This window comes from Hippoglossus stenolepis, chromosome 18, assembly GCF_022539355.2.
Source record: "Hippoglossus stenolepis isolate QCI-W04-F060 chromosome 18, HSTE1.2, whole genome shotgun sequence".
In the NCBI taxonomy this organism is placed as follows: Eukaryota; Metazoa; Chordata; class Actinopteri; order Pleuronectiformes; family Pleuronectidae; genus Hippoglossus; species Hippoglossus stenolepis.
The window spans coordinates 6,706,211-6,932,345 of NC_061500.1; the positions used below are offsets into that span (position 1 = coordinate 6,706,211).

General features: G+C 42.2%; 6 protein-coding genes across 13 annotated transcripts; 3 read left to right on the forward strand and 3 right to left on the reverse strand.

Annotated features, from left to right (window-relative positions):
- Positions 1 to 13,067: 13,067 nt before the first annotated feature.
- Positions 13,068 to 35,847, reverse strand: hook3 (hook microtubule-tethering protein 3). 6 transcript variants are annotated; one of them, XM_035184285.2, is made up of 26 exons: positions 35,678 to 35,847; positions 30,090 to 30,175; positions 29,681 to 29,753; positions 29,473 to 29,523; positions 29,135 to 29,267; positions 28,985 to 29,052; positions 28,691 to 28,753; positions 28,298 to 28,381; positions 27,343 to 27,405; positions 25,752 to 25,915; positions 25,520 to 25,660; positions 25,217 to 25,304; positions 25,012 to 25,125; positions 24,785 to 24,895; positions 24,303 to 24,387; positions 24,140 to 24,209; positions 22,497 to 22,637; positions 22,120 to 22,207; positions 20,977 to 20,982; positions 19,903 to 19,937; positions 19,716 to 19,798; positions 19,390 to 19,490; positions 19,171 to 19,275; positions 18,927 to 18,998; positions 18,140 to 18,276; positions 13,068 to 16,414 (listed from the first exon to the last, which is right to left on the reverse strand). In XM_035184285.2, the coding sequence occupies exons 1-26, from the start codon at positions 35,732 to 35,734 to the stop codon at positions 16,399 to 16,401; spliced, it is 2,235 nt and encodes a 744-aa protein (XP_035040176.1). In that variant the 5' UTR covers positions 35,735 to 35,847; the 3' UTR covers positions 13,068 to 16,398. The 6 variants fall into 6 exon arrangements, 5 of the variants coding, with proteins under 5 accessions (XP_035040176.1, XP_035040177.1, XP_035040179.1 ...); XM_035184286.2 differs by having other exon boundaries at positions 13,068 to 17,984; XM_035184288.2 differs by lacking the exon at positions 27,343 to 27,405.
- Positions 35,848 to 37,451: 1,604 nt separating this feature from the next.
- Positions 37,452 to 41,883, reverse strand: rnf170 (ring finger protein 170). The gene is made up of 7 exons (XM_035141519.2): positions 41,712 to 41,883; positions 40,618 to 40,781; positions 40,131 to 40,206; positions 39,582 to 39,696; positions 39,298 to 39,371; positions 38,743 to 38,874; positions 37,452 to 38,386 (listed from the first exon to the last, which is right to left on the reverse strand). The coding sequence occupies exons 2-7, from the start codon at positions 40,755 to 40,757 to the stop codon at positions 38,117 to 38,119; spliced, it is 807 nt and encodes a 268-aa protein (XP_034997410.1). The 5' UTR covers positions 40,758 to 40,781; positions 41,712 to 41,883; the 3' UTR covers positions 37,452 to 38,116.
- Positions 41,884 to 43,227: 1,344 nt separating this feature from the next.
- gpn3 (GPN-loop GTPase 3) lies at positions 43,228 to 46,490 on the forward strand. 2 transcript variants are annotated; one of them, XM_035141730.2, is made up of 8 exons: positions 43,228 to 43,396; positions 44,027 to 44,135; positions 44,754 to 44,921; positions 45,082 to 45,206; positions 45,306 to 45,421; positions 45,526 to 45,622; positions 45,711 to 45,839; positions 45,936 to 46,490. In XM_035141730.2, exons 1-8 carry the CDS (start codon positions 43,349 to 43,351, stop codon positions 45,999 to 46,001), a joined length of 858 nt encoding a protein of 285 aa, XP_034997621.1. In that variant the 5' UTR covers positions 43,228 to 43,348; the 3' UTR covers positions 46,002 to 46,490. The 2 variants fall into 2 exon arrangements, with proteins under 2 accessions (XP_034997621.1, XP_034997622.1); XM_035141731.2 differs by having other exon boundaries at positions 43,238 to 43,391.
- A 307-nt stretch (positions 46,491 to 46,797) lies between these two features.
- arpc3 (actin related protein 2/3 complex, subunit 3) lies at positions 46,798 to 50,312 on the forward strand. Its single transcript, XM_035184821.2, has 7 exons — positions 46,798 to 46,949; positions 47,363 to 47,462; positions 48,189 to 48,265; positions 48,587 to 48,655; positions 48,907 to 49,033; positions 49,433 to 49,527; positions 50,080 to 50,312. Exons 1-7 carry the CDS (start codon positions 46,944 to 46,946, stop codon positions 50,140 to 50,142), a joined length of 537 nt encoding a protein of 178 aa, XP_035040712.1. The 5' UTR covers positions 46,798 to 46,943; the 3' UTR covers positions 50,143 to 50,312.
- Positions 50,313 to 50,555: 243 nt separating this feature from the next.
- ube2g1b (ubiquitin-conjugating enzyme E2G 1b (UBC7 homolog, yeast)) lies at positions 50,556 to 54,678 on the reverse strand. 2 transcript variants are annotated; one of them, XM_035184818.2, is made up of 6 exons: positions 54,473 to 54,678; positions 53,438 to 53,540; positions 53,255 to 53,352; positions 52,750 to 52,928; positions 52,160 to 52,270; positions 50,556 to 51,626 (listed from the first exon to the last, which is right to left on the reverse strand). In XM_035184818.2, the coding sequence occupies exons 1-5, from the start codon at positions 54,600 to 54,602 to the stop codon at positions 52,184 to 52,186; spliced, it is 597 nt and encodes a 198-aa protein (XP_035040709.1). In that variant the 5' UTR covers positions 54,603 to 54,678; the 3' UTR covers positions 50,556 to 51,626; positions 52,160 to 52,183. The 2 variants fall into 2 exon arrangements, with proteins under 2 accessions (XP_035040709.1, XP_035040710.1); XM_035184819.2 differs by lacking the exon at positions 54,473 to 54,678 and adding an exon at positions 54,113 to 54,238.
- Positions 54,679 to 91,683: 37,005 nt separating this feature from the next.
- Positions 91,684 to 219,693, forward strand: si:dkey-112m2.1 (transmembrane protein 132C). Its single transcript, XM_035183857.2, has 9 exons — positions 91,684 to 91,759; positions 132,833 to 133,757; positions 162,152 to 162,295; positions 186,398 to 186,587; positions 200,685 to 200,828; positions 206,497 to 206,705; positions 209,824 to 210,133; positions 216,701 to 216,892; positions 217,411 to 219,693. The coding sequence occupies exons 1-9, from the start codon at positions 91,693 to 91,695 to the stop codon at positions 218,479 to 218,481; spliced, it is 3,252 nt and encodes a 1,083-aa protein (XP_035039748.2). The 5' UTR covers positions 91,684 to 91,692; the 3' UTR covers positions 218,482 to 219,693.
- Positions 219,694 to 226,135: the final 6,442 nt, after the last annotated feature.

The window sequence follows — 226,135 nt, forward strand, 5'->3', positions numbered from 1 at the left end:
GGGATTCTTTTTTAAATCCTTTTTTTTTTATATATATCCCCTTAATTTATTACCTTTTATTTTAGTACCATGGAATATGTGAAGCACTTTGTAAGCTTGTTTATATAAGTGCTATACAAATAAAGTTTTTATTATTATTAATCACATGTGGCACACAATTAACAAGCACTGCAGTGTCTGCTTTTGTTTGTTGTCTATATATAAATGCTGATGTCTCAAAATACCTATTATTATTTTCATCCTAACTATTTATTTTATTCCAAATTAAAAACAATATTCAGAAACATTTAGGTTTTCCAAAGGTTGTGTTTTGCATGGATGGATAATGTAGATGATCCAGGATCTTTGTGGGCCTATATTTGTTATATCATTTGATTATGGACGCGTTAAAGGTGCATCACTATTTATTAGGACATATATGAAATAAATATGTGCTATCACAAAAGAGTTAAACTCCTTATTTGAAAGATCACACACATTGAGTGTCTCTGCTCCAGGAGGCCGGTCTATGCGCTCTGGTTCTACGCTGCGCACCGTCCCACGTCCCGGCGCGAAGGAGGGGGGGTGAGAGACGCAGCGAGCACATGTCCGTGTCCTCAAACGTCTGAGTAAATACAAACCTGTTTGTTTACGCACAGAAAGAAGGACTCGGGGGCTTAATCTCCGCTGTTCGCTGTTTGCAGACACATAACAACACGAGCTGGTGACGGGAGGACGAGGCTGCGGCTGCAGGACGAGGAGCAGAGATTCATTCATCTGCTCGATGGGAAGAAAAAGTTTAGAATTGACACTAAATTATAAACGTATACACTGACAAGCTTATTCATAGAAATGGTTTGTGCTAAAATACACGTGCACACTCCAAAGAGCAGTTTTAAAATGTTATCGAGCATATAAGTGTGAAATGTGGACACTTCATTATCAGGAAATCCAACTTTACCAAGATCTCACACAGCTCCCCCTGGTGGAAAAATATATATTCTCCAGCTCTGCTCACCCTTCTTCAATTTGGTCCCATTGATAAGCTGAAGCTGCTCTGAGTTTATAACAGGCTCAGCCATTCATTGTGATTTCTGTAAGACTAAGAATGAGAAAGAGGAGGCAGACGGTGAGGATGAAGGTGAAAAGGCAAAGACGCTGATGAGAAGCAGCCGAGCGTCTGTCCGACATCCAAAGACTTCAGATGTGGCTCTTCTGATTTTACTGTCTGAACCTGCACAGGCCACAGTGGTGTCAAAATATTTGTTCCTAAAAAATGTGTCAGGTTTGATTCCGACCTATCAACCCTCTTCACTCCTCACACTAGGTTTGATTCCTGGAAAAAGAAAAACTAATAATATATTCATTAAGTGGAGAAAATGTCAGTCATCCGTACACAGCACTTTAAATGTCTTCTGCTTCAAGTCCATGTATCTGTGCTGCTGACGCGTGCAATAAAAATGGCAAAAACATTGTGATGGTTGTGAACTGGTTGTGTGAGAGCGAGCGTGTGTGTGTGTCCGTGAGTGTGTGAGTCCAATTTCCGTTTCTCAACCTCTTCAAAGATTAAAGAGGAAGCAGCTGCAGGTGTTCGTTTTACCTTCATACAAAGGCACAAACACAGATGAGCATTACCACACACACACACACACACACACACACACACACGCACACGCACACACACACGCACAGGGAAAGAGCCAGACACCTGTTTTTTATTTCCATTATCCCACCATTCAGCCCACAGAGGCTGTTTCATATAAATACTTATCCAACATACATCATCCTCTCCGGCTCTGTGTGTATATGTCACATATGTCTGAGGTAAAAAAAAAACTGTTACCTGCTGCTTTAAAAAGTCATCATTTGCTCTCTACAGCAAATTGAAACCACATATTTCACTCATGTTACAGACGCCGGGGTCAGGATGAAGTCTTGGGGTCAAGTTTCGGGGGTCAGGAATTCACTAACCGGCAACGTCACCCTGTCACAAATCAGATCAAATATGTCTCAACAGTTTAAACCCATATGACGCACACACATATGGTGCTGATGAGCAAAAGAAATGTCTTATACCCCTTTTTTAAATAAAGGTTAACTTAAGGTTTGAATTTCCTGAAAGCATAAAGATGGACGACTAGTATCAGTGTGTCAATCATGAGTTTCAGCCCAATTTTTGTATCAATAAATAATAAAATAAAAACTAAACTAATAAGATAAAATAACACTTGAATATACATCAGTGTGATAATCTAAAATGACATAAACCATCTTTGAAAAAAAGCATCTATTTCCTTTTTAGATTGGCTGATGCCCCATCCACTAACATGGAGGAGGCCTGTACTGCAGGCAGCCACCAGGGGGGCGGGATGATGTGGCTTCACTTTTTGGGGAGCTGTCATGTCGTCCATCTTTATACAAACCATCACCTGTTCTGTAACAAATCATCTAAGTACAGTATAGAAACAGTTCACGTCTTGATTTCCATGTTTTATTATGTCTTTCCTTTTCAATCTGTAAGTCTGTCTTATATAAACTGACAGTAACAGTGTTTCAATGCCTGTTCTCCTTCAGCCTTTTGTGTTTGAAGCCTGTTCAAGTGACCCCGCGGTGTGACGAGCGTACATCTGTACATTTCCACTTTAAAGTGTCTGTTTGTGAGGATCAAACAGAACCAGGCTCCTCTCAGGTGTCTCATTCTGTCTCTTTAGAAAAACCTTCAAAAGGATTTCACTCTGTGAAATGACCACATACGTTTCATTATATAAAGACCGGGAGGTGGATGTATTTGATCCTGACCCATACAACCCTCTCTGATGCTCTCAGTAATGATATACACTACCCATCGTCATCGTCATCATCATCATCATCATCATCATCATCATCATCATCATCATCATCATCATCATCATCATCAGGAGTCAGGGCTTCAATTCTTGTTCTTGTTCTCTGCGATTCTACAATTCTCCGCAATATAAATATCATAAATCTTATTGATTTATCACAATTTGACAAATGCCATCGTCCCAGTTTGCATGAAACACGGAACTCACATGTTATTCACTCTGCACAGAACACCAGCTCCCACATGTGCTGCACGAATACAGATGTGCCACAGCCTCATCACAGGCTCAATGGACTTCAGATCCCTCCGCTCTCCTCAGACAGCGACACCCTCCATCCACGTGGAGCAGTGAGAGAGGGAGAACTCCAGCAGCTGCTCTGACTCCAGCTGACCCTGAGAGGACAGAGCTGGGAAAACTAAAGGCCCGACCACAGTAATCATGTCTGACACGTGGAGGTGGATGGCTGGACTGTGACCGGAGTCATCTCCCCTGTGTGATGCTCGCTGACAAACCGCCCGCAGAGTGAGCGACTGCAGAGCAGACCAACACATCTCTTCTGTCGATTCATCAAAGAGTCTGCACGGAGAGAGAGGAAAAGAGGGGATGACACAGAGGAGGAGAGAAAACACAGTTCTCATGAACAAACCGGGACATCCAGCTGTGCCTGGAGAACCTGCAGGTGCTTTGATGATATCAGCTCCAACATTTACATGGTTCAACAGTCAGTTTTGGACTTGCAGGTGTGAAGTGAAGCCTTGTTAATGTGACGGAGCATGTTTACGTCCTGCGTCTGGCAGGTTAACGTCTCCTCGGAGTGAGCCTGCCCCTCTGGCAGGGCCCTGCCTGCGTCCTGCACCGGTGCCCATGTAGACGTTCGGCACCATATCACACACATGGTTGGCTGAGAGGTGAATATTGGACATTTGTATGTAGTTTGTTCATCATGGTTGTTTCCAACACATCTGTGCTTTTAAGTGCATTTTGACTTCTCAGAGCTGAACTGAGCATCTTACATCGTGGAGAATCTATTTGGTGGTGTTATAGTTCTGTATCTGTAAATCTACTGTGTGGAGCAAAGTGAGTGTCTCCATGCTGACGTCACGTATCTGTGTAGGTGGGTGGAGGGAGTGAAACATTTCCTCGACACGAAGCTACGCCAAGAAAAGTGCAACTGCAGAATGAAGAGATTGTGAAATGGTTTCACAAAAGGATTTAGCAGACATATAATCATCCTCATGATTTTTATCGTTAATGGTATTGTGCTCCCTATTTAGTCTTTGTAAAAACTAACTATGAAGCTGGTTTTGAGTCTCTCCCTCACTGCTTCATGCAGAATACACATCCACGTGGAATACACTTATCTTAGTGGATCAATCAGACATCACTGCTGTAAAACATAACAGCTTTCACTCCAATCCACCAGATGAGACGACAAGAATGTGTCATGTCTCCAACACTGTTCATGTTCAAAGATCCATTTAGAGATCTCATGGTTAACAGAGACAACAGGAACTCTCAAAAAGAAAAGAAAAGAAAAGTATCGTCTGGTCACTTGGAGAATTATCCAGAGACTCAGTCCAGTTTGGCATCACCGGTCCAGCGATGGTCTTTGTCAAAACCTGTCAGCGTGCAAAGTGTAACTTGGCAGCGTTCGTTGATTTTCAGAGGCAGACGTCGAAATGGTTCTATTAATACATGAAAGCGGAGATTGATTGTTGTCAGGTGTCTGTCCAGACTTTGGCCAACAAGCCATTGATTGATTGATATGAACTCCTGAAGAAAGTCCACACACTGGGGTCTGGACTTTCTCAGGACTTTGTCTTTTACACCTGAAGAACGCAGAAGGAGATTCTCCAGTTATTTTCAGTTTTGCGTTCATCACGTGTTTGAAACGTCACCAACGCACTTGCTCACTAAATCCTGCGTTTTATCTCCTGCTGTATTCTCACATGGGCTCTTTAGGACATTATTCAGAGTTTTTACAAGAGGGCTGTCAGGAGACACTCCAGAGAACGTCCACAGCAAGTGGACATTTGTTTTCTACTTTTGCAGCTTCAGAGAGATCAGGCTGCACAGGAGACACAGAAGAGGGGTGACTTTCTGTAAACTACCAGGTGAATGATAAAAGGAGGAGTGATCGCCGCCATCCAACAAAGGATCTAAACCCCAGTGCGTGATACCTCATCGTGAAATTCTTAATTCGGGATCGGCTTCCTGCTCGAGGAAGTTTTGGTTAATCTCCCACAACCAAAACACTCAGATGTTTTATTGCTTGTGTAAACCGCACCGGGTTACCCTGTGTGGAATGTGTTATACAAGACAAATGTTGATCTTTGTAATCTGAGTAAACAGAGACTTCCTTAAATTTCCTGTCTCTGAGTGGATTCAAAAAAACAAAACAGTGGCTATAAAAATCCTGATCTGGATTTTCAAAGTTATTCTAACAGTGTTTATTAGAAACATTTACTTGAGAGAAATTGTTTCTGGAGTGTTTTCTTTTAAATCAGACACAGTAAAACAATCACAGGAGACTTGACGTCTGTAATGACATCATCTTTTTACAGAGATGTAACCACAAATCTTCTTTGTGCGAAATGATGAATTGGTGTTTTTGTGTCTCTTACAGTAATCCCATCTATTCTAATCTGCGACTTCCCGACAAAGCAAAACAAACCTCGCAGATAACTTGGCTCCAGTGTGTTTCCTGCAGGGATGCAAACCACATGATTGGTGTTTTTGATATTCACAACACGTTCAGTTTTCTGCTTCTCGTAAACATCTGCGGCGTCTCGTTTCAAACACAAACTGGACGTTAATGGCAAACGACACGTCGTCCGGAGAAGGCGCGACTGCACGGTCAGCTGTGATGGAAGTGGTCGTGTGACTGGGCCGTTAGTCACAGCATCAAAGCAGAAATGGAGCTCATGGTATGAAGCACTTACTGGAATCCGGGGTGTCCTGACGGCTGTGGGCAGACACACACGTACCAGATACACACCATCCAAATGTCTGAGGTTCTCAATTACCCTTTCTATAACCAGCAATACATTTTTTATCCATCGACACTGACCATCTGTTCCACTCTGGGTTCGATTTCTCGGTTTACTGTAACAAACATGACACGTTTCCACTCATTTCTATTTCCACTCAGCGAATGCTCAAAACAAAATCACCATAAAACGTGAAATCCGGGCCCGTCGCTCGTCTCCAGCTGAGGTCAAAAGTTGATTACGAGTTGTTTATTGCTCCAAGTCAGAAGAAGGTAAAGAAAATAACAATTATCCTTCCTACTATTATCATTCCAGCTCCGCCCTGGACTTCCAGCCCGTCTCCCTCTCTCTGCCTCTGACGTGCATGTGCATTCAGACCATTAGTTTTCATGATGACACGCTTCAGCTCATGTCTCAGTTGGCTGTCACTGCCAGAGGCTTCAAAGTCAGAGCTGAGCGTTCCTGATGTTGATCTTGACGCTGACCTGCACTGCAGCAGCTTCCAGGCTTATCTTGTTTATTTTTTTATGTATAAAATCTCAAAGCAAAAATATTTCCAATCCACAAATGTCGCTGTATTCTATTTTATTTCGACCTGATCAAAGTTGGTAGTTGAAGGACATCTGTTGTGTGTTATTGCTGCAGCGACACAACAGTAGATTCTTCACAAATGATCAGATCCAGAGCAAATATTCCAACAACTTATCCGAGGATTATGGATTCATATATAGAACATATTCCCAGAGGATCCACTCAGAATACTAAGATGTTAATTACAAATATATTTGTGGACATTTTCTTGTCTCGTTTTTCCCCCTTTGTTGCAATTCCAGGCGTCATTAAAAGCCACGGAAACATCTTCATTCATTTAAAAGCTTCTTTGGAAAGGAAACAGTTCTCATCGGTTTCTCTATGTCAGTCTGCGGAAGGTCACAGTTACAGGAGTAATTGGTGTCACAATAAAATATGAGTGAAAAGATGACTTTTTAATGGAGACACTCTCATGCTTCATTTCTTTCCGGGATCTAACCGTAGGAGTGTGCCAAGAGAAACAGAAACAGTTTTTTGGGGATTTAATGCGCAGTCTGAAGTTCTGGCTGTATTGTCATAATTAACTCAGAGCAGGGTGGGGGGGGGAACCGCCGATCTCCAGGGCACATGCAGCCCGCAAGACAATTTGATCCGGCCTGTGAGACAATTCAGAAATTCAGACAAAACCTCCACAGTGAGACACTCAAATCTCAAGACAGCAATTCATGTTTGTCTGTGATAATAAGAAAATAACACAGCACAGTAGACTATGATTTCCTTCAGGGTGGTTCCCCTCTGGCTGTCTGGCTGCCAGGTCCCAGTCAGGGTGAGTGAAACACACATGTAGCTGTCATGGGTCGTCTCTGACAAGCATCATGCCGACTGTCAAGGAAAGACAAATAGGTGTAAAACAAACCAGTGTGCATCACTGTGGGAGACGCAGGAAACATGGTTAAACTCCGGATAATGTCCGTATGAGCCCATATGTGAATGCAGCCGGGTCCAGAGGATTCACCGCAAACGAGTGGCCGCTTTGATGACGGTTCTAACACGTGATGGACACAAAAATTAAAAAGCTAAAAGAATACAGCTATTTCAAGATGAGAAAGATGTTTCATACGGGTAGAAGACGCAACAAGATCTCAACTTAAAAGGACAACGAGATTTGAGAGCTGAACACGTCTGACCTTGGATTTTTAGCTTCATCACAAATGTCATAGTTATCTTGGATCAGGTTTTCTTAACTATGGGATAAAACCTCAGTGGTCCAGTTTCAATTCTAGATTAACTAGATGAACTTTTCTCCCCTGTCTTCACTGTGAGGCCTCTACCTGGAGAGAGCTATGTGCTGCAAGCATAGAGATGAACTTCATATTCTCTCATCTAACTCCAAGTAAGATATATCCCAAAATATCGAACTCTTCTTTAAAGTTGCCCAACCTTACATCACCATGCATACGATTAAGCATAAAACAACCTCCTCATTCCCAGTATTCAAATTCAAATCCAGAGAACCAAGGAACCTTCTGAAAAGCTTCGTCCATACAATTGCGATTATCGTGCCTGTCACTGAAATGTAATTACCAGTCAATAAATAACTCCGGGGCCGTACGTGTGAAAAGAGATGAAAGCTACACACTGACTCACTCGGGCCGTCACAGCCATGAAGCCCCGCTGAGTTTCTCAGTCTCACCTTTGCGCTCGACTTCTAACAGACACCTGTCCGCGGTCAAAAGGACGACTTAACTCACTTACACACTATTTTTCCATTAAGCTCGATCGCCATCACGCCAGGACGGGAGCTGCGAGGCCGGGGCTAAGGACGGGGAAGGGTGGGGGGGCCTCGGCAAAACCCGAGCCGGTGTTAGTGCACAGCACGAGGGAGAGAGGATGAAGGAGTGTGAAGGAATGCAGCTGTTCAAACAGCTCTTTGATTTAGTGGTCACCCAGTGTGACTCACTCCGGCTCAAATACCGTGGAGATCACTCAGTCGTTCATCCCTCTGGTCGGCTGCTTTTCTGCTTTGGGCCTTTGTGTGTTGGTATGTGTGTGTTTTTTTTCTGAAAAAGACCAGAGACGGGGGAACTCTGTACAGTATCGGCTGCACCTGAATCTGATGACTTGTACATGTAGTGTGGTTAAAAGATAAATGCCCACATGGAGTATTCGGTTTCTCCACGTGTACATTTCATATCGGGCTAATGCTGATAGACCTGAATGCCCACGGAGATGGAGGGATGAAAAATGGCGACAGAAGGATATGGCAGTTTTCTTATTTCTCTGTTTTCACTGTGTCCCTCAGTTGTTGACGTCCTTCACATGCAGGATTAGTCCACAACATTGGGACCAAGACAAACCAAATGGAATGTGTTGTCCAATGTAGAAGATGTGATCGGCTTCAGTGGTGAAAACCAAGTCATATTAGCAAGATTGTTTTTCCGGGCAATGATAAAACATTTGCAATCTAAACCTCAAACCTTGAGAACGATTCACCACCACAAATATAATCAAAGTTTCTGTTAACATTCGTCTATACTCAGTTTCATTCAGTGGTTTTGGAATTTGTACCCGACAAAGCATTTTGTAAGTCAAATCATATTTGATTAATTCCTTTCTTCCGTAAACACAATCAAGAAGCGTCCCTAACTGATTTTTTTAATCTTGGACTTTCAGGGGGAAGCCTTGGTGTGTCTCCTCTATGCCTTAAAAACCAGTTGCATATTGTGGCTTGTTACTTACACCACAAGATATATGTGAACCCACAGGCACAAACAACATAAAAGCACTGCTCTATAGCGCCACTAGTGGTCAAAACCTCCACTGGTCCCTTTAAACAAGTTTTTGTTATGAGATAAAGTTGATTTCCAATGTGTTTCCAAAGTCTGGGCTACTACACGAGTTATTGTTTGGGATTCAAGTGGATGGTATCAAGTACCTGCTGAGGAATTTACCACGGCCACTACAGCAATACTTATACATCATATATATATATATAAATAATTTTGCTATGTACTGTATCATCATTGAGTTTTACCAATGACTGTTGTGTTGCTGTTTTCCATCGTAGCCACAGAGCTGCACATAGTTCAACTTGGGGAAGTTTTTACAAAGGATAGTTTCTTGAAGGCTCCATTGTTGTTTGACAAATATCAGAAGTGCATATTTTCATCACTTTGTCTAAAACAGAACATGTTTCTATTGTTTCAAAGATCAGAATGTTTCAACACAACTTTAATCAGCACAATGTGAATATTTGGGATAATCTTGCACCACTGTTTCAAGTCAAGCCACGTCGTCTTTTACCCAGCGACTGTCAGTCACACTGTTCGATTCCTAGATCTCAGCTCTTCTGTTCACATGTCGACACAATCTAAAGACGTCAACAGGCCGAGCAGAAGGTTTCACTTTCCCTCCGGTGCAACCGCTCACCTGTGTCCCACTGAAGTCCTGCCAAAAATGATAATGCCAAAGTGGAGAGGTTGCCTCAAAGTGTCCCGTGTGTGTGTGTGTGTCTGTGTGTGTGTGTGTGTGTGTGTGTGTGTGTGTGTGTGTGTGATGGAGGTTGTGTGTCCACGGGTGCGTGTTAAACTCGCAGGTCAGGTATCCGCCAGGCCTCAGTCCAAAGGCGCTGAAACACCACCTGATCTGTGTTGTCTGATTGTGTGTGTGTGCGCCGGAGTGTGTGCATCAATGAGAGCCTTGTGTTATCAGGCCTCCGCCGCCCCCCCCCCCACCACCACCACCCCACCAGTGTGATTGAAATGTAAATTGAAAGTGTCATAAAGCCCATTTTGTCAGCCAAACGCTAAGTTATGAAGAAATAATAACAGGCTCTTTCATTAGGGAAATGACAGCGTGCGTTTGCTCTGATTTTCCTCCCGGTGGAATGTCTCTGTAATTACTTCAATACTGAGAAACAGACAAACGTCGAACATCTGGGATCAATGACAACATTTTCTTTGGATATTGAAAACAATGTTCTTACGCTGACATTTACTGGTAAGAGAAATAATGTTCTGTAAAACTGCTGTTCTGTATGATTTTTCCCATTTTTTACCGAGTAGCTGACGTTGAACTGCACGTGTCAAACTTCTCTTATTTTCTTAAAGGTGGATTGTGAACAGAAGGACCATTCACTCTCCATCCAAACCACACAACACCAAATACTCTGAAGTCTCACAATGCATCTAGTATGGATTTTATAACTTCATCCAGCGGCGGTTGGTTGTTTAATCCACATTATTAATCCGTCTCCGTGTTATTCGACCAAATGTCTGAGTAATAGTGAATCAGACACCATGTGGTGGTGTTTGAAATAACAGCACAAGAAGCAGGAGCTTGTGCCTGGACCACAGGAGTGGAATCGTGTCCGTGCTGCCGCTGGTCCACCGTGTTCGTAAAGTTCATGACTCACCGTCTGCCTTGTGGTGTTATTTCATTATCTCACTGACTTTTCCTCAAACATGATTTGTTTTCCCCCCCTCTCTTCTGAGTCTTTCATTCTTGGACGCTGGATGACAAAGTGGAACAAAGTGGAGCTGGAACAGGAGCAAAGGAGATTTGTAATTCTCGGGTCAAACAGAGACACGGTTTTCTGTTGATGTTGGTTTTAAAAGAAAGAAGTTTGTGAACTGACTCAACACATATAAGTGATGTTTGCCTTGTTCTGGGTTTTTTACTTCTATTGTGGTGATGTTTAAAAGTTTGTCTAACATAAAAAATATAACGATCAGAAACCACATCAGAGTGCCTGTCGGTTTATTGGTTGGTTTGTTTGTTTGATTACGCAAAAAGTACTCGATGGTTTAACAGGAAACTTGGTGGAAGGATGTTATACGAGTCAGAGAAAAACCCATGAAACTGTGAGTGCAAATCTGGATCGTTTTTATTGATTTCTCAAAGAATAATTCAGGGAACTTTAAGGAACTGATATTTTTGGGTGTGTGCAATTTGGTGCAGATCCAAATAAAATGCGGATCTAGTGAATTCGAACGTGGTTTCCTTGGCGGACGTATAAACTATACAGAGTGTGTGTTTTAATGTTGGTGGCTACTTGTTGTATTTATACAATACTTTCCATCTTCTATACATCTGTCCCTAAGACCTATCATAGTAGATTCCGGTAAATCTTGCATCCTGTATATTAATTTATCTCCAAAGTTTTAAACAACATTACAGATAATCAAAGCAGATAAAAATAATGGGGACTTACTTTCATTGTTTAAACTTTCAGCAGCTAACATGGGGTAAAATAAACCTTGGAAGATGACACCAACACGATGGACTGTAACCCTCCTCTTCCTCATCTCCTTTCACTCCGACCCCATCACGCTGGAAGTGAGGGAGTAACCAGAGACGTGTATTTTTATTGACTGTGGCTCTCTGCCGTGACACGTCAGGAGGAAGCACCCAGAGGCTGAGGTTCGGGAGAGAGAGGAGACGCTCTCAGGAATGGAGGACGGGACACTGATACAGGGAAGTTCCTGCGTCCGCAGCCTCGAGGGCCGAGCGGGCTTCATTTCCCAGGCCGGGCTCGTCTGTGTTTGTGTGTGCACGGACTCAGCAGAGAAACAGATACCGCAAATCAGAACTCACCGTGACGCACTGGTGATGCACAATGGTGACAGAATGTATCATCATCATTGAAATGTTTTTGCGAGAGTGGTTGCAACACATTAAGGATGATTAGCTCAGAGGAATAACTTTGTTCACTCTCTATCGCTATCTCCGGCCAAACCCAGTTCAAAACCCTGGCAGAACAATGAGGTATTTCTCCACAGTGTCTATGAAAAAAAGAAATCGTCAAATATTTAAACCAGCGAAGGATTTCCGTGAACTGCATGACCAGCTTGTCCCGCCTCTAATGCTGCTGCCGATTAACCGAGCTGCAGTTGGACACGACGAGAAAGTTTCAATGCCCCTTGGTTGTTTTAAAGATGTGTCAGCTGTTTTGGTTGAGTTGAAACCTAATCACCTGCCATCGCCATTATCTAGTTGAACCAAAGCACAATGAATTCTGGGATAGGTTCGCCTCTAGCTCTACACCGCGTTGGTCGAACCGAAATGACACGGTCTGGTCTTCCTATTGTGTCACCAGCTTGTCACGCCGTCACAGATTTAAACGTTTTTTTTTTTTTTTTACATGTTAGCTGTTCGGTTGAGTACTTAGATCTAAAAATAAATTCTCCTGACGTGTTCGCTTCGCTTTTTGACGCCATTACCTCTTTGAAAACAGTATATGTCGTCCACTATTCCCACTGAACACCTAAATCTGATTGACATGTTTTATTGCGTCCAAATAGTGAGAAGATCGGTGGATTCAGAATTTTGTCCCGACACTACCAGCTAATTATCTTTTAGAGAAATTGAGGCAACGTGGATTAATGCAAACATTTGAAAACACTGGCACTATTGTAGAAATGCGAAAAAAATGGGCCGAATCTTTTTGCTAAAGCAGATTGAGTGTTCCGCTCAGTTATTTGCTATTATTGTCATCACAATCTCAGTTGGAGCTGCTGTAACTCAATTTGTTTTGGTGAACCAGTAATGGATTTACCCCCCCGAGGCAGTGGGCTGAGGTCATGGGTTGATTCAATCCCAGTTTGTGTGTGTATCCTTGAAACCAGACACAAGAACCAACTCCGGGTGGAAACTGATATCATGAGAAAACTCTTTTATATATATATTGGTCATCGTGTTGAATGAAAAGCAGACGCGCGGCCTGTTTTATACAAGCTTTATTTACAATGTCATTTCCAAGTTTGGCAGCGTAGGGAAGCACATCGATTGGTCCTCGTGGGACAGATGCTGAATGAAATCCATCAACCAAGACACGAGTTATTTTCAGCCTGACACTTCCTCTACCACTGTCACATAAAGTATGTACACGTGTGTTTGTATAAGAGCGATATAAAACTTGGCAAATGGAAGGTTATTTGCTACGTCGGTAAAGAAAACATGAGAAAAAAAAAAAAAAAAGCAAACACTGCAACCGTCTGGATGAGACTCTGACCTGTTAACAGCCTCGTGTTGTTTCTGTTACAGACTTTTTGACTGGCCCACAGTTCAGTTAGCAGTCAAATAACACTGGAAAATACTGGTTACTCCTTTTTATGACTTTAAACATTATAGGTTTTGGAAACTGCAATCCTCGTCCTGCTCTGACATGTGACTAATGAAGATGGATTTTTAAGTTACAGCTTAAATTCACATTCTGTGCGAAGAAATGTGGCATTAATAAGGTCTCAAAAATGGGTTTTTAACATTTCTCTGGTTATAGGACAGTAACTTTCTTGTCTACCCTCTATCTCATTATTTGCATCAGGGTAATATTATTAATAATATACACAAGAGACAAAAGCAACACAGACAGTGGCTGATTTAAAGGGAAATAACAGGGGGGGGGGGGTGTAACACAATCTGTGTGAGATATTAAATAACAAAACAAAATGTTTCCCCACCATCCCTGATACGACCAAACAGTACATGTGTTCCATTATATACAGATTTCATAACAAACCAATGGGGATGGACGGTCAGGATGTAATATAACATCATATTACAGCTCAAACTGCAGCGTGGTTTACAAAACACAGACACAATCAGAGACGAGGAGACATTGCAAGAAAAACACTTCCATTTTTGCATATCAATTTATACTGAAAACACTTCTGGGATAGTAATTTATTTGATATGAAATCTGATGTTTTAATCAAGACTCTTTGATTTAACGCAGTAACACATGCATCCGTAACACTTAAGAAACACTTCTCCCCACAAACAAGACCCCGGGTCTTTGTGAAAACACTGGTAATTGTTATAGGGTCACAGTAAGTTCACTAACACTTCAGTGGATGAAAAATGTTGAATGTGCTTGTTTTGTTGATGAGGAAACATTCATTTTCAAACAAGTTTCTTCGAGAGCACCGTATTTTCTAGGAAACCTCTCTCCCAGAAACGGCCGGAGGTGAAAATAACCAGTTTTTTCCTCCGGTCGATCAGAGATGACGCCTTTGTGTAATTTTTTTTATTAGATGGAGACAAAATGCTGAGCTAGTACAAGTCTTCTCCTCCCTCCGTTGCATAAGACAAGTATTTAATAGTGTTTTGATGTCGCATGGAAATCCACTGTAACAGTATAAGCGGTGAGATATTAATACTACGAACAGAAAACAAATTGAACAACCTTTGCTGTACACGCAGCAAAAAGAATAAATAAGCAATTGAGATAAAAATGCACAGAATGAATTAATCAGGTTACAGAATAAGACAATTAGGAGTAAAAGAGGTTAAAAACAGAGAAAGCCCTCATTAAACCTACTTAATCTAAACAATACAAGACGTTTATCATGCGGGTGAGATTTAAGCCGATCTCAAGACATTTCTTTTTTTAACTCTTTTCAAAACAACACAATAACACTGGTCTTTAAAAGGCAACACGCCCGTTGTCCTAAGAAGACCACAAAGTCTTTTTTCATTTCTTATTTTACAAAAAAGGCACTAAATCGGAGCGTTCGATATATATATATATATATGCACTTATACCTGTAATATGCACATATCCTCAGGTCCAGGGGTTTGAGTCTTTCCAACACTTTTATCAACACACGCTCTGAATATAAAATTTAAATAAGACCGGTAATTTTTTTTTATTTAAAAGCTACACAAAATGTACAGTATGATTTACAGCTGCACCAAATTAAGTGTCAGTGTTAGTGATATTAATATTTGTGTCTAGTGATAAATCGAGTATTTTTGCTTTGTGGTCACCGCCGCATGTTTAAGCAGTGATTATCCTCCATTGAGAATTAATGCCAAAACTTTGATTTTGAAACTGACGCAATTGTTTTCCCTCTGCGACGCCTTCTAACCGCTAAGCCCTTTCAATCCAACTCAATGAACGTCCTCCACATTAGCCTACGTGAGCTAACGTACAGTTGCATGTCCTTTATTTTTTCTATCATATTAGAATTTAGTTTTCAATGTAAAGTGCATTCAAAGTGAGACAAAATGCACTTACATCCTACAAGACGAGTAACGAACAACCCAGTAGTCAGCAGTGATGCATCTATGTGTATTAAAACCTGTATTTTATGGAGTAACAGATGTTACACTGGCATTAAATAACAGCTAAAAAAAAAAGATTCCAAGTGGGCTTAATGGGGGCTTTTCTATATACACAAGCAGATCTGTAACAATGTTAATCATTTAAAAACTCATTTTTCCATCCTATGCTCCGACTGCAAACTGTCCAAAAGGCCTCGAGGGCAAACCACTAATGCCCCGTGAGCTCTCCTTTAGTCCACAACTTGTTGTACTCCCATAATACTTGTGGTAAAAGCACTTCTACGATCTGGCAGCGTGATGAGGAGAACCAGGCAGAACCACTGCAGAAGATCCACACTTGAAAAGGGGGAAAGCTGGTTTCTTTTTTGTTTTGCAGACTCATCTGTAGGCTACACCTCTCGACTGTTTCTCACTGGAGCCAACAGTCCTCCGACCATGTAAATCAAAAACAGATATGTGGAGAAATGTCACTGAGGTATCCTGAAGCAGCTCAAGTCTCACAAGCACCACAGAGAAGGCCTATCAAAGCAAATGGGTCATTCACAGACTGTCCTCCGCACCCTGTACTCGGCGGCTGTAACATACTGTTGGTTGGATAGTAACAGACTTGATGTGGTGTGGAAGCGCAAGCAGACACGTTTCATGAAGAGCAAGTAGAGAGGGGGGGAGATGGAGAGGATAACAAAGAGCAGGGGAACAAGAGGAGCGAAGGAGCCGGAAGGGTGGAAAACGTTGAACTGGGGAAGGAGGGTGAGGGTTTTCTGTTTTCCAACCACATCCCTCCTCTGGCTCGTGTTGAAGGTTACAACGCATGACACTGCAGAGGGGGGGTTTGTTAGTGCTCATGCTGCTGTGCTGGTTATTTGCAGGCTGGAGTCAATGCAAAGTCATGCAAATGGCAGGCGGGCGGGTAGTTCATGCATCGAGAGCCTCTGCCTACAGCTCGGCCACACGGCGCTCGCTTGGCCAGGTCATTGGTGCAGCGGTCATGCAGTGACATTGCTGTTAAAGGAGGAGAGAGAGAGACATGACAGTCAGAAGACAGCAGCTTGAGTCAATGCCTCAGCAGGTCCGTCACGTTAATAACAACAGACAAGTTAAAGGGTGGGAGCGGGTACAACACACGTTTTCAGACATGAACTGGACATTTTCCTGGAATTTTCCAGAGGGGCTGTAGGTGAGAACGTCTGAGTCAGTTGCTCCGGACTTTCAGCTGAACTTACCAGCCCCCTGATAAAATGTCAGGAGAGTGTCTGAGTCTCATGTGACAACGCAGCAGGAAAATGTCCTGAAAATTCACAGCTAGCGAATTAGTGTGTTGACGTCTTTTTGAACAAGCTATGGAATCAAAACTGAAGAAAACGAAACGCATACAAATAATTTGGGAAGACAAATCAGCTCAATACACGTAGAAAACACAGATGAAGAGCTTTAGACGATAAGGTCAAAAACCTATGATTTCTGCAGCGCCCCACACCATGAAAAACCTTTTCTACTATAACCATGATTCTAAGATGATATGGAAAGTAGCTCTGCTGTGCAATATGGTTCAAGCACCTTCTCTTTGGTGACTTATTGGCATCAAGGGAGATTTATAATCTAAATCCTGTTTCAACCGGACAGTACGAGGATCTGAAATTCACAATCTGTTTAACCTCAAGACGAGATTTTCCTTTGAACACATGTCTTCCTATGTACGAGGGGAAGCCGACTGTTTGTTGAGGATAATAAACTATGGCACACAAGGTGTTGTCTGAGACAACCTGGTAAATGCTGGTAATGATAAAAACATGTGAACGGAAGCATTTCTCACTTTGCTCGACATCGGCTCCTCACACAATGAAAAGCAGTAAACACAGTTAACACACTGATCTCTACTGAGCTCTGGATTGAACTTTCTGAAACAACTTTCCTTCTTTTCCCCTTGGGAGAAAAATAATCCTTTCACAATTACGTCTGTGACAAGACAACCTGCGTTTTGTTTTTCAAACCACGTAGTCTCATTAGAAATCAAATCAGAAAATGTTAAAATCAAATTAAACATTTGCATGTGATAACCACACATCTTCCTATGCCTCCGTGCATTTGTTGCTCTGTAACACGATGATAAAACAAAAGAGCAACCTTCTGAAACAAAGCAAATGAAACATGGACACGTGTAACTGATATTTGCTGTTAGCTTTCTTAAAGCTACATCACAAGAGTTAAAACACAGATAACACGGAACAGAAAATCTGCCAACTCAAAAACAAGATGAGCCTCAAACGTTATCACAGGTAGAGATGTGCATAAATACTGCATGAACAGGTAGAGCGGTTCCTCCAAACAGAAATGACAGAGGAGATGCAACTCCTCCCACCCCTGGCAAAGGCTTGCCACAGAGTACAGGTTGAAGAAGGTCAGTGGTTGAAAGGGAGAAAGAGGGGGGGTTTGAGGCGATTAGTCAGACCCTATTGAATATGCCAGGGGTTGAAAAAGGTAGAAGCCTGGCATCAGTGGAGTAAAATATGCTTAGTCAGGGAAAAAAGAGGTGCAAGTTTTGGGTAGTTCCCGGGATCTCTACCTCATGGATCTGATCAAGAAGGGAAAGAAGACAATCAATAGACAGAAAGGAGGAAAACAAGAACTTCCGTTAGAACTGAACGGAGATAGTGTGCCTCAGCGAAGTTCAGCGGATCTGAAAGGTAGTTTGTCTCGGTATTGTTTCTGCCCCCGTTGCCTTTCTACCTTGTGGTAGCTGGCTGGACGTGGCCGGGATAAGAGCGGCGAGAGCTGGTGGCTTGTCTCTGCCGGGCCAGGAAGGACTGACCGGAGCCGGTGTTGGCAAGTCGGTCCTCAGCCGCCTTCTTCTGAATAGTCATGCCCTGAGGAAAGATGCAGGGGAAGGTCAGAGGAAGTTTCACTAATGGGTCACTATCAGTGTGAAGTATATATATAGACTCAATAGCACAGTACGAGTTGTTCCAACACAGTAACCAGAGAATTAGCTGTAATCAGTCCACTGACTGTGATGCATGAGAAAGAGAACTGGCTTAAACACTATATTAGAGCCAATTTAAAAACTCATGAACATTAACACCAGCTATTGATCAAACATGGGACAGAGCAAACAGTGGCTACTGAACTTATACAACAGTCTATGCCGCCCTCTAGTGGTGAACATGCCAAATTAGTTCATATTTTGAATATATGCCAGAAAAGACGTTTTCCTGTGAATCAGAGACATTTAGAGTGTAAGGATATAAAGAACATGCAATTCATCATGTAACATAAAAGTAGTGTAAAATGTTCTTTCTTTCAATGTTAGAGCTGACATTGCAATCATTTTCAGGACAGTTACTTTAAAAATATCTATGATAACGTCTTCACTGCTTTAAATTGACATTTTAATGATTTTTGTGACTGTATTAATAGTCTCCTTGTCCTCAAATCCCAGCTCTACATGAGCGTGTGTCACAAATAAAAGGACACGTAACTGGTGTCACAGCTTCTGGCTGCGTAAAGTCCTTCTTACCATATTGTACCAGGCTGAAACAATCAGTTTCTCCTCGTAATCTCTCTGGCTCTTTGTCTTGTCCATCTCCTTCTGTTTGGAGGAAAAATAAAGACACAAAAATACATAAGAAAAGATATTCTGTGTTTTCTTTACATGTTTACTTTTCTCCTGTGAGTGATCATCTATGAGTTGACCTGTTAACATTGATCTACAAGCTGCTGAGTCCTGTACACGATCATCTCAGCCTAAGCTAACGAATTACCTCCAGTGAGTGTAACATCCTCTCCTTCTCCTGCAGCTGGTTCTTCAGGGCCTGGACCTCTGGACCCGAACCCTGGTTTTGTTTGGGGTCCAGGGTCCGGATCACCTGGAGGGGAAACATTCAATCACAATCACAATCACCCACAGCAAATATCACTGGTTACAGTGCAGAATACAAAAGATATTACTGTTGATCCTATGGCAATAAAAATATACTCACACTCTTGGCTTTTTCCAGGTATTTCTTATATCTCTCCTCCATCTGCTTCATGTCTTCATCTTTCTTTTTCAAGGCCTCTTCCAGATCATCCACTCGCTGACCTGAGAGGGACCAACACACGTGTTTGACTCAACCCATCCTGTGCTCTTTTCTATGCATTTCCGTTTGAATTGAAAAATACATTTAATGGCTTCAGACTGAGTCATATATGTGTTGCAACATCAGGTATTATGTAATTTCTGATTCAAAAACAGGAATAGACAGCAAGAGAGGAAGAAAGCAAACTGACTTCACACGGTCCAAATATAACAGGGGCACAAACTCACTGCTGGCGTTGTATTTAGGCTCCATTTCATCGATGAAGGTGTTTTTCTTCAATAACTCATTGTTCAGCTCTCGTACTTTCTCCCTGATGGAAAGAATAACGCACATATGTTTATAAATTCTTTTTCATCCAATATCTCATTTATATTTCAAGTACAAAGACAGCTCCTCGTGTGTGAATTCACTTACATGTGCTCCTCATATTTCTTTTTCAGAATGGAAGACTGAAAAAGACAAAATGAAAATAACATTAATCATATATTAGTCCTTCAACAAACCAGAATCCTTTCAAGAGCCGCTCTGTTGGATCAATGCAGGACCTGCAGCAAACTCTGTCTGTTGCTTTAATTTGTATACCTGCAGCCACATTGGTGTGTGATACTAGTCCCTGAGATTGTTCAGTTCCACTTCATGATGGAACACAAGTCCCACACATGTATATAAAATAAACACCAACAACATAGTTCTGATAAGTTAAGCACGTCTGTCTGATCTAGAATGAAGAGGAGTTGATCTTGAGCATTTCCCAAGGCGTCCAACAGAGGGAAATGTAGAGTCAATTATATTTGGAAATGATCATCATAATGGATTCTGGATATCTTATACATACAAAGATCTGCAATTTCAAAAGGGGAATCAATAGAGCAGCAAAGCAGAAAGACAGTCAGTAATGTGTGGGTGATAACTTGATTTTCTACGATAATCACAAAGAATATTCAGGATTAGATGAGTTTTAGAATTCTTTTTTTGCTTTTTGATCCTGTGTCAACTGTTCATGTGGTGAAATGTACAACAATCAAGTGAAAGTTGAAATCTAAAGAGTACTGGAGAGAAGTTTCCACTCAGACTCTAAACTAGAAGACAACAGCATCAAGGAACAAAGAGGAGGAGGAAAAATCTACAAGTGTCAAGTTACTAAGGACTAATCAAAGACGTCTCTATTTCTATCAGGAAAAGATACTGTACCTGCAGACTACTGATAGTTAGCTATGAGAAAATGACCTTTCCCTGTGTGCAGCAACTCAGGGCAACAAACGCACAGAAAGTCAGTGAAAGGCTGAATATAAGGTTAAAAATCTAATGATTATTGCTGGACTTTCAGCCATCAAATTTGAAATATTATTTGCAGAGAATATCCTCTGAAAAATAGTGCAGATTTATTACATTCTGAGTTGTGACACATTTGGTTCAATACAAACTAAGATCATGAAAGAGCAAAGTTTAACAGAAGGAACTTGTCTGATATCAAACACATATACTTACTATTGTCTGACAGAGGGAGCATTATTTGGAAAAAAAAACATAAGTATTTAACTGAATGGCAAGAGTCCCAGCCCTGTCGAATGTGGACGGTTTTATTCCAGTGTACTTGCTTTAGGTTCTTTTGCCTAGTTTTGTTTCTCCTGTTTTCCAGCTCAATGCACTTTAGACCATTCTTCAGAAACGCTTGATTGTATTGATCTAAAGCAAGTGCATTTACGCAGTGACCAAAAATGATTTTTGATAGTTTAAAAAAGGCCACAGCACCAGGTCTTCCTTTTGGATTGCAATAACACATCAACACTGTGCTTACTGTGCTCTTACTTCTTTAAACTTGACTCCATCTGTTAAATACTGAAAGTATTACTGTTCTGTTCATCTTCAGCGAAGAGGAAGGAAGTTAAGAAAAACTGATCGGAGGCCTAATCTACACAAACTGACAGAAAAGGAACCGGAAACCCCAACAAAGACCACACAATGTTTTTGATTAATGTTGATTAGGTAGTAAAGGCGCATAGTGATCGTAATTGACACACATGCAAGCTCTCTCTCACACAAAAGCCTTGTTGGGTCCAAACCTCCTCGTCCTAAATACCAGTTGTTTCCTACTAGAAACTGGTTCAGGGGAGACAAGGAACAGAGAAGAACGCCGTTTTCCCTTTTGTGTTTAGGAGCACAGATTAGACATAAGGTTAATATGAACAAAAATTAATTAATGTAATTGATATGTGAGGATTTTAGTTTGTAAACTTCAAGCCAGTCAGATGACACAAGGCTTCTGTATATCTCAAGAGAAATAATGATTATCTAATGATACAACATAGAATTTAGATAAAAGCAAACACACACAAAAAAAAACATGGATACAATAGGTGTTAGAAATGGTTAATGTTAATAAGTTAGTAATAACAAAGGGAAATCAAAAGGTGTTTTTTTCTATGCACTGGCCAGATAAATAATTGTGAGTGTGTAAGGAACCTAAGATAAAGTACCTAAAGAACCTTGACCCTTCAGGAGGAGCAGTGTACTGCAGTCTTGCTGACTATCTATACTTAACAGCTGTGGTATGAAAGGAATTTCATTTTCTTTATATTATCAGTAATGTGCACAAACACACAATAAATAACACATTTTTGTATAACTTACATCATCTGCTTGGGAGCCCTGTTCCTGAAGAGACTTTTGCAGCTCCTCCACCTGACCCTGTTCCTCCATCAAGCGCTGATTGATTAACCTTGATGAAGCACAAAAGACCAGTCAGACTACATAGCTTGAAGAAAGGAAGCAGCGAAGCTATGCAGTGGTAGATACAAATCATAGAGGCAGGCTTCTGACTCAAAGGTCAAATTGATGTTCCAGTATAAAGAAAGGAGATCTTCATGGAGATCGATCTAGGTTCTAAAACAAGGAAATAATCTCACCACAGTCAAAACCACATGAAAAAGCAACAGATATTTCTCTTTTATATATATATCTTTTCTTTGGCTGTTAATCTGCACGTTCCTCTGCTCGTCTTTGCCGACCTGTTCTCCGTCTCCAGTTCATTTTTTCTTCTGTTTGCATCCTCCAGTAGACTCTGCAGCAGAGTGATCTTCTCGTTGTCTGATCCCTCCTGGGCCAACTTCAGCATCTTGTTCTCATGCTGAAGACGAATCAAATGTTCCCTGTAATAAGAAAAACACAGAATTCATTCCTGACAAATAACATGGATTCCCGATCACCTTTGATTGAAATAATAATGGTTATCAAACACCTTTAATCAGCAATATCTCTTAAATAAATAATTCTGGTATCATATCAAAATGAATCAAGACAAATGGTTTTAAACTGTAAAAGCAAAATCTTGTGAAACCTACACATATTATGATACAAACATATTTGAGTGAGCATCAGTTAATATTTGGTAAGAAGGCAAATCATGTCTGTACTTGGCAAAATTAATTGATTGATTGGGCAACCACTTTACTTGCCCATTGACACATCTAGTCTGCACCTTAAAATAAGAATAAGAATTTTGATAGCACTGAGTCAGAACAGTCTGTTACTCAAGTCTTTCTTTAGGGTGTGGCTGCTGACTCCTTTCCAAACTGAAGAACCGGCTAAATGTGTATGCACTCGCAGGCGGTGGCTAGTCAGTGTTAGACTGAGGGAGAAGGGAGGCAGAGCTGAGTAAAGGTTCCAGCGAAGCTTATTCGATAAAATATATTACATAAACTTGACTGGATTTCTCCGGTGGACGTCTGATTCCTGCACTGCAGCAGACAGAGAATAACTGTGTGTTTCCAGCTGTTCATCTGGCTGTGTTCATTTCAGAGAAAACCAGAAATAATCAATCCCAGATGTTGCTTTTAAAAGGCTGCTCCAGCTTTTCACATACACTCACTTGAACTGATGACCAACAAATGAGCAGGTTATGTAGTTTGTATCTCGATATCTCACATGAAACTTTGCTGAAGCTAAAAACATCTTTCTTTGTTATTTGAATCCTTCCTGGATATGACATCTCAAGAAACTACAGCTTTCCACTACTCTGCCACTAAAGGCTAACAAATAGTTTGGATTGATTTAACTCAAGTACAACATTTGTTCCATAAGCAGCTTTTGTAAGATTAGGATTTCAAAGGAAATCCACATTGTTCTAGGTTTGCAAACGCTGAACTAAAATCCAGGCACTTTCTGCGACCTGAAGAAAACCCAGCCCTCTTGGAGAGCGGCAGCGAGGCTGATGTAACTCACACACAACTATTACATAAGTCACTAGAGAGACGGCTCATTTTAGGGCCCAACTCTCATCTACCTTCATTTGGCAGAAAAAGCAGCAGGGGGAAGAGACTTCTGTCTGTAGCACAGCAGACAGACAGTAAACACAAACACAAAGCAAGACCCAGAGGGGGATCCAACTGCCAACCTGTCGTTATAAAGCACTTTTCAAATTGCTTCCTTAATCCTAACTGATCTGATTTTAACAGGCAACTTGCAATATGGACTTTAAAATCTTAAAAACAACTGTTCTGAAGTAAATGTCTTTTGTGTGACCATATACGGAATTTCTAAGATGCATGTTCTCAAAATTATTTACTGCTGATATTTATTCCTATGTAAAATATAATATTTACTTTTCCCTAACTAACCTAATAAGTATAATTAAAATAAATTATAGTCATACCGAATCTCTGGGGTGGTGATCTCAGCAGCCAGCGAATCTGAGCCGTCATTGCTGACCAATGGGAAGAGACCTGGGTAAACAGATAGTGTTGTTGTTATTACATGTCAGGGCAAACCTTACTCAACACAAGCTCAACTACTCAGGTTCAGCTGCATTTCCTCACTAGATGTAAGCTGTCCCTCCTGAGCCTGGACACAGTGCAGCTCCTCAATCGTCTCCTTCAGCGAGTCTCTCTCCGTCCGCATACGCTTCAGAGGGAGACAGAGAAATATGTATGATGGTATGATACAGAGAGCGAAAGAGAAATGTGCCATATGTCCAACTGTATGAAACTGCTGGATTTGAAGGTAATTTACAGCCTTTGGTCTTATTTTAAAGACAAAAAGTCACAAAGTTAGAAACATTGATCTGGTGGTAATATATCTGAACATATTTTGTCTTAAAAATTTCTCCAAGAACATTAAAACATGCAAACTCCACACAGAAAAGCAACAACTGAACCAGACTACGAATCCAGAACCTTCTTAGGTGACAGTGGTAACCACTGGAACACTGTGTGGAATATTATGGGCTTTTCACATGAAGACTGTTTTTGATCATTCCAGTTTCACTCAGTTGTTTATTAAGGAAGTGAATCGAACATACATCTTTTTCTTTTTGTAGGGAGTCCACTTTCTCTTTGACACGTTTGTACTCGAACTCCATCTTGTCGGCCTTTTTAGACTCTTCCGACAGTCTGTTCTGAAGTTCAACCACCTGCGCAGAGTGAGAACAGTTGGAAATGAGATGTTATCCATGGGTTACATGCTCCTGTCAGGGGTAATGTAAATTAAGATTTTTGCGAGTACACAACATGGCTGTTGATTGGGTACCTGTCTCTTGTACGTCTCCAGCTGGCCCTTGGTGGCATTTGCCTTTCGCAGCTCTTCTTCCAAACCGACGTTGGTCTGCATTAACACTGTATTCTTCTCCTCCATCAGCTTATTCTGAAAAACAGCCACGGAAATATAAGCATCAACTGTGCTGGTTTATATGGATATTTATGCGCTGTACGTCGGTCTGTGTGTGATCGTGTACCTGTCTCCTCAGAAGTCCCATGTCCTCCAGTTTCTTCTTGTAGTGTTCCACTGTCCCCTCCAGTTTGGACACTTTGTCTGATGAATGCCTAGAGGGGGGGAAACAATGAGCGGTTTCATTTTGTGAGGTTACATAAAGCGGAAAGCTTTACTAAAGCTCTGTTTGTGTAGCAACATGCCTGAAACAACACATATCTGATATAACAGGATAGTGGTTCCAAAATGAAATATTTGGCTTTTGTCATCTCCTGTTTTTTTTCTGACTGTAACACAATGAATGCTTACATTACATTTTCCAACTTACCGAAGAACATCCATCTCATCCTTTAGAGACTGGGCTTCATCAGCCAGTGACACAAGCTCTTCGTTCTGTGACTTTACATCCAACAGTTCTTTCTCAAGCTCCTCACACCGGATCCGGTAGTCGTCTTTCGCTGCCTCCAACCTAAAATGAATTAATAACAATAATCATCCTTCAAATTCAGTAAAGCCAGCGCTCACTTTTCAAGTAACAAAATCTCCTTCCAACTCCGCACCTGAACGTTTCTTCCTGTAGTTGCTCGAGTTGTGTCTGCAGCTGGAGGTGTCTGCGTCCAGCTGGGCTGTTGATATCCTCTATGGAGTCCGACTGGTTGAGTCTCTCCATCAGGACCTGGTTTTCTGCGAGTAAACTGCTCTTCTCCTCTTGCAGCGCTGCCACCTGGGGAAAAGGGGGGGGTGAAGAGAAGGGGAAAGAATGGAAGCACGTAGGAAAAAGAATAAGAAAAGGAGCAGAAAGGGCAGAAGGAGACGGTCCAGTGGTGAGATACAAGATTAGATGAATAGGGAGAAGAAGGGAATTGGATAAGAGGAAAGTGGAAATAGAGGAAAATGCAAAGGGGAAGATGGAATGATAAATGAAAGGGTTGTTAAAAGGATAGAAGAGAGGCAGAAAAAGGGGAAACGAGTTAGAAGGGAGTGAGACTAAAGCTTTCAAATTGCATCTGTCAACATTTTCTTTAAACAGGTTAATCACAATCACTGCAGCATCAACCGCAGTGAGGAAGCAAACCAGACACACCAGACACACCAACATAGCAAGTAGGGCTACATATGGTTTGATGTTGTCTCGTCATTGTGATAGACAGGGAATCAAACTCCACACAAAGCAAAGCAGAAGCTGGTTATTTTCACTGCTATTTCCACCATTTCTAATCCCTGGTTGTTGTTGGATATATTAAAACCTAAATCAATAAACCCTTCAGAATATCAGGACTATTAAAACAAACTTGACTTGCTCTATGAGGTTGTAACCTTGAGCTTGATCTGGTATGAGTGTTATCCACAAATTACATAGCAACTTTGTAAGTGAGGAAGTGAGAGGGATCATATCTAACGTCTTGTGACACCAGTGTAGAGTACTTTGGGTTTCACTGTATTGACTTGTGTTTTGTTCAAAGTTCAATGTGTTTTCTTGTGTAACATATTTTACACTAAAGAAACTGAACCTGTAGAAGTTTTTAAATATATTTGATAGCTGATTGTTTTTTGTTTTGACACTCCTATGTGTGGAATGTAAGCCATTTGATTTGGTCAGTCACACTGTTATGTGGAAGCGTCCTGTGAGAACTTGCACCAGTGTGAAAAATCAGTGGAACAAACTTGGTTCTCGATGTGCACATGTCCAAAAGTCGAAAATCCTTATCAGTAATGTAACATATTAATAACATACAATCTGTCAATATGTGTCATATATCCAACCAACAGCTCTACTATTTAATGACTCCTTCCTATTGGTCCAAAAACCTCCTGCTGCCTACTGTTGCTGTGGGACAGTACATGGAACACGACAGGGTAAAGAGGCAGGATGCTGTCGTTGAAGGGGCGACATCTGACACACCCACACAAGACTGGAGTTGTGGCTGGTGTGCGACGAGAGGACCGTGTGTATACGTGTGCACAAACACTTGTGCATAAACGTGTACACACACACATGCACACATAATTAGGACAAGGGGAGATCTTGGTTCCAAAGGGGCCAAAAGGGATGCTGGTGCAAGCAGACTGAGAAAAAGATTCCAGGACTATTAGACACACCACACACCATGGATGGAAGGAAGAGACAGAAAGAAGAAAGTTTGGATTTACCCTCTCTTCTAGCTCATTAAACTCTAACCTCAGTCTATCACGCTCCTCTTGGACATGGTGGGCCTTTAAAGCAAGGCACACAGTATTGAAAATAGTCAGGAAGTAAGAGGAAAGTGATTTAACACAACAAGAGAGCAGGTTATTTAATTTACAGCTCCATTTTTCTGAAGTAGCAGAAAATTAATTCAAAATAATGTCCATTATGATTAGATGATGAATATATCATCTCTTCATTTGCCACAATTTATCAGTTAAGGTTCATGCCGTTTAATTAAATTCATACAGAAAAAGGGAGCTGCTTTTAGAGAAATACAAAGCATAACACAATTAGATAGTGAATGTATTCAACCTAAAAAACTATTAAGAACGCAACCGCAAACAAATGTTACCCCATGCAATGAGGTTATGTTTACACCCACATCCTTTGATTTGGATCTTAAAAAACAACAAACAAACACATTTATCGTGTTGAGATCAATTCATTTGAAATTAGAATTATCAGATTACTTTATTCCCTCATATTTTTTATAAAAGGTCCACAGACCTGTATAGGGATGTTTGACCTTTGTGGTTTGTTCTACTTTATCTCTCCTTCACCAATTTACTCTATGTCGATAAAGATCAACTGTGTCAAATATCATTTTAATGAGGAGAAGATCATTGTTCACAAATAATATTTAATGCCTGATAATCAGAAGTTGAAATTGTGCCTTTGGCTACAGCAGATGATATAAATGCTTCAAACAATGCTGTTATTTGATTAATATCTATGATTTAACTGGGATATTAGTTTCAGCACCACATAATAACCAGCCACAAATAATGTTATCCATCTTAATGTCCAATTATCCACACACACTCACTTTTTATTAGTGTCATTCAGACATATGACTTATGTCTGTTGTATAAACCAGCGTTCAAATAACATGGAGGATTACAACTGTGTGAAACTAACCTGCATGTCAAGCTCACGACACCTCTGGGCGATCTCTTCCTTCGTAGACAAAGCATCGTTCAGCTCCTCAGCCGTTTTTTTCAGCTGAGAACCGAAAGAAATCACAAATTTGTAAAAACTAATTTAATTTCCATTGATTTAAAGCTCACATACTGGATCTGGGGTCATACAAATAAAACAACAAACAAAAACAGTCACAGTTTGTACACAGGAATAAATGCAGAATAGCAGAGGTTTGAAGTTAAGTTTGTATTTCAGCAAGTATAAAGAAAACTTAAGAGTTTAAATTATGAGTGTATTTCTTCTTGAAACTTGAGATCCCTTTGATGTCACTGTTAAAAAAGAGAATTGAATTGTAATGAAACCCTGCAGGGTTCAATAAAGGCTCCGTACCTGTCTGTCTAGATCCACGTATGATTCATTTCCTCCCGTCACCGGAGTCTCTTTACTCATCAGCTACAGGAAACACACAACAAGAGGTTAAAGGATGGAAGAAATTGCCTGGTTTGTCAACCCTGCTCTTGTACAGGATTAACAGCTGTATTCTGCAGATGTGTCAATTCAATTACACCCACAACCCTGCTGAGATTAAAAAAAGAAATCTGACTAACCCCACTGTGTTCTCATTTATCAACTATCAATTGCAAACACTATTTAATCCAGCTCTAACGAGCTTGATAGTCTAACCTCTTGGATGGCTGTCATGACAACGTGCTGCACTGACTCCTCCATCATCATTATGGTCTGGATGTATTCTAGAGAAAAAGAGACACAGTTATGAGATAAATTCAAGTTTCGTGAGATAAAAGACAGACAAACACAATGTGGAATACGCACCTTGTTTCTGCTCACAGTTGACAGCACAGCCCAGTATGAGTTGCATCATCCTCCCAAGTTCTGCTGCGTCAGAGTGTTCTCCGATGAGGTTAATATCTGGTAGTGTGAAGTCATTAATGTGCTGGCCTAGGATCTTGAAGGGGAGGAAAACACGTTATTATGTTTTAATAATAATGTTGTAAATATGCCATCAATGAAATTTGGATTATCATGGCCTGTATTGTGCTAAAGGGATTAAGTGTGGAGAAGGCACTCATAACATCACTGTATACAAAGGGCTATTGAGTCGTAATATTAGGCATTTTTATTTCAAAACGAATACGGTTGATGATTCTTACCTCCTGGTTATAGTCGAGGATGCCTTTCAAAATTTTCTTTAGATTGCTGATCTGGAAAAAGAGAATACTTATGTAGACGTTTACCCAAAATATTAAAAATACCAATACTAGGAACACCAACTGAGACTGACAAATATTATAAATATATAAATATTTATCTAAAACTATGCAACCTTTGACATAAGACCAAATGATGTCTGATCCTTACCTTTAACCTCCAGTTGTCCCCGACCTCTGGCTTGATTCTACCAATCCAAGCGTCACTGAAATACACTATATCTCTAAATGATGAAGACAAAAGAAAAAGCGAAACATTAGGTTTTCTTTAGTTTACTTTTGTAAATAGAAATATAAAATCTAGTTTGATAAGAGGGCCATCTTCTTTAAGGAATTTGAATGAGAAAAAATGCCAGCAGCGATGAGGTCACAGTCCTACTGAAAATTTCAGTATGTTTGCTCATAAGTGTAAATAAACATTAAAATATTTTGTTTTAAAATATATCTCAGTTTGCACAGACATGTCAAAACACATGGCTAAAAAAGGGCTTTTATAAAAATACAACTGACCAGATACATTACATTTGCCACATACACTTTCACAGAATATGTAAACTTACATTTTCTGTAGAGCTTGGGCCATGACGATGCCACTCGTCAAGTCTTCAACCGTCTTACATGGAGCCTCCACTCCGAAAGTCTGGATCTAAACAATAAAGAGAAACACACACATATTGTTTATCAGATTATTATGTTGACCTTCAACGTAATCCGCTCAAAACATTCAACAAAGACTTTACTGAAAAGCTGTGACGCCTTCTTTCCCCAAACACCCTACCACTCTCACAAATGAGGACTTAATTATACTCTTGTGGATGCACACAAAAATCTGCGGATACCAGGAACATATAATTGTTCTTATTATAAAGCTCTCTAGTCCGCTTGGAGTCTGTGGACTAGTGCACATGCACAGTTGGCGTCTTTGTATTGCAGTGGCCACGTTGGAGGGGAGCTGAGAGTCCGCACACAGCCTCGCATGCACCCGCTGATAATGAAGTTTATGTCAGAGCCGAGAAGACTTGCATATGAACAAAGTATGACACTATCTCTACACACAGTCACTCCGACAAGCTGCCCTGGATAACCCCAGTCGTTCCCTGTTGGCCACTAAGCAGCACCAGAGGGTTTGGGGGTTACTTGCTCAATGGTACTTCAGTGATGGTACTGAGAGAGGGGCGAGCGCTGCTTTAAATATATTACATAATGTTTGGACCAAACAAGACTGAAGCACATCCACTTTGTCTTTCTTTCCAGTTATTACACTTGGCCTGTCTTTGTTCCCGTTCTGCCACTCTTCTCCACGCTTCCTCAGGGCTAAACGTCTGTTGTCCAGACAGAAGTCACTATTCCTCTCAGTCAGCGTGCCAAAAGAGGAGGGGAAACTGAAGGAATGTTGGAGAAGGGACAAGAAGAAAATGACAAGAGAAGATTGAAATTCTGCCTGCAGGTCGTCGTCATGCCCGTCTCACGTTTCATGACATGGCTCCAATATGACACAGAGCTCATTGAAGAGCAGCTAAAAGTGTTGGGTAAGCAAGGATGTGTCACTTTATCCATTGGAATCTAAATCCCCGGCTGAGGAAATACTGGCTGTGTTTACACTATTTTCTTTAAATAAACATGATGCAGGAACAAAACCCTCTCCAGCTACTGACTTGACTGATGTACCTTTTTCAAATAAGTTTAAACAAGTATAACAACTGAATAAATTCACTGTGCTTCATTAATTCAACTCGACTTTACAAGTCTGGAATATTGAGCAGGATTTTGTTAACCTATGAAAAGCAAATAAGAACATTGCATCATCATATATTAGCAAAGACAAAGACGGATATTAGTAGAAGAACCTTGACACGGCACTAACCATAACATGGGTTGTTTTACCCTCGATTCACTAGTGAACATTATGTGTAATGTCTCCTCTTTAAGTGTAAGCTTGAAAACATTGTCGCCATATTTTCAAAATGCTGCAATGACCATTACATGACCTCCAGGGGGCTAATAATAGGGTCAGTCTCTTGGGGTATAACTAGTGGGCATGAATAAGCAGTTTGAAGATTTGATTTGGTCACTGGTTTAAACTTGCTCGACTATTTAAAAGGCCTCTTGAATTGAATTTCTAATCTTGAGTAAAATCTGAACTGACTGATTTACTTAAGTTTCCTAAATTGCTGCTGCATGATTGTGTGTATGACAGCTTTCAAATAAACGACCCAACAACCAAGACAACCTTCCTACATCTGTATTATTATTCCTATTTCTACACTTTCTGGTGTTTCTGGGCAGCCAAGTACCAGAGAGGTAGCGGCTCCTCTTGAGAATCAGTCCAGCAGCTCGCGGCTGAAGCAAGTCACCGGCCCAGAGCCAACACACAAAAGGCCCAAAACAATACCCACCATTACATAACAGTCATTACCAGTGGTAGACTGAGAAAAAACCTTACCCACTTCAATTACCCACGCAGTGCTCACTCCATCAGTTCAGTTACAAAAGTCCTTTACTGTGATGCGACGTTATCTTTTAGTATGGGCTAGATTCTGATGTCCTCTGTCTGGATACCGAACGAACACAATGCAGGTGACTACCGTTTGTACTGTTGCTGTCAAAAGTGCAGCATCAATTTGTTGAAACACAGATGAGAAACAACAGCATAATAAACATTTAAGCAGCAGGGGCACTTTGTTGAAAAGAATTGAATAAAGAAAGCACCGTGGTAGAAATTGGTTTCATCCACACCTATTGTTCTGAACTTGATGATGGCTCTCCACTGCAGCAACGATCTGCGTCACTTCCTTTAGCAGGAAACACGAAGGAAAGAAAATAAAGGAGGAGCCAGCCCATCAGAAAAAGTCAACACACAGCCACCAGAGGCCTTGACAGGAACATGACAGCCAGTCAACAGCTGGTATCCACACACTGCTATAAAGCATTTGGGAGAATGTGATTTGTAATGCCTCACGCTTGAGGTCAGGCCGGACTCTTCATCAAGACCTATTTTTGCTGCTGAGTTATGGTGTCACCTTAAATCCACTGGCGACTTTAGGTCCACATTCTGTCTTCACAGGGCTCTGTAGCTGTATTTACCCACTAAACCATTGTTCCCAAGCATCAATACATTCTCGTGGCCACATGAGCCCCGTACGCTTGACTGCGTTGATACATCAACAAAACTGTAGCGCGCATACCACTGAACTACAAAGCCTTTAACCGAGACATATGCCCCCCCATGTGATGTCTCTGGAAAAGCACAGGGGATCGCTGCAGGTGAGTGGCTTTATGCTGTTCAGGACATTGTGCAGGGTTGTCAGTGTCAGTGAATGAAGCCTGTTTGTGCTGGCTTCATAGGAATTACTGGTGACACACGTGAGTTGTACGCTGAGAATTTATTATCCTCATTTAGTTTTTATTAGTTTTAATCTGACGTTTGTCATTTAAACCTTTTTGGTAGTTGGCAAATAATAAGCAAATCTGCTATTAAAGCTGTCACTCACAGCTGGTTGTACCACACATCTAGAGCAGTTTAAAGTTTATAGAATATCTCAGATATCTCTGGGCTAAACCATGTCCTGCGTCACCGGCGTCACCTCCTAATCAGCTTATTATGATCGTATCAATCGCTGAGCCTTAGAGCACTGATCACAGAGCGAAACAAGGTCAACAACCACCACTGCATCTATCGAAACATAAAAATATCACAATCTCTTAAGATTTGCTAATAAAGTAGATCATCGACGTCTTCGAGATCGATCACAATATAAAATCCTCCACCTCCTGATGCCTTTACTACACATCCAAACTACAATGGTTTCATGCATCCAGGCCAGCACATCTATCAGCAGATGTGTTTTCATATAATTTTTAGCTTGAGGCGTATTTAACTTTTAAATGTGTGTGAGCTGCAACACAATATTGAAAACCAATTAATCTGACAACAAAGCACCTGAGGCATTTTGAGGTTCTAGTTTAGTTTAAGATTTGCTTGTGTTCCGTGGTCTTGCCAGATTACAATCAGTCTTCTTTGATCACATCATCTATGGCAATGAGCTAAAAGGAAAGATAAGAGCGTTTCATTACAAGGTGCGATTACCATGATAACATTTAGTCTTAATGGCAAAATAATTGGTGCAAATTACACAATTACCTATGACAACACACAAAGGGCAACACAAATAGAAAGCAATCCCTAATATCTGTGGTGTAATATGAATTACTAGAAATTCATGTGTTCCGTTTTGAAAAGGAAAACTACAGGTTTGTGGATTCAGTTGGGAAAAGAGTTGAGCTGTGGAAAAAGCATGAACAAAAAAGTGCTGCAGAAGCCTCTGCTTTCCTGCTGCTCTGCGTGTGAAACTATTGCTGTCATGGGTTCCCAATTATTCACATCAGGGAGTGTGAGACACAAATATCTTACAGTAAAGGCGATTCTGCAACTAGTACAGGATAAAGTGACACTGTGACTGTTGCGACCTCACAGTTAACAGGTATGTAAGGAATGTTTTCCTGCCACATCATTACTAGGAACTTGTAGCGAGGCCATTCTGAGTTGTCGTACATAAACCAAGCAACAACAACCAGAGGTGGAGGTGACAGTGACTGTGCACCCACGAAAGTTACCAAGTTGCTGAACACAGCTTGTACCAGAACCATTATTTTTTAAGGTTGGCAGATGTTATGTTTTTGTCTGCCAATCTGTCTGTGTAATTGTGATCAGGAATACACAAAAACTACAGGACACATTGCCACAATATTTGGTGCAGGGATGCGGCGCAGTTACGGAAACAACCCATCAAATTTCGCGGGATAGTTTGTTTGTCTACATTTTCATTGATTTCTCCGAGAATTATTCATGGATCTTGATGAAACACATCAAGCCTGTTTAGGGGACTGGAATATATGAATCAGATGCAAATAAAAATCCGGATCTAGTGTATTTAAATGGTAATCAAGGGACTGTCAGGACTTGGTGGAGGTATATCCTCTCTGTGTGTCCTTCTAATTTTAAATATGCCTATATTCTATTCCAACAAAGAGTCCCCAAACAAAAACTTGATTTCATCGTTTCCGCAATGTACATTAAATACTTGTTTTTTATGTCTATGCTCTACACACGAGCTCTAAAACTCCCAGTTTCACAGAAGGACATTCACATTTTAATTTCCAGTATATATGAGGTAACACATGACTGTGCAGGGACCAAGGTAAGTTTACCTTAACGAAGCTCCACTATGACCAACACCACATTCATGTTATCACTGTACACTACTGACATTTATGCAGGTTGTGTGTAGTAAACACATCCAAGAACCAGCTAGTGTCATTTCAGCCCGACCAGTCACAGATGGGTGTCTATACTTGGCTCTCATATGCCCAATGGCTTTTTCCCATCTATGCTGTAGGTTCCATGTTGCTCGACAGTCACAACCAAAACATCTCGGTGACATTATTGATGCTACTCTGCAAACACACATTCTGATCATCACTGTCCCGGCTCTTGTCACAGAGCTGCGTCTCAACAATGTAAACACGCACCACAAGGTAGCAGCACATGATCCGTTAATCTGATGCCTTTATTCCGCTCAATCGCTGTTTTCAAGCTTTGACAGGAGATATCCGACGTGAGGCTACAGATGAAGAAAAACACCCAGTGAGCTACTTGCTGATGTGGATCCGGAGGAGGGAAGGCGAAGCGAGGAGAGTGATACACGAGACAACAATGACAGGAATTCAGACTCAAAGCAGACGCCGCGCTGTGACGTTATATCTCCGATCCAGATGAAAAAACAAGCGGTAACACACGAGCTGAAACACGGCCGGCGTCTCTGTCGTTTCGCCCCTGGGACTAAAAAAAACAAACGACCGAGCAGTGGGAAAGTTGAGCTGGCAAAAGGAGCTAAGGAGCTAGCTAGCCTGTAGCTACCCCCTGACAGATGAGGGCGGTTTGCTGGCGAACAACACATCAGCAGCTAAAGCAGCTAAACAGCTGGCCTGCATACGTAACCAGCGTCCGCCCGTCGTCTCCCCCCGGTCTGCCCCGTTAGCTCGCCCAGCTAGCGTTAGCTCCGGGGGCTAGCTAGCGGCGCCGGCGCCGGAGAGCCGCCAGCCTGTCAGGGGAGGGGGGGGTAAATAACCCCGGCACTTCATCACGTACCCACGTCAGGAGGCTTCCACACAGCTCCATCCGATCCAGCGTCTCCGACCGACTCATCGTTAGCTAACCGCGGCTGTGTTTTGGGCGAAGTGAGCCTGGAGTTTAGCTGCCCCGCGTCATACGCTCCCGACGTCCGCTGCTCGACTGTCTGGTTCGCTGGCTGCGCTGCTCCGGCGTCTGCCAGAGGAGGGCCGTCGGGGGGGCGGAGTCTGTAGTGGAGCTTAAAGTGGTAGTTCACGATGTAGATGGAGGGTGGGTGTTCGAGTCCACTAAACACACAACAGTGTTGCAGCCAAAACAAATGCAATTTAAGTAAATGGAGACTGATTCTTCAAATGTATAAAAACAACAGAAAAAACATAAAATTCTGCTCCTGTGGTGTCATCCAAGTGTCCGTAAGACACGATTTTCTAATTCATCTTGAAACAGTGTCTTTTACACCATGTTTTTTAGCCTAAATGTCCTCTGTGATCCTCCTCTGGAGCCACATTCACACATGGATATCATAGGACTTTTAGATTAAAAACATGGTGTAAATGATCAAATCAAATTTGAATATCGGGGCTTGCGGAAGCTTGGATGACACCACAGGAGCAGTATGGAGGTAAAATCATGGGGGGAAATCATGCATATTTAGCTTGTTTGAATTTAAGGGATCTGTTGGGCCTTGCTGGAGATATGTGCTCTACTGGATGTCTTTCTCGTTCATAATTACCTGAGCGACAAAACTACTTACTTCATTGTCAGGCCTCTAAAATGCATTCAACTACAGCAATGGGGCAAAATACACTTTGGTTGAAGCGGTTAAAACTGTGTAGATGTCAGCTTAAATCATGTAACATCACAGTTGTGCATTGTGATGTGTATACTTGGGAGTATGTGAAATGGTGTTTTATATGTTAAAAAACATTTATGAAACTCTGAGGCACATTGCACCAAAGCACTGACTCTTCCTGCAGCTACAGTATTTTCCCCACAAGATTGAGACTCTCATCGAACCGGTTGTCAGCTGCAGAAGCATTTACGACACGTTGCTCTTGTTCCCTTCAGTCTACCTATCTCACACAAAGGGGGGGGGTTGTGCCGACACCCTGGAGACAAAGTGGAAGAGACGCTGATGAGAGAGGACAGTGGTATGTATGTATATGTGTTTGACTTGTGCCACACCTTAACGTGGTATTCCAACTGGGACCTGATAGGGTTTTCTATAGGAATCTGTTGCTGTCAAACAAACTGAATGAATTCTATGGTCGACTCTTGATCCGCCACGTGACTCTGAACTCTCTCCTTCATCTATTCATGAACATGAAGGTTTGCTGGCTCAGCAAATAGAGCCCCAAGAAAGCCAATGGCCTGGATACAGTTTCAGCTCCCACTCTGATGCAGCCATTTTCAGAGTCAAGACCCCTTGTGGGAAGAAAAAAACCCAAATATATCTACAAATTTAAGATACCCAACGTTTCCACTTTCAACACCAAATAATTCAAAAATTAAAAGCTTTGTGGCGTGGATGGAGTTGTTCATCACCAACGTCTGTACCACATCTGTATTAACTGTAGAGAGGCGATGTATACTTTGAGATAGTTATTACATTTTCAGAAGTTGAGTGATTTATGTTTATTGATCATCGAGACCTTTGGTTTGGCGTCTTTTTGTGATCAAGCATGACTTCATTTGTTGATACAAATCCACTTTTTTTTAAGTTATCATGTATCAGACAGGTTGATATGTGCAGATCTCATTAGATGCAACTTCAGCAAATAAAATAATTCAGTGATTTTTACACAAAGGCTGTATTTTTTATGTCGTTGTGAATATGCATAGTCACTGGTTTATTCCATAAGTGCATCTTCAGTGTAATTGACCAATCAAGCTGTATAAGATAATATAGTTGTTGTAACACTCAGTTGTCTGGCAGGTGACAACATGGACACAGCAGGAAGTAAACTTTAAATGCATATAATTAAGACAGAACATTCAAAATCACATTATATCACAATATTGCCTCCATTATGACCATATGCACATTTAAAAACATGACTGCTTTTGGCATATTTTCAAAGAATTGGCTGGATATCACGATAGCTATTCGGTTACTGCACCGATTCAAAGTAGACTTCCTCCAACAGCACATCCTTCCACAGCCCTCTTTATGTTGTATCAGTGGTGGCTTTGACAACATTCAACCTATGAACCATTAATGAGGAATTCTACAAACAGAGTCAACGTTCTCACAGCTCATTCTTCATCCAGCTCCTTTCCAGGGATGAAGTAACACCCCAGGCTTTCAAAGTGAACACCTCAGAGAGAGCCGGCGTTATTGACGAACTGTCCTTATTACATTTACTCAGTCTTTATACGCCCACATCAGCTGCTGAGTTCTCCTCTTCCCCGAGCCTGCAAGCTAAGGCCACCTTTTTTTCCCCCCCGAGTAAGCACCTAGCCGTTCAGTCTCTGCGTAACCACCTCCCTGTACATGATAGAGATATACACGAAGAGAAGCAGAATTACAAAGAAATCATCCATGAAGCCCAGGAGACCGAAAAGCGCCTCGGGGAGGATGTCGAGCGGCGAGGCCAGGTAGGTGAGTGCACCAACGATGCAGAGGAGAATTCGAATCCTGAACATCCAGAAGAGGCCGCCCATGGAAAACATCTCCCTGAAGGCATGACGGAGCAGAGTGGGCACATCTCTCAGCCGGTCCATAAACTGAGGAAACAGAGGAGAGGACATATTATAAAATATTGTTCGAAATTAACTCCCCTGAACCATAATGTACTGCGCAAGTCAGTACTTCATTTGCTAGTATTAGAATTATCTCTTACCAGCAGTGAAACATATTCCATGCATTTTGGAGGGAAAGTATCTGATAACATTTTTTACATCAATGCAAGGACAATGGAGGCATCCCTTGTAGCATCTTCAGCATATTATTATATAACAAGAATTGCTATTTGCTCGTCACAGATATGTACAAGTAATTGAAAATGAATGTTGTGTTAAGTAGGCCAAGCTAACCTGTAACTACTGCAGCCTAAATATAAATCTGCATGTATTATACTCACAGATCTCGGCTGGCCTGAGAACCTGCGGTTATAATCGTTGATGTCACGTAATATGAGCTGAGGTTCTGCCTCGCCATCCTGGACCCTCTGAGGAGAAGTGTTCTCATGAAATAGTGGGAAGAGCAATGTTACCTGGGAAATGGGAGAAAAATAACACTTAATACATTGATGCTTAAGGAAATAACTCCATTACTGGACACATATAAAAGTAAGTGAGAAAAGAAAGAGTAACATTGTGATGAAAAGAGACCTCAACCTTGGACTAAGCAGGTGGGAGAGGTTCATGGGCTTTCTGAGGGTCAGATCAGGTCTATTATCACCACTTGTTTTTGATAGTGATTTTGACAATAACAGAAAACAATCAAACTGAAAGTGAAAGGTATTTCAGACCTGGGAACAAACAAGTGCAAGTCTTAATAGATGAAATTTTAGCTTCACAGAACGCATCTTTATGGATGGATGTGCAAGCAAGAGACGGTAACAGCTACCCGTATGTCTGGCATGCAAAAATAATCCAATAACTATTCTACAGCCATGATTTATTACATGCCTCACCATTTGTCTGCAGATGGGGCAGTTGATAGCACCCAGCCAGGTGCCATACCTCCAGTACGCTATAATGCAGGAGCCTATGCAGGAAAACAAAAGGCACTAAGTACACAAGTAACTACTTTAAGCTATATATATATATATGCAAATTAATTCTATCTTCATTGTCATTCTGATATGCTTATTACGTGAAGCTAGCCCATATTAACTAATACATACAGCTCTTCTTCATAATGCAAAGGTCTATTTTAGCATTCTGAGTATTTCCAGGATCTGTCCAATCATCTTACCACAGAAGAGATGTCCACAGTTGGTTTCCACAGGCAGAACAGCCTGCTGTAAACACACAGGACAAGACATGTCTGTGTAATACTGCTGCCGGGCCTCCGCCTGAGGACTTTCATCCTGAAAATTTTAAACAAATCTTTAAAATCATCATCATAGAACAGGTGGTTTTGAAATTCGCCCTCTCACTGAAAAGATCAAGATAAAATGCGACTACCTTATTTCCCACCTGCATAATATATTTATTAGAACTACATTTTTTCTGAAATGAGTGGAACTTGTTTGTGGTTCATTTTAAGAACCATAACCCCTTTACAATTTCCTGTCCTCATTTGGCCGCAGACACCTTTCCGCTTATTTCTCAGAGCTTTCAACTACTTTCAAACTTTTTAAAGAGACATTCTGTTGCTTTTGATGCCTTTGCAGCATTTTTTAAATTAATACAGTCATATAGTTTAAAATATACACGTTTATGAATTTGTGTTGTTTGTATCATCCTATGTATCCTATGAACTATTTAGCTAGAAAGCTTCTAGCTGCATTTGCCTGAGTACCTGCTCTGTTTGGAGTTGTTGTCTGACAGCTCGGACGTGCTCCTGATTCTCAGGATGGATGTTCTGCTGCTCTTCTCTACAACAGGAAGAAGAGCAAACATTTGGCATCAATATTCATCAGCTGACACCGTGGAAAATAGAACAGCACCACTGTGTTTGACTGTGCGAACTATCAGGATGTTTCACCATCAAACTTTAAGGGCATCTTTTGCAAAACACAAAGCAAAGCGTTAATAACTGTAGTATTATTTGGCCAGAAAGAGCCTGTTTTACAAAAGGAATCAAAACTTTTATTATTTTTACTTAACCAGTCAATGTCATTTTTCTAAACACACGTAAATATGTGCTACCAGGGTCAATGTAAAAGAGGTGCTTGGACAGGATGCTTTCATTGAATTTGACAACTAGAATTTTCAATCAGAGTTTCCCCAACATTTAAGGTAACTTTGTCTGCATCATACAAAGTTGGTGTGATTTTGCTGATTACCTGCAGAGCAGAGTGAGGAGGCCTGCAAGGAAGGTGATGCTGAGCACCACAACAAATAAGACCTGGTTGCTGACTCCTTCGATGAGGGTGTCCTCATCTTGGATCAGGTAGTCCACGTCCCCACATTGATTGTCCTCCATCACCCACACTCATAGTCTACAACACTAGAAAACAAAGACCCCCCAAAAAAAGGTTATCACATGACTGCTGTTTCTAATCTTTAAGTTCTATAAAGAAGAATGTTGATTTACTAATGTTGTTTTTCTGATTAGCTTGATATTGGTTGATGATCTTTAGGGGGCAGCAGAGTAAAAGTAATCAACTACTGTTAACTTCAGTCCAAATAATCTACGCAACCACACGATGACTACAGCATGGAAAGCATCTTGAGTTCCACTGTGACCAACACACACAATGTACTTGAATATTCAAAATACTGAAGTTAAGTTCTTACTTTAATTCAAATGGTTCAGCACATTTAAGGCGTAAAAACAAGTTGGAATAAAGCTGCAAATTTGGAATTAGCCAAGATTTGTTTTTACATTAAGTGGCGGCAAAATTGGTGAGTATCCTAGTTTTATTGTGAGCACATTTAACTAACTGACTGACTAACTGACTAACTGACTGAATGACTAACTGACTAACTGACTAACTCTGCATCTAGTGTCAAGATCTCAACGTGGTTATAAAGCTGTTAATGTTTACTATGCTGTCACTATCAGTCTGTCGTGGGCTTACATTGAACTTAGTGCTAATACTGCTACAAGCCAGGTTTAGCCTTAGCCTCGACTGGCTAATGCTGTTATGTATTTCTGAACACCTCCCGACGCTGACGTGTCGTTCGGCCGCTAGGAGCTTCTCCTCTGGCGGACAGGGGCCGGTTATTAAACAGCCATGAAATATATAAACCGACCAGTGAATAAAACCAGGTTCATTTCTGCTCGTGAGACTCAGAGCTTCATCTTCATCTTCATCTTCATCTGTAGCTAATAACGTTCAACAGCCGAAGAGTCCCAACACGACACAAGATCATAACGGAGCTGATGCAGTCTGTGTGACACGCGCTACACATCACAGTAAAGATAGAACCTCACCTTATAACTACACCACCTTTCTCTTGACTTGACTGACAGCTTGTTAGTGATCAGCAGCTCGACTGGCTGCTGTCACATTATGTTTCAGTTTGTTGTTGACGCTTCTTCTTCTTCTTCTTCTCTTGCTCCTGCTGATTCTTCCTATTCTTCTTCTTCTTCTTTGGGGTTTAACGGCAGCTCGCATCCTTGATATGGACCTTTTACTGCCACCACCTGGTGTGAGTTAATTCCTACAGCGTCCGTTTTTGTGTTGTCTCATTATTGTCGTCAGTCTTGTGCGGAGGCTGAGAGAAATCCACCCACTGCAAATAAGGAAAACACGTGCATAATAATAATAATAATAATAACAATTGCAATAATAAAAATAATAATCTTCCGCTTTTTCTTCTTCTTCTTTTTCTTGTGGATCAATCCAAACGCTGAGGGTACTTCGTGGGTCTGAATATTTAAAACTAAATGTTGAACCTCTGTATAAAACACATCTATTTTGATGATATTCCCTTTGTATTTTTGTTCTGCTTGAAATCTTTTTCATTGCACAAAAGTATGTTGTACAGTATGTTATAAAGTATGTTGTACAGTATGTTGTACAGTATGTTATTAAGTATATTTTACAGCATGTTGTACAGTATGTTGTTCAGTATGTTTTACAGTATGTTATAAAGTATGTATTACAGTATGTTATTATTATGTTTTACAGCATGTTGTACAGTATGTTGTACAGTATGTTATTAAGTATATTTTACAGCATGTTGTACAGTTTGTTATAAAGTATGTTTTACAGCATGTTGTACAGTATGTTGTTCAGTATGTTTTACAGTTTGTTGTACAGTATGTTGTACAGCATGTTGTTCAGCATGTTGTACAGCATGTTGTACAGTATGTTTTACAGCATGTTGTTAGCAGTTGTACAGCATGTTGTACAGTATGTTGTACAGTATGTTTTACAGCATGCTGTTCAGCATGTTGTACAGTATGTTGTACAGTATGTTGTACAGTATGTTTTACAGCATGTTGTACAGTTTGTTGTACAGTATGTTGCAAAGTATGTTTTACAGCATGTTGTACAGTTTGTTGTACAGTATGTTGTACAGTATGTTGTACATCATGTTGTACAGTATGTTTTACAGTTTGTTGTACAGTATGTTTTACAGCATGTTTTACAGTATGTTGTACAGCATGTTGTACAGTATGTTGTACAGTATGTTATTATTATGTTGTACAGCATGTTGTACAGTATGTTGTTCAGTATGTTTTACAGTTTGTTGTACAGTATGTTGTACAGTATGTTGTACAGTATGTTTTACAGTATGTTGTACAGCATGTTGTACAGTATGTTGTTCAGTATGTTTTACAGTTTGTTGTACAGTATGTTGTACAGTATGTTGTACAGTATGCTGTACAGTATTTTGTACAGTATGTTTTACAGTATGAGTTCTGGTGTGTTTGTTCAAATCTGTCCATGTGGTTTCCCACTCTGGTCAGTAGGTGGCGGCAGTACAAGGTAAGACGGATGTCAATGTACCTTCAAACAAGAAGAAGAAGAAGAGCTGTAGCATCATCGCACATTTCACCAGCAGCAATAAGAAGATTTAAGAGATTTAATTTTCACATCGACACTTTTTCACTGAGGCAGAATGCCTCGTTTCGCTCAGCTGGTGATGGGCCCGGCGGGCAGCGGTAAGGTGCGTCATCAGTCGGCCCCGTAAACTCCCTGCAATCATTGTTATGCTAGTGTGCTAAAGCTATGCTATGCTAAAGCATGAGGCTGATCTGTGTTCCTCACAGACCAAGTTCAACTTCAGGTTTTATTTGTCATAAGGAAGTTAACACAGAGTCAGCAGTAGAATTAAAGACAAGAAGAAACAGGTCAGCTCAGCATCAGAATCCTTACAATTAAAATAAAAGCAAGGTAGAAGGAGCTTATTAGACAATAATATACAAATACAATACAAAACTAAAACAATATGCATTCTAAGGTACAGTGTGAATGAAGTAACAACTTTAACAGTATGGAGTGTGTGTGTGTGTATAGTTATTGCAAATGTGTGTGTATAGTTATTTGAACATGTGTGTGTATAGTTATTGAACATGTGTGTGTATAGTTATTGAACATGTGTGTGTGTATAGTTATTGAACATGTGTGTGTATAGTTATTCCCAACAGGCAGGGAAACAGATGTGCTGAGGGTTGTTGGTCATGAGTTGACTGCAAGTTTAGGAACCTGCTGGCCTGATGGTAGAAACTGTTCTTATACCCGTCCGCCTGATATTGAGTTATTAATGGATTATTAATGTGTTTATGTTTCATCACAGAGTACCTACTGCTCCACCATGATCCAGCATTCAGGGTCAATAAACCGCTCAGTTCAGGTGGTCAACCTGGACCCAGCGGCTGAGCACTTTGACTACCCTGTCATGGCAGGTTAATACTGCATTTCTTTACCTCACATAGTGATACTTAGAGTACATTACGAATACTTAGCTGTATATAAAGTGACGTGCAGACCATGGTAAAAAGAGAAGATTGAGATAGGTTGTGTTGTTACATCCCTGTAATGGCTTTAAATTGTGTTTTGGGTCTATTTTAAATCAGTGGTTTGCTGTTATTACACTGGTTATTTCACATAGAGTATAACAGCACACTAAGCCAGAGAACAGCATAGTATGACCACACAAAGCCTGAAATATCTAACCATACAAAGTGGTACTAAACAATACAAAATATATTAGACTGAAATACAGACAGATTTCAGGGATAATCATAACAATTAACTTTATTTTCTTAACAAAGTTACAAAGTGCTTCACAGACAGAAAAATGCACATGATACAATAAGCAATCGAAACAATAGAAATGTGATCAGTGCAGAAAACAGAGGAAAATGAAGTTACACACAAAATAAAACACAGTATATTAAAAGCTTTGTGATTGAAATATGTTCAGAGTAGATGAGAGTTGCATAATCACAGGATAGAGGGATCAAGTGTTTGTAGGGTAAATGTTATAATCTATATGACAACCCCATTATTTGTGTCCTCAGACATCCGTGAGCTCATAATGGTGGATGACGTGATGGAGGACGACTCTCTCAGATTTGGCCCAAACGGCGGCCTCGTCTTCTGCATGGAGTACTTTGCCAACAACTTCGACTGGCTGGAGGAGAGCTTGGGTCATGTGGAAGATGACTACATTTTGTTTGACTGCCCAGGTAAATGCCCTGATAGAGGAGGGTAAAGCTGGTGCAAGGCCGGCTGAGGGGTTACATGCTTCTCTTTGTGTGAGGAGGTGAAGGTGATGGGTGGAGAAATGGGAGGGCATCTGTTCTGCCAACACACAGTATGGTTTGACGAGTGGCTTTGTCTTTGCAGGTCAGATTGAACTGTACACACACCTCCCTGTAATGAAGCAGCTGGTGGAGCAGCTTCAGCAGTGGGAGTTTCGGGTGTGCGGGGTCTTTCTGGTCGACTCCCAGTTCATGGTGGAGTCTTTTAAGGTAAGGCATCGCTCCAATATCCTCATCTGTTTATTTGAGTCGGGTTTTTTTGTTTTTTTTTACCTGAAGCTGCAAATCTTCCCTCTTCCCTAACTGCAGTTCATCTCTGGAGTCATGGCTGCCCTGAGTGCCATGGTGTTATTGGAGATTCCTCAAATAAATATAATGACTAAAATGGACCTGCTCAGTCCAAAGGCAAAGAAGGAAATTGAAAAGTAAGTAACAATATTATGTGTGATCAATTCTCCTGAAACCCACAGCAGTGATTCCCCTTAAGTTTTTTTCATACATCCCAAGTAAAGTTTTGCATCTTCTTTAGATATCTGGACCCAGATATGTACTCGATGATGGAAGACTCCTCCGATTGCATCAGAAGCACAAAGTTCAAGAAGCTGACTCAAGCCATTTGTGGCCTGGTGAGTGAGAACCTTCATTTCATACTGGATTTCGTTTTGAATGAGAAGATTTATTTTTTAACAAGACGGTCTCTGCCTGTCCGTCCAGATCGATGACTACAGTATGGTGAGGTTCCTGCCTTTTGACCGCACAGACGAGGAAGGTATTAACATTGTGCTGCAAAACATCGACTTCTCGATACAGTACGGAGAGGACCTGGAACTCAAGGAGCCAAAGGTGAAAAAACAAACAAAACCACTACACGACATTTGGCCATTATTTTCTTTCTGAACTATATATTTAAGGGATAACATGTTCTCTCCCTTTCCACAGGAGACTGACGAGGAGCCCTCTAACCTCAATTTTGATGAGATTTTTCAAGGCAAAGGGGACAGCTGAAGAGAAACGCCACTCCAGAGATGACGGAGTGTTAGTGCCATATCGAAGAAAAATTATAATTCTGAGATTTTGTGAATAATGTTGTAAAATGTAGTGTAGAGTATAGAGAATAAAATCATAATTTGTGCAAGTGGAGCTTTTTCTCATAACATTATGACTTTATTCTCTAAATCTCCGATTTATAATGGTTAACTAATACGTAACAGAGATTTGACAGGAGACAGAAAACATCTCGGAGGCTGATGATCAAGCCCAAGTGGAGAATGTGACTGCAAAGCACACAGAGAAAATGTAAAAAAGACTTACTGCAAAGATGAGAAATATCTTTTGTCGTATATATTTAAAAGGGTTTCGTTTTTGTGAGCCACTTCGATGACTCTAGAAACATGTGATTTGAATCCACTGATGTTGTTTCAGGACGATGCTGAAGTTTGAAGAGTTGTTGTTAAATGTGTTTATATTTTGGAATAAAATAATCCATCAAGTATACAACTTCAGTGTGTGTGTGTGTGTGTGTGAGAGAGAAAGAGAGACTGTGTGTTTTGTGAGAGAGAGTGTTGTGAAAGAGTGTGTTTTGTGAGATAGTGTTTTGTGTGTGTGTTGTGTGAGAGTGTGAGTATGTACGCTTAGTGAGATAGTGTTTTGTGAGAGTGTGTGTGTGTTGTGTGAGAGAGTGAGTATGTGTGTGTTGTGTGAGAGAGTGAGTATGTGTGTGTTGTGTGAGAGAGTGTGAGTGTGTGTGTGTGTTTGTGAGAGAGAGAGAGTGTGTGTTGTGAGAGAGAGAGAGTGGTGTGTGTGTGTGTGTGTGTTGTGAGGGCGCCCCCATGCGGCCGCTCCCCCTCACGACACGTGTCCACTTCCTGTAAGCTGAAGGGTGGGACAGGCGGAAGCAGCGTCCTATTTCTCTCGCTGAGCAGTTGGATTGATAGTTTATCACTCAACATGCCGGTGAGTAAACACAAACACGACACATGACAAACAGAAGATGTTATTGTTCAGTTTAAAGCAAAAAACCAACCGAACAATCACCGCGGCGGGTGAAACGAGGCCCTCCGTGTTGAGCTAGCTCTGCTGTCGGCTCTCGTTAGCATCGCTGCTTAGCCACCTTAGCATTTATCCGCAGTTTTACGATGCGTGTAACATCGGAAATGAAACATTAGCTCACGTAACTTAGCTGCTAACGCTTCATAGCGTCGTATGTATAGAATACATCAGCTGGTGTGTGTTAGCATGCTGTGCTACCGAGAGCAGCAGAGATGTCATCGATGCTAACTGGCAGAAATAGTCTTTATTATTATTATTATTATTATTTTTATTAATAAATTAGCAGTGACAGTAACTTGATTCCTCTGTGTTTTCAGGCGTATCACTCCAGCCTGATGGTCCCTGACACCAGGATGGTGGGGAACATGGCTCTGCTCCCCCTCAAAACCCAGTTCAAGGGACCAGCCCGAGGGGACGGTGAGGATGTGGTGCTTTTATTATCCAGAGTAAAGACAACAACTTAAACTGGGAGAAACACACTCATCGTCATGTTTGAAGGGGATTTTAGTTTCGTGCAGGGGTTCAAGTCTTTGTTGTGTCACGCAGCTCGGTTCCTGAAACATGCATCTGCTTCACTTCCATAAATGGTCTGAACATTACATCCTCAATGTTGACTTCTTCACACGTTTCCTGTGGCATCCAAGTTTAAAGCGTTTAGGTGCACGTAGGCTTTTCAGTGTTTGTCATAGAAATGTTTAAAGACGTAATAATTTACAAAGAATTTGTCGAACCATGATATTGTGGTCATGATGTATATGATATGGTACTATACGATACTGTAGGGTACGATACGGTACAGTAAGAAACTATATTTTAAATAAAGCAAAAATAACCAGGACCAGAATATGCCGCTTTGTAGTTGCATGTTAAATAAAGTGAAAAAAAGATTCCTGGATCTACCCCTGATCCGGTTCCTTAATAAAAAATGTAATAAGTTCTACCCTTACCCATATTGTATTCTTTCATTAACTTCCATCGTAATCTGTCCTGTAGGTTTTGTGTAATGCTGCTAAATAACAGACAAACCCAGATGACAGCATCGCCTCCTCCTGCGAAACAACACTTTGTATTCACAACACATTGTGAAACACTCTGTAAACTCTTGACTTAATCTTGTGCATACATTTTTGTGTCTCATTTCAGGCGTAGAGTCGGACATCATCGACGAGGCCCTCTACTACTTCAAAGCCAATGTTTTCTTTAAGAACTATGAAATCAAGGTAAGACATTTACTATCACCCGTAACAGCCTTTATCCCTCATCTAATACGACCCAAGTATTATACATGTGTGTACGTTTAACATTAAAGATATGAATGCGAGGAGCACTGCCTCACTAGTGTTCTCGTTCCTGTGTGTATTTTCTTCTCCTCCCCATCATGGGGCAGCGGTGCTCTTCGTTCCTCCACATGCCCCAGCTTGTTTCTTCTCATCCCCCTCAGCGCTGCATAGCTGCTCAGGATTTAAACTATGCAGCCTCTCACTGTCACGACATGACTGAAAGTGTCCTAATCAAAACGTGTGTGTATACATTCCTGTCAGAACGAGGCCGACAGGACGCTGATCTACGTCACGCTCTACATCTCCGAGTGCCTGAAGAGGCTACAGAAGGTAGGATGTGTTACGTTTGTTGTTTGCGGTTCATTAATTGTAATATGTGCAATAACAAATCAACCAAAGGCTGTGGAGCCTCTAAGGGCTCAACAGATGGTTATTAAAGAGCCATTAAATGAGTAGAATCTGAATTGTGTTTCCTTGCACACGAGTAAGGAATTAGCAGCTATTTAAAGGGTTGTAAGTAAAACAGATGAGCCATTTATTTATTTAGTGATTTCCCCCGCCTCTGCTTTGTCTCTTTACAGTGCAGCTCCAGGGGTCAGGGAGAGAAGGAGATGTACACTCTGGGCATCACTAACTTTCCCATCCCTGGAGAACCCGGATTCCCTCTTAATGCTATGTATCTAAAACCTACGAACAAGCAGGAGGAAGGTAAGAACAAGCACAATTACACCAAAAACAAAAAGCAAGAGTCTAGATACTGCACCTTATTTCCAGTATTTCGTCTTGTGGTCTATTTACACTGTTTCTCTACTCTATACTCTGCATCAGAGCCAGTTCCCCTGTCCCCTTCTTAAATTTCAGCAAATTTTGGCCGAGGAGTACATCAAGCCGAAAATAGCAACGCTGACCAAAGCCTCATCAGATTTAAGGATCTGAGGCTTGAAGTGTTGTTTCATGCTTGTGTGGCTTCCCCTTCTGTTTTTACTGGCACCTTTTTTCCTGTGAAGTTAAGAATATAATACGGGTAGAAAACAATGTAAGCAAGTACCCGAGGTCTCCTTTCCCAGCTGTGACATAGCAGTAATGAATGTTGTATAACTTCTTCAGAGACCATGAGGGCGTACCTGCAGCAGATCCGCCAGGAGACCGGCTTACGGCTGTGTGATCGTGTGTTTGACCCCCAGACAGACAAACCCAGCAAGGTGAGTCCAGCATCTCCAAATCAACACCCTTACAGATTTATATGCACCAGATAACACCTGTCACATTAGCTCTGACCTACTTTTCCTGTTTTAAAGTATCAGGGCAAATGTAACCTTTGTCCAGAATGTACCGAGTTAACAGCTTTCAGTTTTGCTGTTGTTGTAACGTTCAACAAGGAAACCAGAAAGGAAATTCCAGAAAATTAGTCTACAGCTTACCCTACAAGGTTCAACAATTAAATGTGGGTTGCTCTTTTGAGTCCCAGTCTATTTAGGCTGTTTTTGCCTTTCTATACCACATTAAATTTGTTTTATCAGCACAACAGAGTCTAGCTGACCAGACAATTAATGATTCGCTCTGACATAGTGTAGAAAATATTGGACCCATTAACACACAAGACAAGTGACTTGATCTCCAGCGGTACTGGAGTAAATCTGATCTAAAACACTGTATTCAGTTGTCTTGTGACTGAGGAGCTGTGTGTCTTTTTTATTCTTCACACAGATTATTTCAGTGAAACAGTTTCCTAACACGAGTTTTGTTTCTTTCAGTGGTGGGTGTGTTTCGTCAAGAAGCAGTTCATGAACAAAAGTCTCTCCGCTCCTGGACAGTGAGCAACTCAGGATCTGCAGTTTCTGCAACATGGGTGGATTTTTTCTGGGGGGGGGGTTATGTTGCTAAAAAAAAAGATTTTATACTCATTGAGTTCAAGGATGTGTCTTTGTCTGGATGTTGATCATATTGAGCTGGTGCTTGATTCATTAAATCACAGATTGGAAAGTAATGTGAGTCTGGTTTTGTTCTTATTGCACTTCACATCATAAAGACTTGATGACCTCTGAGAGAAGTTGTATTTCAGTGAGATTTACACACATACAGCTGTGATTAGTCAGTTTCCTGTCGCAGGCCTGATTTCCCTAAGCCTGGAAACAGCCGTTTAGGGGAAGTGTGTCTAATTTTCTCTCAGATCCTCAAATTAAGAGCCAGTTATATATTGGAAGTGATTAAAAACATCTCAACAAATGGGTCAACAATGTCCACATTGAGCTTTATTTCTTGTTTTCACAATCTTAACATTGATTAACCTGCACACCTCCACATACCCATCAAATGAGGTTCCTTATTAGCCATAAAAAATATGTTATTACTACTGTTCAGCCCTGATGAGCCACTCGATCGGGAGATCATTTCATGGGTGCTGTTTGAAGTGCCACCGAACTACGACAACACCGCCTCTGCATCTTCATGTGCAATCTCAAGGACAAATAGTTTATATTTACAAAAGGTAAAAATGTAGCATGTTCATTACAAAAGGTATTTATTGGTGTGTTGTCTTTGGTTTGTCCATAAGAGTTTATCTGCCTTTAAAACAAGCCGTCAGGTGCAGTTTTTATTGAAAACAGGTTTCCTTCCTTTCTTGGCAATCAAAGTTAAGGCAGCGATGGATGATTATTTCCCCCCTCAGGGAAAAAAACCTCTTAAATGTGCAGGAAAGAAAAGCCAGTGTCTGTAACTCCATCTTGACTGCAAATGCTCCGGAACGACATACATCCATTGTTAAACAATAGACTGGATGGCTCAGTGTGGCAGGTTGAAAATAAAACTAAAAAGACTCAAAACAGATGATACGCATCTCAAAATAGTCGCAGTCTAAATAAATAGGTTCATATAAAGTAAATAAGTGTGGAAATGGTGCATTAATCACACAGGATTTTACTTTTACCCCTTAAGTATGCACATAAAGAGGTGATAGCCTGTTTAATTTATCTTCCTGTGAGTGAAACACTGATTCTTGAACAGAAAGTCGATCTCGTCCCTTTGGGGGAAGGAACAATGAAAAGTAAAAATGGGAACTTTTTTGGCAGCATTTATAAATAACAACTCTCAAACTGCAAGACAAAAATGAACAGACAAATAGGTGACGGCTCAAAAAAAAAAAAGCTGATGGTACTCAACTATACATGGGTTTGTAATTTATTTTCTTCTTCCAGCGAGTCTCTCTCTTCTGTGGGTTGACTGATGTTGGTAAAATTGTGTTCCACGATCATTCCGCTGACTTAAGTGTAACCAGTTGTCAAATACCCTGTAGAGTTCTAACCTGAAACAAAACATACATCTCAGGTTAGGTCAGAATTGTGTAAAACTGTAGCACAAGTACATGGTTTTACAAGGAGAGACATCACATGGGTGAGCAGCAACAGTACATTCTCAGATTTCTCTCATTTCTTCACAGGTCCAAAATAAATGTGATCGATCTTTTCTCTGCATCAGGATTAAGATTCGATTAAGACACATTTACAGGAGAAATTCTGATGCTAATTGATGTTTTCCTTCTCTACGTATAAAAACAAGTTAACTATCAATGAAAGTTTATGCATAATGTGTTATACCTCAACAGCCCTATAAACTCCTGACATTTGGTGCTACTTGATAGCATGATCGAACGAAAACTGTGCAGGTATTTTTCATCATGGAAATACTCCGGCTGGATTTCAGCTGAGTCACAAATGCTGTTGAGGTTTCTCAGAATAAACATATATCTTCATGTTGAGAGTGGGAAAAAACATTCCCCCCCCCCCTTTAAATGTGTCCTGATGCAGAGAAAAGATCGGTTTGTGTGGTTGTACTTACTGTGTTGATGTCTGGAGTGAGGCTTTAATCAAAAGCCATCTCTTGACTCCTCCGCACACACCGGGCCACTTTTTTCTTAAAAACTCCAGCAGGATCGTCCCTCCACTCTTTCTGCAGCACAAACAAAAAGTCAATCATTTCATTTTGCTACTTGGTCAAAGCCTTTTGCACAAAACGCTTAGAAGCACAGCTGACAGATGTTTACTTGACTTAAAACGCGAGTTAGAACATCACCTTCTTCTGACTCCAGGCAGCCCCCCCCCCTGAATAAGAAGATAAGCCCCTTTTAACCCAATGGAAACTCAGCTTGGCCTGACAGGTGGTGATCTGCCCTGGCATCGACCCACATCACTCAGCCTACGTGTTGGGATTTCCATTAGAAAAGACAGACTAAACTGAATGATAACTTAAGAGTCACTCGATGTGTTTGTACACTTCATCTGCACACACACACAGTTCATAATCCATCAACTCATAGATTAGAATAATTGTACCTGTGTTTCTACAGATTTAAGGTTTTTTAAACAAATACACAAGACTGCTGCACACACACATCACTGAAAACAAACCAAGTTAGATTTGACACTTACAGCTGCATCTACATTGGCAGGAGAGTCTCCATTGGGGTCGGCCAACATGGATATAACACTGATCATTATGGTCTCCACCGTATGGATGGGCAGCCAGCGCTCCTCAGGCTTCTCATAGCCATACTTGTCCTCACCAGGTTCGTGCAGGATTGAGATGCAAACATCACCATTTTTGGCCACTGGGAGAAAAACAAGTAGACAATAAGATTACTGACATGTTTGCACTTAAGCACAAGATTAAAGATTATATGATGTGGCTTTAAATTTGAAAAGAAGTCAGGGGGATTAAACCTGATGCACTGAATGAAGCAGCTAAATGAGAGACTCTCAAAATCATGTTAAGCTACTTCTGTCTCACAATAGGTGAAAACTTCCAGCAAGGGGTGCATTCTGTTTTGGGGGGTTAAGAGTGCTTATATACACTTCAAGCAGAATCAGTATTTACTCACTTACCGACTTGATTGAATAATTTGGGGACACAGGGGTCTGGACGGTTTGCACTCACCATTCGGATGCCAGATCTCTGTGACAAACTTCATCTTGGGAGGCCTGTGAGGATAGTCCCTGGGAAAGGTTAACGTGGCCTTGAAGAAACCTCCCTCGCTGCATAGGAGAAAGATGCTGGTGTTAGAGTTTTGCACTGGGGGGGAACAAAGGACAAAGTTACTTTATGGGTGAGGCCTCTTACAATAATGTGTCCTGAGGCCCAATGACGACCACCTCCCACTGATAGATGTCGTCATCATCGACCAGACCCGCAGAGAAGCCTTCCACTGGGTTCTTGTTGAGCTCTGAAATACAAATCATCTGATTTAAAAGGGATAGTTCACTGGAAAATGTAAATGCACTCATCATCTTCTAACCACTGTGCCGATGGAGGGTGGGGGAAGTGTTTGAACACTTCTGGAGTTTCAGGGGTAAACAGAGTTGCAGCCAAATCCAATAAAAATGGAAGTAAATGGTGACAACAGTCATTTACATCATGTTTTAGCCTAAATGTCCCCTGTTATCCTCCGGAGCCGTGTTCGTGTGTGGATCACAGAGGACATTTGGGCTGGAAACAAGGTGTAAATGAGGCTGTTTCGAGTTGAATTTGAATGTCGGGGCTTCCGGACACTCGGATGACATCACAGGAGCCGGATGGAGGCATCTTGTGGGTTTTAATTATGTTGTTTTATGACGTCTGAAGCTTTGGTCGCCATTTACTTCAATTGCATTTGATTAGGTTGCAACACTGTTTACCCCAGAGACTCCAGAAGTGTGTTGTGGACTCAAAACACTTCGCCCACCCTCCATCTGCAAGAGTGGCGAGTGGCTAATGAGTGAATTTCCCTTTTCCGGTGAACTATCCCTCTTCACAAACCCATTAAAAATGAGATCATCGTAACCGCACGAGGTGAATCTGCGTCAAAGGGAGTCGATGTTGTTGTGTGGTGGGAAAAAAAAATTGTTGACGACACAAATCCCGGCGGTGTGTGTTACACTGAGGGAAACTGAGCACATTGAGGGGTTGTTGCGCAACACCTCGGCTAACAGCTGTGTGACACGCTAACGGAACACGTGTCGTTTAACTCTGTTCCCGCTGACATCTGTGCGCGACAAAAGGTGACACAACGTGACACAACCACGGACCAACAACGTGTGTTGGACAAAAAGCAAAAGCAAAAAGGACCGCGGAGCAGCTTTAGCTTCCCGGTATCAACAGTTAGCATTGCTAACTCACCCCCTAGTTGTTTGCGCAGTAACAACGAGGACTGTTCCGTCATGCTGTCGCCGGGCGCGTGCTGGGAGTTGTACTTCGTGTGGGTTTCCGCGAACTGACTCGAACTGTCAACGCGGGGAAAGTAAAACATGTGAAGATGAAGAGAAACGTCACGTTTCCTCCTGAGTCTCAGTCACAGCAACAACATGAGTCAAGAGACCACACAGGGGGGGAGTTTCACCCGCGGCGCGACCTGCCAGGCAGACGTGGCTCACAGGATGTGCACTATCCTCGACGTTTTAAACCTCTTAAATGAAACAGTGACTTCAATGCAGTCCAAGGAGTAACACGTGTGAAATACAGGAGTTTTAATCGTAATTAAAGAGTTGGACTTTGTGTCTCACACAGTCAGGGCAGTGATGCCTGTCAGACTAATCTTAGGGTACCAATAATCCAATGGGCACTGGTAACTTTTCTTGTTCGTGTTGTTTTCGCAGTAGTGTCTCCCACCATTCGTGCACTACTGCCTCAACCGGTAAGTACGAGTACTACAAGGTAGGAGATATTCCTGGGGCCCCTCGTGTGTCCCCTGGAAATAGTTTGACTATTGTTTTATACTTTTACCCTTTACAATTGCTGAGTAAGACTAAAGGTGGAACACACATCACAGTTTACACTCGTCACATGTTTGTTTTCATAATGATTTTAAAAGGATCTTATTCTTTTATAAGGAACAAAGTTTATATTTTTAAACGAAAATTGAAATTCCACTAATGTAGTATTTCATAAGTTTATTTTATCCTCATTGTTCATATTTATTTTTTTAATCATTACTTTTTTTTAATTCCATGTTGGTTTACTAAACTTTTATTGTTTATCATTATTACTTATTTTACCATCTAAACATTCTTAGCTTAGTATCTTAACTCTCTTTCTTTCTTTCCTTGTTGTCTTTTATATTATTGACAGCTTTGATATGCAAAGCTCCCTAAATCTGAATGTCTAATATTTTATTCTTTATTATTTCAACATCCTATGTTTAGTCTATCACCTGTAAAGTACGTTAAATTGCATTTAATTTGTTTGAAATGTGCCGTTTAGTTGATTAATTGATTAAACAACACAAGAGAAATGCCGCAGAAAGATTTTAGACATGTATTAAAAACACTTTCACCATGTTCACAGAGTATAGCATGATCATTTTAGTGGATGAACATGGAGAATTTTTGCAGACCCCAGTTTGAGAACCACCTCACATCCAGAGATCAATCACCCAGTATTTTAGAATTGTAGAAAATGTGTAAATATAAGAACAACATTCACATTACCTGTATATTTAAGTTTAAATTTAACTTTGACAACTTACTTACATTGGTTCTCACCACAGTAACTTCCCCCTGTAGTGTTAAGAAGCATTTAAATCACCACATGGGGAAATTACATTCACACAAATATTTTGAAGAGGAAACTGCAACAAATCAGATGCATTTGAAATTTAAGTAGTTGAAAAGTTCTTGCTATCGTGCACAGAGCTCTGACCTCGGCCCCATCCAGCTCCTCTGGGATGAATGAACACTGATTACCTCTCAGGTCTTATCATTCAACATCACGGCTCAACCTCACTGACGCTCCTGTGGCTGCATGTGGGAGCAAATCCCCACAGCCAGGCTCCAAAATCTTAGGTTACGTGGAAAAAGTTATATGGTAGATTTCATATTCGATTTTCAACAATCAGAGTAATAAGTGTGTGAAGTGTTTGAATACTTTAGAGGTCTCTCATCCTCTCTAACCTATATTCTAAGCATGATTAAGTCATTCGTGTTTCTCAAGCTGAGCTAAACTGGATATGGCCTATAAAACAAATTACCCCAGTCCTGATTCTCTTTATCATCTCATCACTTATCTTCAAAATCAGTTCCCTTCTGAGTACAAACACACCCTGTGCTCCATCCTCCATCTCCGACTTCCTCTGCCACCTCTTTGTTGCTTTATTCCCTGTGAGCAGCTTTCAAATCCACCTCATCTCACTTTGCTCCTTTACAACACTTTTAAAGCTTCCCCTATCAAAAAACCTCTAAAAATACCAAAGTATGCACAATTGCGTTTCAATATTAAAAGCTCTATAACATTTTCAAGCTTCATTAAAGGTTATCGGCCTCATTATATCACCCGAAGAAGATACCTGTGCTGTGGTGTCACTTGTCGTACTCTGGTCTGTCCTCAAAAGCTTCCATATATCAATTTGTAAAAATCGAATCTATCTATCGAATCGTTTTGAATCTATCATATTTATTGTATCTTATGTATATCGAATCCCATCAAATCTTATATATCTAATCTATCATATCTATATCTTTTCTATTGTATCTTTGCTATCGGATCTATTGAAATCGAATCCAATCTATCAAATCATATTGAATCTATCATAGTTATTAAATCTTATCTAGCTGTCATATCTTTCATATCTATCGTACAGATCTATCTTATCGTATCTATCTTGTCTGTCTGTCTGTCTATCATCTAACTATCTTGCATTGTAATATCCTTCTTCAACCAACCTTGAATTTATTCCTGCACCATCTGCATTATCACAACTTTCATTCGTCCATATTGTGGCGCAAACAACATGTTAAATCCCAGTTTATCCTCAAAAATATCAACACATTGTTTGATTCTTTGCCTTTTTGGAGGCAAAATTCACAAAATATATACATCATACCCACCTGAAGTGACTTTGCCTTGAATTAATTTGCACCCTGACAGTGTCTCTCTCTCTCTCTTGTCTGTACGTCTCCCCTGACAAAGCCCTCTGTATTTCCCATCATATATTTGCACAGCTTCCCTGCAACAACCTCTGACTCATCCGGGAACGTCTCTGCTCCTTCATCCAGCGCTCCAGTCACCTCAGGTCTTTTACCGGCTTGTCTGTTTTTTTGCCCACAGGCGCCCATCATAAATGCAGAGCAAAGACCATCTTTTAATGAAAAATGTATCAGGAGGAGTTTCTACTTGGGTTGGTCTTGAAGGTGGTATTTACCTGCACACACACACACACACACACACACACACACACACACACACACACACACACACACACACACACATGCCGCTGTCACACTCACTCAGGTAAAGCTCTTTGCGACGGCTCCCTCCCACACAACTTCTGCAGACCTCAAACATTTGAAAGAGGGCGAGGGGGGGATGTTTAGATTCCTCTGTTTGATGCATGATGAGGTTTAAAAATCAGTTAACTTGCATTAGCTGATTGGTGTCAGCTGATCCTCCACTTGTTTGCCGATCAGCTGACTAACATCCAACCAAGTTCAATATCTAACCTGACCTGTCTCACTATTACTCTTCTTCATGCTTTTTGCTGCCGCGGCTCCTCTTCACACTCCAGCTGCCTCCTTATCAGCAAATGTTTTGGTGCAGTTGATTTAAGTCAACTTTAATGTCCCTGTGTGTCTGTAAATGGAGGATGAGTGTTGAGAGCTCACAGGAAAAGCAGAAGGTTTCCTCCGGGCTGTATCACCATTTACTGCAATCGGTCAATCCCTTGATCAAAGTGCAACTGACCGAAACTGACATGTGGTTGGTATGAACCCTTCTCCCGGTCGTAAACTGGTGCACTCTTTTCATCCATCCATCATTTATCTATCCTTTTGAGGAGGGGGAGGTGGCGTCTGGGTCACCAGTGTATCGCACAGCCAACATACAGACACCAGCAACCATCCACATCTTTGGACAGTGGGAGAAGGCCGGAGTACCTGGACAAACTCCACACAGACACAGGGAGAACATGCAAACTCCACACAGAAAGAACCCCGGCCTGACCCAGGATTTGAACAGGTAACCCCTCTTGATGTGGGTAACCCTCTGGAGCTCTGCCTGCGTGGTCCCACTCACTGAACTGAAACGGAACCTTGGATATTACCCATGATCCCCGGCTTCCTGTACCAGAAGAGCTGCTGCTGTAGCAAATCCATTAAACTCTGTTTGGAATTCTTCATATTTTAAAAGTTTCCTCGCTGAATATTGGAGATTAACGTGGTTTTTAATGACTTCCAAGTCTTTTTTAACTGATTTACGTTTCAGCATTATTCTGGTCAGTTCCACACTTCTCACAGGAAGAACCCACGTTCAGGGTGAGGGGTGGGAATGACAGTGGCACCATTAATTCCTTTATTCAGCTTATTTTGGTCCACATATTCAATCTCCACAAGAAATTTTGTACAAAACAATAGAGAAAAAATAAACTGAGCAAAACAAATATATCTGTAGGCTAAAAAAGGTGTAGGCGGAATCAATAGCTTATTACAGCTAACCAGCTACAGAATTATTTAAAATTGGCTTACCTATAAATCAAGTTTGTGCCAATAAACTCATTTTAGAGCTGCTATTTTAAAGTTAATAAAGTTGCATATTGTTGTTTTTATGCTGCCGGGACTGTAGCCATCAGCTGAGCTTTTATTTAACAATAGCACAGCACTGAAGCACGTTTGTCCTTTATCAGCTTTCACCATTTATTTACCTCAATCTGTAACATGTGAAGATTTTAAAAAAGTCTCTTCAAATTACGTTTCTCTGTTGCAATAGAGAAATAAAGACACACAGAAACTCCAGGGCAGCACCGTGGCAACATCTATTTGACAACAGAATGTAATGAGCCTTCTGGGAAATGTGGTCTTAACTCCGAGCGCTAACAATACCACTTGTATGAGACTATACATACTGTATATATGACAGTCTTATTTGTATGAAGTAATGTGGCCATTAAACACCGTGTCATTAGGGAATGACAGAGTGCATCGATGCTGGTGCATTTACCTCTGTGCATATTACCAGAGGCTGCACTGAACCCAGAGGCAGGAGGGATACAGAACCCCGGCCAGTGGCTAATAGCAGGTAATTTGTTGCATTGATTAGATCTGTCTCACTGCTGCTCTGAGGTCGAAACCACATTGGAGTCTGCTATTGATGCTCTCTAAAGCCAGAAAGTGAGTGAGTTGCTGACTTGGACCTCTTCACTTGAGAGTTTACTATGAAACGGGAGATTAGACGACTTCAGAAGTGGCCTCGAAGTGTGATTGAAGCCAAGAAATATAATACCTGTATTTTCACTTAAATGTCAGTGAGAGTTCATGTGAGAAAAAAGGAGAGAATCCTGTCACAGAAAGGACCACTTCACAATAAAGTCATTTTTTATTTACTATAGCTTAGAAACTAGAGCACAACCGATATGGATTTTTGTGAGGCCAATGCCTGTACAGATTTCCGATACCAGTATATACTGTTCAGACATTTTTTTTATTATATGTTAGATTGTATATTAGAAAGTGACAATGATTCCTTGTTATTAAACCATTGAATGATAACGATATTGTCTTGATATTTTATTATAAATAAGACGACACAAATACAACCAAATAAATAGAACTTAAATAGAGGTAACAAACTTTTTCTCTATATGAATGTAGACATAAATACACAACTTGTTCTGCATGGTAAACATCTAACATAATGATAACAAACTACAATTTCATATGGAAAAAACTATGTAATGACATCATATCCAAGTGTGTCAAAAGTGTTTTTCTGCATTGTTTATTCTGATAAGTTTTCATATCAGCAAACATAAACACAATTGATTTTAATATATTTCAGTCAGACATGTGTAGCCTGAATAACGTGGAGCTAATCTCACCCACTTTGTCTCATATGGAGACATATCACAGAGTCAACTTCTTGTTTTTGTGGTCCCACACCTTCACTGTCTACGTAAAGGAGTCAAAGTATGTAGTCTAGAAATCTCTAAACACAATGGAGTTAGTCTGGAGCTCCTGGAGTGTGTAGCTCTCTGGACTTGGTCGGCAGAACCGCATCTTTGAACGTTGAAAGGGATTTGAGGTAAACACAAGTTTGGGCCTCGGGCACAGCTGTTGATAAGAAGAGTCCAGGTGGACCAGCGGCTCTGATTCAAGTGCTACTCGACATCGATGGATCCATCATCAATGAAAATGTGATCAAAGCTAATCCACAGACCCACGATGCTGCCTGCATGTCTGTGAATCGGACCCCGTGGGTTTCTGACGTGTTTTAATCGTAACTGCAGAAATCTCAGTTGACCAAACCGTGTCCACAAATTAGTTTCTATGACCCAGAGAAGGATTTGCACACAGAATAAAAAACACGAAAAAAGTGTGAGATAATGTATATTTGGATTTGGAGCGAGACATAAAATTGAATTGAGCCAAAAGGATTTTTTTAAACTCTGAAAAACGCTACGTTATAATGATCCTCCACCTTCTGCATCATAATTACAAGTTATTACATTAATACAATACAATTCATACTGGTGGAAAAGGGCTGGAGAGAAATTTACTCCCACACATGAAACTAAAATAGTGTGGCGGTGGTATAAAGTCACTGTCAAGGCGCTAAAGCAATTAGCGAAAAGGTTGTTACTACTATTGCGCTGAGAGCCGGTGGGATTTCTCTCTCTCTCTCCCTTGAGACTGTGAAAAGGGTCACGAGGATTCGCTGCCTGGAAACAAGTGAGTATTTTTGTCTGGAGAACAGAGGACGTTCAACATGTTATTATTTAGTGAGGTAATTAAAAACATTTTGATGGAGGCTGTGAAGTGCAGAGAGACGCTCTCAAGTCTCTGACACACAGACAGCATGTGGTAACTATCAGCGTTACGTCTGCTGCACACGTTCAAGCGCCGGCGACAGGAAAACCTATTGATTCCTGTGACCCTTTGACTTTTCCTCCAGCAGTGTTTGTTAACCACATCTACCAGTGATGACAATTACAGCCTCTATTTCTTTTGCCCATAAAAGCCGATCGATATGAACTAATTCCTTTGGCCTTATTCGGTGAATTTATCATAATTTATTGAACCGACGGCCTGTGTTGAGAGCGTGGAATGTGTTTCATTTGAACTTTAACTACTGGTAATGGCATTTGTTTGAGGTGCTATGGTTCAGGGGATTGGAGCAGCGAAAAGGTCAAAGTGAAAACTTTGTGTTTTTTGTTTTTTGTGCCGCATCTCATTTGTCTGGGTTGAGCAGGTTTGACAAACGACAAGTTCACCTGACGCACACGTCCATGAACAGATCACAGTAAATTACTTGTTTCATTGTCGCTCACTTGACATTGTTTCCTTTGTGTGGCTTTTGCATTTGTGTTGTGGTTTTTGCATTCGTGCCACATCTTTGTAGACGCTTTGTCACTTCTTCAGTTGTTTTGTAGTTTTTGCATTTGTGTGTGAGACGTCTCAGCCTCCAGATACATTCCTTGAATACTTAAATGGTAAAGTTATTCATTCATTTTTGTCATTTGTTTTCCATTTTCAGATTCAAAATTGTTTGCATTAAATTATGGAAAATTACCTCCAGGTAATGATTTCATCTGCTTATTGTGTTTCAGTCTGTTTGTCTGTTATTATTATTGTGATTATGCAAAAAACTATTCGACGATTTACTATGAAACCTGGTGGTCGGATGTTATAGGTCAGGAAAGTGCCAATACAATTTTGGTATCAACGTTTTTCAACATTTTTACTGATGTTTTGAGAAGAATTCACAGATCTCGATGAAAATAATCAGACACTTTTAGGGGACTGATATCTTTGAGTGTGTGGAATTTAAAAATCTGGATCTTGTGAATTTAAATGAGATTTCATGAGGGGACTGTTGGGCCTTGGTGGATACTGAGTGCCACTCTACTTACTTATGTCTTTTGTGTGTGTGTGTGTGTGTGTGTGTGTGTGTGTGTGTGTGTGTGTGTGTGTGTGTGTGTACTGCAGTTTGGGTAAAGCTTATTGATAAATCAAAATCCCTGTAGTATTACTTGAAAGTATCCCCACTTTAGTTTAATACCTAAAAGCTTGACACAACACTGAATATATTTATGTTGTGCACATATATTCCATATTGTACTATTTATATACAGCTGCAGCAGGACGTGAGGTATGAGGTGCTCCCTCTAGTGGGCGTGGTCAATGCAGGAACCAGCCTATGGCCAATATATTTAGTTTGTGATGTTCAAACAGTATCACTCTGATGAGTCCAGAATATAAATACATTTGATTTCAATATGTTTTACTCATATTGATTGTTCATTTACAAAACTGCACCTCGGTTTGTTGTCAAAAGAGAGAACCTCCTGAAATGCAGCACAAGTATATTAGTCTGGAATAATTTATGGCAGACAATGATTGGTTGTGAAGACCGTTTGATTTTTAACTTCAGCGGATCATTAAAAGGCAAGGCATCAGGGAAGGGGCTTTATATAAGTGATTGATTCTTTCAGGCCCGTGGAGGGAGACTGTAGCTTTACCTCGGCTGCTCCCTGGTTCTCTGTTCCCCATATAACACACTCACGTCCTCTTATACGAATCATCATCATTCTGCTCCTTAACTGAGAGGCGTAGTGTCGCATTACCGTCATTTCACATCCATCTGAGACAAAGCTTATCACTGGGACTTTTTACAAAAACTAGAGCACATTCTAATCAATTAAAAAAACAGTGTTTTTCACCGTCGTCCTCCCATGAGTGCCGCTCACGAGACATTTGGGCTAATAATCTTCTTTCACGTAAGACTGATTATAATGTCACATCTATATTGACTCGGCCCTTTATCACAGCCACGAACGCAAACACCCAAACAGTCATCAGTCAGCCTGAGCCACGTTGCGGCGGCTCATGTAAAAGCCATTATCTTTAATAAAATACCCACATCTCTCCAACTGCATCAGATTGGCTCATTTGTTGTTTTTAGCTTCGGAGGTGGTTTATTTAAGGAATCTAATTTCCTCTGGGAAATTATACATAGGCTACTGTAAAGGTGGAATTAATTTATTGGGCTTATGGGCCCCCGCCCTCACCACTCACTGTCCAGCAGAGGAAATAGACATGTCTAAGAATACCCAGAATAAATACATATATACATAAACTGAAGTGCAGTCACAGTTTTAGAGCCACATCTGTCAATGGAGAAGGGGAATTCATATAAATTAAACTTAAAACGACAGAATGTGACATTTGCACCATGTATAGATTAATTAAAGGAACAATACTGAAGACATTTTAATATTTAAAAGGTTGAATGCTTTATTGTAATTGTTGGTTGATGCTGCCTTTCAATAGATGGCAGTGTGACCCACATTTAAGAGGGGATGCTCCTGTATCTTCTGCTTTGGAGGAGTTTAAAATTACATGTTGCAACTTTTGGGAAGTGAATGTTTTGACAGTTTACCTTGTGTATTTACCTCTTTTTACTTTTATAATCTATCTACGCAGAGAAGATTGCTGAGCGTGCAACTCTGTGTGTGTAATCTGTGCAGACTAACACACCAGAGAGCAGCACGTCTGCAACCGCCAGTGATTCCTGTGAAGTAAACGTGGGAGATAAGCACATCACCGTCTTTGTCCCACAAACTTTCAGATCATCTGGGGGGATTCTCGAAAAACAACTCTCAAAGACACAGGCTGTGCTTTTATTCTGAAAATGTAGACTCCACATTAGACTGATTTACCCTGGGTCAGGGCTCACAGGCTCATTATCTTCCAATTAACAGTAATTATTCATTATTAGGGCCAATAGCATCCAGCTCTAATGTTATCACCACAGTTTTATTGGACTCCGTCAGCAGAGTTTTAGACGGGATTTATAAGAGCAGGGCTGATGTGATAATGTGTGAATGGTTTTCTGGATAAAATACGGCTTTAGAGAAACAGTGAGTCAGTACGTTTACAGAAAGAAGGAAATTAAAAGTAAGAAACAACAACAATTTGCAAAGTCTGTGAAGAGTGAGAAACTAATTAACGGAGAATTTATCTGACATATCGGGAAAACCACACATTTGTATATATATAGTTTGATGTTTGACGGTTGTGTGTAACTCATGCCACACTGTATGTTTTATTTTCACACTGATGTGCCCTGCTTTAAATAATGGAGCATTAAATCCCTCCAGGACAGCTCGACACCCTGCATGGCTGATTACATCCTGCTTTGATTTAAACGCACTCATCCCTCACAGACATCCTCGGAGTCCCCCCCCTGCCCAACCCCACCCACCCGTTGCGGTCCCGGAAATTAGTGGGCCAGCTGAAATGATTAATAAATGGCTGGTAAATAAATCCAATTTTGTCACCATGCAGTGCGACGCCTCACGCTCGGGGTTTCGAACGTCACCTGGCTTTTTCCATGTTGCACTGGAATTACATAAATTAACAATGGTGTTCACGGTAAACTTCAAAGAAAAAAGCATCTTCCAAAGACCATTGATTTCTGCTTTGTAAGGGTCTGAATTATAAAGAGATGAGAATGAGAAAGTTGTTGTTGTCCTTTCAATTTCTCGCATTTTCTTGCAGCAGGTTTCTAAAACTCCTTTAACCGATCCATTCATCCATTATCTGTACCGCTTCCTCTTGAGAGTCACATGGGGGGCGCTGGAGCCAATCCCTGCTGACATTGGTCACCATGTGTATCGCGGGGGCAAACGTGCAGAGACGAAAATCGCTTGTAGGCTACGTGTCTTTGGAATGTGCAGAGACCGGAGTACTCGCAGAAAACCCACGCAAACACGGGAACAACATGCAAACTCAACACAGAAAGATCCCGACCAAAACGGGATTCGAACCGGGAACCACCACACCACTGTTCCACCCTCCCTTGACCATATATACCAATTTAAACAAGTTGTTTACATCTCAAATAAAGCCATAACCTTCATTTTAACGGGTTTATAAGCTGGTAAGTTTGGAAACCCTGTTTTTTGCACGGTTACTCTGCCTGTCTGTCACAAATGATGCTTATGTCTGATGCTTGACCTTTTAATTTCAGATAAATTGCAGATCATAGGCGAAAAATAAAAGCTAAGTGAATATTTGTATGCAAACTAGACCTCTGATGTGTTTCTTTATTGCTTGTTGACATTTCACAGCAGGACTAGTGTAAATACCGGCTGTGGAAAACCAGGACAACACTTGCTGATTTGTGCTTATGAAAAACCAATCGCCCCATCTCTGAGCTGCAAAGTAATAGGCAGAGGGCCGCCTCCGGCTCATGACCAGGAATAGCTGCTGTCCTGATTGTCCTCCCAGTTGGTGGCCGCGAAACGAGAGGCACCATGCGCTCTGTGTTCATCAATGTTCCCGTCTATTCACCTACGCGGGCGCACACAACAAGCCGCGGCACAGAGGAAAACAGAATTGATTAATGGGATTACGGGATGAAAACAAGATTGGCCCGGATAATACGACATCTAACAGAGATCACTCACGCACGCAAACGGGTTAAATGAGATCCTGGGTGTGCAGAATTAGTTTAAAATCCCCCTGAAAGAGCGTTTGACTCCGACGTATTAATCTACTTTTGCGGAATAGGTAAGATTATGTCGTATCATCATCTGGGTTGGAGGAGAAAAAAACTCGATTTATGGGGCCATTGATTTCTCTCTCCTCCTGATTCAAGAGTTTTAGATCAAATCCCTGTAAACGGAGACGATGATCTAGGATTTTCTTACAACTGCTGCGGTTTTCCACAGACATTTGTTCCAATGATTAAACCATATTCCATTCATATCCATTTCTTCATGTGAAAAGCTTTTTCCTCCAAAACAGCTCAATGACCAGTCCCTTAAAATTCATTTACCACACACACACACACACACACACACACACACACACACACACACACACACACACACACACACACACACACACACACACACACACACACACACACACACACACACACACACACACACACACTCAAGTACAATGAGACTCGGGCAGAAACAAGATCATCTGATAATCTCTGTCTGCGACGCCGATGTTTGATTTATTACTCTGCGACATGATTGCGATGAAGGCAGGTGCTGCAGTCAGAACACAGACCGCTGTAATTCTATTTTGCCTCTTGCATAATAAAAGTTTCTGTCTCCAACTTATTCTTAAGGATCGTGCAGATCTGATGAAAGCCACACAGTTTTATATGAAACAGATATAATCATGAGGCCTAAGTATTTATTGTTTTGGACCCTTCTCACAGATTCTCTCTGCATCCATTCATTCATCCCTTTATTCTACAATACGTTCGAACACTGGCAACTCAATTAGATGAAACAGATATAACAACATGCCTTTAATATACAGTATATTCCCAAGTGTGAAATATATGCCCTTAAAATAAACCACAACTTGTGGACCATAATGGGAGCCATCGATGAAGACCACAGCTGCTGATGAAACATCTGGAATCACTGTAGTTTAAGAACATTTCACTTCACTTCTCTCTTTTCCCAGTGTCACACTGTAAAACCAACCACAATGCACAAACTGGAAAGTCTCCAGTTTCCCTGAGTCCCGTAAACGCAGTCGACTCTTTCAATGCACATCTTCGTTTTCAACATGAACCCATGTTCTGCTTGTGGTTCTGTGTAGGTGGAGCTGTAATCGTCAGAGGAAACTCAGAAGGTGAGAGAAGTATCTTTAGGGCAGTGATAATCAACTGGACCTCTTATAAGAACACTATTCATTCTTTTCCTCGCACGCAGCACGACATCGACGCGTCCTACCAGGAATTCCTTGTCCTCAATTCAGCCAGTTAAAGCACATATAGTTCTAATTACTACCCAGACGTTCTGGGACTGAACCGAGAAGAAGACGGCGCTCCCATAGGCTTTTGGCAATAATGGGTGCTTGACTTCTTGAGATTGAAAAGATACATATGCAGCCTCCAGACTGCACATTTCTCCAGAGAGCTCGGCCTGTGCGCCGCATGCTTCTCCTGCAATTTATAGTCCAGGAGCTTGATCTGGGTAATTCAGCGGTAATGGCTGTGTGCTCGCTGTCCTGCAGCACTGAACACTTAGAATGGACCAGGTGTCAAATCTGCAGATTTCTGTCTGACGGCCCAAGTTTGACACGTCTCCCCGCTTGTCATTAGCAGTTATTCAGCCTCCGTCTAAAGGGAGAACCGACAGGCGGCTGGAGTGAATTGTTTCGTGTCTCGGGGTAGTTGATATTCCTTGTGAGCATATGGAGCCCTTGTTTATATTTTATTTCCCTGCCACAAAATCGGACTGTTGCCGTTTAAAAAAAAAAGCAGGATGTGCACCGGTGATCAAACACAGCCACAGGTGGAAAAAAAAGCACCAAACTTTTTTTTTTCCCCCCCACTGTGCCTACTTTGCATTATGCTCTTCTCTCCCTCCTGTCTTGTTTTGCCGTGGATTGAGGAGAGGACAAAATAAAGGCGACTGCTGCAATTTCATCCCTATTGGCCCCGAGGCAAATTGGCCCTTTATCAAAGAGGGGTCCCCATCTATCAAGCCCAAGACGGGTATTGAAATTGCCCCACCAGCCACAAATCAGACCAATGGATCGGCCTTTATCTCAGACAAGGCCGTCATCACTCTGTAGTGGCTGGAAGGGGAGGAACCGGGCCATTTAAGAGTCTATCCTGCGTTTCTCCGCTGATGGATGCGGCCTGCTTGACCTCCCCGTGACCAGGAGCCGCTGGAAGAAGGCCCAACCTGTGCTTAACCCGGATCATTATCTGGCTGCATGCGTTTGATTCTCCTTCACTGTTTTTCTAATCCTGTCAGGCCTCTGCTGTTTGTTTTTCCACCTCTGTTACCGTTCCAGCTCCAGTTTTTATAACCTCTCCGTCTCTCTCCGTCTGTCTTCGTCTCGTTCACCCCCCCCCTGGTCCTCCCTTTGCTCCGTCTCGCACACAGTATCTCTCCGAAAAAATCCTTTCCTCTCGCCGCCCACATTCGTTTTTTCCCCCCCCGCAGCCAATCAATGCAAATAGAGAAAGACCATAATGAAGGACAAGACGAATGGATGCGGCGTTGTCAGCTGTGTCTCCCCAGTTTGAAAAAACATTACCCTGCCTAGTTTGATGGATGTAAATCTGTATTCAATAATACCTCACTCTTGCCACATTCCACACAAGCAGCTATCCATAATGGAAAGATATCCCGGCTGCCGATGTTGCCGCGGCTATGAATAACACACTTTTTATTGTAAACACTAAACCAAAACCGATAGAAACTGATGAAATCGCTCCCGTCTTCCTCCACTGATTCACTTTTGACACCGGCAAACATTCACCAACAGGTCAAAAGTTATGACCAGATTCCCACTTGACAGGTTTTGATCAGAGAAGAGCATTGGACAGAGTTACAGCGCGATCGGCCTGACCCGCGATCCATCATCCTGCTGGCACACTTCCTCTGCGGCTCCGCGTCCCCGCTCATTCTCTCGGATCAATTTCATGACTTATGGGGTTTAACTAAAAGCCTATCCACAATCTAATCCCGTCCTTAATTGTGTTTTAACTGCTCTGCTTTTATTTGATTAGATTCAATCACAGCGCAATTAACCCACTCTGATTTTATTATTCATACTCAATCAGAGACAGGGAAATTATCTTTTTACGCGCCGCGGCATTAACATAAACCTACTTGGTGACATTTGCCTGATTGGGAGGCGTCGGAGAAATTACACAAGACAGAGGTGAGATGTGTGCACGATATTTAGGAGGATTTCGGCTTCGTAAAAAACATGTTTTTGTAGTTTTCGTCCGTAGAGGCTGGATTTTGTCTCGCACACTGTCCATCATCATCACCAGACAGCAGGGCAGTCTGGGTTTGGATTTGGCCGTTAACCATTGCTCCATCTCCAGAATAACATGATGATTGAACCCCTCTGAAAACCGCATGAGTCTGTTTAAATTGAAATAAAATAAAAAAACATAACTAGAGCTTTCGTTCTCTTTGTATTGGAAAGCGAAGAACTCTGACTTATCACATTGTGCGCTGGTGATGACATCAGTGTGTTCATGATGCTCGGAGGCGCCGGAGAAAGGGACAAATCTGAAAAACGAAATAAAATGTACGGACCTCAAACAACTTATGGAGCGAAATATTTAGTTCCATGTTACTAAATGACATTTTTGTTGTGTTTTTCCATTTATAACATAATTTCAGTACTTTATAACTTATTGACTGACATTACCTTTGAGTTTAGGTTGTACAGCTTTTAAAAATATGAAGAATTTGAAAGATACTCACATTAATAAATGGCATCACAATAAGCTGTGGCAAATCATTTCCATTGGGTTCAAAGGGTTGGAACCTCGATGATGATGCTGACGTCTTTTTAGCTGCTGAACTTAATGAGTATATTTGTTATCGCCGAAACAATGACCAAAACTTTAAAAATAAAACCCAAACACTGGAACCAATGTGGCTTTAACACCAAACTACTGGAAATTCGAGATACATGAAAAGTACTTCTTCCAAACGCTATTTTTACCAACACATGTGAAGTATGCTGCATAATCCCACGGCTTGCCCTTGGTGCAGGGGCGAGAAAATGGAGCACCATGCAATGCTAATCAAATTTAGGGAAAACCAATTCTGAATTCTCAAAGCCTTATCCCACCCCATCCCCTCGACTCGGTATGAGTGAGGTGTTATCAGTCCCTGGAGGGGAGTAGGGGAACCTCGGCCTGCACCGTGTTAGGGTGGGGGGAACGTGAGTCTTCAGGGGGGAAGAACACCCACACACACACAATGGACGCCTGCAGAAAGTAAAACAGGTCAGGACTCCTGTGGTCTGATAAGGCAGAGGACTCATGAATTAAAGAGTGGTGCAGGAAATATGACATTTTTCTTTTCCATTCAGTCTATCGGGACTATACTGGCTTGCCAGTGAAATTACCTGGAGAGAAGCTGGTGCGATAATGGAAAGCCAGCGACGAGATTCACTCGAGTAATTTCTCTCTGCAGATTGGCATTGGAAATTCAAAACAGCGCTAGTGCCTGTTGGGAAATTCAAGAGACCGGGGAGCTACATTATCATAATAGATCATTTGTATCTGCTTAAATACCAATTTTTCTATTGTGAAATAGAAACCATTCTTCCGCAAATCATTCGGTGTGAATATTGGATTTACAAGGCTCATTGCGCTTAATTAAAGGAGCCAGCGAGAGTCCGGGGTCATCATTCAACAAAAGTTACACATGTTTACGTACATTACTGTTTCACTGTAACATATTGAATCAGTTTACACTCTAAGCAACGGCATCACAAACCCACACCTCCAACCAACTGAGCGGAGCAGATAAACAGCTTCCATCCAGACCCTGTGGCGTTGTTGATTTTGGGGGTAAATGCCGACCTTTGTTCTGTCTCTGCTTCTTCTGCAGAGGAGAGGATGATTAATTTAGAAGTGGTAATGGCAGAGGAGGAGGGCAGGGATGCAATGGGCCTTCCTTTCTATAATGATTGGTTTAAATGAGTGCTGTAATGGGCCGGGGTGCCAGAGCTGGTGATTTACTTTGTCTTGTCGTCAAGCTATCGCGGCCTGAAGGGGCTGAGCAGAGACTCTGTATTGGATGGAGAGGCTGCGTGCGCCCAATACACGTCACCAGCGAATCCTAGGGCCAACATATTGATACAAACAACCATTCACACCTATGGTCAATTCAGAGTCTCCAATTAACTTCTGAATGAACTTTGGTTCGGGTTATATATGTGTTTTATATATATATATTACATTGCTCATTTTCATTCCTGCAAAGCCAGAACAAAGCAAAGAGTCAAAGTTTGCAGGCCAATGTTCTGCATACTTATCACAGAGTAGAAGAGAGAGGAGGGGCCTTGTTCCATACTAACCTTTAAATAACAGAGTGGGGGTGGCACTGAGGTGTGCACTGGCTAAATAAAGGATTGGTTCTCACTGAGAATAAAGCCTGATGCCCTTTTTACCGCGAGACCTGCTTTTTGCAACTTGGAGACAATCCTAAGAGAACTCCAGAGTCCAGTTTTAAAGCAGTTATTCTTCACTTTGAAAAAGGTTATAATAACCTCGACGGGGCCCTTTGGTGGGCAAACAAAGTGAAGGCGAGCTGGAGGGGAGCAAAGGTGGGTAAATTGCTTCTCTAATGGAGTCCTAATCTGTGGAGGCAATCTGCAGAGAGCTGCCCCTGGCTGTGCCAGTTGCTATGATGAGACAGAGGTGACAGCGTGGCAGTTATTATTAGTGGTATCATTGATCAGACAGCCGCAGCGGCAGAGTTGGAGAGGGATGATGGATTTAGTGGCTCCGGCCCAGCTCAGACACGGAGGCTGTCAGGAGTGAGTCAGCGAGGGACTCCACGGGGTCCGTGAGGAAAACAGAGGCAGTCTGAGGAGTACGGGGGTCGTTGTTCTGATCCGTTCCTCTGCACTCTCATGTAAATGAGATGGGGTGCCGCGGTGCACAGTTCAGATGGGGGTTGGCTGTATTTGCCAGAAATCATCCATCTCGGGGAATGACACATTCGAGATGAAGGAGTTTCTGTTTTTCAACTTGGAACACGGACAACTCGTATTGTATTCAGAGGAAAAACAGGACTGATCAGCCTCTTTCCAAACATTTGGCCAGTTTAATGCTTCTAACATGAGACGAGTGATTTCACAGTTTAAAGGTGAATCAGATTGAACTCTGAACAAAGCGAAGGAGGTTAATTTGCTGCTGGAAGCGAGGGCGTCTTCACCCATTCTACATCAACATGAGTGGGAAGCAAACTCTGATCGGACAGCGACACCTGACAGATTAACATTTTGTCCTAAGTGAAAACTCCGGGACTCAATAAAGCCACAACTCAACCTAATCATGAAATGAATTCCATCGCAACTCATAAACAAGGCGTCAAGAGGTTTTTCTCAAGGCAGCAGATGAGAAACTGGTTGTTTTTGCCAAAGTTAGTTCACCAATCAAGTCGACCTGCTGTTGAAACAACGGGAAAATTCAGGCGATCATCAGTGTCGTCCTCTGGTGGCCATGAATATCTGAAATAACTTCCGATCCTAAAGCGAGATATTTAAGTCTGGAACAAAGTGGTTGACCAACTTGCCGTAAATGTCTAATGGGCAAAAACATAGAAAACATTAACATCTGTCCAGTAAACAGTGTTTAATGTCATAATTCATCAATTCCTGTGTTTACATCAGCGATTCGTGTTTAATTTGATCATTCATGTGTTTGTCTACGATGCACTTGCCTTGTTTATCTCACGTTTTCTAACTTCCTTTTTAAATATTATCTTTGAGCGTTTTCTCCTTTAGTTCAGTTTGGTAATTTATTCGCTTAGCACTTCCCCATTATGTTGTCAGTCTAGACAAAGACGCAGCTAATAAACACAAGTTATCATGATTTCCCCCGTGACTTTCTGATATTTAACAGCATTATTCACGATGTTTTATTAGGTTTTTCCCTCAAAGACTTACGAAGCCCTCTGGTACGGCAGCAGGTGGTTTCCCCCACCCCCACCCACCCACGGGACCAAAGACACAGGGAGAGGTATGTACTGGAAGATAAGTATTTATTCTTAAATGCCAGGGTTGACTTCAAAAATTAATAATTCATTTTAGAAACGACTTGATCTTGAGGTTGAAAGTTGAATCAATGTTACTAAAGCATGTTAATCTGAACGCTACGCTCCTTTGAATACGCACAATTTCATTTCCATGCTAAATGGAACTGACTTTGTTCAGAGGAAACCACTCAGCTTCACACAATGAGTCCCTTTATATATAGCGCTTCCTTATCACACATCATTCTTACCCAAGGATACTTTGAGCTGGGGATCGAACCGCTGACCTTCTGCTTAGCGAACGACCCGCTCTACCTCAACGTTTAATGGCGGTTGTAAACATGATTGGCACGTGGAGCTCGCCAGGATGATTAGAACTGACAGAGCATTAATTTATGTATTGTATGTCAGTAGAATAAGCAAAGTGAATTTACCACACTGCTCTAAATGAGGCGGCACTTCATGATGGAATGGTCACCAATCAACTACGGTCACAAACGCACATGTTTATGATCTCCAGTCAAACCCCGACATCCTGAGGAAGACTGTATCCATGACATGAAAAAGACTGAAAACAACTTTTAATATCCTGATCTTAAACGACATTAACTGGATTGTGGAAGAAGAATTACAGATTCAGGAATTAAACGGTGGAGTCATCGATGTTTTAAAGATGTTTCTCGTGTTTGTGGAGCAGTTGAGGATCAGTTGTTTTGACGGCCTTGATTTAATAATTTCCTTGTGAACTCATTCTTTGCAAATGAATATTAAACATTAGAAACACATAAAACTAGAAAATAAACTACCAAATGAGTCCGTCTGACTTTTGGGGAAACGTATGGAAATGATGCATGTGGAACTTCGAATATTTGCAATGTGTTGAAATGATGCAGCCATAAAACATGTTGGATTGGTTTGAATGTTTCATAAGAGCTGCAGCACACTGATGGAGAACAGGTGTTGTGTTAAATATGAGACTTGGAGAAACAATTAACATGAGATAACTACAAAAATGAACAAATTAATAACGTGATCAAATTTAACAAATTGTTCAAACTCAACCCATTATTATATTTTCAATTTCATACAAAAAGGGTTTTATTGCGATTCCTTCTTCATGTCAGTAAGCAATTGTGTAATCAGTTTAATCCATTTCCAAAGGGGAAACCTCCTGCTGGTCTGACTGGCTCAGGGCTTCACCAGCTAGAGGGCAGAGTTGCTCTGGAGACTGTTGCTCAGAGCGAACCTCTGCTGGCTCAGAACCAAAACCCATCCGGGCCCACTTTGATGCGAACGCTGCGGAATTAAGTTTTACACCGTGCGTAGAAGATGAATCAGGACCCCCCCCCCCGGACCTCTGCTCTCTGCTGACCCTCCCAATCATTTTGACTGCAGCCATCAATCAGAGAGCTGAGTCCGACCTTGTTGGCACACTGGACTACACTCGTGGCAGCTCGGTCTCTAAATAGTCTCTGCTTCATGTTCAGCCTTACTGCTGCTTCTTTGAGGTGGAGATACAGTGGTTTGCCAAAACAGACACACGGGAGATTGGTCTCTTCACTTCCTCCTCTTTAAACTGTTTTTCCAGGATATTAATGGTAGACATCACAACTTGTTGGACTTGGACCGTGCAACGTTCCCACATCCCTGTATCAACATGTCACGTAACTCAAAAGGTGCGATATACATGGGAAAAAATACAGGCTAGAGGAAAGAAAGGGAAAAAGCAAAGTTTTAAAATAATCCCTCAACCTGCCAGGTGGCTTTTACACATCCATGCCCTCAATTATCCATTTGAACCTGTGACTGTCTCCTGCCTGATCTCCCGAAGCCGCTCCCTGTCATTTAAAATTCACACTGCCGTTTCCAAGAGAGTCGGAATTGTTTTTCCTCCTCCGTGTAGCCCGGAGCTTCTTTTTTTTTTTTCACTTGACAGCCTCCTGTTAACATGAGCCGGTGAAATAAAGATTCTCTTCATTTTACTTGACTTAGCTTTTTCGGCTAAAGGCTTAGGCTGTGATCCAATTCCTGGGCCCAATTTACATCCGGTGTTTATCGCATTTGCCCGGTAACCTTTTCGTGGGGTGCAGTGTATGATAGGACTTAATCGTACAGGCACCCTGCTGAGTGGAGAGTGCAAACCTCGCTGCAGACTCATCCCTGCTTTAAAACCCACAATGACGCCCTAATGATGGCTGGAGGGGAGATTCTCTCCGTCATGACGCCCATGTGCAGAGGCTGCCCTCCTGCACCGCTATCTGCCACCTCTATGCACATTTGAATATTAAAAAAACTAACTATCTGCCTTTACTTATTTTACCAAAAAGGCCAAACCTCCCTCAAGAACGAATGGTGAGCTGAAAGGTCTCTTTTCCTCCGCTTTGGCTCTCAGCCACGTTTTTGTGCTTCATGTGTCAATATAAAATCCTGGAAAATAACCCAATTTCATTTTTTTTTTTGCACTGTTCAATGAACCAAATTCTGCACTGGAGCTCTTCTGCACCACAGCACGTCATCTCATATTATCATCAAGAAGGCAAAGTGCCCCCTGCTCCTCACAATAAACCAAACTAAACTGAATAAACCTTTTTCCTTGGCAGTAACCTCACAGGCGTCTATAAAACTCTAAATGTATATACTCTGCTTTGCATAAGCAGCACATTATGCAATTCTGCAGGGGGTTGGTGATGGACCTAAACACATTTTCCATCTTTTTTTCTTCCCTACATGAATATGTTGACCTGACATTGGTGGGATTCCTGAAGGAGAGGCGACCCTTTGTGCAGAAAATGTGTCACACTTGAGTTTCGGTGCAATTCTATAGGGGTAATTTTGATTTTTTTAATTAAATGAAGCATAGGTTTGCAAGTGTAAGAGAGTGAAACATCCAATCAGTAACAGTGTGCCCACACTTTTTTTTCCAGTTGAAGTTTTTCTACTTTGCTGTTTTCAGTTTTGGCACGAAGTTATACAGGAGCAGCTCTGGATGTTGCTGCTAATCATTTCTTTATCTCCTGTTTGTGTGGATATCCTTGAGCCAAACCTTGGACAGGAATATGCATGGAGCCATTTTGCCTCGGAACACATCACACACAAATCACTGCAATTCAAAAAATTCAAAAAAACATCACGTTGTGGTGCCCGAGTGTCTCCGAGCTGAAGTATGCAAACATAAACATTTCCACATTGCGTTACAGAGCAATAATGACACTTGTTTTTTATTCCAAAGCCCATTTCAAGTCAGCCACCTAAGGGCAATGTACAAATCACAAATTAAAGGTCAGCAAATATGTGCATGCTGCTGATAGCAATGCAAAAATCCAATGGAAAAACACAGAAAACAAGACAAGGGCGTCCGTCAAAGATAGCAACATGCATTTTATGAATGCAGATTAAAAAATGTCAAGAGAGAGGCGTATTTAAAAAGATTAGTTTGTTATTTCTTAAAACAAAAACAAAAAAAAGATGTGCACTCACGCAAGAATCAGAGGAGATTAAATGCTCAGGACACTGAAAGCCTGGATGGGAGACTCTGCGTGGGGGGGTTGTGTGTGTGGGGGGGGTGCAGAGTGAACGGACGTCAGATGAGCAATGACAAAGTAAAAACAGAGGAAGAAATATTAAGATTAAAAGTACGGTGTAATTTGAAAAAGAGAGTTTAATGGAAAACCATCACAACACTGGAGTTTTTAGTTTATTTATTTATTTTTCTTTAGAGGACGATGATCAACATGGGGTGGGGTCAGCTCAAAATGTGCTCCAACCGGTGCAGGCTCTGGGCATAAGGAAATAGGAAGGTCAGTAAATAGTTCTAAGTATTTTCAACATAAAGAGGGGAAATGCAGCCCACCTTGGCATGGTCAAGTGTTCAGAGTCCTGAAGCGCTGTCCCTCTCCAGCTGGTCCTCCTATCAGCTCTCTCCCGTCCAGGTCCACAGTATCTGGACCAGTTTTCTCCACAGTCCCTCCAGTCTACTTAGCGTTGGGAAGGCACAGAGAGAAGCCGAGGCCACGCTGCTCTGCTGCTTTTATAGAAACAGCCACCGATGAGTTGGATTTGATCACAGATTAGAAAATACCAGACACCTGTGCCGGGGAGGGAGTCCTTCGCTCGGCCTTCTCCTGTGGGAACGTCCTCATGCATCCACTGAACCTGATTAGACCCAAAACAGAAGAATGAAAACATGCAAAAACTAAATGTGGCACAGCAGAGTCAGCTTCGATAGCGCAGGCACTAATTATTCCCACCGCATGTCTCTTAACACACACTGGATTAGAAGAGATGAGGTAAAACTACAGGTAAGGATTTATAATGCAGAGAAAGCCCTTCAGGACAAAGCCTGCTCAGGAAGGTACACAACTTTAAATTAAACCTACAGTTCTACAGAAGAGAATTAAACATTTTATGAGGTTTAAGGTCGTGGCCAACATGTCCTGAACAAGACGAAGAGTCCACAGCCATGGCAGCAGCTCTGTGAGGCTGCACTGAGGCACAGCGGTGCTTCCAGGTTACTGATCGTTGGCACGCCATCTTCATTCATCATGGAACCATGCTAACATTTGCTAATTAGTACAAACAAAGCACAGCCAAGGACGATTTTTGTTACTTTGGGAGGTTTTTCCATCTTAAACTCAAGTACTGGACAAACTAAAATTGTGTCAAGGGATCAATTCAAATAAACCTTACATTTCACATTTACATAACACCAAATCACAAGGGCAGTAATATGGAGGGAAAGCCTGTGATGATTGCACCAAGAACAAAGACTCACGCAGGACTCAGGCAAATTTTAAAGTTCAAATTTGCAGTGTCAGTTTAAATGCAGGCAGAAGTCATACACAGGAAGGCAGTCAGTGATGCAAAGGTTACAGGTAATCCACAGGCAGAAATCACAAAATCACAAAACCAGCAAAGAAGACAAAAAACCAGAACAAGGCAACAAATCTTCTCGGCGAGTCTCGGAAAACAAACACAGGCAAGGCTCATACACAGGAGGGCTGCACGAGGAATCAATGCTGTAAAGCTTGAAGTACAGAGGCGTTGTGGCAGGGAGGGGGTGTGTGAGCAGGTGTACAGTATATAAACTGGGTGACGGACTGGTGATGGGAGGAGGTGAAACTGGAGTGAAGAACTAAATAAAACAGGAAGTGAGAGTTGAGTCCGGACGGGTCGTCACAAAGTTTCCCTAAAACTTAAAAACTTTAATTCTGACCACAACATGAATGTCTGAACCAGATTTCAGTGCAGTGCATTCACTGACTATTTCACTTATATTTCACTCAAAACCACAGATGGCACTTGTCTCCCTGCGGCACTTGAGGAAAAGTCGGAGGATCACAACAGTCAGCGGAATAAATCGATACATACGCCTGTACAAGATTTTGTGCCAATCCATTAAGGAGATGTTGAGATGTTTCACAAAATAAGAAAGAACTGTGACCGCCGTGTGCACTAGAGAGAAAACCAGGGAATCACCAGAGTCAATTAGGATTCACCCTCTGGGGACCATGAAAGTAGTCATGTTCAGTCAGGACCAAAATCGTGAACGGGCAGAGCAACCAACATCGCCGTCCCCGGAGGAACGCTGTCAGCTCGGCTGCACATGGCAGACTTTGTAAATTGTAAGGTTGCATGTGAACAAAACAAATATAAATCTCTATAAATCTACAATAAATCTTTATCAGTCGGATTCTAACTTTAGTTTCTAGGACTCCTGAACTGAAAATAAGAAATTACTAAAATCACCTATTATTATACAATACAATGGTATTTCAGCAACAGAAGAAAAACTCAGAGACAGACAGTTATTCTTAATTAATGCTAGAGACAAGAAAAACAATTTAATTAAACGTATGTAATTAAATATTTCATCAGGAATCTAATATTGTCGTTTCGATTATTAAATTAAACAAGTGGGAAAAATCTATAAGTTAGTATGCAAGCGGCAGTAATTGAAAGGAGGCAGTGAAAGTGGAGTATTACAGTAATTGCACAGGATGCTGAATAAACTGATCTGATTAAATCTCGCCCTTGTGTTTATGTCAGACTAAAGAAGGGAACCTGTTTCGTTTCCCCCCCCCGTGAGCCTCTGTTTACCAGGAAGCTCCTCGTAATGAATGAGCCTCTTAATTGCCGCGCGTCCTCCAGAGCCAAATGAATCATAAAATGTATCTGCGTGTGATTGTGTCACCACAGTGCTGACTAAACAATAGGCCTGGATGTGCTGCGTTTACATCACGGTGACATGGTGAGCGGTCGCATGGTAACTTGTTAGCTAATGAGCTGACTGTGCTCAGCCACCGGACTGGGGTTTCTCTCTTTGTTTTTCTGGGTCGAGCTGTCGGGTACTTATCCTCGTGGAGGGAGGAAACAGGACGTTTACGCTGAGCATTAGATATTTAAGTTGCTTTGATGGATGAGTCCATATAATAAACTTAATTTTAAACTAGCTTGCATACAGCATTTACTTCTATCTCTGGCACCTTACATGCTATTGCAGTACTTGTTAGCTGTGGCTCAATACTGCATCCTTTTTGAGGCAAATGCGTCCTCTCCTCGCAGAGAAACCAAAGCTTCACCGGGAGGATCATTTTTAAAGAGGTAATGTTACCGGCAAGCGCCACACAGCAGATGGTACACGTTTAAAAACCAAGGGGCATTAAATGTTCTCAAAGTGTCCAACTTTAGCTCTGTTGCTAGGCAAGGGCGGAGTGGGCTGATGGAAATCAAGGAAACTTTCTGTAGACCAGACCGTCTCATTTGGGTGTGGCCCACTAAGGAGGTGGTCTTTGTGGGCTGCCTCCATCACGTCCTCTGAAGGAGCCACAGTGATAGACTAAAGAAATAAAGATGGACGACATGTCTCCACTTGCTTCCACTATCCAGAAAAGAAACCAAAATATCCCAGATTTGAACGCTGACTTTTTCTGTGTTTGTAGTCAGAGTTTAACATGAATTCACTTTAGTTTGGGCCATGTCACATGCATTAACATGGTGGAGGCAGGGATTTTTTACCTATATCGCAGCCAGCCACCAGGTGGCGATTTGGCTTCACTTTCCCTTCTCATCTAAAGTTATATATAGTCCAGGACAGTACGACTTGATGTTTCCTCTTATTCTATCTGTGACAAAACTTGTCTCCAAAAGCAACAGCCAATGCATATTTTTTTCGCAGAGCAAGCATGACTGTGTCAAAGTAATTTACATCATTTGTATCGGGCGAGATGAGAGACACACTTAAATTCTATTACTGCAACAACAGATCCCGGTCCGCTCTTTTCTTTCCCACCAGAAGAAAAGAAGGAGAAGAAGAGAGATATACCGCGCACTGTTTGCGAAGGTAAACCTCGATGATTGTACATGGTCATTGGCTGAAGGATAGTGCGCCTCTGGTGAATGTGATTAGCCGAGGGCTTTATTACCATCTGTAAAACATTCCAGACTTTAATGTGCAATAGAGCTCTTCTTTTCTTTATGGTGCTGCAGTGAGCGCGGTGCTGTCCTCATTACAAACGGGCCGGGCCTGCAGTTGAACACCTCGCCAGCCTCCTCTTGAATGGCACCACCGCCTCCTCAGGTTTTACAGGGTACAAGCACTCGCATATAGTTTGTCACTGTGACATATATATATATATATATGGAGGGTAAACACCTGGGCAGGCCATTGCTTCTACCTTTAGACTTTTTATTAGATACCGTGAGTCATCCTGATGTCCTGATTAGTGTGGTGGACAGTGGGCCTTGTATCAGCCTGTCTAGGTCAGAGACCCACATTCATCTCCTGGAGGCAACACCAATGAAATGCCAGACACACTGCAGACAGGGAACTCACCGGGACCAGAGAAACTCAACATATCACTACTTAGATCACTTCATTGGCTGATTTCAAAACACTGCTCGCTGTCAACAAACCATTTACTGGTCCCATCTCTGTCCTGATCACAGTCTTCTGATCCTGAGACGCTACATCTCCTGTTGTAGATGATCAGAGGTAAATGTGGAGGTGTCACGATGAACCCACTCTCTGGAACAAACTGCCTTTGTCTGTGTCTTTATCTATATGTCTCCATCACACTTTCTCTGTTTGGTAGTGTGAGAGTGGAGGTGTTGCACTGACATATGTATGGATATGTCTGGGTGGGTGGAAAGGTAAATAATTATTTTATTATGTTCATATAAATTATGTGCCAAGGAGGTTATGTTTTCTGCCCGGTTTCTTTAATGCAAAATTACCAAATGGATTTTTACAATATTTGGTGGAAGACAGGACACAGGCCAAGAAGAAACCAATTAAATTCTGGGGGTGGATCCTAAAAAGAGGCGTATTCAGGATCACTTTTCTTTAAGATAAGTCGTTTCTTCACCAATTTCCCAGAGAATAATGCATGGATCTTGATTAAAGACACATTAAAGAGACAATATCTATGACTGTGTGCAATTGGTGGTGTGGATCCAAATAACATTTTTGCTGTGTGTATAAGAATAGATATTTATTGAATAGTAGACACTTGACACAAACTTAACACCACAAATATTCTCCTTTTCGAATATTATTTGTTCTTAAGGACACATTTGTATTTCAAGTATGTTGTTGCCGCAGCATTCAGAACCGTGTCCAGACCTGTTTGTTCCTGTGTTCCCGAACATCTGTTACGAGACGGGAAAGGATCTTTACAGTCCATTAACATGGATCTCAGGAGAGTGGGTGGCAATCAGCATGTGACCGCATAATAAAAAGAGAAAACTCTAAGTGCACCCAAGACACAGATTGGGATCCAACTGCACAGACCACCAGGTGGTCAGGGACGTGCTGTGTCGATGTTTAATGTGCAGCGTGAGCTCAAATGTGCCGTCACTCCACACGCAGCGAGAACATAAACACTGAGCTGACCTCCTCTGCTGTTCTCTTCTGCATCGCATGAATCCACGACCTGGTGCCCTGATCCAAGAAGTGAGTGGGTGGAATGACCAAAAGGCTGAACTTCAGTGGTTTCAGGATCAAGACTTGAATCAAAATCTAAAGGACGTTTGAGGCATTTGCACAGATCTGATGAAGCACATTAGATAAGTTAGTGTTATTAAGTTATGAATATTTTTCTAGGGCTTTCATGGAGGTTTAAATGACCCTGATATCGGTATCGTATCGTATTGTATCATACTGTATCTTAACGTATTGTACCTCATCATACCAGATAGTAGCGTAACACTCCTTACAAATGCATGTGTTATGAATGGCCCTGAGAGGATGTTTACCAATTACTTCTCTATGGTAAATGGTCAGTATTTATATAGCGCTTTTCTAGACTTGATGAGCACTCAAAGCTCTTTGCAGTACACTGCTAAAAAGTATTTCTAAAGGTAAATGATTTGAAAGTGCATATCTGATTTTATACGGGAGGTATTTTAGGCTTCTAAACAACTCTTTGTGGATCACAGAGGCCTTTAGTGCGGGAGGTAAATGGGCTGCGGGGCAATCTGTCGCTGTCTTTCCCACTTAGCCAGCGACTGTAATGGGGAACCATTGTGCAGCATGACTGCAAAGGGTGGGATTGCAGAGACACTGAATGAGGCTTGAGCAACCGGGGCAAACACTGAGCTGTATTCACAAATCTTTCGGCAAACACTTGAAGAAGTGTTCTCACTGATCTTTTTACAGCTGACGTGTCTGCCAGTGGTTTTTTCCGCATCTTCAGATTTCTATCCTGTGCATTGACAGACACTAACAATGGATGTTAATCAAACGCAGACCTCCTCCTGTCTGATTTAATACAATATTAGGTTTCCTTTGGGACTCTGTGAAAGACGTCACGACAGAGATCCATTAAGCACTTCACTTCTTAATTGTAGTCGACTGTTAGTCACTGTCTCCAGGTGTATGGAATCAGTCTGGAGATGTAATTCACTGCCTGGATCGGAGGATTATACATTAATTCTAAAGCTGGTCGGGCGCTTTGTGCCCAAAAATAAAACGCTTTGGTTAATTAATGCAGTTTGTCTTTAATTTCTTCAGACAAAAGCCAGGTGAACCTGAGTATACATTAATTAAACTCAAATGGGAAGATTCCAATGTAGTATTTCATCGTGCGAGTCACCAAAAGTTTATTATGCTGCTCTCCGTCATCGCTCGGCTGTAAATCAGAGTTCTGCATGAATTGATGGGGGGAGAAAAACAATGAGAGCAGTGATAATAATCCCACTTCTTTCTGATCGCTCTCTTGCTCAACAACAAGCAAACATTTCCAGAGTGATTACAACAATAATATACGAGGCTTCCATCTGAAGGCTGCTACTTAAATAGCACTTCAATTCAGATATACAATGCAGTTCTTTATATAGTGAGAGAAGCATATAAATATTGTGTGTAATGATCCGTTCGGGCTCAACCAGCAGCTTCACCTACCTCCTATTTCTCCGGTGCTAATCAATGTGACAAAGGGAGCTTTGAACTGACCTTTTTATGCTCGTTAACCAACAACCCAAACTGGATATCTGCAGCTTTTCTACAGCTCGGCAAATAAGCAATTCAGCCTCGGCGTGGGGGGGAAGCTGTTAACTGCTGTTACCATGTTTGGTCGTCAGATGTACTGTCTGCACTATGTTTCACAAGTGAGGTGAAACCCAAACTGCAACATGAAAGCTGTGCCATGGTGCACGATTGCATCAGGGTTCCACACGCAACGTTACATACTGGCAAGAGCGAACATAATTGCTCTTGGCATCATGCATGGTCAGTCAAAGGATGCAGCCCAGTGTGTAGCTCTCTGTTGTTTCTGATACCTTAACAGGCAGTGGCGTGTCCACGGACCAGTCATTACACACTTTTTTTGAAGTATGCAAATTGAGTGAATATTGGGGAAATGCAAAAATGAAGCACAAGACATTTGGAGTCTACTGCACAATAGTACTTTACGAATCGGGGGTTTATTGCCAAGTATAAAAGGAATTTGCTGCGGTGAGTTTGTGAAAGTATAAATATAAGATCTAAAAAAAATATAAGAATAGGATCAGTCCTTTTTAATAGTTTAAATATATTGATTCAGTTTCCTACTTTTTGCCACTTCAACTCGTTCCAGCTGTTCTCGTGGTTCATCTTTTCAGAGCAGCTCTAATGTTTTACTACATCATCCTCAAATGTTTTCCCAGTCAGAACTTTATTGCTGACCACAGTGCACATACCCATTAAGCTAACACTGATGGTAGTGTAAGCATAAATTATGTACTGCTTATTCAGGAATGCTAATGATCAGCCAATTTTTAATTATTACTTTTTAAAGGCATCGTTACATCATGTCCACCGGCCGCATCGCTGGTCATGAACTATCACTATTGGCCAGTTACTCTCTATTACCTGCTCTGCAGCGTATAATAGCAGCTGATGGACAGTTTGGCCTTGATCTTTCCCTGACTGGCTGTTGTTGGTAATGGCTGAGGGAGCGGTGCAGTGGGTGAGTGAAGACCCTGACAGGTTACCCTCTGTTGGAGACTGATAAATGTTAATTATTCTACTGTGACATCAGCTGAGGAAACAGCTCAGGAAACAAGATGAGGCCCCGGTGATGATGGTGCTTGACCGGTGGAGTAAAGCATTAGCTTATCATCGCTGTTTTTGTGCTTTTCTTTACAGCAGTTGTGTGTGTGTGTGTGTGTGTGTGTGTGTGCGTCAGTTTTTCCTCACAAACCTACAAAAAACCCCACAAAACTCAAAAACGTTGTGAAAAATGAAGAAAATGGGGCAACAGGGCAACCGATGAATTTGGCGCAGCAGTACATCCTCAGCACATTTGTTCCCGTTAACCAATATAGATCAGCTATAACAGCCTCGGTGTAAGTCTGCCCAGTGGCATCTCCAAGGATGTAATACAGCTAATCAATACCTCAATGATTTCGCCTGCAAGAGAACACATGCTCTGTGTGAACCACCTGATGTATCCTCAAGAAATACTAATCAGAGATAAGCTAGCATAATGAGAGGAGGAATCTTTCCCTCAAATGATGCAACCGACAGTGTGTGTGTGTGTGTGTGTGTGTGTATATGAGCAAGAAAGAGACAATTAGATTGGTAGAGACAGACAGAGACAAAGAGTGTAATTATTAGAGACACACAGTACGAGTATGGCTGATGATTAAAATTACCATCAGGGATGATTTGATATTAGTGATATTGAGAGCAATCTTGGTCAAATTCAATTCAATTCAATTGACCTCAATTTTATTTGGGTGGCGCCTACACAGGAGACTTAATGAGCTAGAGACACTAATTTATTACAGATACAATATAAAGATTTATATAATTTACCGCACTTCAGGTTGTCATCATTAATACAAATGTATGTGTAAATAAGAAGGAAGATTAAAATGGTACTAATGACAAATACACTGAAAGGGATTTAAATGTTCTATATGTAGAAGTGATGTACGAGGCAGAATCACAGCAACGACGTGAGCGCTAAACGGAAACGTGCAAAGTAGATAAACAGCAATTATCAGTAAATGAATATTTGTTTTAAGAGCAGAATACTCATTTGCATGTGCAGGGGGGGAGAAGTTGTTTAAGTGGATGGCCACAGGAAGGATGGACCTCCTGTGGTGTTCAGTGCAGCACTTAGTCATTCTGAGTCTGAGGCCGAACGCGCTCCTGCGGCGGGAGAGGTTATCCATGATGTGCAATTAAGAAACAGCTTGATTGTTTGCCACCTAGACCTTTTTTAACATTCTGCTCAACGCCCATCGACAGACGCTCCACCAGCGAGTTGCCAGCTCGGTTTTACATCTCCGTCCCGCAAACAAATTGGGCGTAATGTACTAATAGAAAGCTGCGAGGTGAGACTAAATCAGCGAGCCTGACAAGTTGTTTACTTCGCCGACGCCTCTCCCCGACTCTTTCCGTTTCTCAGTGAATTTCAGTGACACTCTGTCTCTGACCTCTTTGGTCCTTTTGTGTGCGTTGAAGAATATCTAAAAGCCGAATCACATTATGAAGGAAGATGTGTTTCACTGCGGCATCTGATCTTTTATTCATAACATATTGCCGTCATTGTGCGTCTGCCTTTCTCCTCTCGTTCATCAGCACAGTATGACACTGTTTTGTTTGTGGTGCTCCTGCTGTAGGATGGATCTTTTGAAATCCTTAATCAGGTATGCCTCTGGTAATGACCCTTAATTAACACATGTGTTTGTTCTATGTATGTGTGTGTGTGTGCGTCTGAGAGGGAAATAAGATTTGATGTCAGCGGTGCGTCTACTGACTCTCTCTCTCTCTTGTCTCCGCTCTCTCTATTTAGGTGAGTTCAATAACTGCTGCATTATGAATAAAAACGTTTAACAGCTAAATCCTTTGTTGTAAAAACGTAACTGTGCAGCCGGGCCTCCAGCGAACCCACTAGATTTGAACATTTATAGAGAAAGAGCGATGTGATTAATACTTTACTGTAGCCCTTTTATTTCGGCCATTAACATTCATTCCACGACACCACTTGTGCTGCCGCACTATGATGTATGGGTCACTGGGTGGCAGGGATGTTTCTGTTCATCGCAGTGCTGCATTAGCGACCAGGCGAGCTCCGACTGACAAAACTATTTAGTGAACCTCAGCCAAGGTAATTCCATAGCCGCGGTTTATCGATGCATCTCTGCGCACAGACTCTTTTAGCTGTAAGGCCGCCGGTATATACGGCAAACTGATGGGACATGTTGTGTTTTATTCAAAGCTGCTGGAATGCTGTCAAACGCAGAGCTGCAAGCGAACGCCTGCCTGCTCGCCGCCACTTGATGTCTGCTCATTTTCATGGTGTTTCGCGCCAGATGGAGGCGCGTGTAAAGCATCGATGTGAGCATACCGAGGAGTCACACTTACCAGACTTGACTCGCAGGCTTCTGAGAACTGAAAAACACAAACCAGAAATAAGCATCGCAAAAGGACCCACATGACGATCCAAACAATTCATCACATGCACGGCAGCTGCAGGTGTGGGTGTTGTGCAGAGTGCTGAACAAAGCTGTGCACACTCAGACAAGTTTGATGGGCCAGTCTGTGCACTCTGCTGATTAAAGCCCACCTCCTTCTGGTCCACAAAAACTGCAGGAAGAATCCAAAATTGTATTTTATTTTAGTTTCCTGGTTTCAGATCATTATGAGGGAGCAGAAGGACAACAACATCAATTCTGCCAAACAAGTCGAACCAGGCTACTTTACAGAGCGAACACCACATTTCTACTTTTTGCCTCATTACTGAAGCAAGATAAAATGCTTTGGGTGTTGGAATCCATCGAACTGTTGCTCCAACTAGACGTCCTGGGTTGTACTTTCGCCCGCCTGTTGAGCTAATTGGTCAAAGGTCAACAAAGCAATTCAACAAAATCAAAGTCAACAAAACTATGGTCTGAAAAAAACATTTTCCACAATATCTCAGTCCACATAGAGAAATTGTTTTGGCCCAGATGGCCCTGACAAACTGCCACACTGTCATCGGGCCCACGTACCGCGTGAGACGTGCTTCCTTCAGCTTTCCTACAGTCACCATCCAGTTCAGTGGATGAGAAAGTCCCAAACAGGTTAAAGTTGCAGCTAATGATGATGCAAACCCTGTGTACAGTACTTTTCATAATATTGTAATTTCATAGTGATGCCATTATTCCTTTTTTGGATCTATATGAGCTTTTGTTAGTGTCTATAGTTCTATAAGATGCAGATATACCTAAAAAAAAATGCATTTTCAAACTATGCATGATGTGATGTTGTGACTTTTTGTGACATTTTTCTCCCAAACAGGTCAAACTTGCACTTTTAGAAAACAATGACATTATACAGTAGGTGACAAAGATTCATGGAGAGCAGATACAGTAGGAAACACTTTTCCACACACACACACCTACTCTAACTCTTGACTTGACCTTAGTGTCCACACACGACTCACTTGCTGTGACGTCACTTCTTGATATTTAGTCGACACTCTCTCTGAACGTGACACCACGATCACAGTTCACCTCTCTGGTCATGTCTCCCGAAAGAATAAAAAGATGCTATTTCCTCATACGAGCGAATTCTACAAAGTCAGCTGGTTCTATAAACTTCTCACCATTTTGCAAGCTGAGCAGCTGCCAAGATGCTCGCAGCTGCGGCGTCCTGCCCCAGAAAGAGAGCTGGAGATGCTTTGAGCCAACGAGTGACATCCCGCGGGACTCCGCTCACCAGGAGGTAGATGCCTGTTCAAATATCTCCCTGGCAGGATGTGTGCGTCGTTGCCGGGTCAAGCAGAGTCTTCCCCCCCCCTCTGCCGCTGCCCTCTGATAATCTGTCTTAAGTCTATTTTTGCCTCTTTCATCAGTCGCTTATTAAACGCTCAGTGTGGGAACTATTAGGTGAAAGAGGCTACAGAATGAGCTCAGCCTGGTGAAATCCACTGCAGCTTCCAGGATGCCATGTACAGTATGTTCAGACAAACCATTGCAAGCTGCAAAAATAATACAATATGCACATGTACAGTGTGTTCACCTGATTTCTGCATCAAGGAAAAAGTGAGAGAAAGAAACATGAAGGAGAAAGAGTGGAACGCCGTGCCCCTTCTCTGTCGCTCGACAAAGACGCCACAGATTTTGTATTTTCGGCACGCGCCAAATGTTCTCATCAGCGGAACTTATACTGACTGCAATAAAGTTTAATTCTTAAATCACTAACATTACAAGCAGCCAACAAGGACTGTAAAGGTCAGAGCCGAGATGTCCTCAGAATGTTTCTGTGGCTGTAAAACCAAGAGGTATAAGAGAGAGACAGGCTAGGTGAAAGGAAATAGAAACAGGGGCGGATACAGGCCCCCAGCTAAAAAGTTGTCTTTTTTTTATTATTGAAATAGTTACTATCTAACGATACTAACACAAAATATGACAATGTGTTATGATTTTTTATTTTGTAAGCTTTTAGGTGGTACAAGTAGTAAATTTGCTCAAACAGTAAACGAGGAATGACTTAAGTTTGCACCTTAGTGAATCAAGAATCGTGCACGGATGTAGGACATATAATTGGCCCCCTTTGTATTAATTATGGCCCCCTCATGGCCCCCGATTTAGAAAGAAATGTAGATCCGCCACTGCCAAGAAATAAAATAAAAAGAACACTTTGGAGCAAGTTAAAGATATGATGCCCTAATGAGAGTCTGATGTAAGAAACCATTTCAGCCGGTAACATCTTGTTTTTAATTGTTAGCATTCTGGAGTTGACACCAGTAACCACACTCGAGCACTTATTGCTCCTTGAAGCATCATTGAGGCCACACAGTGATTTGTCCCTAAATAACATGCAGGAAGAAAAATTTGGGTTTTCAGCTCGAGTGAATGTGCGACAGGCCGAGAGCCGGTGAGCAGCTGGAGCCAGACGCCGTCATGGAAGTCCGTGTACAAATCAGCAACTATAAAAATGCACGATCCATATTTTATCTGAACTCTGCAAACTCCCCGGCTCTATGTTTTATGGAAAGCCCCAGGGAGCACCGTCATTTGAGAGGGAAATTCAGGATTAGCTTCTTCCTTGATATCTCATTCTACTTGAATACTTGAATGGCGCTAGTGGAGCAGAGAGCAGGAAGTGGAGGAGAGGATGAAGAAAGGGAGGGAGCTCCTCTCCTCTAAACCCACAGCCTCCCCCCCCCAACCACCACCACACTTCTCTGCTGATGGCCTGTAATTGGTGTTTAGCAGTGTTGCGGAGTGGCCTCAGCTGCAGGGTGTCTCCACTGGTCGCCCTTCAACGCGTCACTGGTTTGTGTGTGTCCCAGTACAGAGGAACGCAGAGCGTGTACTGGCAGCCTGTTGATTCGCACACAGCAGGGGGCAGGGAGAGGAAAGCTACTGACAACTGGGATTCTACATGGATGGATGGATGGATGGATGGATGGATGGATGGATACATAGACAGACGGATGGATTGACGGACGGACGGACGGACAGACAGACGGACAGACAGACAGACAGACGGATAGATAGACAGACAGATAGATAGATAGATAAATAGACAGACAGAAAATAGATAGATAGACGGATGAACGGACAGACAGATAGATAGATAGATAGATAGATAGATAGATAGATAGATAGATAGATAGATAGATAGATAGATAGATAGATAGATAGACAGACAGACAGATAGATGTACAGATCTGTAAATACTGCACTTCACTGTATCTTTATCTTTAACTCACGCTATGGGACGTGGGAGCTGCTTCTTTATGTTTATCACCGTGTTCAGGCAACAAGACAGAGATGAATGCAGAGTCATGGAGCTCAGCGAGGGCAGGCTGGCTGCAGCCAGGGGTGACCCATAGGGGGCACTGTTGGTTCTCATCACAGAACCAGCGGTGGCACAACAGGTTGCTCCAGCACTCTGACTGGACACTAATGAGACAGCCCAGGTAAAAGCAGCAGTGAAATGAAACCGCATCGCTTTCTGTCAGTTTAAATCACATCCACCACATGGTCCACATCTAGGTGCTATGTGCATTTTACATCCCTGCATGCAACACACCTCAGATTTGTGTTTAATTGTACCGGATGATGACAGAGTGAGGATCTCATCCTGCTGCTGCACCTGATGAAGATGCGAAGCTTCTGTTCCACTTCTCCTCTGCAGGGTCCCAGGCTCATGCGCATTTTCACCACCCAACCGAAAATGTAATTAAACCTATTGCATCGTGGATTTCCTTTCTCTAATTTGGCATGAACTTTTTTATATCTTCTATTTTCCTCTTTCAAAATAAAACAAAAAACGCACAACCCCCTTCATGTGGAAGGAGTGAGCTGGATGGCACAATACTTTGCTGACGTGACGCGTGCACAGACCCCTCTAATTTGCCAATCTGTGCCCCAAGAGTGCGTGCGTCGCCCCCACGCAACACCACCACCCAACCTCCCCCCCCTGTCCTCCCTCCTCCTCCTCCACCTCTCGCCGTTCCTGCACCAGCCCTCTCTCCCACCCCCGGGGTCCACAGCCACCGGGGCGCGCAGAGCTGCTCACTTCGCCCCGCGCCTCTGATCCGTGCGCACGCCTCCCTCCATCTCCACATCACATTGGAAAGTTGAAGCACCAGGAGGGGGGGGGGATCTATCTATTTGCCACATCCAGCTGCGTGAGGACCGCATCGCTCTATGAGAAAGAAGAGGAGGAAGAAAAAATCATGAGGATTTTGGAAGCTGTGAATTGTTGAAGACTTTTTTTTCTTCCTGTTCTCATCGTGGAGTGGAAACAAAATATATCGCAGCCCAGTGAGAGGAAGCTTTATTTGGACGCCACATTTTGGATGAGAACCTCGGCGCGGTAGGGGAAATGGTAAGAAGCAAAGAACTCAACACTGCATGACTTGTTCTCATTTGAGGATTCTTCTGTGACCTCCTGACTGATTGGCTTTATTTGGAACCCCCCCCCAACTAAAAATAGAGACGATGACTAAACCCCTGGGTGATCAAACAGGCTGTTAGCTCCCCTGGGTGCTGCGGGGTGCGATTGGTGACAGCCGGGTTGTTTTTACGCACCGCGAGGCACCTGTTTTATCCCTCAGAAATGAACAGTTCAGCCAAGACACCGAGGAGAATCAGCGCAGCAGCCAAAAAGACAAGTTGATTTGATCTGTATCTGCTTGAAAACGACACATCTGGACCCCACTTTTTCTGTCTCATTTGGCTTCTTTAGGACCAGGGCAGATAACGCAGGTGGTGTTTTCATGTGTGTGCTGGCAGGTGGCGGTCGCGCACGGACTACAACAGTTTTCTTTTAAATGGGGACCCGCTCGGAGAGGATAGATCGCGTCCAAGGTCGTGCGCCTTCCTGCTGAGAGAGTTTATCCAACGACCCCCACCACCAGAAACAAACATGTGTCCCCGGCCAGACGCGCGGCTGCTCCGGTCTGTGGGACTCACGGCGCTGCTCCTGTGCACAGGTAGGACCCCCTCCTCTGAGGAAATACCCCCTCAGCTAATGTCAGTGCAAAGAATGATGGGAATCAAAGGTAACGGTCACATAATAAGAGGGGGTGTAGATGCATCAACCTCAAGTGAGGGATTTTATCCACTGTGGTGATAATGGCATGCAAATGATTCCCTTTCAGCACAAGAGGACATATATCATTTATGAGACATATAATTAGCTGTAAGCAGTTGTGGCAGAATACAAAATGACGTGTAATATTAACATGAATGAACTGTGACAGTTGCCTAGTGTGTGTGTGTGTGTGTGTGTGTGTGTGTGTGTGTGTGTGTGTGTGTGTGGGTGTGGGGTGGGGGTGTTGTATACCAGCACTGAATCACTAAATTGGGATGCAGTGTGTGAGCATGGCACTGCAGAGCACCAGGAATAACAACAGGCTGCAGAACGAGAAAGTGCATCTTCCCTTTTTGGGGGTCTTTTCATCAAGTTTGTGCACTTGGAGAAATGTCTGTGTGTGTGTGTGTGAATGTGTGCTGTTGTGTTGTTGAGGGTGCTGAGTTGTATAAATCTGCCGGTGAGAGTGGGCGTTTGGGTGATACGAGTTTTTCTGCGAGTTTTGTGGGCTCATGCAGACGGGTAAATAAAGATAAAAACATGCATATATGAAAAACACCCATAACTAATTTCATTATGGAAATATCATCTTTTAACCCTAAATGTATGAAACTACTTTGAGTATGTACAGGAAATGAAAACTTCTAGACAAGGGTTTTATTTTTATACATTTCTGTCCGTCCGACCATTTATATTATTGCTGAGATCTGGCGATATATGGCAACGATGCTTGAAAGCCCTTAAACCTCGGCCCATTAATAACAAGAGCAGTCACACTGAACAAACTCTGTGCATATTATCTCAAGCACTTATTTGCAGAAGTGCGCTGGAGTAGCCAAAGCCGGTCATCGAGTAAAAGGGCAGTTGCGGAAACAGAGGTCAGGGTTAAAATGTTATATCAATACAAACACTCTGCTGTAAACACCTCTCGAATTCACCAGCGTTACTTCCTGGTTCAACTCTGGCCCATTAACGTTGACTCCTTTAAACAGTTAATTGGTTTTAACGGACCTGTCTGATCGCTTGACTGGTTCGGTCTAGTGGACTATTTCTGGGGAATTAGAGTATTTACGTTATTGATAAAAAATGTTTTAACAATTATGGCGAGAGGAGAGGGGATACCTCCCCTTAAATCTAATTAAACTGTACCAAATTGCAAAAATTCATGGATATTCAGTTCCCTAAATATGCCTGGTTTTCTTTCATCAAGAACCATGAATTATTCACTAGGAGATGTAAGAAAATAAAAAGCCCTATCCCCCCCCTTGTTCAGATCTGCACCAAAATGTAATGGCTTCTTTCTTGCCCCATCCTTCTACCAAGTTTTATGGAAATCTGTTGTGTTGTGATTGTGCAATCCTGCTGGAAACCATACAAACCAATGGATGGGGGGTTGAAAACATAACCTCCTTAAAACCTGTATGGTGCAAAGTGTGTACCTGTCTTCACCTGGAGAAAGTCTCTCCAGAAATACACAGTTATACAGGGCAGACGTTGATCCGTGTGTGTCTTGGTCTGGTCAGCCTCTTAATCTTCGCAGGGGACAGTGGACAGGAAGGTAAAAGGAGAAAGAAAGAAAAAAAGAAACAGTTTCCCACCTCGTCACTCAGCCCCCCTGCTGTGCAGAGTCTCGGAGGATATTGTGACTCTCCAGCCATCTGATTGCTTTCACCGGGAGGTTCTGGGTTGTCTGCGTGACACACGTGCACTGACAGGCACACACTGGAGAGGATATCTACACACACACACACACACACACACACACACACACGCGCACGCGCGCTGTCAGACCGGCCATCAGGACATTTGGAAAAACTCCACATAACCTGGCATACTATAGGCAGCTTTTTTAGACAGATGGGAGGATTGTCATCTCTTAGTCAGTTAGAAAAAAGTTTCAGGGGTGACATGTTGCTTGGTAACCACTTCAGAATCAGGCAAACTTATAAAAGTTGCAGAATTTGTTCCTAACGACTTCATAACTGTATAAACAAAAGGGATTTCTGCTTAATTGTGGGCTCAGAATGAGGCAAACTTAAATTTGTGCTTTTGATTCACTACTTGATAGCATAACAGTTTTATATCTGACTTTTGAAGCATAAACAAAGGATTTTAGACGTAAATAAAATGGCAGGCAGTAACCGCCAAGGCCCAACAGTCCCCTTGTGAATCCACATTTAAATTCACTTGATGTGGATTTTAGTTTCCTCACCAAAACTGCACATACTCCTTTTTTGTTTTTCATCAAGATCCATGAATTATTCTATGAGCAAAAAGGCCTTTTTTCACAAAGAAAGATGGAAAAATATCCTGGATCTGCCCCCTCATCTGGATCCGCACCAATATTTAATTGGTTCTTTCCGTACCCATAATGCATCTTTCCACCAAGTTTCCGAGGTAAATCTGTCTGGTAGTTTCTGTGTAATCCTGCAACATATTAAACAAAAGCAGGTTGGCGGAGGTAATAAAGTCATGTTGAATGTTTGATATTCCAAAAAAACACACATCTCTGTATTTTATAGGCCTATCTGTGCATAAGTCTGTTATATTCACGCTATATAGTTTCCATCACTTGCCTAAAAAGTGCTTGAATGCCTGGTGTAAAGGGCAGTGTGCTACAAGAGTGGGAGGATTCCCACTCAGAGTTTTCCTGCTCTTTTATATGTGCGTGGGCTTTACCAGAGTGGATTGGGAGGGAAAGTTGAAAAGTTACAAAACCAGAAACGCATTTAGCCCTAAATTAATAATAGCTCCCTGGTCTCCCTCACACACACACACACACACACACACATACACACACACACACACACACACACACACACACACACACACACACACACACACACACACACACACACACACACACACACACACACACACACAAACACACAGATCGCGGTTGCCAGAGATGTTTATGGAAGGAGAAATTGACAGCTTGGAGCTTCAGGGTGTCTGATCACCATAACCCGTTTAGCCATGTACAATTTGCTATGATCTAAACTTCAGAGTTGAATTATTTAATCACAGTGCTGCAGATATCAGGGAATGCTCATGTCATCCTCTGGTTATTACCAGAGAAGGAAAATTGAAATGGTGCAACTCTGCAAAACAGCAGATTATGTCCAATGCATTTTACTAGAATGGTTTAGGTTAATTTGTTGGTCTTTTGGACACAGGTTTGTAAAGCTGCTTTCAGACCTGCACTGAACTCCACACACTTTCCTGACATTTTCCAGAGGAGCTGTATGTGGGAACGCAATCGTCAGAGTCAGTCGCTCCAAACATTTTGCATAACTTTTCCTACCAGTCCCCAGAGTAAAATGTACGGAAAAGGAGCCCACGTGAGTATGCAGCAGGAAAATGTCCGGAGAATGAACAGCGAGCGTGTTGATGATGTTTCTCACATGCAAAGCTAAAAAATCTCAAAAGAAAACTAACATGTCAGGATGGAGTAGAGGTGTCATACACATAGAAGACACCAACGAAGATGGTGACTCGAAAAGACATGCTCTACCCAGACGCCACCTCTCAACTGAACGCTATGGACACTTTCCTGTTGTTATGAACGCATCTAACCTGAACAATATGTGAGAGACAAACTCCCGACAATGTCCAGACCCAAGTTTTCTGCACAATGAGCTCCTGGAGAGACGAGTTCAGCTCTGTATCCTGTAGCTCTGTAAAGGTCTGAGGCTGTTTCTAAATACCTGTCTAGCCACTGTTGGGATGGTGACGTCCGTGTGTTTGTCTGAGTCAAAGTTCGGGACGTTTTTTCAGTCCCTGTCACTGACAAACCCAGTAAATTAATTGCTCCCATTAACCTTTGAGTCGCACCGTTTGTCACCCTGATGAATTCCCTGTCAGGTGTGAGAGGTGAAGTGTTTACGACGATTGAGCTGCTTTATAAAAGCATCAAATACGCTTTTTCAGTTCGAATGTTTTTGTTGCAGCTTTTTTCATCATTTTCCACATTTCAAATAATGAACTCATGCTGAACAGGTAACAACTGGAAACAGGTGGGACCTGTCTTTCAATAGCTTAGCAAAAAAGTATTTTTTATCAATTGCCAGAGCCGTTCTAATCAGCATCTGTACCCCCTTTGGAGGCTGCAGTGGATTTCACACTTCTGAAGACATTCTGTGGGATGTTCTACCGCAGCTGCCGCGGCGAATGTTTAATAATCTACTGACGAGACCACGGAAGATTTAAAGCAGATAATCCTGTGCCAGCGTTGGGAGAGAGGAAGGGCCCGGAGTGACCCTGCTCACACATTAAGAGAAATATAAACTGGTGTCTACTTCCAGGACAGCGAAGTCTCATGGGATCTTGGCTCTGGGCGTCTCGTGGTTTGATTCTCGGAGGAGGTTGGCAGGGCAGCGATTCTGTTTAAAGAAACTGCGAATGCCAATCGAATTAGCTCAGTTTGTTTTTCTCTCTTTTTGTCTATAAGTTATTTCTATGAGCTGAAATGTGGATTAAAATTAAAACAGGCACTGGGGTTCTTTCACTTGAGGCCTCGACCAGGAAGCTAAAAGTCTCCCGAACAGTGTCGGTCTTTAGCGGCACAACGCAGCCCTCCAGACAAATACGCATTCAATAACAATTTTTTTGCCAAATCCACTGCAACATTGTACTATCTCTGAAGGAAACACCGCAGTAGGAAGTGATGGATGGAGCCCGGTTTGCCCCATGTGACACAGCATTTTGCACAAGGCTCCAGGGAGCAGCAGGAGGAAACGATGCACCGGGGAGCCATATGTCATACTAAGTGGGTCATAACACAGACACACAAGTCGTGATGTGAAAGGTAAAGTTATGTACTTAAAATTAGTCTTAAGAATTTGTCGTGCAAACCACCAAATCTTATCTACTTGGATTAGGTTCAATTATATGTCAAACTGAGCCACTAGTGGTTGAAAGAGACAATTTTGTGCTAGAGGATTGTCACACAACAGAAAATCCCAATATCAGCTCACTCAAGTGCGAGAGGACATTCTTTCCCAAGGTCCTCAATTCTGGAGAATTTGTACTGTGGCCCGATGTCCCTGCACATCTTTTGAAAGTCTCCACTTCCATAACTACAGCTGAACAAATACTGCAAGAAGCAGCAGATGGATCTGATGGCAGGAGGTGATTAGTCATGAGAGCTCGGCAGCAGTCGTTCCCTCCTCGCAGGTTAATTAAAGGAGAAATATGTCACGCGTGGTTTCAGTTCAATGTTAAGGTAAATAAATAAGTCACTTTATTTCGGTATCGAAGCAGGGACACAATCTTCCCTTTCATCATATTCGAGTGCTGTTTGCGCCTCAGCGTGACCACGTCAACCTTCGACTCACGTCATCATCCGCAACTTTTTGTAAACATGTCATTAATTTAATCAAGAGATCCGGCTCAAACTGGTCGCATTAAAGAGTAATTTCTAGGCAACGGGGGTTGTATTGAAATGTCGTTTCTCCCTCGTCAATCCAAGGATCGTGTAAAAACATTCCTTACCATGGCAACTGCGGAGGTACAGTCGTGCAGCTAATGAGAGAAAAAGGAATGATGTTTGATTTTTTAAAAAGATTTTTCTGAGTTGTTGATTGCAACGTCTTTAAATCTTCATACTGGCTGGAAAACAAGTTCCAACACAGGAATAAACTTGTGTCAGGATGACTCAGATAAACAGCTCCTCTTATGAACATGAACAACTTTTTGATTTCACATATGACGAACGCAGCACGAGATTTGTTCTCAATCAGACGCGTTCACAACACTACACATCGACACCTACACATTGTTGCCCAAAACTCTCGAATCCTGTCGTCTTTCCAAGTTGACAGCTTTGTCTGCGTCTTGTTCACGTACGACGCCTCTTTCTCCTCCAGAGATATTTATATTCTTTTTGTATTTTTCCGTTTCATGTCCGTCACGTGTTAGAAAGCTCATCAACACATTCCCTCGCTCGCTGTAAATTATCCAAACATTCTCCTGCTGTATTCTCACGTGGGTTCACGATAGAAACGTTGGGACGTCAGCGCATGTCGGAAAACAGCTTTATTGTCTTTTAGGCAATTCACTTTAAATATAATGTTTTGGGATTATTTTGATGCAATTCTTGTTCCCTGAAGATGCATGTGTTTCATCCACCTGGGTTTCCTTTATGTTGATGAACAAAACAGACAAAGACAAAGGATTTCTCCAACTATTTTGATACAAACAGGCCTTTGTTGTGTGCGGTAAAGCCAGAATACTTTAGAAAAGTTGGCTCTCGCGTCAGAAACTTCATCAGGCTTTCGGTTCTGTAACAGAAATGACTGTTGAGGGTTTATTTTCTTTACTTAACTAATGGCATTAGCACTGGAAGCTAAGTAATTGACGGAAAGTGCCTTTGATGTTGCACAGTGATTAAGGACACTCCAGCTTTTTCTGTGTGCAGGGAATTCAAACTGCTGTTATAATGGCGCGCCTTGTTTTTCCCAAACCATCAAAGTGTGTCCAGTGTGATTTCATAATTAGATTTATTTTCTAAATTTAATATATAGGAGTTGTTGACAATGATGACTTAAAAAAGAAAAAACCTCAGGAAGACCTTGGGGCTGCTGAGCTCATGTGAAAACTCAGAGGTTACATTGAGTTAAAGCTGAGAACTCAGAAAAGCTCGGGCTTTAGACAGCATGACAAATGAAGGAATTTCACTCCTTAACCATTTCTCCAGCCACAGCCTCATGGTCATTTGCTTTCCCAGGAATCCATAGGATGTAATCCACCGGGGAGAAAGACACGTGAAAGGTGTCTCTCTTTTCCCACAGGTTTTAGCTTTACTAATAGGATCAAAGCGGGGAAAGTAGGAAAAGGAGAATAATCGATATATGACAGAATTAAGATGAAACATTGCCTGGCTCTCTTTCTTCACTCTGAGCGTTTGGAGCACTGGGAGTACAGTGCGCCTCACCACGGCTGGCGCATGAAGATCCGTGCTGATGCGACCCGACACACATAATCACACACAAACACAAGTGCGTAGCATCACTAAAGCTTTTGTGACACATTGTGGATGCACACTGTAAATACACAAAGACACACACACACACACGCACACAGCGACACACAGAGACTCATCTCCTTGGGCAAACAACTTCACAGCCGTCCAACTGGGAAAGGATCGCGCTCGGCAGGAGGTCTGGAGACAATTAGCATAACTAACAGAACAATCAGCGCACACCCAGCGAATCAGAGGGGGAGACGAAACCTACGCAATCAGAGCAGAGGAGGAATGTTAACAGTGTTTCTTGGTTTTTCATTGTCACTTCCTGTGCGAGAGATTGACAGAGAGAGATCACACATCCATCTCGCTTCACTGGCGTCGGTCCCAGAAGCCACTGGAGGTACAGTACGTGCTCGTCTCTTCTCCAGCTCGGGCTTCAACCCCCCCCGCCTGCTGAGAAGGCCTCGCACCGCATCACTTTACAGAAGAGCGGCGCCGAAGTTTTGAAACAAGTTGTCGGAGAAAGCCAGTAACCTTTTTCATCTCGTGTGTTTCTGAGGAGAGCTGTGTCAGTTAAGCCGCAGGTGTCGATGCAGAGATGATGACAGTGCTGATGGGAGAGGTTGTTTTTTTTTGGAGATGGTCGTTATCTGCCCGGGTCAGAACAGAAAGCTATTTCCTGTGTGTGTGTTTTTAGTCTGGCAGGAAAACATTGTCTGTGTCTGTCGCTCTCCACGGACACAGTACGCAACTTTCCTCCGTCTGTCAGCCTCGATCTCTCTCGTAATTGCCTGGTTTATCTGAGGTGCCGACTGTGGTTAAGAGCTGCTCCTCGCCGATTGATTTACTACCTGCACCATCAGATGTCTAAGAGACGAGAAAATATCAAAAGTTATTATATCAAAAGTTAAGCCGAGCACAACAACAGCAAAAATAAATAAATAACCTCTAAACACACAGGCAGGTGAATTTTAATTTCAAACCCGATAGACGCTTCGGAATCGAAACCTGAGGGCAAACCATTCCGCACCTTCCAGGGATGAGGCTCCCAAACCAAGACTCAATTCCCTCACCAATTTTCAGCAACACTGCCCCAAGAGAGGTAAACATCGCAGAGAGCTCCAGCCAATAAAAAAAATGTATTAGCAATAGGGCTTCCATCTTCCGAACCCTATATCTGTATAGGTGTTAATACCTTTATGCAGTAAGCCATGTGAGGCTCAGAGCACCTCAGCCATGGTGATAAATAGACTGGAAGAGTCTCTGCCCTTTGCAGACTTGAAAATTGTGTAGGATTTGCTCCAGATGATCAGAAAATGAGCAGTTGTGCGTTTGTATTCCATGTTTAGGTGCACACTGTGCAACGCAATCGCTGTCTGACATCTTAATGGGTACTTTGTGCAGGAGGCTTCAAACGGCAGGTGTTTGGAGGATTGCGTTTCACTGGCTGCGTGGAGGCGACATGCAGGTTTAACTGGTTAATGCGATACGCTGGCCGAGAGAATGAGACAAAGACGTTGATTGATCTCTGGGCTCCGGGCCAGAACGGAGCGCAAAACTGCGAGCGGCCTTAAAAAAACGGTTGTTGGTAAATTTCTAGTTAGCGTTAAACGTGTTGATGGCCAGTTGGTGGGTTCCATTTGGTCAGAGAATTGCAATCTGTGCAGCAGTGGAACAGATGTCGCCGCGGAATGAGAAAAATCTGTTTTTGAGCCTCAGTAGTTGAGCGTTGTGTGTGTGTGTGTGTGTGTTTCTATGTGGATGCCTGTCTATTATTAGCAATGTTGATAGACAAAGTGTCACCACCTCAATTGCACAGAAAATGAATCTGTAATCAACTCCTCAATAAACAGAAATGCTGCCGGCTCTTCTCCACGCTGACCACACTCTTCCTCACCTCCACATCTTCATCCTCTCGACTCCATCATCCCTTTCACTTTTCCATTTACTGTTCTTTGACTCTCACACGTTCCAGTTTCTTCCACCGCAGAGCAAAGCTATATCTATCTTTTATTCATTATTATTTTTATTTATTTAACTTTTCTACCTAATTCTGTAAGATCTATGGGGATATTACCATCGCTTTCCAGATAGGAATTAAAAGGAATTAAAGGAATAGTTGGACATATTGGGGAATAAGCCTTTTAGCTTTCCTGCCAAGACTCTTTTGAGACGAGTAATTCTACTCACGTCTGCACAGTATATCTAAAGCTACACTTAGCACCCTATAGCTTAGTTAGCAATATGCTTTTGCTTTTAGTTATTATGCTAAGCTAACTGACTGCAAACATATTTAGCGAACATAAGATCAATCTTCTCATCTTCCTCTCAGCAAGAAAACACATGTACCTTTTTACCTTAACGTCAAATCATTCCTTTGATTCCCATGATCAAACTAATGATGTTACATTACATTGCATGTCATTTAGCTGACGCTTGTATCCAAAGCGACATCTAATTAGTGGGTTCAACATCTATTAACGGGCATTCAGCGGTAGACCTTCTGGTTGAAGGTCTACCCGCTCTACCCCCCTCAACCACAGCTTTACACAACATTTATTAAAGTACTTGTTATTTAACCATGTGATGATGCTCTGTTTAACTACTGCTTGTGTATCTTTATCTATTTGGTTCTATTGTGGCAAAGCACGGCAATTTTTTTAAAATTTTGCTCATTTCAACAACAAGGCCATTCAAAGTGCTTTAAAGGCGTCATGACAAATTTTAAAAGCAACATACGACAATACAAGAAAAATAATTACAGTGGTAGAATTAAACAGTAGTAAACAGAAAATCCCGTGTAAAATGTTACTTGCGGAGATTTATCATATTTTCAATCTTTTCAATTTGTCAGTTGAAATTAACGCTTCTCCCAACAGCAGCTGTCCCCAGTGACTTAGTGTCGATGCTCTCTGCCTTGCACTGTAATGATCTGTTTCAGTTATGCTGTAAACACTCTCCCTCATTTTATCGCCCTTCACTTCACTTGGCCTCTGCCGGCAGAATCTACTGCCGGGCCGTGTTTCATTCCTGCAGTCCGTGGCTAGATCAACATTTTCCTCTTTGTCCGTGACATCCACTCCCGCTGCTCCATCTGCGTGAACTCATTACTCCCACCCTCACGCAATCCGTGGCCTTTACTTCTCTTCAGAATTGAATTACCACGGGTAACCAAACCGACCAACGTGAATTCTCGCCCGGATCCATGGAAATAGAAGACGGATGGACGATTCACTTCATGTTTTGCTCGGTTGCGTTGGCTCGACCTTGTAGCGCCGGGGCTCTGCTTTTGCAATTTCCCTCCCTACGTGCCACCAGTGAAGGTTTGCAGCGTTCTATGTAAAAACAACCAAAAATCCAAAGCCTCCATCTTTGAAGCGTTTGCCCCATGTTGCGGCTGCTGTTCCAACATTTGTCAACACACAGGAGATTTGGAGGCTTTGGGAAACTGGTTGATCAGATTACCCTAAATATCTTATCACGTATAGCCCATAATGTGTATTTTTCAGTGCTTTAATCTATGCTTAACACATGCCTGCACCCTATCCGGGGCAATAACACTGATTTTACAGTGTCTCTTATTAGTTGTCGTGTCCTCGTTTCCCACATGAGCGGTATACTGTGCAGCTCTGAGCACGCCCAGGGCCGGATGTGGGCCCAGTGCCTAAGTAATGGAGGATAAATCAGTTCTTAAAAGGTCCATATGGGGGGGAAAACCGAAACGCATCCAAAGCCCGAGGATTTGAACAGCGACACGAAATCCCCTTTGTTTCGCTGTGGGCATGAAGCGGTAGCGAGTGAGCCTTGTGTGGGCTCCTGGTACCCGTCTGGGGCTTCGATGGTGCCAGCATTTTCCAGCAGGTAATTGGACCTTTCTGAGTCAGTGTGTATGTTTATGTGTGTGTGTGTGTGTGTGTGAGTTTGTAATCTCCATAAATACAGTGAGGATAGAGGCCCCCTCACTTCCCAAAGTAGACGTGAAAGGACACATGCCACTTTTATTTAAGGTAACTGATGAGGTGGACAGCTGGACTGATGTGGTCCACTTACTGTATGTCTGAGCGCTCGTGGCCCGAGGTGTGATTTCTATCAGCGCTTTCATTTTCTCTAGCTTCTCATCCTCCTGGTTCGGTCCCCATGTGGCTTCGCTTGATGGATTCCCAGGAGATTCAAAGACTGATACTGATTTACACTTTAAATAATTTCATAGAAAACAGGTCGGGGGATATATATCATTGCCTCCATAAAACCTCAGCGGAGCTCCCCCCATGCTTTATAGAAAATAATACAAAATATGCCAAGCTCGGATTCACTTGACGACTCGCCAGCTCTTGAATTGCTCGGGTCATGAGATTCTTTTTAGGACCAAAAAATAAGTTTCAGGAGCCAGAAATCTTGAGGATTCATGAGATGTTCTGATGTTTGTTGTCGGGAAGTAAACAAGACCTGACAGAACAATATTTTACATATTTGTGGTTCTGATAAAAAGCTCTATTCCACAGGCAGGTGCAGGATCAGATAGAGTGTTTCCATGCAGTGACTGCTCATCCTATACACAATGATGTGCATGTGCACGTTGTAGAGGTTGTAAAAAGTGATATATATATATATATAAACATATCAAATAAGGCTGCAGTGATTGTTTTCATCATTTCTATGTTGTTTTTCTCAACTACCTGCTTACTGCCGTCTGTAGGATGCTCAGAAATGCTCGTCACAAGCTCCCAGACCAAAAGGTGAAGATCTGAATTTCTTGTTTTGTCCGACCTTTGGTGCTTCTCTTTGATAAATGACTTGAATTTTGTTTTCAGCAGTGATAGCAGTGCGGCCTTGGGCACAGCAATTTTGGTCTGTCGGTCCAACACCACGGCCCAGACTGAAATATCTCAACAACCGTAGGATGGATGGCTACGGACATTAACTGTCCCCATGGGATGACAAGAGTCGTCAGCAGATGACATATCTCCCACAAAACTCCAAACATCAGATCATTTGCTGCCGTATCAGAGTTACCTGAGTAATCCTGTAGCTGTAATCCAGTGACCTGTAACTCCAGTGCCGGTGATAACAAGTTAATCCTTTCATATCCATACCTGTGCACACAGAGTGGTGTTTAATATCTTTCTGTTTCTTATTAGTGGAAGGTTTGTTCTCAATGTGGCCAAGTAAAACAAAAAACATTCAATTCAATAAAAAACTAAGTATTAAAAGGCACCACTTCATCTGATTAACAGGTGAAGTGCAGATGACAGACAGACGGACTGACAGACAGACGGACTGACAGACAGATGGACAGACAGACAGACTAACTGATCACTGTATCTCCCCTCATTAAACGGATAAAAAGGAGGACTCTGATTGACTGACGGAGATCTGCTCTGGAAACTCAATGACTGCAGGTGGAATGACGGACAGACAGACTGGCGGACACACTGATCACTGTATCCCCCCCAGAATTCAGCAGATAGACTCTCTGACTTTTCCTCTGCTGCCACAGGAAGGTCCACATTTTCATTTGTCCAGCAACATGTGTCAACATCTGCATACAAATCTTATTTGTATTATTTATTTTGGGATATTCATGGTTCCCAGAGGATGTATCCAAATGATTTTATTGAGTCCGTAAATAATGACATTGATCTTTAGTTTAACATTCTTGAGTCTTACTACAGCCTCACGAAGCCACTGGATGTAAACCCCCGATCCAGTTTCATTCATTCATCGTCTAATGAACTTGCTGATAGATGTTCTGCTAATTAACTATTAATAAATTCCAGCACCACTACGGTATTTTATATAGATATAGATATGTGTGCGTTAGGAACTCTGTCCTGGAGAACAGGGAGAGAGTAAATGTTTGCAAATCCTTCAAAGACAAAACCTACAAGGAGAAAATGAATGAAAAAGTATTTTCCTGGGAATCTGTTCATGCCACTGAAGTGAATCTCAAAGAAATAAACACTTTTCATCATACTGAGGAAATCTGCAGCTCAAAAAAAAAAGGAACCCGGTATCTTGAAGCTTGTGCATCAAACACTTTGCCTCTCTGTGATCTGCTTGTCTCAAAAACGTTTTCTGCTGTTTGAGTCGTCTACAGTGACGAACACATACGCACCGCAAATATTTATCTTCCCGTTCCAAAGGTGGATTTCATCACGATATACCTCCGATCTGTAAAGCTAATTACTACCACTTCCATCCCAATGTCGTACAGGGCAGAAGTGCTTTCATATGTAGATTTGATTAAATTATGCCCGGGTGAGCTCATTAGATTGGATTTACATTTAGAGATGTTTTTGTGCTCCGTCCCCCCCGAAACCTCTCGCGAGCGCCGCAATCACAGGATTCTGATGACCTGACAATTCCTGGCCAGCGTTTTTTCCTCTGCTGCAGCGCTGCGCACTCACACGGCCGTGTCTGCTCATCAAAGCCGGGAAATGGCACCACGCTGCTTTCAAATTCATGGTTCACTTTGCTATATTAAACACTCTCATGGTTTTGTAATGGGTCTAGCTGGTTAATTAAGTGGGTCGGAGAGCAGATCAAAAGCCTGTGGTAGATACAATCAGTATTTTGGACCATATTGCCTGGGGTAGAGTCAAGACGCCAAATTTGTGGGGTGAGTGGGAGACTTTACTCACCCTCAGGCTTCGATTTTTAAGCAAATCATCTTTACTTTGGGTCGATGAATAATTAATCGTCCCCGCCGCGGAGGCTATGTTTCCAGCCATGTCCATTTGTTTGTCTGTTTGCTGGTTTATCAGCAGGATAACGCAAAAACTATGAAACAGATTTTGCTGAAACTTGATGAAAGGACGGGACTTGGGCCGAGAAAGGGCTCGTACAAAGCAAAGTTTTGACCTTTTTACAGATTTACCAGATAATAGTTCATAGATCTTGATGAATACGAGTGTGTGTATCTATGAGTTTGATCAATCTGTTTCAAATCGGTCGACAAACCTGTAACTACCACCAACGTGCAACCGAGATAATGTAGCTTCAGTAGCGAGTCAACAGTTTATTTGCATCTTCAATACTTTGGGAACAACGTCCAAACAAACATCTGGTGCAGAATTTAAGGAGCCTGTTGGCGGAGGTGTGTGCTGCACTGGAAAAATGTCAACCTTAACCCAAAAACACAAAATCTTTTCTTTTTTCAGCGAGCCATTGCATCACAATCTCTATTTGTTCAAGTTGGTTTTGCTTGAGGGTTTGAGCCGGGCCGTCTGTGGATAATTCCGCAGGATGACTGACTGTTTTAGGTTAGCTTGTTTAAAGAAAGCGCTGGATCTAATCGCGGGGAAAAAAAATTAGAGAGGTAGCCATCAATCATAAATCCCCCCCCCCCAGTTTCTCTCGCTGTCAAATTACCTCTGCAGCATCACGCCACCCCCGACTGCAGCCTCGGAGAAAAATAATACTTTATCTCTCCAGCTGTCAGAGGAGCGATCACTTAGTTGATTATGACGTTGGTGTTGCGGTATGCCGATTAAGTCGGAGAGTTCGAAAAAAGCGGGGATGAACGGGCCGCTGCACACGCCGCAGTGCACACAGCGTGCAGGAAAAGACGTGTGTGAATATTAACGTCGTAAATTGTATTTTCATTTGCTGCCGGCTTTTCTCTCGTAATGATTTTTCCCATTTCTTTATTATTTTTTTCTGCTGATATGATAATACACACGAGGATAATGGCGGTAGAATAAAAGGGGAGGATTGAGGGCTTATCTGGCTCTGCAGGTGTGGTATTACAGGCTTCTCAATGGGCATCAGACTTGTGGTGTGAAGTGTAAGCTCCTGCACCGCGCGGGAAGCATTGTGTATATAATCCCAGCGCACTTTCCCCATAGCTGGGAGCTGGGACAAAGTGAAGGGCACGCAGTCTGTGACGGCTGCATGACACGGACAAGCGGCCACAGAGAGCGGGGGCACGAGTGCTTGACGTGTTCTTTGTGCCGTTTTGATGCCGCTGCGGCTCAGGAAGGAAAACTCTCCGATTCAGTGGAAAGGTAGTGGTGGGGGGGGGGGGATAGGTTCAGGTTTTCTTTTATTCCTTTCAGTGTTAAGTAAGAAAAACACACTCTAACGATAATGTAATAAGAGGAAGAAAAGGCTTAAGAAGACAATTTTCACTGTTCTGAGAAATGGGTTGAAGGTAGCCGAGGGTAATATGCCACTAAATACAGGATTCTGTTCAAACAGGCTCTTTATATGTTATTAGTGACGTAATGCATTTAGATGGATCATCCTTCAAAGCAGCGCAGGGACAGTGAAATGAACGGGTTTCTCTTTATGTATTCAAATCTATTTTTGTGTGCGCACAGCGCTGGGCTCAGCTAATCAAAAATCAGCTCCGAACTTGTGCGCGTTACATGCGCTCGTCTATTTTCACCCCACATTGTGGTAGAAATGAGACAGTGGATGTGGACCACTGAATATTCAGCGAGTCTTTGTAGACTAATTATAATGTGTGTCTTCATAAACTTGGGGACTCCATGCGGTGACTGAATAAGGCAGAGCAGAAAATAAATTGATTTCTTGCTTTGATGCAGCTGTGTTGTGTGCACAAGTGTCTGATGAGGGGGGCTGCGTGAAATAAAGAAATCTTATTCTTTATTATTATTCTTCTTTCTTCTTTTTGCTATGATAATTTAGGGCAGCTACAGCATCGTGCCGAATCCCTGCCTCAGCACAAGGATAGCAGGGAAAATCTATTCCCGGGCTGTGATTGCATTAACGGAACATTTTATTGGTGCAGGTCATGTTTGTGGTGTTTGCAGGATCGTAATGAAGAAGAATGTTGGTGGAGGTGGAACATTAAAATGCCCTCGGCAGGTTTTTGCTCACCGTCGAATGGGAAATAAGTCAATCATGGAGGAGGGGACGCTCGCTCAAGACTAGCAATGATTAATGTGAGTTTGGATCAGTTTGCACACATTTGCTGCTCAAGTGCGTGCAAACACACAAACATCATGCTAAATGCATACAAATATACTCATATGAACAAATGTGCTCCGTCTCCTGTAATTATTCAAGCATTCACACACACACACACACACACACACACACACACACACACACACACACACACAGGCTGCCACATACATTATAGGTGCCCGGAGGGTGTACTTGCTCTTGTATCGGAGATTTGTATGTTAACAACTTCACTCGCTTCACGAGCCAAACTTCTAACCTGACCTTGCTTGTACGTTTCTTTCTTTCTCGCCTTTGAATCAACGCGGCGGCCTCTATTGGACGGAGGGATGACAGGAAGTGCCCGTGCGTGTCCAGCGACGTCTACGAGCACAAACAGAAACTTTACATGGAGCCGAAAAACTTTGAAACTGCAGCTTTTAGCAAATTTTTACATCAGCAAGTCGTTGGCACATTAATGTTGAAAAATTAGTGTAATTAATGCAAACAAATGAGACCATTAGATCTCAGCCACTATTCGCCTCTGATTTGCATTTTGAAGTGTGAGTGAAACACACTGAAGACGCTGCTTAAAGTCTGTGTAACGCAGCAATGAATATTTATAAAATAAACAAAAAAACTAAAAAAGGTATAAATTACGTAAAACAATTTAATTAAGTATAACATTAGCAGTATTTTGGGCTTTGAAATGTTGTGTGTGTGTGTGTGTGCTGACGGCGCTGAAACCTCTCTTAATCCTTTTCAAATTCTCCAGATTATCTGCAAATTATCTTCCCGGTTGTCTCCAGTGAAAGTTTGTAAAGCTGTCTGTTGTAAAATAGCCAATTGAGGCAGTTGTTGGTGATTATTCTTATTTTTTAACCAATATGGAGTCGTTCTGCAAATTCTGCCCTCTCGGGTGGATGCATGGACGAAGCCGTAGCTATAGCTGGTAAACTTCAGGCTGTAGTAGGTGCAGTCACTCGAAATCAAGGCGGATAAGCACTGATGCTGATGTGCTCTACTTTTGATAATCCGGGTTATGCTGAATTTGGCTCCAGTGTGTGATCGAGCCATAATTTTCTGGCCTGCTGAATAAATCCTGGACACAAAAATAATGAGTAAAGGGCTCCACAATTCAAACAATACAACTACATAGATCACCTTCTTGTTTTTAGTACTTGTATGCAGACTTTAAGGAAAAAAGTGAAATAAGACCTTTTGCAAAAGGGCAGTGTATAAAACTAGAAATATGATATAGACGGTATGTACACCTCTCACTCAGAGGTGAGCTGCTGTTCAGTCTTTTAGTGAATCGAGGAATGATGTCTGGTAATGTCCATATTAAAAGTGGCGCCTGCTAGAAAACAAACTCATGGAGGGGATGGAAAGGGACGGGAGGGGACGGGATGGGACGGACTTTCCACGGAGGAAAACAGATTATTCAGTGACCTTCTTTTCCTCGCTGCCTCAAACGTCTCCAGGTTCTGATCAGAGACGCTCCTGGTGTCATGGATGAGTTTTCTGATCCCGCATGGCACAGGCGCCGTTTCCCCAGCGACCCACCGAACGGGAGATGACACCCGCTGCCGCACACTCGCCCGAGGTCACACTCGGAGCTCGCTTGCCAGCCGTGCATACGAGCAGCAAACAAAATAAGCATCTCAATCCACAAAGCAACGTGAAATAACTGTAAAAAAATTCAAACCATGCACAACAGAGTCAACATCTATTGTGTTCTCCCAACAAATGATTGATTCTGCACTCAAACATCCCTGCAGGGCGTCTGGCAGGATGTTGAGGAGCCTCTTTTTCCCGCCTGCTTCTCTTCCCGTAGTCATTTTTTTAATGCGACCAGCTAGTGCTGCTAATCGCTTCTATCCCAGCTCACCGTCGTCAGCAGCTGGGGATTAATCAGCAGCATTTGGTCGCTCGTTTTGCTCGTTCAGTGGCAGAATTAACACCCTAAACTTTTGTGCAAGACAACCAAACACGAGCCGACCCGCCATGTGCAGACACGAACACAAACGCGTAAACGAGCACCCGCTTGCCGAAGGATCGCGGCAGCGGCGGACCCAGCTGCTGATAATTGAGAGGCTGCGTAAATACCATCTGGGCGTCTGGTGAGAAATCTTCACCTCTACGGGGAAGTGTGTGTTGCTGGGAAATGACCGGCATGCTGCTAACAGACAACAGACTAATGCCCAGAAGCTGCTCAGTGACCCATGAAAAGATATGACAGTATCATAACAGCCATCTGCTCCGCCTCTATTGGTTCTATTAATAAATCCCTCGACTAAGCAAAGGAGGAGACGAGGAGGCCGCGGAGCAGAGATGCATGTCAAAACATACTTACTTTTTCCTCCCGTCTTTTTCCTCATTTCCACACACACACATGCACATTAACTTTCTCCTGCACCGGCTGTCATGTGTGCAGAGGCAACGTGAAAGTCCACAAAGGCCCCCGACGATGACTCAGGGCCCCGCGCTCAGGGCGGCTCCCCGAAAATATAAGAAAAAAGAATGTCTTCCTGCGTTGCTCAAATATTGAAGTGTATTTCTGAATAATTCATATTTTTTGGTGTTGCGCCGCTTTGATTTCGAGGGGCCTGTTTTAACAGCAAAGAAATCGAACTTTACTGAAAATCGTAATAAAAATGAAAAAGACAGAACGCTGTTGCGCTAACTGACACAAAATCAAACAAGTGGACTGAACTTTGGGAAGGTTCCGCTCGCACAAACAAAGACCGCTGGGGATGGATCTTTTGAAAAGGAGACAGCACGTTATCAGCTCTGTCTGTGAATAAATGTGGAAATCAACGCTGAGGAGGGAGAAGCAGAGAAAGCAGGGAGTCACCTCAGGAGAATCAGCTACTTACAGACCCTGCACATGCTCTATTCTTAGTCGAAAGCAAAAAAAAAAGATCTTAGCACATTATTTTTCTTGCTGTAAAAATCTTATCTTGATGCATTTTCTTCGGGGCCCGTCAGCGGAGACTGAGAAAACAGGAGTGGGGTGAAAAAAAAGAATTGTAAAAGGAACCAAAAGGGAACTGTGTTTTTGGCACACCATAATTATATTTCAATCATGCAAATGAGCTTGGTTTTGGTAGTTAGAGGGCTGTTGGAGTGTGTAATTGAAAATGCAAAAGATTGTCTCGCATCAAAATGTCGAGGAACACGCTGACTGGCTACTAATCAGAATGGACCCCCACGTGCCGCGCACACTGAATCGCTGCCTCGATCTCTCTAGAATTGAATCGTTTTATCTTAATTAAGTGTGCAGAATCCATCCAGGTTTGTGAGAGTGCCAATTTTCTTTTTCGCCCCATTCCGCTCTGCTTTTCCAGTTTGCTCATAGTGGGAAAAAAAAAAAAGAATCCTCACTTTAATAAATATTTTTGGAGCCGGCTGTGATATCACGGAGGAGCAGCGATCGGAGGATGGGATGCTGTCAGTTTTCTGTAACTGCACAGACTGTGGCTTAAACAGATTGTCTGCTCGCTGCTGTCAGTGGAGCTGCAGTGATTTTCGCTCGGTAGCGTGTTGTGCCACACCTCCTCCTGCCTTCATCTCTGCTTCCTTTCCTTCACTCGTGTGTGTTTGTGTTTGTGAGTGTATTTTGTGCTCTGCACATGAAAGTGGTGAAAACTCCGAGGACTTAGTCCAGATTTTTGAATCTGAAGAAACTTTCCCCAAATCACAAATCTGGGAAAAATTCTTTGCAGCCTGTGCATGGTTCGTTTTTTTTGGCTCGTCCACTTCATGACATTTACATTTCTTATTCTCTTCTAAAGCCTTTGCCAAACGTCAACGTGGTTTTAGAGCTGAAGGAGTGATTGACAGTTCTCTTTTCATTAGTACAATCACTTTGCAAGCACCAACCTCTTGCTGTGAACAGCCAGGCTCGCAATTAGGATAAAATAATGTGAAAATAAGAAATTAAGTGGCATTTCAAATCAAAAAGGGTAGTTTGTTCATTAGAGTTAATAGAAAATGTTATTCCTTCATACCTACATATCTTTACTGATTGTTAACCTTGAGACACTGCAGATAATTTCCTCAATAATGAGCAATTAAATGGAATCATGTTCCCAGTCTGATCCCGCGGCCCCCGGCACCTTTTCAACATGTAATTTTTGCAGCTTTAATTGCCTGCAGTTAAATAGCCCGTTCTAATTGTTCCATTGTGAACATATTAATAATGAAGCATTAAATTTGAATTCTGCTTTTGCCTTGCCTAAAAGATAAATTCAGAGGGACCATTTTGTTAAAGCAAAGTCGCCCAAAGGCAAAACTTTCCCCTCAAGCGTGCCGCTAATGTCCACAGGTCTCGCCTCCATTAGAAAAAACTTGAACTTGAAATGTAGAAGTAAAAAAGATTTGGGATTTGGGGGGAGAGTGTTGGACAAGAAGAGATAAAGGCGAGAAGGGAGATGAAAAAAAAGAGAATTGAGAGAGAGAGAGAGAGAGACCGCAGCCTTGACAATCTCGCCGTGATTATTGCACAACACATCCCTCCCGTCTGTGCTCGGAGCCAAGGTCACACCAGATGATTTCAACAATAATTCCACACCTGACTTGTCCATCGCAGCATCCTGGGCAGATTATCCCGCAGTGTGAACAGGCTCAGGACTGCAGAGCGCGGCGCTGCGATGCCGACAAGATGTTTTCAAACATGTCTGATTTTATCTGGCTCACGTAGCGTGAAGTGGCACAACACTCACCAAGGCCTGGAATCTGAGAGCGGCATCAAGCGCAGATCATCAGAGTTTAGACACAGGGGGAAGAGATGAAAAAAGGAGAATTAACTGGAGGTTTAACAACAGCGGTGCTCACTCAGGCAGACGATTTACATCACCGACAATATCTGTCTGTTCTATACACGATAGGTTGAGCACGGGAGCAGTGATGAGGCCAAATCACCGCATACATTCATTTTGTGGGGCTGTAACAAGGCAAATTACGTGTTACACACATTTCCTCATGTAAACGTCACTTTAAAATACAATTTCCTGTAAATATAATTCGTGAGGCATTAAACAATAACACGTGTACAGGCCAAGATCAGACGTTTTCCCACCCCCTATCCAATGTTCAGAATCTTACCCGAGCAAACCTCGACACGCTGAAAAACACGAGCCGGAGACGGCGCCACCAACCTTACAATCAATTGACGATCCACACCTATCTCCCGAGCTGACACAAACCCGATTCCTCCTGCGTTTGGAAATGCATGATGGGACTTTAAAGGGACGGGACCAATGATCCAGAGTGCTTTTGTCTCCTGCAGACAAACTGTGTGCGCTCTGCAGTAGCAACGCAGACACTTTCCCATAAGTTTGCCGCAGGTTTTTGAATTGATTTCCCGAGGCGTGCGGCGATTTCAGTTTACCTCAGCATCAGTTTGAAGAGAATGAATGCCACGTTTATCAATACTTTTCATATTAGCAATGAAACAAATGACTGTGTCACATGAAAGAGTCACTGTTTTTTGACAAACCCACAGAGAATAACAGCCAACATTCTGAATATGAATATAGAGCAGCTAAGTCAGGAGCTAATGTGTATACAGCCTACGTCCCTCAGCGAGTTTATGGTATTGTCCTGGTTTATCACTGCGAACGACCACATGAGAACTGAAAAACCATCATCTGGATTTCCCTCTGGTGGCTGGCTGTGGTATCGGTCATAAACTCCGCCTCCTCCGTGTTATTGGATGAGACAAGGACGGTTTCTGTCATTTCAGCTAGTTCTTATCACACTGATGTTTGTTAAAGTTTTTGATTGTACCAGTACGTTTGATTTTAACTATTTTTATTTGATTGACATGATTGGCTATCATGATTGACAGCTGAGATGGACTTGCGATCGGCCAAGCTCCAATTGATGTCAAAAGTGCAAGATGGTTGCACTCATGTCCAGTTTGATCTTGCCTGTTTTTTGTGCATGAGATCACGGCATTATTCCCTCGAGAAATTCACAATAATGATGAAGAAAAGCAACGTTAAAGTAAACGATGCTAGATGCACACCCTTAAATGAAGCCACACCAAAAGTAAATGGGTTCTTCTTTGGCCCCTACCTTCCACCAAGTTTGAATCAAATTTGTTCAGGTAGTTTTTTGTGTGTTATCCTACGAACAGACAGACAATCAGCAGTGACAACCTCCTTGAGTTAATGATGCCGGAACATAATCGATGAACAAACAGGGACATTGTGAAGAGGACGATAACGATTTGAAAGCTCATTTGCTCCATTAAGCTTTTAACCATCTTGACAGAAAAAAGACAGACAGCGGGACTAAACACCCATTTTACAACTTTTCTTCCCATCTCCAGATATTAAAAAAACGAGTGAAAGTGAAAATCAGGGATTTGCCGCCTCTGATGCCTGCTTCCCCCACTTCAAGTGTGGCTAAATGAAAGACAAATGCGTCTAATTAGTCAGACAGCAGGTGCAGTAAAATGGTTGGTTTTGGCGGCGGGGAGCATCTCCTTTGGTGGGCTGTAAATATTGACTGCTGCAGATTGGGGCGTCGTGAGCAGGCTGCAGCGGGAGAGGCAGCTGACCGTGACAGCAGCTGTGACAGCCGCTGTACACTTCCTCTCAGCTCGCCACGCACAGTCAACGTCCTCCGTGTCTGGGGACGGAACCACTGCTCTGCAGCGTTTGTGTATGCATGAGTCTGTGTTTGCCTTTGTCGGTCTCTCTCTGCGGTTGTGTGTACACAGAGTGAGTTTACCGGGACGCCTGTGGTGCTTCATTCTAAGTAGGCCTGCGTGACTCTGACATCGCCACGTGCTCACTGTTCATCTGTTCCCAGTACTTATACAGTGCATACTTGTACACAGGCCCGGATCTAGACTGCTCAGATTAGTGATGAGTGTTTCTCCAAGTTTTAAAGAACGCGTCACAATATTATCAGATCGGTCCATCCCTTTTATGAATCGATATCAGATCATTCAAATTAAGATTAATTTTAATTAGAGAACAGTTTTTTTTAAACCCAACCCTATGTCCAACCAGCAATTCAAAAATCAGGAAATTCGGACTGGGCGAATTCAATAAACAAATGGAACAGAATAAAGTTGACCAATTGGATGGGCAGAGTAGATATTTGGGTACTACAGCCAGCCACCAGGGGGCCTATCGACAGGATTTGGCTTCACGTTTGCTGTCTGTCATGTCGTTCGACCTTTCGAAATTTGGACAGAGTAGAACATTTCTTCGCGATCCGGGCGTCGCTTGCACATAAGACTACATGCATGTTTTTGTGTTTGCCCGTATGTGTGTGTGTGACTGACAGCGGTGTCACTTTAAAGCCCGTGTGATGTGGCGCTGATGGAGACCCGAGGGAGACGAGCTCTCCAGGGTCCAGGCTGAGGGAAAGGGAAGGAAGACAAAAAGAGAGGACGAGGTGGAGAGACAGATGGAGGTGAGGTTGAAAAAGAGATGAACTGAATATATAAGGAAGGAGAGAGAGGACGACAAGAGAGACAGATAACATAAGAAAAGCTGTTTTGATCAAAAGTGCTCGTATTTACTCTGCGTGAACTCGCCAAATGAACTTCATATCAAGACGGATAAAAATAATGTGCTTTATGAAATAAATTGAAATAGATTTAATTAAGTGTCAACTGTAAAACCAACAGAGTGTAATGATTTATATTATCTGCTTAAAAGTGCAGTGCAGCTCGAGTGCGTGCCCAGCTGTAAATGCCATAGCACGGGGCCGATCTGAATCTATCTGCAGAACTGAATACATTTAATATATTTACAACACCCACATTCGGGTTGTCCATGTTTTATTTATACGTCTAAACTCTATTTGAATATGAACTCTTTCGATGCGACGAGGCACCGGAAAGACAAGAGGAAATATGCACGTGATTCACGAGCCGTCGCTTACAATTAGTGGCCGGTGCGCTGCCATCATCGATCACGCTAAAGAGTGGGATGGTCTTAATCTGATCTCCTGTTATATCTTCATTAAGACGATCCTCTTGAAGATGAACAGTGAAGGCCCTCTCCAGCGTCTCCTTGATGTCAGCAAACACTGTCATTCTACATGTTTGTCTGAAGAAACAGAATAAAGGCTGTTGCAGTTAGATATAACTACAGTACAGTAAGGAATTCACTTATCTCAAATAGTGTTTTTACAATGTCTACTTAACTTGAAAGAGACGGTCACACTGGTGCTGAAATGAAATGTTGATTTATTCGTTTAAACATTTATTTATTTCATCAGCTTTTCTGTTTGATATCAAAGTAAAAGTCACTCAGTCAGTAGGTTGAGCTGGTTATTTGGCTGGTTGTGTATCTGTTGGTCAGTTGGTTGGTTGGTTGGTTGATTAGAAAACGATGTGAAATAAAAAAGACGACATATCTTTAAATTGTCCATTTGTGTTCATTCTGAGGTCTTGTTGATTCAGAGATCTGCGTCCATGAAATTTTGACATGCATTATTCATTCATCATCATTTTACAAACTCAACAATTGCCAAATTAATGAAAAAGTAATGAAGAGATTACAAAGATTCAATTAAAATTAAAAGATAAAAAAAAGCTATCAAGCCTGAGTTTACATGTGCAGTTTAATCAAACCAATGGTCCTTCAGCATTTCTCTTTTGTTATTTTCTAGGATAGTTACCAGCACATACACCGAAAAAGAAAATCAGAACAGGAAACAGTAAATGATGCATGAAAGGGATAAAGAGAGAGAGAAATTGAAGGAGAACTTGAGCGAGAGATAAAATAACAGAAGAGGAGAAAGAGGTTTGGCTGTTTTTTCGGTGCTATCATCATATCGTTACTTGGAAATTGTGCTTATAAGTTACTGTGAAACCCAACAATGTGCACAGTTAAATTAGTTTCACCGTTTCGATCAAGAGAGACAAGTGGGAGCGTACGTGTGTGTGTGTGTGTGTGTGTGTGTGTGTGTGTGTGTGTGTGTGTGTGTGTGTGTGGGTGTGTTGAATTCTAAGACCCCTCTGAGCTGCCCAATATTCTTTTTCATACCCAAGCCACTGAACAGTGTGTGCTGTCAGCTCAGCAGCAGTGTGTACTGGTAGGAACAGGCACTCCTCTACATGGCCCACTGATCTCTACAGGGAGCAGAGCACAGATCTGGAACACACACACACACACACACACACACACATATAGACGGAACACACACACACAAAGACAAATCCTATAAAGTAGGTCTATTTTATGTTCTGAGGTATTCATCTTAGTCCATATTTACCCAAACTGTGACACACACCACACGTGTAGAACATGAACTAACAATTTTATTGTTTATTTACACACAAACACGAGGCCACACACACACACACACACGATCCCCATTCCCAGCGCAGCGCTGAGACCCCCTCGCACAGAAAACAGTGTGACCTTTGAAGCCATCTCATCTCTGGCTGAACGAGGAACGTGAAGCATCCTGTGTGGCTCAGAAATGAGTTCACAGTTGTGCCGAGTTGAGAATGAGAGCCCTGGAGAGATTGCCAAGCTATGAACAGCAACCTGATGGCGGGGGGCAACAGGCCTGAGTTGCCACTGAGAGACCACGACACGCTGGGATAGATGGACGCTTCAATAAATAAATAGTAAATAATCTGAATCTGTTGTTCATTTGTCCGTTAGCTTCTTCTTTCTGTCGCTGCCTTTCGTCGTCTTGGTGACTAATTCATTCGCTGGATAAATGGTGAAATAAGTTTAGATTCACATACAAAATTCACTGAACACATGTTTAGGATAGATAATGAATTTGAGTCAAACAGAAATTCCAAACAGTGGCTCTTCAAATAGTATACTTCAATAGTGATTAACTATGTTGATATATTTTATGACAAGATAAATTCAATATCTTTTTCCTTCTTGACTGTTGTTTGGATAAAACTAACACTTTCAAGAAGAGATTGTGATGTTTATCACTTGTGAATTGATTTATGGAAAAAAAAATACAGCCCAGTTCGAGAGATTGATCCAAACTGAGAAGGCTTTTCTCACAGAGGAATTACAGAAACAGTAAGGGACATTTTTTGCTTCTAAAGATGTATTTACACTGTCGTAGTAGTTTTTCTGACCTACCGACATATTTACAATTCCTGGGAAAGTGAGAGCGTTCCTCTGTGGTCACAGTGCTGGTTCCTGAAGGTAAAAATGAATTATTATATGTACATATTTAGATTCCGCACTCGTGTTTTACTTGTTTTCTCCTCAGTGGTCTTTCAAACTGTTTGTACCTTTCATTTTCATCATCAAGAAACATCACAAAAAGCCCAATCGCTCCAGGAGCAGGGCGACTTTGTGCATTTTATTTGCATGAATCTGTGTCACTGGCTCCGAGTTCTGTTCAAGGACCAGTTTGGTTTCTTCTCCTAGATCAGTGTTTGGAGCTGTTAAAATTTCACGACTGTTGTCTCCGTGTGACAAAGACCAACTGTGCTTTTTATCTTTGATGGCTTTCCGGTGGGCACGGGAGCTATGCTAAGCTGCCAACAGATGAAAGGCATGCTGCCCAATGTGATACTTATGAACTGCTCAGCTGGGTTTGTTAAAAACACAACTAGCCATTGAATGGGGGGGCTTAAATGTAAAGACATTATAGCTGCAGTTACTGATGAAAAAATGAATACCTGCTTTGTGTTTCTCTTTTTCCCTTCTGTCGACCTCCTGTCTCGCTTGGCAGGCCAACAACTCTGGTGTATATATATCGTCCTGTGAGCCATGTTCACAGTCTGCTTTAAATGGGTCTCTGTCAACACAATGAATCTGTCCTGGCTCCAAACTACTGCAAAGTAACCCAAGAGTGAGTCCTCCTGTGCTGCTATTTAGGAAAAGGTCATTAACTTTGAATAGAGAATAATTTGGCGGGTTCCCGGTTTGGTTGGTGATGATAATCGACGGCTTAGATATCGATCTGCTCTCATCAACAGAGTGCTTTTCTCTATGAGCCGACTCGGCTTTCTGGACAACCAGGACGTGTGGTATGAATACCAATGCATTTAAGCACAAATGCACTCATCCACATGCTTAAAGAGAAAATCAAGAGAGGAAGTATAAGGGCACTCATTAGAGTTTCCTCAGTGAACCACAGGGTATTATAGCTCTGTGATGCTCTTCTCACTGCAGCAATTTCTGTTCATTTTCATGCCAGCTTGTTCAACCTCTTGTTCCCCTTTGGATAAACAGGTTATTGTTAAGATTGAGAGCTGAGGAGAGGGCAAGTGATACTCAGTGGCCCATTGCACCCACTGGTCTTAACTAAGGCTGGTTTTAACTGCGTCAACCAAACTCAAGCCTAGTCTTGACTACGCTCGGCCTTAGTGATGCTTGTTCACGTGAATACCTACTTTTGTGATCCCTGTGATGAACGACAATAACCCAAAGTCAAGATGACATTCACGTTGGTATCTCTCACAGACTCTATACCCAACATTAGGTACACAAGCTCTAGCGTCACTCTGAATGTGGTTTAGGTCATAGACATACAAACAGAACATGTCGGTTTCTCAGCCTTGATAGCTTTTACTGGTTGTATAAAAAACTTTCCGACCTATTTCCATTCACCCGGGGGAGCAAAGGGACGGGAAAGTGAGAGAGAGAGGGCAGTAAAGCTGTAAACACTTGTTTTTACATGTCTCCCCCAAAGCTCTGAGGGAGAGTAAGCATGAGAAAGAAGAGTTTCACTCACACAACACTGCTCATCACTTGTCCACAGTCAGTCTCCGGGAGAAGAAGGTTTAAGCCTAAATGGTGCAACTGGTGTAACCATCAGGTCGGACTTAGAATGCCAAGTTCCCCCCCGACTCAGCTTGAGATCACAAATGACCAGTTGGTTGAACCGGCACTAGACTGGCAGCTTGAGGATGGGAACACAAATGTAGGCAACACATGCCCTTGACAGATTTCCAGGGATACTAATCAATTTGGATGTGTCAGACTGTGACTTAATGTCATTGTGGCTACATGTTGTGCATGATGTCATGAACGCAAACACACAACGTGGGGGGAAGCAGAGACTGTGGAGGAGCCAAAGAGACTGTGGCGGCTGAGGAGAGGATAGATGTGAAAAAAGGCAGAAAAAATATACAGTTTATTTTGAGATAAATGCCTGATGACATTATTGACGTGCTGATATTTATCAGGTATCAAATTTTCCATGTTAACCATCTAACACTTTCTTATTAGCACTAAATGCTAAGTACAGCTGAGACTTATGGATTAGTTATGTTAGTTTTGCAGGTATTTGGTCATTAACCAAATAACTGGACAAAGTAAAACTTTGATCTGATGATGATGTTGGAGGAAAACATCGTCATTACAATGAATCCAGTATGGATCATGTATCATTGCAATCCATCCAGTAACTGACTGAATATTTAATTCAGAACAAAATATAACAACCTGCCGGTGGAGTTAAGGAAGATTCATCCTCTGGGGACCACGAATGCTTTTTTTAGATTGTGACAATCCACCCAAGAGTTGGTTCTTATTATAGAAACCAACGAGGTGGACTGACCGGCCACCATTTGCTATTCATAGATCCTGGTGAACTTCTGCATGAAGGACTTTCACATGGGATTGAGCTCTGAGCTTTAATGGCCACACTGACCTTTACAAGGGGGGGTTGTCGCACTATGTGATGTCACAGTGTGTTATTGCATTGTCTTGTGTTGGATATATGGTTTGTTCCCAGTCTTATTATAGATAAGACTGGGAATATATAGATACATATATATATAATACGCTAGTGCGTAGCACACATTTAAAATATTGTAGTTATTAGTAATATTATTATGCTTAATATTAGTTCATGAGCAGTCAGATGAGGGCATGGGTGATACAAAAGGACAGATTACTTTGCTTAAGTAAAATGTCATTGTAAAAGTTATTACCTGCCTTGGGTCTATCATTATGATAAAATTATGGATGTTTTTATAATCCACAGGGTTTTGTTAAAGATCACACACCCGTATGTTGTTTAGTTTTTTCCCTGGTTACTTTATGTTACTCATAGACAGGTAAACATATATTTTTACAGAACTAAATTATTTTCCTGTGAGAAAAAAGCGATAAAACAAACAAACAAACAATAAGTTTCTCGATGACATTTCCTTTCCTAAATGCCTAAGTGAATTTGTTTTTACCAATTTGACTGTTCTAGTTTCTATTTTAGTTCTTGAACAACCTGCCATTACACACACACACACACACACACACCCTCCTCAGAAGGAAACGAACCTCCAACAGCAGCACCTCCATTAGAAGAAACAACAACTCTCCAGTGGATACTTGTAAACTAAGGCAACACAACAAACAAGCCTGTAAAGATGATTATATCTGGCGCTGAAGATCTGCTGTAGTTTAGTGCTTTAATATCCTGCAGCCGTGATGTAAAATCACACAACGTTGTTTTATGGTGCCCCGTCTACGTTTAGTGTTCGCAATCAAAGCTCACACGTGTGAATTCTTTTAACGACGCATTTTTCTCTCATGTTGTTTTGCAGGGAAATCTCTCTGTCCTCTACTGAGACGTACTGTATAGTGCCCTGTTGGCCGTCACTGATAAAACCTGAGTGGATGGTGTTTTAAGGTTATCCTGCTGATGTAATGCATCGTGATAAGACTTTTTGAAGACTTTCACCTGGCAGCGGGCTCTCGGAGAACTCAGAGGAAGTTGGTTTCAAGGGCTTTTTCCGCTCATCGCCCACTTAGAGATTTAGGTGGAGTGATTATTTCAGGAAGCAGTTTAACCTGCTAACATCTCTCACATGACTGTTTTTTCAAATCTTCAACACAAAAAGATTTCTTCCTTGTTCTCAGCGAGAGGCCAACTCAAAGTGCAGCTATTCTTCTTCTTTCTCCTGCTGCTGAACTACAGGGTGCTCCAGATTTGAACGTCCTTATGCTTTTTTCTACAAGGTAATTTACTTTTGCCAACACTCACAGGAGTGTAGTGTTTTGAAGATTCTCCGACCACATCAGCTTTTTCTCCTCCTCTCCACAACCTGATATTGTTGAGGGGCCCCTGGAGTTATCCTGGAGACAAAGAGCGAATAAAGACCACGTTAGTAATTGTACCGTATGTAGAAGGTTAAATAACACACTGTCAATCTTTTACATAGATTTATTCTATATTTACTCTTCTTGCCTAAAGGATGGGTAACCTTCCCTTTATCACACATTTCAGCCGTGATGTTCCAAAGAGAGACGGCTTTTTAAAGAGTGCCACGGTGGTGTAAAGACACTTTATGATGCGTGGCATCCTATTTTATGACCGGCTATAAAAAAATGAAGAAACTCTGAAAAGCTTTTTCTCAGCAAAAAAACCCAAGGCGATCGTGAGGTAATTATCTGACTAAACCTCTAACAGCTTCTGTTAGTCAAAAAATCTGGCCATTGAAGGATGGGTCTGACAAATCAAACTAGGTCTGAGCATTGAGGGGAAATGATAGACAGCCTTTTCTCCTGGCATCTTTATTTCCATTTCCCGCTTATTCCCTTTCCCACTAAGCTCAGTCAAAGACTCAGAATTCTCTCTGGCGCTTTCGGGGGAGGATATGGATAAAGCAATGCATGTCGTGAGCGCTGCTCGATGCAGGGGGAGACCTCCGAGTTCATCTCATTTCAGAGTTTCTGAGCAGCAGCGGAATGACTGTGTGTGCAGTGCACTTCCTCGGGGCCATGAGAGACCAGGCATCTCTCTTCCATGCTGCTCACCACCTCGCTGCTGTCAGAGGCACACAACTCTCCTCCTGTGCGGGTGATCAACAGTCCACTTCATGTGTGCCAGAGGCATCTCACAGCGCTACGCACACTCACCAAATGCATTTGGGCGATTGTTACAGATATTACAGTTAGAGCTTTAGAGGCTAAACTTTTGATCATCTGCAGTTTGACCGGTGGGGTGCATGCAGGCTAAAAACAAATCTAAATTTAAATTGATGGATTAGCCCGAGGCTGTGTCACAGTTTTCTCTATGGAGTCTCTCAGATCATCACAACACACAGTCACACACATGCATAAATGTGCATTTACACACAAATGAATGCAAAATAAAGTTGGAAGAATCTTCGCATTCACATACATTTGCAGCACAAGCAAGGCTGTTAGGACACACACACACACACACATGCACACACACACACACACGCACACACATTTAATGGAGACTGACTCTCACCTTAACTGTAGTTACTACTTGCCTAACCCTAACCCTAACCATAACCATAACATTAACCTAAACATAACCTTACTCTAACCTAAACCTAACCTAAACCTAACTATATCCTAATCTTAACCCAAACCTAATCTTAACCTTAAGCTAAACATAACCTTGGCCCAACCTTAACCTAACCCTAACTCAAACCTTATCCTAACCTTAAAACAGGCCTTCACCTTGAAGGGATGTACAAGGCCCCATAATGTGTAAACAGATTAGACACACACACGCACTCTCTCTTTCTCTCTCTCTCTCACACACACACACACACACACACACACACACACACACACACACACACACACACAGTACAACTGTCCTCTCTCCTGGTCTTGTCTTTTTGTTGCATGTCTTCATTGCGTGCTTTGTCTTTCCTACTGCCGACCACATAAACCTTGACACAAGCAGTTTGCTGTCACACCTAGGGCTCTCGTTTTATTGAAGCACCCCCCCACACACACACACACCCACACCCCTCACCACCACCACCATCACCCCTCCCACTCGTGTTTAAATCCCCCTCCACCAGGCAGCAGATACAGATCCTTGAGCTGTAACAAATGTCTTCTGCAGGAGCTTTGTGCAATTACAGCTGTCCACAGAGCGCATCGCTAACATCTTTGAATCCTCTAATACAACCGTGTAGCCAAATGTCATTGTTTTACATGACTGTGCTCAGATATTGGCGCGTGGAGCCCGAGCTCGGCGCCGCTGCGCAGCCCATCACACTTCTCACGGACGTTTGAACTCAAGCGAGTGTGTCCGTCACTCGAGAGACATTCACATACCTTAATTGCCCTTTTTTACATTTCTACAACCTGCTATTATAGAAAAAAAAATAAAATAACACTTTCACAGAGGAGGATGAAAGGTTGTCATCCTATGCTCCTCTACCTGTCTGAAGGATAAATAAACTCAGGCTTGGATACTTTTTCGAAGTGTCAAGTGTCCTGTAGTGTCCTGTTATTATCTTTATTTCTTAATATCTTACTTGTGAGCATCTGTGTTTATATTTTTTCACTCTGCACCACTTCACATCGATCTCGACCAGCTCACCTGCAGACATCATTTCCTGTCCCTGATTTAATCGCTTTAAATACGTCTTCGATTATTGGTATGAAATCATTCCTGCTAAGCTCTCGGTGGCTCGGGAAGAACATCATTCAAGCAAACAAATTAGCGATGAAGGATTTATCTGTGGTGAATTTGCAGATGTTTGAAAGGAGGGATTTCTTATCGATAGCTGAAGACATTAAACCCCCACAAATCACTTTACTGGTCAGCAATATTGTTCCTATTCAATGACCAGGATGTTCTTATTATTATCTTTATTTTATCTTTATCTTAAATGTCACAAGTATTTTCAATAATGTAATTACCTATGTTTTCATTGGCGTTTGTGAGTTAGCAACATCACACAAAAACTGATCACCAGGAAACTTGCCGGCAGGATGCGGCGTGGGTCAGGCAAGGATGCAGTACATTTTGGTGCAGATCCAGGATTTTATTTTTACTTTCACTGAATTTACCAAGAAATAGAGATCAACACAGATCATAATGACAACAATCAAACATCTGTACAGTGATATTGTCTATGAGCAGGTGAAATTCTGTGCAGATCAGGACAAAGATCCAGATTTTTGGTATTTTTAAGTGATATTAATTCAGTTACTAATAAATATTCTTTCATTTATATCAGAAACAGTTTGCAGAACATTTCTCTGTATACAGTGTTTGTATTTGCAATATATATATAAAAATAAGGTATGCGCTCAAGTTTATTTTAGTCTCATTGACTTTATTGTTAAAATTAAACAGTTTCTTACTTGAAAATTATATTTTGGGAGGTTTATACAAATTGTGGAACAAAACTGTATCACTATCCACACTTACCTTTGTATTTAAATCATGAAATTACACAGTATTCTTGCCCCTACCCTTCTCTGAACATACTTAATATTGTGGTTTGCATTGTTTGAGTTCCTGGAGCCGCTGCAAAGCCTGATGCCCGGGGCCCACTGACTTCCTCACAATGTAACCATGCTGAAAATGCCAGGACATTACTCACCCTGCTCCTTTTTGCCAACTCCCTGCATTATTCTTCCCTATTCAACAGCCCCTGATTTCATATATTTGCAAAGAAAGAACAAAAATAGGCTCCCCGGTGAATAACACCCAGTATAACCCAAATGGATTCACTTGGATTTGATGAGTAGGTGCCGAGAGTCGTTGTTATTTATGACACGGGTCTCCCTCCGTCTAAGTGCACCGCGGAGTCATCCGTCTCTGTCACTACTTTTATTTGACTCACTTTCAAAAGTGCATTTACTTCGGTAAGAGCGAGGGGCCGGTCACATTGATAAGCTCGCCGGGGCCAAACCCGTGCTCTTAAATGACCAGAGCGGAGCCGACATTGTTAAAGCTGAAGCCTCGGATTGCCCCTGTGGGTGCCCTCGCAGGCTAACTGCTGCTCTGCTCCGCTCAGCACATTTGGCCCCGCTCCTTAAAGAGCTCTTGTCTCCGTCTCATCTAAACAACCAGCAGCTCCTTAGTGAGTCCCTGCTCCGCCATTCACCCCCCCTCCCTTCCCCGACACTGTACAATACACAACACTGGAGCCCACAGGCAATGGACAGAATTGAAGTGTCATAAAAAGCCCGTTCATGTCCCAAAAGTGTCTTCAAGCTCTCAGTGTTGTTCCCCCCCCTTTCCTGTCTGTGCAACTGGCGCAGTGCTGTTCATTGCTGTTGCTCCGTTCCCCCACCAGGGAGACATGCCGCCTTGCAGAATGAGTCGGGAAAATGTGCTTAATGCAGACGGAGAAATGTTTGGAAGTGGCTGGATGTTTTCCCCAGTCGGGCATAACTAATGCCGAGACAGGAGGTTTATCTTTTTTATTTTCCATTAGTGTTTCTTTAAGATTCCTACAACACCAAAATACATTATTTCCAAGCGAGCAGAGAGGGGTGATGGATTTTAAATGTCATTCGTGGCAGCAGTTACCTTTCGGATCTAATTTAGGCTGCTTGCGGTGAAACTCCCGGGCTGTTTAAGAAAGCTTACAAACAACTCATTTTCCCCATTGTTTTTCGACCATGTAATGTGTAATTACTCTCAGCGTTTCCATTCCGGCGGAGAGCAGGAGGGAATCTGAGCTCTCCTCTTCTTGGCCGTGCCCTTGATGATAATGTGATACTTTTTAGTTTGCTCTTTACATCTGTAGCATACATAATGTGCAGACTCCAATATGTCTGCGACTCTACCTTCCACAAAACAGTAGAGGGCACGACCAAGGGATAATAAGCGGAATCATCGAACATTGTTTTATCCTCTTTTAGTTCATTTATTTTACTTAATTAGTTATTGAAATATGCAAAACACTGCAAATGATCATTATTTGAAATATATATTAACATATTATACAAAGGCACCATTTTTCTTACTGAACCCATTATCTCATAAAATGTTAAGATAATTGCGTATGAATAATTATGCCTTCGTGATGATCTTTCTTAATTATAATGAGATGTGCCTTTGCTGCCAGGAGCTTCATTTATGAGACTAGTTCTAACCTTGCATTGTTGGAATGGGGTGTGTGCTTGGTCGGTGGTAACGCTGGTTACAGCTTTCTTTCTAAATCTGCACGAAGAGCTGTTCACCTGTCGATTCAAGGTTTGGTGAAGTTCGACTCAGAATCCCAAACAGGAGAATTGTTTGTCGTTATTGTCATGAACAGGAGTGTTGTTGTGAACATGCTGTTGTCGTGAATGATTACGTTGATGAGTAAGTGTGGCAAACTTAAACGGTTTGATTTAGAGAGGCGCTGTTCCTGTAGGTTATCCAATCGTGCTCGTTACTTTTCCACGAGAAGTGAAAACACTTGTTCTTGGAGGTTATCTAAGGACGTAGAAGAAGACGTGTTCAGATCGACCCACAGACGGTTGCTGGTCCACCCTCAGGGACTGCAAAGTGCTGGGCTCCTGTTTAGTCAACGTTTATTAGTATTGAACGGATCATGTGTCCAAATCACACCGAATCGACACAGCACTTCATTGGGCCCAAAACAATACGCATGCAAGTGGGAAGCCGTTAAGAAAATAGTTCTCGAGATACGTGGGGCATATACAGACAGAGATTATTGGAATTAATGGATAGATAGATAGATAGATAGATAGATAGATAGATAGATAGATAGATAGAGCAAGAGGAATGCAACATGTGGCCCTATATAAATATATATATATGAATATATATCTGTATGTGTCAGTGTGTTGTGTTTGGAAGGTGAGATGAGAGGCAGCTGCTTGGGAGGAAGAGAGATGAAGAGCATGCTGTAAATGACTTAGATTCACACTCAGGGAATTTATCGACTGAAATGACCCAGGAGCCATTTGTGGAACCAAAGAGGCCATAAGATATGTCAGAGAGGAAAACAACTCCAAGTTTGGGGGGAACACAAGGCCCATGACTTATTGCTGATATCTGTGAGGTATGAGGCCCGGCCTCATCCATCTCGGCCGGGTCACAACACTTCATTTTCCCTCATTTCTCTGAAAGGGGAAAATATGATTCCACCTATCGATTGCTGCATAAATGTGTTGCCTAGTGATGAAAGATGAGGTGTGCCTTGCTTTTATGTGATCCGATTAACCTCCAGCTGGGAGTGGGCTCTCAGCTCGGCTCTGGTTCTCCTGCGGTGTCAGGGTGCATGTGATGGGCACTTAGGGCGATTAGTGCTCCTGTGTGTTTTGTTTGTGGTGATATATCACCGGGAACATTTCACTAACCAGGGGATTGTGCGGCTCACCAGTGAAGATGGCTCTGTATCATGGTCTGCACTCTATTTAAGAATAATTGTTTGGATTGTGAGACTTGACACATGATTAGACATTCTTCTTTATGGTTCTTATAAACCAGGTATGTGCATGGAGAAATGTATATTTGATTTGATTTGTTAAAACATCTCCTTAGTGCAGCTATTAAAACACTATGGGGGTTTTTTCAACAGCTTAGCTCACCCAAGCCTTTATCAGAAGCCGTCTTTGATAAGGTTTTTAAACTTCTTGACCTCACCTATGGTATTTTCTCCGTTTGAGCAGCAGCTGACATTTACATCCAGCTCTCCAACAGCTGGAAATAGTCTTTTCATTCCATTGTCCTGCGTATGAAAAAGGATAGAAGTTACCTCTCGCGTTGACCGACAGTGGGTCCATTGAATTGCAGCTCCTCTACAGAGCAAGCCACCACATAGAGCAAATGTTTAACCAAAGAAAATGACACGTAAAAGATCACATCCTAATGTTTTACTTGTGGACTTATGAATATGAAAATACTGGATTTCAAAAGACTTTTAAAAAATGTAAATATTAGAAGACACAAACAAAGATGTGCGTCTTCTCCTTAAAACAAACTATCAGAGAAGTGAAATACATCAGCACATCCTGATACCAAAGAGGGAACAAATAACAGCATATAAATGACATGACGTGTTTTTTATTTTGCAATAACTAAAAATAGATGCTTGGGTCCGTCGCTGCGGCTGCTCTCCTAAAAGGCTTCTTCTTGGAAAAAGCAACGCAAGGGGTCGTCTGTGCGTCAGCATTCTATGATCCATGATTAACCTTCCTGTGTTCGGCAACCTCTTAATCCAAAGTAGTGACCAAACCATGACCGTTCCACGAAATTAACAGCGTGTTTATTATAGTAACCATGGCCACCGCTGGGCTCTATTTCTGGAGACGTCCTATGAGTCGTATCAGAGGTTCAAACCAAATCCTCAAAAACAAGTCTCAAATATTTTGCTTATTCTCATTTGCTTCTGAGTCGATATTCAGCTTCCAGTTTACAGCAGCGCTCACATCCCCAGCGTATGTGCATAGTCATGTAAATAGGAAGTAGAATAGATTGCGATCATTTCTGATACGGAACTAAAATGCACATCTAGATGAAGATTGTTTTTTCCATCCAGTCGGGATTTAGTTGAATTTGGGCACCAGGGCCGTGTCAGTGGGATTGAATCCAAAATAAACGACAGAGCTCATCAGCTCTGGAACTTTTAAAACGGATGAAGGCAACGTTCGGCCATGTTTGTGAGGGCTCTGCAAGAAAAACAAGTCATGCGGGTCATGCACATAATCTCTTGCTGTGCAGTAATCTTGGACTTTTTTATCGACAATCTCCACCTCCCACTGTTGCCGCTCATCTTCCCACCTCAATCACTTCTTACTCTACAGATGTGATATAAGAAAATCTGTTTGATTAATATATTACTGAAGACCAGCCAACTTGAGATGTTTGATCAAGGAGTGGATGCAGGATGGACACATGGTGGAGGATGAAGCACGGATGAGGGGAGGAGGATGAGAAGAGGAGGGAGGGATGGTGTATCTTGGGTGAAGTTCTACTCAGGTCACCAGAGATGAGGAGAGGCGATTATAAAAAGAAAATAGGTTTGATTTGATGCCACATGTGTTTGTCTTTGAGACACACATAGGCTTTAATGTCATTTTAAAGAGTTGATTTTAGAAGTTGCGTGTTGCATGTTGTAGGAACATCGCGGGAAATGGTATAGATGCGTTTTAATTTGGAGACCTATGCCCCCGTGGGCTCCTTTGGCTCATGCTACATGAATATAACATCAAGACATTAAATCCTGAATCCAGCATCTGTCTAATGATGAGGCCAGTCCGGTTCAGCCGCACGTTTGATATGTGATCCAACTCCTCAGTCCGCGTCCTGAGGGGTTGGCAGGGCCAAGGAATCCTCCACAAGAGTTTACAGCCAGGATTTACCACGGGGGGTTAAGTTATCTGCACAAATCAATCCCTTTTTCATTTGCAGAAACAGTCCTGCAGACATGATTTACAAGTACAGTAGCTGCAGACATGAAATCCAAGGGCAACTCAGGGCTGCAAATCACGCTGGCTTCGGCTGCCAGTTTATGATGTCCTGGTTGGTATCATGGAGAGGAACATATTCTGAATCCGAAGTTGCAAATTACATTTTCTTCATGTACTGGGGTATTTAGTTCCATCTGTGCCATAGTAAGTATAAACTAGGACATTGTGTCACAACCCTTGGAGAGAAAAAAAGAGACAGAGAGGAATGCACGATCCAGAAGCAGCTAAGCACTCGCTCCTCTCTTGACATTTCTCTCTGTTTTGTCATTTTTAAGGGTAAACATTGTTCGCTCAGTCAGAACTGTGTAGTAGCAGTCGCTCTCTGTGTACTGACTCAGTGAAGTCTTCACATCCCTTTAGTATCTTATATCTCAGTTGCGGCGGTGAATGAAAACACAGCGTAAACTCCGGCGTCCGAGTAGTTTGAAGAAGGTGCGCAACGCGAATACAAACATAAAACCAACTGCTCGGAGAAAAGTGCAACTAATTCATAGTTATGATTCATTCTTGTTATTTCCACGGGTTTGTTTCCCATATCAATGTCAGACATTTTTACAGTTAATGCATGATTATAGAGAAGAGTGGTCTGTGATTAGGTTCAGCCGTGTGGCTGGTTTTCATCTGGCCGCCAGCACAACAATCATAACTGTGGCAGAGGCAGCGGGTAAGAGCTTGAACAATTTTTGTATTTATTTTGGAACAAATTGGACCTGGGTGGGTGATTCTTGATTTCTCGCCGCCGAAGCTTCAATCCGAGTCTTGACCTGTGTAATAAAGCGAAAAATACACCCGGCTGCTCCAGTACATCGAGACTTATAACAGCTTAAACAGATGACGGATGGATTGGATAATAACCCTCCAATCGATTCATTAGGCCGGGTGAGATCGTCAAAGACAGCGACTCTTGATAAAAGACATTTCTCAAAGACATAAGAATGAAAAGTAGATAATGAAAAACCTATTACTGGAAATAGCCTGGTGCATGCACGGAATAAGGTTTCCCTGCCTGTCTCTGTCCTTATGAGAGGTATTGATTATTAAATGGATTAATATACTGTCAATTCCTACAGCGACTGCCTTATAACTGCCTTATACACGTTTCACCACTCCCCAAACCCAAGTAAATTTCTTTTTCATTCACCAACTGCATTTGAAATATTAATTTTAAAAGTTTAGTTTAGTTTGAGTCAGAGTCGGGACGGTCCTGTCCCAAGTTCTTGCGCCCGACTCTGGTTCCGTCCGTCAGGTGAGCTGGTCGTTGCTCTGCTGCCACGGATCATCACAAATCACAAATCACTGCCACACGTCACCCAAAGCAAGCAGGGTCCGGGACAGAAAATCAATGGGCTCTCATGGGCCACTCCATCAGTCCAAATATCTGGAGTTTGATGGCAAAGAGAAAGAGGCAGTGGAAATGATTTGCAGGCCGGAGAGGGGGGAAGGGACGGAGGCAGGTCTTAAGGGCCATGCAAGTTCTGGTGAGGTTGCGTGGGCATGTTTGAGGCGTGATGTGTAGTATCCCGTAAGAAGAAAACCTCATTCCCAGGTTCTTGTACCAATACCAAATAGATATTTTTCTTTAACTTCGTAAAATTTAGGTTTTCAAATGTGAAATCTCCCCTGCATTGGATGGGAGAGTTGAAGGGGGAAGCAGGGAAGGAGAGACATGAGCTGAAAGGCCCAGGAGAATGACCATGTGTTGTGGAAACATTAAGAAGTTAATTATTGTTGTTTGTCCACTGATTTGCTTCCAATCAGCAGTTAGAGCAGCAGCGGCTGTGACCCACAGCTCAAAGAGGAAATTAAGGTACTTAAAAGCCAGATGGCACTACTTCTTTGAATCATAACTCACAGACATGATACACATACTTTTAGATCCGGTGTGGATTACACAATTTGTCCAAATAAATGCCCATAAATCTATATTAAAAAAGACGACTCTGAGAATCATATATTTTTTTAAGTTTTCCTCATGCACCTGCATCATATCCCTGCAAACAGTAACTGCTCATTTTTATGATTGGTTCTAACTTAATTGATTACTCCATGGCAACAATTAACTATAAAAATATAACATTATAGAATTATAGGAATATTTGATCAAATAATAAAGACAAAGAAAAACTCAATTCCATACAGTACAACATTTGCAATAATTGTCAAGATATTCAAATTGCCTCACCAGCATTGACAATTAGTTTTCAATGTTTTACGGCTGTATCGTGTATCTCCTGCTTTTCTGTGGTGCATTGCACGGTGGACATTCACAGCGCTCTCCAGATTCACTCCAATTTTCCAGTGTAAACACACAAGATATCCTCACGACTCGTTTGGAATTACTAATGTGCTGTGGCATTAGAGTCTGACCGGATGACAACTTTCCATATCTGACAGTTGTGAAGCACCAGCGACAGTTTGAGTGACAGAGGAAGGGATGCAGGGAGGATACAGGAGATCAAGTCATATTAGGGTAAAAAAAAAAAATGGGAGGCAGGAGAATTTAAGGGACAGATCGAGTTAGTGCGTCACAGTGAAAGGGATCGAGCACATGAGGCGAGCGTGAACAAGCCTGATAAGCAAGTGACTCGGAGAGACGTCTGTATTTTGAATTGAGTCGAACAAATTCCTTTTGAATAAGAGCAGCGGCTCATGAAAGTGATATCATATGGAAATGTTTCCAACGAGCCATTTAACACCCCCGCTGGAACCGACTGTAGATAGGATTGCCTCAGGTTGCAGGCGGTGCATGCAAATGTTATGGTAAATGTGAAGAGCCGCCGTCCAGGTCATGATTTAATTCCTCCAATTTTTCTCACTTTGAATTAACACCTGGCTCAGGTTTTTGTTGATTTGGGTTTAGACAATGAATCTCTCTCAGTACAATGATGTATAACCACAAGTATGCTGAGTGTTAAAGTGAAAGAGAGACTACCGGGGAGTCACTGTCACTTTCTCTGTGTTTCAGTGGTGGACAGCAAGGTGATCCTGGAGGGCCTGCAGAGATATGGCCCCACGCCAATCTACCTGCCTGTCAGCTACCGGATCCTGAACGCCGAGTCAGCATTCTTCCTACAGGAGGCAAACCAGGACTTAATGAGGAACTCCAGCCTGCAGGCTCGCACTGAGTCCTTCTTCATCCATCAGGCCCGGCAGATGCCCTTTGTCAATGCTAGCTACGGGCCGCTGTCAGTACAGCAGCCTGTCCCCCTGGAGCTGCTGCAGACCGTGCCAGGGTCCTTCAATACAGCCTCCGTCACTTCATCATCTGTGCCAACATCAGCGGCAGCATCGCCTCTGTTTACATTCAACTGGAAGGTGCACACATATATTATCAGCGAGAGTATTCACCCCAGTTGGCCAAAGGTCCAGGTGTTGTTCTACGTTGCAGGGAGGGACTGGGACGATTACAGTGCCATCCACAAGCTGCCCTGCGTCCAGATGTTTGCCTTCCACGAGACTCAAGAGGTGCGCGGCACGTGCCGGCTAAAAGGTGAGTTGGGGATATGCGTTGCCGAGCTAGAGCCCCTGGCCAGCTGGTTCAGCCCCCCCACTGTCAGGCCGGGGAGGCAGCGGGTCTCTGAGCAGGCCCAGGGCACTCCTGTGGAGCTCTACTACAAGCTTCAAACGTCGGACAACGGAGACTGCAGCTCAGAGGATTCAAGAAAGGGCAGCACTGTCCGCTCCGAGCAGCCCAGGCCCATGGGCTATTTTGCAGGCCACACACCGATGCAGCGCATCGGGAGCGTCAGGCTGTTTCAGCCACTGTTGGAGCTCAAGCTGGACAATAACTTCGTGGTGATGGCCCCTTCCAAACCCATCCGGCAGAGAGAAACCGTCTCCACCTTTCTGGCTTTGTCAACGCTTTCCTCGGTGCAAATCTTCACCCTCAGGTGAGTAAAGCTCCTCCTGGGAGAACACAGTTTACTCTGCTGCTCCGCTAATACTTTCCCATTTCCCTGTTTAAACAGAATTCCCTGAACATGCAACACATGCAGTTGAATTAAAGATGGAGTGGTAGGGTTTTAAATAAAGCACCAATGATCGATAGACCTGTGAGAATACCCCACAACCGCAGATCTGAAAAACGCACAGGAACCAAATCATGCAGATTATAGATTATAGATCACACTTTTCAGACAGCACAGATAGAATACAGTCATTGCATTTCCTCTTTCCTATGACCGGACACTTGTTTTGTAAACTTCATCTTTAACATCTTGTTTAATCATAAATAATCTGCACTTGGAAAAATCTGGGATTAATCTCTGGCATTTGAGATTAGGAAATATGTGCATGATAAGCTTTTGATTTGCCACATCACAGTCAGCGTCTCCTTCGCTGCCGAGCATCATGTGGGTTGTTCAGCCTGTTTATTTAGATCATTTGTGGACTTTTCAGAAAAAAACACAATATCACAAATATCACAAAAATTGTAAACAAGACAGTGGTATACGCACATCCTTGTGTAATCAATTGAAGCAGCTTCATTGTGTGCACAGACAACGCAGACAAACAGCACTCAGATCCTTAACCTGGTTTTGCTGTCGCGGAGGAAATTCTAATTTCAGCAGGAAGACGGGTTTTTTTTGTGTGAAATAACACGATTTTCAGTGACAAAGAGATTGTCGCACACGAAATCTTGTCTCTGAACAAACCTGAAGCCTCTTGGTATTTATTTAAAAGAGGTTTTCTGAAAGTGGAAGCACAAGCCAAAGACAAAAAAAATCTCGCAAAGTTTGAAGAGAGTTCACTCGTGGTATTATTTGTCGGGCTTACAGTTGAAGGGTCACACTCAAAATTGTGTTATACTTTAGTTATACTTTTATACCTACATTTTGCTTACATTAGATGATGACTTTTACCATATGTGGCTTTATTTCCTATCTCTCTTTTCTGCTTGTGTGAAGTATTTGTATTTACTGCAACGGATGAGGTTCTGTCGAGAAGGTTTGTTTGTGTTTATCGTTGTGTTGGAGAGATTACAGATATCAGACTGCTTAGCACCCTCTAAACTGCATCTTTGATAGTCTGCAGGGGATTGTTTTGCCTGGATAAAGCCTTAATTATGCTTTTGTGTTATTTATGATAATTGCTTCATGTTCTCACCTTCAAAATTGCCTGTCGGAGAGAAAAAAAACAAAAAAGTTTTATCTGAGGTGATTCCACACAACTACAAAGTGGTTATTGATACGTTGAGCGTTGTCTCGTACAAATTACGATTCAAAGTGACTGTAATTGCTTCAGGTTGTTTGATGCAAATGAAGGTGTAAGGAATATGCTTTTTTTCTCCGCCGGGCTACTTTTATGCCCGAGATCTAAATCACGGCAGTTGAAACAGTTAGCAGCCTCAGAGTGGAGCTGTGACAGACAGCCTTGGCGATTTGTCAACCCTGGGTAAGCAGGAAATCTGCCAAAAAGCCTCATTGCTTTTTTTCTCTCACTCCAGTGATGATGAACTCCCATGAAGTATTAGTGCTCGCAGTGTGTGTTTATCACATTTGTCAGCATGTGTGTAAATGGGAGCTTTAAAGGCGGTGGTGTTTTTTCTTCTTCTTGTGCCTCTTTGCACCAGCGTTGCAGCCCGATCGTTCAGAAGTTCATCTTTTTTCATGTTTTCCGTCGGGATGGAGCGGACTTAAAAAAAATACCTCATTAGCAACCAAAAGATTAAACCTCAAAGTGTTTGAAAATCACAGGCTACTTTACAGTAGTTGATTTGCCAGCTGACCAAACTCTGTGACTGAACACCCGAAAGCTGATGACTCATCTGGTGTCAGTCGTTTTGATTTCCCCGATTAGACAAAACTCGTCCCTTTAAAACACCCTTTAAGCACTCGATATTCTCTTGATGATGATGGGAATTCAAGTCCTCTTTCGCTGGTGGTGGGAGAGATTGTGCGTCTGTAGTTGTTCAGCACAGACGTGTTGAGTCTGTATGTTTGCACATCCCTGCTCTGCTTCTCTCTCTCTCTCTCTCTCTCTCTCTCTCTATATGTGTGTTTGCATACTGTCTGCCGGTGCTTGCTTATTCATTGGCGTGGGTGTGTTTATGGACAGCTTACATTACAAGTAACTCTGGTGGGTTTCTCCCACAAGCTAAGGCATCATTAACTATTTATATTCTATGGAGTTACTTCCTTCTCCTCCACATTATGTCTCCCCCACCATCCCTGCAGCACAGACAGAAGAATAGTGTCTGTATTCTGGGGCTGGAATGAATCTGACTTGATTCGATACGATCACAATACTTTGGTACAGATTCGATATAGCAATACTACAAATATCGCAATTTGATATCATGATATATTACAAATGCAATGTTTAATTTTTCAATACTACAAGCTCAAATATACTGTACAGACTATGTATAGTAGTGATGGTGGTGAGGAGTATCGAGGTCCCGCCTTTACACACTCTTGACCAATCTAGAGTCAGCCTCAGCTGTCAATCAATGCATTTCAAACCAGTTTTATAGAATCAAATTAAACCCACGTTATCATAAATATCAACACTTGAACAAACTTCAGTGTGATAACAACTTTCTAACGTGACAGAAATCGTCTTTAGTACAATCTTATTTGCCCGGTCCCATCTAGCTATGTCCCGAATTAACAGTTGACTGCTAGTTAAATTACTACCTCAGTGTAGTAATGTATAAATAATAGATTAAATAAAAGGTCAAGTTATCAAGTGTGAAACTTGTTACATTCCTTCATATGCAGATGGAAAAAGTTATATCTTATACTATATCATTTTACTCATTACACGCTTCTCTACTTTTTTGAGAAAACTGCAAAAACTAATATACACGTACAATCCTTTTAATCTGATTCATTGATAAACCATTACTGGCACCTTGAATACTTTAAGTTCATGACACACTTTGACCTTTGCCCTCAGCAGAACCTGAGGTAAAAACAAAGATATTCCTGAGAAGTCGTGTGCAGTGTTATTTATTTTGCGGTTGATTTAAGTGGCTTGCTGAGTTTTCCAAGGGCCAATAAACCTCAATTCAAAGATGCATCAGTGCATGTTTTTATTTATTGCTCTGCCTTGTTTGTCAGCATCATTTACAATCAGCAGAATGTGTCATTTAATTTATTGACTCACTCTGAGCCCTGCTAGAAAATTGTTGGCATGTGAGGAATTAAGAAATTATACCAGCAGGCTTTATATTTAGTCTCGCTGTCTATTATAAGTGCATGTTATAATTTGACTAATTGAAAAACTTTTTTAACATTTAAATGATAATATTCAAAATATATGATTTTACAAACCAATGTCTACCCAGCTCTTAACGTTTAGCAGCACAGACAAATCAGCGCACTTAACCAAAGGGCTATTTCACCGGCCATTTTTCTCTCTCTGCCTTGTTGTGTAATTGGCTGTATTGGCTCTAATTTAATGCAATTATTTCGACTGTAATTACAGGAATCCAATCCCAGATAGTTGACAAAACACACAGACATTTGTGCACACACACACACACCTACACACACCTACACACGGACTCATGAATATTCACGCATACACTCATACGTGCAGACACATCCTGACGCCCACACACACACACACACACACACGTGCGTGGACCTGCTCGGTGCCAACTGTAGAGTCACGGGGTGTTTGTCAAGCTAAAGGCTCCCACTGGAATCAGTAATTCCCCGCTCCCTGCCTCATTAGCCGTGGAGAGAGTGAGGCAGCAGGTTCGGAAAAAAGCGTTCTCCAGCTACTCCTTATTCAACATGCAAATGAAAAAAACATTTCCTCCTGAACAAATTAACAGGCTTTTCAAAAGATAAATTGCCCCAGCTGTATTGTAATTTTGACTAAACAATCCAACATATTTCCGCAGACCCTCCCCCCCCCAGGGCCGGTGTTGCTGATGAATGCAAATTAATTTCCAAATTCTGAGCGTGTGAAGGTGTAAGTGTGAGATTCCTCATACTGTGCCAACCCAAACAACCAGCATGGGTTGTTTTATTATGCGGGGATTTAGCAGGTGAAAGAGGCAGGTTCAGTGTTGGGGCTGTGAATAAAGACGTGGAATTAGCGGAGGCAGTTGTTCAGATGCTCGGGATGCGTCGTGCTTTCGCGTCAGATTCTGCTCCAGGTCGGGTTTTACAGCTTGTGTGACTCAGCTGGTTGTTATTGGCCGTTGTTTGTTGAAATATCAACGGGAGAAAAAGGTTCGAATAAAGATGTTCTCCTCAGAGTATTAGCCTTATCTTGACGGCACTCCTGTGATTCAGTTCTCGGTAAAGGTCACCCAGGATAGGTATGTTGCTCTTCCATTTCCATTTCTGTACTTATCTGTGCTTTTTCTGCCCCCCCCGTCCCGTATTTTATCTGCCGCTCTGTCTCGGCTCCTTGTGTTTTTTAACCTTTCCCTCGCGGTGCATGCGCTCTGCTCTCCCGTCACATTCTTCTGTGCTTCCGCTGAGTTCGACGTGCTCCTCCTCTTCCTCCTCCTGCTGCTGAAACTGTGGCAAAAAAAACCCTCCTTTGTTCTGAGATCTAAATATCCAGGAGCCTCGTGCCTGAAATTCTAATTCAACTCTGCCTCAGTGTGAAGTTCAGCCTCCTCTCACCCCTCCCTCTGCCTTGCTCTACCCAGCTCCTTCTTCCCCTCCCCGCCTCCTCACCAGTGTTTACTTTGAAAGCGCTCATTCACTCATTAATAAGTAATTAGTGATTTGCGGCCTGGGGAGACGTCACTATGTAGATCCCACTCCGTGTTGAACCCTGCCACCGCAGAGCAATCACCAGTTCCCTGCAGCAAGTCATTTGAATCCTTGTACTTTCCACTGTAACGATTTCCCATCACTATTCTGTTCTTGAATTCGTGTCTAAACTGATGAATTTATTGGACGTCAGGAGCCCAGAATGCATTGCTCTGCCACTTCCCTGCTGCCTGTCTTCACTTTCTTTGCACTCGCTCCGTCCATCTGCCTTGGGACAGGCTGCGCGTCCCACAGGAATCTTTCGCGATCCCGCAGCTTGGCAGAGGGTCACAGGCGCGAGGCCGCACCATTCAGAGTGACACATGCCTCCAAGACGCTCGGTACTGAAGGGGCCAAGGGTCGCCTCGGTTGTTCTCTCTGGTTCCTTTGAACTCGCGAATGTCTCGCAGGCTCGGCAGGGCAGCAGAAGGGATGAAGGAGGATGGAGTGGGTCCTCCCGAGGGACTGAAGCTCCATGTCTGGTTCGGTGTTAGAGTTACTGAACTTATGTGCGGTAAGTAGGAGTGAATCTACAGTCGTAGATGCTTCAAGCTTGAATCAGCAGGCCACAATCCAATGAAGAAAACAATACACTTTTACAGAAATGCAATTTTGTTGTATCTCTCGTATTACTTTCTGGATGTGTATCTGTAAAACCTGACACCCAGAAGTAGAGAGTAGGTAATCCAGGAAAAGCTACAAGAGGAGGCTACACATTGAAGATACGCAACCGATACATCCGACCCCATCCCATTGGTCCTCTCGTCAAAGCTACGCCCCCAAAACGCATTAACACCCACAATCTGACAACTGCTTTACGCCACACCAGCTTTTTTGGTGTGAGGATTTCAACAAATACGATTTAAAAAAGCGTTTCAGGTACAACCTACAAAAACTACCTTTAATTAAGGCCACAGATACACATTGATTGTGTATAACAAGTTACTCAAAATATTTCAGCTTTAAATAAACTAAGACGAGCCCCTTTTCAAAATGATTGTTTCTCCTTTTCACAAACTGAATAAACTGTCAAAACCTGTTTCAAACATCCTTGTCTTCATGAAAAAGCAACAAATAGAAGATTTGTTCATTGAATACAAATTAAAAAATGGCTAATTAAATACTATTTGGTAAGGGAACATTTGGTGAATGGGTTTTAAAGCTATCAACATTATGGTAATTAAAGTTTTTTTCACCTGACGAAATGTATTTGCTTTTGCGTACTATAAATTAATTAGTGGGAGACAGAGTTGATTCATTCATATTATTGTATAGTGTCAAGATAAGAGACCCTGATTAAAACTGGTCACTTTTATTTTGAATGTAGACTTTGAAGCAAAGTCTGAGTTTCTAAAAGGTTTCACTAAAGTCTTATGAGGTGGAAACGTATTGAAGAATGTTAGATTTTGGAGGTTCGGTTCACTCTTAAGGTCTCATTAATTACAGATGTTAAACCTTCACGGCTGAATCACGAGGAGTAAAAGAAAAAAGGGAGAAAAGACCAGAAATCACAAACCTATTGAGATTTTTAAAAGTAAAACTGACAACTATTTTCACTTGATTGACACCGCACATAAAAGAGAATAAAATTTCCCAAAGAAACCACTTTGATATTAGCTGTAAGAATTAGTTTCAAGAGTGTTCATATTTACTTTTGGCAGCTATAAAAATCTTCCGTTGGCTCATCAGACACTTGCTCATAATCCTACAACTCTGAGCTTCTAGTTATTTTCTTCCCCCTGATAAAATAAGAATTGTTGTGCCACAGTCAACAGCTCGAGCTGGCACGGGGACTTTGATGGCACCGATAAGGCTGAGAATCATAGACTCGTGTTGTCCTTGAATGTTTACCAGTCATTTCCCATTAAAAATAATGAGGTGCTCGCATTTTACCGTCCATTACGTTGATAGATTTCACTCAGACAGAAAAGAAGCGCAGAGTCGTGCTGTAAAAATAACAAAAGCTGCACAAACAATGAAAGTTTGCTCTTAAATTTGTTCCACTATCGTTATGAAGAGCCGTGCAGATTGTAAAGCCTCCCGGAGATAACGTTGTGATTTAGGGTGGTGAGAATAAACTTCACTTGTGTTGTAAATGCACCGTGCGGCTCGTGATCAGACATCAGCCTTGACGTCTAAAAGCTCGACTACAACAATCTGAGAACTGTCGTACAGTTTACTAAAGCCAAAAGTGGGACACTGCTGCACTTAAGTTTGATCAGAACCCTCTTGCATATCAACGTAACGGCTCTGTCGCAAGTCAGAGGGGGATTTTTTCTTATATTTTTTTATTGCAAGTGCTGATGCAACTTCTCAACTTGTCACGCAGTTGTTAGGAACTTCATGCAACACTTCGACTCCCAACTTCTGCAGCACCGCTTCCTCCGGCTCCTGCAATGTGAGGCGAAGATGATACATGAAGGGGGCCGGAGGCGGTGACAAACAGGGTGGGATTAGGTGCTGGAGCAGTCCCCGGCAGAATAAGCTCTGCCGGCTAACTGTGTGCTTGGTGTCTCCGGGCTCTCTCCCGCTCTCCGACAATCATAAGCTTGGCCTTCTAATCACTTGTTTATCCCTGATGTTTCTCATAAGGATTTGCTTTGATTAGTTTGATCCCGCGGAGTTGACAGCTGCAACACAAACTCGGAATCATGCATATTTTAATGTGGACGGAAGGCAAGGGGAAATAAATGAAGAGAGAGAGAGAGAGAGGGAGAGAGAGAGAGAGAGGAGTGATGAAATGCTGTGGTAGCTGCTTTTTAGAAACTGACACTCGGCCATGAAAAAACTCATCTCGGCTACATGAGAAATTGCTTCGTCCCACAGTTGGGGTTGGAGATGTGTGCAAAGATTGAAACACAAACAAAAACAAACAATAAAAACAAGGAGTGAGGGAGAGAAGAAAAGATCAAAAAAACCAATGGAAGCAGGCGACATTATTTTTTCTGCTAGTTAATTTAAGAAAAAAAAAACATTTGTTGTTTGCCCCACGGCGACAAAACGCTCTTGCCACAGCATCTGGTTTCATCCGCAAAATCTGAATCATTAAAACTTAATGTGTGTGGAAACAAGGGCAGGAAACTTTGGAGCTGCGAGACATTTAAAGACAAACACTGCGTCGCTGTGGCTGAGAAAAACAAACAAAACAAGGAAGCGATGTCTGTGAACAGCGAGGATCTTTGTGTGCAAGTGGAAGGAGACAGTGAGGCAGTTGGTTGGGTGTTATCTGTGCGAGCCTGTTGCCTCCGTGCCTGTTGACTGAGGAGTTGTGGAGCTTCGTTTTTTTCGCAGGAGCTATTCAGCCTTGCTCACTCAAAGCTGCTGGTAAATAAACATATAACGTTATTACCTTGCAAACGCAAAGACATAGAGATAGAACAAGACTTAAGGGCCTGTCCCTGTTCCTCTTCCTTGGTCCTAGCCCTAGATATGAGGTGCCAGAGTGCCCCCCCTCCAAACAGCCCCCAGGAAGAGGGCTACAAAATCTTCCCCTGGGAATTGGGACACCACTCGCTACATCATCAGCAGTGACAAACAATATCAATGAACGTTATTATATTAAGAACCGTTATAGACCAACATTATAACAGTGACACACCTGACAACTACAGGACAGACGGGATCAACACACAGTCAGTCTGCATGTTTACATCGGTTAATTCAATGTAATGTTAATTCTTTATAACATGAGCAGGGAAGTTTTAAAAATTTGTCACAGCCATTTTTATTTGCCACTGGATTAAAGCTGCTGGAGCCGCTTCTTTCTCTTCTTCTACTTTTTAATGCTACCTCAACTTCCTGCAATTGGTCTGAAACCACATCTTTTGGTTGGGTCCATTAGTCTGGATCATGGTCAGATGAACCTTTCACACCCTTTGTTTTGGTTCCATCTAAACTGAAAGGGCCGGAGGTCTGGACCAAATAGGGTGAGTGTAAAAGCACCCATACAAAAGTACTGTATAATGTTTCCAGAGAGGTGAGAGAGAAAATATCCCAGCTTTCATCCATTCTTCCATCCATTATCTATAAAGCTTATCCTTTGAGGGTCGACGGGGCCTTGAGCCAATCCCAGCTGAAGAGAAATAAACAATTATCAATAAACATAACTCTTTTTCAGATGTTTTTGCCCGTTTGTACATCACTGATTGGTTAATCGTGCGGCTTCGGGGATGTATCACGCTGTTCTATTTATTCTATTCCAAAATCGTTGTGTTTGTGGCTGATAAAAAGCAGAGCCCCATCTCCACAAAGCCTGGGAAGCCTGGGAAGACTGGGAAAGGTCGGCCGCACCGATGGAGAGTAGGTGGATACTCAGCTTTAATGAGTGACAAAAGATGAGAGAGTGGAAGCTGAACTAAATGTACAGGCAGGAGGTGCGACGGTGGCAAACACTCGCTGAGATTAACCTTGACACCGAATTCCCACTCCATAATTACACGGAGGAGTTTAAAGCAGATCAATCATGTTACTCGCATTATGGAGAGAAGATAAAGCCACTGACCAGGGCAGAGCCACACACACACACACACACACACACATTTAAAATGACTAATGACAGAGCATTAGAGTGATTTGATTTGATGTCTATAATGTGTGATATGATTATACATTTATTCATATCATTTGTAGCCGAATTAGATATGTCAGTCGTTATTAATACGTTTTTTTTATCAGTTGGAGTGATGCACGTCCAGGCACACCACAGATAAAGGAATATAGCCACTGTAGCTTGGTGAAAGTCACTGGTAAATACAAATGGTGACGCTCAGTCAAGGATGAATTTGGTGTGGAGCTTAACACAGGAGTCTGGTTCTGGTTCATCATCATCACCCCTGGATCATCTGGAGCCATTGAGATGGTGTCACAGCATCCAGGTCCAACGGATGAGTGTTGGAGCCCCCTGCCTCCAGCTCACCCTCCTCTTCTAAATATAATAACAATAATCTCTTTTGTATAAGAGAGTTTGCTGAAGCAGAATTTTAAGAATAACAGAAATGTATATTTCTGTATTTTCAGACAAGATAAATGGAAAATGACTAGAAAACTGGGTCTCTGTATTATCCGCAGATTTTCATGTCGTCTTTCCAAGTTGACGTCCTCATCTGCGTCTTCTACCTGCATGACAGCTCTTTTTCATCCATTTGCTTGTTAGAAACATCCTCAATACGTGCACTTGCTGACTGTGGGAGTTTTCCAGACACGTTCCTTCTGTATTCTCACATGGGCTCACGCTGACATTTTCTGGATATGTCACCAGGGAGCTGCAAGAAAAGTTCCCCGACATTGTCCGAAGCGACTGACTTAGACATTCGCGTTTTCACAGAGTCGACCGACAGCGATGCCTGTGGTCAAGGAGGTCTGAGAGTGACAGTATCAGTCCTGGTTTGGGATATTTCATAGCACTTTCTTGCCTTTTGGGAATGAGAGTGACATTACAGCTTGTTAAAATTCACCTTCTGCTCCTTCGAAAATATTGCCCTTTTATGTGCTTAGCTTTCATTCCCAGAACAGGTCGCCCTTCCAGCAGAAATACGGAGTTCGATGCAGTGACAAAGACCTGGAGTCGAGGCTGGAGTCGAACTGACGGTGTCTAGGGCTTCTGGGGCAAATCATTAGGCGGATATAATATGCAGCATGCAGCTTGGAGCTGTGCCTTTGGCTGGGCTTTAAGCTGTGTGGTGTTGGTCAGTCTGGTTGTAGCTGGTTGGGAGGTCAGCCATTGATCTGCAGATATAAGCTGGTACTTTGGATCCAAGCCTTCATCATCCTGCAGGGCTGCCACCACTGTGGATGGATAAGCCTTGATCTGCTCAGGGGTCTGGATTTGTGTGTGTGTGTCTGTGTGTCTGTGTGTGTGTGTGCAGGTTGAGAGAAAGATGTCTGTGATAGCTGTTAGTGTGTGTTCGCCTTAGCATGTGGTTGTGTTTCTGTGTGTGTGTCTGTGATACATGCGATCTGTACAGTTCTCTTCTTTGGTGACAGCCCTGCTGGGTAAAATGATAGACAGAGGAGATGAAATGAAGAAATAAAAGATGATGACAGGTTATGAAAACGAGTGAATGTTGCGTAACTGATCGTCATCCACCCATTAGAACATTCCTGTGTAAAGAAGTCAACATCGAATTTTAGAAATAGTTACATAACATGGAAATAACTACTGAAGCAACAGGAGAATAATAAGAGAGCACAGACCGGAGTTGGTGATTAACTGAAGTTTGCCACAGTCAATTCATGTATTTCAGATTGAGAACTGTGGAATCTGGGATATGTTGACGAGAATTCATGGGCACTAATGTGAAAACCTTGAAGTATCTGTTTTCTATCTGAGTGATGGTAACATCTGGCACCATTGACAAGTTTCTCCTGCTCGCTGCCATTCAGCGAAATGTTTTAGCCTAATTGCTTAAACAAAACGTGTGTCCTTTGTCTTTGTGATAATTTTTTACGCTCAAATAAACATCAGAAGTACAGGGAATGGATGCAACTGTCAGTTGAGGAAGTGTGCGCAAATTTATGCTTAAATTCTGTGGTTTTTATTTTTACCAAATGCTTTGTGTGCGTGTCCCTGACAACTGAAGACACATTTGTAAGAAACGTTTTGTTTATATTGTTTAACACGGCCGTCTTCCTGCACATGTACCAGATACATCATGTGTAATTTCAACATGAATTTTAAATACTTTTCATTCTAAGATACACACTGATTACTAACAAATACACAAATAGCACAAGATGCACTGATTTAAGGTTTAAAATAAAACCTTGTGAAAATGTTAAATTAAGTAAGTCATTATTCTATAGCTCTGTAAATGTAAGATTTACCTTTAGCCTCGGCGTACCCTAAAGTTCGGCCTGTATCGTTGATAAGGCCAAAACACTTGATGACGCTAAGGTGCAAAACTAAAATTATGTCCCTAACATCCACTGGTGGCCGCAAACACCTGATCTTCTGGTAGTTGGTAACTTAAATTGTGCCGAAGACCTTCAAACGTACAAGGGATATTCACCATCTTGTCCTGTATCCGAAAATATTTCCTTAAGTTCCTTAAAATGATGGTAACATTACAGTAATTCAAGAAGAAACCGGTGTTATGCTGCATTTCTGAGAGCTGAACACATGGAGGGTGATAGTGAAAGACAGTGATTTATGCTTCTATGATGATTTTCCAGAGTGTGTGTGACATCATTACTATATGTCACAGCAAATGGTGTCTTCACTCTGGAGTGAAGCTCTCTCTGTGTTATGCACAGCAGTCAGTGTCGAGCGCTCGGGGTTCTGTCCGCGATACAAAAAAAGGTTTTCTATCTGTTCTCCTGTCATTGTACCATTGATGCAAAGGCTCGTCAAAGCCTTGGACCGCCGTTTCACCTCATTCCTACTCCACTCGGCCGTTTCCCAACCCACACTATCACCATCACTCTGGCAGTGGCACACTTCTCAGTACAGACGAGCGGCGTTATGGCCCGAGGTCGCACTGCGAGTCCCTTTGTCTCCTTCTCCTGACACACAAACTGACATGAAAGCAAAGACTCGCACAAACACATCAAATCGCTCTCAGTTCATTTTCCAACAGCTTTAGCGGCTGCTTAGTGAATTCATGAGAATCGGGAAATGTGCTTCAGTCCATTTACAAGGCGATTCTGCGAGCGCAGGGTCACGGCTCCATGATCGCTCATGTAGCTCAAACTAATGGCTCCTCTTGGAACTTGCTTACTGGGAACACAATAGCATGTCTATTGTATGTGTGTGGGAAATGGATACGATCGGCTATTCACTCCCAGGTCAAATGACTCTGGCAGTCTAAACGCTAACGCTGCACCTTTCCAGTGTGACGTCATGATGGACGTTGAAGTTTGGTGCGTTTGTGCATAAATAGCCATGAATGTTTGTGTATTATTGTTTTTACATCTTTGGAACAACGTGCAACAGCGATATTTCTTCTTCTTATCGTGCAAGATGCGATTTCCACCCTGTTCGTAAGGTCGAACATGCTTCACCGGCAATCGCACGTATTTGGTGGTTTACCTGAGTTTAAAAGAACAGTTTATATTCCCTCATCTTTGCAGCCACCATCTCAACCAATTTACAGCATATATTATCAAGAGAACCTTTTTCTGATAGAATCGGCGTGTCAAATTTAATAATAGATGTGTCTCTGCGGTTTTAATAACCATAAGATCTCCGCTCAGCTTTAATGAGCGAGTGAAGTTACATGTCAGTCTTTCGAAAGTGCATTTTGTTTGTGTGATGGCGTCTCTTGATCTGTTTTGCGTGAGTCTCCTGCTAATTAATGTGCCGTGGGAAGAAAATTACAGCCCTGGCTCGGCCACTTACTGCTGCTCGGTGTCGAGACCCGAGAGTGAAATGGAGCGGAGTGAAATGAGCAACAGGAAGCGGAGAGAACCAAACGCTTAGCTGGTGACAGGAGTGGACGGCTGAGGCTTCAGCGAGCTGCCTGTGTTTCTGTCATTTTGCTAAGTGACTAATGAAGGGCTTTTCGTGCGTGGCCTAATTTTTACAAAAAATGTGAATTCTTTTCATTTTGACTGCAGCGTATTGATTTCTCGCTCAGTGCGTAGCTAAGTGCTACTTGATGGACTGAAGTGCACATGCCTGTAACAGAAAACCCTTAACGTCACATTTTAATGTGTGGAATGTGGCTTTGTGGATGCTGCTAAAAGATCAACTCACGTCAACATAGACTCTCCTGCTGCTGCAATTTGCCTTTTCAGATGTCATGAGCATTTCTTTAACATAAATAGGTTTCATATATTCCAAAGAAGTCACTCATACTGTGCAGCCAGCAAAGACCCATAAAGAACATCTGTACTTTATACATCTGCAGGATGTCTGATGCGGTTTTGGCATAGAATGTATATAAAGATGGACGACATGAAAGCTCCCCAAAACTGATGCCAAATCATCTTGATCACCCCCTGGTGGCTGGCTGCAGTATAGGTCATAAATCCATGGACAAAACTAAAAAGTCAAAATACACCATTGTGCCATTTTTTGTAGTTCATGTCACACTGATGTCCAGGTGTTAAATTTCCCGGTGAGTTTGGTTTTAATTAGTTATTCGATGTTGTGAAAATAGGGTGCGACCTCCTGATTGACAGCTGAGAATGACTCGCAATTGGTCGAATGCATGTGTAGGCAGGACCTCAATGCTCAATAAATTACATTAGAAGTTTGTTTTAGCAGAATTGTTGTGCAACAGGAGGAAGCTGAGACTCGTTTTCCATCTGTATAATACAGTCTATCGTTTTAAAAAAAGAACAACTTTACCTACAGGCAGCGTAAGAGTAAATCTATGCTATGTAGTTGCATTATCTCAGCTTGGTCTCGGACTTGTCGCTCAGGTCAACTGGTTGATCGGTTTTGTTTTCACACAGAACTAAAACACGTTCGTTTGAACAGGCTTGTGACTGTCACCTTTGCATTATCAGCGCTGCATGTGTCACAAAATCAAACTCCAGTGACTGACAGCAGGGCCTGCAGCACTTTTCCTGCGTCTTTTGAGATACTGCGTTTGTGTTCTCTGGCGTCGCAAAGAGCTCACGGAATATAAAAAATAACTGATGAAATACTGATGAACGAATAAAAATGGGAGCCAGAAAAAAGAAAAGAGGCAAGTTAAACCATCATATTGTGGGAGAATATTTACACTATACATTTTATCTGGGAAATGCTAAAACACACAAAGTAGGTCATGAGCTTAACACACCTCCGGTTTAACCCTTTTGCTGATGTGACGTGCGTACGCGTTACCATGGTTACCCCAAAAATAATCCTGTACAATTATAAGCTGTACTGTACATCACTCATATGGGCCATGAGATCCCTTTTTAACAGTTCACAATCAAAAGATGGGATTGGTCTGCATTGGTTAATTGTCTAAGTAATTTGCTATAACGTTTAATTTTATCACAGACCGAGAGATATTGTCTGCTTCATAAAATGTTCTGTAAGTTGGACGCTATTACATTTGGTCATTTCATTACAGTTCTTGCTCAGATCCAAGGAGGTTGAGGCCTGAATGACGACTTGTCCTTGGTCCCTCTCTCCCCTCCGCTGGCACACAGTGTTGGACTGTGGTCCACGGAGGAACAGACCCGACATTGTCACGCCACAAGGCTCGATGCAGACAAGCTGTGTTGGGGGCCCGGGGGAGTCACGCGCGTTCACACACACACACTCACACACTCACTCACTGAGAGAGAGCAGCCCTAGGGAGTCCTCTATGAAGGGATTGGTGTAAATATCCAGTGGCAGTGGAGGTGTTGGTGGCCGTGTGAAGTGGAAGCGCTGGCAGCATGGCGCTGGCTGATAAGCACTACTAACATACAGGGGAGAAGTGAGTTGGTCATCCATGTTGAAACACCGGCAGCCACACATTTCCCCTGTACCGTAGTAAAGCTGCATCACAGCGAGCTGAGGCTCAGACCCCTGCAGGGGGACGAGTAAAGTGGAGGGAGGGCATGACGCTTCCTGAACGTATGGTACAAATTTGAAGGAGTACATATTTTCATGTTTGAACACAAAAGACCGTTACGTCAAAGATACATGGGTTAGGTTGTGTATCAGGGTTTGGTGGGTGAAATAAAATGAGTCTGTACACACCAGAAATAGAAAAGCACTGAAACACTTGCATCAAAGACTGCAACCTGGACATTTATTGTCATGCAACTGATACTGGATTTTATATGCTCATACCACTTTATATACATTTATATAACAATATATCAGCTGATATTTTGCATAATGTTTATAGGTTGGTAGGTTGTTGTTCCATTTGTAGTGGAGATATGTTTTTATTGTGTTTGTGCACTTGTCCGTCATTTTAGTTCTTTTTTGTTCAAGTGTTTATTTCTCTGGTAAGTTTTGTTACTTATTTTATCCTATGAAAAGAAACGTCACGACCGACAGCTGAGACTGACTAATGACTGGAGGTGTATATGCATCAGCAGGACCTGGATCCTGCGGCTCCGCACCACAGTCACTCCTGCAGACTCTTAATCCAAATGACACACAAAAGACCCATGTTCAGACTGCAGGACATTTATTATCAGGCAGCTGACACTGGATGTTGTGGGCCGACATATTCAAATATATAGATCTCGATAGCAGGTGATATTATTCATATTATTTATATACTGTAATTTGGTAAGTTGCTGGTTATTGGTCCATTTGTAGTGTTGGTCTCTGTAATAAATGTTGTTTTAATGTTTTTGTTCACCTTTCCCTGGTCAAAGAACGACAAAAATGAAATTATCTACTAATCACATTTAATACAAATCCCTGCTTCTCTTTGTTTGAGATTAATCTATTTATGTATTTTCACCACATCTAAATATGGCCTTAAAAGTTCTCATATTGATGCATATCTGGTATAACATGATATATCTGTGACAGGCCGGGATCGGACGATATGGGTCGGGCAGCAAGTCCTACATTTCCCCGTGCCTTCGGTGATGTGAAGCATGAACTTTCCAGCGAGTGCAAGATAAACTGCTGGAGCCTTTCTGAACTACACACCATGAACAGCGCATGATGAAACCATTTTGCAAGGATAAAGTTGTCTGTTAACGCACTAAATTGTTTAGTTAAGTTTACTTCATGGCAGTTTACCGTCTCCTGCTTTGCAACGGGGTCAGACTGTCTGGTATTTTCCTCTCTTACTCTTACTTTAGTATTTAAGATGTTTGTTATTTTTACCCGGTGAAAATCATTAGCTGCAAGACTTGGCAATGAAAACCAAATCATATTGGAGAACACTTCTTTTCATGCTGACAGTTTTTATGTCAGTCCCACCGTTACAGTATTTTCAAGGAGGAAGAAATCATGCCTTGCTCCGACTGCAGTACTTCCTACCTGCTCCAGGCTACATGTAAAACCTGTGTTGACACAACTACGTGCTGTGCAGTTTGACTTTGGCTTTGCTCTTGAAGGGGGGGGGAAGAAATCCATTATTTACTTTTACACAGACAGTGATGAGGAGGCTTTGTTTTTCTTCATAGATCTACTGATCTCTCATATCTCTGATCAGGTCCCTGAGAGGGAAACTGGGGGAAAAATAACAAGTTGGAGAAGAAGAGATGTTGAGGGGGGGGGAAATATATTCTGGGTGAAGGAGAAACACAATTTAGTTTCAGTATTTCAGTATATTTCTTGATCCCTGATAAAAAAGAAAAAAAAAGCCCCAATTTGAAAAAATACAAAAAGAAAAATCTAATTAAGGAGAAAGGTCAAGCTGCATTTTCATTCCAACAAAAAGTCCCCTTACTTCTTTTGCATCCTATTGTAACTTAAGAAAAACACAGTGGCCTTCATCAACCCATAAATCCTTCCTCAATCTTCTCTTTCTCTCTCTGTGCCGCCATCACAACCCACATTTTCTCTGACAGTCTTCCACACACTTAGATTTTACCCCCTGCTGCTTGACTATGTCAGACTCTTATCCCATGTCGCCTTGATATAATTGAGCCTGCCGATGGCGTCTGCCCAGCAGTTCCCGCTTTTGCAAATTATAGAGTTTAAATGGGGTTAAGTACACGGTTGACATGGCAGTTTTCACAGGTCAGATCTGAAAACCTGCAATTCTACCTTTCAAATTTTACAGCAATCTGCACATGTTAAATGCTAAAGGGAAACGTGTAGACTTTTCAGATAAAAGTTGTATTTTGTCAATGTGTGAACAAACTTGAGACAACGAAGGAAACCAAGCTGGACTTCATTCTATTTCCGGAGTTCGAGTTTCTCAGCATGAGCCAATTCTCCCACTTTCTGCAAACATTTCCGTGACACCACCGTGACAGTTCCTCCGACGGACATTGTCTGAAATGTTGGGTTAGCATTGGTGGCTGTCATCGCTCCTGTCACTTTGCCACTCCAGCACTTACTGTACTGCTCGCCTTCCCCGTGGCTCCGCACAAATGTCACAGCGTTGACAAATAAGACGGCAAATGACATTTAGACCCAGAATGTACCTAATTCTCGCCAGGGCCCACTCGGCTGCACTCACACTCAGCAGGTAGCATTTAATCGATGGCTTCAGGAATACTAATAGTCCCCAATGTCAGGAGCTGACTGACATACTGTAACATTTGACCCTTAAACCCCGGTGGCCCGAATCAGCCGATCAGTCGTCCGCGGTCTCAAAACCCACAGTTATTGAGTCAGTATCTCAGTGATAGATGAAGTCGAGAGAGAACGTAGATTTAATCCCCTCTCAGCGCCGTTGATGTGGCAGACTTCATCAGTCCTAGCCGGCTTTTGTGTTTGTCCCCACATCCTTCAAAACCCTCCACAACAGTTTATTAATGCAATTTATGATCTAATTAGCAGGCATAATGAATAGTCAACCATTTGTAACGATCATGATCACAATGTTTTAGTGATTGCCAAAGATTAATTGTTTTGGTAATGGCTTCAGATTGAGGTAATTTGCATACATATGGCAATTATACAATTTTGTGCCTCCTCTCCACGGACGTGCGGGCGTCAAAAGCCGTTTCCTGACACTACAGTAAATTTACAGTCACTTTTAACTTAAAACTTTCACATTCATATCCTTTATACAGTCCATCAGATGTCTTGCAACTGCTGTAGAAGACTTCAACCTGCATTGATATTGATGTTTTTTATGTCTACGATTGTGCAGCGTGTGCATGTGTGGCAGAACCAACCAGTCTGCAGACACGCTGGCAGCTCTGTGCGGCTGTAATTAGACACAGCACTGCTCGGAGATAAATGCTACTGTCAGCACGCTAATGTCCACACGGGAACAAAGCCAGTGTGTTGATGATGAAGATATATGTCATATGCTGTGAAGTTCTCTGAGGTGAATATATATAGCGACTCGTTTCCACACAGTTTTGTTTCGCGTCCGTCAATCTGTTTCATATTCTCACGGGACTCTGCCCCCTAGTGTTTAACGCACAAAAACGCATTTCTTTTATGGATAGAGGTGTGGCAAATTTGGGTTATTTTAAGATTGCTGGTTAACGCACATTGTTTATGACTATTATGATTATTGACATAGCCATATCTCTTGATGTCAGTTCATGAATGTAATAAGGAACTATCCTACGTTTATTTAACTTTTTTTTTTGTTTCTTATTCTTTTAGTAACTTAACATAGCTGAAATTTGTTAATCTGGCTGAGCAAGTTTATATCTGATTATACAACTAAACAATTTAACAACTTCACCTACTGAATTGGATTAAACAGCCTCCTGGCTAATTCGCTTTATGCCAACTACAGGACGCAATATTCAGTATTTTCAACAAATCCCAATAATTTACATAAGAATCAATACGCCTGCGGTTGTCTCGCATACAGACACAGAGCTGTGTGGAAATGAGGCATTGACCTGACTTGACTTTTCCCTGCAGTGCCCCTGTAAGTGCCCGGTTGCCGCACCGACAAACAGCATCAGTGTTAATCTGTGTAACCCTTCCTACATCAGGTTTACCAACTTGCCATAATCTGTCCCGCTACATCCTGGGATTATACCACGTGGTCCACTTCTGCGTCCGTCCAAACATTGGATGAGTCCTGGATCATCCGTCCGACCCAACACAGCCAATGAAAAGTCTAAATTTTTTATCCCCTGGATTCAACCCTGTGTCAAATAGGTTTTACTGGAAGCAGCGTCTGCATGTGTTTGCCCTATCCCCTATTTAACTGGCTCGGCCTCCATTCAAATTTCAGCCGTAGGGATCAAGCGTCTGTCTGCTACAACATGACCCCATTCCTTCAGCTAATCTACAGCAGCAGTGGTAGTTAGTTCCTGAAATCCAGCAGTAAAGTGAATGAAAAATCTAAAAGTTTTTTAGAACACTGCTTGGTGAACATTCCGGCAAAAAAGGAAAACCGTCATGACACAAATTTGGGTTAATCTGAAATCCGGTGCTCGCTCCGCAAATCCCATCAAATGAAGGTCGAAGTCTTCCCACATGTAGGGCACCAGATTGGTGATGTTCCATGAATTTTACATTGTCGTGTGGAGAGCCCGGCTGAGATGTACTGGAGGTGACTAGCTCTTTGGCCACAGTGGGTGTTGCGCTGTCACGCCCCTCAGTGTCATCATCCCGTTGGTCCGCTTTCATGTGCACAGTCGCTGCACACACACGCAGCTTCTTGACATTGCAGACAGTACCCACCCACATCCAGCCTGTTTCGTTATTCAGAATATCATGCATTATTTGTTGCCTCTTTCTTTGACATTCTTTTTTTTCCCTCACAGTTTTAGAAATAAGCTTAAATATAATATGACATGAGGAGATAATGAGAGCTTGGGGGAGGTTAAAGAAAACAAAGTCATCGACTGCTCAGAGCTGTAGGCTTTGATAAATTTTGCTTTTTATGAGCAGAAATTTCATGTCCTATTATTTTTTGGCTTCATCCTTTCTCTTTGTTGCCTTAATTACATTATACACCCCCTCTGTCGTGGCTTATATATATATATATATATATATGGCTTGTATACTGGCCCAAAACAGCAGCTATGCATTATGCAGAAGTAAATTAGTGTATCTCATCGTATTATTATTATCATAGCAAAAGATGTTTGAAGCATTCTGCTATTTGTGTAATGTCCAATAATATGTGGCCAGCGGCACTGAAATTAATTATTTTTAATGTCATATGAAGCCCAGTCCATTTTCAGATGTTGTCACAGACTGAGCATCAGACTGAAGCCGGTCGTCGTGACTGTGGATGATAGTCGATGCTCCCGTCAGACCCCTGGGATCCAAATATAATGTGTCATCCATTGACGTGAGATGATGATCTGCTCGTCGCTAAGATGCATTTAAGATGTACTGTATAATTCAAATCTTGCCCAGGTTTTCAAATGAAATATTCCTTTCCTCCGAGTAGCTCCGGGGCTTCTCTGAATTCGTCTCAAATTCATTTCTCAGAGCTCCTGCCCATATGATGGCTCTTGATCTGTCAAGGAATGTGCTCATGTCATGAGGCTATGGCCAGCTCGCATTTTTGAACCTCTCCTCATTTGAAGTCAGCCGCACTCCTCTGACAGTTATTTCTTCTTCTTCTTCTTCTTCTATTTTTTTTTTAAAGGCGTGAGTTTGTTCCCAGAGCTCAGGTCCAGGCTCCGTATGTCAGTCATCTGGCTGCTTTTCCTTTTAATTAGAAGAAGACTTGTAGATGTTAGATGAGGCGTCACCACATTCTGTGTGTGTTTTTTTTTCAGACGTGAATGTGGAGAGAATTTGGCTGAAGGCAACTCCTTACCTCGCCATGTGAAAATCACCTACTCTTTTCTTGAATGGTGCCAATCCATATCTAGCTACCTGACGTAGGCTCATAGACTGTATGTTAAGATATGTACTTCTTCGCACTATCCGGAAATGAGGCCAAAATATGAATGCCACCATCTTGTGTCATGTCGTCCATCTTTATTTGCAGTCTGTTTAAACATGCGTAGTGTTTGGGGACAGTCAGCATCTCCTGAATTAAATAGCACTCAATGCAATCCACTTCAGGTTGAAATGAATCAGTAGCACTTTAAGCACTACTCCCTTTGATCATCTTTGTCCCCTGATAGATGTTTAGCCTTTTTGACCCGTTACAGCTCTGATACACATCCACTCGCTGTCTGCTCTGGATCACACAGGTATTGATCTGCGAGCACGGTGAGATGAGGAGGCGCTCAATGCCGGAGAGAAGTGAAATTGACATTTCACAAGGGCAAAGTGAAGGACAGGATAAGTCTCACGCAAGGCTTTATTTTCAAACAGCCCTCCCAGCGACATTTAGAGGAAATTAGAGGGTGTGGACGAAGGCGAGCTGATGATAGGCTTCCTTGAATATATCACAAAACATTCCTCTAAATCTCCTGTTTTTCTAAAAGGTGAAAAAGTGATGGAATGGTAAACCCAGTGATTGTTCTTTGAATAAGTTCCGCAAAGTCCATGCAGGGATGGTATTGACAGTTTAGCGATAAGATAGTGTTTGTTTGCAGGCTATTGTATTGGATTGGCCTGTTTACTGCAGGTGTCAGCGTTGTGTGTCCATTTCCTGAATCTTCAGCTTGGTCCGAAAGTTAAAAAGTTCATGGATTTCTTCATTGATTTCTTTTTTTTTCTCAAGCACAATAGCAACATAATAGTCAGCATAAGGACAGGACAGCAGACAGAAAGTGAGGCTTTAGTAAAAAAATATGCAGGACTTAAAGACTGAAAGTTCTCACTATAGGGTACATTGAGTTCAGACACCTGTACTGGGGAGTTTGGATCTGACAAGTTCAACTCAGAAGTTCAGACTCCTGAGGACGGGAAGACTATTTGCAGCAGTAACAGCAGCGTTCAAAGGTTTTTTAGGGAAATAATAAAACTGACAGTGAAATCCGCACTATACCTCGTATCAAAATCAAATGAAATGTTAAATGGATCATGCTCCTTGTCATCATTTTCATTTTATACATTTATTTTTTATATTTTTTAACCTGGTGGTGTATCCGAACATAAGAGTCCACAGAGGCAGCACCTTTGTCAAACTGTTCAACAAGTCATGTATTTAAAAGCGTTTCAACTTCATATATTCAGAAACAGCAGCAGCAACGAATATTATATTTGAACTCTGAGACCAAGTTTCCTCCTTCAAACCAGGAGTGTTATCATACATCAAAAACACAGGCAACAGAGCAAGCTGTAAATTGCCACAGGGCTCGATAAAACACGATGTCTCTACAAAGACGATGTGCACAGTGACACAACCTGACTTCTGGGCAGCAAGGTACTAAGATGACGTGAAGCAACACACTGGTGGGTACACGCACCTAAGAAAACCCCAGATCATATTTTCCGACAGGCATTATTGGGATAAACTGGGACCACATTTTAATTTGAATTGGTTAATGTACACTTTGAGCCTCTGGCAAAATCCTGTCTACCCGAATCCCACACAAGTCAGCTCTCAATAAACAAGACAGATGAAGAACACTTACTTGGCTACACGTTGACGTTGTACTGGAACTCAATTCGGGTGGGACTGTTTCCCAAATCTGCAAGAACACAAGTACGGAGATTAACTCAGATTGATAAGGACCTCGAGTCTGCAGTAATGCTAGCGTTTCGTGAGGCTTGATATAATGGGAACATAAAAAACATGAACGTATGCACTGCAAGGCAATCTATCCAACAAATTTGAAATACCAACGTCAACCACCTGGTGGCACTAGAGGAATAGTCCGGGGCTCTCAAAAATCTCCAGGATTCATCCTTTGAGGACCACGAAGGTCTGCTCTAGGTTTCCTGGTAAATCATGAATTTGTTGAAACATAACTAAACCTTGAGACTCACTGCGAGTGTGCATAACAACTTTCAAAACAGTTATTGTGCACCACAAAGTCTTAATTACACAGAAGAATAGAAACCACACACGCTGCCTTTCATATGTTCCCACTTAATCGAGGCTTTTCAGTTGCTAGACCTTCAAATTACCTGATGAAGGTTAGCCAACCAAACTGAAGTAATTATATAAAGGGAATTAGAGTGACCAACAGAGTGCAGGCTGTTTGGTTCCCTTCAAAATTAATAACAAAAAAAACCGCATGGGGCAGCGAGGCTAAACGGGGGAGGTCTCGTGAAGGAGAGTGATTAAGAGTGATGTGAGCTATAGGCGTGAGTGTGCGTACGTAGGGAAGGAAGCGTATGGAAGGAGGGAGGGAAGGAGGGAAGGGAGGAATCGTTTAGACACAGGGGCGTACGGAAAGAGACGCTGAAAGTGAGACAAAAGGGTTGGACGGCAGAACGCATGGGTGGAGACGAGCTTTGTCTGGTGAGAGTCTTTATCTGATTGTGTTAATCTTGTCCCCCGTTCGCAGTGTTGCCACGCGCCAGCACTTTTAACTAGCTCAGATAATGGGAGGAACAGCATCAAACTCATTAATTGAATTAGCTCTCTCTTTATCTCCACATCTTCTGTGTCCACTCGCCCCTAAAAACACTCCGCCGACAACTATTCCTCAGCTAATTGACTCAGAGCATCTGCAGCGAAAGCCCCTGTTTCACCTTCCTAATTTATTGAACCAGCTCCCAGCTGGGCTCACCTGTCATTGGCTACCGTCTAATTTAATTTTACCCAGAGGTGACAGACTTTGTTTTTTGTTTAGGAGGCAGAGGAATGCAGAGTGGAAGGAGGGAACGGGACTCAGGCCCAAACAGCTTGTGCGTTTATTTCATAACTCGATTTAGCTGCAGGTGTTTGAGAATTAAGAGACGCGGGCCGACTAGAGTAGCTCATTGTGATTCGCTGAATCTCATCTGCGGTAAATTGAATTTGGCTAACCTACCTTTTTGAAATAAATTTGGAAAACATGCTAAACCATGTGTTATCTATGGAACAGCCAGACCGATTTGCGATCTTCCTTTCAGTGGCTGGATTCTTTTCATCTGGGTTTAGTTAATGATGAAGCCAATTGCTGGTTATATATGAACTTCCTGTGGCTGTATTACAGCTTTCCTCCGTGTGGCCCTCCCTTTGCAGGGGCCACTCTTTGATGGAGGAGCCAAAGATGGTTCCTTTGTGGCGGAGCTGATATAAGAGCAATTGTTCTCACTTTCATTTATCTCCACTAAAGGTTAGTCTCCTCCACCCGCTCCACTCTCTCACAATGAGTTAACATTATATCAGATCCCGACACCGACACCTGTGCGTGTGTGTCTGTGTGTGTGCATGTGTGTGTGAAGTGATCGACTTCTCTCATTTCTCCGTCTCCATCTTTGCCGCAGTCGTGATTTGTTACCACGTGGACAACAATACAGGGAACCATTTTCCTCCTGTTTCTCTCCCCTTTTGTCATCATTATTTCAACTTAAAGCTCAACGCAGGGGAACATCTTGCAAATGGGCTCCTGAGGATGACACTGACACATACTCTTCTCTTGTTGTGGGAGATATAAGACCTGAATAGACAAAAATAACCTGAGGTGACTACAAGCTGTTATTTTACCCCCCGAGCCAATAAACCAACCCCTCTCTTCTCTCCTGACTATTTCCCTCCATCCTCTGTCGTTTTTCATCCACCACTAATACAAAGCCTGCCTTTTCTAATCTGCCCGCGCGGTCTCTGGTATAAACCACCACCTCTTTCTTGCGGTAGCACCTTTTAAAACAGGGCTTCTCTTCCAAACCTTTCTTCCAGACCTTTCACATGATATTCTCCGACTCCGGCAAACACGCAGACCTCGTGTCCCATTGACTCTTGGGATGTCATGGGAACCACGAGACGTCAAAAGATATGTTTTTGAACGACAGCAAAATGTAAAGAACTCCTGCAGTTTTGTCCTTTCCCTGCTGTCCAGTCGCCATCAATGAAATTTGGTGCAGTTTGTTTTAGAGACAGTTACCCTGCCTCCTCTTCACCTTCTTTGCCTTAGAGTACTATTTTTCATTTGTTTTCACATATAATACAAATCTGTCCTGTGCACTGTATTAAACTGTGACTCTTCAGGACATATTTGTTAATAAATTGCCAAGATTTAAGCGATCGTTATCATTAAAGAGTGAATTTCATCCTGACCAGTAAATGTCTTTTCAAGGCAGTTTGGTGTATCTTTAAACTTTTTAGGTATCAATATCACTGTGGGGAGTTTGGGTTTCATTTTGCTGTTAAAGTACTTATTTTTCATTGTTATCGTAATACACTGACAGTTTAAGGTCTACTACCTGAAGGGTTGTTTGCACAAAATACCTGGTCTCACGCAGCCTTTAAGTTATTCAGCAGTGTTTGTGTTCCATGTAATGTTGTGCTGTGTATAGGACATTAATATTAATGCGCTCCGATGGCGTATTTCATTCAGCAGAGGCATGCCAGAGTGCAAGGTGGGTTGACATGTTATCCGGGCAGTGGCCATTCCTGGGGTGTCATTTCCGAGCATCAATCAGGGAGAGCCTCATCTCATCTGTAAATACTCATCCCACTGATGCAGGGTTTCATGGAATTAATGGGGCGCCTTCATGTGCTGATGCATGTAAAAGGGGGGAGGGGGGGGGAGGCTCCCCCTTCAAATTGCTTTCCTTTATTGCCTCCCCCTCCTCTCCCTCACCCCAAGTCATATTAGCCAAACCAATCTCATTTGCAAAATGCCATTTGTTAATTTGGCCCCTTGCTCGTCGGTTACAGCACATGCTTGGGTCTGTATGTCAAGTTGTGAATGAATATGAGAGAAATAGAGTATGACGCAGGAGAGAGACAGAAAGAAATTAGTAATTAGAAGTCATTTGGATTTCACAGTACTCGGACCATGGGTTGTATTCGGACATTGTAGTTCAGCTGTGCTTCAACGTACATTGATATTAATATTGATCCTGCCATCAACCATCGAGTCGAGAGATTTATTGATGAATCGATGAATCATTTATTCTATGAAATGACGACCATAACATCATAAAAGCACAGAGGAGTTTCTAACATTGCTCTCTTTCTTTTGTCCAAACGCCAACAAACAGAACGTCTTCTTTCTTATTCACATTTGTGGCCCTCGGAGTGCGTCCCTCTGCCAAGACCCAATAGTCCCCTTACATTTAATCAATCTGCACCAATTTGCACACACTCATAGATATCAGCCCCTCAATATGCCTATTTTCTCATCAAGATCAATATCTATGAATCATTTCCTGGAAATCAGTGGAAGTGCCCCAAAAAATCTAACTAATTTTAATGTGTTCTCCCTTGGGTCATGCCCCGCCCCTCCTCACAATTCCATAGGAGTCAGCGTAGTTGCTTTTTGAATAATTTAGCTTCCAAACAAACCCACAAACAAATGAACAGGGGTGAAGAGAATAACCTCCCTGGCGCCGGCAGAGGTAATGACTGAAACAATCAATCGGTCATCAAACTGAGCACTAATGCAATCACGAAAACTTTTCACCACTAGTTTGCAAAAAATAAAAAAGGGCAGAAAAAGAGAGTGAAAAGTTGCTGCTCTCAAAGCACCTCTACCTTCGCATTCCCTCAAATTGGAATTTGCGTTTGATCAATACGGCACAAAGTTTACCGTAAGAGTCATTAGTTGATTATCACTGCGGCCCACTGTCGCGCTGAATCTGCTTTCGCGAGCCTGCAGTAATTACTGTGCTGTGGCCGAGGTGACGAGTGGGAAACAGGAGGGCAGACGGCAATCAGTCGTCTCCTCCTGGTTGTTGTCCGCGCCGTCCACCCCGGCAGCCTTTATCTCGGCTCGTCGGGAGCGGCGGACAGTTAGTCCTGCCGCTGCAGCCTGGATAAGATCAAAGCGGCCTGGTTGAACATGGAAGATGAAATGACTGTGCTCTTCTGAGGACTGCTGCATGGTTTATCATGTCATTATCTCCCCTGTTAATGCTCAGATGTACTCTTTCTTTTTTCCTCATCTTTTACAAGTCTCTTCGCAGAGCGAGGACAGTCTCCAATTATTTTGATGTGGGGAGAAATTACCCGTCGTTCATGTTCTGGTGAATAGAAAAGTGTCTTTCTCCTCACCTTCTTGTGCTGTTGTGCGCACACACACACACACAGAGACACATTAGATGGTCTGCCCCATTTGTACCCCTGGATTGAATAAGAACAATTTGTCATGTTGGGAAAGGAAGTACCGAGAGCAGCTCATGTACTTCATGGTAACTTCATCTGAGACAGGAGGAGAAGGAGAGTAATGGCGTCAGTTTACCAGCGGAAGGGTAGGTCACGGTTCTCGGGCACCTGTGTGGCCTCCCACAGACTGTGACCAGGAGTAATGGAAGTGATAGAGGGACAAAGCAGGGGTTGGGGGGGCCGGGGCAGAGGTGGCATGAGGGCGGATTAGAGTCCAGCTGTTAGGGAACATGACCCAAACCTCTCTGGAATGAAGTTTGTCTCCTTTTATTGTTTTTAATGATGAGATATTACAGGGAAAGACTATTCCATTTAATAAGTACACTCAAAGAAGGTTAATTTGAACTCCCGACACGTGACCCGCAATTATTTCAGTTCAGCCAACACACCATCTGTTCTCCTGATGCTAGTTTCCAGCGCTGCAAATTAAATAATTTGGCTTGTACATAAGATTCCTGCAGCAAAATTCATCCCAAGAACCATCTGACAAGGTCTAGAATTCTCTCATATTACTTGATATTATACACAAACTATTCCGAATGAATAAGAAACATTTTTATAACTCAATTTTTTTGTTGTTTTCTAACGACTCTGCAACTGCAAACTTCTTTCTTTGCTTCAGTTTAGGAGGTTTTATAATAATGAAGCATGTTTTTCAGTCCGTTCCTGTGGTCCAATTATTTTTATGTCCAGTCTCCAGTTGAGTGTCTGTATGGGAGTGTTTGTTTTTGTGACCTCTGTGCGACACAATTTAAATGCCGCCTCATTTGATTTCTTTCTTTTAACGGGTTTGTGTGTGTCGCAAAGGAAAAAGAAGAAAAATTGCATAAGCGAGTTTGTGTGTGTGTGTTTTTATTAAACTCTAAAATGTATTTTGTGGTCTGTTCTGGTGACAGTTCAAATACTCTCTTATTTTCAGGGCTTTTCTTCTAACTTCTGCACTTGTGTGTGTTTTAGGGTCAGGCTGAAGGATGGCGTGGCGTTCCTCGGAGCCAGAGCCAGTAACCCGGTTGCGTGGACGGTGAGCCAGGACGTCAGGAGTGAAGGTCACAGAGTTGTCACCCTCCACTGCCGGAGGAAGGAGAACAGCTTCGGCCAAAGGTACAGTCGTCACGTTGCCTCCGTCTATGGGATGAATCGATGTAATGAATGAAGGAAATGTGAACTGAACTCCCTGCTGAACGACCAGACACTCATTCACTTCTCGGGCAGCTGTCGGTGGAGCGAGCGAGTGCAAACAGTGAGGCTGAAAGAGGACATGACTCAGCATCTGACCCATTCATTCCTTGGCACTGCCTTGCACGCAGGTCTCTGGTCAGTCCCAAGCGCAGTCAATAAAATGTATTGTTCAGAACACGGTGTCACTATAGATTTCCGCTGTTGTCCTAAAATACATCACGGACTCGCACCGCTGCATCGGGTGACCTGTTCTTTATTGGACAGAACATTAGGACACATCCTCCTGCAGGAAAAACTCAGTGTGAAATACTCTGAGAGGATACTGCAGTGTTCACACCTGTTTGAGGACCTGTTTGAGGACCTCTTTGATCTGGACCTTCTGACTTTTCAGTTTAGTCCAAAAAAGATAACAGGTGTGAAATTTTGTCAGGACAAAAGATTTGGTTTGGATCATTTAACCATGGTTCGGTTTGTGTGCAGTGTGTGAACCCTTCCTTTGGATAGTTTAGACCAAGTGCAGGAAGTTGAGACGGCATTAAACAGTAGAAGAAGAAGAAAAAAAGAATAAGAAGCAGCTCTCAGGTCTTTACCTCCACTGAAATCCTGTTTAAACGATGAAGACATTCATGTTGCTGGCAATGATTCCATAATGATGTAACAGCGGCAACACAATTACCAAATGAATTCATTTTCTTCATTCAAATTGAAAGAGTCAGCAAATACAACAGCAGAACAGACAACACGCCGACAGCAGATGCAGGCCCGCCCCACAAAACAAATCAAAGTCAAGTGTAGGTAGACGCAGCCCACCTATGGTGATGATGACAGGACGTATGTATGTCATACAGAAGTTTTTACTGCGCTCCCCAAATCAAAATGTGAAACTTAAACTAACCAGATCAAATGTAAACGATTTCACAGAAACATGAACCTTGGGTTGAAGCCAAGCAGAGTTGACAGATTCAAAATTAATCCTAGTTTTATTTAGAAATAAAAGAGAGAAAGCAGAATTTCATAAAACTAATCTCTATTAAAAGTAACTAATACGAGTACTTTTAAATTACTCACCAAGCAGACGATTGACCAGCAACAGTCTGAAGAAGTCAGTCACTGTCTCACTAATTTACCTGAATGGTGGTTACAAATACGTTTTATCCCCTTACCTACATTTTATTCATGTTTTACTTTAAGACTGAACATTTCCAAAGCATAAAATTCCTATATTTTACCGCCTTTTTAGCAATTTCATTTCTAACTGGCGAGAAAAACAACTTTAGATATTTTAAGCTTTTCAGTTCAACAAAAAAAAAATCCGTCAGCAGAGACTCGCCGCTCCCTCGAGGTGGGTGATCCATCACAGTATTTATATCCGACAGGGGTTTTACCACAATTCAGTGGTGGAACCTTTTTCAAAACTGATGATGCGTCCGAAGACGCTCAAACATCGAACAAATCAGAGTTGTTATGTGGTCAAAAATAAAAGAACAACTACAAAATAAGCTCACATGGATATTGTGAAAAGAATAAATGAATCTTCAGCAGCTTCTTCATTCATTACTGCAAAGAGGCTGCGGTTCAATAGACACTCGAAACTGTGTTGACTGTGAAAATACAGACAGGATTCTGAGTCAAACAAATGTTTACTACAAAAGCTTAGAATATCTAAAGTTGTTTTTCTCGCCAGTTAGAAATGAAATTGCTAAAAAGGCGGTTTGAAAGGCAGGAAATTCATCTAGAGACCCGTGGTGCAGCATGCAGAGTATGTATAGTAGTTCAAATAAACCCAAATCCATTGGGTAATCCTATAAGTATGACTTCAGGAAGTGTAATGTATTGCATAAGTTTGAAAAGTTTACTTTAAGCCAGTCTGTGTATAATTAGCTTTGTCGCTGCTGGGTAATTACGTACATTCAAAAAAGTTCAACACATGCACATTTCCAGTCACAACAAAAGAATTGTAAAACATGTATGTGCGCTGGTGCGTGGGAGATTGATGCTTACATGACATCGTGCCCATTAAAGAATAATAACGTGTGTCTTGTGGGCGTGCGAGGATTTACTGTACGTGACATTCAACTCTGCAGCTAAACGGTTTCAGGCGAAGACAAAGTGGCTGCGCACAGGAAGTGACACACCCTTGGCTGGGCTGCCATTTCCTCCCCGGGTGTCGAGGTGATGACAGTGATGAATGACAAGTCGTCTATCATTTGCATGCGTCTCTTTCACGGCCCCCGCCGAGGAGAGAATTTGAATTATACAGGACTGCCCAAATCAAGGTCGTACACGTCGAATCTGCTATTATGCTCCACAATTCTGCACTTGGACAAAAGACTACCTTGAGGTATTGAAGCGATAATGCGACACCTGCTGCGACCACGATGCTTTTAGGGTTTCTCAGGTGCACACATGGTTTGTGCTTTTGATTTCTAAACTGGAACAAAACGAGCTCTCTGGATTCTCGCTCGTCCGGTCAAATTCTCCCTTTGAATTACTTTCAGGAAAGGAAAAGCTTTTTTGCAGTTGCATTATCGACCCTCTTCAGTGAAGATATTTGCCAGAACCATATTCAATAGAAAATAATGATTTTAAGGATTTGTTAAATTACCTCTAAAGGCCTTGATAGCAATTTCCTTAAATACCGTCTGGCTTTTATCTGGTACCTGCCAGGATTTCCTTTTTTTGACACACTCTCTCCCGTTCCGCAGTAATAGATCCATACTTGTTGAGTCATTTTAATTCAGTCCCGTGGGGGAAGGCACTGCATCAGGCAGGTTAAGTGCTAAACGATCGTCATGAATCGAGGGCTATATGGAAAGATGGAAGGCGAGGGGTTTGAGAGGACACGTCTGCTAATGTCGCTGAAGCTCACTTTGTCATCCATTGAAACAGCATCAACGCCTCGAGCTGGAAGATAAACAGCAGCGGGCGGCAGCGTGTCTTTTCTGGGTCAAGGTAGAGACGACATCACTGTGACGTTGTCTTAAAACCCACTCACAATAAAAACCACAAGAACAATACAGACAGGCTGAAGTGTGTATCATCACAGACGTTTATCACATTTCTAATTCCCCTTTCGCTTGTTTAATGTCAGGGGAAAGCAGGACTGTGTCTGGTGCATTGATAGTATTTTATGGTACATTTTTTAAATTTAGATAATTATGGATGTGTAAACCAATCAGAGTTGCCTCCTTCCATTCCGTCTAGAAGCCAGGTGCTCTTGTACCTTGGGGGGTTTGCTACTATCCCGGCAGATTTTCCAGGTGGTGAGAAAGAACGAATCTGTGCAGAGGAAAACGCATCTGCTCACGCGTGAAATGGAAGCATGATGCAAGCAGACTATCTCTATGTGCACAGGTTGTACAACACGCATACGCTCTATATGTTCCAGACTCATATTTCAATCTGGATAAACTGACCGTGCAATAACAGTCACATGCACCACTGACCTCAGACCAGGTTTTAATTAGTCAATCGTGGAATTTTGAGATTGGTCAACAATGCGCCTTAACTACGTTTCTGACCATTTATTGGAGTTTAGTCAAAAATGTATGTGCCTTCTTCACACGGTTGGGTTTAGGCTAATCCAGTTCCAGATAGTAGCTTTGAGAACAAGCTACTAGACGAGGTCCGCAGTTACTGCATCTGTATTTCTTGTTTAGTGAATATATGGAAACGAGTCTGAGAAGATGAAAGTGTTTTAAAGAGGAGTGGGGACGGTGCAGTTGGTGCATTTTGTCTTTAATCCATCAGTTGCCTTGGCTGCGTGTACGAAATCAATCATGTCAATCACCGGCCCACTGAGACCAATTTCCCACAGAATCATAATATATAATAAATGCATGTTGCCATGTTTATTTTTGCAAAAAGGAATGCAAATGCAGTTCTATATGGTCTGAGCTCTGGAGTTTCCTCCTGAGGCTTCCTCCAGTAACAGCGCATACGCAAATATGTAAACGTTCATGCCACAGCCAGTTAAAAAGCAAGTATATCTCCAGCCTAACTGGCACCGATCTGCTCACACAGTCACACATTTTCCACTTGTGAAGAAAACACACACACCGTCCTCTTTCAGTTTTAACAGATCTGCAGAAAGTGACTCAGTTTTATCCAAATTAAGGCTGTTTGGCAGCTTGTGTGTGCACTCAGCCGTCATGACCAACCCTCTCGAATAATGGCACGACATCTCTCATGAACAATAAACTGAAAATAATTTTATAAAACATCAGAAAAGAAAATACATTATGCATTTTCTTTCGTCCTTATCACAAAGCCCGTGTCACGCAGATTCGTCCCCAGATGTGTTACTATGCACATGGCCGTGCATGGAGTCTCCAGGCGGTAATAAAAGCTGACTGATGCAGGATCAAAGTGGCGCAATGCTCATGAAGACAATACTGTCTGCTCTGTTATGAAGATATATGAGGACATTCAAATGCTGTCCTTCAGCAGCGAGTCCTCTGTTCCTGCGTCCTCACGGCGTTACCATGGAAGTGGAGGCTGCTTCTCCTCACCTTCAAGCTCATTCATATTCGTTTTGCTGTGAGTGCTACAGAACTCAAAACCCCATCAGCTGTTGGCTTAATTAAGCACGGGAATGCACACACACTTTGGAATCACACACACACACACACACACACACACACACACACACACACTCTCTCTCTGTGCCTGCACATGTTGATGTGAGTGGGATGGGAGGGTCCTCCGTGTCAATGGAGTTGTCGCTTTAGGATAATCACAATCAGGAAGAGAGTCATAAGCCATGCACGTCAGGTACTCCGGCTGCGTCTGGCTCCCTCCATTTCTTTTTAATGAAAGCTAACACAATTTGGAGTCGCTGTTTGATCGAGGGGACGAGTTGAGAGAAGGAAACAAATGGAGGTTTTGTTGCTGCGACAGCGGGGGCCTGCACTCGGAGTGTCAATCAGTAGCTTGTCCAGGCCGCGATGAGACTTCGATTTGTAATTGCTGGAGGTGAGGCATGGCATCTAACAGCTAATTAAAGTAAACTGAATTTAATGGCCGACATTTCTCAGTCTGCGCACTCTCTCAAATTAACACATGAATAGAGAGACACACGCTTGAATTCAACGATTTTTTTTTGCAAACATGAGCCAACGTCCCTGGTTTGATCTGTTTGTTGAAGTAGATCTTTTGAGTTATGGATCTTTTTCAGTCTGGATGAAGCTGCAATGCCAGAGCAATATTAACATAGAAAGAACAAACAGGAAGAACACACATTTAGCCAGGCTGCTTTTTTTTATCCTTCCAAATGTTTGTATTGGTCACTTGCGATTGATCGTGATTAGTCATCGACGTATGTCGGGTAACGTGAATAAAAGTTAAAAACATCACCTCATCCCTGAAGATGATTTACGCCTGATGAGATTTTCATCGGCACATGATCCCATGTTGCTTCACTACATCATCAAACTAGGGTTTTTGTCTTTGTTTTGATTGAGCCGCCCCCTAGTGGCTGAAGTTACATATTTACTTGTGACAGAAATACAGTTTCTTTACGTTATATTTTCTCAATCAATAGATTTGCCCATTATAATTTCTCATGGTGGCTTCGACAAATTCTTTTACATGTTCCTTAATTAGTCATCAGTATTATCAGGCCCAGCCCAAAGACATTCAGTTCACTATCATACACTGTGGGCAGCAGAATTCTATGTTCTACATTAAGAGAGCAGCCAAGCATAATAAAAAATGACCAGACATTAGGTTATGACTCTAATTTACATCTTCCTTTGCTCGCGAGCCTGATTTTCTGCTGGGTAATCAAAGTGTAGGCTTCTGGCCCTGAATGACGGTTTAAAATAGAGTGAGGAGGACCACTGGTGTGATGCTGTTCCCACACAAGTCAATGAAAGAAATCTCCACAGCACCTTAAACTTGCTCATTCACAACAGTTTGTGGTTCATGAAAAACATTTTACCATCTTTTACGAGACTATTTTATCGCAGCACTCTGAATCAGAGCAGGACAGATTTACTGTCCCTCGCTGTTTATTGAACCTTGTGGGACTGTAACCTCTCTTTTAGTGACAGCATTTAATTTAGACTTGTGCCATATTGTAAGTGGGACAAATATGGTTTAGCTCCAGCCTGCTATGGCCTGGACTAAAAAGTGCCCTGATGCTTTTTACCTCCGCGAAGGAGGAGGTTTAGTTTTCATCCTTTTCCATCGTTTTGTGAGTTGTAAAAACTACAGAAAGGATTTTCATGAAACTCAGTGGAAAGATGGGTGAGGACCAAGAAAGAAATCCATAACATTTTGGCACGGATCTGCAGAAAGAGGCAGATCCAGGAATGTTTCACTTGTTTAGGGCATAACAGGGTGTTTTTTTTACATTTTCACCATATCCCTGGAATAATCGCGATCTTGATGAAAATAATCACACATATTACGGATACACTGATGTCTACAGCTGAAAAAGTGGAGCCATACACATAGAAGACACCGGTGTCTGTGTGTTAAGAAGTCACGTGATCTCCGCAGTGAATAATGCAGAGGAATTGTTGAAAGTGTCTGTGCAGAGAACCTCCCGCTGCGTTGTGCATGTGTGACAGAAAAAACTGCGTTCAACTCCCGAGCCAATTCTCCGGATTCTACCTGTAGGTCAGGTCTGAAAACGGCTTATGAGTGTGTGGAATGTGCTGCAGCTTGATTTAATGTAAGGGGACTGTTGGGCCTCGTCTAAAAGATGCTCTAACATGCAACACTCAAATATGTTCTGTACAGTAAATATTAATTGAGTCTCGACTGTGTGCGCACACATAAGCCTGTGTGTCGTCTCCCTCACACACACACACACACACACAATCAAACAAACAAAACCAGTAAACAAACAGAACCCTCCGGCATCCTTTCACCTCCAGACTCCGTGGGATCATGAAACATGTCACCGCATTCATTTTTCGTCTGACTGCTTAAAGAAGACTCCTGCTGTGAACTAGTGGGAATACAGCTTACTCTGCGAGATTGACAAGACGACGTTACAAGTGATGCAACCCTGCAAAGCAAAAGGTTTCTTAAGGCTGCTGTCTAAAAACAACACGGCAGAGGTACATCTGTGGGACAACACAACGGGATGAGTGGAATTAAATTTGAGCCAACAATGTGTGTGTGTGTGTGTGTGTCTGTGGTGTAATTTATTTTAGGGTCAGGATGTTGAATGCGGAGAAGTTGCGTGAAAAAGTTTCACACAGAGGCTTTGATGAAGAAAGTGTGGCTCGTGTGTGTAAAGTCCTGGTGTGAAAATAGGTTAGTGATTCAAACTGTTTTCCAGCAGTCGTGTTTTAGGCATCGGCGTAATCGAGGCTTGTCATTCTGTGTTTGCCCCAGCCATCTGCTGAGGGAAGTGACATGAGCCTCTGAGGGTTTTTTTGCTGTGAAACAGAGGAAGCGAGCGATGGGGGGGGGGCGGGGTTTGGGGAGTGAAAACCCCAAGCTTGTTTTAGACTGAAATGATTAGCATACTCCGCAGTGAGCCTGGGATAGAAGAAAGTCACAAACCCAATATAAATAGTCTATAAAGATTCCAGTTAGATAAGATTGCCTCTGCTAAGCATTGTTATATTGCCGGGGCGAGATTTCCATCCAGGGCGCCGTTACTTCCCTGTTTTATTGTTATGTGACATTACCTGCTGAGGTGTGTAAATAGTTGTGTTGCCAGGCGATAATTCAACACCGCTGTTTATCACCATCCAGCTGAAACATATAGTGATGATAGGATTTCATCGCGCTGCTGTCATATAAATTTTCCACTGTCCGAATCAATGAGTCTGAGTGAGCCGGGGCTTTTCCTTGTAGGGATGGTAAAGTTCGCCTCTGTCTGTTGGTCAGTTGTTTTCATATTTCAAACAACTATTACATGGATTACCATTCAATTTCCTGCAGTTTCCTGCAGTTAATGTGGATGCATCCCAATTACTTTGGTGATCGCCCGACTCTTCAGAAAGAGCCATGAAGATGTTGACAGACGGATGGGATACTAGATATTCTTAGTTTTAAATGCATGTCTATGTAAATCTCTGTAATGTAACCCTATAACTGAGTCTTTGCTTTCTTTATAGATAACAGATACATTCAGATAGTTTCATTTGCAGTTTATTTGTTTAAATACTAGGATTTTGTTGGGTCAGTATTAAATGCTGATAAAGGTTCAGATTATATTATTATTTTACCTTTAGCAGCAATAGTCTTTATAAGGGTAGCAGCTCCAGTGGCTCCCATCAGAGAGCAGGTTTTAAATCCTTAAGGCTAAGTTGGCATGTTTTTCAGCCTTGAGTTGTTTCTGCAGGTTTTCTGCTTTTAGGCTGCGTTCAGACACACAACCCTGACCGTACCACTCACTGCTGCTCTTAAAGGTCATTCCTCTGCCAAGGCCCAACAGTCCCCTTGTGAAAGAAACTTTTAAATTCACTTGCTCCAGATTTTCATTTGGGTCTGCACCAAATTGCAAACACTCATGAATATCAGAAAGTTGAAAATAAAATTAAAAACAAACATTCCTGGATGTGCCCATTGATTGGGATCCGCACCTTGGGCCACACATCAGCCCTCCACAGAATCTGATGATATTGGTTGAGTAGTTTTTGCATAATCCTGCTAACTAACAAATAAGCAAACAAACTGGCGAAGAAAAATAATCAACTGAGGGGGACACACTTTTAAAGTGAGGGGGACATGTCCTCCTCATCCCAAGTGGAATTTTTGCCCTTGCACGTCCTTGAGGATGAGAATGGAGAGGGAAGTATAAGGTCAGCAGCAATGGAAACTCTCGATGGAAATGTTTCCAAGGGGATGCTCATGCATGAAGCAGTGATCTCCACGTTAAATCTTCCGGCCTCACAGTAATGAGTTATGTTTACGATGTGCACGATTGCAAGGATAAAAGGCACAAACACATGGAGCTGTGTGAAAACCCTTTGTGTTGCTCACTGGGTTCAATCACTCGTAGGTTACCTGTGGCCCCGGGAGCACGAACAGCCGACTCTGTGCCACATTCTGGAGCTGTGCTGCCTTCATGATCTCATTATGCACGTCTAAGTGGCCTTGAAACAGCATGTACATTTTAACCCAATTTGATTGATTGTTCTCATGATATGGTAATGATAGCCCCGGAGCCCTGTATGGTGCGCAAGCTTTTTCCTGCTCTTCATCACTTCTTCGCCCCATCTCAATGACAGGTCCTCTCACTCTCTTCACCCCTCATTTGAAATGCAAGGGCAATTACATTGTGGCTTTTTCTTCCCGTCATCGGAAAATTGTGGGAATTTTTCCCTCACATATGCGTTTGTTATCAGGAGCAGCGTTGTCATCCTGCAGTGGACAAACCATACGTTAGCTGGGCATGTCGAATTTGAGAATTTGTGAAATTAGCCTGCAGAGATATATGTACCACGGCCAGTTTGAATAAAGGATTGTTTGTTCAGTCAGCCCTGACATTTAACTACAACCCCATGAACTGCGAGTCCATGCAAATGTACATTGTTTGGGTTAGTGAATATGTGTCTATAAGGCAGCTTTACTTCATGCTGGAGAGTCGTTAGGAGCCGGAGTAACTGACAGAACAATGATGAGTGAAAATTGAACGAGAAAGGAGTTCGATATTCAGTCCTCTTCACTTCACGGGCAGAGGTCAGGGGGCCTTGTGCTGTTCTCTCTGATTGCACCAGGCTGAGCTCACGGGGGGGATTGAACGCACACAATCAATGGCCAGTCCGAGCAGGACCAGAGGGACTGCATTTACAACCTGATTTAAATCAAAGGTCCCTTCAGCGCAATCCGATTCCAACTCTCCATACATCAGTGAGATGCACGGATGTTAATGACCTGACGGCTGAGGGTATCCACGTGTCTGTGTGCGTGCGGCACATGTGCACCTATTTATCTGTATTTGATTAAGAGGGAAATTAAAGAACAGGCCACCATTAGTTTGGCCCTTGAAGAGCGCGGCAGCGTTGATTAGTTCATGTTGTAATCGGCTTAATCAACAATGGTTCAGAACAATGCAGTCCGGCAGACAAAATAAAGAGAGCTTTAGACGGCGCGTACGTGGGAGGAAGGAGATATAAAAATGCAAAGTAAGTTAGAGATAAAGAGTGTTTACCTTTGTAGGCGTGTGTTTGTGTCAGCGAGTGAGAGAGAAGGCATTTTTCCTGCGTGTCCTTGAATGTGTGAACGGTCTTTTGAAAGAACAGTTTTACGGATGATGGACAGGGGAGGCGAAGCAATTACCCTTCCAGGGTGGTTACCCTTTCAGGGGGTCTAATTTGTATGTGTGTGAACCACTGTTTCCTTCAATTGCCTTATCGCAGGTATGGCTAGCATTCAATTTGGTATAAACAAAAAATATCTGAATACATTCTGTAATCCTTTTAGGCAATCTTCCAGATGTCTTATTCTCCTGTGTTTACCAGTAGGGCCTCTAATGCACCGGTGAAACGGCCTCTTCTCGCTGCCTGCCTTGTATTATAATGATAGATTCCTATAAGACAGGCAACTATGTGATCGTTGGATGGATCTGCATTATTGATCGTGTGTAATTTAATTTGCATGAGTGGCATATGAGTCGTATGTGTTGCGGGGGGGGGGGGGTACTCATCCTTTATTCAATCATAGAGGAAACGGCCCCCTGGGTCTAACACGATCAAAATAAAAACAAGTCTCATTCATTCCCTCCAACCTGCCACCATCAATGGAAATCAAGACGGACACGATGCTACTAATGAAACATAATTAATTCAACCACAGGGGCAATGATTTATTCCACATCCTCCACCTTCCTCCCACGTCCAACCTCAACAACTCGAGATGTGAATTACACACTTACAGTGGATTCGATGATACCCTTGACCTGCGTGTTATCAGTGAACAAGTACTAGAACAACGTGAAGTCAAACATCATTGATTGAGCCCTCGGGGGACGGTGAACTCGACACTGGCTCTGTGGCTAATCAAGGTAATGCAGCCTAAGCCGCTGATGCATGAAATCGGCTGGAAACCAACAGGGGGTTACCGTCTTCTCTTATCTGCTCTGTCAGTCGGTCGTGTTCGGCGGATAACGTTTAGAAGCGGTCTCCCGATGTTGTCGAGTAATAAATCAGAAACCCCACAGTCCGATAAGGAAGCCGCGCCATAATCGTGTATTTATACAGTAATAAAATGAGCTTTTCTTGTTTCTTGCAGTATTTATGTAGGGATAGAGCGTGTTAGTACATTTGAAGTAAAGGTAAAAGTGAAGCCGGCTTTCCTTCTAACAAAGCTCTGTAGTTAATCTGACTTTTATCAGCAGCCCAAGCCAGGGCCGGTGTGGAGTTTGCCCACAGACAAGCTGGAGATTGGCCATGGAGCCTGGTGGTGTTTGATAAGGCGGCCCTATTGGCCTTGGGACCCGAGGCTCAAACCCTCTGATCCACTTCATCTTCTAATAAATCATCCGCTGAATCCTTGGCCCCTGTTAATGCTTTAGAGCTCGCTTTGAGGTGTATTTTATACTCAAGGTACTGCGGGAACTTGTTAAGGGATTTGCACATTTTTGATTTACACATCACGTATGAGGTTATTAGGATCCAAACGCGGAAGAATAACAAAAAGCATTCATTATATTTTTCAGAATCAAACTGGTGTGAATTAAATTTGGCAGTGACACATTCACCAGAATTTCTGAATTATCGTTCAACATTCAGTAGGACTCTGGGGTGTGTACGTGTGTATTTGTGTGTATTTGTGTGTTTACTGGCTGAGAAGCTCGAATCACAAGACTGCGACCTTAGAAAGTTGTTTGCACGACTCTTGTCTTTGAACACCCAATGGAGAGAAATGGAAGGGAAGGAGAAGTAAGGGCCTGTACGCCTCCCTCCCTCCTCTCATCAAGTCCTCCTCTCATGCTGCGGGTTCAGGAGGAGAAGGTTCTGTTTACTTGACAGATTAATGAGGCGAGGGAGCAGAAGCAAGGGGTCCGGGGTCAGCGAGGGGTCACGGCAAGGGTTGGCATTCTTATTAACCCGGTCCACATACACCGATTTAATAAACTGGACCAGGGAGCAGGTCTGTTTGTTTGTTCAGGTCTGGGGCTGGGCCGTGCACATGCATAAGGATCCGTTGCCTGTTTTCTCATATTTATTGGTACCTCCAAGTGTGAGGGAGAGAGGGAGGTGTGAGGATAGAAATCATGCATGTGGGATAAAACCGGGCCAATTCAAGGACACACACTTTGGTGAGGCCTAGAAATTCTGAAAATATAAATATGATTTCCATTCTAGTGCATTTTAACCAGACACCAATCCAAACCAAAAGGCCAAATGTGCTGCCTGGGAATGACTTTGGAAAAAATTCATTGGGAGGTAAATTTTCATACGGTAGTGATGCACAAAGGAAGAAGAAAAAAGAATCGATCAGTAAAGAAAATTTGTTCTCCTGTCATATTGATTAACTAAAAAACAGAGAGAGATAAAAAATGAAATAAATTACTCTCATAAAATAACCCCTAATGCACCGGTATCGACTGTACCTAACCCGAACAATAGAGAATTACACACCTCATTAGAAAGAACCACAGCAAGCACACAACAAACACTACCCTTTGTAATATGTGAACATAAATTAAAAAACGAATCCCTTCAAAATAATTCACTCAACTCTCTCTTGCTCTTTTTAATTTTAATTCTACTGTGGCGCCTCAGTGCCAGATATTTTTGTTTTGCTAATGTTCACAGAAAAAAAAATAATCTTCACCTTTAATCCTCATGTACATCAACATTCTGCTGTGTTACCTTCTGGATTTTACACTCAAACATGTTGGCGAATATGCTTCTGGCAAAAATAAATAAAAGAGGAGCCGATTATGAAGTTAATTTGCATCAGCGATGCTACATGTAATATTGTATGATTTATCGTTGATCTTTTTTGAACCTCTCTTAATACAAGATGGATTCCAGGAACCGTGGAATATAGCCAACAATGTGAAAAAACATAAAAAATAAGATAATTGAATTTTTTAATTAACCCCTTTTCACTTATCATGCAGGTTACTTTAGGTTAAAAAAAATTTCACCTGCTGGTATCTTTGAGCCATAAAACCCGATTCTTTCCACGGAGCACAAGTCCCCACAGTCACGTCATTTACATGATATAGCGAGTGGCTTCATTACATTAGCATATAACTAGCAATGATTCATTGACACTCATCGTTGTGTTGTCATACCGCCTGTCCCAGTTGTTCTTAGCCTCCCCCTCCACTCCTCGCTGTGCTCTCCAGTGTGTTGTAATTTTGATCGTGATTAAGTATTTTGAACACGTCCATTCCACGTAGACTTGAGGACATCATGGACAAGGTTTTCTGTGACATTACAAAAGTGTTTCTGAGGCTCGGACTCCTCGCAGCATCTCGCCAGTTCCAAGGCAGAAAATCATTACGTGGGTTCGAACCTTGTTAAGAGCCGACACTGACAAAACCCCCCTTAGTGTAATAGGCTGGTCATCAGTGAATAAATGCGGACAGGCCTTGTTAAAAATGCAGACATTTTAAGAAACGATTCTCAAAACTGCAGCAAGATTTCGCCACAACAAGGTCTGAAGGCTTTAAAGCGCGTGCAGGCGAGAGGCCTTGAGATGATCTGCTTGTCATTGGTTCGAATATCCAGCCACGTTTTTTTGCTACATGTCCGACTGCATTTGCCAGATTCAGCATGCTCCTCAATCAGTCATTTTATTAGTGGGAAAAAATCCTGAATTGCAGATGCAGAATAAACGTCAAAGGTGGCAAGACTCTGCACAAAAGCCAATACTCCAGAAACTCTAAACATCCTGTGGTTATAATGATGAAGTCGTGTGTCTATTCATGGAAAACATCAGAGTTAAGAGCAGCGGTAAAGCGCCAATCAATTGCTCTGTTTGGCCTTCACTGTGTCGATCTAATAACCAAACATATGCGCTGCCGACATTCCTTTAAGAGCGGGAGAGAAAAGGTGAGTGAACCAGGGAGGGCAGCGGTGAAATTCTCACAACGCTGCCACAAAATGATGCCACGTCGAGAGATATAAAAACACAAGAAAGAAAAACTTAAAATAAAAACAGAGGGGTGGGTGAATGAAAAGGGATTGGGGGAGCCAAAAGCAAAAAAAAAAAAAGGGAGATGAAAAGATACAGAAGGTATAAAAGAAGACTCCAGCAAGTGCGATCAAATAGATACTCCGTGGACGCAGTGCACAAAGCCTGAAAATCACGCACGTCCTGGGATTTAAGTAGCATGCTGCAACTCGGAGGCAAATAATGGAAAGGACAACTCGATATAATCCCCCCGTCATCAGCGTGTGTACTGTATGTGTGCGTCACGAGGAGGAGAAGAAGTGTCATCTCCGGTGGAGAGTTTAGACTCCGAGGGGAGATTAGCCAGTCACACTGAGTTGATCTTATTGTCCGGGATAAGAGGATGAGCACCCATAGCCCTCTGGAGAATTTTTACTAACACCCTTACAGCTCCCAGAAATCAATAAGGGAACACGGGGCGGTGTTTATACAGTGGCTGATTGTGTTTTATTGTAGCCAGTGTTTTTAAGTGTGGCTCGTAACCCGCCGGCTGCTCCTCGAGAGCGGGTTTAGTGTCCGGGAGGTAGAAGGTGGAGGAGGCGCGGCTTCCACGCGGCTGCTGCGTGGTCCCCGGACGCCTCAGTCAAGGAGTTCAATGGTTTCAACTGCGCACCAGCACGGAATGGAAGACAAATATTTCCTCAAATCCAATTTTTGCAAAGACTTTTGCTCACTTCCACACATTCCTTAAACTTTCATTTGAGAGGTGACTCAGAGGTAAACACTCGTTCTCACGGGGATTTATGAGGCTGTTTTTTTTTTTGTCTTCAGCACCAGAAGCATTTCTTTCATACAAATTAGCTGTAATCTTAGAATCAGTGACTCCAGTTACAGCCACTAAGGTGCATCTTGTTTTCAGATTGTATTTAGATATTATTCTAACCAGCGATGAGATCTGACTGAGATCCGATTGTCTGGCTTACGTCATATCTTCCTCTCGAATCCACAAAAACACGATAGAAGAGGAATAGAAGGAGATGCTTTCTTGAAGAAATTGTACTTTCTGGATTCTTGTTGTTCTGGGTTTGTACCCTCATGGTTGAATGCACTTTTTGTAAGTCGCTTTGGATAAAAGCGACAGCTAAATGAAAATGTAAATGTAAAAAGGATGGGAACTACTCATGAGGCTACATCTTTGTGTTTGCTTGCTTTTTCGATCATCTTTTCTACGCTCCATCCTTAATTGTCATGAATAACATCCATTGTTGAGGACAACTTTGTGTCTGAAGCCGTTAGCGGCTGCTGCTTCCTCACTGGTTTGAAACACTTGCATGTTATTGCATGTTCCTTCCCGCCTACTTCCTGGATGTGGATTGACAACATCCACAAACAAACGCTGAACGGTGATAAGTGAGACCACATTTCTACATTTTAATACATTTTGGAGACTGTTGCATGGATTATGTTCACTGGTGAAGCTTTATCATATATTCTTAAAGGAAATGTGTGATTACAGGCAGGATGGTTTGGCACAAAGAGGATAGAAGAGTTTTCTTCGCCAGGTTTAAAACAGCTTGTGGTGGTTAAAGGCTTTTACGTAACATTGTCTTTCAGACCTTCGATTCAAATCACCACAGATCTTTTTAAATTATATAACAAAGATCACAGTCTCGCCCTCTTGTGATCCAAAAGCTTTGAGCTGCCTAAACATAAACACAGTTCACAGTCAGGCTGTTACTAAACCTCAGTCTGGTAACACGCTGATGTGAAGCAGGTAACATTTACCAGATTCCAGTGTAGTAGTAAAGTTTATCATCCTGCCAATAGCAGATATTGTAGTAAACACACATTCAATACACTGACAGTGAAGATAATTCAAATACCTTCAATAAAAATGTCTCCATTGTGTTTATGAAAAAAGACGGGGAAGGTTTTCACCCTGTGTGTTTGACGTTTACAGTCTGATGAGACAGTTGAACCGAGCCCTTGGTGTGTGTGTGTGTGTGAGTGAGTTTGGGTGTGTGTGTGCGTGTGTGTGTGCGTGTGTTTCTTAAAATCAATTTACATACATTTCCAGGAACCCTGTTGCAATGTGACAAGCAGGGTGTTTCTGAAACAGTGTTCAAAAGAAAAACTGACACTTTTTTCTTACTTGTTGTGACAGCGAGTAGAATTTAAATGACAAACTGATGACACTGATCGAATTTGTTTTAAAACAGGTGATTATTGCTCTGACTCCAAAAAGATGAGCTCCCCTCGGAGTTTTTGCTCCTTGTTTATATCTTCAATTTGCTGTGTTTCTTCTGCTTTTAGTCCCTGATTGGCTTTTGCTGTGATATGATACAAAGTCCATGGCGACGCCGTCGTTTGATTGGCTGATGCATGGAGCCACATCTGTTTCATGCAGGACGCTCGAGTCCTCTCATTTCACACACAGTTTGAGAGGAATTTAAGAAAAGACATTGCACGGGGAAAAGAAATAAAAATAGACCAGCAGGCTGTTGAGAAAGACAGGATGGGTAAAGAAAGGAGAGAGGGATGGTGAGGAGGAAAGGAGAGGAGAGGAGGAACAGGAGGGGACAGGGAAGAGCGAGAGGTCAGGGGGAGGAATGAGCAAGAGAGGCAGCAACAGAACAAAACAGAGGGGGGTTGTGTCAGAAAATATCGAAGAGGAGACGAAGCAAAGAGAAGAGCAGCAGAATCTCTGCTTTTTTCACTCTCTGCCCTCCAACCTCTTTGCACTCTGCAGGGCCACCGTGGAAACAAACCACTGAGGCTGTCCAAAACACGCATGTGGGCGCTTCAAAGCTCCGGTGACAATTACTGCTGGATATTCTGGAGCCTTAGAAGACTGTCACATGGACGCATGTTACTGTGTTAGTGCTGGAAACAAAAGACGATGCACAAAAACATCACTAAGTTAAAATGACCTTTTCTCAGAATAACAAAATTATATATAAATAAATGTGATATTATTATTTCTAATGGATTTTTGTGATAATTCACAACATTAATGAGAACATTTGAAACTATAGTGGCCATTAACTATGATCTAAGCTCCTATAAACCAGTAAGTATTTTGTTGTGACTTGTGTTACAATCAATTAAAGTCGAACTTATTGTGAAAACCCATTTGACTCACATTTAAGGCAGATCAATTTGAACAAGGATTTATTAAAGCATGCTTTTAGCCTCCCTGCATTACATTACATCACAGTACATTAATGCACGGGTCTGAGCGGAGGATCCCCTGCTGCGTTGTTCACTTGTTAAAGGAAAACCTCCGGAGAAAATCCATATATCCTTTATATATCACACATATGAATCAAAAACTTCAAGACTGTCAATCTAAACCTCCACTGACTTCTCTCAATCTTTTAAGTACCACCATATCCGCAAAACTTTTTGCCCATGTGTACCAATCGGCACATCACCTGTCACAAGCTACAACAGTACAAACGTGTTCTAACACATTAAAACAAAAACAGGAACACAACTTAGCATAGTCCACTATTCAAACATGTACTGTACAAATAATATTAGCCCGTACATGTCATAATAATATATTTTACCAAACAAGGACATGTACTGAAGTGGCTCTGATGTGGAGGCTGATGCCCGCAGCAGCGATCAGAGCTTCCAGTCGTTCAGCTCAGCTCTACAGACTAATCTGTACAGACAGGAGCAGCGCTGATGTCGTGGGTTTGATGGATCCTGGGGGAAATCTCCCGAATACATAAATTGGTTATTCCACATTTCACCTGCTTTCTGACATGGTTTCGTTTTATGATCTCTTTCATTATCTGTCTGTCATATGTCAATGTTTATTGCTCCATAAACACATCATTCCAAACAGATGAAACAGGCATCACTGGGTGGAAGAGCCACCAGCAGCACAGCACAGCACAGCCCCCGTCCCGTCCCTCCCAGACAGCACAAGGTTAGGGTTACAGTGTTTTACGAGCGTCGTAGATTACTAACAACTGTGACGTGGCTCGGCAAGCTCTCTTTGGGGAAAAATTACACGAGGAATACACTTTCGCGATCGCTCCTTATAATTTTTTTGTCTTATTCAGTGGCCCCTTCTCTTTCTCTGCCACTCTTCCTCCTGCTCATCAACCCATCTCAACCCCCACAGGTCCTCCACTGGCCCTGCCGGCGGAATAACTCGCCGGTAACAAGCTTCACCCCAAACTATCACGTCGTGTTGCATGGCGGGTTCTGCTGTTCGCCGGTGCAGTGGAGGATGAGTGTCAGGGGCGAGCTCTGCTGGTCTCAATGGGATCTCATTAGCATCATTGGAGAGAAGAGACAGATATTAGACCTGAGATAGGGGAACTCATTAGAGAGGAGCCTGGACTCCCTCGAGATGCACACAAAATATGGTTTCTGCTGCACTCAATCCCAATTTATTAATCATAATATTCTAATGACCCCGGACTACACCAGGCTAAATGACCTCATTACGCGCACATTCGGGAAAGCTTCTGCCGAACTGGAGGAGTCGGAGGTAGTCCACTCTGTTAATGTGACCTTTATCACCACGCAGCCGATGGAGAGAAGGTTTTATTTATTAGAGATATAATAATATTTCCCTCGAGGTCTCGAACCAATTAGAATCAAAACATACTCCTGTTTATAGAATCATTGATGCCACAAACGAAGAAAATACTTTTGCCGCACAGCTGGAGAGTAAGTGAAGTACAAATAATGAAAACAGCTGCGGAAGTAAATCATGTGAGAGAGAAGGAGAAAGAACAGTGATCACGTTACCAAGACGTCTGAGGATTATGATGAAGGAACATTCAAGTGTTCTGATTGCCTTACTTATAGAAGTGGTCGTTATTCCACTTACATGACATGAGTGTATGAGGTGAAAATGGAGGAAATAAGCTAAGATTGAAGCCTGAGGAAACTCTCAGGCTGTGTCTGACACAACTCATTCACTAACACTTACTTAACTTTGTGGGGACTTCTGTGTAGTATTTTGTAAATCACTTTGTATCCTTGTTTATATAAGTGCTATGGAAGTAAGTAAGTTAAGGAATAAAACTCTATAAACTGAAGAAAACAACTATTAGTTTGAGATTCCAAGTTTTACACCCCGTCGTCTTCATGACTGCTGCACAGGACCGGAAATTCTCTGTAATTTCCCCAGATATCGGCCTAGTATTTCTAAATAAAGTCCACCACCATGTGGGGGACTTGTGCTTCCTTTCACCCTATTTAGACGTGATTAAGATTTTACACTGTGAAAGAGACGACTGTGTGACAGATTGACCAAACACAGGAGGGATCAAAGCGGGGGGTGGATAAGACAGATGGCCGCCAGGAGCTGCTCATCCTGTCCGTCGTCACACCTGATTTGTTGAATTACTGCTGGTCTCACATGTCAGGATTCAATTATGGCCGAGGCAGCTGTGTAAACTGTTGTCCACACAATTTCTCCATCTGTTAATATCTCCCCGTTGCCAACCGCTCGGCTTCAAAAACTCTATTTGATGAAGGAAAGTCAGTCGTGCTGAGACAACTGATTGATCGACCGAAAATTGATAATTGAAGTCAAGCATCTACAGAACTCAGTCTCTGAATGTGAAGATCCGCTCATTTCACTCTATCTTGTGTTTTACGGTGTTTCTTAGACAAAATAACACATTTGAAGACTCTAGGAAACTGTGACGGTCACTGCTGGATAATTTTATTAATATCCTATGGACAAAACATGGTATAAAAATAATCATCTAGCTGTGAAGATACATCTGCTGGTTTTTCCCTCAGAAACAGCTGCATTAGTGTAAAGTTTGTCTTATAGACACACCACTGTAAAGGTTCCAGCTGCAGAATCATATAAAGCACCAAAGTGCCAGTGACATATAAAACATGAAAGGTTTCTCCAGTCGGGGATTGTTAACACACGCGTCTTGGAAAGCACTTTGACACAGATGTCCTCTCCTCTTGTCTGATCCACAGTCACACAGACAAACATCTGATCCGCAGAACATCAAATAAACAAATCCTCATTGGCACTGAAAGACCCACCACAGAAATCTGTAGCCAGACCCCCGTCTCAAAATCTGACCACACAACGAAACCCAGCCGTGGCCGAAATGTTTGTTTACAACATGTCCTCACACTTGCTGAGAAGACGCGTTGGACATATGGGTTCTGAAGTAAATCCTATTGTCTTTTGTCTCTTTACACCTGAATGGAGCTGTCGGAGTTCGTGTTAATCTTGGAGCGTGCACGCCCAGGACCTGCCGGACTCACTGTTGATTCACGGCGTTGAAATAAATCCAGGTCTTTGATGTATCATTGTTGTCAGCACTAACCAAATCACTGCCGCGCATGAAAGGAACCCCCTCGGGTCTCCAGAGGAGACGGCAGACTTTCCTTCCACTACTTTTCTCAGCGCCATCTATCCACAGAGGTGTTAAGAGCGAAAAGAGGGAAACATGGCTGCACATTTAACGAGGCCTTTGTGTTCCTCCGCTCCACTTTTATTTTCCTGTTTTCTAAATAAATAAAAAAGAGGATTCTTGTCATTTCTCTTTTTTTCCCGGCTGTTCCCCGCCCAGAGTTCCCTTTGTTTATACGACAGTTTGTTTGAAATGCTACAGAACAGCGTGCACGTATTTTCCTCCGAGTGCATCCCTCTACCTTGTTCCGTTTGTGCTCTCACACCCGACAACAGCTCTGACGAATGGAGATACCTCAAAACGCTTCCTCAAAATGACATGACTGATTTTCTACCTCGTTTCACAGCAACAAATCTGCGATGATACCAGGGCATTGTTCTGCCATCCCAGTAGACGTCTTGCTTTCATGGTAGCCAATGTAACCTTGTTTCCGCTCCGTTGTTGCTGTTGTTTTTTTCTTCGTCTTCTTTCTCTGTCTCTGCGTTCACCTCTTGCTCTCATCCCCGTCCGCAAGTCAGGTCAGGAGAAGTGATGTGTATTGAATTGTATGGTAATTGTGCTGAGAAAAGGGCACACGGTGCAGATACGCTTCTAATGAGACATGGAGGAAGCGGGCTGACCTCTCCGACCGGTGGGCCGTGGACATTTATCATCCCAAACACATTCTGGCTGCAGGGGTGGAGCGGAGGGAGGGTGCACCACCCTCTATTGGAAGCCACGTTACACTGCAGGGTGAGGGAGGGAGGGTGGGAGAGAGAGACACAACAATAAAAGACAACACGGAAAAAGATGGATTGATTGTGCAAAGAGGGCCGAGTCGTACGGTATTGTTCAGCACTAAAGCCCTGGCTGTTTGCATCTTCATTGAAAAGCGGGAGTGCGCCCTGCGGATAATTGATTTGGCCATAATTGTACTCCATAAGCGTAAACCACGTAATCACTGCAGTCACTACCCCTGGGCCAGGCAGGCGAGGACGTCCCACTGCGGCTCTGCGGTCCTCCGAAATTTCCGTCTGAGCAAGAAACCGAGGTGATGGATGGACTCGAGCTCCAGCGAGGGGCCGTTACTCACAGTGCTCGGCCATAAACATAGAAAGTAGGGATTTTTTCACGAATCAGTTAAGCTGGGAAACCACATATAACTCCAGGTCTACAGTCGGGGTTGTGTGAGACGTTTGCTCTCAGCAGTTTTATTTCCTCTGTTTTGCTTTTGATGTTTAACTTTGATTAAAGGGAAATGGATTTCAGAGGAAAGAGGCGGAAATAAATAGCTTGGAAAGTGCTCAACTGCAACAAATAACACATAAAAGCCTGAATTTAAAAGTGCAAACATAGTGCTTCTCATGTAAACTTGTTTTTTTTTCTTGGGTGTTTCATCACGACTGATTTTATGGGAATATTTGAATTATTAGAAATCACTCAGCAGGTTTTTAGACTCAAGTTTTGCAATGTCAGAGGTCAAATATAACACTTTGAGTATAAATGTAAAGTGGGACGATGGAGGAAGATGTGATGGAGAAGGAGGGAAATGACGGATTAGGAGAAATGTCTGTATATTATTTAGTACAACTTCTGCAGAAAGATGGATGTAAAGTCTTAGTTTTATCCTGGAAAACGTTGCCTAATTAATATTACATTATTGACTTGCATACATTTCTTACTGTCGACAAGTCCCATCCCACAGAACACCAGAACCAAGTTGGTTTGGGTTGCAGATTAATAAACGTGTTGACGTCTAGAAAGAATTTTTTGCAGTAGGTCATCGCCGAACATGAACTACAGTGTCCACGTTCCACAGAAATGTGGTTTCAAGTGCAGCAGTGTGGCTACTTAATGTTGTAATAGTTGGTAATAACAGTGGAGAAGAATTAGAAAGCATAGGGAAGTCGATTCATGGGATTAGTGGATAAAGAAAATCCTCTTCAAAGCAAAGATGTTCACCATCATGTCTTATACGTTGTAAACTTATGTGAGAGACTTTGATAAAGATTTAAAATAGTTTGCAATATCACAGCAGCTGCACCACCAGCTGTGTTGTACCACACCTCAGGTAACTACATCCCCCCCTGTTTTTCAAGAATCAGACCTGCAACCGATCCAACTCGCGAACCTTCTTCACGGAGAACTGGAAGCACATTTATTAAAACTCAGAGCATCACCCCGCTGAAACTGTAAAAGCCTTTTCTGCCTGACCCAGAATTCTTCTATTCAAGCTGTTTTTCATCCACGCCGAATTTTCAGCTTCCAAAAACTGTTCCTTCCTTCTTTTCTACCAGGGTGGATCCTTAAATCTGCACTTTGAAGTGAGGCTAGTGTCTGAAGTGCGAACACATGAGAGGGAGACGGGGGAGGTTTTTTTATTTTTTATTTTTTTTAAACGCAGGCTTGGCCAAAATATGTTCAAGGAAAACCTTGGATCTTACCCCTCCAACTACCCCCCCCCCCACCCACTCCTCACGCGCAATCTTGGGCTCTCTCCAGCCTTGTTTTTAATTGTGAGACAAATTTACCACAAACACTCTGTTCAAGACAGAAATATAACAGGGACGTTATACACTCTAAAAGGACCGTGAAGCACATGAGTCTATTGCCTCTCTGACCATTTTCTGAAAAAAGGCCTTTAACTTGTGTTTTCTCCGGCAGCGTTACATAACATCAATGTTTGGCTCCGTGAACCACTTCCAGATCCCAGAGTGCAAGTTCTTATTTTTCAAGACAGCGAGTATATGTGTGTCTGGTTGGCGAAAAAAAAGAGGCTGCAGCGAGTTTTGACTCCGAAGCAGAATACCTGGGAGAGAGGGAGAGGGAGAGAGAGAGAGAGGCTGCAGCTTGATCAAACCCAGCACTCGTCAAATCAAATAAGTTTGGGATGATTTTATTTTTCATTCATTGTTTTTTTTTTTCCTGTTTTCTTTGCATCTCCATCAGCTAAGAGAAAATGATTTGCTCGGCCCCGGCAATCTCCAGCAAGAGGGGAAATAAATTGCTTTTTTGGCCGGCTCCATGGTTGTGTGTGGATGTGAGAATACATTTCAATAGTGCCGCGATTAGTTTCATATCAGATTTCGAGATGAGGGATGCGTTGCTTACATTTTAGGGGCAAAAAAAAAAATCCTTTCAGTAAATCTTCATGTGATACTGCAGCACCACTACCATTCCCCTTTACTTTACACCTGATTAAAATGTACAATTATTCTCTCACTCTGTTTTCCGGCCAACTCTAAACACTCCTGTTAATGAGCAGTAAAGACCAATTTACCTTGTTTTCCCCTCCATCCCTCTCTCTCCACCTCCTTTAACCCAATTCCTCCTCCTCGTGTCTGCTCTACTTTTTCCTCATTCTCTTTCCACTGTCTGTCTCCCTCTGCCACTCGTGCTTTCTTCATTTATAATCTCACTGTTTTAATCTTCCTCCTCTTCCATTTTTTTGTCCTCCGCTATTCAGTTCACTTTATCCGCTGGTTTTCTTTTTCCCTTTCCTGCGCCTGTGCCTTTCTTGTTACTACTTATCGTTCTCTGAATCCACTCCTGACACACATCTTCTCTCTCCCTCTCTGTTGGCGTGCAGAGTTCCGGCGGTGGGCTACCAGCGAGTGCTGCAGGTGGACCTGGAGGTGAACGGGCTGATGGTGACTCAGGGGGGCAGGGAGGTGACGTGGCAGGTGGAGTATCCGCTCACTCGGAGCCTGACCAACGAGGTGCAGACCCTGATCCGCCTGGCGCCGCAGGACCTGGGTGGCATCGTGCCACTGGCCATGGTGAGGGGGAACTGGAAGCTTGTGTGCATGCATGACTGTGGAGGCCAGTAAATTGATTTGTTTGTGGCCGAATTCTGATTTTGTATATAAGGAGATAGAGATAGATAGAGAGAGAGAGAGAGAGAGAGAGAGAGAGAGAGAGAGAGTGATTGAGGTTGGTACTTTACAATTGTACCATAAAATACATTATAAATCACTATAAATCAAAAGAATCATCAACTAAAACCAAATATATAAAACTTGAATTAAGAAAATAAACATATTTGTATGTAATATAACATGAATGGGCATCTTTTCTAAATTATATGAATATAACATTCATCGCTGCATATAACAAACTCTTATACCGTTATGTTGGTGAAAGGCGACATCAGCCTTTATCATCCAATTGATATTTTGTTCAGGCTGTAATATAAATATCTGTGCATCTGTGTTAATGGATCTTGAAAAGGTGGAGACAGGAAAACATCCTGATGTAGGAGACTTCTTTGTTCTGATTGGCCTATAGGGTGTTTGTGTTATTTTGAAAATAGCATCCTCATCCTCTCATCTCTGTTCAGTGGCTGTTCTGAAGCAGCTTGTTTGAAACAGGCTGTTTCTTGGGTCTGTGGTGATTCTGGTGGCATCTTGTTTTTCTGAATCTTTCTAAGTGACCGGCAGTAATTGAGCTGCTCCTCAACAAGTGAAGACCTCCTGCTGAACTCAGTCCACAGAACCTTGAAGCCTCCGCTGCTGCTCAAAGAGCTGTTCACCCGTCTATTCAAAGTTCAGTCGAGCTCCACTCAGTCCAGCTGCCGTTGTCATGGACGCGCAGTTATGATCGATGTCACAGCCTTTTTATTCAAAGTTTATTAATATTGAAAGGTAAGAAGATAGATGCAGAAAAATATGCAGCAGTTGTCCTTGAAGTCAAAGTTTAACACAACAACATTATTTTAAATTTAAATATTCTGCCTTTTGGCAATCGACAAACTAGAGTATGATACGATAACGAGGCCCGATCCATTCGAACCGACCCGGAGAGAAGCAGAAGAGTCACATTATAAAACCTCATTTTTCCTGCACTTCACAGTTCACTCTCTCCATCTCTTTCCCAAAATTAGCATTTTTCCCTCTGCGATGACACACTTCATGAACAGAGCAGATAAGAGAGTGCGCTCAGACCCACTCAGGTGTCGGACTCTGACTCTGACACACACACACACACACACACACCTGAGACCTGCAGTATTAAAACGGGACCCACTAATCTGAAAAGACTTGAGTATAATTTGGGTCCTGTCCTGGTCACCGGGTTCCTAAGTGGAAGCGTTAAGATGTCAAGCAAAGATCACACGGCGCCGCCAGAGAGCCCCCGGTGTTCGTTATTCTTTGGGCCGTCCTCTAGCACATCGGATTTCGAAACGTTCCGATGACTTTGAGGGTAAAGAGCTGACCTTCATCTCGGGGTCTGTGCTTACTTTTAAGCTGTTAACTTTCGGAGTTACCGCCGGTCGGGCAGTTATTTCAACACCGTTCACCTGAAGATTGGAGCCGAGATGGTTTTTGTTTCGTTTAAAACCCGGTGTAATGTTTTACAGAGGCAACAAGACAATAAAATGTGTCACTGTCCTCATGTGTCCCCTGACTTCCCACCTGTAGATTTCATACAAAGCAGAGGAAAGAAAAGATAAGGACAATTATGTAAACCTGAGATTTTGACAGAATGAGCTAAACGGCTAGAAAAACAGCAGCTCCACTCCTCATTATATTTCCTCGACTGTTCCCTCGAATCATTTGTAGCCTCGACACCATGAGCTATTTTTTCATGATTGCACAGCTTGTTGTTCGTCTTGCACAAACACAAATCTGGCGCACAATGGACTGCTCCTTCTTCTGACTGTGCACAATGCATCAGTGGCGATAGAGGAAATTATGACAAATGAATACAATCCAATTGGCCCCTTTAAATAAACATCAGGCCCAATGTATTTTAAACACCAAGCTCGTGCATTGTCCATAATCTGTCAGCTGTTAGTTTTCCGTCAGCTCTTCGCCTGCTGGCTGAGAACTTAATTGAGTTTGGATTTAGAAAGTCCAACGAGTGATGAACTGGCAAGTGGCTTCCAATTCCTAATTGTGTTGTGATAATTACTATGTAAATGTGATAAACTGTTGTATAATTGTTTGTATTTCCAAAATGAAACGAAAGGCATTCTGTCTGTCTCTTGAAAGAGAAATAGGAATAATTTTAATTTTTCCTTGCCGATAAAGGCCATGCAAAAGAAAGGAAAAAATCAAATGCCTTCAAGCACTTCGTAAACTTTTATTATGGCAATTTGGCGAGGCAGCAGTTCAGAGATGATTTATGGTTTCTGGCCGGGGAAGTCGCCTTGAGACTTTGACTTCGAACACTTCTCAACTTTTAATGTCTTTTTAAAGGTGAGTGTGGAAATGACATTTTTATATGATAAATAGACAACTCACGGGAAATGTTGTGTCATGTACATCTGGTCGAAAAGTGTGGAGGGAAATTAAATTAATGACGTGCTAGAAATTGCATCTCTAAATAATAAGTACAGACATGCAAATTCCACAGGAACAATTTAACTTTTAATGTGTGATTTAGTCATATTTATACAGGAAATTTATATCAGTGAATTTCAATTATAACAAACTATAAACACTGTTTAACATGATTTAAAGTGACGCAATACTCCATAAAAATCCGTCCTCTGAATGTGTCTGACTTTTTCCACTAATATACACAAATTATTCCCTTAAAAATCAACAAACATGTTGGAAAAATTATCCATTTGAAGGAGATTTCGAAAGTTAAAAAAACAAATGGCTGGACCTGCTCCCTGATCTGCACCAAAATGTAACAGGCTCTTCCCTGATTCATAACACATGCTTCTGCTTTTGTGGAAATCTGTCCAGTCGTTACAAACAAACCAATCAGAAAATAATAAGACGGGGGAAAAAAACATAACCAGAGGCAACTCGTCATAACATTCGCTGCAATAACGCTTAAGTGGAGAATGAGACTGATAAAAAACAACTTGTCTATTGAATATTTCCAGAGACGCATTATTTATTCATCATTCATTGGCTGCAGAGTCTTGATGTTGTTGATCTGAACATTTAATCACCGACTTATTTGCAGACATTTAAATTCAGGGTGTTATGGAAGTAAATATCAAGCTGAAGGAAAAAAAAAATCACTGTTGATCACTAAAGAAAACATAAACTAGAAAAACCACCCATCCTTCTGTTCATTCATTATCTTTACAGTTTGTCCTTTGAGAGATTCACTGGGAGCTGCAGCTAAACCCGGCTGACTGGGTACATTCACAGCTGCTTTGTCGAAATAGTCCTAAAAGTCAAACATCACTAGGGGTGGCAACACTTGTTCTATCAGAGAGATCAGGAACTGACACTTTGCATTGGAAAACTTTTAAAGGTGATGTTTATTGGAAAGAGGCCGAATCGTGAATTGTTCTTCATGAGGAGTGTGTTTCCAGGATGGTGTTTTCAGATGATGAGTGTTTGTACTGTAGTGCACCCCCCCATGTGGTTTTATGCCTCAGTTTATAAGACACTCTGTTTGACTCCGTTTTAAATAAATAGATTTAACAGCAGGGAAAAGTGGAAGGTGACGAAGAGATGAGGAAATTACTTTAAACACAGGAAGCAAGCGTTATACTATTTTATTATTACTGTACGAGAGGCCTCACACCTTGATGAACTTGCTGAACCTGAGTACTGAACATCAGCTCCTGCGTCATTCAGAGAAATGCCTTTATATCTTACATCTAATGTGATGTTATTTATTTGTCTTGGAATGAGAGGACAAACTGTGCGACCTCGATCCGACGTAGACGCCGGCTGTGTTTCTTTAACAGGCTTGAAAGGCAGCACATGCTGAGAACATGCAGACTGAGAGTGCGCTTCTTTCCGCTGCTTCCTCCCATGAATTTTTTATCTCTCTCGCCGCGCTGTGCTTCTCTGTTCTCTCATTAGAAGAGACAGCCAGCGTGGCCCCCATAGCTCTTTACAGTACATCCCCAAATGCTATCATTAGCATTTTATTCATCGCCTCGGAAAAAACTCACTGCCTTTCAAACTCGACAACATTAGCTCAACCAGGGCCATTAGCAGAGAAGCTCAACATTGGATTTAGTCTTTTTTTATTTTTTTCGGGGGGGTCACGGGTGAGCGCCTTTGTCTACAGTAATTATGGCTCGGCCAAATGTGGCTGTCTCCGTACCGTCTCCGCAGATAGTGACAGACGGGGGAAACAAGGACAACTAAGAAGAAGTTGTGTCCTCTGCAGGCGAGTGAAAGAGATAAAAAAAAGAGAGCGGCCCCTCATATCTGTAATTTACACACAGCGCTATCGCAGCATCGAGACGAGCCAGCGGTCTTGGAGCAGGCCGCCATCAGTCACACTGTCACGCTGTCAGGAACAGTGTTTGGAAATGGCCTGGCGGAGCGCTAATAGGCTGCAGAGTGAAGTTATCCACTGGCATGTTAAGTGTCCTCAAGGCAGCATTAGCCATCTGCATGCAGCCCTAATGCCCCTTATAGCTTAATTAAGTCCTCTTGTGTATATACAGGCCTCTAATTCACGGCTGTGTCTCTCTCTTGTGTGTTTTGACAACATTTATCCTTCCTTTCACTCTCAGCACTGGTGGATTCATCCTCATGCACCAGGCTTGTTTCGCACCTACTTCATATAATCAAATACAAGAACTCTGAACAGGAGACGGAAAAACTGAAAATCTTATTTAGCTTTAGAAGGCTGTTTACAGGCTGCAGGAAATATCCAGACGGAAGCTAATCTATAAAATTTTGCATCTCTGCAGACTTTGTTATATAGACCATAAACTAATGAACAGGTCAGCCACTCCAGATTTTTCTGGTAAAATCAGATTTAGCTTTTCAAAAAGAATATTCTGTGATTATTTTTATAAAATATCAAGCAAGGCTTTCTTGAAATGCCAGATTTTTGAAGGGGGGGGGATAAGTGGAGGACACAAGTGATCCAGGCTAATGCATGTTAACTACTTGAGGTGCAAACAAGCAGCAGATTGCATCGTTGACACTTCACTGTTTGCTCATCAGTTTCAGTTTGGCGCCGACTCTGAGTAAAGGTTTGGTAAATATCAAGTAGACTTAGCAGGCGTTATTGGGTTGGTTACGTGTACAGATGTGAAAACCATTGGCCTGTTTTCAAAATACAAGAATCGGATTGGACGAGAGCCCACAGTTTAACCAATCAACCGGTCGAAAAGGAGACTTAATATTTGGTCCTCTGCAGTTGCTCTGAATACTCATGGCGTTGTCCACCTGTAAACGTATGTCACTGTGGGCACAAACACGGTTACATACAAAGAGCATCGCTCCTGTGAGGACTGACCCACATATTCTACATGTCCTCTGTGCGTCAGACACACAAACTTTATTTCACTCCCGTCACCCGACATCTCTCTCATCCCTCTCGATGCAGCTTCTCTGTACAACACGTCAGTCAGGCTTTACTTTGAAGCCGAGCCTGTCCATTCTGTAATTTGTTGTTGTGCGTTTGTTTATTTCTCGCTGGCTGGCCTTCCCTTACCCTTTTCCTCGACGCTGTCAATCTGGCTGGAGAATCTTTTCTTTTGGCCAGCTGGGCCCAGACAGCAGCGCTACACGGCCCCTCTGGCTTATTCTAATCAAATGACCTCCAGAAGCAGAAGAGAGCGCTTTAAAATATGGACGGGCTTTTATCAGGGACGCCCGATTTGCCACTGCTGACTTTGGCGTTTCCACTCCTCGTGATAAAGAGTGAGAAAGTATGAGGGGAGAAAAACAACAGAGGCTTTATATTTAATCTCACTAAAAGTATTTAGAGCTCAGAGTACGCGATAACAAAATCCAACAGATTGTCAGGCCAACAAGTTATATAATAAATCAATATCTAATTAATGAGGAGAGTATAAATCACTGCGGCTCCTGATTTAATAATCAATAGTGCTATTTCTTACTCGCGGTCATGGCAGAATACTGCAATTGTAGCGGCTCTGCCAATTGTGTTAAATCAGTGGAGACAAAGGAGTTGATTATCCAGCTTATTTCATCCTCACAAAAAGACTTCAGACTCCACTAACATGTTTTTTTTGGGAGTAACTAGTGTCGCTGACACAATCCAGTAAATAAGTTATAGTGTTTTATTCATCTGCGCTCACCTCAGTTTCCCTCAGAACTGCTAATTAAAAAAGTTTCAACAGTTCTACCTGAAAACACTGACATCTTCCTCACTGCCGGGAAAAAATAAAAAAGTAATTTTCAATCTTTTGTGCCCATTCTATCACCACCCAAGTCATTTCAGTTATCGGCACCTCGCTCCGACTTTTCTCCAACCTGAACATCGCAGTTGCAGAATAACTTGGCTCCTGCGCCTTTTTTCCTCCAGAGCCATAATGGTGGAAAAGATTACATTCTATGAACACCACTCTCCCCTGCTGTTGTATCACTATTACTGAAAAACTGAGGGGGGGAGAGTAAAAATGAAATAAATAAAATCCTGGGAGGTGTAGACTCCCCCGTGTCCTGGCTTTCAGTTTTTATCTCCCCCTATAGGCTGTGAGATGTCCAGATGTTAGTGTGAGGCAGCGTGAGTCTGTCGAGCTGCTGGAAGGAACAGAATGTTTTTATTGATAATTGATAATTGAAGTGAATGGCTGAAAGTGCTGCAGAGGCAGTTTGACTGTAAATCCTTCACCTTAGTGCTGCACACTGACGGTACAGGACATGTGAGCTCAGTCAATCACTCTCTGCCCGTGTTTGTGTAGATTTGAGCCGAGTTTCTCTGAGGGTCGGAGGCGTAGACTGTAAGTAAAGATGGACGACATGTCTCCACTTCATCCCACCATCCAGAAGTGAAGCCAAAACATGCGAATGCGGCCATCTTGCACATTTAGAGTCTGTGCAGTTGCAAACTTACCAGATATACAAATTTGAATGACAAAAAATTATCTATGAGGAAAATGTTATTTTACATTTTATTTTTTAGTTTGGTCCATGTGCAATCTATTACACAGGAGGTAGAACTTATGACCTATACCGCAGCTGACCACCAGGTGACAATCAATATGCTTTGGCTTCGACTTTGGGTTGCACCACGAATCGAACCGTGACACTGTTCACATTCACTCTGGCTTTCACTTTCATTTAAAAAAAAAATCTCTAAGTCATTTGACAGGTGGCCGTTTTGTTGATGTCATCATGCATCCTGACTGCTGCATAAACCCACATGGGAAAATCCAATTCCAGTGACTGACAGCAGGTCACTCTGCACTTTACTGTATCCTATCGCTCATCCTGTCAAAAGAGATTGTGACGAAATACATTTTAATGAATGTGACTTTGACTGAACCCTACAGACGAAAATAAAGAAGCATTTGTACTGTAACATTACAGATGATAACTTTCCCGATTTATTAGGAAGAATCTGCACATTAACATGGTAACAAAGATTTATTTAATATTATATTTTCATTATATATATATATTTATTTATTACAGATTTGTGGGGATTTCCCCTGGGATCAAGTCGAGCTATAGAACTGATGAATATGTATCTTATGGAGCATCAGCCAGAGAGCGCAAAATAGGAAGGACGGGTTTAGTGCATGTCCAAAAGGAAGAACTTGTTTTGGTAAAAGTTTTTTCATCAATTTAGGCTCAAACTGAATTCAATCATATGACTCTTCCAGACTTTACAAATTAGATTTGACGTTTTGCTTGATGTATGTGATCAGGCTGTATAATAAATATAGTGAATACAGTTTTGTCTGAGTGTATTGGCTGTATATACACTGGTGGGGAAAGTGAGTTGTAGTAACCCTGAACTCCAGAATCACTTCACAACACCGTTCAGTGGGGCTTCAAGTTAATTCATTTTCACTTTTTTAACAAATATGGGAAGGTCCTCCACTCACATGGGGATGCACATGTTACAATGGTTACCAATTAATCCTTGCTTGGGCGACTACAGATCAGGATATTGATTTCTCAGTATTTCTCCCTAGATCTGGTTGAGTGGCTTGTATTTGCTGTACATGTGAGTGTTGTTGCTGTAACATGTTGGACCAACTGAAGGGTTAAGAATTCATTGTCATGTGCATTTTGACGCATTTGAGCATTTGGCAAAAATAATTAACTTGAAGTTGAAGCTGCCGTAAATTGAGATATGGAAAAACAACTATAAAACCTGGAGCGTTGAGCATTTTAAAAACACTGATACTGCCTGATGAGACATTGGTAATTATTGCTGCTGCAGTTTGTGTTGTTTAATAGATGAATCCAGGCCTAGGACGCCTCCAACCTACTGCGCTTCTGTAGTTAAAAGAGGGTGGAGTTTGTTTCCAGGACCACGATGCCTCAGTGCAAACTGGGAAAAATAAATCCATGAACTGCTTTCAAACAACTTCCACGGCCAACCGGTCACCAGACGTGAGGGATACAGTGCTCAGAGCTGTGTATACCAACAGCAGACTTTGCCCTTGAGCTTGTAGACGCTCACATACACTAACTATTCTTTAAGCACTGCTCCTGTAGGTTGTCTGCTACCATACACATCATTCATCCACAAGCATATCAGCCCCCACACACTCCACCATTGTACCCCGGCAGCACAGAAGCGTAATGGCCTTTTATCGATTCTTCCTTCTCTTGCCGTCTTTCTTCTCTTTTCTTGCTCTGCTCTCTGCACCCCAATGAGAGGTTGTTAAGATAAGCTGCCGCGCGAGGAGGGAGCCATGCCCTTCTCTTTTTTTGTCCAGAAGCTGGGTAGCAAGGGTGTGTTTGTGCTTGTGTCAAAGTTGCACGTATATGCAGCACACATGTTGTGTGGGCTGGTGTCTATTTAGCATATGTGTGTTGGCGTGTTGTAGGTTAATAACACGAGAACTTGGAGATACAAGGGTTTATCTGCTGTTGTGTGCAAATTGATCCAGGAATAAGAGACGCATTTCCTCCCAGGAGGGTATTAGGAAATCAGCTGGGAGCCGAGGGGGGGGGGGTTCTATGGAAAACCGATACTGCCCTTTGTACCTCACGTCACTCCAGCTGTCATGTAAAATTCCACTTAATTTCAGTCAAGCGATTGTGTGTATTGTGATCGTTCATCTCGACTCACTCAAATTTGTAATCTTTGCGGCAGAGGCAGCATAATGGATGTTGCTGGAGCTCTTGTAGACCTGTGCTTTCATAATGGAGTTCCAGTGTTAATGGTTCATTAAGTGAAAACAGACCCTTTCCATCGCACACACACACACACACACTACACTTTTATAGGTGCTTATTCGTCGCCTGAGACTGCACATTCTGTGTTATTATATAATCATGGGCAAAAATGTTCATTGTTCACATGAGGAAACAGGGATGAGAGTTGATGTGGAGGTCTCGGATGCAGAGCGTCGGCTTTTTGCAATGCACATAAATGTCATTTGAATATCGTGTGTGAGAAATGGGATTCGCTCTCAAACTCAAGTGGAGAGAGGGAGGGCCAGTACAGTGTTTGCCGTCATTCTTTTTCCAAACCCCAAACGTGCACATTAACTGAGACATACACACCCACAACCTCTTCAGATATCATAGAGCCTGAAATGTATTAGAGGCGTAATGATTTTGCCTCAACTATGTGCAGAATCAGGGCCGTTGCAAGAGGGTAGGAAAAGCAGGCAATTGCCTGGGGCCCTGGACTGAGAGGGGGGGCCCCCCTGAGAACAGCTGATTCACAGCAACAACAATTTTGTAAGAACTCGATTAATTCTATGATTGGACTCCCCATGATTGGGCCCCATGCCAAAAGCTTTCTGCCAAAAACTTTGAGATTTAGAAGAGTGGGTGCCGCGGTGCTGAGCGCTGTCGACCCACAGCGGGACGGCTCCCAGTCTGAATCCCAGTTTGTCTTTCTGTGTGGGAGGTTTGCATGTTCGCCCTGTGTTTCTGTGGGTTTTCTCCTGCTCTCTTCCTACAGTTCAAAGACATGCAGATGGGGGTTACGTTAATTGGAGACGTGCAAATGTGAGCATGTATGTTGGTTTGTCTCTGTATGTTAGCCTCATGATCGGCCTCTGCTGGGATTGGCTCCAGCTCTCTCCGCAACCTTTAAAGGATAAGCGTTATAGATGAAGACTAGAATGTCTATCATGTATGATGTGTGTGTGTGTGTGTGTGGGGGGGTCTCTTTACACACACCTGCACAGAACAGCACTAAATTGCTCACTTTTGCCCAAGCACATCACTTCATTTCTCCTTCGCCCCTTCCTAACTTTCAGCAGCAGGACCTCGTTTCCCTCGTGGCAGAACAAACAAACCCACAGATTCTGTGAGAAAAATATGCGATAAACACCGAGAGTCATTCACGCGTTTGAAACAATTCCTTCATGCGCACTGGGGAAGAAAAAAAATCCAAAAGCACTTTCGAACAAACATCCTCCATGGCCGAGCAGTCACCTGATGTGAGGAATGTATCGCTCAGAGTTGTGCACCAACAGCCGATTTTGTCCTTGAGCTCGCACACACATGCACTAACTCTTTGAGCTGTGCTTCTGTGGGTCGTCTGCCATCTTACAAGCCATTCATCTACAAAAAAAATATGATATGCCCTATATGTGAAGTATGTAAGAAATCGCAAATTCAAGGTGAAATGTTATGCCCATGAAACACAAAGATTGGAAGTTGTTGTTTATATTTAAAAGACCCTGACTATATGCCAGAATAAAACTATGGTCCGCTTGTGTCAGAGCAGTTTCCTTTGAGTCTCCTCTGTGAGACTTTGCTTTAAGTGAAAAAGGACAAAGTCTTATTCCATTTGAGTCTTTTTTTCCTTTTCAAAACTTCAAAAAAGGCTGTGGTTAAATAAGTTGTGTATAATGTAAGACATATCTGAGAATTCAAGGCCCATTTTTCCAATATTTTGCTTTTATTTTATTGGGGTTTTACAGTAACATCATACTGTGGTGAAACTCTTTAGATCAGGGCTTTTTCTATGAAGAATAATAAAACAGCCAGGCACTCACAAACATTTGCCACCTGCAGAAGAGGGGTGATAAATAATAATCTCCCTTTTCCCATTCTTCAAAGTGTAGAGTATTGACAATCTGGGTGAAGTAACTTCCAATACCTGTCAGAGAGAGCGATCGTAAAACAGAAAAATATGATGTGCAGAGAGAGGAAGAAACAAAGCAGAGAGAACTTCTTATTAATAGGCTTTGGATTCTTTTATCTACAGTTGAGCTTTAAATTGTCTTTTTTTCTTTCACCAAAAGGATCACGAGGGTAAAGACACAAAGCAAACACTGGCACCAGCTCTGACGAACAAAGAGCCGTCTAGAGATCAGTTTTCCTTTCAAAAGGTTTAGGCCTCTTAGTTGTATGTTATTGAAACTAAGCTGTGATGAACAGGAACCACTCTTACAGCAAATCCTCAGAACAAACCAACACACCGAGAGCTCGAGGATTACCAGACGTTGTCTTAATTGATCTCATTATCTTCTCCCTGCTCCTCTCTCAAAACGATCTGGTGATATCTCCTGAACGGCTGCGATTTGACATAAAGTATTAATGTCAGTGGGTTTTTTTCTTTCCTCACTTCAAATTAGTTTTGGGAAAACGCTGCGAGAAGACTCCGCTGACTGTGGTGTTAACCGTTCTTTAAAGGTTGAACTGCACCACACATCAGACTGTCTTACTGTACTATTATATACTGTATGTGAAGTGTATAAATCCTCTTGTGGCACCAGTTAGATATGACGACTAAGGGTGGATTTCACATTTGTTTGGTCTGGACCTTTGGACTCTCCAGTTTAGTCGGAACCACGAAAGGTGAGAAAGGTGCCGCCGACCAACAGATGAAAATGTAATCAAACTGAACCATGTTCGGTTCGTTTGCCAAGCAACACATTTTCCTGGATAGTTCGGACGAATTTGCATTTGAGACGGCATTAATCAAGAGAAGGAGAAACAGAGGTTGCAGTGGCTCGCAGGATTGTTGGAAGGCTTTGCCTCCGCATCATAAAGTATGAATGAGATTCATTTTGCTGGTTATGATATTACAGTGGCAACGAAATTCATTTTCTCCATTTAAACGATAAGACTTCTTTTTTTCTTTGCACTTAATTCAAATTGTCAATTTGACAACATGCACGCCCAATCCTGTCAAGTACAAGTAGATCCACGTGGGCGATGACAGGACTTATGTATGTTATACAAAGGTTTTTAGTCTGCTCCTTAAATTACAATGTAAAACCAAAACTGAATCAGATGTAAACTATGTAACACAGACATGGACCTTGGTTTAGACCAGTTTAGACTTTCAGGTAGATGGTATTTTTTAAAAGTGAACTTGCCAGACCTCTGCACCGGCCTCCTCCTCATGAGCTTCATGGCTTTTATTTCAATGTGCAATAAAAAGTTGGTTCACTTTGTTGGAATACTTCATGATTTTTTTAATTATGTAAATATTGACTGTTTTTTAATGTTTTTTTTTTTAAACCCCTTTTTTAATTTTAACTTTCTATTGATTGGATCAATTTTCCACTTGTTAAGTATTTTATTGCACATATTAAATAACGAATTCACGTGTAATTTAGTTTTATTTATTTGTAGATAGTATCTTAGAGCAAATTGATCAACTGTCAAATATTTTAATTGCCCAATTATTTAATGAAATGAATGATTTTATTTTCCTCGACGCTGGGTCCCCTCCATTCACACGTGTGTAGATTTATATAATCACTGTAGTTGCTCATTATTATGTTTGGCTACTTAAACACATTTCAAAAGGGGCACGTGATGAGATGTCTGTCAGCACTGGTAGAAGATGACGTTTTCCAAAAAATATCAAGAAAGAATATCAGCAGCAAGTTTTCTGATGAATATATTATGATGTTTTTACATGTTACAACAAACAGTGTAAATATATAGTATTTTCTTTCCATTGTACTGATCTTTAACTCCTCAGATCTGTCAGCACGTGGGGGATCGTGCTGTAATCGTTGTAGGTCTCACATTATGAAACAGCCTCCCCCTCGGCTGAGTCAGTGCTACTTTGAAAAACTTCTGAAAGGTTGTGGTGGGTTTTTTTTCCTTTCTAATTTGTTGCTCACTACTCGCTGTTTTATTCTCTAGTAGAGTGCACTTAAGAGTAATTCACTCAGGTCATTTGCAGTGTAGGCGCCGTCTTTGAGCTCCCGCTGAGTTCCTTTTATTTAACTCGGTTTTTTTTTTCTTCTTAATGCGAGTCTTTGAAGTGCACTAAATACGAGCGTCTCGTCACTCTGTTTAATCTCCATCAGATCACTTCCCCCTAATGTGTCTGTGTCAGTCAGAGGCACTCGGCACATCAAGGAACTGAAGAAAGGCTGACATGCCAGTTACAGTTGATGAGAGCTGGCGGCTCTTTGATTGAGCCCTCGAGGAATATGACGAGCAACAAGGAACGAGTCTGCTGTGATAATGTGGGGGAATTACTGTCAAAGAACATTATGACATATGTACAGTAAGGAGGGGTGTTGGTATGAATGTATCTTCAGCGTGGGGGGGGGGTGCTGACCCCTTCCCTTGAGCAGCGGGTTCGTGGTTCAACTGCTAAGCAGCCCTACTCTCTCACCATGTGTCCGGTCTCTCTGTCATTGTTTCTATAAAGGTAAAGGTAAAAATCAAAGAGTGACCAGCATTAGAGTGAGAAGCGTTTGAAATGCTGCTGTGCACATCTGTATGAATATGATGGTGAACAGTTGACCAGAAACATCCAATCAGTTGATTAACGTGGCACCAAGCAGCAATAATAATGCAATCAGTACATGAAAATGCAAAATTAAAATGATTGTGCACACTTCAATTTAATGGTTGGTTTTGTTAATGTTCATTATTCATTAGCCTTTAGATTCAGCCCAACACTTTAAGACAATATGCTTGTTTGTCTTCTTTAGATAAGACCAATTTAATCTTTGTATGTACATGCAACATGCAGAACTGTCGAAAGGCCCATTTCCCTCCTTCGGTGAAGTCCAGCCTTTTCTGCTTGGATAATTTGCATTTATTTTTTTATTTTTCCCTTTGCAGGACACCGAGATCCTGAACACGGCCGTCCTCACGGGGCGTACGGTCGCCATGCCGGTGAAGGTGGTCACCGTAGGAACAGACGGAGCAGTCTCTGACGTGACGGAGTCCGTGGAGTGCAGGTCCACAGACGAACAGGTCATCAAGGTTAGTGGGGCATGTGCCTGCGAGATGCTGCTTTTATTTTACCTTCTCAACTGCATATCTGCTGCCTCCCGTTTCATTTTGAAGCTTTGTGGCTGAACGTGGGCCGGTGAGAGGAATTAATGGTGCAGAGGTGGTTTGTGCACATTAGTCTCAGATGCAGGTCCCAAATTTCTGTCAGAAAATTGGCTCCCATTTGTTTCTCTTTTTTGGTTGAATGGGAGGCAGGAAATTGAAAGTTTTTCCTCAGGTCACGAATCAATATGTATGCAACATATTCTCTTTAACAATCATCTGGGGAAATGCTGTCTTTGTTTAACTTACTGCTAGAACAGAATATTTTTCTTACTGAATATAGTTGTGATTTTTATTCCATAAAGAAACCAATTATGTAAGAGAAAATGTATTGATAAAGAAAATGCTATAACCACTACAGCCACAGCTCATGTGGAGAACTAGTTAGACAAGGAAGGAAGCAAGGACGCAAGGAAGGAAGGACGAGAGGAAGAAAGGAACAAACTCACAAAGAAACTAACTAACAAGACCTGTGTCTCGGAGAAAACTTTACAGGTGAAGCCTTATGCAGGATTAATTGAGATTTGAATTGAAGCTATAGCTAATAATGATCTTTTATTAATAAGTCAATCAATTCTTTTTTCAATTAAGTCATTATTTTTCAATTAGTCCTTTGTTTAATTTACTAATAATTAATAATCATAACCTCTTAATTAATCTTTGAAGCTTTTATTCAAAAAAATTCTCATAAAATATATAATTAACAATAAAAAAAACATAAAACATACAGTGGCAGTAATTAAAAGACATCTATCAATAATACAAACAGAAATCGGTTACGTCGACTCGTCGCTCCGGCTCCATTATTTATGTACAGTGTGAATATTTGAGGGAAGAGATGAGCTGTGTTTCCAGACGGAGTGGGAGCAGAACTTAAAATGTCAGAACAGTCACTGTAAAATAATGTAGATAAGACTGAAAAAAAATTGAACTCTCCTCTTCTCCGCTTGTTTTTCATCATCTTATAGTCTGACATATATACTTACTCACCTGATATGAGGCGAGGAGCTAAAACTCAACAGGACAGCTACACAGATCTAAACAGAAGTTGCTGCTCGTTCTTAAAGTGCGGAGAATGACGGTAAATGCCCACAGAATAATGTTGAAATGATGGTGTTGCATATACTGCACAGTATTTTACGAGCGCTACAGTATGGATTTGGACATTTTATTGCATAAAAGACACGATTTGACTGGAACGAGAAGAGTTTTCTCTTCAGCCCGTGTCTGCAACTTGCCAATAACACAAGTCTGAGAAACCATAAAGTGTTCGATTGATTTCCTACTCGAGCAAGTTTCAAATCTCTGTACGTTGATTTTCATTGGCTTTCAGAAAGCTTGGGTAATTAATCCAAAACCTTATGGAATGCTGCACAAGATGTCTTCATGTAAAATAAATGTTACTAAACCACAAGTATTAACGCTGTGAAAAGACTGAGCTTGTTTCGGTTAATATCTGCCCTTCAACACGTCGCCATTGTGTTATGAGAAGCAGAAAGAAAAGGCTTTGAGAGAAATAAGAAAAAACTGTATCGTGAGTGTTTCTGTGCACCATACGTGCACATTAGAGAGAAGAGCCAGATATCTCAAAGGGTTTAATTATCCACTGAATCACCACACATTGTGACGCTGACCTCGGCGGCGTACTCGCCTTCCCACCCGTCTGGTTTGGGAACAGTGAGCGGCGCTCCTCCTCTCTCCATCCAATTTTCAAAGGGGAACTCAAAATAAAACACTTTCTGATTGGAAGCTATATCTTCCTCCACTGTTTCACTCAAACTTTGAGGGTTAAATCTCGTCTTTCTCCACCGTGGGGGTGTCGTTATCCTGAAGTTATTCCAGCGTGAACCACACAAAACCCCTCATAGGACCACATTCATTGTTTTCTCTGTTTCACAACTACAAATTGTTTTTATACTATACTGTTCTGTGATTTTAAAGCAATAATTCCAACAATTAACCTCTTCCAGCTTCTCAGCTATAAATATTTTACATTTTTATATTTTTATCTTCTATTATAGACGCCTGAAATCATTGCAATTGTCAAGAACCTATAAATTGGGTATTGATTATTTGACAATCCATCTTCTAAAGCAATAATGTGTCTCAGACTTCCTGTATAAATAAAGGTTCATTTAAAAAATTGTATTATGAGCCATCTAACTACCTTACAAGTTGAATTTCATACCAGTGTTGTGAATAGAAACCTAAAAACTTGACATAGCTAATCTTTCACAGTGAGAACTTTTCCCTTTTAATTCATTTTATTTTTCTAAATCAAAGTTACAATCTCATTTGGGCAGAATCATGACCAGAGACCGTTTTGAAAAAGTTGGTGAATTCAGTTCCAATATCACACACACACTCAAAATGTGGTTGGAATAATAATTGGTCCATATACCTCCGTGCAAAGTCTGCTCCTTGGCCACCATCCGTTCTGCAAATGTGTTACGATCAGTAATAAAAGTCTCGGCTAATTGCCTGTTTTGATGGTGCATGTCCTCCCTCCTCTGCTGAGCTGCTCTCCTCTGGACATGATGCAGTGCAGTGGTGCACACCGGCGTCCTCCTCTGATCCATGCTGATGAGTTTGGTTAAAGCGGCTGCTGTTTGTCTTTTTTCCCTTCCGATGCCCATCGCCTACTCGATCAGATATCAGGGTCATAAGACACGGGGTCTCTCAGCGGACCCCTGCTGCTTTTGACTGGCTTCCAGCTCACGTCCACGTTTTAAAGACCGAGCAAAACAAATGCTGTTGGAATATATTTTAATAAAATGTCTATCGATCTTGGTCCGAGTTGTTGTTGTGCGGACTTGTCAAAACTGCATTTTGATGCTTCGCTAACATTGTTTTGTGGAAACTTTTTATGCCAATGAAGCACCTTTGAAATTTGAAGATGAATATTGGGCTCAACAAACAAAATCAGAACAAGGAAGTGTTTGATCTTTCTTTAAAATGAGTTGTTTTTCCTTTCGAGTCGATAGCACAGACCCCTGCAGTGTATCTGATGAAGCACAGAGGCTCATGCAGGGAAGTCTTTGGATTTCAGAATGAAGCCAATTGCACAGATTGCTGCTGTAAGCAAGAATAATGTAAGAAAAACGTCACTTGTTTCTGCAGAGCAATTCTTTTATCTAAATCACCTTCTCCACAAATGACACAATTCAATGGATTCTGTAATGTCCGTACTGTAAGTTTGTGCGTGTGGCTCTGGATACATTTCTACAAGCCTGCGTGAATAGCAACACAATGGGTTGTTTCCATGGAGAAGAGACATTGATTTGTTCGAAGGTTTCATAACAAATTCCGAGGCTGCAGAAATCAGTCAAATGCTTCTTTTTCATGCAATGCATAAGACATTACCTTCCTGGGATCTGAGTGAAATCTTGACTGTTATAAACTCCGATAGCTTCCATGAGGAAAGATAAAGATGGCCTTGCTCTGATTACAGTGGAACAAAAGTGGAGACTGAAAGGCAGAGAGGGTTTGAAGTAAAAGCTTTGGGGGGTGAGAGTGAGGGAGTGAGGTCGATTCACTTTCTGGACGGCATGGCTTTAGAAACCCTGCCCATTACCGCATGTCCCCTAAGCATGTGTCCATTTTCGAACACACACACGCTTCACGATTACACTCATTTACATGCAGACTACTATAATCCATTACCATCAACTCATCACACTGAACCCATTATCCGTTAAGCACCAGCGAGGGCGGACGGGGCCAATTCTTTAAATGAGTAAAACAATCTGAAGTTTTTAATTTAATTTTCAGATTGCATGTACACCCGGCGAACGGCAGTGAGGCTGTGCCGCTCCGTCCACCGACTGTTCACACACTGAATCTACACCGTCAGTTACATAAGTGGAGTCACAGTTTGGATTTCCCCTGAAGCCGCTCAACTCCACACGTGAAAATAGATCCCACTGCAGTTCGGCTGCCTCACAGCTGTTTATAAGATCCCTCCCCTCTACTGCCTGTGTCAGATTTAGATCAAGACAAATTGCATGTAGGGCTGCAAATACAATTATTTATGTTATTCATTGTACTGAGGAATGAATGAATAAATTACTTAGCAGAAAAGATTTCAAATAAAAAAGGGAGAAAAACTGAGTAACATTCAAAGTGCATAACTCTGTCAAGGCCGAACAGTCGCCTTATGAAAATACACTTATACTCACTAAATACTGATTTTATTTGGATCATAAATATCAGTCGCCTGAACAAGCCAGATTTTTTTCATCAAGCTCCATGAATTATTCTCTCCATGAACAAATTCCCTGGATCTGCCCTGTGATCCGAATCCATGTGTTTTTCCTTTACCATTAAACATTCCTTCCACTAAGTTTCGTTAAAATCTGTTCAGCAGTTTTTGCGTAATCCTGCTAAGTAACAGACGTGAAGTTAATGATATGAATCAGAGAAAAGCAACAGATCCTTATATTTTGAGAACAGGGAAACCGTAAAGCAAGTTATTGAATAAAATTCCGAAAATGATCGAATGATTTCAACCCAAATCGCAAGTTTCATATTTGTTTTTCAAGCAAACTTTCCTCAGTGATGTTTACAACAACCACAAATTAAGACTAAGACTTTTGCTTTCAGTCAAGACTGTTGATCCAACCAAACTTAAATTAAAGTCTTCACCCTCTTTAATCATCATCCTTTTTGTTCTCATGCAGGAAGATGATAATAACATGTAGGATGTACAGCTATAGTGTTGTAGATTGAAAAGAGTGGGAGAGGGAGAGGAGGAGGAAGAGGAAACAAAGAGGAGTTTGACATCATCTGAAAGTAAAGCTGCCAAGCTATATGCAAATAACTGGGGACAGATGACAGTCTTCTTGTTACCGTTTTGTTTTTTTTGTCGGCACAGAGGCATGTGCTGAAATTATCAGTTGTGCCAGTCAAGATTATAATGGCACTGGAGATGGAAATGAATTGAAAATGTGGGTGATTACAAACAAAGTTCGACGACTTGGCCGTCATCGGGAGAAAGTGTTTGATGGGAAGATTCTGCCGCTTTGAAGATAATGACAAGACACTTCTGATGTTTCCTGTTATATCATCTCTCCGTGTGCTGGAGCTGCATCTGAGGAACCTCGGCCACTGATTGGAGTTGTACTTTATCCAGCCAATCTTAATTCGGTTGGAGCGAGCGTTCGGTTGAAGCAGGTTTGTGTCTTTCCTCGGCTCCATCTGTTAAGCTGGACCAAAGTCAAAATACGTACGCGCATATTATCCCGCGTGCACTTGCTTTAAAGATGCATCTGCCCGAACGCATAGAGAGGAGGAGACCGAGCAGACCTGAGACTCCAGGTTCCTCTGAAGCGAAGCCAAACCCTCCACAATCAAGGCATCTCAGATGAGGCCTGAAAAACTCCAGCCGGACAAAGGGACAGAATTTAATCTTCCCCCAAAGCAGTTAAAATGACAAAATTAGACTTTTACAGCCACGATAAAAATTAATAGTGCTTATTAGAGATGCTCTTAGACAAGTTTGGAATACTAAAAATCATCTTTTGTCCAAGTAGTTGGTTTGAAATTGATTCGTTCTTTGTCTCTCATCCTGTCATCTCTCTTTTGTCTTCTCCCTCAGGTGTCAGAGCGATGTGACTACGTGTACGTCAACGGAAAGGAGACGAGAGGGAGGAGCAGCGTGATGCTCAACTTCACCTACAGTTTCCTGAGTGCGCAGCTGGAGATGAGCGTCTGGATGCCCCGCCTGCCGCTGCTCATCGACGTGGCCGACCCCGATCTCAGCCAGATTAAAGGATGGAGGGTCCCTTTTAGTGCGGGGAACAGGAGGTGAGACCTACTTTTAAACTATGGTAATCGGCTGTATTTATAAAGAGCCATAGTCGGCACAGCTGGAGACTGGAGGTGCAGGAGATCGAACCACCGACCTTCTGGTTAGTGGACGACCCTCTCTACCGCCTGAACCACAGCCGCCAGATCTGCTATTTCCAACATAACAAACTTGATCCTTATACTTTCTAAAAACAATCCTAAACTCCTGGATGTGCCAAACCGCTGCTGCAGGAGCTGAATGGATTTTATCCAGTGTGCACCCATTTATCAGGGGTTGGCTATTTTAAAACAGTCCCAGGTCGAGGCTGAATATCTTTATTTAGGTCATTAAACTGAGAAGTTTTTAATAATCCCTGCACGAGAAACCAAATACTATTCTTCACCTGGTAAAATATATGGATTCAGACATATGGAGGCATAAAGCACAGGTGCAGCGGCAGTGGTGGTGTAATGAGTGTCTCATCATTCACTGGACTCGTCTCCCAAAAGATACAAATGAATGATAATTTTGAGCATCACAGAGCGTGGAGGAGAAAAGTCCCTGAGGGTAAAGAAGTGATGAGAAGCACAATGATCTGTGCAGAGGATCGTGAGGTGTTCAAGATGCTTCTAATAACTTCAATTTCAATTTTGTTAATAGGAATGTGGCCAATTAGAACTGAACCCTAACCCCATTGTATTCCAATTAAAAAAGGTGATCAGTGAGACGAATTCTGGAATTTAGATGAAGCTGTTATTATAATTATCATTATTACTATCATCATTATTATTAAAAACACTGTTTGAAAAAGTAAAGGAGGAATGAGTCAGTGCCCCAGCGTTAAATAAGGAATTCAAAAGTTTTCTTATCTGAGCCAGGAAATCACATAATGGGGATAATAAGAGGATGTTGCTAAAACTTAAAGTTTATTTGGTATGAACAGATACAATACATAGAGAATTCAACAGCAACAATTCAATGCATCACAACATTTGCAGCAACTGTTATTTTCCAATGGCCATCCCGACAACACCTTATTGTCATTCATTATCTCCAACATCTTATGACTGTGACATATATCTCAAACTTCAACTACATTACAGTGCATTCTAAATAATGTAAGTGTCCATGTACTGTTTATAAAAACAAAGTAAGTGACATCAAAGTGTTTCCACCAAGTCACCGCTGTCATTTCCCATTGGCCTACAACCCACAGGGTGGCGCTCTAACACAAATACCCCGTTACACATGACCGGTCACATCAGTCATGTCTGTCGAGTGCATCACTGCATTCAGAACGCATGACATGTGATGTGTATCTGCATATTTGTAGGCTAACGAGAAAAAACAAAAAGAAGGCCAAGCTAAATAACGGAGGTTTTCTTGGCGCAGGTTTATCGACGTGTGCGTGCTCCAAATATGCGCACGCTCATTCACATAAGCAAGCGAGCCACCTCATTACACCTTGGCTGACCCGTCACTCACTGCAGCAAACACGACCTGACCCCGTGTTTCTGTTACCGGCCACAAATGTCACCTTGGTTTAGACCGACGTCCCTTCACTGATGTGGAGTGAGGAGAAAGGGGGGGAGGGAGGGAGGTTAGGAACGATGCTAAGCCATTGGGCCACAGCATGTTAACCTGTCAGCGTGTTTTTCTGCCTGACCGGCCATGCCTCATTAAACCTAATGAAAACTGTCACTGTCAACCCCCTCACTGGTCGAGAGAGAGAGAGAGAGAGAGAGAGAGAGAGAGAGAGAGAGAGAGAGAGAGAGAGAGACGCAGGCAGTGCTGGAGAAAGATAATAAAAAGGTGAGAGAGAGAAGTAGAGTGAGAGAGTTGAAAAATAGATAACAGGAAAGTCGTGTTCGAAAACGTTTGTGAGGAAATATAGATTGAGAGTCTGACAATGACACTGCAAACAAAGCTATTCGGGGACGGAGAGCGATGGGCGGTGAAGAGCGGACGGATAACAGTGATCTGCACGCCCAGCGACCTCGTCTTCGTCAGCGTGGTCGAGTCTTCGGAGCGGATCTGTGTCCCGAGGCTGCATTTCACCCGTCATTGCAGCTCCCACAGCTCAACTCAAAGAGCCAGAAACCGTAATACAATATGTTGTTGTTGTTTACCTGCCACGACTGGTAGTTTTCTCCCTGAGTCTGAGTGTGTGTGTGTTGTCATGGAGCAGGAACCACAGTCATTTGTGTGTCTGTCCCATCTATCTTGATTCTGCACCCACGATAGCATCACAACTGTGCAAGATAGTGTGTGTGTGTGTGTGTCTGTGTGTCTGTGTGTCTGTCTGTCTGTCTGTCTGTCTGTGTGTGATCAAAACAAAGTCCAAGTTTTAAGATATAGTCCAAACTTTGTAATGGCTCATATAGTTGGAGACATCAAAATATTGACAGGTATCAGACTCTACTTAATATGACGTATTATAGTCAAGGAGCCAAGGATGTAGTTTGGAGTTTTAATGATTTTTTTGTAGTATTGAATTGAATTTGGGGAGGGGGTGCAGTTAAATCCAACAAAGTTTCTCTTCCTGCCCTCTGTAGTCTAATGTGGGTCTTTTAATTTCATAAAGGATAATATGAACTGGACCTAAACAGGAACGAAGTAAAGGATAAGGACAAAGTGTCCGAAAATTCAATGGGCTGAGCTTGCAAAACATTCATTTGCCATAAAAACGTATACTCAGAGATCTATATCTGCAAAGTGTTTGCTGTGGGCTAAATAAATGGCAGACACACCGCAAAATATCAGCTGCCCTTTGAAAGAAAATGAGAAAGCAAGCAAAGCGGCAGTTTGTCACTGCGAGCTGTTTTAATGGTTTTTTCTTTCTGAAAACACTGGGAGCCTATGACTCCTGGGAGGTCAGGCTAACCTGCCGCACACAAGACAGTTGAGGCTCCGACTGCAGAAAATACATCAGAGGGGTTCGGAGACTTTGTGGACATTCACGGTGATAAGGAAAAAATGAATTACACCGAATTGCAGTCGGGAAAAGTAAAATTAGTGTTAACCTTCAAAGTATCTTTTCCTCCTGAGCACTTTCTGTACTTTTTACTCACACGGTTGTAAAGTAATTGATTTTATTTCCATCGCTCATCTGCTCCTCTTATCGTACTGCTTTAGGTACGAGAGGGTCACGGATGACAAGGATGATGGTGATCCAGCGGAGGAGAGGACGGACAATCCTTGTGTGGCCCAGTATCAGAGCACCACCCTGCGCGTCCTCACACACTTCGTGGCAGACGGCAGAGAAGTTAGAGGACCCACGGATGAGGACGGGCTGGGCCAGCAGAACTTCCTCCTGGGCACGGACTGGCAGGTGGAGGTGACACAGCTCGTCAAGGATTCACTGAGGGTGAAGGACCCGAAGGTCGCCCAGCTGCTGGACGGACAAGTGCTAGTGGGACTGAGCCCGGGAACCACCAACCTACAGGTAGTGTGTGTGTGTAGGACATTTTGGCTGGTCCTTGCATCTTTAAAGGGCTTTTTAAAAGGTTCTAACTTGGGTTATCATCATGTTTAGGGTTTGGTTAATCTCCATAAACAGAATCTATAGGCGAGGGACAACATTTTGGGGCCTTAAGTTTTCTGCTTTCAGTTTCTGGGTTGACCAATCACGTTTGAGCGGACAAGCAAAAGAGGCAGAACACATTGACCGTAATTCTTCATTTATTGGCTTTTTAAATTAGCTGCATTCATATGAGAGTTTAGCCCAAAAACATCACCTGGACCTCAAACACCTACGAAAAGTATTATTTGTGGTTTGTGTTGAGAGAGAGACTCTCAACTAATGTGATAAAAGAAATTAGTTGGACTATAAATTGCAAATACCAAACTGTAGAGTCTTGGCCCCCACATCAGAGGCCTCAAAATATTCCAGAGGGCAGTTCGTTGTCAGACGGTAGCCGGTGGGCTCTGAGATAGGGCTCGGGTTATGGTTAGGCATTTAGTTGTGATGGTGAAGGTAAGGGGAATGAGTGTCCTGACAATTATGTAAAGTGTGTGTGTGTGTGAGATAATGTCAGTGCTCCTCCATTTCATTTCAGAAATCAGTAGAAACGGACACATCCGTCTCATCAACATATTTCTCAGCCGTCACGGAAGCTGCAGTAGTTAATGTTGGGAGCACGTAACTGAGCGTGTGTCATGTCACTTTTATAAATCGTTACCTCTGTAAGTTGACTTAGAGCTGCATCAGTTTCCATCACCAGCTTTTTTGACACCTACACTGAAATACATTCTCAATCCTGCCTGTAAAGTCCTGATCGGCTGTTTTCTGGCCTCTTTTAACCCACGGTGTCGGGCGTAAATCTGTCAAAGTCCACTCTCATCTATCCTGTTTCCTATAGCAACAAGCATCTGTACACAGCGGGAATGCTCCTCTTATCTCTCCGGCACTAAACAGCAGTCAGGCAATGATAACGACAACCCGGTGATCGCAGCGAATATTTTTCGTGGGGTTTGGCCGAGACAGACACGTATAAATGCAGAGTGAATACTGGACTTGCATTCATCATGGTGCTCCGTTTCTGCTGGATGCAAACAACAGGCAATTCTCTGCATACGCAAAACAACCTCATGCACCAATATTGTGTTAGAGGCTGTGCTCTTTAGGTTGTTGTTGTGTTTAAGGCCGTATTTTCCCGCATGACCAGACAAAATACCACAAACAGTTGAACTTCAAAAAGAACAAAGGACGAGGTAAGAGGGAAGCAACAGGAATGGAGAGTGTAGAGTTAGAAAGATCAGGCTCTGCAGCGGAAAAGCATCAACAACTACATTGATTTGCAGCGGGGCACAAACACTTAAGCTTATCACAAGTTGACAAAGAAACATGGCTTCATGGCATGTCTTTTAAAAGCTCTCACACACACCCACACACAAATCTATTCATCTGCTACAACAACCAGGTCCTTGCTCAGGACAGCACGAGCGCACGAATCTCACTGTAAATAAATACCAGTCCAGCATTCACAAGATGGCCCGACACAGAACAACACATTGTTGGATCAGTGGACTGTAATAATAATAATCTCCCCCTCTTTTATTTATCAATGGAGCCGTGTGCACTGCAGGACTGATTATGTGTTTAATGCTGTGTCGGCTCAGCGACGGTCGGGACGTGATTTGATCAGAGGGAAAAGGCCAAAGAGATATAAGATATCAGCCTGTGTTAAGTTTTGATATTGATGAAATGAGGGAGAAAAAAAAAAAAAGGGAAAGTGAAAACGTGTGCAGCCATTTGGGATCATTTTACTCCAGAGTCGTCATGCGGAAGATTTATATCTGGAGGATGAATGCTCGATGGGACGCATTTCAAACTGCAGCTGAAAAACAGACTGACGCTGAAATCGAATCAACACTTGTTAAAAAAGATCAAATGCTAAGTTGACCTGCAGCAAAGCATCCAGGGCTGATTATGCAGTCAGCTCAGTCCAATTCACGGGTGTACTAATGTGTGCAAGGTTATACTTCTACTGGGGCTGCATCAAATTAAAGAACTTACCATGTAATGCGATGAAAAATAGAAGCAACGAGACATAAACTGGCTCCTTCTGAATGGCTGCGGAGAAAGTGTCATCCATTAGTGGTGCTGTTTGTTAGCATAGCCGCGGTAGCTGCTTGGATTAATCAATGAAAATACTCTACGTCTTACTATTGTTTTGATTGAGAGACCCCCTTGTGGAGAAAGTTACATATTGTATTTCTAATAAATGGAATAAATTCATAGTGGGAAATAAGCAAAAATCTTTTTCGCTTGTACAATAAAGTGAACTCCTGCATTTGCTACGTCCACCACGTTTTAATTAAGGAGACATTTGCTTGATTCAATTCATTAACACTGACATCTATGTATATTCACTGCAGTTACTAAGTGGAAATAAAAGGTTAATTTGCCATGATTATATCGTGAATGTTTCTATTATTTAATAGTTTTTTAATAGTCTTTCTGCTCAGATATTCTGTGGAAATGTTAAGTCGTTGTGAATGAAAACGTACTTGTGATTTAACCCAGAGAAATTATGTTAACACTGTGAGAAATAGACGAACCGCGGAGAATACATGTTCCAGTGGCTTTTCCTGATTTTACTAAAAACAACACAATCCATTATAATATCACAGTTTCCTCTGACCTTTATTTTCTCTTGTGCTTTCCACACATTGGCGAAGTGGGAGATGAAAAAAAAGCTACATTCTTCCCCTGATTGCCTCCTAAGCATCGTCGCAGCCGCACTAATAACAGACACATCCATGCAGCTACACATTTGCCTTCCAGCAACGTTCTGCATGTGCTGGGAATGTTCCAGCATCTGCCTGTGATAATCAGCAAAGCACAAGTGATGTGTGAGAAGAACAAAGATTTGTTTTTTCCTTCCTCAACACTTGGTTTGTAGAGGTTGTTTGCTCCTGTACTGTTTTTCATATTCAAACATCACGCAAGAAGAAATACTGCGTGGAGAAATACTACTTCTTACACAATGTATTAATCATTTTTATTTGACAGCCAATTAGGAATAAATAACCAGTGTTAGTGGACCAAGCTGGTATTATGTTGAAATATATTACCACTACAAATCGATATTAAACATTTTACAATTGAGTAGACTGCAATTAGTAGTCCCCATTTTTTTGGATCCACCCCAAATCAAACTAGAAAGGCACTCAGCAGACTGCATACATCCCCCAAGGCTCAACTACCCCCTTATGAAACAACTTAAATTTACTAGATCCTAAAATATGCTTGATTCTATCATTAAGACCCAACATTACATTATCTCGGCTACACATTGGTGGTAGTTACAGGTTTCTAACATTATTTGTCACCATACTCGCCTATGAAACCACATTTAAATCCACTAGATCAAGATTTTGATTTAGATCCCCGTGAAATTAAAAACGCACTAATTCACCAACTCCCTAAATATTTCGGAATCTTTTCATCAAGTTTTTCACGATTCTCTGAGAAAGCAACAAATATGTTGAAATATTCCTGGATTCGCATGAAAATTTGAGGACTGACCCATAATGCATCCCTTCACCAAGTTCCCTGGTGATCTGTTTGGCAGTTTGTGCATGATCCTGCTAACAAACCGTGAGTTGAGAAGAGTAGGCTGTCAAAAAGTCAAACCCTATAGACATCATTTTATGGCTTTTGTCTGCGTCCTCTCTCCAGTCATGGTCAAACATCCAGGAAACACAGATCTAATGTATTTCTGCATGTTTGAAGGCTTCAAATACTGGGATCAGAGTGTGAATAACTGAACGATTGCAATTAAAGACCTGGATTTGAGGTATTAGAAGATTTCTTGGAGGCCATGGACTGGTTAATTTGATCATTAATACACTGAGCTGCAAGTTCAATGGTGTATCAGGCCGAAGGAATTAATTAGCCACCGTCTTTGACATGTTATGGATACACCACTTACATGCGAGACACATTCTGCTGTTAACCACTGCAAACGTGTCAGAATCATAGAACCCAGTCCAGTTCATGAAATGGTTGCACATGACCAGGTGCAAATGGGATTTGTGATCGGTCAGGTGGTGGAAGCCTTCAGAGATTCAGACAGAAATCATACAAGACAGGATTCTGACGGCTTTGAATAGGGAAGGGAAAAGCCTGCGAGGGGGCTTTAAATTGATCTCTGGGGTGGAATGAAGCATCTTGTAATCTCTGGGACTGGTGTGAGGAAGGGACTTGACATGTCTGAAGTGTGGTGGGGGGGAATCCCACCGCTATGGATGTATAGGGCAAGAGGCCTGACTATTTTCAAGATTCAACTAGAGGAGTGGTGACATTTTTCACATGAGAGCAGAATAAAGTCTGAACATTGATTAGGATTTAGTCGTGGTTGGGTTGAAGGGAGTTTTCATCCATTTAAGGAATGTAAACAATGCTCCTGACATCTTGTGGAGAGTTCAGCAGTGGGTTTATAGATTGTGCATCCTGGTAACTTTAAAAGGTGTGAGAGTGCAGGTTTTTATGGTTGGAGATTTGGCAGCTTCCTCTAAGAGCAGGTGATAACATGACTTGTTTAACTGTAGACTCAGGTGCCAATTTACCTGCTTATGTTTCAGTAGATTAAGTTCCAAATTGGCAAATCATCATTTGGATTATCGCCTAACAAAACTCATATGAACCGAAAAACCCAAAGCAGGAGAACAGAGATATTTGTGTTTGAACACGGTCAGTTTGTTTGAAATCAAGATTACCTAAAAGCAACTGAGCAGATTTCCACGAAACATGGAAGGTTGCAGTACCAGTCAGGGAGGAAATAATTAAATCTTTAGTCTGGATCCAGACTCTTTAACATTGTGAGATTGGGCATTTTTCTTTGATTCGTTAGAGAACAATTCATGGATCTTGATTTAAAAAAAATAAAGCACATTTAGGAAATCGATATGTGAAATTTGGTGCAGCTTGATTTAATTTTAGAGGGGGTCTGATGAGCCTATGCACACTGCATGACATTTTAGTTTTTTATATTTTTGCTAAAGTGCATCGGCCAATTTAACATAAATGAACTCTGCATAATTTGATTTTACTTGGCCAGTTTGTCTATATTTCATTACAAGCCAGTAGCCCTCGGAGCTCATCTCATTTTTGAATGAACACTTGTGTTTTCCATTCATCCGTGTGCACAGTTAAATGTTAAATAAATTAAATAAACTCTCCGCCACCGATCTGCCTTTTTAACCTCTTAACCACATGTCAGAGATATAGGGTCACAGCACGTTCCCCGTTTTTCTGAGACCACACTGATTCCAGCAGCGTGTTATCATTCAAGGATATCAGCTTGACTCTGTGGGGGCCAAAAGGGAAAATGAAAAGAGCTGCGCCAAAGGGAAGAAAACAGGGGAAAGGGTCTGTACAAATGAGGCAGTGATCCGTGCCGACAGTTCATTATGGCTGGTAAATGTGGCCGTGCGGGGGCGGCTGGAGGAGAGACTGGAGCCCTAATTGGAGCGGATGGGAGGGATCCTCGTCTCATAACAATATCACAACAATTTACATGCCAACACCTCTGGCAACTCAGGAAGATGGAGAATGAGTTAGAACACTTGTTTATATAATCAGCGTTTCTTTATCTATGCAGTTCTTCGTATGTTGTCTCCATGACTGAATATTGGTGGAATAGAAACACGGGTTTATTCGTTCATTCTTTATTTACATCCATTGATCTGAGTCCTGCAGCTGCGGCTGAATAACTGCAGGAACCTTTTACAGTTTCAGAGAGAAAGCTGCAACCAGCATCACCACAGGCCGAGCGAACAGCCGATTCCGGACAGGGAGGTTTAGAACGGACACTGCACTTGTTTCAACAATGACCACAATTTTTTACACAGAACAGCAATGTGGAAATTATTGTAACCGTGAAAGACACATCCTTAGTCTGAAAGTCAGGGGTAGTTGATTGTTCCCTAATAATCATGTGGTTATTGTAGCCACGATGACTAAAGTCCCAGTTCAGCCAAGACAGTGATTGCATTTCAAACCAAGGTGTTTGTCAAACCATATAAATCTACTTTAAACTCAACCGTGGTCTCTGTAAACCTAAATAAACCTTAGCATCATCTCATATTACGAATTTGTGATATGGATGAATTTTGGAAGACTGAGACAAACAATATATCTTTTTAATAGGTTTAATTTGTTTAATCTGGGAAAGTAAAGATATCGTGTATATTTGACATGTCTTTAAGAATTAGTTTTTCTAATACTGAGCTATACTGCGACATTCCATTAAACTCTGTCGCCATATGTGTTCAAGTTATTTTTGTCTGTAACCCTAGAGTGTGACTAAAATTAAAGGAGGAACTACAGAGACATTTTTTGACAAACTGCGAGTGCAGGCTTCAGCTGTAGGATTGAACATCTCATTATCTACACTGACACGACTGTCAACATCAATGGCCAGCAGCAAATTGTCCCTTCCCCTTAATTGGAAGTAACAACGTCATCTTGGATCTTAACGGCCAGCGTTTGCATGTGTTGCAGGTGCTGTCCCCTCTGACTTCGGCTGTCTTGGCTGAGCGGAGCATCCGGGTGCTGGATGATAAAGTCACTGTGACAGAGCTCGGGGTGCAGTTGGTGTCGGGCCTCTCTCTCTCCCTGCAGCTCAGCCCAGGGAGCAACAGAGCCATCGTCGCCACCGCCACCACACAGGAAGTCAGTGAGTCACTCAAACAGGTACGAGTCCGAGACACAGCTTGCATCACTTCACATCATTTTCCAACCCGTCATGAGGAGAGAAAGTCTAATCTGTACTGTATTAACAATGTGTCGTGTTTGGACTAAAAGTTCATGGTTGTATCTGGGTTATTATGGAGTCTGTTACTCATTATAGTTTTTCCTTTTATAATTAATTCTTGATATAGTGAAGCCATCTCCTCGATTTGCATATCCAGCCAGTGTATAGCTCAGTTGTCCCTGTAATTATAATTTCAAATGGAGGGAAGGCTGCCGTCTCTCTTCCCTTAGAGAGAAAGGAAACGGGCTTTAAGGAGAGCAGTTTCAAATCCACTTGTTTCAGTGAGCCTCCCCACTGTAATTAAGGCTCACTTTTACATCCCCCATGTATCTCTGTTTCCAGTCACAATTATGCATTTATAGAAAATGTGCAGATTACTGTTATTTTCCGGGGTTATTTGCACGGCGTGTCACTGCTCTTGTACAAATGCTGTTTTCCCCATGTGTCTGTGCTTTAGGAGTCCCTCATCAGTGCTTGGCTGCAGTTCAGCGATGGATCCATGACTCCACTAGACAACTACAATCCTGCCCATTTCACCCTGGCAGCCACCTCTCTGGATGAACGAGTGGTGGCGGTGCAGCGCAGTGCAACCTGGAAGTGGCCCGTCATTGTTGCGAAGGGCGAGGGTCAGGGTTTGCTTGTGCGCGTTGAAATGAGCCAGTCTGAAATGTGCCAGAGGGGCAAGCGACGCACTATTCTAGCCACTGGAATGGCTAATGTACAGGTAAGGTTCGGTCAGTCAGAGGAGCAGTACAGACAGCCAGGAGATCGGCGAACACGGCCGGATCCTCCTTATTACGGTGGATCTATCTCTGACATGGAAACTGGGTTAATCAACCGTGGAGCCACTACCATCAGGGGCCATGTTCCAGTGAGGCCTAATGGGGGCCGTCTATCAGCGGACAGCGGAGCGAGAGTCCCAAGCGAATTCTCTGAATATCCAGATCAGGGCGAGCTGCCTCGGAGCCGCAGCACGGACGAGGACTTGTTGCCATCTCGACGAGGCCTCACAGACCTGGAGATCGGTATGTACGCCCTGCTGGGAGTCTTCTGCCTCGCCATCCTAGTTTTTCTCATCAACTGCATCTCTTACGCATACAAATACCGTAGCAAACACCTGTCCCTGGAGGGCCCGGAAACAATGCCCCACGCCCACGACTGGGTTTGGCTGGGCCAAGAGGAAGGGCTGTGTCTGCAGCAACAGCAGCACGATGAGCTGGGCGGCACTCTAGAGGAAGGTAGTCAACTCCTAAACGGAGGCTGCCAAGGTGGGAACGCTGGTGTGGGAGGCTGCGGCTCGAGTAGGAACGAGTCTCTTAACTCACCCACAACCAAGAGGAAGAGGGTGAAGTTCACAACCTTTTCCAACGTCAAGGCCAGTAATGGATGTCCTGTGCTCAGCCCATTAGCGCTGGTGCAGACCAGTGAGATAAAATGGGTATGTCCAGACATTGAGCTCGGGGACTCAAAGGATCTTAGGAACTACATGGAAAAGCTGAACGAGAATGCGATTAAGAACATCGCATAGGGCGCTTTCAATGAACTAAAGAGAAACTCACCTGAATGCCTTCAGAACACGGAGGGGATGAGGGCCAGAGGGAGGAAAGGAAAGACAAATTGGGGGGTGCAGGGAACCGAGCGGGCTGCCGTTTGACAGAACAGCAGGGTGGTGCGTTCAGCCTCTGCTGTTACCATGACGCTACTCAGAAACGGTCAAGAAACGGACGACCACAAGACATGATTCACCGTGACACCACAGCAGAGTTATGAAGAGGGGGAAATGTGAACTTGATAGTTGTTGCTTAATGTTTGTTCTTTGTCTTTAATTGAGGTTCAGTTTCCTTTTCTATGCACCACTGTTTTACTTTTTTAATCATCATGTTTTAATGTTGTATTTGTTGTATTTTTTGGGCTTCGTTGCTTATATTTTTTAAAGTTGCTGTATGCCCCGTACCATCTGTCGCCGATTATAGACCCATTAGGGGAGAAGAGTTAAAAAGCAATTTTGTATTGTATATAAATGAGTTTGATTTGGAGGTAATATATGTACAGTAACATTTTTGTAAAAGTGCAGTTTGGTTATGTTTCGGTTTTGGTTTGGGGTTTTGTTTTGTCTCCAGAAGGCAGATCCATGCATGATGTTATTAAAGATGAGGCATGTGTGTCTGATCTGGAACCTGAAATGAAAGTGTATAGATTAACTAATACCTCTGGAGACAGGTCAGTTTAGTATAATTGCATTCATTCATTGTGGACCTGAGTTTTTGGAGTTTTTTATTTTGCCCCTGCATTTTCCCTTATTAGCTTTAAACCATTATTTATATGATCCCTTTTGATTATGTTGTATCCTTCAGTAAAAGTACACTTTTTACATTAAAATCCAAACAAGTTACACTAAATATTGAAAACACTGATTACCATTAAGAGCATCAATAGACAATCACGCAAATATTATGACTCAATCCCTTCATTGATAATGTTCCATAAAAATATGTCCAGTTTACAGCTGAGGCCTGAATGAGGTAGAGATCAGTAAACACACATTACTTCTGTATATGACATTTTGGATCGCAGCGAGTCATTCTAGTCAGTGAATGAACACAAACGATGTGTAATGAGCCCAAATCCAACCTCTTCACTACTTTTGTCATAATGTCAGTATTAGTCAAGCCCATTCTTTTATATCTCTGTTTTGAAATTGGCTGCTGGACTAATTAAAACTGAAGGTGACTCTTCTCCATCACGCTGCCGTGTGATTCATTGATCCGTCTGATTTATTTTTCCCTTAATTCCGTCTAGTTCTGCTCATCTCCCTGGTTCTTGTGAGCACACAGACAAGTGGCTTCATTAAATATCAAAATGAAGTGCCTGCTGTTGTTGATAGTCGGTGCAGCTGCCAGCTGAAGCAGAAGAGATAACTCGTCTGTGCTCGGATCGTTCCACCGTTTGAAACCTCGGATATATTCAGATATTTCTGTAGTTACAAGAGTCGGGTACAAAAGTTGGTACTTTTAAAAAGTATCGACCAAGAGTACCAACTCGCATGAAAATAATTGGTGCCAAATCGCAGTACATGCGTCTGGCTGAGAGGTAACAGAGCATAGAGAGGACAAGAGAGTTCGGAAAACATGGGTCCATGCACTTGATCAGCGGGTGGCAGTAATGCATGGAAAAATAAAGACGGCAAAGAGATTAAGGAGCCAGGGCGAATGTTTGTGTTGGTTTTGAGTTTACTTTGAGTGTAGTTTTCAAAAGTCGAGCCAGTTGCTGCAATATTTCTAACGTGAAATGCAAAACTTGCCAACGCAACTCATCCAACCTGAGATAACACGGCAGCCACAAGCTGATGTTAGCATGGAACTGAACAACTGGATTTAAACAACTTTATCGTTGGTTTAAGTCGTTGATGGAGATAACTGAGCTCTTTCTAACCATCTTTGTTGATTTCAGTTTAGCATTTTTACCAGCATTCCTCACCAATACTCTTTAGTATACAAAAACAGTACGGGGTTATGTCTGAGAAAAAAAGTATGTGAACTACAATCTACATGGAAATATGCAGCATGCACTGTGAAAAACCACAGTAGTGATGACATAAAAACACAGATATTTAAGTACCCGACATGACGTGTGAGTTGTGGGTCTCGTCTGTAAAAGGAGAAAATAGTCAGGTCTTTCATTATTTGTGTTTTTAAACCATAACGGTGGATATCCTACAGTAAGAGTTATTGTAACTCACAAATCCATTAAAAAGGAGGCATTAGAAACTCTTATAATCTGCATTAAGCACCGTGTAATAATACCTGTGTGAGGATGATTTGTGCATCATAATCTTCTGTTAAAGGTTCTAGGCCAAGTCTGCCAGAGCCCTAAAAAGCTTGTAACCCACTCAGACAATTAGTCCTTTTCCACAGGATTACAGACATGCTCCCATTTCGAAAAGGGCAACCTAATTAGAGATTACTTAGTTCAGTCTTATTACATGTTAATGTGGCATTTCCTATGCAATTTGTCTTGCCCACTTACTGTACCTCTGAATCTACTCAGATATAATTTGCCCCCTAATTAAAGCGACCCTGAGGACCTGTGCACCGCAGATGTCCCCGGGTTACCAGAGAACATCTAAAGGTTGCAAACATTTTATTGAATGAATAAGAAACGCAGCAGGAGTGATGTGTTTAGAAACCTGCCTCGGGAGAATGGTATTTTTCTAAGTCAATACCTTTCTGCAGGTGTACAAAACACATTCTTCCAAATCATGGACTGTGTATAAAGATGGACGACGCGCCTGTTTCCCTCCACCGTCTGGAGTGAGTCTGGTCAGAACCGGTCAGGAGATGGAGCTGCCCATCGCTGGACTTACGACCGGTACTGCAGCCAGTCACTAGGTGGCGCCGAAGACACTTTGTCTCGTCTTTTGGGGAGAAGCCATGTCGTCCATCTTTGTGCACAGACTATGTTTCAAATCAACAGTGCAATGATGTGGTCGCCACACGATAACTCAAACAGTGTTCAATGTTTTATTAATGGTTAAAAACTAATGGTACTTATTAAAATCACAATGTCTTTAATGTATTCCACACATTCCCCAATGTGCTGAGTGGCATCAATTATTAACTACAAGTTGAATTTCTCAAAGACACAGTTGAAGCAGAGGGTGAGAGACTCGGGTAAATTCCGTCAACCGTTATTAGTGAGCCTCTGGCCCCACTGTCACTTTTCTAACTACATCTTGTTGCTTCTCCAACAGACTGTTCTCTCTCTCCCTCGCTCTCCCTCTCCAGATGAAGCCTCACAGCTTGTGTGCGTTCACCCCCTCCTGACGTCTACAGGCCGTCAGAAACGATTCCATTTTTCTGTCAACTGTTGCTGCATCACCCCCGTCTGGAGCGATTCTTTTACTTATCCTTGTAAGAACCAAAACCTTTAAGGCTTTAATGTCAAAAACTGGTCAAGTCAAAGGTTATGTAATGGCACGTTTATAAAAACAACCACAACTGTCGAAAGGGCTGAACATCAAATAATGATTATATATAAAAAAGTACAAATAGAAAATACTAAGAACAATAAATTGCTAACATGATAAATATTTGAAGATTAAAATATTCCACAGTCGCTGATGAAATCAAGGTCTCATGCTCAATTTGTATTGAAAGCTACAAAGAAGAAATGGAAAATGGTCTGAGCTGTTGTGATAATAGGTAAAGTGTTTTACATCACAAAAAATAAATCAGGCTGGTCGACCTCAGTGCTCAGGATGGAGTCTGAAGGTGCAACTAAACAAAGTAATGCCAGCCCATTCAAAATCTTATAAACCAGCAATTCACTCTTTAAAAAAAATCAATCCTGAATATGACAGAAAGTCAGTAGAGAGGCCAGTAATGGTGTGAGGGGATCACGGTTTCTTTGTCCAGCTCGAATGCTTAAATTAAAGCTAGTGTTGCTTCTGTAATTCCTTCCCAACAATTTGAACTCCTTATCCCCGTCGCAGTGGAGATTCCCATCTCACTGGACCACAAACACCCGACTCTGCTCGACTCTCCCTGATACCCGAGAGGCACCGCTCCAGCTGCCTCTCACTCCTCAGTGTTAAATCTCCTCCACTTGTCCCCGTGTCCTCGACACTGAACTGCCAGCTCCTCTTCGTGCTGACACAGGGATCTCGGGGTCTGCAGTCGAGCTCACTATCTGACAGCTCCTCTCAGGTGTAATGGAGCAGAACCCCTGTCACCTTCACAAGAAAACTAACCCAGACATTCACTCTGCCAGTACGCCTCTAATTATTTCACACATTTTCATATCGTTGCTATGCCAACAATCCTCAACACAACAGTCGACTTCGCTTCTCACTTTCTTCCACACGCAAGTTGGAGAGAGCATCAATCCCATATTTCAACACTCTCTCTGTCACCACTGACAAAACTGCAGTGACTCACACATTGATGAAAAAATGACGACGTGTGATTACAGACAAAAGAGCATCCAGGGTTTTGTGCTGCACCATCTTATCCTCCAACCCGATACCAGTCCTCTGCTGCAGGGTTTGCACTATAGAACGATTATTCACAGAGGGGTCTGGGAACCCCATGCAGGTTGTCCACAAACACAATGGTCCATTATTTAAAGCCAACATTTATTTTGGAAACGACCTGGATATAGTCTAAAAAGGTATGAGAGGCAAGAGTAAGAGTTACTATTGTATGAGGACACTGCTCACTGGCCAGGGTGATTTCCTGCTGGCCTTACTGCATGCTTCCTTATCAGTGGGAGGGTGGAGATATTGTTTTCTTTACACTAGAATGAGCCTTTTATATTTAAATACTTTATATTTACGTCTGGAGCGGGTCCTCTCTATGGAGGCTGCCATGTTTTTTTTAACAGTAGCCCAGACTGGACAAACTAAACACCTTTTGAGTTTTCATAACAACTGAAAGTTTCCACAGGTTCTCGTTCATGTTTGGAAGGGGAGGGCGAGGTGAGGGGTGTTCAGCTGCAACACGCAACTTCACCACTAGATGTCACTAAATCCTACACACTGAACCTTTAAAGAGTGAGGGTAAAGGCTCATTTATGCCCAGCATTAGATACATGTACGGCGAGGGAGCCTTCTGTTTGTACTCTGTTATTTGTGCACGTCTTCTAAAAGCTTACTGGACAACAGACAAAACAGAGCAGTACCATTGGAAATCACGAGAGGCGGTGTTGACAATAGTTCAAGCGAGACTAACTCCTCCACCATCGTTATGCTTGTTGATGTCTGCGCTGCGGTCGCATGGATTTATTATTTAACAACGATGCCCAAACAAAGGACACATGAAAGGATGTGCAGGTCGTGATGGTTACATCGTTCCAAACAGACGCATCTCTTTTGGTACCTGAAGGCAGCAGACCTGAGCCTTACAGACGAGGGTTAGGGCTCCTGCAGTAAGTCTCCAGGAAATTAATGAAAGGCGCTCTAATGTCCCTAATGACCAGAGACAGTGTGTGTCTGTTTGTGTGCATGTACTGTATGTGATTTATGGGTTAGCCTTGTGCAATTGAAGCCGGTTGAATGTGGTATTGTTTTCTTTATTCTGCCGACATTGAATCGCTGCTCGCGGTGGAGAATTTTGTAATTTATTTTTTAAAGATTCCTTTGACCCCCGCCTTGTCTACACACGACCCTGAAATAATCAGCAGGCCTATAAGAGAATTTTACAATACCAGACTTGATGCAGCCTTGGAAAACAATGGACAGTTCATTAAGGGAAATGAATCATGGCATTTTAGCTATGTGCAGTTGATTATTGAAAATCCCTGAGGTGACGGCCTTATTGAGCGATCTAAGAGACGGGGCTGCAGCTGTTAACGCACCCCCTTCACTGAAGACAGAGCACCACTCCTATTCTAGGATTTAATTTTTTTTTTTGCTTATTTTTATCTTTGATGGTATTTTTGTTTTTAGGTCTGTTCCCCCCCTCCCATCATCCTATGGGAACTGTGTATTCTGGGTTCCTGAAATGATAATGATGGCTTGTTCTCCGGTTTCTTTGTTCTTCAACACAATGCCACACTGACAGACCAGGCTAAGAGAATTGCTTTTGGAAAAAGTTTAGTCGAGAGGGAAAGTTCAGGAACGAAGAACACAGACACACAGAGCCGCCGCTTGCACGTGTTAATAAGTTAGTGTTAACACACTGAATATTTATAGGGCAGATCTTTCACTGTATTAACACAATTCATTGAAAAACAGCTGCAAAAACATGTCAATCTAGACACATGCAAACCTTTTAATTTGTCAATCTACAGTAACAATAACTGCATATGGAAAGATCTTTTAACACCTGAGATTGACAGGGTTTATTATTATGTCATTACAATAAGAATCAACCATGGAGTAGTACAAATCTGTAAATATTATGACAAGTCATCACTGCAATGCAACATACCTCGTAATGTAGTTCTAACTATAATGCCCGTTTCATTATCTACAACATTATTTATCTCGTGATATATTAGATACTATATCAATGTATCCTGTCCTGATTGAAAGGTATCTAATTGAACGAAACTACATTCAAGATACATCAGAATATAAAGAAAAGATGTTTTGAAATAAAGTTTTAGTTTGTCGTAAATGTAATGTGAATATTTGTAATGTCTAAAAAACAATATGAAACCATAAAGTTTCTATATAATAAATATCAAAAACATTATAAAACAATATCTAAAAATTATCTCGAACCTGTCACTCGTAAAAAGTCACTTGAGAGTGAGACAGCAACTACAGCTGGCATTTGAATTAAAATCAATACAATTTTAAATTACCATTAAAAATTAATACGTATATTTTCTAAATTTGCTTAAATCAAGAAGAAGAAATAACCATAATATTAAATAGGTGTTTTCGGACGGAGCAGTTGCCGCTGATGCTGCCTCCAGTGTTTTTAATTAACAAAAAGTCGTCACCCATCCAGCGCACAGATCAATGAAGAGTAATCGGTGCAGCAATCAGCTTCAAAGTGTGAATGATGATTCAGATGACGATTGACTCCATCTATAAAACAGACCGATGACGCAAATGTCAACAGAAATCTTAATGTTGGAAAATTCGTTCAAGACCATTACATCATGTATAGCGAGTGAATTAAAGCCTCGTCAGTGTCGAGAGGGTGAAATGAGGTTTCACCACGGGTCAGGGGTTCGGTCCTTTAAATGCTGGCACTTCATTGTAGGAAACAAGGCGTTCCGTTAGACTTTTCTGAGAAACTGTTTGAGTACTTGCACTTGATGGTGAAGGAGAGCCTTGTTTTCATTTTGAGTTTCATCACCAGTACCTTCGCTCGGTTTATCCTCCAGCTACCACTTGAGAAAAATGCTCTGCACTTGTATACAGGAAAATTTGAAATGTGGTTTGTTGAGAAATGTTGTGTAAAACGTTTTCATAAAAGCTGTGACGGGTAAATCAAGAATACCCCTGGAACACAGATTGCATTTTACCGTTTAGTCATTTAAATAAATACACGATATCTCAAAATCTGCTTCTATTCAACAACAAATAAACTCTACGCGGAGTTTTCTGGTCGCGTTTCCCTGGATAAATTAAGGTTAAAACAATTAAATACAAATGCCAGCAGGTACCAAAAATAAAATGAGCTGCTTACAGCGAATGTGTTTTTTTAGATTGTGTGTGTGTGTGTGTG

What these genes read in the sequence shown, in the direction of transcription:
- hook3 (XM_035184285.2), bottom strand. Translation starts at nt 35,734, where the DNA reads ATGAGTCGGTCGGAGACGCTGGATCGGATGGAGCTGTGTGGAAGCCTC. An exon ending in GTGGAAGCCTCCTGACGTGG is followed by an intron (nt 30,176 to 35,677) that starts GTACGTGATGAA and finishes TTTATTGTTTAG; the next exon opens with ATCCAGACTTTCGGAGTGGA. An exon ending in TTTCAGCCTGGTACAATATG is followed by an intron (nt 18,277 to 18,926) that starts GTAAGAAGGACT and finishes ATCTTTCCTCAG; the next exon opens with GGCATGACTATTCAGAAGAA.
- rnf170 (XM_035141519.2), bottom strand. Translation starts at nt 40,757, where the DNA reads ATGGAGGACAATCAATGTGGGGACGTGGACTACCTGATCCAAGATGAG. An exon ending in AACAACTCCAAACAGAGCAG is followed by an intron (nt 39,697 to 40,130) that starts GTACTCAGGCAA and finishes TAAAATTTTCAG; the next exon opens with GATGAAAGTCCTCAGGCGGA. An exon ending in TCTCAGGCCAGCCGAGATCT is followed by an intron (nt 38,387 to 38,742) that starts GTGAGTATAATA and finishes CTGTTTCCTCAG; the next exon opens with TTTATGGACCGGCTGAGAGA.
- gpn3 (XM_035141730.2), top strand. Translation starts at nt 43,349, where the DNA reads ATGCCTCGTTTCGCTCAGCTGGTGATGGGCCCGGCGGGCAGCGGTAAG. An exon ending in GCAAAGAAGGAAATTGAAAA is followed by an intron (nt 45,422 to 45,525) that starts GTAAGTAACAAT and finishes CATCTTCTTTAG; the next exon opens with ATATCTGGACCCAGATATGT. An exon ending in TGGAACTCAAGGAGCCAAAG is followed by an intron (nt 45,840 to 45,935) that starts GTGAAAAAACAA and finishes CCCTTTCCACAG; the next exon opens with GAGACTGACGAGGAGCCCTC.
- arpc3 (XM_035184821.2), top strand. An exon ending in GGGACCAGCCCGAGGGGACG is followed by an intron (nt 47,463 to 48,188) that starts GTGAGGATGTGG and finishes GTCTCATTTCAG; the next exon opens with GCGTAGAGTCGGACATCATC. An exon ending in AGACAGACAAACCCAGCAAG is followed by an intron (nt 49,528 to 50,079) that starts GTGAGTCCAGCA and finishes TGTTTCTTTCAG; the next exon opens with TGGTGGGTGTGTTTCGTCAA.
- ube2g1b (XM_035184818.2), bottom strand. Translation starts at nt 54,602, where the DNA reads ATGTTTTACTTTCCCCGCGTTGACAGTTCGAGTCAGTTCGCGGAAACC. An exon ending in GGGCCTCAGGACACATTATT is followed by an intron (nt 53,353 to 53,437) that starts GTAAGAGGCCTC and finishes TCTCCTATGCAG; the next exon opens with CGAGGGAGGTTTCTTCAAGG. An exon ending in CTGCCAATGTAGATGCAGCT is followed by an intron (nt 52,271 to 52,749) that starts GTAAGTGTCAAA and finishes TTTGTGCTGCAG; the next exon opens with AAAGAGTGGAGGGACGATCC.
- si:dkey-112m2.1 (XM_035183857.2), top strand. Translation starts at nt 91,693, where the DNA reads ATGTGTCCCCGGCCAGACGCGCGGCTGCTCCGGTCTGTGGGACTCACG. An exon ending in GAGAACAGCTTCGGCCAAAG is followed by an intron (nt 162,296 to 186,397) that starts GTACAGTCGTCA and finishes GTTGGCGTGCAG; the next exon opens with AGTTCCGGCGGTGGGCTACC. An exon ending in CGGGAACCACCAACCTACAG is followed by an intron (nt 210,134 to 216,700) that starts GTAGTGTGTGTG and finishes CATGTGTTGCAG; the next exon opens with GTGCTGTCCCCTCTGACTTC.